Source organism: Littorina saxatilis, linkage group LG6 (genome assembly GCF_037325665.1).
Source record: "Littorina saxatilis isolate snail1 linkage group LG6, US_GU_Lsax_2.0, whole genome shotgun sequence".
NCBI classification, from domain to species: Eukaryota; Metazoa; Mollusca; class Gastropoda; order Littorinimorpha; family Littorinidae; genus Littorina; species Littorina saxatilis.
The window spans coordinates 30,360,955-30,649,312 of record NC_090250.1 but is presented as its reverse complement, the minus strand read 5'-3'; the positions used below and the strand labels follow the sequence as shown (position 1 = coordinate 30,649,312).

General features: G+C 43.3%; 4 protein-coding genes and 4 long non-coding RNA genes across 8 annotated transcripts; 2 read left to right on the top strand and 6 right to left on the bottom strand.

The window, feature by feature from the left end:
* Nucleotides 1-12,919: 12,919 nt before the first annotated feature.
* Nucleotides 12,920-55,635, bottom strand: LOC138968979 (uncharacterized). Its single transcript, XM_070341661.1, has 8 exons — nt 55,443-55,635; nt 52,845-52,990; nt 52,357-52,570; nt 50,728-50,870; nt 47,759-47,934; nt 43,407-43,678; nt 13,644-13,706; nt 12,920-13,453 (listed from the first exon to the last, which is right to left on the bottom strand). Exons 1-8 carry the CDS (start codon nt 55,564-55,566, stop codon nt 13,005-13,007), a joined length of 1,587 nt encoding a protein of 528 aa, XP_070197762.1. The 5' UTR covers nt 55,567-55,635; the 3' UTR covers nt 12,920-13,004.
* Nucleotides 26,549-33,291, top strand: LOC138968976 (uncharacterized). The gene is made up of 4 exons (XR_011456334.1): nt 26,549-27,029; nt 29,131-29,212; nt 30,460-30,690; nt 33,093-33,291. It is a non-coding gene; the product is annotated as an uncharacterized lncRNA (long non-coding RNA).
* LOC138968977 (uncharacterized) lies at nt 34,496-35,787 on the bottom strand. The gene is made up of 2 exons (XR_011456335.1): nt 35,536-35,787; nt 34,496-34,797 (listed from the first exon to the last, which is right to left on the bottom strand). It is a non-coding gene; the product is annotated as an uncharacterized lncRNA (long non-coding RNA).
* Nucleotides 55,636-68,995: 13,360 nt separating the features above from the next.
* Nucleotides 68,996-227,835, bottom strand: LOC138968972 (E3 ubiquitin-protein ligase rnf213-alpha-like). The gene is made up of 82 exons (XM_070341658.1): nt 227,246-227,835; nt 226,009-226,165; nt 225,420-225,631; nt 224,973-225,122; nt 224,253-224,420; nt 220,102-220,308; nt 219,565-219,793; nt 217,923-218,093; nt 215,538-215,664; nt 214,901-215,040; nt 214,334-214,408; nt 213,900-214,006; nt 213,367-213,508; nt 212,191-212,392; nt 210,757-211,078; nt 210,058-210,201; nt 209,522-209,624; nt 208,732-208,909; nt 206,423-206,591; nt 199,958-200,088; nt 189,537-189,731; nt 189,238-189,369; nt 187,589-187,709; nt 183,236-183,501; nt 182,777-182,859; nt 182,126-182,259; nt 178,999-179,094; nt 178,588-178,704; nt 177,611-177,774; nt 160,670-160,892; nt 159,683-159,853; nt 159,149-159,190; nt 142,715-142,951; nt 140,671-140,799; nt 136,770-136,886; nt 135,823-135,932; nt 134,880-135,017; nt 133,893-134,040; nt 125,525-125,610; nt 124,961-125,093; nt 124,580-124,687; nt 124,115-124,200; nt 121,526-121,690; nt 118,846-118,981; nt 118,427-118,603; nt 117,952-118,082; nt 117,442-117,637; nt 116,933-117,064; nt 104,561-104,750; nt 104,185-104,335; nt 103,223-103,554; nt 102,609-102,772; nt 102,114-102,341; nt 100,806-101,059; nt 99,914-100,028; nt 99,570-99,670; nt 98,812-98,994; nt 98,254-98,505; nt 97,028-97,160; nt 95,973-96,268; nt 95,469-95,586; nt 94,691-94,804; nt 93,605-93,703; nt 92,971-93,030; nt 90,906-91,103; nt 85,072-85,192; nt 84,518-84,552; nt 83,964-84,061; nt 83,258-83,414; nt 82,276-82,453; nt 81,774-81,865; nt 80,966-81,023; nt 80,412-80,614; nt 78,115-78,253; nt 77,746-77,823; nt 77,113-77,308; nt 76,445-76,691; nt 76,040-76,114; nt 75,416-75,619; nt 74,846-74,935; nt 74,242-74,435; nt 68,996-73,973 (listed from the first exon to the last, which is right to left on the bottom strand). The coding sequence occupies exons 1-82, from the start codon at nt 227,816-227,818 to the stop codon at nt 73,793-73,795; spliced, it is 13,014 nt and encodes a 4,337-aa protein (XP_070197759.1). The 5' UTR covers nt 227,819-227,835; the 3' UTR covers nt 68,996-73,792.
* Nucleotides 137,377-139,017, bottom strand: LOC138968975 (uncharacterized). The gene is made up of 2 exons (XR_011456333.1): nt 138,098-139,017; nt 137,377-137,817 (listed from the first exon to the last, which is right to left on the bottom strand). It is a non-coding gene; the product is annotated as an uncharacterized lncRNA (long non-coding RNA).
* LOC138968958 (uncharacterized) lies at nt 191,695-198,704 on the top strand. Its single transcript, XR_011456329.1, has 3 exons — nt 191,695-192,020; nt 194,603-194,888; nt 197,198-198,704. It is a non-coding gene; the product is annotated as an uncharacterized lncRNA (long non-coding RNA).
* A 10,748-nt stretch (nt 227,836-238,583) lies between the features above and the next one.
* Nucleotides 238,584-249,905, bottom strand: LOC138969622 (uncharacterized). The gene is made up of 8 exons (XM_070342481.1): nt 249,850-249,905; nt 249,330-249,471; nt 246,095-246,108; nt 241,824-242,103; nt 241,390-241,494; nt 240,950-241,066; nt 240,125-240,308; nt 238,584-238,906 (listed from the first exon to the last, which is right to left on the bottom strand). Exons 1-8 carry the CDS (start codon nt 249,903-249,905, stop codon nt 238,584-238,586), a joined length of 1,221 nt encoding a protein of 406 aa, XP_070198582.1.
* Nucleotides 249,906-251,018: 1,113 nt separating this feature from the next.
* On the bottom strand, nt 251,019-286,465 carry LOC138968974 (uncharacterized). Its single transcript, XM_070341659.1, has 11 exons — nt 286,353-286,465; nt 274,089-276,004; nt 273,396-273,625; nt 272,676-272,713; nt 270,976-271,125; nt 270,305-270,513; nt 267,647-267,939; nt 264,809-265,056; nt 264,000-264,215; nt 260,430-260,631; nt 251,019-252,517 (listed from the first exon to the last, which is right to left on the bottom strand). The coding sequence occupies exons 2-11, from the start codon at nt 276,001-276,003 to the stop codon at nt 252,386-252,388; spliced, it is 3,633 nt and encodes a 1,210-aa protein (XP_070197760.1). The 5' UTR covers nt 276,004; nt 286,353-286,465; the 3' UTR covers nt 251,019-252,385.
* Between the last annotated feature and the right edge of the window lie 1,893 nt (nt 286,466-288,358).

The following is a 288,358-nucleotide window of genomic DNA, read 5'->3' as shown; positions in this document are numbered from 1 at the left end:
GTGTAGGTGAAGCTGTGAGTACATCTGATTCAGGTGATGAGCATGAGGAAGTAGTTAAGAGTGAAGACTCTCTGGAACCAGGTGGTCTCGAAGGAGATGTCGAAGATGTGCAGCTGAGAGTTGAGACTGAAGAGGTTGAGCAACAGAAACCAAAGAGAAATAGGAACAAGTGGCAGACTAATGCTAGTCCGCGCAAGTCGTCTCGTGTTAGGAGACCTCCTAAATTTTTGAATCTTTCTCACAAAGTGGAAAAGTCTAACATTCATGTTGAGGAAGCAGTGTCGGACTTGGTTTCTTTTCAAAAGAAGATGTGTGATTTAGTGGAACAAGGTGCACCCTTGTCTTTTCATGTTCATGCGGCTATTTGTGGCATAAGAGACATTTGTAATGCTCTCCTGCAGAAATTTGAAGTGTAAATGCGTTGTTCAAACTGAAGACTTTTTGCGCGTTGAAGTTGTGTTTGAGTTAGAATGACCCATTTTTTATGTAAACTGAGTTGAGTGTTGTACTCATGGCATTGCTGATTTTTGAATTGACTGAAGTTCTGTTTGTGAAGAGTTTCAGCGTATTTTTGTGTCATGTGTGAATGAACTTTGTAATACGTTTAGGTTGGATGTAGAGTTTTGGATGTGTTATTTTTTTATTTTTGGATTAAATAACATATTCTTACTCCGAATCACATTAGCATTGAGTCACCTGAGATGCTTATCACTGAAAAACGCTTACCCGGCTAAAATCTTTAAAGGGAAGCAACCCCATCACCAAAACGAAAGTGAAAGTAGCTTTGGTAATGGGCCAGCACACTGGGAGTTACCTCCCATACCGGTGTGTGCCACGTCACTTCCTCTAGGAACACGTGCCTATTCTCATACGTCTTTTTCACCTCGGAGAGGACGGTTCACTTTTAGAACGCTCTGTGGCTGACCTTGTGTGTTTGAGTGACACCCGCCGGCCACGTTACCCAGCTTTTCTGCTCGCCTTGCCTACAGTTTGGTGAGCTCGTTCCCGTTTGTTGTTGGTGTTTGCGCTGTTTTCGTTACTGTACTTCATCCGGTTTTTTTGCGGACTTGTGTGTCAGTGACTTGCGTTTTTCGCCATTTTGTTGTTGTGAGTTAGTTTGCTAACTTGTGTGACTTTGGTTGTAGCTCTGCGTGCCTCTTGTTTGTGTTGGGCAAGCGTAGCTATTGTATTTTGTTGGCGCGAAAGTATGTGTGTTTACTGAGTTTTCAGTCTTTTAGACTTACGTTTCAGTAAATTTTTCGCGTTGTTTACGTGTTTTTGACAACATGTCTGATTCAGACAAGCGCCGTGGTAAATCGGACCCCAAGGGGAAAGTTAAATCTAAGTCTTCCTCTTCCAAAGCCGTTTTACTGGTTACAGACCAAGAGCGTAACACTTTGTTGTCTGTTCCTATTTCGGCGCCTAGCGCTGTTACTACTTCTATTGTGGCGTCTAGCGCTGCGGTTTCTTCTGCACTAGCTTCTACAACGACGACCTCGTCGTCGTTGTTAGCACCGGATCAGGGTGCGTTAGTTTCTTCTTTGTTAAAGACTTTGGTTCCGGAGATCCGCAGCCTGGTGCAGGCAGAGTTCCAGCGTTCCGTCGCCAGCAGTTTGGCGTTTCCGGCATCTGGCAGTGACGTCCGGGCGTTGGCTTCCGTGTCTTTGCCTTCCACTTCCGCTTTGGATCAGCGTCCTCCCTCTTCAGCTTCTGCTTCCGCTGGAGGCTTGACTGGTAAGCAGAGCTGGTCCGATAGCCCTCGTGAGGCGACTGGACGTTCTCCCGTGGGAGACAGCTCTTTCGCATCGGGTCACGACCGATACCATGCTGATCTTTCATTTCCGGCGATAACCTTCGAGGCCCTGGATTTGATTGAACAGCGGCGGCAGTCGGTTTCGGCTGCCGCATTTCCGGCACTCGCCGGAAGTGATGATCCATCCGGGCAGGCACGCTACGGCGGCTGTGATGTGACGGAGTATTCACTGACTTCCGGTCCTTCTGGATCGCGAAGTCAACCAGTGCAGCCTCCACTTCCGCATTGCGCGGTTCCGTTGGCTGCACTTCCGGTTTCGGCCGTTCACGCCTCTTCCTCTTCTGGTGGTTCCTTCCGGATACCAGAGGGTGGGGGTCGGCGTGTGCCTTCCGGCCTTTTGGGGCCTAGGCTTGAGCAGTCATCACTCCACTCGGATGGGGGAGTGACGTCAGCTCATTCAGCTCCGGTTTTTGCGGATGGTCGTCCTACCTACCCTTTACCTTCACAAGGTTTTGGGATGCAGGATGAGGTTCGTGCACAGGTGTTTCCGGCTTCCGGTTTGCCAGTGCATGCTTCCGCTTCCGGAACTGGTGATTTCGGTCATGGTTCCACGTGTGACAACTCTGATGCTCCAGCAGTGGTCAGCGAGGAGTCTCGGGGCGTGTTTCCGTCGAAGCTCAAGGCTGTCCTTGACATTGCGGCGGAAGTAGCCTCTCGGTATTTTCCCGAAGGGGTGGCGGCTGCGGACTCTTCCGCTCCGGTCGTTCCTTCGGCCATGGCGGACTTCCGGCCGGCACAGGAAGAGGCTTCTTCCTTCCGGTTCGCCGAGGCTCCGTCAGTGGCTTACCAACTTTCGCAGTCGCTGGTTCGTCCAGCACATGCAGGGAGTGGTATTCGGCCAATGCCTGTTCCTTTACTGCTGCCTTTTGGCCCAGTTCCGGAATTGGCTCAGCAGTGGGTGGCTTCGGCTTCTCAAGCCTCTTCCTTTGTGCCTACGGGCAACAGGAAGCTCAGCATGCCCACTCACAGCCAGAGCTGGCTGGCGTCCTTTGCACTCCCTAGGGCTACTCTTCCGGTACCCAGGGAATTGCTGCCTCTTCTGGCTAAACCGATCAAGCGTGATTCGGTTCTGCCGGTTTCTGAGGCTTCCCTCCTCTCTGCTGAGGAGGTGGGACGTCGGCAACTCGAACTGTCCTCCATCGCGGAGACCCTTGTTCGGACTCTGTCTCGGACTTTGACCGATTCGCTGGTTCCTTTCACCCTCAGTGAGGAACAGAATGCGGATGATGTCTCTGCACTTTTGACTGCGTTGGCCAAGGTCATTGAGGAGCAAATGCGGCTTTCCTCACTACAGTACACCCAAGCGGTACTCTGTAGGAGGGACCTCTTCCTATCGCAGTCCCAGTTCACGGAGCTGGCTACTAGGGAGACCTTGAGAGTCTCCCCGGTCTCAGAGGAGTCTCTCTTCTGTTCGCTGGCAATGGATGCCAGACAGAAGGAGATTCAGTCAAACAAGGACATTCAGTTCCTTGACTTTACTCTGAAGGGGGTGAAACAGTTTAAGCCTTCTAGCCAAGCAGGCTCAGACATCGTCGAACCCCAAGACAGCTCAGAAGCGGCAGGCTCCGCCGGCCGCTCGTGGCGGGAAGAAGAGGACGGCATCGGGGAGGGGGCGTGGCGGCTCTGTGAGTAAGCCACACCCTCAATGATGCGCTCCCGATCTCACCCCCCTCCCGCCTTCCACCTTGGTGATGGCGGGAGGCCCCTCCCGGGCACTTTCTCATTGGATGTTGGTAGTAGACAGCCAATGGATTGTGGGAGTGGTGAGATCGGGCTTCCGCCTGCTCTGGCGGGAGGAAAAGGCGCCTCTTACCCGAGTGCCGCCGCGGTTCAAGCCCCCCTTCTCGCAGGAAGCACGTTCCGTCTTGCAGTCGGAAATTGCCTCCCTGGAGCAGAAGGGCGCGGTGGAGAGAGTTCGGGTTCACAGCTCCCTGGGATTTTACGGGCGTCTCTTCGCCGTTCCCAAAGCGTCAGGAGGATGGCGTCCCGTGTTGGATTTATCTCTCCTCAACACTTTCTTGAGGGAGATAAAATTCAAGATGGAGACGCCAGCCTCTGTCCGAGACTCTCTCCGCCCAGGAGACTGGGTGACCTCGATCGACCTCACGGACGCATACTTTCTCTTTCTTATGCATTCGGCCGACCGGAAATGGCTTCGTTTCCGGTGGGGAGATCAGATCTACCAGTTTCGCGCACTCCCTTTCGGGCTGTCCCTCGCACCATGGATTTTCACCATGGTGGTGAGACAGGTCTGTGCACTGGTGAGGTCCCAGGGTATCCGCCTGCGGGCTTATCTGGACGACTGGCTCATCATGAGCCAGTCCCAGAGCGGCTGTTCGCAGGATACCCTGACGGTTCTTCGAGAATCCAACTGGTTGGGGTTCTCGATCAACCGGGCAAAGTCGGAGCTGACCCTGTCACAGACATTCACTTATCTGGGGATGTCTTTCGACACGGTCGCTTGGACTGTCCGGCCTTCTCAGAGAAGGGTGGACAAGCTCCAAGCTCAGATTCGCTCCACTTTGCCCCCCTGATGGCTTCCATCCGGTCGCTCGTCTCTATCCTGGGTGCCCGCTCCCAAGTGGGACCTGTTTTTAATCCTGGAATTCTTACGTTCCGCGGAGTTTGAGCCTTTGAGAGAGGCCAGTTTGTTCAATGTCACTCGCAAAACGCTGTTTCTCCTTTTGTTGGCAACGGCCCGACGGGGTAGCGAGGTCCACGCCCTGTCGGGTCTGCCTGGGGATATCTCCTTTGAGCCGGACGGTTCCGCATTTTTGCGTTTCCGGCCCGATTTCCTGGCCAAGAATCAGGCTCCGGGGCAGGCCTCTCCGCTGGTTAGAGTCAAGGCTCTCACTAGCGCGTTGGCTCCGGATGACCCTGATTCGGTCAATTGCCCTGTCAGGGCTCTTCGTCTGTACTTAGCCTGAACTCAGCCGATTCGGTCTAGTTCTCAGAAGTTGTTTTTTATCTCTCTCCTTACTAGGCGCGAGAAAGATTTGTCGAAGGTAACGTTGGCCCGGTGGGTGTCCTCGCTCATCAAGCAAGCTTATGAGTGGAGTCGCACAAAGAGGGGGGGGGTCATGCCCTCCTTGCCACTTGACTCGGCCCGAGCCCATGAGACGAGGGCGTGGGCATCCTCTCTGGCAGTTCTGCGCTCCAGACGTCTAGAGGAGGTGCTGACAACTGCGTATTGGCGTTCCGAAGATATATTCATAAACTTTTATCTTCGGGATGTCTCGGCTCTTCGACAGGATGGCTCCAGAGGCCTTCCAGCGCTCATAGCAGCAGGCCAGTTCCTGTCCAGAACTTGATGGTGAGTTTTGATTCATTTCTAGCCCACCGCCTTGTTGATGTTATCTGCTAATGTGATTCGGAGTAAGAATATGTTATTTAATGGAAAATTTCCGAGATAAATTTTCATTTAAGTAATATACTTACCCGAATCACATACTGTATTCCCTCCCACCTGCCCCGCTTATGGTTTTAAGGATATTTAAAGCCGTATGAGAATAGGCACGTGTTCCTAGAGGAAGTGACGTGGCACACACCGGTATGGGAGGTAACTCCCAGTGTGCTGGCCCATTACCAAAGCTACTTTCACTTTCGTTTTGGTGATGGGGTTGCTTCCCTTTAAAGATTTTAGCCGGGTAAGCGTTTTTCAGTGATAAGCATCTCAGGTGACTCAATGCTAATGTGATTCGGGTAAGTATATTAATTAAATGAAAATTTATCTCGGAAATTTTCCATTTAAATGTTCTCAAAATTTTGACATTTAGAGGAACATTTCCAAGGAGGGGTGAATGTAACCCCCACTATTTTATTGATAAATAATAAATCGTGTGGTTACTAGTCAAAGGGAAGTAACAAGACAAATTGATACAGATTTGTTGAGCTGAGTAGTTGTGTCCCTTTGGGTAGTTGTGTCCCTTGAATGAAATTATGACCTTCAACCCAATTGAGTTTTTATAATTGATTTATTTTTTCTTTTTGCTGTATTAGACTTTGGATTAAATGTTGTAATTTTGATGGGATGAAAGAAAGATATTATTTTTGAGGCATGAAAAAAGGTTATCGTTTTCTGCCGCGAGACTGCTGGGATTGCTCCTCTGTCCCGCCATGAAACTTAAAGGGTGTTGCTGAATGTAAGGTGTGGAGAAATCTACAGAGATCGGTGTGTCCTAATCAAGGTTAGAAAGTGTTTTATTGTAATTTTGTCAAGAAATGTTTTGTCTTTCATTTGGTATTCATTTTAGATGAGATTGTACACTGAATTTCATAGAAATGAATTTTATTGGAAACCGGTCATGCGGCAAGATGATGGAATAGTGAAATTTCATTTATTGTAGGTTTATTATTCTTTGAATGCATAAATGAGTGTTATGATTGTTTCTGAGTCTAAATTCATTGTTTTGGTAATGTTTCAAGCTTTTGGTTGTAAATGATCGTAGTATTTTTTGGAATTTGCGCCAAGAATAACATGGGTCTGTTTGCGCATGCGCAAGGAAATTAATTCTCGTGGATTATGCCCCTTGCATCAAGATGGCCGCGCCCATGCGTTGTGTAAACAAAGGGTTTGTTTGGGCTTTGATTTTGTCTGAAAGCCATTCAATTAAGGAAATGGATAGTTTTTGATGTGAAAATAGGTGAAATGAAATACAGTTTTTGGCATTGTACTTTTTGGAGTTGTCAAAACAAATTTGGTTTGGAAAATGTACCTGTAGTGGCTAACATAACTGGAGAGTGATCGGTAGTGGAGTTTGAGGCTGGATGTGTTCTTATTACTTCATCTTCATCAAGGATGGATTAATTTTGAATTGCGAGTAAAGATTGTCATTATGTTGTGTAGTGAGTAGGCCTGGTAATGACAGTCAGTAGAGTAGATTTTGAATAATGAATCTACTGGATTATTGTATAATCTGCTGTAATTATCCACTAGATAATTTTGTACACAGTTGATATGACAATGGTCTGAAAGTGAGAGTATTAGTGGTAATGGTAGTTTTGTGAAACTACAATTTTTTCATTAGAATCCTAAAGATTCTATGTTTGTTTATGGATCACTTATAAAAGTTAACATCGTGTTCTAATGCGTTGTTCTGCTTTGCAGGGCCACAGTTTTTTTTCCTGAATGTCCCATTCATTCAAGAAATTAAATAAAACAAAACTGAAAAGAACCGTTTTCAGTCGTCTTTACTTTCAACAGTGTGAGGCTCTGCAGTCTGAGTGAAGTGTGTGTGGTTGAACTGCAGACCCTGTTTCATTGTAGTGAGGTCTGCACAAGGAGTGGCCATTTTCCTATCTCAGAATATGACATACCCATCAGCTTCAGGGGGCGAAGCCCCCTGACCCCCACTGGCAACCCCCCCCCCCCCTCTCCTATTTGCCTAGTCCGGCCCTGCCTCTCAACCACATTCTGATGAGTCATATTAAGGAACGGCAAAAGGCTCGATCATCAACTCGATACAATGTATCGACAAAAACTGAGAAAATTATCGATAACACGTCACTGGTCGACGTTTGCATTGATACAATTTGTTTTGCCAATCGCTTTGCTTTTTTATCGTTTAAAACATGTGTTAGGTATGACACTCTTTTATCGATAACGCAGAGAAGCGATTGCCTAATATCTGTGTTAAATAAAATGACGACTATAGTGAAATGTAATGTTATTGATACATTTGACATTTTTGTTGTCAAAGAAAGTTTAATAGTATTATCGAATGCCATTTGAGCTTTGAATTTTATCGTATTATGGTTTCTAAAAATCGGAGTCTGATTCTGTCTGTGTGTGGTTTTGTATGTCAAAGACGAGAGATCCGCAGTGGTAAAAAGTCTCAATCGTGAAGGCGGGAAGGTCGCTATAGCTCTAAGCCATACACGTTTGGTTAGGGCTACATGTAAGTACCGATTGGAGTGAGAGGCATTACGTAGAGGTTACATGCCGAGTCATTAAAAATAATGGTCGAAGTTAGCGGATCATGAAAAATGCGAGCTTCAGCGAGCTTTTTCATGACCGCGAACTGAGACCATTATTTCTAATAATCACTGAGACGAGGTGTGTAACCTCTTTATTCCCCCTTTCTTCAGTTATTCAAAGAAAACAGGAGTTTTTGTGCGAAAGTTTGATCGAATCCGAATCACTCAACCAGTCAACCTGCGCAGGCGATCGATTAATGCGCGGTTGTATAGTTCCGTGCAAATCATTCCATTCTGTTAACACTTCTTGTCAGTTTCCCTGTTTTAGACTAAAATCAAGTACACAGATAAGCTGTTATTCTGCTGTGGCGGTAAAGGCAGATATTGTGTGTTCTGTTTATGTTTTAGTATCGCTTAGGATAATGTTCTTTCGTCAAATGGGACTAGCAGACGAACTTTTGCACCCGTGTTCCAACGTTAATTACTGTATGAAGTTCAGTTTTCTGGGGAAAATAGTGTATGAAACCGCTTTATGTTGTTTAAATTGATGAGATGTGTGCATTTGGTTGCGTGTGATCTGTTTGTAAAATGAAATATTGTTGAAAACTGACCGTCGGATTGCAGTCAGTGTTGTCGAAGAAACTGCGTTAAAAGAAGGGGAAGTACTCTTGTCGGCTAGAGTATGAGTTACTTGCCTTGGGAATTTGCTTGTGATGAACGGTTTGTGCACGGCAGATCTAGATTCAGAAAACAACCTAACTCATGGATTTTTTAAGGAGATTCATGTGTTCAGGCCTGTAGTTGTTAATTTAAATGCGGTATGTTTGTATTGTTTGGAACTTTTCAGTCGCAAAAGTAGTACCAAAACAGAACAGCTTCTCAACCCATTGCACTATCGAGGATTCAGGCTGTTGCTGGCTCGTTATTTGTTTGGTTGCTGGGTCATTATGTAGAGGTTACATGCCGAGTCTCAGTGATTATTAAAAATAATGGTCGAAGTTGGCGGATCATGAAAAATGCGAGCTTCAGCGAGCTTTTTCATGACCGCGAACTGAGACCATTATTTTTAATAATCACTGAGACGAGGTGTGTAACCTCTTTATTGCTCCTTTCTTCAGTTATTCAAAGAAAACAGGAGTTTTTGTGCGAAAGTTTGATCGAATCCGAATCACTCAACCAGTCAACCTGCGCAGGCGATCGATTAATGCGCGGTTGTATAGTTCCGTGCAAATCATTCCATTCTGTTAACACTTCTTGTCAGTTTCCCTGTTTTAGACTAAAATCAAGTACACAGATATGCTGTTATTCTGCTGTGGCGGTAAAGGCAGATATTGTGTGTTCTGTTTATGTTTTAGTATCGTTTAGGATAATGCTCTTTCGTCAAATGGGACTAGCAGACGAACCTTTTGCACCCGTGTTCCAACGTTAATTACTGTATGAAGTTCAGTTTTCTGGGGAAAATAGTGTATGAAACCGCTTTATGTTGTTTAAATTGATGAGATGTGTGCATTTGGTTGCGTGTGATCTGTTTATAAAATGAAATATTGTTGAAAACTGACCGTCGGATTGCAGTCAGTGTTGTCGAAGAAACTGCGTTAAAAGAAGGGGAACTACACTCGACTCCACTTAGCTCGACCCCGCTTAGCTCGTCCGCCGTTTAGCTCGTCGCCATATTTTTTCCCCGGGCTGACGTCCTTCTTTGTATCTGTAAAATTAAGCTGGTTAGCTCGTCCGCCGGTTAGCTCGTCCGCCGCTTTGCTCGACCAAACTTTCCAGTCCCAAGGCATGGTGTGACGTCATTTACGCCGGATAGCTCGTCATAACGACATTGTGTCGTCAGCGATGACGTCTTCTGACAGGATGACAGTAACAAAAGAACGTTCCATAAACTGCCAGACTTTTCGAATTGAATGTCAAAGAAGAAAACATGCGCTGTTTATCTGATTTTGCTACTTTGTTTCAATTTTCTCCCACTTATTAGTAGGTACAATGTACACACAAAACTTTCTTTGTATGACTAATTAGAATAATGTTTGGACAATGACACCTGTCAATCATTTCTGGCATCCATCTGTCACTCAGTCCTAGACAAATGCCAATCGTTGGGTAGTCTCACAACGCAGAAAAGATGCAAACGAAACGAAAGGTGCAGGGTCTTTCCCTGAAAAGGAAAATGGAAGTTATTCAAATAATGGAGGACAATCCAAGCAAACTCCTAAAGACCATAGCAGACGATCTTGATATCCCACGAACGACGTTGTCCTCGATCAAGAAAGATAAAGTTAAGCATATAAAGTTTTTCATTTAAAATTCTTCTCATTGGACTGCTTATTTTTGGATTTAATAAAAAAAATCCCAAGAAATGTGCTTTCTGTTTCATGGTTTACATCTCTCTCTCTCTCTCTCTCTCTCTCTCTCTCTCTCTCTCTCTCTCTCTCTCTCTCTCTCTCTCTCTCTCTCTCTCTCTCTTCTGCCTATCTCTCTGTTATTTTCATAGTAACACATGTTACAAACCCAATATGCGAAACGAATATAAACTCTATCAACATCTTACCGAGTCTATGAACAGAAATTCGTCATTTGACCATTGCACATCATAGCTCCTACTCCATGGTGATGAAAGGATTACTTCTGGTTTGTAGACACGGTAAAATGTCATGTTGTGAACAAAGGGCTATTCGAGGATGATCTACTAGATTGATAGTTATCTCAGAACCTGATACACCCGTTTACAAGTGTTTATGTGCTTTTAATATTGGTCTGGACGAATTCGCCGGATAGCTCGTCGCAGCATATCCCCCAGGGAAATTGGACTCCGTTTACCTCGTCCGCTGCTTAGCTCGTCGGCCGGTTAGCTCGTCGCGAATTTTTCGGTCCCGAGAGGGACGAGCTAAGCGGAGACGACTGTACTCTTGTCGGCAAGAGTATGAGTTACTTGCCTTGGGAATTTGCTTGTGATGAACGGTGTGTGCACGGCAGATCTAGATTCAGAAAACAACCTAACTCATGGATTTTATATGGAGATTCATGTGTTCAGGCCTGTTGTTGTTAATTTAAATGCGGTATGTTTGTATTGTTTGCTCCAGAGATGTATATTTCGTACGTATAGAGCGTTCGGAACTTTTCAGTCGCAAAAGTAGTACCAAAACAGAACAGCTTCTCAACGCATTGCACTATCGAGGATTCAGGCTGTTGCTGGCTCGTTATTTGTTTGGTTGCTGGGTCATTATCGAAAAATAACTAGCTCTACAAGTTTACAGAGGTAAAGAAGCAGAGGGGGGAATAACGAAAAATAACTAGCTCTACAAGTTTACAGAGGTAAAGAAGCAGAGGGGGGAATAATATCATTGTTTTGGATTAACGCGGAGATATGCACTCATATTTCCATTCTTGTATCAATTTTCACCCCGTGAACAAACATGTTTTATTGTGTAATCCGAGAAACAGAACACGGCTTCATCATCGTGATGTGATCACAGCAACAATTGTTCATACAACAAGAAGTTGGTGATTAAATTGGCCCTACTTTGTCACTGCATGCGAAGAGCTCACTGTATAGATCCCCGCTTTGCCAAGCATCTGGCTGAGCACTATTGGTACCTTTGTGATATTAGGTCGTATTCGACAAAAACATTTAGTCAAGTTTCAGAAAGACTGGAAATCTGGACAAGCACTGTTAGAAGAAAACCTGAGTTAAAGACACATTGCTGTTTTTTGTTAGTCGAGGTAAACTAATTTTGTTCGAGTGTGCGGTTGTTATAAAGTTTAATAATTTTGGAAAGACTCGTGATAGGCTGAATCCGGGTTCAGCCTGGGAGAACACGCCTGTGGGCCATTTATCCCCCTCTGCAGAATTCAGATGGGATAAAGATGAAGGCGCTCCAAGTATTGTATTGAAATCCAAGAATGACATCCGGAAACTTTGTTGTCAAAAGATCATACTTGAATGGTGCAATCTGGTGCCGTCCGAGCCCAGAACTTGCAAGTTCTGTATTATGACTACCAAATGTGTGTGTGTGTGTGTGTGTGTGTGTGTGTGTGTGTGTGTGTGTGTGTGTGTGTGTGTGTGTAAATGTGTATGTGAGCGGGGGGGTGTATGTGTGTGTGTGTTTGTGTGTGTGTTTGTGTGTGTGTGAGCAGGGCCGGACCCAGGGGGGGGGGGGTTCCAGGGGTTCCGGAACCCCACCCCTGGAAAAAGCATGTACCTTGCATTGCTTTGAGTGATTTTTTTGTTTTTTTAAAATAAATTTTGAGTGTGTCTCTAACAAATTTTATTCAATGTGAAATCCGATGAGAAAAAGGTACCCCCCCCCCCCCCCCCCCACCAACTCACACTGACAGGCCTTAACCCTCAAAACAAGGCCCAGAATGCACCAGATTGCACAGATTTTAACCGTTTTTCAAAAATTTTCCGGGGGAGCATCAGTGCCCCCGGACCCCCCTAGTTCAGGCGCGCGCTTGTGGCGCCACTTCGCTGATTTGCTCCCCCCAGAAAAGGAGGAACCCCCCCCCCCCCCCCCCTTACAACTCATTTGGTCCGGCCCTGGTGAGTGTGTGTAGTGTTGAGGCCGACTCTTCAGTCATGAGATGTTTACGTCAAGTTAATGCACGACTTTTCACCAATAGACAATGTTGGGAAATAACTCTGTAATACCAGTGGAACAGTTGCGTCCCTTCCAAACAGAGAACCAAACCGTCAATGTGGATTTGTGGGCTCAAGCAATAACGATCAATAACGGCACAAAGGTCGAAGCTCCGATGTTATTGTTTTGCAGTGTCAGCTTCATAATCATGATGAGCTTGTATGTATCTGTAATGTTGAGGAGCAAGGTATATACGCGCGCACACACACACACACACACAATGTGTGTGTGTGTGTGTGTGCGCGCGCGTGTGTAAGCGCGCGAGCATGTGTGAAAGAGAGAGAGAGAGAAAAAAAAGAGAAAGAGAGGGAGGGGGGTACGAGAAAGAGGGAGTGTGAGAGAGAGAGAGAGGGAGTGTGTGAGAGAGAGAGGAGTGAGAGGAAGTGGTAGAGAGAGAGATTGAGACGGAGAGAGAGAGAGAGAGAGGGAAAGAGAGAGACAGAGACAGAAAGACAGAGAGAGACAGAGAAAGAGGTATGTTTGCCGAGGGTTGCACACAACTGTTGTAACAACTTGGGAAGGGGACAATTAGGCACTTAGACTGGTACATTTGGTGGCTGTTTAGGCCTTGCTTTTAATGTTTATATTATGCTCAGATTCTGCAGCCAGGTTTTCTGACACACGGAGACGTGCTACTTGGAGCAGACGACACAAGTGACGACCTTGTTATCGATGTAGGGAGGACAAGGAAGACTTCCGCACACAGTGACCGTGTAGTAGAACAGAAGGCCGTTGTTATTCCTATCGCTGCTGGAGTCGTCTTCAGGACTACCATCCAGACACACGTACTCGCCACCATAGTGTTTGTATTGCTCTGAAGCCAGGTGTCCGGTGTAGTGGGGTGTCCAGCCCGGGGGACAGGTGAGGGTGGCGGGCACCATGATGGTGGTGGACTGAGGGGCCAGGCACACGGAGCAGGGCACGCCGTGGTTGTGGTGACCAGAGATGTGTTCATACTCAGCGCCGAACAGGCGGCCGTAGAGATATGGTTTGACCGTGTTGTCAAACTGTGGCGTCCTGGTCAGACACAGACGGTTGGTTCCGCCTCCTGTCATGCTGTAGAATTTTCCTCCGGCAACTCCTTCAGTGAACACACAAAACATTAAAGCTTTCAATGAGACACCAACGAGTTTTTACATTAAGTCAAGTGTTGTAAGTGTGTGTGTGTGTGTCTGTGTGGGGGGGGGGGGGGGCTTGCGTGCGTACGCCGGTTGAGTGCGTGCGTGCGTGCGTTGTCAGTGTGTGTGTGTGTGTGTGTGTGTGACACTTACCAGTATAAGCCAGAGTGGTGGTGCGGGGACAGGTTTTTCTCCCCCAGCGAACGAAACTCGAACCTGGAAAAGTAACAACAGCACTGAACGTTAGCAACTGGGTTATTATTGTTGTTGTTGATATATAACGTCCCTAGCAGGTCGGGGTTTCAACTCTCTACAGTGTCTCCCACTGTGTCACAATGCGTCCCACAGTTGTGTCGAGACAAAGAGAGAAAAAAAAGAGAGAGAGAGAGCGAAAGAGAGAGAGTGAAAGAGAGAGAGAGAGCGAAAGAGAGAGAGAGAGAGCGAAAGAGAGAGAGAGAGAGAGCGAAAGAGAGAGAGAACGAAAGAGAGAGAACGAAAGAGAGAGAGAGCGAAAGAGAGAGAGAGAGAGCGAAAGAGAGAGAGAACGAAAGAGAGAGAGCGAAAGAGAGAGAGAGCGAAAGAGAGAGAGAGCGAAAGAGAGAGAGAGCGAAAGAGAGAGAGAACGAAAGAGAGAGAACGAAAGAGAGAGAGAGAGCGAAAGAGAGAGAGAACGAAAGAGAGAGAACGAAAGAGAGCGCGAAAGAGAGAGAGCGAAAGAGAGAGAGAGAGCGAAAGAGAGAGAGAGAGAGCGAAAGAGAGAGAGAGAGAACGAAAGAGAGAGAACGAAAGAGAGAGAGAGCGAAAGAGAGAGAGAGCGAGAGAGAGAGCGAGAGAGAGAGAGACAGAAGTCAGAAGTCAGAAGTCAGAAAGTTTATTCGCCAAAACTTAGAAGTTCATTGGGGGAATGAGAAACAATTTCGAAACCGAAAAACGTTACACAATGTACACATCAATGGGATGGCTCACTATTTCTATCCCTTAGCCGACATGGTAATTTCCGCGTCAGTTTTTGTATTGTCCGTTTTGTGCGTGTACAACTAATTACACAGTTCTCTCGCATGTCAATCAATCAATCAATCAATATGAGGCTTATATCGCGCGTATTCCGTGGGTACAGTTCTAAGCGCAGGGATTTATGTAATTTTTTAAAAAATTTTATGCAATTTATATCGCGCACATATACAAGGCGCAGGGATTTATTTATGCCGTGTGAGATGGAATTTTTTTTTTACTCAATACATCACGCATTCACATCGGCCAGCAGATCGCAGCCATTTCGGCGCATATCCTACTTTTCACGGCCTATTATTCCAAGTCACACGGGTATTTTGGTGGACATTTTTATCTATGCCTATACAATTTTGCCAGGAAAGACCCTTTTGTCAATCGTGGGATCTTTAACGTGCACACCCCAATGTAGTGTACACGAAGGGACCTCGGTTTTTCGTCTCATCCGAAAGACTAGCACTTGAACCCACCACCTAGGTTAGGAAAGGGGGGAGAAAATTGCTAACGCCCTGACCCAGGGTCGAACTCGCTTCCGAGCGCAAGTGCGTTACCACTCGGCCACCCAGTCCAGTCGCAAAGCATATCCGAAGACAACAAAATGTGCAAACCGTGTGTAGTTTAATACAAAAGAAGTTCGCTACAAAATCATTTTGATTGATACATGTATAACAGGACAAATAACACCAACTTCGTAACACGTAAAAGAGGAAACCACGTGCACTGACAGTTTTCAATGGACAGATTGCAAAAATTGTGGTCGTGATTTGCTTCTATCTTGCGTTCTACACGCGTGTTACGAACTGTGCTAAAGTAGTTACAACTTAAAATTAAATAGTGGTTCGTCTGTGATGATTAGGTCTGTGTTGCGCAAAAGTAAGGGCTGCGGGGAAACCACACGTTACGAAGTTGACCACGGAAAAGTATGGTTAATATTTAGCCTACATGTGATTTGAAAAATATTGTTGAATTGAATTTTGATAATGAAGTTAAATGAAATAAGAAAAATATTTCAAATTTGGTCAAGAAGGAATATAACCATTTGGAAATATTGTTGTGATAAAAACACTTGCAATGTCCAAAATAACCCACTTGTTAACAAACTTGCCGGACCCGGATGAACAGTTTTTAAAAGACTTGAATGCCATGTTGTAGAGTTTTCTTTGGAATGGAAAAAAACGACAAGATAAAACGTTTAAAAGTATGTCAGTTGTATGAGGATGGCGGTTTGAAAATGGTTGATGTGAAGTCATTCCTCGCAAGTTTTAAAATTAGTTGGCTAAAGCGCATATTGTGTAATGATGGAAAAGTAACACAAATTTTGTATGCAATATGTCCTTTGGTAAGAAAAGTTAAGCAGTATGGTGGAGAGTATGCAAATGTTTTGATGTTGAGGGTGAAACATCCCTTTTGGGCTGACGTCTTTAGACATTATAAGATGTTGTATGACAAAAGTGTGCCCCTTACATTAAAACAGTTTGTCTCAGAACCATTACATTATAACAGAAGTATATGTAGAGCTGGTAAATGGATTTGTATGTTAGATTGGATAGAAAATGGAATTGTTTCTGTGGGTTACTTGTTAAGTGACAATGGATATTTAAGTTATGATGATTTTAAGCAACTATATCCAAACGTTTATGTTGATTTTGTGTTATATGAAGGCTTACTTGCCTCAGTAAAGGCATATCAGAGGAAATTGAAATTGACATTAGATGAAAAATATGATGTAAGGGAGGCTTGTGTTTGGTCTTTTTTGAGTACTAGCAGTGTAGGCTAAATCAGATTTTTTTTAAAAATTATTATAGACCTATCACCAGTAACAACTCTGGAGAAGTGGGGACGCGAGTTACAAATTAATATGGAGGATAAGATAAGGCCATGGTTTTTCAAAAAATTAAAACAATTACAACTGACCAGAAGCTCCGCTGAAGAATTTTACCAACAGGACGTTTCCTGTTTTTGAGGAAATTACTTGATACGCCATTATGTCCGCTATGTAATCAAGCAGAAGAAACAATATCTCACATGTTATGGCAGTGTGTGATGATTCAGGATTATTGGTCTGATGTACTTACATGGTTAACTACAAATTTTGCCCACTGTCACGGAGTGCAGTTCTCGTTAGAGCTAATAATTATGTGGTGTACAGACTAATTGGTATTCAGACAGAATTTTGAATTCAATGATTTTGATTGCTAAATACATTATTTTTGGGGGGAAAATTACAAGGGAGAGAACCTACTGTCCCAACCTTTGTAAATTATGTGAAAAATTGGTTTGAGGCAGAAAAATATCAACGCATAATAGATGGACGTTATGTACAGTTCGTGTGGGAGTGGAAGCAATATAGCCACTTTTTTTCACTGAGGACATTTTTCTATTATCCAAGTTAGATGGTTTTCTTTTCGCCTGTAGTCCTTCTTCTTTTTTACATTTAGTCAAGTTTTGACTAAGTGTTAAGTTTTAACATAGAGGGGGAATCGAGACGAGGGTCATGGTGTATGTGTGTGTGTGTGTGTGTGTGTGCGTGTGTGTGTGTAGAGCGATTCAGAGTAAACTACTGGACTGATCTTTATGAAATTTGACATGAGAGTTCCTGGGAATGATATCCCCGGACGTTTTTTTTCATTTTTTCGATAAATGTCTTTGATGACGTCATATCCGGCTTTTTGTAAAAGTTGAGGCGGCACTGTCACACCCTCATTTTTCAAATCAAATTGATTAAAATTTTGGCCAAGCAATATTCGACAAAGGCCGGGGTTTGGTATTGCATTTCAGCTTGGTGGCTTAAAAATTAATTAATGACTTTGGTCATTAAAATTCTGAAAATTGAAAAAAAAAAAAAAATTTATAAAATGATCCAAATTTACGTTCATCTTTTTCTTCATCATTTTTTGATTCCAAAAACATATAAATATGTTATATTTGGATTAAAAACAAGCTCTGAAAATTAAAAAAATTAAAAATTATAATCAAAATTAAATTTTCAAAATCAATTTAAAAACACTTTCATCTTATTCCTTGTCGGTTCCTGATTCCAAAAACATATAGATATGATATGTTTGGATTAAAAGCACGCTCAGAAAGTTCAAACGAAGAGAGGTACAGTAAAGCGTGCTATGAAGCACAGCACAACCGCTACCGCGCCAAACAGGCTCGTCATTTTCACTGCCTTTTGCACTAGCGGCGGACTATACGTTCAATTTCATTCTGTGAGTTCCACAGCTTGACTAAATGTAGTAATTTCGCCTTACGCGACTTGTTTTTCTTCTTAGAGGGGGGAATCGAGACGAGGTCGATGTGTGTGTGTGTGTGTGTGTGTGAGTGTGTGTGTCTGTGTGTGTCTGTGTGTGTGTAGAGCGATTGAGAGTAAACTACTGGACTGATTAATGGCCTCCAAATGCGCAACTGACACCCACACCCTCGATCCAGCAAGTGTCTCGGGAACTGTTTAGATAAGCAGGAGTATGCTTCGATTGCTGGACCGAGCAAACCATGGCCCATGCGAAGACTGAAATTGGAGACGGCCTGTAAATTAGCCTGTGGGCATAGGGAAGCTGGGTGTTGACAACTAATGATAACAGACTTGGAGGAACGAGTCGCTGTAGCACACAGCAGACATTCTTTCAAAACTGCGGCTTTAAAGACGGCTCATGCACCCCGACTTCGTTTCGTGCTTTGCGGATTCTTAACAGAGCAAGCTTTAGAGTAAAGTCGAACCGTTTGAGCTTGGAATTTGAGTTCTCTCATGCAACCCACCCCAGAGCCTTGGACAACGCAGGACTCTAATGGAATCCCCAACGTTGGTGTCGGGTCAACGCAGGACTCTTCTGGAATCCCCAACGTTGGTGCCGGGTCAACGCAGGACTCTTCTTGAATGCCCAACATTGGTGCCGGGGTCGGACTATCCCCCTGAGCACCAACGGCTGTCCTTCCAGCAACAGCCGAGGCAGTCGGCACGCCACATGCACCAACACCTACCACCTGCCAGACATGAGGGTCAAACGAATTTGCCCCCCCCCCCCCACTTCCCTCAACAGCAGAGACCTCCAACAATGTATAAAATGCCCAATCGAGACAACAGCACCACCAATGATCGCCACATCCAAGGACGTCAGACCACATCCCCCTCGCCACCTCCCTACCGCTGGCACTACGAGCAGCGTCAGGGTCAACTGAGGTCTCAGTCCCCCTTGCCACCTCTCGACGGCTGGCACAGCGAGCAGCATCAGGGTCAACTGAGGTCACAGCCCCCCTTGCCATCCCACTACGGATGGCACAGCGAACAGCAACAGGGTCAACAGAGGTCGCCCCCTTCACTCTCGCCCACCGTGGCCAGCCTGTGCTCCCTCCGTGGTTCTACAATGACCCAGCAGTCCCGCGATACACTCAGCCCCTCTTTCATAGTAACAGCCGCATAACTGAAGGAACATTTGTCTAATCATTTAAAAGGACAGAGTATCACTAAGTGTGTCTGTGTGTGTGTGTGTGTGTGTATGTGTGTGTGTGTTAGGCAAACTTAAATTCAATACTACCATCCATTTAAAAAACAAAAAACAATACAAGTGTTGTGCATATGTTTGTTTATACATAATGGCCGTATTACTATACATTAGAAACAAAAACTAAGGGGTTCTTACCGCCTTAAAGTGAGCAAAATAACGTTGTTGCAGAGGAAACGCTTGAAGGTTTCAAAGACAGAGAGTTTGGTAACAAACTGACAATTCATTTCTTCAAAGTATATTAGCAGTGACTGATTATTCTTTTAGGTCTACAGCCAGGCATGAAAACTGAAAATAAAAAAAATACTGAAAACAAAATTCGAAGGCGCGTAGCGCCAAGTTTCGCAGGCGCGTAGCGCCAAGTTTCGCAGGCGCGAAGCGTCAAGACTTCTAGGGGGGGTCCGGGGGCATGCCCCCCCGGAATTTTTTTTTCAAGGGTGAAATTTGGTGCAATCTGGGGCTATCTGAGCCTTAAAATTGGATTCAAACATGGCCCCAAATCTATTTTACTATAACTATGACTAGGAAAAAAAAAAAAAAAAAAAAAGGAAAAATACGGAAAAGAAAAAAAAATACGGTTTATTTTTTTCAAAAATACGGAAAATACGGAGAATTTTCATGCCTGACAGCGTGTGCTTAAAGGCAATTATGCAAGTGAATCTGTGAATATTCTTAATTAAGCTTTCCTTGCACTCTAGCCTTAACCTGTGAAGATCTCTTGAGAATCAGAACTCTATTACAACTGATGATTGTGTCGATACATTTTGTGAAGCCAAAAAAACGCTCAGAGTTAAATCAGTTACTGATGATTCTGATCTGATACTGTGTCCGCTATTATCAAGTTGTGACTGTGTGAAAGCCCTCCATTCTCGTCACTCATCTTCGCGTGTCAGTTAATGTGACTACTGGTGTTTCAGTTATTCACTGTCGGGTCTTCTTCTTCTTCTGCCTTCGATGTTGATGGCCGTGCTAAATCCTCAGACCAGTGGCTGCCAGGAAGTCCGCAGTAGTGTCGGGTCATTTTACTCGTTGAATTTGAGTTAATCTGCTCTGGTTAATTCTTGTTACTCTTAAGTCTACTTATTTCTCTTTGTGTAAAGTAGTGTAGCTTTTTTTCTCTTTGTTTTGTCTTTCGTTTGAGATTGACACCAAGTGTTAAACTCCATTGGTCGCATCTCTGTGTGTATCTGTGTATAGTATAATTTACTATTTTCTCCTTATCGATTATTGATTACGTTTGGTGTTTTAAGGTAATTTTGATTTTTTTCCCTTTTTTTCTTCTTCTTAAAACGTGAAAACACTGTTTTAAGATTTATCATGAGTAATTCTTCTACCTCATGGCCCACAAAAGAGGGTCTTCGTATTGGACACCTTAATATCAACCATGCAATTAATAAATTACACGAGGTTTCCACCATGCTTTGAAACTCAGGAACACATGTTCATGTTATGGGGTTTACAGAATCAAGACTATCTGACACGATTTTGGATTCTGAGGTTTGTGTTCCAGGTTACAGTGTTGTACGCAGAAACCCCCAACAATGTAAAGAAACTGGATTGCTTGTGTATATAGTGAATCATTGACTTACACACGTTTAACACATTTAGAACAGTTTGTGGAATCCGTCTGGATCGAGGTCAAATTAAAAAAGGCACCTCCAATGCTTATTGGTTTCTGCTATAGAAATCCAGCAGAACGTGTTAAACTGGACGGACAAATGTTCACATATGTTAGATGCTGCTTTGTTAGAATCAAAAGAAACCATTCTCTTAGGAGATTTTAATATTGATTTATTAAAACAAAATAAACCATGGTTAGATATGTTCAACCTTTATGATCTCAAACAAGTCGTGAACACCCCTACTAAGGTTACTGCATCTACAAGCACTTTGATAGATCATGTCTATGTTTCTAACACCCGTAACGTTGCAGAAGTTTGTGTTCCAACCAGCGGCTTTAGTGATCATTTTCCTGTTTGTCTCACGTGGTCAAGAAAGGGTGTAAAAATCCCCAAAGTTGGTCACAAGACAGTAAAGTACCGCTCCTTTACTAAATTTAACGAGAACGCCTTTCTTGTAGACTTAATTCTCTCTCTGATGTTTATAATTATACGGATCCTGATGATGCAATAACACACTGGATAAATGTCTTTCAGAAATATACGATAAACATGCCCCGTGGAGAATTAAGAGAGTCAAGCAAATAGTAAAACCTAAATGGTTTGATACTGAATTACAAGATGCTATTGGCCATCGTGATTTCTTAAAATCAGTTGGCAAGGAAGCGGAGTATAGAGAACAGAGAAATAAAGTAAACTCACTTAAACGAACAAAAAAGATCAAGAACTTTCATGACCTAGCGTCATCAAAGCAAAATTCAAAGAATATATGGAAAGCAATAAATGAACTTACAAATAAAACGATTGCTTGTCATTCAAGTTGTGTTAAGGATATATCCCCTGATGATTTAAACACGCATTTTTCTAAAATAGCTGAAAAAGTTATTACAAATGACAAATCCAATTTGAACAATTTGAAAGTGTTAGAAGAATATTGCGAGTCGAAACAAGTTTCAAGTCAAGCGAATATTCCTCTACTTACAGTACCTGAAGTTTTTTACGCACTTACACACCTTAAGCAAACAGGCTCCCGGGGAATCGACGGCCTCGATGGTAGGATTCTTAAATTGTCAGCCCCTGTAATTTCTGAAACACTCACTTACCTTTATAATCTTTGTTTAGACAAAAATTATTTCCCAGTCGCCCTGAAACAGGCTAAAGTCATTCCTCTGTTTAAATCAGGTGACAAAAAAGACCCATCAAACTATAGGCCAATTTCAATATTGTCTGTTTTATCAAAACCACTTGAAAAACACATTAACAAACATATTCTAACGCATTTTAACCAAAACAATTTACTTCACCCTAAACAATCGGGTTTTAGAGCTAACCATTCCTGCCATACTGCCTTAGTTTCTCTTGTTGATCAATGGCTGGAGAAAATAAACGACAATGAATTATGTGTTGCCATATTTGTTGATTTTGCTAAAGCCTTTGACGTTATTGATCACACGCTATTACTGAGAAAATTCGCATTGTATGGCGTCGGAATCGAAACTGTCCAACTTATTAGTTCATTTCTCACCGGCAGACAACAAACTGTACTAACAAACGCCTCGGCGTCGAGTATGCAAGAAGTAAAATACGGTGTGCCACAATGATCGGTTTTAGGACCCCTCCTCTTCTCTATATACATTAATGACCTCCCCCTACATATTCAAAATGTATGTGAACTTTTTGCAGATGACACCACAATTCACTCCAGCAACACAAATTTAACTCGCTTATCAGAATCAATTCAAAGGAGTTTAAACCAGTTGACAGAGTGGACTGAACTAAACCATATGTCTCTTAACCCAAAGAAAACCAAATATATGGTCATAACAACAAGACAAAAACGCCAGAATATTTGTTCAGCTGGTCCTGCTTTAATGATAGATGGTGAAATAGTGGAAAAAGTCGACCATCACAAACTGCTGGGTGTTAATATTGATAACAACTTGTCTTGGTCAACCCACATAGAGCAACTTAGTAAAGTGGTGTCAAAGAAAGTGTATCTCTTATCTAGAATTAAACACTTCCTGAACTGCCACACCAGAAAGTTATTCTTCATTGCTCATATTCAATCTGTTATTGATTACGCATCCACTCTATGGGACTCAGCAAGTGAAAATTCCTTAAAACCACTTAGCAGATTACATAAAAGAGCACTAAAAGTAGTATTACTAAAGCACACTACCCTCACAGAGTTAGACTACATACATTTGGGGATCTTACCTCTAAAGTCAAGACTGCTTTTTAACAAAGGAATCTTTATGCATAAAATTATATCCGAAACTCTACCCCAAACCATTTGTTCAAAGTTCTCTTCGAAGAATTCACACCACCTAATGAAATTTAACACTCCTCTTCCTAGGATAGACTTATTTAAGTCTAGTCTAGTTTATTCAGGTGGCCGTCTCTGGAACGCTCTTCCGAATGCCTTACGGGAAGCTACCAGCACAGATTCTTTCAAAAACAAATATATATCCCATTTAATGAAAATAGTATATTCTTGATTGTTATGTCCTTTGGGACACAGTCACTCACTTTTGATTTATTGTTTTGTTCACGAAATTATGATGTTCTGCATAATATCCATTGTCTTGCAGAGTTGATGTACTATTGCATAGTATTCTGACTCTAATTGACTTGCACATTTTTGCTTTGCACCTTGTCATGAACATTTATAAACTACAATGTTTCATATAATGCGCTTATGTACATAAACTAATACTGTTTCACTAATTATGTAAGTATGTAGTAGTAGTTATTATAGTAGATTTAGTCCCTCTTTAGGGCGAGGGCCAGATGCAAAAAAGTATACCAATGCTTATTCTGTTACCCTCGTAAAATAAAGAATTGTCATTGTCATTCTCTCTCTCTCTCTCTCTCTCTCTCTGAGAGACAGACATAAGCAGACAAGAGGGTAACGCCGACTAGTGGTTTATTGGTTTTAAATATTTGTGGTCTGCAGATTGATTGGTTTTATGAGTGTGTGTTAACTCTTGGATCAGTATTTTCCTTTGTGTGTACATACTATACCTTGCTTTTTATATTTAGTCAAGTTTTGACTAAATATTTTAACATCGAGGGGGAATCGAAACGAGGGTCGTGGTGTATGTGCGTGTGTGTGTCTGTGTGTGTGTGTGTGTGTAGAGCGATTCAGACTAAACTACTGGACCGATCTTTATGAAATTTGACATGAGAGTTCCTGGGTATGAAATCCCCGAACGTTTTTTTCATTTTTTTGATAAATGTCTTTGATGACGTCATATCCGGCTTTTCGTGAAAGTTGAGGCAGCACTGTCACGCCCTCATTTTTCAACCAAATTGGTTGAAATTTTGGTCAAGTAATCTTCGACGAAGCCCGGACTTCGGTATTGCATTTCAGCTTGGTGGCTTAAAAATTAATTAATGACTTTGGTCATTAAAGATCTGAAAATTGTAAAAAAAAAATAAAAATTTATAAAACGATCCAAATTTACGTTTATCTTATTCTCCATTATTTGCTGATTCCAAAAACATATAAATATGTTATATTCGGATTAAAAACAAGCTCTGAAAATTAAATATAATTATAAAAATTATTATCAAAATTTTTTTTTCGAAATCAATTTAAAAACACTTTCATCTTATTCCTTGTCGGTTCCTGATTCCAAAAACATATAGATATGATATGTTTGGATTAAAAACACGCTCAGAAAGTTAAAACAAAGAGAGGTACAGAAACGCGTGCTATCCTTCTTAGCGCAACTACTACCCCGCTCTTCCGGGGATATAGCTCAGTTGGTAGCGCGCTGGATTTGTATTCAGTTGGCCGCTGTCAGCGTGAGTTCGATCCCAGGTTCGGCGGAAATTTATTTCAGAGTCAACTTTGTGTGCAGACTCTCTTCGGTGTCCGAACCCTCCCCCCGTGTACACTACATTGGGTGTGCACGTTAAAGATCCCACGATTGACAAAAGGGTCTTTCCTGGCAAAATTGCTTAGGCACAGTTAATAATTGTCTACCTATACCCGTGTGACTTGGAATAATAGGCCGTGAAAGGTAAATATGCGCCGAAATGGCTGCAATCTACTGGCCGTATAAAATTTCATCTCACACGGCATCACTGCAGAGCGCCTAGAACTGTACCCACGGAATATGCGCGATATAAGCGTCATTGATTGATCTTCTTGTCAATTTCACTGCCTTTGCCACGAGCGGTGGACTGACGATGCTACGAGTATACGGTCTTGCTGAAAAATGGCATTGCGTTCAGTTTCATTCTGTGAGTTCGACAGCTACTTGACTAAATATTGTATTTTCGCCTTACGCGACTTGTTACCCTTAGTCTGAGATATTTTTGTTTACCTATCGCTTTTGTGTTTGTTTGTTCGTACTCATAAACTAGTTTGCTATGTTTTTGTTGTTATTAATGTTTTGTTCATTCGTCTTTTTACCCCTTTTATGAATGATGCAGAAATTGTTGTTTTACCGTGTCTATAAGGCTTTTATTAGCTAATGACAATAAAGTGCCAAAGCGCCTCTCTCTCTCTCTCTCTCTCTCTCTCTCTCTCTCTCTCTCTCTCTCTCTCTCTCTCTCTCTCTCTCTCTCACTCAGTCTCTCTGTCTCCAACACACACATAATCACGAACAGACTCAAACGCACACATATACACACAGGCAAACACACACACAACACACACACACAACACACACACACACTACCGCGCGCCCACCGCAAACTCTTACAAGGAACTAATTAGTCGATAAATATCGACAGGGGGCCGACTAATGGTTTAAATGTGAAATGTGTGTATAATAATGGGTGTGGGTCTGAAATGAAGTTAGGTAGTAGTTAACATTTGTTTTGAATAATTATTGGTATTTTGACAATGTGGGTAGCATGGAAATGTATGCATTTGAATGTAAGTCTTATGTACCATTGTACCCAGGAAGAGAGACCAGAGATAGGAGTAGGTTGCAATAGCTTGTGTGGTCTTTGAGTTTTGTTTTTGGAAAGATATTGTAAAAGAAAAAGAAGACAATTACAGTAATGCAATATCTATTGTGAAAACCAACGATTGTACAAAGAACATGTGAAGCAACATTATGTCTGTGATGGTGTGAAGAAAATTAGTTATGATTTATACTATTATTATTTAGACTTGAGACTGACAGTGTTGTGACGAGCGTTGGCTAATGGTAACGAGTACATATGTGTGTAGTTGTGGTGTGTGTGTGTGTTTGCGCGTTGGTTTGGATTATGGGTGTAATTTGTAAAACAGATGTGACAGTATTAATGGAGTTCACATCAGTGAGGTTAGTTTGAAATGGAACACACGCACGTTTTTGAAAAAACATATGAAATTTTGAACCATGAGATCTTTATTAAATACTGAACATCAGTAATAAACTGAACATCAGCAAAACATCAAAGCAATTATTAATTTGGTTTGAAAAGCTTGACTTACTATGTTAAATAGTGGATTGAAGGCTGAAAACGTCATTTACAAATTACATCTGAGATAGGGAGGGCGGGTGGGGGAAGTGCTGAAAGTGTGGATGAGAATTAAAAAAAAAATGCTGAGTGACAACAGGGAGGTTAAAGGCTGCCCTTTTCGTAGCGTTCATTAATTAATTCCTATTGTTTACATGTGCCAATAATGTTATAAAACTGTACCTAAGGGGACATAATAACGATTGGCTGTAGCTTTCGAACACAGAAAAAATTATTTCAGTATTGCAAAGTGGTTTTGATAGTGTCGAATGTAAACAGAACAGTCTCAAGGTGAAAGTGGATGTTTCCCGGAAATTGCGAAGTTAACAAGAATACCGGCAGAAAAGCGCGCTTTCCTGCTTAGCACAATAGCTACCGCACTAATCTGGCGTGTCAATATCACTACGTTTTGGACGTGGAAGGTGAGCGATTTCCTTCCGCCCTCAGTTAAAGATAATAGTGTCCGCGCCGCCATTTTGGAGAGTTTTTTTGTCGAATTCGGCCGATTTGAAGATTTTGGGGAATCTAGTGTACCTTAATTAAGACGCACCTGGCCCGGTTTGCTCAATAAAGCACCACAAGTATGCTAAATAAGTAAATCAAAATGAGTTTTTTGACGTCTGCTCTCCACCATTTGAAGATTAAAATTGGCCGTCATAGACTGGTTTTCGTCGCGAGCGCGTGCCGTTAGCATGACGACTAAAAACAATGGCGGATGGGATAGCCGCTCAGTGGGACAAGCCCGCAAGTTTCAGTAAGAAATCGACTCCATGTGGTTCTGAAAGCAGCTGACTGACTCCGAACGACACAGAATCACGAGAAAGACATGCTCGGCGCACAAAATGCAAAGTTATCATCAGCAAGCAGACGGAAAGCTGGATTCAACTGAGTGTCAGTTTTACCGTTCAGTGTGCGCCGCGACGTAGCTCTAACCTGCTACTGGATGTGTAAGTATTAAATAAAGCGAGTGTTGTGGTGTATACTTTGGAAAGACCTGGACACATTTTGCTGCCGTGTTGTATGTGTGTCTGCTGGTGTGTAGTGCGAATGAAGGATCAATCAAGCGGCCGAATGTGTCCAGTTTTCTGTTTTTGTTTGAACACGGACACAGTGTCACTGTCAGTGTGTGTGTTTGCAACTACGGTGCGTGTGTGTCTGTGCACTGCACAGGAGCTTGTATCAAAACGCCGGTCGATCATCGTAGTAAGGGTAAGCATGCAGAAGTAAATAATGATCGACCGGCGGTTGAATACAAGCTCCTGTGGTGCACTGTAGGGGAAGGGTGGGCAAGTCGACCCCCTCGGGTATGTCGTCCCCCCTCGATTTTGAGAACATGACACTGCAGGGTTGATTATCATCGATTTCATAACCCAGAGTTACCCAACCTGAATCAGTTGAAGAAAAAAAAATGTCGAAATAAACGGGCCCAGCAAAGCGGTAAGTCTTTGTCAATTTTGATGGTTTCCACTCTAAAATTGTTGCACGAAAAAAACAACAGTCAGTGCATGGGAGCCGCTGATTCGTAAAATGCACCATATCTGCAAAAAAGCTTTGGCTTTCATAACAACTAGTCGAAAGTTATAGATCTCAGGCTATCCCAGGAACAATGGTAAATAGCAATGTTCAGCGAGTACCATGATCGGGTAATTCGTCCCCCCCTTTGTCGTGTAACTCGACCCGGGTCACAATACCCGACTATGGGTCCATATCACTCTCTCGTCTGTGTAGACTCTTTAATCTCCAAGAAATAGTGTCAGATGAAGAACCCGTAAAAGTTCTTTGTATGTATTTGAAATAAAAGTGAACGTAGCCTTAAAAAATAATATTCGAAGTTGTGTTTTGATTAATTAAGTAAGAGAGAGAGAGAGAGAGAGAGAGAGAGAGAGAGAGAGAGACACACACACACACAGACAGAGACAGAGAGAGAGAGGGGGGGGGGGGGTGCGCTTTCCCGTCATTGGAAGTGCGCGTATACTAGTAGGCCTATTAAACTATTTCACGTTCACGCAACCTGAAATGGGCGACACAAATCAATTACAAGTCCAATTTGTAAATATATTTTCCCATTTGCTTCGCTTTGAACCAGAGCAACTAATAAGTATAGATGTTTGAACATCTATCCCTTCAAATACTCACCCTCCCTGCATAGCCAAGACGTCAATCGACTTCTGACGTAGGCCGACTCATTATGACGTCATTCTCACTTCCGATTAACAAAACTGACACAGAAAAGTTACTTCAGTCAATTTCATATGTCGAGGTGATGCTATTGGGTAATATGAACAACCTTTTCCACCTGGACGAATTACCCGCCCCCCATGGACGAGTTGCCCTCCATGGAGGGCAAGTCGTCCATGCTTCAGGATTTTTTTCTTTTATATTTTATTTAAAAACCGTACCAGTTGGATCGTTCATATTCCACACAAGGCTTACACAAAAGAGAACACACCAGGTTTTACAACAAAAACAATCTTTTTTTTAAAAAGACAAGAGGTATAAGCTGCATTTGTTAGAGGGGTCGACTTACCCTCCCTTCCCCTATATGAGACAGAGAATGACAGAGTAGCCAGTATGTGAGTAATCCCCCTAAAAAAAAAATTGTAGATGGAAAAAAGTAGTGTCAGTCAGCACACGTGATACTGATATTTTAACGCTTTATCAGTTTATGGGCAGTTGTTTCTTTGCAGTCTTTGGAGGTTGTGCAACAGAACATGTTATTTATAACTGACATTTTATATTGTCAGTGGTATGAGTTTTTCTGTCCAGTAAGAACTATGATTGAAGTTTATTGGTGAAGCTTTGTGAAAGGGTTACTTTTAATGAAGAACACATTCTTCCTCAGTGTTCATTGAAGCAAACATTAAATGTGGCAGAATTTCATTCATCCTTTCTTTTTTGACTGCCATTTTAAGTGTCGCTGTGCATGTTCAAAGCTTCATGTTCAGAACTGATGTTGCTGTAGAACTATGTAATTGGCCAGCCTTTGGTTTACACTTAGTGGTTTTAGATGTTGCTATAATTACTATAACAATTTTCTGACATTTTCAGGGACCAAGCACCCGGACATCAAACATTCTTGCAATGTGTGGCAATAATGGCATAACATATTTCAGACAAAAAGATCAGTAAGGTGAGTTTAAATGTTCATAATTTTGGTGTAAGTCAAGCTTATCTTTTATCTTGAGCAACTATCTCTGTCGTGTCTCTCTCAGGCTGCGCACCCGACATAAGTTGCCAGGAACCAATTCCTTGAGTGTGGCAATGGTTTACCATTTCTGGTTTACTTGAACTGCAGCCATACAGAGAGGAATTGTTGAGTGATTAAAAGTTATGGAGTCTTTAAAAAGATGTAGTTAGAGGATAAGACACTGTAAACAGTATTTTTCTTCTTCATGGTTATAACAAAACTGCAGCATGTGTCTTCAATTTCTGAAGATGCATTATAACGACAGTGGCACCCCCCTTTTAAGACCTCAAAACAATCTGAGAAAATCAAGTCTTAAAAAGGAATGAGTCTTAAAATGGGGGTAATTTTACAGACGTTATGAACAGAAAATGTGAGAAAACATTAGGTTTTAAAAAGGAGGGAGTTTTAAATTTGGGGTCTTAAAAGGGGGGTTCCACTGCATTATACATGCCATGGAAATCATGATGATTTTACAGATAAATACAATGACAATTGAAAGCAATTTGCAGCCCAGTGTCTTATTATCTGATTATCTTTTGTCTATTTTTATCATTGCACCTTTGCTACAAAACTCGTGGTTACAACTTGACCCAAAGTCAATTATTATCAATAAACTAAGCAACATGCGCACACAAAAACATACTCAATTGTCGAGAACAGTGTCAGTTTTATTCCATGTAGATCTTAAATGCAAATGTACACATTTTCAGAAACAAGTCTTAGAATTATGCATTTCAATCATATAAAAGATGTGAATTAATATAACCCACACCCATGATTTGTATTACTTCAACAGGGTATAATTATGGCTTGGCTTGCTGCAACATGTCAACAAGCACTCTTCAACACATATTTGTTCTGCACAAGGTTTACTAGACCTGTCAATTCAACGCATTAATCAAGATACTTTCAGGACCCTTCCCCAGACTTTATTGTTCATGTCAGCTGTTCTTTGTGCCAGATTGTGTATCCCTTTTGACTGACAATAATGCTGCAGAGGGAAATACTACAGTGGAACTTGTAAAATGCTGAGAAAATCAGCTACGTCTTAAAGTTAAACAGGGGGAGTAAATTTACAGAGATTATAAACATAAAATCCAAAAAAACAGGATCTTAAAGAAGGGGGGGGGGGGGGGGGGGGCTGTAAATGAGGGTTTCACTGCACAGCTAAAAGTGATTTTTCTCTGCAGGTACAATATAGTGTCTACAATACAAAGATGGTTTGCAGTGGAGGTTGACGTTGCAAAGTCCTATGCACACATCACTGAACACAAAGTTCGTCCCCAAAAGGCGGAGCAGCAGGAAAGTTTTCTACAAGCCAGAACCCCCAAGTCTATCTAATCCCACGGTCTACACATCTGGTCCCCACAATGCCCTCCATCTACCAAGGAAATTGTTTTACAGCAACAGTCACAATAATTGTAGGTGCACCTTTATGTCTGCTCATTTGAGTTTATTTTATGCAAAGAATTGCAAGTGAAATCACATGTATATATACCTGTAACTCCAATTATCCAAATACCTACACAAAACTATACTGAGACTAGAAATTAAAACAAGTCGCGTAAGGCGAAAATACAACAACATTTAGTCAAGTAGCTGTCGAACTCACAGAATGAAACTGAACGCAATGCAACGCAGCAAGACCGCATACTCGTAGCATCGTCAGTCACCCGCTCACGGCAAAAACAGTGAAATTGACAAGAAGAGCGGGGTAGCAGTTGCGCTCAGAAGGATAGCACGCTTTTCTGTACCTCTCTTTGTTTTAACTTTCTGAGCGTGTTTTTAATCCAAACATATCATATCTATATGTTTTTGGAATCAGGAACCGACAAGGAATAAGATGAAAGTGTTTTTAAAGGCATAGAAAGCTGATGAATATACACGCTAATTGCTTTACCCAGAGCTGGAGACAGACTAAATTAAGTTCCCTGCAAAATATTGTGGTCTAGGAGCCCTTAAATGTTGAGATATTTGAATTTTTATTTTGATCTAGATGGTCCTATTTATAGATTTGGCAACACATGTAACGTTGATGCAAGGGAGCTAACACCGCGGCTTTGTTGACATCCTCACTTTTTCAGAGGCTAGAACAAGCTGTAATGCATGTATTATGGTCTGCGCATGGTGACATATCGTCATTATATGGTCTTATGGTGCGTTTGACATCGATTGTGGGCAAACTACACTTTGTAAACACGGGAGTGCGTTAGTATGCCTTTAAATTGATTTCGAAAATTTAATTTTCATATTAATTTTTATATATTTAATTTTCAGAGCGTGTTTTTAATCCAAATATAACATATTTATATGTTTTTGGAATCAGCAAATGATGGAGAATAAGATGAATGTAAATTTGGATCGTTTTTAAAATTTTTTTTTTTTTTACAATTTTCAGATTTTTAATGACCAAAGTCATTAATTAATTTTTAAGCCACCAAGCTGAAATGCAATACCGAAGTCCGGGCTTCGTCGAAGATTACTTGACCAAAATTTCAACCAATTTGGTTGAAAAATGAGGGCGTGACAGTGCCGCCTCAACTTTCACGAAAAGCCGGATATGACGTCATCAAAGACATTTATCAAAAAAATGAAAAAAAAAGTATGGGGATATCATACCCAGGAACTCTCATGTCAAATTTCATAAAGATTGGTCCAGTAGTTTAGTCTGAATCGCTCTACACACAGACAGACACACACACACGCACGCACATACACCATGACCCTCGTCTCGATTCCCCCGTCTACGTTAAAACATTTAGTCAAAACTTGACTAAATGTAATGAGGAAAAATATTAGTACTGTAAACTGCCTTTTAATTGTCCATCCGCTTTATGCACAGATTTTGCCCAAAGTAGGGGGTGGGGCGTTTACTAGGTACTGTGCCTGTGCAGGATCAGTTCCTCGTTAGAAATGGTGATATTTGGTATCTTGGTGTGAACATTTTAATAGGAGATGTATCTGTGCACAATTAGTCACCCTGTAAGTATCTTTCGCCTGATATGCAAGTGTCTAAACAGAAGAAAAAAAAACAAAAACCCAAAAAGACTAAAAACCCAACAAAAAATTCACTGAGAGTGAATAAACACACATCCTAAAAACCACAAAGTGAACAGTCAGTCAGTCAGTCATTGATACTGATCCAATCCATAGGAAATGGCGTAACCAAACACTGGTCGTTTCACATGCTCCCTTAAATCACTAAAATCAGACCTCTTCAACTTCCGAAGACGCTCTCTCATCTCCATCTTCTTTTCACAGGGCTATCCAGATACTCCAGTGACCAGAGTATTAAATAAACATTATAGTTGTCTTTCAGCATTCCCTAGAATGACAATGTCACTACAGGGTGCAGAACTGTGCACATCATTTAAAAAACACACACACACATACACACAAAACACACAACATATGTTGACGACACTGATCCAAATGTTGGAGGATGGGCGTTAACTAGGTACTGCGGGTGCTGAAAAAGTAGTTTAAGGTACATAAAAAAATCAAAAAACAATGTGCTTTGAGAGATAAAACACACAAATTCAGAACGGTGCTAAATACAGAGTATGGTTACACCAACCCCCAACCAAATGTACTTCATATAACACCACAATGTACTTCAATACAAGCGACTAGGACAAAAGTCAGTGTTCTGGCCAGTTGGATCTAAATTGTCATTCCTATGACCCATACACAGCAACTGCACATGTATGGCGGCTCTTACACCTTCACCCAAATAGCCAAATATGTATGTCCACAATGTAAGCTGTGTGAATGTTGCGTATCGTTTTGTTTTATTGATATTCCCATCCTCTTCTTCTTCCAGGGCGAGGGCACCTCCAATCTCTTCTCTGTGTGTGGGCCAGTGGGAGCCTGCTGTCACCAAGCACCAGTGCCTTGAAGTCCTGGAGCATACACAGAAAACCATCCATCACTAAAGACGCTTGATTCAGAATCAAACTTCAAATAATAAACATGAACCAAATGCAAGAAAAAGTGTGAAAATAAAAAGTAAAAGAATAGTATTTGTAATCTATTCATCTATGTAATGGGGTGCGGGTGTGAGTAAAAGATGTGTGTGTGTGTGGTGGGGGGGGGGGATTTACTTGTAGGCATAGGCTTTCTAGAGGCATTCTGACACACTGACGCACTGTGTAAAATTGTGTTCCAGTACTACCGATGAGCAAAAGTGCCAGTTACACATCTTTAGGTACTTGGAATGAATGCCCAGTTTACCCATGCATTGAACAGTAAAACCTAAGTTTGCCAACTCCCCCCCCCCCCCCGCCTTTTTTTCTAAACATTTGTCTTTTAAGACATTACTTTCTCAGATTTCTGTTTATAACCTCCATTCTAACACATATTGCTTTTTACATTTAGTCAAGTTTTGATCTTTAATTGAGTTTGTAATATCTTAAAAAGAAGGGCTCCACTGTATCTCTAATTTTTTTTCTGCACAAGTGGTATTGAAGCAGCAGTAGTCAAGTGCTAAACCGCATAAAGGCCTGTTTGGTATACTATTCGATTCTGATGTTTCAAGCAGAACTGCTGTGTGACATGTGGTTGGAAAATGTGTCTCAGGGATTGTCTTGATTTTTAAACAATTGAACAGGAAGGCAGACATGAATTTGAACTGCAAGGCATACACAATTCTAAAACCTAAACATCATAATTATGACTTCCTACATTTTTAGCATGATCATGGAATCTGCTCGCCAATGTGTCATATATTATAAAGATCAGTATGGAGGCAGAAATAATCAATCTGAAAAATATCCTTCATTTACAAAGAGCAAATGGGTGTAGTTTAAACAGTAAACAAGAATTCATATTTTAGAATACAGTGGAACCCCCTTTTACGACCCCCCAAAATCTGAGAAAATAAGGTCTTAAAAAGCAAGAAGTCTTACAATGAAGGTAAATTTGCACAGGTTATGACCTAAACATCTGAAACACAAGGTCTTAAAATAGGGGAGATCTTGAATTGTAAAGGTTTTTAAAAGAGGGGTTTCATGGTACAGCACCCCAATTGTGGGGACTGTTCATATGTATTTCCCTTTATGAGACACTAAAAGGTTGTGTGTAGTGACATTTAAGTGCACACAATTTTAATTATTTGTCATTATCTTCTGAAAATAGGAAATAAATATATGTATACACATTCACTAGAATAGCAACAAACAATAGGCACCAGTAATATAATTTGCGACTGAGACCTGCAAACCTCACTTTTTGTCATTATTTAATATACCCTGCAACAAAGTCATCCACCTAACAAATCTTGCAGAATAAAAAGGTACTTACTGGAATTATTGAGTTTAGAGGAGGGTTGGACTTGGAGGGCGGTGTTGTTTTTTGGATCAGCCTTCTTCCCCAGCAAACCAATTTCAGTTTGAGAGGACTTAGACCAGTCCTTTCCTCTTCATCTGCCCACACATAGAGACTGCTAATTCCTCTCCCTATCCTGCCTCCGCACCTTTTCTCTTGCAGGGGCAGCTCTGTTGTTGTTTTGAACATGAAACTTCCATAGCCTGGAAATAAAGACAAATTCATGAAAAGGATACACTATTCATCAATCCACCTTACAGTTACAGTTAATGAGTTATTGTATCAAACTTCAATCATCATCAACTTCAAGAAAAGCTCACTTGAGTTTGACATACTCCCCTGCATGCGCACGCACACACACACACACACGCGCGCACACACACACACACACGCACACACACACAGTGATCATGCATACACAAGTCTGAAAACACACAGGCACACACACACACACACACACACACACACACAACAAATGCACAAGACAATGATTTCCTCGACACAGTTCAGTGGGATAAGTATGTCTTCTCTTTTGGGTTACTATTCTGAGAATAAACACGATTTTCAGAGCTCTCTCATGTTCGGTGAAATACTGCTTCGAACTCCGTCTTGCACGCAAAGCGCACGTTTACTGTTCCAAGTGATCGATCAGTGACATGACAATGCATATACGTAAGGGAGTAAAAGTGCAACTTCAGAGACATATATTTGAAAGGATCACCAACAGGCAACAAACATGTCCAAGATAATCGGACTAAGTACTACCAGTACTGAATGATCTCTATCAAGGCGGCGAATGATTCGGAGTGCACCAGAGCTATTTGACTCGCATGATCGATTCAGGCTTTGCAGTCCTGCTCAGAGCAACTTGTAAACAGATACTGACTGTCTCATTGAAAGCATTATTTTCTGTCAGATAACGTTTACTATGTAACACTCACCTTGTCAGACTAAAATAATCGCCGAGAGACGCCATTTTGATTGTTGTGACAAATTGGACAAAGGGAAATCACCCAACCATTACAAGAGTGCTCTTTCCTTGGATTCTTTTACGACAGTTACTTAGCTATCAAAACTGTTGAATTTGCAAAGTAAAGTTATTCCTCGTGGATGGTAGCATTATTTGTAACATAGAATCTTATGGTGAAGCTTTGAAAGCGATCTGAAGGCCTTTTCCGGCGGATACTAAATCACCCCCCTCCTAGGTATGTTGCGACCCATCTCGTCATCGGCGCTTTTCCGGAAATGACCTGCGCTTTGTTGGAATTCTAACAATGGCCGCCATTGTAGGAATTCCAACTTTGCGCTACGCGATTCTAGAAATGTATCGCGCGCATAGTGAGAATTCTGCTCTTTCTTAGAATGCGATGTAAAATGATACAAGTCATGATGGCCTATGTGATCAATGCTTTGTCTTGAAAAAGCAGATGCATTGTATAACGCACCAAACCAACCGAATTACAAAAAGCAAAAACACTTTTGATAAAAAACGCTGGCGCTGGACCCGAGTACTCTTCAGACTGGCTCGCTCTGCCAGTATGAAAGGTTTTGTCTTGTGCACGTGGATTAAAAATAAATTTTTAATTTATTTTACACAATTAAAAAAATTATTAGAGTAAAATAAAACATTAAAACGTTCATAATAAACAATAGTAAACAAGAATTAAAAAAAAAATTTAAAAAAATAGACCGCCCATGCCGGGAATCGAATTTTTTTAATTGTGTAAAATAAATTTTTTTTAAATTTCTTAAATCCAAGTGATTTAAAAAAAAATATATTTATTTTACACAATCAAAAATAAAATTATTAGGGTAAAATAAAACATTAAAATGTTGGATCACTTGGATTTAAAAAAAAATTTTATTTTATTTATTTTACATAATTAAAAAATTATTAGAGTAAGATAAAACATTAAAATGTTCATAATAAACAATAGTAAACAAGAATTAAAAAAAAAAAGAAAAAAAATAGACCGCCCATGCCGGGAATCGAATTTTTTTAATTGTGTAAAATAAATTTTTTAAAAATTTCTTAAATCCAAGTGATTTAAAAAAAAATTTTTATTTATTTTACACAATTAAAAAAAAAATTATTAGGGTAAAATAAAACATTAAAATGTTGGATCACTTGGATTTAAAAAAAAAATATAATTAAAAAATTATTAGAGTAAGATAAAACATTAAAATGTTCATAATAAACAATAGTAAACAAGAATTAAAAAAAAAAAAGAAAAAAAAAACGGGAATCGAACCCGGATCACTTTGGCCATAGACGAATCGCTTTCCACCCGGATCACTTGGATTCAAAAAAAAAAAATATTAGAGTAAAATTAAACATTAAAACGTTCATAATAAACAATAGTAAACAAGAATTTAAAAAAAATTTAAAAAAATAAAAAAAATAGACCGCCCATGCCGGGAATCGAACCCGGATCACTTTGGCCACCAAGCCACTAACTCTGACAATTTTCCCAGTGAACTCAAATGCCTAGGGTGCTAAAATTAGGTCGCCCAGCACGCGAAGTGCACACACACACACACAAACAGTAACACTAACACATGTGCACAAAATGAACACACACACACACACACACACACAAACAGTAACACTAACACATGTGCACAAAATGAACACACACACACACACACACACCGCGCGCAAACGACAGATCCTGCAGCAGACGACAGATCTGCAGCAGACGACTCTCTCTCTTTCAGTCTCACCGAGACCAAAATAATCCCCACCCGCTGGCTGGCTTGGAAATCACGCTTTTCTCGTCACTGGGTGACGTGTTTCGCTGTTCTATCAGCTCAATGGCTGGCTGTTGCTCCGATTGAATTCGTCCAACCGTCAAGAACTTTTGTGTTTTTGGGGGCATTTAGGTCCCAGGTAACATTATGAAGTTTTAATACGATCAATCGGACCTATTATCAAGTTAGTGTATCAACTTTTGAACGAACTGCGCCCAGTAGTTTCCCAGCAATAAGCTGTTAGGTCGAGACAGACAGACAGATAGACAGACAGACACACACACACAATTAAAGTCTGTTGGACCCTAGTACTGCGTACTCGGGGATAACTTCGGCGGGTTGTAACAACACAGTTCAATGACCCATCCCGCTCGACCAAAACGCACCAATTTTACGTAATTTTTAACGTTTCAGATCTTACATTTTACAACAACAAAAACACAACAAGAGTGTTCCGATATAACTTCAGTTTCACTGGTAACTATCGATTGTAATATTTTTTTACTCAGTCTTAACTGATTATATATTAAACTCAGTCTCTCTGGGCTGCAGAGACAGCATTACGTCCCTTTATTGAGTAGGCTTTTGTCACTGCATGCATGGTAATCTAGGCTCTTGAAATGTAATGTGCAAGTCTGTGCGCTATATTGACGTGATTGATTGTTGCAAAATGTTGATTCAAATTAAAGATGATTTCAGCCTGTTGTAACAAACTAACACTCTACTCTGAGAAAAAAAAAATCATTGTGTTCAAAATAGATCGAGACAGCAGCAACAAGCTCGCTGCATGCGCTGAGTGTCACTGAGATAATTGTTACACAGTGTACCCCCACACCCCCAATTCAAGACTTCCCCTGCATAAGACCTTGCTTTTTCATATACCTTATTCATGACCTGTGAAAAGGGTATACTTTTTTGTGCCAGTCGAAGGGTTGCCATTTCTAGAACGAGGCAGCTCGTTTCCGGAAATGCGGCGCTTTGTTGGAAATCAAATGAGGTTTCGGGAAATCCCCAAGTTATTCCAACTCTGCCCCGGATTCTTACTTTGCGCCCAACAGGTACACGTGCACTCAAGTTAACCTCTGCTTTGACCTGTGTGCCAAGAGTCAGATGAGAGAGAGAGAGAAAGCGAGAGAGAGCGAGAGAGAGAGAGAGAGAGAGAGAGAGAGAGAGAGAGAGAGACACACACACACTGTCACACACATAGACAGAGACAGACATAGACAGACAGAAGCGGAGAGACTCAGAGGGAGACACAGACAAAGACAACATACAGAGAGAGAGAGAAAGAGAGAGAGAGAGAGAGAGAGTGAGAGAGAGAGAAAAAATGTAACTGATCTCGTGAGAACGGTTGAGGCCTTGCAAGGTTTTGACGGCAACAATAATTATTGTAGTTCTCTAAGACTTTATTTCTGTTTGATTTGTAATATGTTGGGAAGACATATTTATCAATTGATCAACAAAATACAACATAATACAAAACGACACAACATTGTTAAAATCATTATTGGCCAACGTTGAACGTTTACGAAGGCCTCAATCTTCCCGCGCCGTAGACCAGATTAATAGGTGCTTGATTTTGGTATTTTGATTTACATAACATTAAACCTTTCTTGGGGTTCATGGTCATGGCAACAGCCATATTAATATTATATGATGTATAATTTTATATTTCAGCATATGTGAATTACATGTCATATCATACCAAACTGTCATACATTTGTATTCCTACATTATTCTGATTGATCACAACCAAACCTACTATCATTGGACACATCCAAATGCAAGCGCCTGTTTTTGACAACTTATATTTTTAGATCAGTGCAACTTGCTTGGATCTCTTGTTTGGCCTGTAGGTAAAATGTACAATGTATTTTCTGATTTGTGCACAAAAGCTTTTCTTTTTGTTCTTCTTTTTTTAACATAACAATGTTTAATGTCACTGTATGTTTGAAAGAACATGGTCACATTTGTAAAACAAATGTTAAATTAGAAAATAAATAACATTTTGGTTCATGATTTTTCCTACATCTGTGCTGAACATAAGACATAAAAATGTTGGTAAATAAGTCACTCAAATGCAGGGTAGTATGAATGGTTTGAGTTTGTTGCGGTTAACCCTGCACATTTCGGCCAATGATGTTTTTGTTGAACAATTTTGCCGTCACCCCTCCCATAGGGTGACGTATTTCACAACTTCCTGTGTTACACAAACTCAGTGATGACCAATTTTGCCTTCACCCCTCCCATAGGGTGACGGATTTCACAACTTTCTACTGAAGAACAATGTTGCCTTCACCCCTCCCATAGGGTGACGGATGTCACAACTTCCTGTGTACACAAACTGATGACGTATTTCACAACAAAATGGCGCTGCCCATGGTCAACCTCGAAACTATCCGTATAAATGGGGGCCTCCTGGCCCCCATAATAACCATCAAATCAGCACAGCGCTCTGGCTACAAATAACCTCAGCCAATAATAACCTCAGCCAATAATAACCTCAGCCAGTAATAACTTCTGAAATTTCTAAAGCAATTCATTGAGAACTTGAGCAGATATGGCTCTTTGAGTGGAGGACCCCCTCAAAAATGGCCGCAAAACGTGCCTTTTTTTGCCTCTGAAACGGTTGACCCCTACCGCCTTTGTCAAAAGGCTACTCAAAGACTAGAGAAGTAAGGTGCATCAAACAAAATGCTTTGAACTGGAAATTAAATGGCGTTTCTGACGGTAGTCATAAGTGTTTGGTAAGTGCACATTCTGATTTTTTGCAGATTTTAAAACACGGGGCTATGGTTTTTGTCAGGTCGATTTTAGGGGTGACCTTGTTTGACAGGCTGTAACGGGATGCCTATACAAATTACCACCAATCGGACAAATGATATGAACGGTGGACATAATTACCTTTTCCAGCATATAAAGTTGAACTAAAATGGATTGCGTTTTACCGCTTTTGTTAGCGTGCGAAAGTTGTTGCAATAATGTTTTGGTCAAGTTTATTTGTACATTGCTGCTTCTTTTATTACAACACGGCTTCGACCCCTGTTGATTTTAATCAACCAAATTTCTTGTTGTCCTTGTCTATCGGAAACGAAGAAGGGAAGCTACAATCGCCCCAGGCCATATATACTCTTTGTTTTGCGCAACCCCCCGTAACCCCCCCCCCCCCCCCCCCCCCCCCGGTAGTCTGGCCCTGTAGATCTGTTCATTCTTCAGTTTGTCGGTGTCAAAAGTTATATCCCCATTCCACACAACTCTTCTTTGTCCCGTTCCCGTACCAACCAAGGAATGCTACCAGAAAAAAAAACCCACATAATTATGCAGGTTTTCAATTCATATTTTTGCAAAGTATCTGCACAAGCATGTGTGCCTGCTTCGGCCATGTTGATTTTAATCAACCAATTTTCTTGTCATAACTGTGAAGAACATAACGGAGATCACTGTCAAAGTCGGCCAATCTGCAATCACTTTCGTCTCGGTTGGGAGATAGCTCTGTATTCCTGTTTTGATAGATTCCGCGGAGCCTAATGCCGCATCCGGTCAGAGAGAAACTGGCGCGCTAGCGGCGTGAAGCGAAGAAGTTCAGTATGCCTCTGTGGTAGCTAACTACAGAGAATAACCCCAAACCATTTATTTTAATTGTTAGCACATTTTCAAAGTTAACATACTTATCTATATATTTTGGATTGGGAGATTAACACGAATTACAATGCAACCATATGAAAATATGTTAGAACAAATTTGATTTTAATGACAACTTTAAAGGCACAGTAAGCCTCCCGTAAACCATCACAGATACGGTCAGGCTTTTACACACAGTACAAACACCCTTTCATTTAAACACTCACCGATTGAGAACATCCCAGGTGCCCTCCGTAAAGAGCGAACAATTTTCAAAGAATTTATTTTTGAGTGGTTTATCTTACCCCTGAGCCATCGTGAACCCGTGTGATCCAGTTTCCCTTTTTCACAATGTAGTCGTCAGTTAGTCATTTGAATGCGACTCGATGTCAGCTTATCTACAATAGCACGTTTTTATACACGAAACAAACGGCTGTGGTTCACAAGAACTCTAGCGATGGCTTTTGACTGTTGAGAGGAACGGCGATATGCACTAAACCGTCGTCTGCTACGACCCTTGCGTGACCCTGCTTCCGGGCTTTTCTTTTTTTCAAACTTTCACAACTTCGAATTGCACTGATCTTGTCTTGATGAAAAAATAATTCTTTTATGATTAAAGAATGTTTGTGTAACAAGCTGTCAATTTATTATTTAGATTTTAAAAGTTAGGTCTAGCGCAAAAACGCACCACGGTCCAAAAACATTCTGATAATCATCGATCCACGGCTATCGCCAGTTTACATCGATAGAATGAGACCCGAAGGGAAGTAACTCATTTTTGACCTGAGTTCAGGATGGGTCCAACAAGTGTTCGAGACAATCTGCAAAATTAATTCTTTAAAAATTGCTCGCTCTTTACGTAGGGCACCTAGGATGTTCCCGTTTGGTGAGCGTTCAAATGGAAGGGTGTTTGTACTGTGTGTAAAAGCCTGACAGTATCTGTGATGGTTTACGGGAGGCTTACTGTCCGGGAATATTCATAACAGCCGTCCAGCACCAAAACGAGGCGCCATTGTTGTTAAAGACCAAGTCCACGAAAATAAATTCTTTGAAAATTTCTCACGCTCGACAGAAAGCAGCCAGGATGTTCCCGTTCGGTGAGCGTTCAAATGGAAGTATGCTTGTACTGCATGTAGACGCTCGGGGAGCTCTGTGATGGTTTACGGGAGGCTTACTGTGCCTTTAATTAATAACAAATTTGTTCATTAATGTTCATAAGTCCGGACTGAAACGAGGATTCCTTGACCAAAATTTCGATCAATTTGAGTGAAAAAGGAATGTCACCACAGTGCGGCCTCAACTTTTGTAAAAATAAAAAAGCCGGATATGACGTCATCAATATATCTATTAAATTTTTTTTATATATATATATATAAAAAACAAACACATCTGGGGATAATATCTGCAGGAATTCACACGCAAAGTTTCACAAACATTGTCGGTTGTGCGCGCGCGCACACACACACACACATACACAAACAAACACACACACACACACACACACACACACACACACACACACACACACACCATAACCTCATCTACCCAGTAGTAACCCAGTCTACGTTACTTAAAACCTTTAGTCTTAACTTGACTGAATGTAAATTCATACATTTTACTCTGCACTGACATCAGCCTGGGTGTAGGAAGATGTGTGGTATGTGTCTAAGTGCCTGGATGGAAATGGATGGAAAGGTCGATGCTGATTTGCAACGTGGTGTACATGAAAAGGGAGGTATCTTGAAAGGTATCTGGAAAGTCACAGTCCAGCGCGTGTAAACATTTTGGATTCACCATCTCAGATCTGGTTAGGTATTAACAAGGTATAAGATCTTCCTTCCACTTGAATTTGAACACATAATATCCAAAATCAATATTCTCGGTGTTTTCTGCATGTGGAGCATGGAATTTGTTTCTCCTTTATTCTCTTAACAAACACTATTAACAATCAGTTGAATTACTTCATCCGAAAAAGTCTTATTCGGCACAAGAAGCAGTCATGATGTTGATATTTGGAGCGATGTACTTAACCCATTATAACTGTATTCAAAGGAAGGGCTGTGTCTTTTAGAAAACATGGAGGCCAAATATTCGCTTTACATCTCGTGTCTTTCAGAAGACAAGGAGGCGAAGTACTTACGCGTTACATCACGCTGTGTCTTTCACAAGACAGGGAGGCCAGATACTTACGCTTTACATCCCACTGTGTCTTTGAGAAGTCAGGGAGGCCACATACTTACGCTTTACATCATACTGTGTCTTTCACAAGACAGGGAGGCCAGATACTTCCGCTTTACATCACGCTGTGTCTTTCAGAAGACAGGAAGGCCAGATACTTACGCTTTACATCATGCTGTGACTTTCAGAAGACACGGAGGCCAGATACTTACGCGTAACATTATGCTGTGTCTTTCAGAAGACACGGAGGCCAGATACTTACGCTGTACATCACGCTTCACGCCTTGCAGTGTCTTCTTGGTTTGTTCCAGCTCTTGCTTGGTCTGGTTCAACTCTTGCTTGGTCTGGTCCTGTTCTTGCTTGGTCTGCTTCAACCCTTGCTGTGTGTTTTGCAGGGTCTGCTTGGTCTGGTCCTGTTCTTGCTTGGCCTGGTTCAACTCTTGCTTGGTCTGCTTCAAGGTGTTTTGCAGGGTCTGCTTGTCGTGGTCGTGTTCTTGCTGCAGTTGGCTCAGTAGATGCTCAAGCTTGTTTAACCTGTTGGGTTAAAAAAAGAAAAGATGAAGGGCCCATTCCAGAAGCACTATCACCATCACCACACAAAAATACAACAACAACAACATCAGAACAAACAACAGACAGACAGACAGACAGACAGACAGACAATCGGACAAGCAATACGGACTTTAAGGATATCCGACAGACATACAGACTTAACCCATTATAACTGACAGACAAAACGGAACAGAACTGAACGAAATTGAACTGAACGGAACGGAACTTTATCTAACAAAGATTAAAATTTAAGACTGTGGCAAACGGGCAAAAAAACCCGGCACAAGCTGAAGCAAATGCCCTCAACAAAATGTACATCAATTTTCATTAATAATCCGTTAGGTAGTTCAGGGCCGGACTAGGGGGGGGGGTTATAGGGGTTGCGCAACCCCCTCCCCCGGGCTTAAGCATGTACCACCCAAACGCACTATTTTTTGTGGGGGAGGGAGGGGGGGGGGGGGGTTGCATTGCCTAATTTGCCAAACTGTCGAATTTACCTTTTTCGTTCAAGGAGAGGCTTCCTTTCCCTCCAGAAACATCAAAAAACGTTCAGCTTCGCCCCCTTGCAACCCCCATCAAGGGGGCTTCGCCCCCTGGACCCCCACCAAGGGGCTTCGCCCCCTGGACCTCCATCTGTAACCCCCCCCCCCCCCTAATACTTACCTAGTCCGGCCCTGTAGTTTCTGAGCTATGTTTTTCACACTCGTACATACATACACACATACCTAGGGAGACAAACCTCGCCCTCCACCCTCGTAAAACGGAGATCTAACTCGACTTGTCCACAAAGCACGAGTTATCCGAACGCGCGCAGAAAAATGTGCCTTTACAAACTATAACAAGAAAATTGGTTGCTTAAAATCAACATGGCCGAAGCAATGTTTTCATAAAAGATGCGGTATTGTACGGGCACATGTTGAATTTGGGTTACATGTGTTGCAGAGTATTTAAAAATCCGTAGGCATAAAAACATGCAAAGAAGAGTGATAGGTCCCTGTTGTGAATATAGTCAAGTGGATAAATTGATTACTTATGTTTCACACTAGTTTTGCTGTTACAGCAGTCCCTCTCATGAACGGACACCCTTGGGCCAGTGCAAACCTGTCCGTACATTGCAGGTGGCCGGCCACGGGAGAGCCCCTCCCCCCCCCCTCACATATGAAACACACTCAGGCACACTGACGGACTGAGTGAGTCTTTGCTACTGGTGAACGAGCTCTACTTGTCCTAAAACAATAAGGTCAAACTACTACAACTTACAACTGAAAGGAAAAAAACTGTCCTGTAAAAATGACGTTAAATCAACGGTGTCAGAAAAAGAGAGATAAAAGAAATCCTCAAATTCCTGAGGATACAGGCACCCCATGAAAGCAGCCACGAACATACTCACAGAGGCATGCATGCTTGTGCAGATACTTTGCAAAAATGTGAATTGAAAACCTGTATAATGTGGTAATTTCTTTTTGTGTGTGTGGCTTTATTGAATACTTCAGGCAGTAACTATTCCCTGTCCAGTTTCCTCTTTCGTCTCTCTTACCCCTCGCTTACCCCACCCCACCCCCCACCCCCTTACCCTTCACTCCCTTTACCCAGCCCCGACAGCACAAATTTGTAATCTGCACGGCAGAGTACACATTTTTTAAAAGGAAGACTACTCCTCCTCAATTATATCCAGAGATCTTCAAGCTGTCTCCACCATAAGCCAAGTGGTCGAGTCTCATACCCCCTTTCCACACAACCGTTCTAGGTCCCGTTCCCGTACCGACCCAGGAACGGTGCGGACACGGGAGGGATCGGGACAGAACCGCAATGAACGTAACTGATCGTTAACGGAACTGCTTTGAACGGTAGGGTCGGTAGGGACGGCTGAGTTTGGGCTGCATGTTCAAAATTGTTAGCCGTTCCCCTCCCGATCAGAATGGAACCTCAACCCATCGGTAACGGAACGCTTGGATCGTTGAAGGAACTTAAAACAACGGTAACACAACGGTAGCGCTCTCACACTCTGCATGAGTTGTCATACCCGCATTCCACACATCCGTTCTAGGTCCCGTTCCCTTACCGACCAAGGACGGCTGCCACTATGGTCAGACGCTGCTGAAAGATGAAAAAAAACCGGCGGTTTGCGCAGCGTTCCATTGTTGTGGCAGCAGTCCTTGGTTGGTACGGGAACGGGACAAAGAACGGTTGTGTGGAATGGGGGGTATAACTTTTGACACCGACAAACTGAAGAATGAACAGATCTATGAGGTAACCGTCTCAATGGTCCAGGCTCAGGAAACAAAGAGTATATATGGCCTGGGGCGATTGTAGCTTCCCTTCTTCATGTCCGATAGACAAGGACAATAAATAGTAGAGCATAGTGCAATTTCATGTTGGCATCTTCTCCACTAAAAGCTATAACCCAAAGACTGAAGACCAAAGTGCTTTACCCCACTTCTGACCCGAATCACCCCCTCCTGCTAGGTACACGTGCACTCAAATTAACCTCTGCTTTGACCTGTGTGCCAGGAGTCGGATGAGAGAGAGAGAGCGAGAGAGCGAGAGAGAGAGACACACACACACACACACACACGCACGCACACACACACACACACACACACACATAGACAAAGACAGACATAGAAAGACAGAAGCGGAGAGACTCAGAGGGAGACACAGATCGACAGACAAAGACATACATACAGGGAGAGAGAGAGAGAGAGAGAGAGAGAGAGAGAGAGAGAGAGAGAGAGAGAGAGAGAGAGAAACAAAATACTGTAACTGATCTCGTGAGAACGGTAACAAAACGAGACATGTCACCTCTCCGGGTGCATTGCAATAGATGACCGCTCCTGCGGCCATCAAAAATCAATGTGTGCTAAGAGATTTTTAGAGCAAATCTCGAAAATTATTATTAAACCGAGCGTTACGCGCCCAGTTCAATAGTTCAAATTCTCGAATTGCTGTATAAATCTCTTAGCGCACTATTATTTTCTACAATACTTATCTGGGGAAATGATACAGATCTAGATTATCAAGACATTTGTTCGAAGTGGATATTACCTGGGTTGGGTTTTTATTTTCAAGCTTTTAAGTGACTTCAAAGTGCTTGGGATGAGGGTGACCGACAGACTGACAGACAGACAGACAGACAGACGGATTGCACTGACAGACAACGAATATGAACCGAAAGGCGTCGATCGTAGGGTGACGGGGTTTAACTGAAGGGTGACAGACAGACAGGCAAACAGACAGACAGACAAACAGACAGGCAGACAGGCAGACAGACTGACAGGCAAACAGACAGACAGACAGGCAGACAGACTGACAGACAGTAAGACAGACAGACAGGCAAACAGACAGACAGACAGACTGACAGACAGACAGACAGACGGGCAAACAGACTGACAGACAGGCAGACAGACAGACAGACAGACAGGCAAACAGACAGACCGGCAGGCAGGCAGGCAGACTGACATACAGACAGACAGACAGACGGGCAAACAGACAGACAGACAGATAGGCAGACATACAGACAGACAAACAGACAGGCAGACAGATAGGCAGACAGGCAAACAGACAGACAGACAGACAGACAGACAGACAGACAGGCAGACAGACAGACAGACAGACAGACAGACAATAAATGGACCTGATATCGTCGGCCTGCATAGTGACGGTATCGGAATAAAGGGTGCCAGACAGACAGACAGACAGACAGACAGACAATAAATGGACCTGATATCGTCGGCCTGCATAGTGACGGTGTCGGAATAAAGGGCACCAGACAGACAGACAGACAGACAATAAATGGACCTAATATCATCGGCCTGCATAGTGACGGTGTCGGAATAATGGGTGCCAAACAGACAGACAGACAGACAGACAGACAATAAATGGACCTGATATCATCGGCCTGCATAGTGACGGTGTCGGAATGGAGGGTGCCAGACAGAGAGACAGACAGACAAACAGACAACCAGTATTGACCGGATATCGTCGGCCTGCATAGTGACAATTGGAATGGAGGATGACAGACAGACGGACGGACGGACGGACGGTCAGACAACCAATATTGACCTGATATCGTTGGCTTTAACGTCGACGACATTGGACAGGAGATTGGCGTCCTGACACAAGTTTTTCGCTGGCAGCTGGCAGCGATATCGTCCAACCGTGGTACCGCCTGGATCTAGCGGGTAGATGTACTCGTGGTCATTGTGGGCAGCAATCGACACGGACTGTCCGTCAGGCGTCTGGCGAAGCACACACATCGTCACATCGGTTAAAAGCATAGTCATAGGAGATACGGTTTTATCCCACGTATCAGCCTGTCCAGATCTGAGATTGTGAGAGGAATCGCTTACACGGGAAGGGATGTCCCTTTAACCAAGCAAATATTTATATGAACAATAACTTAAAGGCACTCATCTCGGCTCACCATTTCATATTTGGCCAGGCTTTGACATGCGATAAGACCTTCCCTCCACTTGGTCACATAACAAAATGAACTTCCTGGGTGCCAACTGTGTAAACGGGTATTTTGTGTTACGAAATAAAAATCCACTGGTCGTACATGTATTTAAAAAATGGTCTGTCTGTCTGGAGTCTCCCGTCAGTACGACGGTTAAGTGGCAAAAACAGCTCAGTTTCTCAAATGCGTCCGCATGTGCGAATGGAAGCCAACCCTGGCGGCACAGCGTCTCCGGCATAGTATGCAATTATGCCGCAAGGGTGTGTATCATCGGTACCAGCTTTTCTCTGTTTACTTTGTTTTTTCTTTTCTGGGGTGTTCGCTACTATTTTTGCTTCAAAGGTCTTCGGTCCTTTTTTTTTTCAAAGACGTCTCCAAAGGGGCGTGTCCTGGGACTGAGCTTTCCATTTTGCGATGTCAAGCTCACAGGCTTGACGGTTTTCCTTCAAGCTGTCTTTGAATCGTTTGCAGGGTCTTCCTGTTTCCCGGTGGCCTTCTCTGAACTGAATGTAGATTAACATCTTGGGGATTCTGTTATCTTCCGTGCGAGACAGGTGGCCCGCACAGCGTGGCTGGCTTTGGATGAGCAAGCATTATATGCTAGCATATACACTATATATATATTATGCTAGAATATAAGCATTATATACTCGTATGAGACTTTTCTCTTGGTGCAGATTTTGCCTGCGAGGTATTCTTGGCGTCTCTTGTGGGGGAGCTCGAGGAGCTCAAAGAGTTCTGGATCATTCTCGTCAAACCAGTCTCTGTGGCTGCGCTGTATACAAGCAAGGGTGTCTACAGCTGCAGGCGGGGGTGGGGGAGGGTGGAGTGGGGGGAGGAGGATGAAGGCCTGTGACAGGACGTCAAGCTCGCTAAAGGAACTAGATGTGCAACCTATAGCCTCTCTTTTTCCAGGTGCAGTGATCGCCGCTGGTCCTCTACCCAGCAAGCCAGACACCAGGTCCCCTACAATGGCCGCTCCCACGCAATTGTGTTCACAGCAGCACCTTCTCGAGGTGCCCCTTGTTTTTCATTAAAAAAAGATTGATTTATCAATAATCTCCCACTTTGTGTAGAGAACACCAAGGCTGTTCATGTTTGGTATGTGACCAAGCGAAAGGATGGTCTTATGACATGTTAAAACCTAGCCAGACCGGAGACAGTTGACACACCTCTGTCACGAAAGCGGCCATACCTGAGAGTGGTGTAGATGACATACCAAGTTCAAGTTTTATTAGTCCATAACCCATGGGGGCATTTTGAACAATAAATACAATCAATACAATCATGATATATGCTAATATAGTAAATAAAAAAAATAAAAAAATAATAAAAAAACTGTTACAAATTCTATCAATTACCTCAATCGTGGGGTGGACAGTTGGCACACCTCTGTGACGAAAGCGGCCATACCTGATAGTGGTGTAGATGACATACCTCAATCGTGGGGTGGACAGTTGGCACACCTCTGTGACGAAAGCGGCCATACCTGATAGTGGTGTAGATGACATACCTCAATCGTGGGGTGGACAGTTGGCACACCTCTGTGACGAAAGCGGCCATACCTGAGAGTGGTGTAGATGACATACCTCAATCGTGGGGTGGACAGTTGGCACACCTCTGTGACGAAAGCGGCCATACCTGATAGTGGTGTAGATGACATACCTCAATCGTGGGGTGGACAGTTGGCACACCTCTGTGACGAAAGCGGCCATACCTGATAGTGGTGTAGATGACATACCTCAATCGTGGGGTGAACAGTTGGCACACCTCTGTGACGAAAGCGGCCATACCTGATAGTGGTGTAGATGACATACCTCAATCGTAGGGCGAACAGTTGGCACACCTCTGTGACGAAAGCGGCCATACCTGATAGTGGTGGAGATGACATACCTCAATCGTGGGGTGAACAGTTGGCACACCTCTGTGACGAAAGCGGCCATACCTGATAGTGGTGTAGATGTCATACCTCAATCGTGGGGTGGACAGTTGGCACACCTCTGTGACGAAAGCGGCCATACCTGATAGTGGTGTAGATTACATACCTCAATCGTGGGGTGGACAGTTGGCACACCTCTGTGACGAAAGCGGCCATACCTGAGAGTGGTGTAGATTACATACCTCAATCGTGGGGTGAACAGTTGGCACACCTCTGTGACGAAAGCGGCCATACCTGATAGTGGTGTAGATGACATACCTCAATCGTGGGGTGGACAGTTGGCACATCTGTGACGAAAGCGGCCATACCTGAGAGGGGTGTAGATTACATACCTCAATCGTGGGGTGGACAGTTGGCACACCTCTGTGACGAAAGCGGCCATACCTGAAAGTGGTGTAGATGACATACCTCAATCGTGGAGTGGACAGTTGGCACACCTCTGTGACGAAAGCGGCCATACCTGATAGTGGTGTAGATGACATACCTCAATCGTGGGGTGGACAGTAGGCACACCTCTGTGGCGAAAGCGGCCATACCTGATAGTGGTGTACATGACATACCTCAATCGTGGGGTGGACAGTTGGCACACCTCTGTGATGAAAGCGAGCACACCTGAGAGTGGCGTAGATGACATACCTCAATCATGGGGTGGACCGTAGGAACACCTCTGTGATGAAAGCGGCCACACCTGAGAGTGGCGTAGGAAACACCTGTCTCCGTCTGGTAGGGAGTGTAGTCCACCTCCAGGGTCAGCTTCTCGTTTTCTACATCCGGGGCAACTGTTCAGAAAATAAACAGAGACTAATTATTGCGTTGTTGCTGAGGCTGAGACAGTTGCCTCGTCTTTGACCGAATGTGCAAATAAAATAGATTGATACATTTTTTAATCAACTTTGCTATAGGGGAGACAAGTGTTATGAATGACTGGGTGTGCAACGCTACATGGATATATAGTATACAGACTGGAATGACTGGGTGTGCAACACTACATGGACCGCAACACGGTGGCCTAGTGGTAAGGCGTCCGCCCAGTGAGCGGGAGGTCGTGGGTTCGAACCCCGGCCGGGTCATACCTAAGACTTTAAAATTGGCAATCTAGTGGCTGCTCCGCCTGGCGTCTGGCATTATGGGGTTAGTGCTAGGGCTGGTTGGTCCGGTGTCAGAATAATGTGACTGGGTGAGACATGAAGCCTGTGCTGCGACTTCTGTCTTGTGTGTGGCGCACGTTAAATGCCAAAGCAGCACCGCCCTGATATCACCCTTCGTGGTGGACTCGGCGTTAAGCAAACAAACAAACAAACACTACATGGATATATAGTATACAGATCGGAAGGACTGGGTGTGCGACTTTAACGACCTTGGGGATATCCTCCTTCCTGTGAAACAGTTCTTACTATCTCAGATCTACCCATACCTGCACGTGGGATACGAACATCCCTCCCCTTGGACACATAGAAACTGAGCAAAAAAATTATTGCACCCATTTTCGTATCCCAACTAAAACATTCATTGCCGTGTCATTTCACTCAAACGGTATATGCCATTAAAGGCCCTTCATTTGGCTACCGGGAACACGTTTCAGATGAAAGATGGCTGAAAGTTTCGAATCAATCCATTTAGGCATTGCTGAAATAAAGCGCTTTTTGTCATGGTTCCCCTCAAAATGGACGCAAAAACCTCTCGTTTTCTACTGCTCATGCGCTCAACACCTGCATCAGTAGGAATGACATAACACAAGAAATACACCAAATAGCAAAACAAAACAACCTGTTCTGGATAGATCAATGATCTTTCTTTTTTTTCGTATGTAAAAGTTGCCAAGCTGTGCCTATACTGAATTTTTGTCGATTTTTTAATTGGTACATGACGTTATTGTCAGGTCGATTTGGGGGTACCCTTACTTCGGTGGCGGTCATGTGATACTTGAAACAGACATCTTTGATCCGAAAAATGTGTAAGGTAGCCAAGTGAAGGGCCTTTAATGGCCTTTGAATAAAATGACACGGGAATGAATGTTTTAGTTGGGGTACTAAAATGGGTGCAATAATATTTTTGCTCAGTTCATATTAGTGGCTTTTAAAAAAACCTTGTAAACAAAAAATTCCCGCTCTGCTCAGGAAGCAGCCAGGATGTTTTGGGTCTGTGTTGAAGCGGAGGAACAGTCTGATTCCTTGTAAGAGTCTGACCAGATCTCAGATGGTAAGCCGAATCGTTTACACAGGAAGGACTGAACTGTACTTTAAATTGGGAGACCCAATCACTGACCCATGACAAGTAGTCTGGCAACGTGCGTGACGACCAGCTGTGACGACTGGTTTTGCAACGTGACCTTGACCTCGATGTCGCCAGTGTCGGAGGCCGAGACGTTGTTGATGGTGATTCCTGCACTGCCCGCATGACCCACCCTGGAGTCAGTGGCATTGACGGAGTCCCCGGGTAGCAAGGAAGCCAGCTCTCTTTCCTCGGAGGTGGCTCCAGACTGCAAGGAAGAAAACTCTGTGATCATTGCCGTCGTTGTTATTGTCGTCGTCTTCGTCATCATCAGGAGCAGGATCGATGACACCACTACAAATAAGAATAAGAACAACAACAACAACAAAAACAGCAACAGCTGCAGCAACAACAACAACAACAACAAACGCAACAAACAACACCGACAAACACAACAAAACAACAACAACACTAGCTATAGCCTTTTGAACACTAATTCTGTTGAAAACAGTCATGTTGATAAAGATGTGTCCGCTGCTCACCTTCCATGTCCACTTGATGGATACAATGTTTTCGAGGGGGTCGGTGGTTAGGTTCCAGGGCACGCTGAGGTTTTGACCCTCACACAGATCGTACTTCCTCACTTCTTCCACCGGGCCCGGGGGGACCCAGCTGAGCGCATCCACTCCTGTCAAGAAGCAATCACACGTCACTCAACATGCGGATACAAGTAGGACGTAAGAGTGGATTCTCCCAAGATAAACTCCAGATTGAGTGCTTCCCCGCAAAATTCAGGGAATGCAATTATCTACATACAAAAAACTGAATTGGTCACGTTCTTCCAATTGAAGCAAATGCAAGGTGGAAGTCTATAAATGTTGCGTGAAAGATCAGCGGAATACGGGATCCTAAGTTTGGGCAGCAGAGCTTGGGGGGGGGGGGGGGGGGGGGTTTCAGTGGGTTTTGTTTTACTCGGTATGCAGGCATGAGGGTGTTTGGGGTTTTGGGGCGAACACAACCAGAGATCATGTACGGTTATCAGGCATTTTGAACAGATTTAACTAGAGTTCGCATGAGGGTGTTTGGGGTTTTGGGGCGAACACAACCAGAGATCATATAAGGGTAAGAAACTTGACTAAAATTCGCGTGAGGGTGTTTTGGGTCTTTGGACGAACACAGGCATAAGATCATGGGTATCAGACATTTTGAACAGACTTGACTAGAATGTGCGTGAGGGTGTTTAGGGTCTCAACTCTCATTAGAAACCAGATCGCAGGCTCCATTATAGTATAATTCGGCCTGACCGAAGCAGGGAATGCGTTTACCAGTAATTTCTAGGGTTTTACTGGTTGAATTTCGGAACTAATATCGAGATTGGAAAAACGAATTGAGCAACCAGTCAGATGTGGCTCACCGATCAGTCATTTACTGACCACGGTGACATACACTTGGTCTTTAGACAAATTATTGATAGAAACACTTCGAAAGTTTTATTATGAGTTATTTCTAATATATGCTGACTGTTAGCAAATGATAACAGGCATGTCGAGAAAAAAGATATCAAGCATGAGCCTTTTAGGCGAATCAATGCTGATATCGTTTGTGAGACATGTCTGTTATCATTTGCTAACAGTCAGCATATTAGAAATAACGGTTTAATTCGACCAAAATAAACTTCGAAGCGACCCCGCGAATAAGACAGAACAGCCACAATGAGAACTTGACTAGCGCTCCTTCCTGATTATGCCTGTCAGTCAAAGAATTCTCGTGACCTGGGTCAGCCAATCAGAGTAACACACCTGACGTGATAAATATTCACAAGTCAAATGCGTTTGACACACAACAATCTCACAAGATAAACCATGTTGAACATGCGTTTCGGTTGCTTCGCTTTTTCTTGTTGAACAGAGAGCGACAGATTTAGAACCGACTCCAGACGGATGGAAAATGACCTAAAGATACATTTGACGTAAAGCGAGTGACGCAATTTCACTTGATTTTTCCGAACTTAGATAATTTAGATTTCAAGTGAGCGGGTCGGCATTGCACACTCAGGGGATGGGCGGTGCCTTGCTGTTCCGTAAAGCTAACAGAAATTTCACACGGCAGAAATTAGTATGTAAAGCGCGGAGAGCACTATTAATTGTGGTTCGCGCTATATAAGCTCACCATAATAATAATAATAATAATAATAAAGCACCCACCGACAAAACTCGCTTTTCGGTGTTTTTTAAGTAAAGAGATTATTTCTGACAGCATTTGAAGTGTCATTCTTTAAAATAAATCACGCTGATATTGTTGATTTAAATTTTTACTTTGTCTTGTTAATTTTTAGCTTGATAAACAAAAAGGGTCCCTACCTGAACGTTATAACATTTAGAGGGTCACCTAGAATCCGTCCTGATTGGTCAAAAAGCCATATGGGGCACTGAATTGGTAATAAATGCAAGCACTGACGAAACTTTGCTAGGCCTGTAAACACGCTTGATATTTTAGGATGATTCTGCGTGACCGCAGCATGTTTTGAGAGGCACGCAGCAATAATCGCTGTCGGTGCGAAACAGCGTGAACTTTTTCCAAAACATTGCGTCACATCTGAACAAATACGTCTGACGATCATTTTGCTGGAAGTACGTCAAGCATATTAGTAAAATATTCTAAAAGTTTCAAAGCAATCCACCTTGTCATTGCTGAAAAACAGCCCTTTTTGTCATGATACCCCTAAAAAATGACGCAAAAAGTCCCGTTTTTGATTGCTCATGCGATCGACACCTGCATTAGTGGAAATAGCATAGCACACAAAATACGCAAGTTAGCTAAACAAAACCAGTTGTTCGGGGTAGATGATTGATTTGGCTTTCTTCTCGCATGTAAAAGCGGCAAAGTTTTGCCTATTGTGATTTTTTGGTCGATTTTTAATTCGGCCCATCCGTTTTTGTCCAGTAAATTTTGAGAGTACCCTTATTTGAGCGGCGGTCACGTGATCCCTGTAATCCGAAAGGTAATCCAGATAGTCAACGGCTTTAAATAACTCGCATATGAAGTTTGAATGAAATGACAGGGGAATTAATGCTTTTTTTTTGGGGGGGGGGGGGCGAAATTTGTTGCAATAATTTTTGGGCGAAGTTTTTGTTACTCACCTCCTGGTACAAGAAGCAGGAAAGGAAAAAGAAGAGCATGGGCAAAAATCCACATCATTGTGTTTGAAATGCGGACAGCTTCAGACTTCGGAATTTCAGTCGCGATCCAAAGCAGCTTCAGCATCAACCGACTCCTTCAATCTGTAACGTCTTTCTCCCCGGAGTGATTAAGCTTCATATAGTAAGCTTATCAGCAATCTAACGTTTGTTTTGTTGCCTTAAGTTTTTGCGACAGTTTGAACTGAAGAAAGTGTTGCCAATGAACGTGCGATTGTGTGTGTGTGTGTGTGTGTGTGTGTGTGTGTGTGTGTGTGTGTGTGTATGTGTGTGTGTGTGTGTGTGTGTGCGTGTGTGCGTGTGTTGACTATGAAGAAAACAAACTAGGGCTGAAAAAGGAACAAAACAAGGTCACGAACCACTTTGGAGTTGTCAGTGTAGAACAACAGCCAATCATTTTCATGTTTCCATAGCAAGAAGTAAACAAATAAACACACAATGAACAAACAGGCGACACGTTTCGAAATGCTTTGGAGTTGTTCTCAGTGTAGTACACTAGCCAATCATATTCATGTTTCCATAGCAACAAGTAAACAAATAAACAGCCAATGAATAAACAGGCGACACGTTTCAAAATTCAAATTTCATTATGTTCCCCATCATTCCCGCAGGATAACGCAGGTTAAAAAAAAAGTAGGCTACTCATATTCACATCCATGACAACAACAACAAAAACAGATTTCAGAAGCCGCAGAACAAGTTCAAAACTATACTGATCATTTTGCTTCGTTGAAACCAAGTCCTGATAATCGCCAAGTCCCTTAATTATTGTTGGAGGTCCAAGCCATTTCAAAGATATTGCTAGGGAGGGGTGTATAGTGGTTGTGGTGGGAGGGGGTGGTGGTAAGTAACAGTCATCTGGAGATTGTTCATTTTTCATGTGTTTTGGAATAATGTGTATAATAGAAATTATGTTGATCTTAGCAGGCGATGTTCATGTGAACCCCGGGCCGGTCAAGGAAAAGTTTAAGAAATTATCTATTATTCACTTAAACGTACGAAGCCTTAGAAATAAATTAGACATTTTAGAAGTTCAGGTTCAAGATTTTGATATTGTGACATTATCGGAAACATGGCTGTCTAATATAGTAAATAATGATGATTTGTATTTGTCAGGGTTTAATTTACCAATAAGGCAAGATAGACCAAATAACCCCCATGGAGGCGTTGCAGTATATGTAAAAGATAATTTGTATTGTAAAACGAGACATGATCTCTCCATCCCTGATCTAGAGGCCATTTGGATTGAAACTAAGATACAACAGGAAAGCTTATTAGTTGGAACTTTAAAGACCGCCTTCTGCAAATGTTGGTTATTGGGACCTGATGGATCAATCAGTTAATGCAGCCGGTATGACTGGTATGAAGTATATTGTTTGTGGTGATTTTAATTCCGATGTTCTTAATAGTACGTGTTTCAATTTGCAAGATATTATGATAAAAAATGGTTTGTTCCAGTTAGTCAAACAACCTACACGAATTACAGAAACAACGTCAACGTGCATAAATTTGATTTTGACACCAAGCCCTGATATTGTTGAAGAAATTCAGGTTTTACCGCCAATCGGCAGTGACCATTCGGTCCCGCTTGCAATTGTTAAAGGAAATAGTATAGGCAAAGCAAGTTATAAACGGTTGATTTTTAATTATTCCAAATTGGACGTTGTCAGTTTAAAGGAAAAATTATGTAATGTGGATTGGACGAGTATATGGTCTCACTCAGTTCGATTGACGAAGCAGCAGAGGCATTTTCGGATACCCTAATGAATATGGTTACACAGTGTATGCCAGTTAAAGAAATAACTGTCAGAGAAGCGGATACACCCTGGATGACTGACGGTATTAAACGACTGATTGATAAAAAGAAAAAGATACACACATTAGCAAAATTATTGAATTCTGTTTGGATCTGGGATTTTTTCCGAAGAATTCGCAATAAATTAACTGATGTTATTCGATTGAGGAAAGCAGAATATTTAAAAGAATTGGATAATCGTGTTAGTTCACAAGACTGTTTTGGTAATAAAGATTGGTGGAAATTAGTAAAGTCGTTTATGTCACGCAAAGGTATGTCTTCAAATGAATTTCCTCCCATCGAAAACAATGGCCGTGTTTATTATTCCAATGTAGAAAAAGCAACAGTATTCAATGAATGTTTTGTAAAACAATCGGTATTGGATGATGATGATGATGAAGTTCCTGAAGTTAGAGAACAGAATATATATATACCACCATTGATTTTTTGATTATTGATGCTGCACACGAGCTTACTATGTTGAAGAATCTTGATGTACGCAAAGCCTCTGGTCCTGATTCTGTTTCAAATAGAGTTCTGGCTGCATGTGCAGATATTATTGCGATGCCACTCACTGCATTATTCAACAGATCTCTCAAAGAAGCCACAGTTCCTGCAATATGGAAGATAGCTAATGTAATTCCGATATATAAAAAAGGTGAAAAGGAATTATGTTCAAACTACCGACCAATATCACTTCTTAGCTGTGTAGGTAAAGTTGTGGAAAGGTGTGTACAATGTCACGTGTTTGCTTATTTGAAGGAGTATAACCTGTTGACACCAGTTCAGTCCGGTTTTATTCCATGTGATTCAACTGTATATCAACTCATTTGTTTGTATAATGATATATGCAAAGCTTTTGATGATAAGATAACATCACAGGCGATTTTCTTTGACGTGTCAAAAGCTTTCGACAGAGTTTGGCACAAGGGTTTGATGAACAAGTTATACGCTATTGGCATAAGGGGACAGTTGTATTTTTGGTTTGAGAATTATTTGAGGGAAAGAAAACAATGTGTTGTGGTAAAAGGTTGTAAGTCACAGTTTTTGCCGGTTTCTGCGGGTGTTCCCCAAGGGTCAGTACTAGGACCTCTCCTCTTTTTGGTTTATACAAACGACATTGATGATAATATTGAATCAGTGATTAAACTATTTGCAGATGATACCAGCATATATTTAAGCCTCGATGACCCTTTCCGTAGAACTGAAATACTTAATTCTGATTTAGGTAAGATTGCAAATTGGGCCATTAAATGGAAAGTGAAATTTAATCAGTCGAAAACAGAGTTAATATCCTTTTCCGGTCAACGATGTATACAGAAATTTCCCCTTGTTTTTGGCGATGTAGCCCTCGTAGAAAAAGAAAGTCATAAACATTTAGGTGTTATTTTTCAAGATAATTGTAAATGGGCCTTACACATACAGTCTATTGTGGCAACTTGTCGAGTACTTGTGGCTTGTTTAAAATCTTATAAATATAGGCTCAGTCGAAGATCCCTAGAAGCAATGTATAAATCCTTTATTTTACCTCATTTTGATTATTGCGATGTTGTGTGGGATAATTGTTCAAAGAAGCTTTCAGATGAGCTGGAGAAGCTGCAACTCGAATCCATTAGAATTATTGTTGGTGCTGTTAAAGGCACTTCACACGAAAAACTGTATACAGAATCTGGCTTTATACCACTTACAGAGCGAAGACGTCGTCACAAATTATTGTATTATTATAAAATGGTCCACGGCAATGTACCAAATTACCTCAACGTTTTATTGCCACCTCTTGTTTCTGACCTAAATCCCTACCACCACAGACGCCCACTAGAGCGTAAGACTCCCCAGTGTAAATCAGATTTGTACAAGTCATCTTTTATTCCTTCTGCAACTAGTCTCTGGAATAAGTTGCCTGAAAATATACAACAATGTGATTCTGTTGGTCTGTTCAAGCGACATTTCACAGCTTTTGATATTTCAATTCCACCATATTACTATTCCCCAAATCGCAAAACTGAATCGCATTCGTTCAGGACATTCTGCTGGGTTTTGATGAATTTGGAACGTGATGTGTGGGTAAAATAATGACTTTTTTTTTAGAAACATAACAGAGCGCTCATAACTGTAAAAATTTCAGAAACAAAGTGGCTTAGGCGCTCACGTATGTTCATTTCAATGAGAATGTGTCATAAGACAAAACACTCAATTTCTGTTGTTGTCTATACTTAGACTATAGTGCTTACGTCCCTTTGTTACTTGAAATAATTCGAGTTAAAGCTCCAGTATAACACTGACATGTACACTTTAAGCTGCAGTGGCGGTCTTCGTTACATACATGGAGCTACTGTTTACACTAACCACAGGAAACAATATCATTTATTGAGAACATTACTGTATCTATAACTCAGTTATTTATCCTTTATTTTTCATTTCTTCGTCACGTACTTGATGGTTTCCTCTCATGTACTTATTTAGTTTTATTCAGTGTGTCTCAATTATCGTACCTAGTAAATTAAATGCGGACAGTGTCCTTTCTTTAATTCATTGTGCTTTGTGTGGAACATTCTGTTCCGAGTAATATTTGGTACACAACACTTCACATGGCTTGACCTGGCGTAGGATCTCAGATCTCAGATCCAGCACTGCTTAATAAATACTGTTGTACTATTTCAAATGTTATGTCTGCACGGCGATTTAACAGAGTGTTTAAATCCAAGGAATAAATGTTGTGTATGCATATTCAAATTTTAACTAATGCTTCTGCCACAAAAACCCAGGTATCCCGATGTGATTAACAGCCTACGTGGGTGGCCGAGTGGTAACGCACTTGCGCTCGGAAGCGAGAGGTTGCGAGTTCGATCCTGGGTCAGGGCGTTAGCAATTTTCTTCCCCCTTTCCTGTAACCTAGGTTGTGGGTTCAAGTGCTAGTCTTTCGGATGAAACGAAAAACCGAGGTCCCTTGATCCCACGATTGACAAAGGGTCTTTCCTGGCAACATTGTATAGGCATAGATAAAAAATGTCCACCAAAATACCCGTGTGACTTGGAATAATAGGCCGTGAAAAGTAGGATATGCGCCGAAATGGCTGCGATCTGCTGGTCGATGTGAATGCGTGATGTATTGTGTAAAAAATTTCATCTCACACGGCATAAATAGATCCCTGCGCCTTCTCTCTCTCTCTCTCTCTCTCTCTCTCTCTCTCTCTCTCTCTCTCTCTCTCTCTCTCTCTCTCTCTCTCTCTATCTGGTGCATGAGGAAAGTTCCCAGTAATGTCAGAGAGAGAAAAACATACCGTATGATACGATGTCTATCGCTTCAAACATCCTGGCCCACGGACGTTTCTAAGTAGCTCTTCTGAGTTTCTATGTTTGTGTCCCACAGCCATGATCTTTCTGTGCTTAAGATGAAAGTGCCGTTCATAGGTAACAAGCCCCGTGTTTGTTAAAACTGACTCAGTGATAACATCCATTCCACCTGCCCACACTGATCTGTTTGTCTCATGCGAACGTCTAACTTTGTGATCTCACAGGAGCATATTCTATCTACAGCCGCTTACACACCGGTAGCTGGTTTGTAGACATTGATATCTTTGTCTAAGAAGATGTTTGACTTTGAAATCACAGAAACGAAGATCATAGTTTTCTCTAACTGTAGTTAACTGATACAATTGGAAACTAAAGTTGGCCAAAAAATTATTGCAACAAATTTCAAACCCAAATTAAAGCATTAATTCCTGTGTCAATTCATTAAAACTGTATATGCCAGTTAAGGCCGTTCACTTAACCTTCAGGATCACCTTCTGGATTAAATATTTCTTTTACAGGGATCACGTGACTGCCGCTCAAGTAAGGGTACCGTCAAAATCGACCAGACAAAAACGGAAGAGCCGAATGAAAAATCGAAAACAAATCACAATAGGCAAAACATTGCAACTTTGACATACGAGAAGAAATTCAAATCAATGATCTACCCTGAACAGATTGTTTTGTTTTGCTACCTTGCGTATTTCTCGTGCTATGCTATTCCTACTTATGCAGGTGTCGATTGTAAGAGCGGTCAAAAACGGAACGTTTTACGTCAATTTTTATGGGTATCATGTCAAAAAGCGCTACATTTTAGCAATGACTTGGTGGATTGCTTTGAAACTTTCAGAATATTTTACCAACATACTAGAGATACATCGTGCGAAAGTTTGGATCGTTACGGTTATTTATCAAGATGTGACGCAATGTTTCGGAAAATGTTGTTAAACTTGTCATGGGATTGTTCACTTGTGTCCAAAAAATTCATGACTTTGCATATCTACAGATGAATGATTGATACAGATTTTTTCTATGTTTCATGTGCGTGTAGCCGCTGGCGTTAATTTGCTAGTCATGCAAACACATGAGGAAAAAATGGAACGTTCACGCTGTTTCGCGCTTACAGCTGTTATCGTTGCGTGCCTCTTAAAACATGCTACGGTCACGCTTGGCTGGGCATCGCTGTGGCACCAGAATCATCGCTTAAATATGTAGGGGAGGGAGGGGTAGGGTGGGACAAAAAAATCCTTTATTGGAATATCTCATTCAATACTTAAGACAAAAACACAAAACTGGTGTCATCAGAAACTTTATTGAATTTGCCACAAAACAAAGAAAACAAAAAATAGATTTATTTAACCGACTAAGGAGAATTCGCAGTTAAAAACGCAAACAAATGTGGGGCAGGGTGGAACATGACGGGGCAGGATGGGACATTGCTTGGGGCAGGGTGGAACATGACGGGGCAGGGTGGGACATATGAATTTGTGTGTGAAGTTAAGAACCTTGTACCAGCTAAAACAACGCCCTCGTGAGTCTTCATTGACATTGAAGATTTCCGATGATTGGTGATAAGATCCCTGTAGAGTCCACCGCCTGTCCTCACTGAACAAACGCTTCTTTGAAGCTCTGGCTTTCTTGGCCACAGCTCGAGGTTTCTTGGGCACAGCTCGAGGTTTCTTGGCCACAGCTCGAGGTTTCTTGGCCACAGCTCGAGGTTTCTTGGCCACCTTTTTCTTCTTCGCTTCCATGCATCTCTGCTTTTTGTGGTGTGTCTGGCAACACTCGGCTTAATTCTGCCAAGCGCTTGACCGGTACGCTTCCTCTGCTGGGTAGCCTTTGGGTATGGCCTGATAACTCCAGGTGAGCAGATCAGAATAGAGTCAGGGGAACGAGATGCGCTTGGATCAGGTGGACAGTCAGCAGCGCTTGGATCAGGTGGACCGTCAACAGCAGCGTTTTGGGCGGCTTGTGTTGAAGTTTCAATGGGAGTGGTTGATTGTTGACAGGGTTTGTCGCTGATGTAGCTTTGGTAGAAGTCGGTTTCTGAAAAGACTTCGGTATCCAGTGGGCAGATGCCCGTGGACTTGAAACCACTGGTGATGTTCTGAATTGTGAAGGCACGGTTATATGCAGTGCCAAGGATTCCTGCGACGTCGTGGATCGTCTGACGTTTTCCAGGGTTGTTGTACATCCATGAGGTGATCGCTGCGTTATACTGCCTCTTCAGCGGGCTAAAGACGGTCTTGTCCAACGGTTGGAGCCTGTGACTACAGTGGGGAGGGAGACTCAACAGCACAATGCCGTTGTCTCTGCAGTAGTCAACTGCTTCCACTGAGATGTGGGATACATGATTGTCTAGAATGACAAAGACTTTTTTCTCCACCGTGCATCGAAGATGTTTCTGAATATGGTGGAGGCACTGCACGAAGATTTCCTGCGTCATCCACCCGCCTGGGTTACAAAAGCCTTGGGTGCCTGGTGGTGCACCGAAGAGCATATGGTTCTTGAAGTTCTTTCTTGGGAACACGAGGCAGGGTGGCAGGCAGTTCCCGATGCCGTTGATGATGCCCAGCATCGCAACTGTCTCTCCACGCTCATGCGAGACCAGTTGTGCGACCTGCTTGACACCAGCCTGAGCAACCACCTTCTGAGGCCTCTGGGAGGTGGTTAGTGCCGTTTCATCTACATTGTAGATTCTTTCAGGCGTTAGGGTGTGTTCTTGGTACAGCCGCCTCAATTTCTCAAAGAAGGTACCAACATTGTGCTTATTGAATGCAGTTGCTCTTGCAATGCTGGTCGCCTCAGGGGTTCTGATGCTGAGCTGACGATGGCGACTATTGAATGCTGTCATCCAGTCTTTTCCGGCTTGTTTGTTTTTCTCCCAGTTATCTGGAACACGATTCCCATTTCGAATGGCTAGGGTGTAAGCTAATGACTTTACAATCGCAGTGTCCAGAGGAAATCCAATGCGTGATGCGGTCAGTATAAGTACTGAACTAACTCAACTTCCTCTTCAATGGTGAAAATCAGCCTTGACTGGGACATCTCACTATATGAGGCCAGCTTCTTTCCTTCGCCATCTTTCCTCACTGCTCGCCTCAAAGAGGATTATTTAATTCCAAATTCTTCAGCGACTTGTCGGAAAGACTGGCCTTTTCTGACAGCCATCACTGCTTTGTGGAGTTGCTGGACATTCTCAGCAGATCTGTCCCGTCTGACTTTCTTTTGTATGTTCTCACCATCTGAAAGTGGAAAGAAAATAAAAGAAAACATTTACTTATTTGTTTACTGATTTATCTATTGATTTATTTATGTATTTCAATTTCACATCCTTTGCAAATAGTGATTTTAGACAAACAAGAACAATACCGAAAAAGAAAAAAGACAAATAATAACTATAAAAGTTTCAACTGAAAAAAATATTGATAAAATTAGTGATATGCATGTAAAACAAACAATATATTATTCATTGTTTATAGACTGGGAGACATTTACGGAGAGGGGCAGGGTGAAACACCCCAGGGGTAGGGTGGGACACCCAAGGGGCAGGGTGGAACACTGAAGGGGCAGGACTGTTCCACCCTGCCCCGTCCCACCCTGCCCCTCAGTGGATCAGTGCAATTAAATCTAAAATTGTCAAGAAAACACAGAGTATTGAAAGTAGCATCCGGCAGCATAATATGCCTGAATAATTCCGTCCCACCCTGCCCCTCAGTGGATCAGTGCAATTAAAGATCTAAAATTGTCAAGAAAACACAGTGTATTGAAAGTAGCATCCGGCAGCATAATATGCCTGAATAATTTCTCTCTGCAGGTGTCAAGTTTCATTCTTGTAAAGTCAAAACAAATGATACAAAGCTTGCGCCTATTAAAGAGCTAAAAATTTACTTACTGTTGGAATCTGGATAATATTTTCTGCCTCATCAAAACCAAACACGACTGTCTGCAGGACTTTGGCGCCAGACACTGGTCTGGGAAATCACAGCTTGGCGGGAAAACAAAAGTCCCGGATAAAGCATCGCATCATCACTAAAATGAGCCTGTTCCACCCTGCCCCATGTCCCACCCTACCCCTCCCTCCCCTAGCGTGTTTACAGGCCCAGCAAATTTGCGTCAGTGCTTACTAGCTATACACGCACATTAAACTTTAGCAGTGTGTGTATCAATCATTTTTCTAAAGACATGCAAAGTCATGAATTTTTTGGACCCAAGGAAACAATCCTATCTTTCTTTATTTCTTTATTTGGTGTTTAACGTCGTTTTCAACCACGAAGGTTATATCGCGACGGGGAAAGGGGGGAGAGGGGATAGAGCCACTTGTTAATTGTTTCTTGTTCACAAAAGCACTAATCAAAAATTTGCTCCAGGGGCTTGCAACGTAGTACAATATATTACCTTACTGGGAGAATGCAAGTTTCCAGTACAAAGGACTTAACATTTCTTACATACTGCTTGACTAAAATCTTTACAAAAATTGACTATATTCTATACAAGAAACACTTAACAAGGGTAAAAGGAGAAACAGAATCCGTTAGTCGCCTCTTACGACATGCTGGGGAGCATCGGGTAAATTCTTCCCCCTAACCCGCGGGGGGGTCTCGTGTTACTCAAAAGTCACGGTTCAACGAACTATGACCAGATCAACAGGATCTTAGAAATCGATGACTTCATTGCGAACTCGGGCACTGAGAAATTGTTCGACACCAGCAATGAACAGGCCAACATGGCTAGCAAACAAACAAGCCTGCGTGCGTGAAGGGGGTGAAGAATATCGAGATGACAAAGTATACTCACTAATTTATGGATTTTCTTTTAAGCGTCAACGACAAACTTCAATTCTGAATTGTTATTATCTCCGGTGAAAGATGCGCATATCGGTTCTTAGTTGTTGTTTTTGTCCTCGAAATTTTAAATACTGAATCCACGTACATGGTATAGGACCTAAATTTCGAGGGGTTTTCTTCTATTTTTGTCGTTCTTTTCTCTTCCCTCTCTTTTTTTTGTTTTTGTTTTATGTTAAGTTTTTTTGCCACTCGATATCTTTCTTTTCTTCATGTCTTTCTTTCGTTCTCAACCTTTTTGAATTAATAGCCGCTACTGCCGTCAGCCTAACAGCCATTTAGCTAAAGCCCTTCAACAATAAGCACTTTCTTTCTTTCTTTATTTCTTTATTTGGTGTTTAACGTCGTTTTCAACCACAAAGGTTATATCGCGACGGGGAAAGGGGGGAGAGGGGATAGAGCCACTTGTCAATTGTTTCTTGTTCACAAAAGCACTAATCAAAAATTTGCTCCAGGGGCTTGCAACGTAGTACAATATATTACCTTACTGGGAGAATGCAAGTTTCCAGTACAAAGGACTTAACATTTCTTACATACTGCTTGACTAAAATCTTTACAAAAAAATTGACTATAATCTATACAAGAAACACTTAACAAGGGTAAAAGGAGAAACAGAATCCGTTAGTCGCCTCTTACGACATGCTAGGGAGCATCGGGTAAATTCTTCCCCCTAACCCGCGGAGGGGTAAACAATAAGCACTAAGGTCGATCATTTGTACTTTTACTGGTGCCCGACACCCCATTCAAAAACAGCACGACGTAAACACGGATATGTCTGAGTCTGTTGTACCTACGTCACGTGTCACGTTACTCGTGAAGGTTCACAATAAAAAGTAAAATCACCGGGATTGACACAGTGCGTATCGCTTGTTATGGGTGGAGAGTTTTATTTCCTCTCCAAACATATGATTCCTGTCAAAGTGTTGTTGCCGGAAGAGCACGTGCGTCAAAGAACAGACAGACTTTTTTCATTGGAGGATTGCGCGAGAATCCCTCGATCAACCTAAAAAATGGTACGATATTAATTTTAGCAAAACACAATGAACATTGTGAGAGTGAAAACAGAAGAGGGAAAGTTGAAGTGTTTGAAAACCCGAGGGACCAAGCCAGCAAGCACTATATTCATAAACGAAGAATTGGGATAAAACAAATAGAAAATATTGAAACCAACAGAATAACACAATTCAAAGCAGTAGCTACAAAAACTGGACTCAAAACTTGACTCGATACACAAATACAAACAAACTGACATAAAAGTTTCCAACAATGCAAACCAAAGCGTAAAAAGTCTTGTGGGTAACAAGGACATTTATGGGAAATCGGAATTCCTCTGCTGTAACCTCATGAATATTAATGAGTAGCACAGGGACCAATCGCTGGGTAATGCCAGAGATTGTTCCAGCCAGCTTAGCATGGATGCTTTCCTGATTTCACATAAAATATGAATTGGTTTTCGGCCAGTCGCTCTCCTTGCTCGTCCCCTGGCTCCACAGGACAAGACGAAGGGACCTCCAGTAGCTGAGGGTGGGCTCCTTTGAGGCACGGAGCCCGGCGCTGCACCTGCCTGGGGGGTCCTCACAGGGCGAGCACCATTGCGATTGATTTGGTCTCTGCGTGTATTCATGGCGTTGGTGTGCGTGGTACTGTGATCCGTTAAAGTGCGCTGTCTCGCTCAGTACCGCCGACTTCAGCACTAGAGGTTTCTGTCGGGGTTACCCCACCCTTAGCTCCTGGTCAGAGACCTTACCTGGGAGCACAGGTAGCAGAGGTTTTAACGCGCCTCTTACTTGCGTGATGAACCCGTAAGAGCACATAGGGTATTTAATAGTCAACAGTGCCACCTGTTAACCACCCCGCTCTGATAGGAACACCGCCAGTTGGTCCAGGACAGCTTATTCGTCCGGGCAAGCCCGACTTATGTCGCTGCCTTTCCTTATATCTAAGGGACGCCCCCTATCCGCTGCCTGGGGACGCCCCCTATCCGCCACCTAATTGGAGATAGCCTGACCCCGGAAATATGAATTGAATATCTGAGAAAATGAAGAGAACGATTTGAACACTGGTGGAACATTCTATAAACAGAATTGGCTGCTAACAAAGAAATGATTAATAAAAGACAGAAAAACACTGTGAGCAATTGAATTTGTTTTAAGCATCATGCACACAAACAAATAATAGAACATTAACTTACACTTGACATCACTACACTTAGACTACCTTCCGATACAACGACCCGCAAAAGCTGTTGTATATGACACATGTTTGCGAACACACTCTGCATGAACAAAGACTACATTTAAAACAACCACACACGAACAAAAACAAGAAAATCGTTATCTATGGTAAATAGCAGTTCATTTATGCTGTAAACAGTTGTTGTAGTCATGTATGCAGAGGTCTTTATTGTTTTGTTTTTCATCGCACATCTACTGCGTGTGTGTGCGTGTGTGTGTGCGCGTGCGTGCGTGTGTGTGTGTGCGTGTGCGTGCGTGCGCACACGCACGTGTGTGTGTGTGTGTTAAATACATAAACGATACACATTGACTAGCGAACAAGTACGTCTTGCACACAGCTTCAGTCTCAGTCAGCATGTTAATAAGGTACGACAAGAAAGTGGTCCTAGTTTGTACCAGCGACAATTACTCTGTGGCCTTTTTGCAGTTATTGAAGGGAAGTAACATTGCTCTCTGAACAATGACACCCGTCTGCAGATTTATTTCCCTTTCATTGACTTTAAAGATCAGCGATGAAGCGCGCGCTCACACACACACGCACACACACACAAGAGACTGGGCTTAGACAGACCAACAGTCTGGAAGTTGGACACAAAAAAAGACTGAACTGAATAAACAGACAAAATGAAAACGTCAAGATTCATTGCAATTCAATCAAGATGGGTTTAGAATGTAATCTGTGATTTGTCAGATCTTCCCAGCTACGTCGGTCAATTCCAACCACCGCCTTTGAGATGGAAAGAAAATTGTTGAGTTTGTTGTCTAGACCCCGTTAAAAAAAAGGAAAATGTATCATGTGAAAGAAAGACCCAGGAGCAGAGTGATAAGAGAGGGATACGGACACACATATTTTGGTACTTTACCATTGAAAGTAAGTGAACTGAAAGTAGTATGTGATATGAACAGAACAGCACCAATTCAGTCTGTTTGCAACCGCATGGAATCAGGAAAGAGATTATCGTCAGACTGAATTTCAAAAACATTGACAGGCTTCGATTTGAAACTTCGAGGTTGTCCTCGTGGATTGACGCCCTCCCAAAGCCTAACTGAACCCCTCCGTCACTTTGCTCCATCGGGGTTTAATGATACTCTGATCGGGCGTATATCCATGATGACAACTTCGGAGTTTTAAATGGAAGCCCATCATTGTATAATTGACACCAGCATTACTGTTTTTCTTTAGAGGATTTAATCTCAATTTCGCAATTTTTCAGGTTTCTTTCTGACTTTCTGTACTGAAAATGTTCCTACGAGGTGTAAACATGCACACAAGGGGTTTGACGGTTTTTCTTTGTGGTCATCCATGTAAAAGACCAAAAGATAAGGCAGACGTTTGCTTGAGAATTTGATGTTTTTATTACAAAACAAAACAACATGGAACTCAACCAATAGCAATAGTATCAGTGAGCAATCAAATCTCCTTTCATGATTACAAAAAAACACACAACAAAAGCCGCTTATATGTCAGCGGCAAAACCATATTTAAATCGAGTACATGGTCTGGTTCCCAAATATTTCAACAATTCAAAAGATTGTAGAGTAGAACTGTATGGTGTAGCCCACATGAAAAGCAGCAATTCATTCAGCACAACAACACAAACTTATATATTGGAGACTGTTGAAGATAGAGAGTTCCATTGCTCACTGATCTAATAGGTTTTGCATACTGTGTACCGTAGAGCACACTTCTATGCATCAAGATCAACAATCAAAATATATTTACGAAGGAGGCAAAGGTTTAACAAAGGGTACATATTTTAAACACTTAGACGAAAGAAACAAACTAACACAAAAATGAATCGCAATCGGGGATATTGCTTATCCCATCTCATTTGGCCAAACCGTTGCTACTCATTATAGCTGATAATGAACTGAAGGCAAATAGCTCTGCTCATGATGTAATGGATGCTACACTACACAAAATTATGAAAGTTCATGAAGGCTGCGGGCATGAAAGGCTCACAAACAGCTAGTGATTTCAAAGTTCAAAAGCCTGGTTTCCTGAACTGTATAACACATTTTAAATACAAACATCTGTTTTCTGCTTGTTTTAAAGTATAATACACCATTATAGTTAGCAATGAAGTTAAAGAATGTCCTTAAATCAATAGTATAATAAACTTTGCAACAATTCTTTGCATCCAGAATAACAAGGCACTCCTAGAATAAAACACACGTTCAAAAAAGTATGGCACTCAAAAAATAAAACTGTCATTTACAGTATTTGCTGCATGTAAAAAATATAAATTGAAAAAGAAAGGGATGAATTGGCTACAAATGGCATAGTGTACGTACAGATAGCTACAAAAGTACCAATTAATAGCTCACAAATAGATGACATGAAGAAGTTAAGTTACATCAGCAATATTTCAAAAACAATGTCTTCAAAACGACAATACACTGTACCGTAATAAGACAAATATTCAGTACATGGTGTTGGTTCCAAAGTGATTCAACAATTCAAAAGATAGTGGTGTAGGAAATCACATACTAAGGAGTAATTAAGCCACAAACGAAAATAATTGCAGACTGTTAAACATAAAGAAGGTCATCCGTTCTGTGGTCTGACAGATTTGGAGTACTGTATTAAGCGTAACTAGAGCACACTTATATAAATCAAAATTAACAATACCAAAAAATGTACAAGGGACGTAAGCAAGAGCTTATCATAAAGAACATACTTAGGCAAAAGCAAACAACATACAAAAGAATCACAATCAGGGATATTGCTTATCCCTTGATACATTATTTCAACATTATTATGAAAGTACATCATATCTCCTAGCAAATACAGAATTAGGGATCTACTGGAACACGTAATGCACACACTCAGCTTACAATGATTGCAAAATGCAAAGACATGGTTTTCTGAAGTGTAGAGCCTATTTAACGTGCAAACATCAGTTTATACCTATCAACACGTATAAATCTTTAACATTATCTATATGGTAGTGAAGATATCCTATATATACATATTCTAGTGATTTGCAATTATTCTTTGCATCCAGAACAGTAGGGCACTCCTAAAATAAAACATATCTTTGGTAAAGTATGGCGCTCCGAGAATAAAACTCATGATAACAGTGTTTGCAAAATGTTTAAAATAAAAAAAAGAAGTGCTGGCTACACAAGGAATGATGTATTGACAGATATTCATTTTGGAAAGTGCCATGAGAATTTCGCAAGAAAAATCAACAACAAAAAATTTGCCTGCTCATTGTATTACATACGGTTTGCATTTAAGTGTGGTAATAAACCAATGCATATTTACAACACAAGCAACCGTACCATTGTCCCGATGTTTGACCCCAAATCAAGCGGAACAGGCCAGACTACACTCTTAAAGGCAGACATCTTAGCGAAGTTTAGACAAATGCATACCTAAACAGAGTATGCAGCAGAAAAGTCAAAAGTACTATTACAGCAACATGCACAGACTTGTCAACACAAATCTAGATCAATCCATGAGTTTGTCATAGCTAGGGTCCTCCTCTTATATAGAGTGTCCATAGCTTAGCAATAAAACAGCTGAACATTCATCACTGTCTCTTATTCAGCAGTACACTCAACACCGTTTCAACCAAGACAGGAAAGTACAAAAGTCGATCATCATCACATAATACACTTGAAAACTTGAAAGAGTTCATTAAGAAAGATTAAAACTGCCGGATTACATAACACATACATGTATCTCCAAGCACACTCAAAAGGTAATCACATGACATAAATGATTTACATGTGCATCAAACACAATGTGTTATCTCTGCACAAAGGAAAGAGATAACAAAAAAATATAAAGTTTGAGCTCTAAAATAACAGAATTACCATGATTCACTGAAAGTCATTGAAAACCACGAATTGAGGTGTTTTGCAAAGAACAACAACAATTTGAATTATTACAAATGTAGTCGAAGCAACAACAAAAAACTGAGGCTTCAAACCACAAAAGTATCGACTTTGATAAAAGATCTTCAATGTAATTTCCCAATACAAGTTTAAAAAAATCTTCCAAGACAATTGTCATGCAAGAACAAAGTACCTTCAGATTAGCAAAGCTAAGATAAAAAGGTAGTAATCATCTCAATGAACTACTCTGCACTTCATCTAAAATGTACAACATTCATAATAACATCTGACAAAGTATCGCCCTTTGTATGGTTAGCTACACTATTCTCTACTTTGCTTACTAACCTTTGTTTGTGACATAAGACAACTTTATTATCCACATGTTTTTAATATTCCTGTCAGTGGCAGCCAGTAACTGTGCCATCTACTGATGAACTCTAACAACATCACTAAGGAACGTACGACATGAGACAAGAACAAAAAAAAGGATCAATTGTTACAAATAAATTGTACAGTACAGTTGAACTCGCTTAAGACGAATCACTGGGGATCGGAAAAAAAGTTCGTCTTAACCAAAATTCGTATTAAGAAAATTGATTGATTTTTTTTTATTTTTTTTATTTTTTTATTTTTTTAAGTCTTGTACATTTTATGGTGTTTCAATTTGTTTCTTTCGCAACTTTCATGCTGCTTCACGTTTAGACAATAAAGTGACATATTCAGTTACATGTTCATGTGTGTCTCATGTTGAGTGATGATTGTTGAGTTTGAGTGAGAGTGAGCACACAGATGTTTCATCCAGTTGTTACGTTTTTGGTCACACACACGCACACACTGACACTGTCCACATTCGCGGTGTTCCTATCATTTGTCCGGAATCACTTACCTTGGCGACGGGTAGCAAACCTTGGCCAATTTAGTTTTTTTTTGTTTTGTTGCAACATGATGTTCAAATCCAAATCGAAAGCACTGACTGACTGATAAACTATCGCGAACCGGCGAACGCAAACGTTGAGAGTGTGGTTTCCCTTGTCCAAGGGAAACCACTCTGGCATCTATATTTTTTGGCAATGGCTCCCGTTCAAAACATTGATGTTTCGTTTTTGGTATTCGCGAAGGAAATAAACGTCAGTCAGTCATTCATGTTCAGTGTCTGAGCTATCAATCACTTTGATTCTAAATTTGAAATTGTTTTGTGAGTACAGTGTAATCAGTTTAACTTTATTCAGTGATCGGTTGAGCAATGGTTCAAGCAGTCGACGCAAGGAAAGACTTTGACACATGTATTCAAACTTCTCAAATTCCCATGATATGTCGATCTCGGGACGAGTTTAAAGATTTCGTCATAAGCGTGAGTAAATTACAGACATTATGCATGCTTGGGAATCCAAAAAGTGCTCGTTATAAGCATAAATTCGTTATAAAGAATTCGTTTTAAGCATTTTTTTTAAGCATGAAGAAAGAGGTATTCAGTTGGGAACTTAAAACTAATACGTTATAAGTCAAAATTCGTAACTAGCGTGTTCGTTTTAAGTGGGTTCGACTGTACATCCTGAACAGTCTCTGAGTATATATTTGTTTAGTCTTAAGAAGTATTGGCGCGTACAATTATCAGTAAGTACAGTAAACAACATGTAAACAATATACTACAATAAACTCCATACAGAAAATAAATACATTAAAATGACAACAACAATTAAAGTAAAGATCTACATGAGGGAAATGACACAACAAAGTAAAGATCTACACGAGGGTGAAGAATCATGACACAAGCTATACCATGATATTAAAAGGGTGATCTTAACCCCAACAAGAGACTTTATAACCCTAGTCCAATGTGTTCTTCTTCTTCTTCTTCTTCGTTCATGGGCTTAGACTCCCACGTTCCCTCATGTTTTTAGCACAAGTGGATTTTTTACGTGTATGACCGTTTTTACCCCGCCATTCAGGCAGCATACGCCGATTTCGGGGGAAGTCCAATGTGTTCATTTATACATACATGCAGGAATCCTTAAAGTGGTTGTTTACGTTGTGAAATTGACTACCACTAACAAAGAAGAAGAATTAGAATAAGACAATAACAGTAAAACACACGTTCAAACAGTCCTCCAAAATGATCGTCATGCAGGTACAGAGTACCTTCAGATTCAATAAAATAGCAACATTCATCATCAATTCAGTCCATGATGTCTTTAAGCACTCCTATTTCACATCCAACACTGTGAAATTCAAAGCACACACAACTGCTTCAGTCAAACAGCGGCAACAGAAAGTGATTGAGGTCTACTGCTGACGCTCAGTAAGATGGGTCAAGACATGTGTCCAGACAGGAATGGCTTGACTGGCCAGGACTGACTCTGGGAAAGATTCCAGTTCCGCTGGGGCCAACTGATCCTGCTGTCTGTCTTCTCCTGGGATGCTGTACACCGAGTTCTCCACGCTGTCGGTCAGCAGCCACCTCAGGCTACACAAACATAAAAACAAATGCATCCTCAGACACACTGAGACAGACACGCATGCACGCGCGTGCAGGCACACAAACACACGCACACACACACACATACACCACACGCACGCACACTCACGCAAACATACACATACGCGCGCGCACACACACACACGTACACACGCACACCCACACTCACAGAGAGAGACAGAGACAGAGTCAGAGAGACAAAGAGAGAGAGAGGTTAACACATGGCATTGAAGACAATTGCTTGACAACCACTAACCTGTAATTGTCTGGGCTTGCATAGTCTTCGTCTTGGCTATGTCCCGTGAGACGCAGCACGATGCACTGATAGATCTGGGTCAGTACCAACTCCACACGCTCTGGGGTCAGACGTCTCAAGATCGAGTTCACTTCGTCAACCTGTCGCTCGGACAGCTCTTTACGCAGCTCTCTTCCCTGTTCGTCAAAGGCCTCCTGTGACAAAAACAAAGGAGTTCAAACAACGTTTCAAACACAGGTATACAGACTGTGGGCTCTGATAGGCACACGGAGAAAGAGAATGCACTAAATTTACCTCCTGGAAAAGCTAAACAGATGCAAGTGGACCTATGACACCGGCAACTATTTTTTCAAGATGTGAGACATTTTCAATGAATTGTGGTTTATTTGATACGTTAAAAACATAAAAGCCACACTGATGAAGGAAGAACTTTAATACACCCATGCAATGTTACAATAACTTCCAATAGATTACAGGACACAGCTAATGAATAGATATGACAGCTGAAGGAAGTATTGATAGGAAAACTGTAATGTATTTGACTTGCCCCTTGAGCAATTTATCACAACAAAAAACTGTCAATAGTGAAAAGGTAAAAGTAAACCTCATTGTGTGTAGCAAGGATCCGTGCCCGCAAGAAACACAGCAGGAGCCAGAGGGACTGGACATGTTTCAAACAACAGTATTGTTGAGCCTGAGCAGATAAACAAGACAGAATCAACATTTTAGACATCATCTCATGAAGCCTAGCACATACATGTATGCTAGTAAAAAAAACATTGAAAAAAATAGGCTGATAGAGTCATGGTTTATACAACATCACATCGATTTCACACTGTTGGTGTTTCAAGAACAAACAAGAACTTAATTAACTCCTTTTTTTTTTAAAGTTGTAAATGCAGAGCTGTTCTCACTTTCGCTAACACTTTTACATTCCTTCAAATCGATCGAGTTCATTTACTACGAAGGCCTGACATGAACCAATCCTGTATTTTCCCTTTACCTTTCCTCATTTTGGTGATTGTTTCTGTATTTCATTCTATAAACCTGAGAGCACACACAAATATAAAGGCATTCATGCAGTGGTTAGTCTGAAGTCACCTAGTTTTTTCTTTGAATCAGAATGTTGCAATTTCTCTTCCAATAAAGTTCCAAAGACGAATTTTGTACTCACTTTGCGACTGTGTCTCAATCCCTCGTTGTCCTTCATCCTGAGTGTTTCCACCATGAAAGCGTGCAGCGACTGGTCAGCAGTGACCTTGAGGGTCAACAGGAAGGTCAGGGTGGTGTTGACGCTGTCAATGGCCTGGCAGATGTCTGTCAGGTTCTCTTGGAACTCTGAGGTGATCTGACGCTGCACTCGCACCTCCAGCGCTTCCTGCCAGTCACAAAAACCAGGACATAGCATCAGTCAGGTAATCATATGGTCAGTTAATATTGGACTGAATGTTTTGCCGAGGCTGGGGATCGAGAGTGAGCCAAGGGTGTGTGTGTGTGTGTGTGTGTGTATATGCATGCAGTGATTGAAATAAAACTACTTCACATATTGGCTGCACTGGCTCTTTACAGGAGCTATACAAACACACAAAGATGTGTACAAATAAAACAGGTCGGTCCAGACTCAGAAGCGTTGCCTCCTTTACCTTTATACCAAAATATCTCATTTATTCAATACATGAACTTGTCAAATAATCTCCCGTTAGCTCTTAATGTGTAGTTTATTGCGGGAACATGAGCTATATCAAACAGAAAATAATAAAAACAAAAGAAACGGGAATGCCAAACACGACAGTTTTACCTGACTGATTTTCTCTCCCAGTCTGTTGATGAGCTTGGAGCTGGTGATGTCTGCACAGTAGCTCATGGTTTCAATCTGAAAACAAAGGTGCAAACAGAAAATGAAGAAATCAGCCTCAAACACGATTTTAAATTACTTAAACTTGAAGAATAGCTCTAACAAAATAAAACATTGCTAGAAGACAAACGGCTTTTACCTTCACCAAAGAACATCAGCTTTACCACAGAACAACGATTCTGCACAGCAAAATAGGTTGAAGGGACATTAAAAACCAATGACCAAACCCAGAACATGAAAACAATCATGGAAACAGACTTTAAAAAAGGGGGCATTCCTTCAAAATTGCCAATGCAAAATCAATTAAGCGAACGAGAGACATACTTTTGAGAAAGTCAACGTCATTACCTCCATATCCCCACGCTGCCCTCTTAGTACACGTGACTTTCCCAGCAACAGCGTGTTCCTGAGCTGCAGTTCAAACCCCTGGAAGTCATAGTCCAACCTGGTGGCAGAATCACCATCACCATGACCAAGGTGGAGGCTGGAGTTGCAGTGAGCAAGCACCAGGGGCAGTAAGTCTGTCTGCGGAGAGTAGCTCACCAGGTGGCGTCGTGTTAACATGTGCACTGGCACCTCCGGTAGCTGGTCAAACCTGTTGCAGGAGAAATTTGTAAAATATTGTATACTCAAAGAGTGTATGGAACTCCAGGCAAAGTCACGCTCATAATAAGTACTACACGTGTGATTCTAAAAGAGACACGGGCGTTCGTGTTATATTCATTGGTGTGTGGGGGTTATACAACTCTGCCTGAATTTTTCGCTCAGCCACCAACACAATCATAAGGAACATTTCAGAATTCAAAGAAACAAATCATTGTTTACGTACTACCTTAACACAAAGCCGGCCTAATGAATTGAGTCCTCAGGCACGTTCACATATCATCCTATACATCTTACAGACACACATTTATTGTGCTAGACGACACCCAGTATCGTTGCATACAATGTGCAAAACTGTTTTATTTCTTTACTAGAGTTGACGATAGCAGAGCTTCTGCAGAGCAATCACTCACGTGTGTCTTGTGTGTGGACAGTATCTCTGCAAGAAGTCGTTGTGCTGCACAAGCAGGTAGTGTATCAGGAGGTAGGCACAACGACCGGGCCCCTCAGTGTCAGGCAGCAGTACGCCCACAGGGCTTTTCTCGCCGATGCGCACCGTGTGGTATTCTTCAGGAAGATGGACGATCTTGCCCTCTGCTGTCTGACAGCCTGAAGGGAAATTAAAAAAAAGTAAGTTGCTTGTACTTTAATAGCGTGTGTGTTTGTCTCTGTCCGCCTCTAGTAAGAAACGGTCAAAGAGAGCGCATGTGTACATATTACATAATTATACACTGATGAGAACGCGTGTTTGCATGTGTGTGTGCGAGACACAGGGAGGAAAAGAGAGATAGTGTGTGTGTGTGTGTGTGTGTGTGTGTGTGTGTGTGTGTGTGTGTGTGTGTGTGTGTGTGTGTGTGTGTGTGTGTGTCGGGAGTATGTGTGTGTCTGTTGATCTAAGAATGTGTCTGTCTCTGCGGAATGTTCTGCTTTCTGGTCACCTTTTTTTGTACATTCACTTATTCTATATTGTTCCTTTTCCCAAACAATGTTCGAAACAAATGATGTAGGAAATCATGCAATGACTAAAGAGAAAGACATATAATTACGATGGCTGAAGAGGTAGTCCTTGACAATGTCCCAGGCCTGGGAGAACACTTCAAGAAGCTTTAGCAGCTCGGGATTCTCTGAAACAACAAACCAACAAACATATTTCCGAAGACTTCAAGATAAAACGATTAACAGTTAATAACAGGCACTCCATTTCACTTTCCCAACCACACAAAAGACCTAAAAGAGACAAAAAGACACAAAAAAGGAAATCGACGCAATGCGTGTTAACATTCCTGCGACGGTTGCATGAACCAAGGGCATTTTAAGATCAGCTACCAGAACGCATCGAAACTAACGTAGAGAGAAAAGAACCCAGCGATAGAAACTTCAGCAATAGCTGCAGCAAAGTTATGCAATCTTCTCACCTGCTGTCTTGTCCAGCAAATCTCTGACGGTTGTCTTTGACACGTCAACTCGACTCAGACGATGACGAAGCTGCTGCAGCAGATGTCTCTGCAGGGCAAGAATGTCCGGCACATAGTGCAGCGCACGCAAGTGGTGACTCTGAAACACAGCACACTCAAATAATGCACGACAAGAGGAACACTAAAATATACAAACGTATGGTTCCGTGCTAGCAAACAGTGTTCATCAAATTTCATTTGTTAACTTTCAGTTCACTGAATCAAATGAAAACGTATACGTGGCCTTCAATTCCTACGCTTTATTGTCTACAAGTATTGTGTGGTTGGACATCAGTAAGTATTATCCTTTGAAGAGAGAATGTGTCTCACCAAAGTAAACCCCTCTCGCAATGCTAAGAAGGCAGCAGGCCCGGATGGTATTACACCAAAAGTCCTACATTTTTGTGCTGAGCAGCTTTGCTCAATTCTCACTGTGATTTTCAACATGTCTCTGTCACAGTCAAAAATCCCATCCCTTTGGAAAACATCTTGCATCGTCCCAGTTCCAAAGAAAACCCCGGTCAAAGTGATGAACGACCTGCGACCTGTAGCATTGACTTCTGCTGTCATGAAGGTTCTTGAGCGACTAGTATTAGTGAAGCTTCAGGTGCTTACCGCGGAGTTTATGGATCCGTGGCAGTTTGCATACAGAAAGGGTAGAAGTGTTGAGGATGCCGTTTTACATGTGTTGCACAGTATCTATTCTCATCTGGATAAACCTGGAGCATGTGTTAGACTGATGTTTTTTTACTTTTCTAGCGCGTTCAATACGATACAGCCTCACCTTCTTGCTGAAAAGCTACTGAAGATGAAAATTAGCGTTCCAACTGTATTGTGGGTCACAGACTATCTGACCAACCGACCCCAGTTTGTTAGGGCTGGTACAGTACCATCTAATGGCCCGAACACAAACACCGGTGCTCCGCAGACCGCGCTATCTAGTGTACTGAATACCAACACAGGAGCTCCGCAGGGAACAGTATTGTCACCTTTTCTGTTCTCCCTGTATACTGCTGACTGCAGGAGTTCTCACGGGTCGTGCTTCATCGACAAATTTGCTGACGATACTGGACTTACAGGACAGATTACTGACGACAATGACACACACTACAGACAAGAAGTTAGCAGCTTTGTGGACTGGTGCGACGAGAATTACCTGGACTTGAACACAGGAAAAACTAAAGAAATGATTTTTGACACTAGAAGAAAAAAGGTAGCACACAAGCCTATCGTGATAGCTGGTGTTGAAGTCGAGCAGGTTGAAAGCTATCGCTACCTAGGTGTAGTGATCGACAACAAGCTGTCTTGGCATGCCAACACTGACTAAATCTTGAAGAAAGCGCACACGCGCATGTACTGTCTAAGGAAGCTTAGATCGTTCTCTGTTCGCAATGACATCCTGCAAATGTTCTATCTGTCCACTGTTGGTAGCGTGTTGACATATGCATGTGTGTGCTGGGGGGGTAACCTTAGTAAACAGGATAGTGACAGGCTAGAAAAGCTAGTCAAGAAGGCTGGATCTGTTGTAGGCAGGAAACAAGAGACCATTGAATCAGTTTGCCAGAGACGACTGACTGACCGACTGACCTCAATTTTGGCTGACGAGACACACCCACTGAAACCTGAATTTGACTCTCGACGCATTGACAGGAGTGGTAGACTGAGGGCTATGGTTGCTAGAACGTCACGTTTCCGCAATTCTTTTGTTCCCAGAGCTATCCATGCTTTCAACCAATCACATGTTAGAGGCCTCTATCATGTTTCTCTGTCATAATTATTACTGTACTCTGTTGCTGGGTTATCTGTAAAGTATGTATTTTTAGTAACTGTATTACCATAGCCCAAATGTGCGGTGTTCTAGTCGACATGTGGTGCTTTGTAAACCTTGTGTGTGCGTGGATGTGGAGGTGGACTCTTGGACGTCTTTTTGTTATTGGAATTATGGTTTTTGTTAAATTGTATTGCTGTTGCTGTTGTTGTGTGAGTGAGTTGTGAGTTGGCAGACTTGACTTGACGGATGACTGTTTGCGTTAGTGAGACTGTGTTTAGTATGCATTTGATTGGAAATGAGTATTGTTACAACATAATTTCCATATGGATTAATAAATTTGAGTTGAGTTGAGTTGAGTTGAATAGAAAGCCTCTACCTAAACATTCAAAACTTGTTTTGTCAATGGACGACAGGAGAGCTGGCGTGAGTAAAACTTCTCAGTTAGTTAAATGAGCAAAACGTGACAAAGGCAAAGAAAGAGCCATACCTCCTTGTGGAAGAGCGTGAGCACTGGAAGTCTGTCACTGTCAGCCTGGTTGCCGTGCACGTGCAGCTCAAACTTCCTGAAGAAATGATCCACCGTGATACGTGTGCGGTACTTCCATGGTGCAGCTGTGTGCTGGAGGTCCTCATCGGATTGCTCGTCTTGTTCACTTACCTCAAACACCACGTTCAGCAGCTGGTTTTGCCCTGATGTAGAAAAAAAAAACACGATATGCAGTAGATTACACATTCTCTTCCCAATCTCCTGCAGGTCTTTACATTTTCTTCTCCCATCCCCTTACGAAGCGAAACATGATGAGCTTGTACACGACAGCTATGTTAGGAGTCACGTCCATGTTATTTGTGACGAGCTTATTCCATCCAAATCCAAGTGAAACGATCAAGCTAAAAAGCTGCAGGTAGCTTACGCTGGCGTTTTTCTTATGTGAATTTTGAATTTAAAGACCAAAGCTTTAAGTCACTGTGTACCCTTAATCTGAGAAGGAAGGTAAATATAACCAATCAGTAAAAAAAAAAAAAAAAGTCTTTGTGCATTACCTTGTCTTGTGTCTGACACAAGCAGGTCATTCCCGTTTTTGATGACTTCTTCAGTTTGCTGGAAAAAATATTAAAATTAGAGACAAGTGCTTATATAGTTTCACAGAGAGAGAGGGAGGGGGGGGGGGGGGGGGGTGAGGGATCTCTGGTTAAATCTAATCCAGTCCTGGTATTTGTTTTAATTAAATTACACTCTCAGATGGTGTGGCCATTACATGTTATTCAGTGATTCTAGTATTGTGTTGTCGTGACAACTGTTTATTACTACCTTATTGTTCATTCAAAGACTCGCACAATTATTACCACACACAAAACTGATTTAAATATATTAGCCTATAACTGTTTTTCCAGTGGCAGCAGCGTGTCTCCTTGATCAATGAATCAAAAAGCAATGTGAATTATGATAATGATTTAAAACAACTAACATTTTTACTGTATTTGTTTTACACATGAATTACGCAAGAATGAAATAAAATGTTAACAGAGGTCAACCAGCGACTCTATCTTTGAATCAGAAATTAAACTTTTTATGATGCAATTGTTTCGTCACATTAGATTTCAAAATCTTTGAGAAAGCTGTAGCATCAAGCTCTCCTGTCTGCATGCAGATGGCTGAGTAATCAAATGATTTAAATTTCCGATTACACCGCTAACTCACAAGGCGTGGGCGAAATAGAGAGACAAACATGTGCAGCAGGTAGACAGGCAGGCAGACAGACAGACAGACGGATGGACTGATGGACAGACCCAAAAACAGACAAACAGAAGTCACAGAAACACAGACAGACTGACAGAGAGAGAGAAATACCTGAAACAAGGGCTGGATGTAATGTTCTGTGAACTTTCTTTCCCATTCCTCTCTTTCCTTTTTTGACTTGAGCTTGGGAGTCCAGTAATGGACTGCAGAATAGAACAACAGCATATTTTCCTTACTTGTTCCTGCTTATTTGTTCATGTTGGGTTTGTGTGGGGTTTTTCTTTATAACTTTTGCATATCTCACGCGTTCTGGAAAAAGGTCTAAATAACTAGAAATAAGGATGTCTAATATTTTCAGTCTTTTAGCAGTCATTTCTTCTTTCGTTTTAAATGTTCTGAATAACTAGGAATACGGATGTTTAATACTGTCAGTGTTTAAACAGCAATTTTGTGTTTCGTTAAAAATGTTTCTTTTCTTTGAGAAGAGTTAGGTAGAAATTCTCAATCAGGTGACTGGCTAGTGAAGTTGAACATTATTAAATTTTACTCGCTTGAATTAACTATTCACGAGCAAGGATAGCTAACCCAGTAAGTTTGCCCACTCTTGCTTTACCTGTGGACAACTTGGTCAGCTGATGACACAGGTGATGCAGGAGGAGATACACATCGTCACACGACCTGCCCAGCACACGTTGCAACACCTGGAGATCTTTCTGCAGATGTCCCCAGAAGAACGGAATGACCTCAGCATCGCTGATAGCCGGTCGCACAAGCTGGCACACCTCTGATAACTAATATGAAAAAGGCATGATAAATACAAGAAGCAATTGCTCAGTCAACTCTCTCTCATTCGTAAAGAAATGTTCACTGTTCAATCATGTGGGGGTATAGCTGGTGGCGAAAGCGACTAGCCTTGGAGGGTGTTATTTGATTTAAGGAATCATGTTGTTCTGCAGAGCTGTAAGTATATGTTTGCAATGTAATTGTAAGAAGAGAGGCAAGCAGAAGGCAATTGCTTCTCGGAAGATATGGGGAAGGGGTGAGATGGAGTGAGAGAGAGACAGAGAGAACAGAGAGACAGAGACAGAAAAGCAAACTGACGAACGAACAGACATACATAAGAAGAGTGCAAACACATTTGAAATAATCATATCTGCCTGTGGTGGATTTTTGTGTACTATAAAATTGTAGTCATCTTCCTTGGAATTCAAACGAGACAAGTCTTGGTAAAAGTAATATCCAGCCGATCACTTTACCGGAATTCTGCAATATTTTCAACTTGATTTGTTTGGAGGTAATTATAACCTTGTACATGATGACGCACGGTTGAAATGTTGTCGTATTGTTAGCCCCAAGCTGGTACTGAGCTGAGGCGCAAGTACGTAACCACCTCTCTCTCTCTTCTTTTTCTGCTCATAACCCCAGTACACAGTATCTTTGTTGTTTCCTATGATCCGAAGGTTAGAGTAGAACAACCACCTCTCTCCCTATCGCTGACACACACACACACACACACACACACACACACACACTAACACTAGCACACACGAACACTTTTTCACGTGTATACAATCAGCTGCCTTCTGGTATTTTACCTGTCCCAGCTGACCCGCAGAAATGTAGAGTGTAGCATGGGTGAGGAAGCGCAGGACAGCGCAGGCTGCGGCAGACATCCCTCTCTCTGGTAATGCCTCTAAGCTTCTGCTTTCTACAGCTCCCAGTGTGTGACCAGGTTGCGTTTGGTCTGCCACCCTGAGCATACACCCACAATTTTCTAATAACTCGTGATCAGAACGCTCCCATGTTAAAGCACTTTCTAAAGACACCAATGAAAATCAAAGTTATTGCTATTATTACAATAAGTCAATAGTTATAGGAGAAATCTTTTCGAACCCTTCCGCGTTCCTCTGGAATAGAGCACTGACTTTACTACTATTACTGCAAGTCATTAGTTATACGAGTAAACTCTTCCACGCTCCTCTAAACGCAGTGCAGGAAATGTGCGCTTGGCCAAATGAACTTTTTATGCCAAATAAATTCAATCTTCTTACGCAAAGCCGTCACACATGGATGTCACTATTGACGACAATCAACCAAAATTACAAAAAAAGTAATTTGTTTATCGGTTGCAGTCGCTTCTCAGCAACAATACGTTCAAAGAAACATTTACAACATAGCAGGCCAGAACTCGCATAGCTTATAGAACCTCTGCTCCAACCAAAATACACGAATACACCAGTGTAGCCAAAGCAAAAGGAGGCAATTAAAACGCAAAAAACAACTTAAGTACGCAAAACCTACCGGGCAAGCAGATTCCCTTCAGCAGCCACGTGATAGCGTGCTCCTCCAATGTCGATCTGACATTCTGGACAGCGGCCACGAGCATTTGGATTTCCACACTGGAGTTATCAAAATGAAAGTTCGAATGACACTTGATAATGTTAACCGTATGCGTACAGATTTGAGACATGCACCAATTTCGGTGGTTTAACTGGAAGAAATGTTCTGGTAGTACTACAACTGTACTCCGCTGTATCACCACATTTGCATTGCACTACATCATTATGTTACTTTAACCGCAAATATATCGTCACAACAGACACAAGGTTCTGGTGAGTATGAATAAGCTGCTTTGTGTGCTTTTCAAGTATATTTCTACACAAAAAGAGCTTAATCTGTAATGAGGTCATAGAAAGAGTTTAAATTAAAAAGTTTACAATAACTCGGAGATAACTTATATGGATTCAATGGGAAATAAACACGATAAACTAAGCTTTATTAATTAACAATATTCTATAGGAAACTACGCCAAACTGAAAAAAACCCATTCAAATGAGAGAGAAAATTAAACTTACATCTCCAATGACGTATCGGTGTCCATTTGCGCATTCTGTGGATGGGTAACAAAACAATGAACAATTTAACAGGCTCAACCGATGACCGAATATTATTGTTTATGTTATCTCCTGTTTTAGGTGCTTGCATTTGTTTTTGTTTTTTTCAAACGATATGGTCCATGACAAGTCGAAAAACTAACACAGAAAAAAATGCATTTTATTTGGGTCAAACTGAATTTATTGTCAAGACCATCGTCGAACGCTGAAGAAGGAGAAGAAGAATTTTCAAGACAACATTTTGTTCAGCAATCTTTAATTTAAAAGTATTATGCCAACATCGACCTTTTCCTTTTCTGAATCATATAAAGAAGATCACCACATAAACCTTTCTACCGCTTAAACTGCCTGCATTACCATACATACTGATATATATTTGTTCGATAAAACAATGCTGCACTGTACAATATATCTCATAATAAATTCCATCTGCACAAAGAAAGGGCTTTTGTTTTCTGACTGTGCCCTGTCTTGAACATGATAATCATAATAGTTTTCCACAGATGGATGCTTACGCCAAAGTTTTGGTATTTCATGACCAGCGTTGTAATCATCCATTGTTTTTGAGTGATCAATTTCCAATGCCCGGAGAATTTCGTCCACATTGTCCTGTGGCATGGTTGGCAGGAAAGAGTTCTGCAAAACAAGAATATTGAAAATCATTTTTGAAAGTCTTCGTCTGTAATCAAGCGCGAGTACTTTATTTATCAAAAACTTTTTTTTTTAATTTGTGTCGTCAGCCTCTGAGAGACTGCGAATTGTGAAATATCACTTTTCGTTTTGTATTGTTGCTTCCTTGAATATTCTTACACACAATGATAAAATACCAGATATCAATATTATGAGTCAGGTATTAGAAAATGTATTGCTTCCTCTATATCTAATCATCATTAACGTTCTTTATTTGTCTTCTTTCAAAATCTAAATAGTAATCTTTCAATTTGAATTACTAAATTCCACAAGAAAAAAGTTTACACTTTTTCCCACAAGACTACCTTTTTGTGACTCAAAACTCGATCGTTGTGAGTGGAGTTTCCAAGACTTCGAAACTGTTCACAAAAACGATTCATTAAAAAGCCATTTTAAGGCATCAGCTATAACTTTTTGTCACATTAAAAGTTCAACTTTATCGTTTTTGACTACAGGCGGATCGACTTTGGACATAGTGTGAAACATTTTGCTGGTCATAATTATTTAGTACCAATGCAAATCATTGCTGAACAACTCGAAGCAAAAATCAGTTATTTAATCTTCAAAAGACATTTGATTGAGAAACGCACACAGAGCCAACACCGCATTTTTCAAAAACAACAAAGTGAAGGTCAGATTGAAACTGATATGATAATGTAAGGCGTTTGATGGAAGTTGTTGACAGGCTAGCTTTTTTGTCGGTCTGAGGGGAGCGTGTCGCATTCTGTTTTGTCTTTATCATCCTCAACAACAAAAAGTCGGTCAATCAAATATACCTTTTTTTGGTCATCATTTTGTTTGTGCAAAATTAAAAGAAAAGTCATGAACAGGGAGCCATGTTGTAAACCAAATTTCAAAATACGAGTTCCGGGCCTCACAGCACTGCGACGCGACGGTTGTTCTCAGTAGGTCAGCCAGTCAAAGCTAGTCAAAGTTGTTCTTTTCTGTTTTGAGTTTCCAAGCTACACATTACATTTCAGCTCAATCAATCCCAAAACACCAGATCTCTTAGTGCGGACAAACAAACAGACAGACAGACAGACAAACAAACAAACATGGTGAAACCTTATATACACCCCCGAATATAGGGGTTGTAATCACACACAAAATTGAAGCAGTTCTCTTTCAGAGAAGATCTCACAGCAAATAAAACAGTGCTGGACTTGCTTATGAATATATAAGTTTAGTCCAATTTGCGTTGAATGAACAACACTACATACTGTTCCGAGAGTATGCATTACTGTGCCTGCGAGCACATGGCCGAGACTATGTACACGCGCATGAATATGACGTCATGAATGTACGTCATGATCGCGCATGCGTATGGGCCCTGCCCCCCTGATCTATGGCGGAATAAACTAACTGTCATTTGAACCTGCTGTGCCTTTTGTGTGCTTTACGCAAGGACTCACGAACACCAATGCCCACAACACACAGAACACGAAAGCTAGCTATCGTTACATGGTGTCAGAAGTGGTAAAGAATGGCAGAAGAAGCGCAGCAAAGAAATGAAAGGCAAGTGACAGCAAGAATTCCGTTGCCAACGAAGTTCGAAATCAACGTGCCGAACCTGGAAGGGGCATGGAAGAGTTTCGTCGAACATGGGACACCTACGAAACTGCGTCGAGATTGAAAACTCAAGAAGACGAGTACCGTACCGCAGTATTTACTTCATGCTTGGGGGAAGGAGCGCTAGACGTGCTCGACGGGTCCCAGTTTGAAGCGGGCCAAGAGAAGAAAATTGACAGTGTGCTGAATAAGTTCACTGCCTACTGCGTTGGAGAAACGTGCGAGGCCTACGAAACTTACAAGTTCCATCAGAGGAAGCAGGAGAAGGGAGAATCTATCGACGCCTACGTTGGTGCACTACGACAACTGGCAGGTTCGTGCAACTTTGAACAATTTCGAGATCGTATGCTTCGTGATCGAATTGTCGCGGGGATTGCAGACGACGCTGTGCGTACCAAACTTCTTCAGGAGAAGGGGTTGACGCTGAAAACGTGCATTGACTTGTGCCGGGTACATGAAGTATCTGCACAGCAGTCGAAGTCTATGGCGGCAGAGGAGATTCATCACCTGAAGACCAAGGGCAAGATGAGAAGAACGGCAGAGTCAACCTACAAGAAAGGTGGGAACGAGGACTCTCATAAAGGTAAACAGTGTTCCTATTGTGCGCGAAGTCACAAGAAAGGCAAAGAACTTTTTTTTTTGTTGTCCAGCCTATGGTCAGCAGTGCAAGAAGTGTGGAAAGAAAAATCACTTCGCGGTGATGTGCAAACTGAAAGAAAGAAAAACAGTACATGAAGTGTGCGATGAAGATGATGACTTTGATGATGATGATCTTGTTTTGCATGTGAATGGTGTTTCTATTGCAGGAAAGAAAGATGAATACTCTGATGATGTTTTGCTGGTAGATGATGATGATCAGAATAGTGATGTTGTGTTTCATGTTGATGGTGATGACAAGTCAGAAAAGTCAGTGCATGCCAAAATGTTAGTTGGACAAGACAAGACAAATGTGATTTTCCAACTTGACAGTGGCGCGACAATCAACAGTTTTTCAGTTGACACAGACAAGACAGTGACAGGAGACAGTAAGCTGACAGACCTACAGAAGAGTGACAAAAGACTGCTGATGTATGACAAGTCGGTTGTGAAGCCTCTAGGGGAAAGGATTCTGTCAGTCGAAAACCCCAAAAACAATAGTCACTACAAAGTCAGATTTATTGTTGTAGAGGGAAAGGTCAAGTCTATCCTGGATTGTAGGGCAATACAACACATGGGGTTGGTCACGGTCAACAAAGAGAACATCGCAGTCATCACAGACAATCAGAAAACAGTCATGTCAGAGTTCAAGGATGTTTTTGAAGGGGAACTAGGTCGACTTGAAGGAGATTTGCATCTAGTAGTAGACCCGACAGTCCATCCAGTCAAGTTACTGTGCAGAAAATGGCCAAGTCCAGTGAAGGAGAAGGTCAAAGGAGAACTTGAGAGGCTCCAAGAGCTAGGAGTTGTTACACCGGTGAACGTCCTAACAGATTGGGTCAACAGTCTGGTTGTGACTATGAAGCCCAATGGCAAGCCAAGGTTATGCATTGACCCCAAACCGCTGAATAAATCACTGAAGCGTAACCACTACCCGATGAAAACCATCGACGATGCGTTGGAAGACATGGTCGGAGCACGATACTTCTCCCACATGGATGCTAAAAATGGGTTTTGGCATGTCGTCATGGATGAAGAGAGCTCTATGCTGACCACATTTGAAACTCCATTTGGTAAGTTTCGCTGGAAACGTATGCCGTTTGGTGTCTCAGTAAGTCCAGAAGAATTCCAACGGAGGATCGACGATGCAGTCAAAGGCCTGCCGGGTGTCTTTGCGGTCCATGATGATTTCATCATTTGGGGGAAAGGTGAAACAGATGAAACTGCGTCAGCCAACCATGATGAAAACGTGAGAAGATTTCTTCTGCGATGCAGGGAGAAAGGGGTGAAACTCAACCGCGAGAAGGTCGAGTACAAGAAGAAGGAACTGACATATCTGGGACACATCATTTCAAGAGAAGGTCTCAAAGCGGACCCAAAGAAAATTGATGCAGTCAAACAGATTCAGCCTCCAGAAGACAGAGCAGGAGTCCAGCGCCTACTAGGAATGGTGGGTTACCTGCAGAAGTTCTGCCCCAACCTGTCAGAAATCGCTACACCATTGAGAGAACTGGTGAAAAAGAAGAACAACTTCAGATGGGACAACGACGTCCATGGGAGAGCGCTCGAAGAGATCAAGAAAGTGCTGTCAGAACCACCAGTGCTACGATTCTTCGATCAGAAGGCAGAAATCACACTCCAGTGTGACGCATCTGAGTTTGGACTAGGAGCTTGTCTCCTTGCAGATGGACAACCAGTCCAATACGCCTCAAGAGCATTGACAGAAACTGTGCGCAACTACGCTCAAATTGAGAAAGAAATGCTAGCGATTGTCTTTGGACTGGAACGCTTCGAGAGATACGTGTATGGACGACAAATTGAGGTCGAGACAGACCACAAACCGCTCATTCCAATACACAAGAAGAGCCTTCTATCAGCACCAAAGAGATTGCAGAGGATGCTACTGAGAACACAGAAGTATCAGTACAGTCTAGTGTACAAGAAGGGTACAGAGATGTATCTTGCAGACACACTTAGCAGAGCCGTGAAAGCAGGGTCACAAGGAAGCTAGAGGAAGCACAGACAGAGAAGAAATCTTTTAGACGGAGTTTGAAAGAGAGGTCGAAAGCATCGACATGGCAGTTCACATTGCAGTGTCAGAAAGCCGGATGATAGAACTGCAATCAGCGACAAAAGAAGACCCAGATATGGCAACGCTGATAAACCTGATACAGTCGGGATGGCCAGAAGAACGCCAAAATGTACCACTCAACCTTCAGGCATATTTTCCATTCAGGGAAGAGCTGTCCGCACAGAATGGACTCATCTTCAAGGGAGAGAGGATAGTGGTGCCAGAGAAGAAGCGGGAGAAGATCCTCCAGCTACTCCATCAAGCACATACAGGAATCCAAGGCTGTATGAGAAGAGCCAGGGAAGTGGTATACTGGCCAGGACTCAACACCGACATGGAGAACCTGGTGCGTCAGTGTGCAACGTGTCAAACGTTCCAACGAAACCAGACAAAAGAGCCACTGATCACACACCCGATTCCAGAACGACCTTGGGAAACGGTAGGATGCGACCTGATGGACTTCAACGGCAAGCCATATGTGGTCCTGGTTGACTACTATTCAGACTTCTTTGAGATAGACAGGCTAGAAAACAAAACAGCGGAAGAAGTCATCTACAAACTCAAGTCGCATTTGGCAAGACATGGCATTCCGGAGCGCATGATCACAGACAACGGGCCACCGTTCAGTTCACAAAAGTTTCATGACTTCGCAGAAGCATGGGAATTGGAACACATTACAAGCTCACCATACTACCCACAATCAAATGGGAAAGCCGAGAATGCAGTCAAGCAAGCAAAAACACTGATGAAGAAAACACTAGAGAGCAAGTCAGACCCATATTTAGCTTTGCTAGAGCTCAGGAACACTCCATCAGAAACCATGGAAACGTCTCCTAACCAAAGATTGTTCAGTCGCAGAACTAGAACGAGAGTTCCAACAGCAAGAACATTGCTTAAACCACAAACATGTCGTGAGGTTCAGCAAAAACTCATCAACCGCAAAGAAAAACAAGCAAAGTACTACAACAGAGGTACAGCTGAATTAGAAACAATCAAGCCTGGACAAACAGTCAGAGTCAAACTAGGCCAAAAGTGGGTGAAAGCAAAGGTCGAACATCAAGTTGATGTTAGGTCATATAAACTTCGCATAGAAGACGGTCGTGAATACAGGCGCAACAGAATGCAACTCCGACCCACATGCGAATCAGTGAACACACCGGCTGAAAAAACAAACACAAAACTCCAGGAAAATGAAAGATTGAGACGCATGAATGACATGTCACTAGAGAGTCACAAAAACTCAGAAGTAAAAAGCAATGTTTCGCAGAACGGAATAAACTAACTGTCATTTGAACCTGCTGTGCCTTTTGTGTGCTTTACGCAAGGACTCACGAACACCAATGCCCACAACACACAGAACACGAAAGCTATCGTTACACATACCTGCATCTGTTCAGGATGATCAATGAGAGCTGCCAGTGGGGCCAGAAGGTCACGATGGTGTGACTGTGTCTGCAGTGCCACCCAGAGGTGAGTGAGAACACACACCATGCTCTGCTCGGCCATACCCTGACCCTCCTTCACACACAGCGCTGACTGGGGGATACCCAATGTGTTATTCACCACTCGCAGTGCAAACGACTGAAATCGTAAATCACAAAAATAAAACACATCTGCAAACTGTTTTTTCCAAACTCAGCGTTTGACACAAGAATATGACTGCCGAACCTGAGACCAAATACTAAGTTATCTATCTTTCTAAACTTGGCCAAAAAATTATTGCAACAAATTTCAAACCCAAATTAAAGCATTAATCCCCGTGTCATTTTATTAACACTTTATATGACAGAGAAGGCCGTTCACTTAACCTTCAGGATCACCATTTGGATTAAATATTTCTTTTACAGGGATCACGTGACCGCCGCTCAAGTAAGGGTACCCTCAAAATCGACCAGACAAAAACGGAAGAGCCGAATGAAAAATCGACAAAAAAATCACAATAGGCAAAACTTTGCAACTTTGACATACGAGAAGAAAGTCAAACCAATTATCTACCCTGAACAGATTGTTTTGTTTTGCTACCTTGCGTATTTCGCGTGCTGTGTCGATCGCAAGAGCGGTCAAACACGGGACTTTTTGCGTCATTTTTTAGGGGTATCATTACAAAAAAGTTTGCACTTTAGCAATGACTTAGTGGATTGCTTTGAAACTTGTAGACTATTTTACCAACATACTAGAGATACTTCGAGCGAAATGATGGATTGTTACAGGTGTTTGTTACAATGTTATGCAATTTTTCGAAAGAAGTTTTTAATCTCGTCATAGGATTGTTCCCTTGGGTTAACAAAATGTATGACTTTGCATGTCTTTAGAAAAAATGATTGATACACACAATGCTAAAGTCTTATGTGCGTGTAAGCACTGACGCAAACACGCTACATATTTAAGCGATGATTCTGGTGCCACAGCGATGCCCAGCCAAGCGTGACCGTAGCATGTTTTAAGAGGCACGCAGCGATAACAGCTGTAAGCGCGAACGTTCCATTTTTTCCTCATGTGTTTGCATGACTAGCAAATTAACGCTAGCAGCTACACGCAAATGAAACTTAGAGAGAATCTGTATCAATCATTTATCTGTAGATATGCAAAGTCATAATTTTTTTGGACACAAGTGAACAATCCTATGACAAGTTTAACAACATTTTCTGAAACATTGCGTCACATCTGGATAAATAACCGTAACGATCCAAACTTTCGCACGAAGTATCTCTAGTATGTTGGTAAAATATTCTGAAAGTTTCAAAGCAATCCACTAAGTCATTGCTAAAATGTAGCGCTTTTTGACATGATACCCATACAAATTGACGTAAAACGTTCCGTTTTTGACCGCTCTTGCGATCGACACCTGCATCAGTAGGAATAGCATAGCACGCGAAATACACAAGGTAGCAAAACAAAATAATCTGTTCAGGGTAGATAATTGGTTTGACTTTCTTCTCGTATGTCAAAGTTGCAAAGTTGTGCCTATTGTGATTTTTTGTCGATTTTTCATTCGGCTCTTCCGTTTTTGTCTGGTCGATTTTGAGGGTACCCTTACTTGAGCGGCAGTCAAGTGATCCCTGTAAAAGAAATATTTAATCCAAAAGGTGATCCTGAAGGTTAAGTGAACGGCCTTCTTTGGCATATACAGTTTTAATTAAATGACACAGGAATTAATGCTTTACTTTGGGTTTGAAATTTGTTGCAATAATTTTTTGGCCAACTTTACATTGTAAGTTTCATACAATTTTGATTGAGCATATGCAGCAAAATTTCTTTTTCTTACTGGAAAAATAGTCGCACCTACAAACTATTATTTTTTTGTAGTAACCAAAAAATTAATCATTTAGACAAGTCTTTGTCAATAAGCAGAATACATTGTTCATAATATATAGGAAAATAAAAGTTGACATCATCGCATATTGAAAACCTGTTTATTTTGAGAGTGTTTGCATACATTTACACAAACCTCATCCACGTGAATTCGACGTGATTGAACCAGGGCAACAGCTTTCTCTTTGGTAGCAGCCTGAAGAACACAGACACAGACACACACCGACACACACATACACACCGACACACCCACACACACACACACACACACACACACACACACATACACACACCAGATAATTATCAAGATTCTACAACAATTTAAAGTATTCTTGAATTCGACAACTTCAGGTAGAGATACTTTCTCCAAGAATTCAAAACAAAGTATAAATATTACAGCTTCAAAAACCAGGTACCATTCGTCTATTAAGTTTAGAAGACATTGTTTGTGACAGAGGATATATAAAATATACGTATGATCAGAGAGTTTGAAATCAACACATTTGATTAGACTCATCAGACAACTCAGTAGAAAGGTTGCAAATGAAATGCGCACAATTATTCAGTATACTTTCTCATATAGCGCAATATGCATACAAACATAACAAACGTCACTGATCTGAACAAATATAACAATGCTGGATTATAATGTCTAATGATCGGAGTTCTAGAACATAGCAACCATTAAAGCCGTTGCTGAATGGTATGGTTGGCTGCATGAAACTGTAACGGATTTGGTATACAAACAAAGGCCTGAACATTGTTCTCACTTTTGTCCGCTCAGGCGAAGAGAGAAAAGCCATCTGAACTTCACGATGCAAAGCTAACCGCAGAAGGTATTGCTTTGTCTCAGAACTGCACCTCAGCTCCTGAATTGAAACAAGAAGAGTGAATGCTCATGAGAATAAGATTCACTTTTCGTCAAATGTAATATGAATCAAAAGTAAAATATTTGCTGATCCAGCTCAGTAAAATTATGTTCAAGAAAACAATGATTCCCTATGCTCATTGACCTGAACTTGATCCCATTTTTATTTATCGAATCCTAGGAATATTCCACGAATACAAACTTGCCCTCATCACCAACCCCACCCACTCCCCCCACCCCTATAACGAAACCCCCAACCACCACCACCACTTGCCCCATACTCAACCACAAACAAAAAACTAATGACAAAAATATAGAAAAAACAGCAACATATTAATAACCATAGTAAATCCGTATTCTGACTCCATTGATACATGGCTGGTCAAAAACACAAAATAAGCCATATCTAACCTAATAACATCATAACAGTCTTCTTCTTCTTGCTCGCTCCTTTATAAGTCTAATCCAAACTAAAATAACCCAGACACTAGACTGTGACCTTAAATCAAACACTCTGAAATCACAACTTGTTGAGTTGACTGACTGATTTGTAATTTAATCTCAGTGGATAGTTTCGGAAGTGATAAATCTTCTCCAGCAAACAGTTGTGACCTTTACATGTGACTAGGATGAACCAACATTTTGTCTTGTACAAATGACTTAGGCTGGTTGTCTATGCAAAATAAATTTTGGACGATGACAAACATCACAAAACAATATTTCCTCGGTTATGCCCGCAGTATCTTTGAAAACCTTGCGCTGAGCGGCATTTAGAAATCTTGTTCATTCGTCCTCAATGTCCAGTACTTACATGCCCCCCCCCCCCCCCATATCCCAAAGTCGAAGCAGGTGCACCAGTAATTTGCGTTTTTAAATGTATGCTAACTATTCTATAACAGTAATTTCTTGTAAATATATTTGAAGAATACGTTCAATATGATTACAGCATCAATTGTATACTTTAAAATAACAACATCTCTTGGCTTACACTCAGACGCATGATGAGCTCTCCCTGTTGACCCCTCATCTCCTGCATGACTTCATCTCGGACAGAGCGGTACTCAGGTCCACACACCAAGTATCTGTCTGTCACCTCCTCAGACTGAAACACACATGATCTTGGTATTTTTTAAAAGTCGAAAATTGAAGCGCAGTTTCTATTTAATGGTTTTCTTCATTTTAAGCACAATTTCAATCAAACGAAACAAACCTATATACTTTCGAATACAGAACATTATAAGAAATACGATAATTTCACATTTGTGATTCAAATTCATATGTAAACAAGTTAAACAATCGGAAAATTGTGAATGGACATTCATTTTCATAAATGAATGTATAAGGTACCAGGTTGAAATACAATCCAGAGGTGCGGACCTAGTTACAGATTGTGTGACAAAAATGTCAATCAAGTTGAGGAAAAACATGCGTGTGACAAGTGCGGCCTCAACTGTTGCAAACGGGAAAATTTGACGCCATTGAACACTTTTCTAAAACAAATGAAAAAATCGTCTGGGGATATAATCTGTAAAAATGTACATGCAAAGTTTCATAATCACCCGCCCAGTAGTGCTTTTTTGTGTTGGTATTGTTTTTTGGGGGGAATCGCCCTACACACACACACACACACACACACATACAGACAGGCAGACAAAGAGACATACACCCACCCTTGTCTCCCTATCGTCCCTAGTCTCCTGGAATACATTCAGTCAAAACGTGACTGATTGTAAAAAGAGACACATGCAAATACAAAGGAGGCTCACCTGCTGTACATTCTCAAGCTTAATCCACTGCAAGCATCTCTGTGCCTGAGCACGTTGTAGGAGGATGTTGTAGGACTGAACGCCAAAATCACGACACAGCTGTTTCACCAGGAAATTTCTGGGGAAAACAATACAAAAACACATGTACATAATCATGTCCCCGTTAAGGCCGCAGAGAGCTGTCCGACAGAGGAGCACATTTTTCAAGTCTTGAAATACACTATGCTAGTTTGTGTTTTCTTTTCATTTTTGTCTTCAGAATGTAAGGATTTTCTTGAAATATAAAGCTAATGTCTTTTTCCCAAAGAGGGAGAAACAAAACAGGTCGCAAAACCATACATTTATGCTGATATATTAAAACGAAATGAAATTTTGACTTTACAATATTGACGAACACATTCGGTTCACATTCAGATTCCACAAACCAAGAAATTACCTTTCCATTCCCTTTCCAAAGTAAAACCAAACTAGACAGCTGATATAAGGAATGAATGCGAACCATACCTCGGCCAGTCAGTGGGGCCCATGGTACACACGACCAATGCCTCCATCAGCAGGTCTTTAAGCACCATGTCGATACCCTGGAAGTCTGCAGGCTCTACGACGTGTTTGTACAGCAGACTGGCACAGCTGCTCAGAGCGTGACGAAGCTGACCAACGGCGATCAGAGTGGACAGCTCAAGAGGAGAGGATTCCAGTTTGATGCGGATTCTGTTCAGCTGGTCCTTAACACGCAGGCACTGGTTTTCAAAGCTGGACGTTCCTTCATCCGTGCTAGCTTCTGCTTCATACTCAAGGCTCTGTTGATGACAAGGTCAGCAAGTTGTTACTATTTGCTTGTACTTTCAACTTTAAATAAACATTAACCTAATCAGTAATGGAGAACATAATTACATTAAGGTAATTGTAGGTGGGTGTTGTGGTGGAAACCGTTACAGAAACAGCAACAGAAAAGCAGCAGTCGTGCACAGTTTGCCAATTTACTTCTACTAATCTCCAAGAAGTGTCTATATATACTGTGTGGATTGAAGACGGTTGAATTTAATTAATCTGTTTTATTTCACAGATTAATCATGCAGGGCTTGATATGACATGCACATTTGACAGAATGCACAGCAGCAAACAAGACTGAAGCGCTTGGGTCTTTGGAAGCCAATTCATTTTTATGGAACAAAGCATTTACAGTCGACCTTCGATACTCCGGGCTTTGGCAATCTGCAATATTTACTATGAACTACTGTCATCAGAATGGATTTGTGGAGCGCACAACATGATACCCATAGAACAGAAATTCGCGTTTTGAATCCAATCCAGGGACAAAAGTTATTGTAAGTATGTAAAACCGGTTCAGCAACTTTAAGGTGTCAGCGCCCATGATGTGAGATCAGCTCACTGGTGGTCATATAACCACTCTCAAAATGTGCACATTCGAACAAATAGAGAGACAACGGATACCAAAAGAGGTTTACTGTATGCAAACAAATTCCCCGCTTAACAAACTGTCATGACAGGGTCTGCTCAATATGCAAAATAAAGTCAGATTTAAAAGTAAAACTGACCTCAATACAGTGGATTACAAGAAGACTCAGCTCTGTCAACACTGACTGTTGTGTCTTATCTGCCACGTGCTCTTCCACAAGGTTTGTGGCATGCTCAAGAAACTGCCTGATGTGTTCTGATGCCCGAGTTTCACTGGAAAATAAACAAAGAGGCGAGCCATGAATGTAACATTTATGTCTCTCTCCCTCTCTCTGTCTCTCTGTCTGTCTCTCTCTCTCTCAGAAACTTACTGCCTCGTATTATATCCTATCGAAGAAATATATCTGCACTTTAGCCCTCTATTGTCTTCCACATAGAGTAATGCACTCACCTATACAGTCTCCCGCACTCACCTATACAGTCTCCCACGACACGGGAATTAATTTAAAACTTTAACAAGAAGAGCAAACGCTCGATCGAGTCACTTTCGCAGTTCTGAATATTATATGAGGCATCAGATGGACAGGAAGAAATTGCTATTCACAACACAATGAGTCACGTTCACATAAAATTTGAGCCCGGTCACTTTTATAGTTTCCGAGAAAAGCCCAACGTTAAGTTGTGTGTTGCCGAACAGAAAAGGCTAGTTATCTCCCTTGTTTTTCTGATAACGTTCGTAAAAGGCTACAGATGTAAATACTTTGATGTAAAGAATAATCCTACAAAGTTTCAATCACATCCGATGAACTTTGTCAAAGATATAAAATGTCTAATTTTTCCTTTGACGCTGACCTGTGACCTTGAAAAAGGTCAAAGGTCAACGAAACCATCGTTAAAGTGTAGAGGTCATTGGAGGTCACGACTAAACAAAATATGAGCCCGATCGCTTTGATAGTTTCCGAGAAAAGTCCAACGTTAAGGTGGTGTCTACGGACGGCCGGCCGGACAGACTAACACTGACCGATTACATAGAGTCACTTTTTCTCAAGTGACTCAAAAATTGATGCAAAGTAAACAGTGTGTTTTTGGAACATGTAAACTACCAAACCTCACAGGAATTAAGCGAATAGAAATGACACAAATATGCGTCATATTGCATTGAAAGCAATGTGAAAGCAAAAGAAAAAGTATGTAGTGTGGTGAATAGTAGGCGTTTTCAAGTGTTCTGGGATCTTCTGATGGGTTTTCTGCCCGCGACATTGGGCGCTCTGGGACGCATTGAGTGAAGCTATTGTTTTGTTGTTGCTTGCTTATTTAAATATACGGCTTTACTAAAATTAAACACCAAATCAAACTGAGCACTTACCTGTACTTCAGAAGCAGTCGTAGGATGAATGACCTGAGGACAGGAGACGGGTCCATCTGATCATCACGCAGTGTCAACTGTTGTGTTTGCACTGTGGCCACGCCCTCCACGCGTCTGATGACGTATGAGAAGATGTGTTGCACTGCTTCCGGTTCCGGAGCCTGGTGTCCAGCAAAGCAGAGCTGGGACACGACCGCCATCAGGAAGGCGCTTGTCTGTCGCTGGTAGCACAGCAATTTTTCTACTGCAGCTCTGTTCAAGAGAAAGGTGCTTTTAGTTTTGTAAACAGCTAGCCAATGTTTTTCAAAGATTACAAACAGAACATTCTCCATTTTGTCTTGAACACACTGCCACCACACTATTTTGAAACAAGAAAATTGCAATAACATAATCTGGTTCTTCAAAATAAACCAAAGTGCCGCAAAGATTCAAAACGTTTTAATTCAATCACACTTAGAATCTCAATCCACAAGCTTGACCACACACAGCATTCAGGTCTCACTAAATCATGGATTTGATGACTGATGTGTACCATTCTGTGTCCATCGCTCAACCTACCTGTCCCTGAATCCAGATGTCTCGGCGTTAATATCACGAGGGAGATCCAGATGACACTCTGGACACTTGCGACTGAGCATTGCCTCGAAGGTGTAGCACTTGCTGCAGATACGATGACCACAGGGCAGCTCTATTGGTGGTCCTTCTAGCTTTGTGTTGCAGTGTTTACAGCTACCTACATCCCTGCAAAAAGTAAACTAGTTAACAAAAAGTCAAATTTAAGGGGCTTACTGTCCGTCAGGTCTAAGTGCCTATGTTGGACATGAGTTGGTTTATACGATTTGTTTGTTTGTTTGCTTAACGCCCAGCCGACCACGAAGGGCCATATCAGGGCGGTGCTGCTTTGACATATAACGTGCGCCACACACAAGACAGAAGTCGCAGCACAGGCTTCATGTCTCACCCAGTCACATTATTCTGACACCGGATCAACCAGTCCTAGCACTAACCCCATAATGCCAGACGCCAGGCGGAGCAGCCACTAGATTGCCAATTTTAAAGTCTTAGGTATGACCCGGCCGGGGTTCGAACCCACGACCTCCCGATCACGGGGCGGACGCCTTACCACTAGGCCAACCGTGCCGGTACTATTCTTTTTCTTCTCTTCTTGTGAGTGTGTGACCAGTGAGATCACACACAGTTTGCTACCTGAAAAGTATTCGTTTTCACAATAATATGTGAACATAAACAAGTGGATGTGTACAAAAGTGATTGCATGCAGAGTGAGAGAGGAGACCACACAAAGAATGCAAACATACCCAAGCAGACTTTTCACCATCTGGCTATTGGCATGCTTCAGGTACTTGTCAAGTTTGTCCAATGTCTGCTGCGTCTTTAGGTTGGCCGTTGTGCTCAGACACTGCAAAGACAGAGCAACCCATCTCATTGTCACCGTAAATCTCATTTCAACGTGCAGATCCAGCCACTGTATACATAGTAAACAGGCAAACTAACTAAATCTTAAAATATTCTTTCTATCATTGAACCCAATGAGAGAAACCTTGCGTCACACCTTTTTTCACTTAGGTATCATCATAACCCTACGATTGCAGTGAATTAATGTTAAAAAAAATCCATCAACAAACTAAAAAAAAACTCTTACGTTCCACAAGAGATTGTAGTTGATGGGACCAACTTGGACGAGGCCAGTTCCTTCCAGCAAGGGGCTCATGTAGTCAATGAACAGCTTCACGATGGTTATCCGTGTCCACTGGCATCTGCACAAATATATATGGCTTCCTCAGCACAGTTCATAAAACATTAACACTCCAAGTGAGCTTTTCTTTAAATGATTGGATCATCTTTAACTTCTTACCCCCGACTTCTGGGCACGGATAACTTTTTAAATCTGCTAGGTTTTTCATTTTATGCAAGTTCATACGGACAGTTGTTTGACCTTATCCTTGTTTATAACAGGGGATTGATCTGCCTATCCATGAGCCCTTTCTGACCTTTTTTTATGCCATATTTGTCATTACAACGTTTCCTTTAATGTTTCTCAGGGGAACTTGGCCTTGTTAAAATTTAAACAACGAAGTGACTGTGGTAAGATGAACAAAGTTAAAAAACAAAGGATTACTGTACTCAGTAATCCTTTGTTTTTTAACCTTGTTAAAATTGTCATATGCATTCAATCCGAAATGTTGTGACGATCAACCGTAATTTGCCCGTACCCAAATTGCCTCCCAATCCACCAGATCTGTTAAACTCTACTGTTCAAGCAAGTATGGGCCTCAAGGACTACTCATATATTTTTATTTCCTGTTCAGAGATGATCATGTAGGACTGAAATTTAGTCAAGCTCAGAAAAAACCCATTGTACATACATGATATTTACAAACACCTTTAAGTACCTTTAAGTATTTACAGCTTAACAATCTATTCCAACTCTTCCAACATTTGCAACCTTAAGAGTTTTTATCTAAGAATACAGATGACCTTGGTTTGACATGTTATAATGACAAGGATCGTCCGAATTTCTGAGGCAAGCTTACTGAATGACTATCAGATGTTCACGACACCATGGTCCATACGCCAACCACGTTTTTCTCTGCTCAGTTCCATCGCCCTCATATTGCGGATCACCTGCCACCAAGTGATTTTCTGCATCCTCCAGCACCCTTGATAAAACGGGTGATATCTTGTTGTGCAGGTCAAGCCACTGTTGACACTCTTCCTCTTTGTTCAGCTGGCTCTTCTCGGGGGTCATCTCTTGGCTCAAAATCTCCAGCAGCAGAACATCCTCCACCTAACACGATAGAAAGAATACTGTGTTAATCGTCGTACTTTCAAACTCTTCTGTCTCTCAACTGGCTTTGAAGAGACTTTATTTTAGTTTACAAGACAAAACAAAAACATATTATTGCATACAAATTTAGTTAAACAGCAACAACAAGAAAAACAACAACAGATACAACAACAACAACAAACAATTAAAGAGGCGAAGCCTTCAAGGCTCACGTAAGAAATGGACAAACAGTAACACAAACTCAATCACTTCGTCACACATACACACACACACACACACACACACACACACACACACACACAGTAAGCATAGGTGAAACTGTGCAAGAAAGCGAGACCCTGGATCTGCCAAGTAGTCTCGGCCCGCTCACAATAACAATGACCGAGACTTTCAGTAATTCCTTTGCGTGACGTCTAACCCTCTTACGTCATAATGTGACGTCTTCAAATAGTTTCTATCACACACGTCGAACACTTTTGACCGAGACTGACGTAATCCATAGACTCGGAAATGTTAAAGTTTCTATCACACACACACACACGCACGCACAGACAGACAAAGTTTATCATCGCATAGGCTACACTTACGTGAGCCAAAAACAACAACAGATACAACAACAACAACAAACAATTAAAGAGGCGAAGCCTTCAAGGCTCACGTAAGAAATGGACAAACAGTAACACAAACTCAATCACTTCGTCACACATACACACACACACACACAGTAAGCGGCATAGGTGACACTGTGCAAGAAAGCGAGACACTAGATCTAGATCTGAATGGCCGATTTTGAAGAAAAAACTAGTCTCGGCCCGCTCAAAAGAACAATGACCGAGACTTTCCTTCGTGTGACGTCTAACCCTCTTACGTCATAATGTGACGTCTTCAAATGTTGTGACGTCTTCAAATGTTAAAGTTTCTACCACAGACATACATACATACGCACGCACGCACGCAAGCACGCACGCACAGACAGACAAAAGTTAGCATCGCATAGGCTACACTTACGTGAGCCAAAAACAATCAAATGCAAAACGATTATTGCACAACTTACCAGTTCGGGTTCAAGACAAGAACCAGATTCTCTCAGACCGCAGCGTTTTTCCTGGAGAACCTGAATAGCCTGTGGATGACAGGCTGCCATGTCCAGCACAGCCTGCAGTCTGGGTTGCACTACGGCCAGCACTGTGTGAACCTTCACCAGAACGCGACACAGTCTGTACCTTTCGCGTATGTTGATGTTATCCTGCTCAAGGGCTGCATTCATGCACTGCATCAGTAACTACACAAAAAAGATTTTTTTTAAAAGGTTGAAGGCTGTATACACACAGAATAGGCCATACACAGAATTCAGGTATGCCCAGACATAAAAATCCCCCAAAGTAATGAAGATACAGTTCTGATCTGAACATCTGTGCAACCCAAGTGGTCTTACAAATTTGACTTGTACAAAGTATGGCTCAAAAGGAATTGCATTGACTTCTTCATCATTTCTCATTCCACATGGGCAGCATTACTATCTAGAGATAATAATTATGTTCGCACTGACCTCATGTTGCTGTGGGCTGAGCCTGAAGTGGGCATGGAGGAGATCAGCCATGTAACGCTGTACCAACTCAGCAGCAATCTCATCGCTGGTAACAATGTGTCGCAGGTGACAACTCATGGGAGACTTCTCGCATGCCTCTACTGCAGCTTCCTCTGCTGAGTAATCTGACACATCGAAGCAAAGAGGACAATTAATCTGTTGGTCTCTGCGATACATCAAAACTGATGGAACTTGGCTAACAGAATATAGATGTACACGATAAAGTAAGCTACTGGGTAGGAGCCAGCCATGGGACAGGATTGGCTAAAATTGTGAATTCAACCAATCCGACTCCACAGCTAACTCCCACCCGGTTGGTAACTTTGCCCTGCACCTCAGAGTAGATCACCAAAACGAATAACCAAAATTGTCTCACCCACAGAAATGCAGCAAATGCACAAAAATCAAGATATACATTGTGCCCATAACATGCACAACTTCTAACAAATAGATAATGCATTTCATTCGTTTTTGGTGTTGCAATTCGTTGAGTCCATTTGTGTCAGCTAAGGCATCATATACTTATTACTTGAGCTAAAAAGTTACACAAACTTCATATGAACAATAACACATACCACTTCCTGAAGCTGGTGTCTTAGTGAGGAAAGTGTCTATCTCCTCAGCAATGACCCAGGAGAAGGGCAAGGCCGCTGATGCACTGTCTTGAACCAGGAAAGTACTTCGACACACAAATTCCTTCAGCTGAGTTTGTTGGCCTGACATGGACAGGAGGTCAGAAAATTGCAGCTGGCAGAGTTCAGGGTCGTTCAAGATGTTTAGCCACAACTCCAAGACCCAAGCTGAGTCTTCCTGAAGAAGGTCGAGGTTGTGGTTGGTGTCCAGGTATGCAACGACACCCGCAAGGATTGGCACAATCAGACGCTCAAGGTACTGCGTCCATGCTCGTCTGTTTCACAGAAGCATTATTTATCAGGTTCACGCCATATCACACAGAAAATACCATCCTCTTCTAATTCAATGTCTAATTTCACTTCAGATTGGAAGAGTTTTATCTCCTTAATTAATGGCTGAAACAAAATGAAGGAAGTCTGCATGCTTCCACAGTTGCCTTACTTCTGGCTCTTCTGGAGTTGCTCTTGATGCTCAGGGATGGAACTAGGGTTGGCTTTTGCTAATGCAAACTACACGAGACACGAACATGAGGAAGCTTTTGCATAAACCTTAATCATGATAACATTTAAGCGTCTTCATAGTTTTATGACTCAAAGTCATACAGAACGTTTTACATGATTCTAATTTTCACATCAAGTCTTGTGTCCTATACAACTAAGAGCCTCACAAAACTGTTAGTATCAGTTCCTTTGAGACCTTCTACAATTCTCAAACACTACGGAAACAAAGCAAATATTTCAGCTGTTTGTAAAGAAAACAGACTAGAACAAAACAGGAACATTTGTCCTAATATTAGCTTTCTACAGAATCTTATTCATGCTAAAAATACAACCAAGACGTATACAACTGTAACTTTCTGGTAAACCAAGGCCATAGGCCCATAACCAATTCCAGAGGACATTACCTCATCGTGCCGCATTTCTTCACCCAGTCAGGGTTAGCAGCATCTTTTGAAAGCCATCGGTATGGATCCCCAGGATCAGGGCTTGCAGCCTCTTTCTGCTGAAGCACCTCCGACACCATCCTCAGTATGCCACTCAGAAACTGTGAGTCATCTATACAGATAACAACTGATTCGACTGAGCAATGGTGAACAGAGCTGTACGAACTGGTTAATTTGCTAATATTAAGACTGGATAATTATACATGTAACTGGTAATGCCCAAAGGCACCAACATTTTAAGATAGGGTCTATGTAGCTGTTTTGTGTGTGTTCATTCCAAACACATGCATGTACATCTAAAAATGTAGGAAAACAAGCATACAAAAAAGAAATCTACCTCTTTTCTCCAGGCACTGAAGCAGAAGTGCTATGCGATCTGTTGAGCGACCATTGGCTCCACTGCCATCTCGTATCCTAGCAACGGCACCTTGAATGCAGCTTGCAAGCAAGTGACGAGCAAGGCCAGGGTCCAAGGAAACTTTTGTTGCATGTTCCGCCAGCTCGTTTTTGTCAGTAGGGCGAGTTTCCTGATGATACCAATGATTGAAATGAGTTGCACTTTTATTCCGTGGAAATAATCATGTTAGGAATCTCTTTTTCAAAGTGACATAGCTATCACAAACAGACTGGTCGATGAGAGCTCTGCTCAACCTTTTTTCCACAGGGTTGGAAGTAACTGTGCTCCTAACACTGCACAATTCTTTCACAAGCCATTTGAAGTTACAGCAGACTTCCACTAACTCGCGGTCTTTGGGGTCCAAAGATTTTTGATCGCGATATATCCGATTCGCGATGCAGTGCTAGTTTGGGGTGCAATTTATTTCCCTTGTTGGTCACAAAAAGCCTTTATTTTTATTTGGTGTTTAACGTCGTTTTCAACCACGAAGGTTATATCGCGACGGGGGAAGGATGGAGATGGGATAGAGCTACTTGTTCATTGTTTCTTGTTCACAAAAGCACTAATCAAAAATTTGCTCCAGGGGCTTGCAACGTAGTGCAATATATTACCTTACTGGGAGAATGCAAGTTTCCAGTACAAAGGACTTAACATTTCTTACATACTGCTTGACTAAAATCTTTACAAAAATTGACTATATTCTATACAAGAAACACTTAATAAGGGTAAAAGGAGAAACAGAATCCGTTAGTCGCCTCTTACGACATGCTGGGGAGCATCGGGTAAATTCTTTCTCTCCCAACCAATATGGGACTCCCCCTAATTAACCCGCAGGGGGTAGCAGATGCTTCGCCTTATGAAAGAGAGGGTTGGGGACACAAACTGTCAGTCAAATACTGAATGGAAAATGCTTTGGTAGATTTACACTGCCCAGCGTTTGCTATCATTTCCCAGACTGAAAACGATACCAAGGCCAGAGAGACACAAACAGAAAAAACCATAAATATGACCATAAAGCATCGTCACTGTCATACTAGCAGGTAAGCGACGGCGAACAGTTCATTCACCTCTATCATAAAACGATAAGCAGTGGAGTTTTTGCAGACATATCGTATTTCATCTCACTGACTCACCACAGAGTCAATGACCGGTACTTGCAATCTGAACACAGCTGCCTGTCCCAGTTTAGAGACACTGACCTTCTTACCCGGGGTCAATGACCCAGTTTTACCTGAGAGGAAACTGTTTCTTTCACAAGGACTGACCAGCCACGAAAAATAAGAGTGAATAGTGCAGAGAGGAGAGACCCAGCGAGGGAGGAGGGGGAAGGGGGGGGGGGGGGGGGGGGGGGAGGTAGCTATTTTGACTGCTGATGCAATCGAATAAGGGGGGGGGGGGGGGGGGAGTGAGTGGGAAGTTTGTTTGTTTGCCTTCATGTCTCACCCAGTCACATTATTCTGACACGGACCAACCAGAACATTTTGTCATGATCTGTACTATTTTTACATTTAGTCAAGTTTTGACTAAATGTTTGAAAGTTAAAAAACAAAGGAATACTGTACTCACCAATACAAGAACGGGACAAGACGATACGAATTTTCGCTTATGGAAGCTTCATCAGGAAAAACAAGAACACAAAAGACAACAAAAAGCAGACGCAACACGGAACGAACAAGGTTTGAAAGAAAATGGAGGGGAAACACGCAAAAAAGGGAAGGAACTCTAGGAACGGAAATGAATGAAAGGGGAGAGAAGTGGTTGGATGATGTCAAGGGCCCAGGCATACTAGACTAAAAGTGATACACATTCATAAAAGGGGGGTGGGGGTGGGGACAGAGGAAATAAAAAAATAAAATAAAATAAATAAATAAATAAATAAAAAAGGGGGTAGGGGGGGGGAAACAAACGTACGCACGCACACGCACACATACACACACACACACACACACACACACACACACACACACAACCAAACACATGAAATCACACATAAACACACACACACATTCACACACAAACACACACACACACACACACGTACTGTAAATCCACAGTATGTTTGGGGAATACAAGTACATCACATTTTCGCATTCAAGCCGTCAGGTGTGGATGTGCCCAGGAATAATATAAAATCGGACTCTACTTGTTTTCTGTCTGTGGAGGTGCTGTACATTTGCCAGACACCTTTCACACGTGCATCCAGGGAGGTGTGGTTGCTGCTGTTGAAATGTTGGGCAACAGACCTACAGCGGCGATGCCGAATATCTGCCAGATGTTCGGTGAAGCGGGTAGAGAGGGTTCTTTCGGTCTCACCAATGTAGAGTACTTTGGTGCATTTGAGACAGGATATGGCATAGATGAGATTGCGGCTAGTGCAAGAGAACGTGCGTTTAATGTTGAAATCTTTTTGGGGGCCGGTCAGAGTGGTAGAATGGCAAATGTGGGGGCAGGTGTGGCAACGAGGGTTCTGGCATGCGTGTGTGCCGGGTTGTAGGGGAACTGGCGAACGAAGAGAGGATCGAACCAGGGAGTCTCGAAGGTTGCAGTCCCGTCGGGAGGCCAACAAGGGTGGCAGGCTGAACGTTTCACCAACAGAGGGGCTAGACTTAAGGATGAACCAATTGGTTTTCAAAATGTGGCGAACAGGTAGGTTGTGGGGATGGTGGGTCAGAACTGCCACAGGTCTGTCTGATCTGTCTGAGGTGGATGATGGCTGCAGAGCTACTTGTCTCGGTATGCAGCGAACTTTATGTAAGGCCACATTCAAGAGGCTGGATGGGTAGTCACGTTGAAGGAAGAAGTCAGACATTTCTGCTGCTTTTTCTTCAAAGTCATCTGTGTCAGAACAGATGCGGCGCAGTCTGAGAAACTGGGAAAATGGAATGCTCCGGATGGTGGAAGAAGGGTGAGAGGAATGGAAAGTAAGGTAGGTGTGGGCATCAGTGTCTTTGTAATGAACACTGGTGGAAAGAATGCTATCAGACAGGGAAATGTTCAAATCCAGAAAGGCGACTGCGGAAGGAGAGATATCAAAGGTGAATTTGATGGAGGGATGGTAGTTACTGACAAAATGTATGTAATCAGTGAGGTCAGACAACGAGAGAGAGGTGGCACCGAGGCAATCATCGATGTAGCGTTTGCACAGTTCAGGCTGAGGTCCAGTGTAAGTGGAACGAATCTGGGATTCCAGGTGGCCCATGAATAGACAAGCATAGGAAGGTCCCATTTTAGTGCCCATGGCGACACCACTTATCTGATGAAAGACTTGTCCATCAAACTCAAAAGTATTGAGCGTGAGGACAAGCTCCGCGAGACGGAGGAGGATGGGAGTGGGTGGGTCGCGAACAGAACGATTGTCCAGGAAGAACTGAAGTGCTTGAAGTCCGTCGGAATGAGGGATGGAGGTATACAGAGAACACACATCCATGGTGAACAGAAGGTTGGGATGAAAAGAAGGGTTGTTGTTGATTTCACCCAGAAGGTGAAGCGCATGAGTGGTGTCTTTGATGTATGAAGGCAGTGTCTGAACGATTGGTTGCAAGAGATGGTCGAGGTACTGAGACAGATGCTCAGTGGGGCAACTGCAAGCGGACACAATAGGTCTGCCTGGAGAGTCAGGTTTGTGTATCTTGGGCAAGAGATACAATTTGGGTTGTTGAACTTGAGACTTGTTCAAGTGTTTTGCAGTAGGAGGAAGCTTGTTTTGTGTGACAGCAGTTTTAATGGTCTGGGCAATGAGTTTTTTGTCTGACAGAAGTGTTGGTTCCGTTAGGGATTGATAAGCAGTAGTGTTGTGGAGCTGCCGATTGGCTTCTTGGATGTACATGCCGCGGTCCCAAACCACAACAGCCCCTCCTTTATCTGCTGGTTTTAAATGTTTTAACGTAGAGGGGGGAATCAAGACGAGGGTCGTGGTGTATTTGTGTGTGTGTGTGTGTGTGTGTGTAGATTGACTGGGTGATGAAGGCATCCACAGCCCAGAAGCGGAACGGAATCCAGTGGACACTCTGGACACAGTTGGATGACCTGGGCTTTGCAGATGACGTGGCCCTTCTTTCCCATACCCAACAACAAATGCAGGAGAAGACCAGCACTGTGGCCAACAACTCCGCTCGATTTGGCCTCAACATCCACAAGGGGAAGAGCAAGGTCCTTAGGACCAACGCAACAGCCAACACGACCCCCATCACGCTGAATGGTGAAGCACTGCAAGAGGTAGACAATTTCACCTATCTCGGAAGCGTTGTCGACAAGCAGGGTGGCACGGACGTTGATGTTAGAGTCCGGATTGGCAAAGCAAGAGCAGCTTTCCTTCAACTGAAGAACGTATGGGCATCAGCAGACCTGAGCATCAACACCAAGCTCAGGATTTTCAACACCACGGTGAAGTCAGTCTTGCTGTATGGAGCCGAAACCTGGAGAACTACAGTTGCCATCACAAGAAAAATCCAGACCTTCATTAACACCTGCCTCAGAAAAATCCTCCGAATTCGCTGGCCTGACACCATCAGCAACAAAGACCTTTGGCAGCGAACAAAACAGTTATCCGTAGAACAGGACATTCTGCAAAGACGCTTCCGGTGGATTGGCCACACACTCCGCAAGACGACAACCAGCATCACGCGACAGGCCCTCACATGGAACCCGCAGGGCAAGAGGAGACGAGGCCGGCCAAGAAACACCTGGCGTCGTGACTTGGAGGCAGAGGTGAAACACATCGGCTACACCTGGAGACAACTGGAGAGATTGGCCCAGGATCGGAGTGCCTGGCGAGCTCTTGTTGGCGGCCTATGCCCCGGACGGGGTCAAAGGCATAAATGAATGAAAAAATGAATGTGTGTGTGTGTGTAGAGCGATTTAGAGAAAACTACTGGACCGATCTTCATAAAACTTGACATGAGAGATCCTGAGTATGGTATCTCCAGACATATGTTTCATTTTTTTGATAAATAGCTTTGATGACGTCATATCCGGCTTTTCGTGAAAGTTGAGGCGGCACTGTCACGCTCTCACTTTTCAACCAAATTGGTTGAAATTTTGGTCAAGTAATCTTCGACGAAGCCCGGACTTTGGTATTGCATTTCAGCTTGGAGGCTTAAAATTTAATTAATGAGTTTGCTCATTAAAGTTGTCATTAAAATCAAATTTTCGCAAACAGACTTAAAATTGATTGCATCGTATTCCTCATTATATTCTGAATCTAAAAATAAAGACATATGTCATGTTTACTCTTAAAAGGTGATCCCAATTAACGAAAATAGAATAATTATAGTCTTACGATTAAAATGTAAGAAATCGATCCAAAAAGGATGTCATCTTATTCGTGATCATTTCGTGATTACCAAAACATATAGATATGATAGGTGTTATTCAAAACAAGCTCCGAAAGTTAACAAGAATACAGAAAAGCGCGCTTTCCTGCTTAGCACATTATACACTACCGTGCTATTCTGGCGTGTTAGTTTCACTGCGTTTTGCATGTGGAAGGTGAGCGATTTCCTTCTCGCGGGGATTGACGAAGCTGTACTGTCTTGGTGAAAAACTGCAGTGACGTTCAGTTTCATTCCGTGAGTTCGACAGCTTGACTAAATGTAGTAATTTCGCCTTACGCGACTTGTTTGGCCTTTACGTGATTTTTGTTTTCTTTAAAGGTCGGCCCTGTTTTTTTCGGGGTCCAAGAGGTCTCCGCGATATAGCCGAATTCGCGATTTAGTGAACAGCGAGTTAGTGGAAGTCTGCTGTATTTTTATAGATTTAGTTCTGACCTGATTAGTTTTATTTTACTTGATATTAAATAAAGCTGCCAAAAAGACTAATCTGGGCAGGTATGCAGGAGGCGAGGTTACAAATTACAAATGGTACATCGCTAACTTCAAACATGTACAATAGAAATCTACCTCTTTTCTCCAGGCACTGAAGAAGATTAGTGCTTTATTCATCATGTTTGGGTCGATATATTTGTGACTGTAACGTATTGTTTTGTCAATAACAAATGTCCCAACAACTTATCTTTCTTGTTTTTTTATGTTAACTTTAAACGTTATCATTTCTATTTAAAACTAATGAAGCCTAAAAGTAAAACAAAATAGGGCTCCTGACCCAGTCACCTCACATCAAAGCTTTCGAACCTTAAACAGTATACCGAGGATTAAAAGGCCTAAACTATCGCCTGCACGCACGTAAAAAAATACTCTGACACTAAAATGATACATTTTCACTGCAGCATATTGGAAGTACATGTATATACAATGATCAAAACCAAAAAAACTACCAGTCAAGTACAAACAAATCACAAGTAATCGCACATACACAAAAATCGAAAATTTTTAATTAAATTTTGATTAAATTTTGATTTAATATAATATACTTACCCAATTCTTATGAATGCATTGACTTTAGTCCCACATGCTAGATGTCAAAAAAACCTCTCAAATTACCTGCCCTTAGTAGGGTGGTAACCAAGCTAAAAGCGACGCCATAGCCGTTGCTATGGCCTGACCTTGCTCGGTTACCCATAACACCATGCGCACCACGTGAGCGCCCGCATCCGTAATAATCATTCGAGACTATTAATCAAACAAACACCCCAAGGACATAATCCAGCGGGGATGGATGGGAGGGTATTAACTATAAGAATTGGGTAAGTATATTATATTAAATCAAAATTTAATTAAAAATTTTCGATTTAATCACATATTCTTACTCCAATTCTTATGAATGCAGATTCCTCCTAAAGGTGGAGGGAACCTACTTATGTCCTTGTAAGAACCTGCCCTGCAGCAACTAAAACCAGCAATGAACTGGAGCCATCTAGCCGCGTGCAGGAGATATCCCGAGGATAGAAACCGATGAACACATCATCTGATCTCCAGTAAGCCGTTTGCAAAGCTTCGTCTAGGCGACTAGAACGCAACACGGCAATAAAAGAAGCACAAAATCTGTACCCAAGCTGTTGGCAAACCTCGCATAGGCGAGAGGAACACCACCAGCCAGAGAAGAACACCAGACTCCGGACTCCCGAACGCCTGAAAAGGAATAGAGAGAGGACTGAACGCCCCCCCCCCCCCCCCCTGTTCAAAACGCACCACTCATAGGACTGTCCTATGAATGTAGCAGAGCCCCTAGAGAGAGACAAATAAAAGATGTCTCTTTCGCTCCATTGTAAAGAAATAAGAACCTGAAATAAAGCTCGTGGTTCCAAAAGACAGTAACGTCAAAAAAGGGATTAAAAAAGTCTAACCAGACAGTTAGAAAATCCGAATCTCCCGGAGCGAGAATCCTCCCAAGAGGAGGAATCAAACACCAGAGGATATTGACCAGGTTTCTGAAACCCCAAAAACCTGGCCAAAAACCGTGAACAAACGGAACCAAAAGCCCTAAGGCTACATCCTCTGGCAAACCCCAAAAACGCATGCGCCTCACTGCCCTATAGGGCTGAGGCCCAGAGTAAGTAGAACAAAGTCCCACGCGCTAACAAGTGGGAGCCTCTAAACCTCGTAAAACAAGGTCCTTTGATCATGCCAACAAGAAAGCCATGAGCAACAGAAGAGAGGCCTATTTGTTTCAAAACAGCTGAGATAGCCGAGACGCCGGAACCTCAAAGAAGAGGCCCAGCTGCCCAAAGCCAAAAACTGAAACAGAGGTGAAAAACCACCTGGCTTGAGAGAGGGGCGCTAAGGAGTTGCACCCCCGCTCCAAATCCCCAATTGGCCAAGGAGGCCAAAAAGGGAGCATACACCGATAAAGTGGAGGAAATATATGCTTCGTGCCCAAAGACCAGAGTCAGAACCCATGATCTAAAACACAAACAGCACGCCTCCAGACCCGTAAGCAGATGGGCCAACCCCTGTGCAAGCCCTGAAAGGACCTGTTGAGCGAGTCGGCCAGATCGCAGAGCTGGCCGGGGAGAAATTCCCCTGAGAAAATGATTTAGTGTGAAAACCCAATCAGAATCCCCTATACTCTGTCTGACAGGGAGCGAGAACTTGCTCACCCCAGCTAGTTCACATAAGAAGCAACAGAAGAATTGCCCGAATGCAACAGGACATGCCTGTAAATAGCCAAATAGGAAAGGCTAGTAGACTAAGAGCTACTGCTCCTAACCTCAGGCAAAAGAGAAGCCCAAGGATTTGCGTCTACATCACAGCCTCAAGACTGCAATTGCCAGTGCAGGCCCCATCTAGACGAAAACGCATCCATAAAGCGGTCTAAGTCCAGGGGGAAACAAAGCTAGGGAAAAAGCCCCCTGAGCGATCCAAAAGGATTCCAGCCACCTTCCCGAGTGGAGGAACCCACTCTGGAGGAGGACCCTCATGTCCCAGACCTGTGAGGCCGAACCCCCCAAAAAACTTGAGGAAAGACTAGAGGGCCAGCATAGCTATCGATACCGTCCGACCGAAGATCGGGTGTAAAAACCCCACAGAGGCCTGCTCTCGTGCCAGTCTGGCAGTGAAAAGAGCTTAAAGCCTCCCTATTCTCTCTTGTGTGAAGAATAAACCTTCCAAGAGACAAAGTCGAACAGCATGCCCAGGTAAAAAACCTGGGATAAGGACAGCTCGGAATTTTGCCTGGTTACTGAGAGCACCAGGCAAAAAGCCTGGTTCAACACCAAAAGAAAGTGCAGCTGACAAGCTGATTGACCTTGAAAAAGCTCAACCAGCCCCCGAGATAGTCCAGAGACCAACACCCCCAGAAACCGAGCCCTTTCCTGTGTGCAGAAACGCAGAAGGAAAGCTCATGTGAGAGCACCGAGGAAAATCTCAGCCAAAGCTGAAAGCTCTAGCCCATGCCGACCCACCTCCCGCAGAGAGGGAGGAGACACTGAACCAAAACACCCCTTTGTAACAGGGAGCGCATAAATACGCTGCCTGAGGTCCAAGAAGGAAGGTAAAGATTCCAGCTATTGAGTAGGTTTTAACAACCCCCGAAAAAGCCTGACCCTTGCTTCCTGCAACCAGCATGAAATCAAACCCCTTGTAAAGGAAGGAGATCACACCAAGCAAAAACAGTGTGGGCCTAAAACGTCACCGCGAAACTTCTCCGCTCAGTGACGACCCTAGCCCAAGCTGCCAGCAGCCTGGCTAAAGCCTTATCCAAGGCATCCTCCCTAACCCAAAAGAGCGTTCAGGGAGGATAAGATTGCCTATAAGAAAGCACAGAAGAGAGTCTCAGCCAAAGCAGAAAACTCCAAACCATGCCATCCTAGCTCCTCCAGAGAGGAGAGGGAGGAGTAACATCATGAAAACTCCATGTTCCCTGTGGTCTGTAAGCGAAGCCAGAAACTAGCCCCTGGCAATAAAAAAGTCCGGATCAGACCCTGAGCCTGAAAATTCCCTGCTATCTTCTTCCGCACTAAAAGTGAGGACGAAGCAGCCTGAAACCCCGAAGCCAGCAGTCCCCTGCATATGAAGCAGCGGGAAAGGTGAAGGCTGAAGACCACTATCCTAAGGAGCGGATCAAGCCAAAAAGTGTGGCATGTGGTAGGCAATCACCGCAGACTCAGCAAATGAAACAAATTGCGAGAAAGCCTGTGAAAACCCAAAGCCATCCCGGAAGAGGAAGGAAGAGAGACACCCCCAACCTATCCGGAACACAGTAAACTGCAACAGCAGCCGCTCTATGTATGGGAAGCCTACAACCAGTAGACAACCCTATACACTCCCCCTCCTCAAACAAGGAGTCCGAAGCTAACCACCAGTTGTGTAAAACACAAAAGGAGGGGAGACCGGGGAGGTCGCGCACTAAATACTCCTGCCGATAACACCGCCAAGAGTGTGGATGAAAAGCGTGATCAGTCTCTGACTGCCAACCCAAAACCGCTCACCTGAACAAGAGGTGGGGGGAAGAGGGGTTGGTAACCGGCACAGATCTCTGCCGAGAAGGAGAGAGAGTGGAGAAACAAGACAAAGCCGGGCCCGGCGCATCTTACCCCACCCGCTGTGCGAGAGAAGCATCCCAGTGCTAAGAACCAGACTACCTGGTTTGAACCACAACTCACCCCAAGTGGGGAGGGGGGTGGTCCAGCACAGCCGTAACCCCTAGAGGGGATAAGGACTGAAACAGAGAAACGGCCGTAAACGGCCGATCCTCGCTCGTCCACCTGCCGAAGTCAAGTAGCCCTATCACTCACCCACCCCTAGGAGGGGGGGGTGACCTATGCTGGCTAAGGACAATGACCACTGGCCAGGCGATACTATAGCCGAGTCCCCACAGACCATTGTGAATACAAAGAATGGGAGACTGGAGAGAAAGAGTATATTCTGTCTCCGCCTGTCACAGGAAGACAGCCGGCACAGCCCGTGCAGAGAACAAAACGGAGCAAAGCTCATTGTTCCCTGACCACTGTGCGAGACACCCTGCCGAGAACAAAAGAGAGTCAAGCTCATTGTTTCGCGACCGCTACCCGCGACAAGCGCAGGCAGCTAACACAGCCACCTGTCCCAAATGGAGCAAATAAGGGGTATGTAACGTAGCCTGGAAAGCCGTACATAGCACCCCCGCTGTGAAGAAAGGCCTGAGCCACGCCATGCCCCAGATGGGGAGGGGGATGGCTCGCCACAGCAGTAAGAGCGACGGAGAGAGACGAACCGAGCAACGGCCGACCCCCCTCCGTCCACCTGCCGTAGTCCTATAGCCCACCGCCCACCCACCCCGATAGGGGAGGAGAACGATTGTCGGGCCAGGACAATAGAGGCACAGACTGTGAAGACAGTCCAACAGCGCCCACCCCGTCCAACCCAGAGGGAGGGAAAGGGTGGAACGCTACTCCAGCCCCCACCCGATCCTGCCCGGTGGGCGGGAAAGAGTGAGCCACTGATACCCCCCCCACCCTGCCCCAAATGGAGCAGAGAAGGGGTATGTAACGTAGCCTGGAAAGCCGCCACCCGAACGCGCCCAGGGGGCGGGAAAGGGTGGGAAGCTAACACGGCCCCCTGCCCGCAAAGGGCAGAGTGGGACAAGCCCTGGCCGTGACTTACCGTGCCCCCCCACTCCCCCTTCCTCACGGTAAGGGGGCTGCATGACCGACCCAGCAGTGCTGTTTTTAAAGCAAGCCGAGCGGCCAAAGCAGGCGGGGAGCTGGCCCCCTCTCCTAAAGGAGAGAGTGCTCGCGAACAACCCAGTCTACCAGTGGCAGAAAGGACTGAACCGAACTGGCCGATTGCACCAGGCGACGGTGCGACGCAGGAGCGCCCCCCCTATCCCCCCCCATTGGCAGGGGGCTGCGTAACACACTGTGAAGTACAGGCGGTAATCAGAGTGGTTAGACGCAGGCAGGGAGCAGGCCCCCCCTCCTAAAAGGAAGGGGTGCTCGAGAACAGCCCAGAGCCACCAGAGGCAAAAAACGGGCTGAACCGAACAGGCCATTTGCACTTGACCACAGTGCGAAGCTGACGATCGGGAGGGCGGGAACCGCCGATCGCGCCTGAAACAGCTGAGAATACAGACCAAAACATCATTAAGTCCCCCCAAAAGGAGGACATTGACCGATTCCTCTTACTCAGAGAAAGGGGAAAGAATAGCCACACGGCCACCCCCCCCCCCCCCCCCATCAGTCGCACCGACGACGATCCAACAAAAGTCTATAAGGAGCCTAAAGGCTGATTAACCCCAACAGGGGAAGCGAGCTGTGAAAGAACTGAACCCGCCCTCGGAGGGATAGGAACATAAAAAGAAGTGCTGTTTGACGGATCTACGACCCGCATAATAGGCAAATCAAAGTTCTTAGGCTACTCTTAGGTATAGTTTACTAAACCAGGCTAAGAGCCTTGTCACCTTCCAGTCTCGCGCCAAGTTTAGCTTTGTTGTCGGCCATTTTAAGACCGGCGAAAAACAGTCACCCAGAACAAAAAACTTCTGCGTGCGTGTTCAACACAAAGCTATATCAACATTTATACCAAACATAAACAGGAAAGATCTCACCAAAAGGTAGACGGACAGGTAGACCCCCAAGAACCGGCTAGTCTCAAGGACGAGCAGGCATGTGAAGGCCAAAATTAGAGAGCGAAATTCGGACACGTCCATCGTGTGTTGTCGAAAGTCGAGAATGATTATTACGGATGCGGGCGCTCACGTGGTGCGCAGGGTGTTATGGGTAACCGAGCAAGGTCAGGCAATAGCAACGGCTATGGCGTCGCTTTTAGCTTGGTTACCACCCTACTAAGGGCAGGTAATTTGAGAGGTTTTTTCGACATCTAGCATGTGGGACTAAAGTCAATGCATTCATAAGAATTGGAGTAAGAATATGTGATTAAATGGAAGAAAAGCAGGGAAGAGACAGGTATTTAGGGCTTAGTTTTTTTCCGAACTGCTAACCTGCTTGAGACCTGTTGGGATAGCCGAGGCCAGAAGCTCGGAAGGACGGCAGGTTTGTAGCTGCACTACAGTGGGGAAGGCAACGGAAGGACTGCGAAGGTCATCCACATGAGCACAGTGCCAACGCCCACCCTTTTAAAGACAAAAGATTAATAAGACGTGTACTTCCATAAGAGGTGAACTTTGGTTGATATCGTTGAGCAACTGACTACAGATGGCAAATTTAATTTAAATTCGAAAGGTCTCCTTTCTTCAGAGAGGCCTCACATTAAAGGTGCCATAAAAGCTCGATTTGATGAAATAACATTCTGGAATAAACAATTCATGTCGAGACAAAATTCATTTCAATTGGTATGATTGTGTAATTGTTGCATTTGCAGCAAAACATTGTTACCCACCATGAATCCAATCACATTCTGTAAATACAAAATCCAAGTCGAGACAAAGTTAATTTTCTTTTAAAAGGATCGTCTAATCTTTGTAAAAGCAGCAAGACAGTGATCACGCACCATGAATCCAGAGAAGGCTTTGGAAGTGACGCGCGGCAGCTGAACGATGAAAACAACATGACGGCCACGAACACGGGAAGACCATGTGCTCTGCACACAGTACTGTGAGCACTGCAGCAGGTTTTGGTTCACGTTGCCTTGGTCACACTGTACCACCAGCACCTTCTGCAGTCTGCCATCCTCTCCGAGGAACAAACTGAAATGTGTTCAAAAAGTTGATTACTGCAATGTCAATCCAATAAAAATCGCAGAATGTAACAGTTTTGCTTGTGGTTATCCTAATTGACAAAGTTTGGGCAGGCCAACCCTATTACGGGCCCTGGAGTAAGCTATCCAGGTTCAAAAGGCATGAACAACTCTATAATGCCCCACTCATGCAGATACATACACATGATACTCCCGTTAACACTAACAAACATTTCGGATGTCAAAGGGTCTTTGGTTTTCAGACAGACAATTCAATTTGGACACTTGCGCAGCAAGTATGTCTCCAGTAGAACAATTGCTTACCTTAGCTGATGTCTGAACTGTTGCTCTGTATGGAAGGCCTGGAGTGATAGAAGCTTGAAGTTGAAGCCTGGAAGTTTCTCTTCTAGTGCCAATCTCTCAGTGTCTGTCAGTAGCTTCGCGTGAGTAGTAACCTGATAAGTTCAACTGACAATTAGCGTTCTGTAGTTCCAATTTAGATCAAATATAAAACAGCTAGTTGACACTACAAAATTCACGCATTCATAATTTCATCAAAATCAAAAATCCTAAAAAAAAAGAGAATTGGGTATTTTCCTATGTGGAATACATCATACAACAGACATAAACCAAATTGACTATATTCATTTAAAGTGAAACTCAACAAATGCTGATTCAACGTTTTGAAAGTGTAGACAATACCCATGACCACCATCTTGACAAAGCCAATGTAAGTGCCATGGTGCAAATAACAACCTTGACCGTGAATGGAGAGAGACACTAAATATTAACTGCTTACCTGTGTCATCAAGCATTCACCATCACCTGTGGCCTGGAGCACTGCCTGCAGGTACTGAGCCAGGCTGTCATGCTGCTGTTGACTGAAGTATGCATCACTGCCCCACTCATCTTGACAGCGCACCACTGCGTCAGGGGTGGCACACCAAAGAAGTGCCTTTTGGCATTCTTCCAGAATCTGGCAAACACGAAAAAGAGGATCATACGTGTCAAATAGTGTGTCACCATAGTAAAATTGAGTCAAGTTTTGTTTAAACCAAGATGTAGAACACAAAATAAATCAGCTTAATTTACCTTTGTGAAGCAACACTCCTCATTACATCTTGTTTAAAAATTAATTGCTTAGTTTCATTTCGCTAAATAGTTTAAGGTGTTATCCGTAGAATATTCTTGCAATATCAAAGTGTGGGTATACAATACCTTGCTTTCCGTGTCACGTGTAAGTGTGTGACCCTGAGAGATGTACATATCCCAAGCCCTGAGGATGATGGAAGCAGCTGTGTCCAAGTGATAGCCGATGAATACATCGCTGGCCGTCAGTCGACTGCCACCAGTTCTGTAGGTAATGGATACAAACTGAGATAACAGTTCGCAAGTGCCACACTCTCTTAAAATCAGACATGGGATTCAGAAAAAGTGATAATTAAGGAAAAAAAAAAAGTGGGGGTCTGGGGGCCGCAGAAGGCCCCCAGTAGGGTCCAGGGGCAATGCCCCTGGTCGGGGTCTGGGGGCGAAGCCCCCAGAAGCTGAAGGTTTTTAGTATTTTAGACACACAAAAATGGCCCTGAAATGCATATTTCAGCTTAATCATAGCCCCCCCCCCCCCCCCTTTCTCTTCCTTCCCATGTTTCTCAAATTAATTTTACGCTAAGACTCAAAATAAGGAGGAGAAAGAGAGAGAGAGAGAGAGAGAGAGAGAGAGAGAGAGAGAGGCGGGGATGGGGGGGGGGGGGTGGTGGCGTGTGACGGTGTGGTTTCAATGTTCTTACCTTGTCGGTGCCAAACGACCCCAGTGACTGATTACACGACTGGGTTTTCAGGATAGTCAGGTGCTTGTTGCTTTTCAAGTGGCTTTTGAGGGCAGTCTTTCCATTGGAACCGTAGTTGATAACATCAACATCGTTGCACAAAGTGCACTAAGCTTTTCCCGGCAAGTTGATTTTAGCAAAAGCATCGCCAACTTTCAGTTTCACGTCTTGTGTCTTCTGGCCTTTCTCGTATTTCCAGCTCAATGATACAACTTCATCGAGCCAGTCGAATCTCCAGAGATTTTTCTTGTACCTCTGCTGGTCAATTTCCCGGGATAGAACGGTTTCGTCTCGCTTTAGCTTCCTCATCATTTTGGCAAGTGGCTCGAAGCGATGTAAAAATGGCGCCGAATCATTCTCATACGGTATGCTTTAGCTTATACTGAATCCCCGATAGCTACGTTGAAACGGTGACTGTAGGAGACAAAGACACAGAGCGCGTTCCCATACGGATCGACCAGCAACAGTCTGACCGTTTTAGGAACCAACCGTTCAAGAATAGTATGGAATGGAGCGTCGCGATCAGCGGACCGGCCGAAAAACTTGGGTCTTTACCTACATATACCCCAACATTTTCTCAGCGGATTTGCACGAATCTCAAGAATGATCCCTGGAGCCTAAAAATTTACGGAATTCCGTAATTTTACGGAAGAATCCCATGTCTGTAAAATATAAGTGATTTTAGTGCAGAAAAAGGACAGGTTTTCATCACTTGAGTTCAGCAACAAATTCCTGACAATATCGTGTCAAGATGAAGTGTTACCAAAAAGGTACGTTTTAGTACAATGATTGTCAGACATGTATAACTCTTGTACCATTATTTCATGTATTATACACTTATATAAACGTTATTTACTGAATCATGCAGTTAAATACACTGTATTCACTATCATTCCTTTCAATTTAAAGTGATTATTCCTAATAAATTTGCCATTTCGTATAAATCAGTGCATACTTGCATAGTCTTAATTGAACAGAAAAACCACAGACTTAATTTCTTTCACCAAAACAATATTCTGCATACGGAGTAGTGTCAAGTAACTTTTAATCTGTTGCTGCAACTTGAAATATAGAACGTCCAAAAATAGGAAATAGGAAAGTCAACCGCCTGATAGACTCGCCTTTTCAATATCTCTATAGATGTACACCATTGAAACATTTGGTGGAGAAAACCTCAAAAGTGACACTATTGCCACTTTGTTTTCCCCTGATCGTTGCCCCTACGTTGATTACGTCACGGCAGTTGGCCCAAATGCTAGCACTGCGTCAGCTGGCCCGTCTACAATGGCCAGATTAGTCGATCATAGATTTCGCGTCGTTTAGCTCACGAACGGCTATTCGTTTTATTGTGAATTGTGAGTACTAGCAGCAAGTTTCGCTCATTTTTTTAAATGTCAATGTTTTAAATAAAGGATGTACCAGTGAAAAAAATCAACTGTCTGTTGTTACCCCCCAAAAATGTACAAGGCTCTTTTTTGTGGTCGGGCAACATGACAGCTGTGCTTTGTTTCATGTTCAAGAATGGACTGCTGCCCCCCACCCCGTTGGCCGGGCAATAATTCCAAACACTATACCCCATGCTATCACTTCCTGAGTACTCATGTGAGTAAACATTCTAGTTACCGTAGACTTCTACTTCTTCTTCTTCTTCAGCGTTCCAGAATTGTCTGGTGACGTGTGAGCTCGTTTGCCCATTTGGGTTCCCCACACTATACTCTGAGAGCATAGTCAGCTTCACTCCGCTTTCGTTGAGTAGGCATGCTGGGTATTTTCGTGTTTCCATAACCCACCAAACTCTGACATGGATTACAGGATCTTTTCCGTGCGCACTTGACCTGGAAGATCGGAAAAATTTCCGTGCGCACTTGACCTGGGAGATCGGAAAAATCTCCACTCTTAACCCACCAAGCGGCAGCGACCGGGATTCGAACTCACGACCACCCGATTAGGAGGCCGACGTCTTACCAACACGCCACTGCGCCCGTTGTTACCGTAGACAAAGGCATAGACTAGCAGTATTTAATTTTACAGCCTGGTTTTGCTGACAATGTGGAAAGAATTACACTACTTACCCTTGGCTGAGGAAGCCGTCAACCCACTTGATGAGCTGTGATTGCAGGCGGTGCTGTGCATCGTTGAGCAGGTTGTTGACAGTCAGGAAGTGCTTTTCCAAACGGTTGATCAGAGGGATTGGAAATTTGTTGTACACTGTTTCCTTCTCTGCCACCACAATCAGTCTGCCATGCCCCAAAACAATACAAATGACACAAAATAATACTTCCAGAATGTTAGGTGCAAAGTGACTGATAGCTGCAAAGAAAACCTGCCAAGTATTGAACAAGTATCTTCTCCAAGGCAACAAGACTCGCACAATGCTTTCTGTCTTTGATCAACTGACACATGACGGATACGAACACTCTGTCTGAAAATATTGTGGGGACCGTCAACAATGTGGATCGATTTATACCTTTTCCTGGGTATGACCTTCTCCCGGCAACTATCTGTGAGAACAGCTACCAACTTGACAGACGTTCAGTTTAAGGTAAAGCCGCACACACACACACACACACACACACACACACACTTATTATAGCCAACAACACTGTTGTGAAGTTTCCTGTTGGATTAAATTCGAGATCAAATGTATTCAAATATGCCATTAGATGTGACAATGTGTACTTTTAGTGCCCTTACAGCAGCCAAGTGGTCTAACAAACTTTCCGCGCCTTAGCAGACGACACGAACGGCTTGTTTACATTCGAGCGGCGGCCATGTTTGTCCCACATAAAATCTATTTTTAGACTTATTGAGTGCACAAGCTATTTTATGCAATCTAAGGCTATATCTTACTTTTAGATGTTAATAATGCATGGATATAGACACTATGTTGCTGTATGCTCGTGCTTAAGTACTTTTTAAGGCCCTGTTGTTCCTTAAATTGCTTTAATGTTCGATCAGCTCCGACCCAAACGTCCCACGCTATCTGAATTTTAGCGCCCAGTAGGTGACGTCTGGAATTTCCCTATTATCTCCATAATTGTAACTTTTCCATAAATCTAACTTAGTGCACTTCATTTCTTATTCCCTTAAGATACTTTTTGAGTTAAAGTGCATTAATAACTGTTTGGATCGAGTAAATCAAAGTTTTCCCCTCAGTTCGACCGGTGTCTCGCCGCGTGACGTCACACGCGTCATTTTAGTATCTGTGTTTCTTTATCAAGTTTAACGTCACATAACTCGTCATAAGTTCCATTTTACCACAAGTATGACACATGTATGGAAAGTTCAGGAGTTCATCTTGTAATGGAGTGAATTGTATTTGGTGCAGGAAGTGATCGAGTTTAGCAATCTTTATTCTGCTGGGTTTTGATCGTTAATCGGTCATTCATTCTGAGGAATTAATCATAATTACCTTTTGGTCTGGACTTCTAAAGTTATATCTTGTAACATGAGTTAAAAAGTATCTTTCACACTGGTTTTGTAGCAACAAACCGATTGCAAATGCATGCATTTTCCGTAAAGTTATCAGCTGTCAAAGTTTCTAAACAAACACAGATTTGGCCGTCAGCCAGGAATTGGGGCCCGTTTTTGTGGGATGAGAGAGGCGCTTTCGAAGCAGCCCGCTAGCAGCGTATATAAGCCTCAGGCTAGCGGGGTATCATCACTTTGTTTACTTGTTTGATTTGTCGGTATTTGTATGTTTAGTTGTTGTACAGTACAGTTTATTTGTTGCTGTTCTTGTTGTTTGGTTGGTCATTGTTTGTTCACCGATTAGGCGCTAGAGTATTTGATGTATTACCCATACCCAACAGTCCCTTGTTGATCCTGGCATGAAGTAACTTGTCAGTGATGTTGTGAGGAATGAGATTGAGAGTTTTCACTGTACACGTTGACTTTCTATAAGCTTGTGTTCTGTTGTGCTAGAAACTCTGATAGCGACTTGAACTTACTTGTGTAATTTGCATTTGACTTTCTAGTCATGGTTTGTTCATGTTGTTTTTAGGACTGCGGTATGTTGTGTTGTGTCACTCTTTGCTCTAGTACTTATGGTGTTGTGAATAATTATGTAAATATTTCCGCTCTTGTTGTCACAACATTACTTGATTTTATTGCCTATTTTCATGACTTGCTTCCTGAAACTTAATACAATTTTTGTATTATGTTTTCAGGTCATTGCGTGTTGTTCTACGTGGGGTTTTAAATAAAACGATGAAATCCCGCCATCCAGTCTGTTGAGTTGAGAGAGAGAGAGAACCGAACCTCCCCACAAGACATTCAAGAAAGTGACTGATAGCTGCAAAGAAAACCTGCCAAGTATTGAAAAAATATCTTCTCCAATTTGAGTTCTGTTTATTGTCAGACTTTTTATGTGTAACTATGTGTCTATTATTTATCTTACGTTTTTTCATCTTTTTAAAAAATTTTTTTCTAGATTATCTTATATAACTATAAGTGGTCGTTGTCTATGAATTAAAAACAAAATTTTTTTTAATGCCTGTATGTTATTTCTTACGAGAAAACATTTTATATGTAAAATGTTAAATTTTAATGTCTAATGTAAAGCGCCAAGAAACTGCCATTTGGCGGTGAACAGGCTGACGCCGCTATAAAAGAATGTTTTGTTATTATTATTATTCTTCAGAACAATGTAAAGTCTTTACCTGAAGTCTGTATCCACCTTGCATTTCACTCTGTGTGTGCCGAGACCCAGGTCAACGTATCGAGCTTTTGCCAGGTATGAGTAGTACTGGAAATATTTTCAAAATTCTGTTCACAAGACATCAAAAGCTTCTTGGATCTCGCTCAGAATATTGAAGACATAAAGTTTTTAACTCTCAGTACGAAAAAGATGGCCCATTAATAGCAAAACATTACCGAGCACATCTTTGCTGCTTTCCGAGTCAAAATGGCATTTAAATCGAAGTGTCACAAAATAACACATTTTCATGCCGGTGCAATGAATCAGTGATGATGTAAAGTTGAAAACAAAAGAATTTTTTGATGCATATATTATGTATTAATTGTCTTATTTCAGTGCCATTTTTAGTGGCATTCGATCCAGAATATGACAGGTGTGTTTCTATTATTAAAATCTCAGGTACAGTTAAGTTTCTTTATCAGGTTACCTGGTTGAGAGCGTCATACAGACTTTCGTACAGGTTGTCCAGGTTAAGAAGAATCACCGTCTTTCCTGTTTCCATACACACTTTGATGCGGTTGATGTTGCGGCAAATCTGTCAATAACAGAAATCATTTTAGTATAATCATGCATTCATTGCAAGAACTTGCATCTCATTCAAATCACCTACAGCTACTTAATAGTAATGAACCATGTCCCAATAATCAAAAGACAAGAAAGGTACATTTATGGAATGTTTAATTCTAGACAAAACGGAAGAAATGTTATCATTAAACGTTTTAGAAACTACGTTTTTAAGTTTTTGACAAATAATTTTTGAACGTTACCAGTCTATCTGTTTATTGGATTCATTTTCTAATAAGTGTACCTGTGTGTACTCCTGATCTCTGGGAAAGCTGCTGCCAAAGATTGGAACAACACTTTTCTTGGCCAGGAGGTTGTCTGTGAGGATGTGGAGACCTCCATAGTTCTCTGTCAGCAGCAACAGGTACCGACTCTCTCTACAGTAAACAAAATGCTAATCATTAGTTAAATCCCTCCCTGATGTTTTTTCCAATCAACTATTGCATATATTTTTTTTAAATTTGGATAACACAATAACTCTTGTTTTGAAGGCAAAACAAAGCAACAAACTGAGATTAAATAAAGTGCCATATCCTGTGAGCTACTGTCATTTCTATTTGACATCGATTCAGTCAACCAAAAAGTTTGCAAGTTTTTCGGTAAACTTGAAAAAGGTCCCCTAGTTATTGAGCTAGCATCTTCTCTGTTAATAGCCAGATAAGCCAAAAACGATATGAAGAACATGAAGATCATGCAATTATTCTTGTCGTTGCATGTAATAAGATCAAGTGCGGAAGTGACTAAACCATCTGTGCAGAAACCCAAATAACGGAAGGAATGGGATGCCGACCTAAGTCAAAGTACTCACCCACTCCAACCATCCCCCTGCAGAGCCATCTGAAGCAACCCAGCATAGGAACTGTCGAGTTTTTCTTTGACGGAGCCCTCGTACGTCTGTAAACAAACCAAGACATCGGATCCCCGGGAAAATGGATGATTTGTTTTTACACATGCAATTTTAATGCCTATTAGAAACGATGGATGTCTACTTGACTTTTCATCTGTCCAACTAGACGTGATAAATCATGTTTGGTGTCTTCAATGGATACCTGATACATTCAACACGCTTATGAATTAAACATCGGAAGAATACCCGTTCACTCCATCAAGTCTTCCATATTATTGGTTCAATATTCCTGATGTCTTTTAAATTATTCCTGGAACAAAAAGAACCATTTATCAACATAAAGTTTACAGCTTTATCTTAGTAAAAAGGACAAGTAGGTCAAACAGGTCCTTTATATATGTGAACAGCTCAGATCATGGGTAATTTTAACACTCAATCAATCAATGACGCTTATATTGCGCATATTCCGTGGGTACAGTTCTAGGCGCTCTGCAGTGATGCCGTGTGAGATGAAATTTTATACGGCCAGTAGATTGCAGCCATTTCGGCGCATATTTACCTTTCACGGCCTATTATTCCAAGTCACATGGGTATAGGTAGACAATTATTAACTGTGCCTAAGCAATTTTGCCAGGAAAGACCCTTTTGTCAATCGTGGGATCTTTAACGTGCACACCCAATGTAGTGTACACAGGGGGGGGGGGGGGGGGGGGGGAGTTCGGACACCGAAGAGAGTCTGCACACAAAGTTGACTCTGAAATAAATTTCCGCCGAACCTGGGATCGAACTCACGCTGACAGCGGCCAACTGAATACAAATCCAGCGCGCTACCAACTGAGCTATATCCCCGCCCACACCTTCACATTTAAATGCTTATTTTATAGCCATCCATTGAATTGAGAAGAAAACAAAGCATACTAAACTGCTAAGCATGAATCAAACAATAAGAACATAAAAAGAACCAACAGCATCGTTTTGTATGTGTGGGTAGTAAACACGTTTTATTTACAAAACACGGCGGAAAATGGCGACAAATTTGTTGCACAGCGACAGGTCACTTTCTTCAACCAAGGCCAGTACTTTCATACATGACAAAGGAAAGCAAATATGGCCTGAATAATAAAGTTATAGTGTTCCTTTGCGTGTCTGAGTGATAAACTGTTTTAACCAACTATCTTCTGAAACGTAATTGCACTCAGCAGATTTGTCTTCCGCTCATAACTTTCGTGTCACACGGTCTTGCGACAAACAGATAGATCGCATTCTCGCAGAAAATCATTGACAACACAGACCAGTCATTTTTAGCATTGCATTTGGGAAGGGCTACTATTATAGTGTGTTTTAAGAAAGAAAAACATTATAGTATCGGCAGAACACGACCAAATAAGTTTTCGTGTCACAGCGTTATGGGCGTGAGATTGTTTATACTTTTTGTTCTCACACTGTAGCAAAATCATTGACAACACAGACAAGTCAGTTTTAGCATAGACATTGGGAAGGGCTACTATTATAGTGTGTTTTAGGAAAGAAAAACATTATAGTATCGGCAGAACACGACCAAATGAGTTTGCGTTATGGGCGTGAGATTGTTTTTTTTCACACTGCAGATCATATCTCAAAAACTACTGAGTGGATCTTTATGAAATTTGATATGGATATTTTTGACTGGATTTTCTCATAGAAGGTTTTTCCGTTTATTGATAGGACAGTTTGATGACGTCATATTTTACCGTTTGCCAAAAGGTCGAGGCAGCACTTTCACAGTTACAGTTTTTCATCAATTTGATCGAATTTCTTATCACACAATCTCAGATCTAGGCCGGATTATGGGATTGCATTTCAGCTTGGTCACTTAAAGTTTTGTTATTGAAATGTTTGTTCGAAATATGTCATTTAAAAAAAAAATTTAAACTAATATTTGAAACAGAAAATTTATATTGGTGTATTCCCTATTGCGTCCTGTATCTAAAACTATATAGTTTTGTTGTTTTGTATTGATAATTATGCTTAAAAATGAATAAAACCGATAAATAACCACTATCTTTATTTATGAAAAAAGACACATAAAAACAACTTCTATCTATTCCTTATCATTTTCTGATTCCAAATATATATCGTTTCATGGTGTTTGACGTTGAAAATATGCTCAAACTTAACAAACTCGGATCGTTGAATGGAAATTATACTTCCAAGCTCCAAAAGCACGTCATTTCAAGTGTGGAACACGCTCATGACGTCATACTGAAAGGTGATGAAATATGGCTTCACCTTGCGATGTTTCATTTCAAACATGGTAACATTTTTAAAGGGGTTTCTTTCTCAGATTTTTGTTTGCCCTCTGTCTGTCTCTCTATGTCTCTGTCTGTCTGACTGATTCAATTAAATGTGTAATTACTTAGTTTTGCAAAAGTCAAACTAAGTATGATATACCTAATTGATTCAGGTCTCTAAATTCTTATTGTAAAATTGTGAGTTTTATTCAAAACAAATGTAATTGGTGTTTTAAACTCAATAATGGGGCATGCTGTGATGAGTAGAAGAATGTGTGTTTACGAGCAGAAAAAGCCCATCAAAGTCAAGAATCGTGTTTTTCTTTTTCTATTTTCATCTTGTAGCTTCATACAGACACTAAGCAACAGTGTAGTACCACTTCCAGTGCAATATCTTGTACTTAAAAATTTTAGTAATAAATTTTCATTTGATTAATATACTTACCCAACTCACATATAGCAATTAACTCTAGTTCAGTGCTGGTAACGCTGTACGCATCCCCTTGGTAACAAGGGAAGCCCCTCTAAAAAAAGAGTGACCAATACCCATAAGGCCATATTAATACATACTTCCGACTTCCGTATGCGCGCGCATACGCCGCCATATGCATCATTCCAAACGAAGCCCAACTCACTCCCCTTTTTTAGAAATCCACCCCCCACAGCGGGGAGGCGGGAGGGAATAAACGATGTGAGTTGGGTAAGTATATTAATCAAATGAAAATTTATTACTAAAATTTTTAATTAAATTACATATCTTACCCAACTCACATATAGCAGATTGCTACTATAGGTGGAGGGCACTTAACCCAATCAGGAATTGAGAATCTGTCCTGCCGCTAACAGAGCAGGTAACCCAGAAACACATCCCATCTCAATGCATAGGCATCTATGAGATAAACACCAAAGAAAAACCTTTCCATAAAGCCAGCAAGCCGACTCAAGAACACAGTTCTGCCAGGAGACCAAATCGAAGAACAGCTAGAGTAGAAGCCCAATCTCTTGCCCCGTGAGGCCTAGCTGTAGTAAAGGGCAAAACTGCCCTGACATCCCCTGCCTGACTCTGCCACCATACATAAACTTGTCTAACTAAGGTGGAGACCCAATTGGCTAACACTACTCTCGAGATGTCTTTAAAGCGCACCATAACGAGTGAGATAAAAAGAAGTTCCTGAGATTCCGATCTAGTGTGCAGAGTCCTTAACAGAAAACTGTGGAGGGCTAAAACCGTACAAAATTGTACATCAGAATCTCCAAGAGCCATAAAAATGCTCAAGAAAGGAATATAGAGTCCGTGCTGTTCGAAGGGGGAGGACTGACTGACTGCCCCCCCCCCCCCCCCCTGTCTACTGCCACCACTTGAAGGCATACCTGAACACTGTGGCAGTCCATCTAGACCTCAACCAGTCATTACCCCTACCAAAGTTGAAAGACATACTATCTTCCTTTATATAAATTAATCAGTGTTTAGCGTCGTATATAACCGTTCAAGGTTAAAGGGCGACGAAGCAGAAAGATAAGAACAAGAGCCCTTAGATTTAATGATCTCAAGCAATCCGTGCAAGTCAGAAAAAATCTTCAAAACTCGAACAGACCAAAAGGCTAAAAATATGGCTCTAGGGGAGCCAAAATAGTGATTAAGATTTGAACGGTGAATCAAAGTTGGTAACTCCAGATTCCGCTAATATGCCAGAAAACCCAAAAGAAACCTAAGTGCCATAGATCAGTCTTTCTCCGAAAATCTGTCTATAGCAAAAATAGCAGAAAAAACACTTACTCCCACTTCTCACAGAAGCTACCCGAGTAAGCATGGCCGATTTCCGTGTTAATCAGCAAGGCTAGTTAAGTAAAAGAGTCAAAGAATCCAATCACAAAAACCCTAAAACTAGGAGCAAAGTCCAAGAAAGGACTGAAGATCAGCTTTCAGCAAGCCTAAAGTAGGCCCTCTTAAAGTTGCTGGTTATAAAGCCACCAAGAGAAAAATTAGCCCGAGCTGTCTCAGTAAAACTGATATCACATAATGTCTTAAACAAAGACGTGGGAGAAAAAGAACGGAAAGCCAAAATAGGTGGCTCGCCACCTTCATTGTACCGAGAGAAGAGGAGTTCTATCCGTTAAAACGTAAGCCATCTGTTCCAAGCCAGACAACAAGACAAGTACCAGTCCAGAGTTGACGGGCAGAAGAGCCCGAGCCACTCAAAAAAAATCCTACAGTAGACACCCGTGAGAAACGAGTGTGAGCAAAACCGGAGCCCTCTTGCCAGCCTAACGAGGTCTGGCAACCCAAAAAGAACGGGCCCAAACTGTGCGACCGGCAGGCCGCTCAAAGTAAAACAAGAGTAAAAATCTCCATGCCCGGCAGTCGGGCGACGAAGATAAGCAAAAGGCGATAGTACCAAAAGGCAAAAACTCATTAATAGAAATTTCTCCCATTCCCCCGAAGGAACAAAAACACGTGGTCAAAGAGAGTCTGCTCCAAGTGGCCATTTGGCCGACAGACTTAGAGAGTCCGCCCAGTCATAGAGACTCTCATGCAGGTACTTCGCTGCTAAAAGATCTCGTGATGGTAAAACCACCAAAACCTCTCATGTTCCGTGAGGAAGCGATAGGGAGTGAGAGACCCCCTTTTCTTGATGAGAAAAGCCCCCTGTGGAGTTGTCTGCTTGAAACAACACATGTTCCAACCCTTTGTTCTATTGCTTAACGCCCAACAGACCACAAAGGGTCCTATAAAAGCTGAGAAGCCTTAGACATCTAATGTGTTCCAGCCCTGCACTCCCAGTTACACCTGGAGTAAAGGACTTCTATCAAGGGCCGCTTGCCAATCTCCAATAGATCCAAAAACGGCTCAGCAAACGTATGACTAGAAAAAAAGATCAGAACCCTGAAGCTCTGAAATACCAAACGAACCATGAGAGAGAACCAAAAGGGAGGCACCCTTGTCTCCCCCCACAAAGAGGGAAACCTAATCCCCCCCAGCCGCTGTGTTAAACACAACGGCGAAAGAAGAGTGATGCCGAGAACTAACTTCCAGTTGACATAACTGCCACAAGTGTGAAAGAAAGCGTGCTCTTGTGTGCCTACCAACACCCACCGCTAACTTGCCTCAGGGGGAAGAAAGGTGGATATTAGACACAGAACCCTGCCACGAACGCGAGGGTAAGGAGACAAAAGATAAAGTCGAGAATGGCGAGCCTGAAGCCTTTATTTGAAAACAATAAAAAGCCAAGGCCTGCCGTGCGCTTTCCTTCTGCAGTGAGCTTCAAAGAAAGAGAAGAATCCCTGTGCATAGAAGCGAACCCACAAAGAGGAACCTTCAAGAAAAGAAGAGATTAAAGTCTCGCCAAAAGAACAAACCTTTTAGAAAGAGACCTACACCCAGGCTAAAAGCAAAGCTACATCCTTCGTATCCGCGTCCTGACGGAACACAAAAATATCCAGAAAGGACGTAACCGCGCACGAGAGAGCGCAGAAACAAGATTTGTTAAAAAGCGGTAAATGAAAAGGAGTGCGGCCATAAAGAAACATAGCCAGGAGATCCTTGCTCTGACAGAGAGACGGTCACTCCTTGCTATTAACATCCAGACGGATGTTCGCCAATTCCGGGGAACCCGGTGGCGGTTCCGTAGAAAAAGCAAACGAAAAAACTACGTTCTTAAGCTTGGAGTAAACCGAAGCCTACGGATAGCGATCAGCGCGTGACGCGCTGCTTGAGCAGATGACGCGAGCTAAAGCCCCGCCACCGCAGGAGCTAAGCCGAGCGTTGCCCACAAAGGAAGTGGTAACAAAGGAGCCTCAAATGTGAAAAAACAACTTTCACAAGCCCAAACGACCCCAACAGAGAATCCAAGAACATAACGTTCTAAGATTCCCTTAAAAGGCTCAGGTCAGCTGAAAATGCGCAAAACGCGGCAAAGCTGAAGTATGAGCTTCCCCCTGAGATGCCGACAAAGGCAGAGATGGGGCAAAAGCATCGATTGAGTTCGCAAATTGATCCTAAGAAGGAGCAAGACACGCCCAAAAAAGATGGAGGAGAAAAGGCAGATGACAATGCTACCGCTAACCCAACAGGGAAAAAGCGCGTAGTAACCTCTGCCATCCATGTAAACAAAGATGGCAGCTTCGCTGAAAGTCAACAAAGAGGCGTCTCCATCTGCCCCAGAAGCTTAGTCTTCCAAATCCTCATCATCCTGTACAGTGGTATTCTAACCATCTACAAAAGGATGAGAGCCGGAACCAATCCCGAAAAAGCAACACTTGCCAAAAGGGAAAGGTTTGGAACAAATTTCCCAAAAGCCGGAACTCCAAAAGGATATTCCATCCACCTGCCTCATACCAGCTGAAAGCCTGGAAAAGGAAGTGGATTTAGCCTGAGTAACAGCAGAGGAACCGCAACAACGGAACCGAAAGCCGAAGACTGATGAACGCCAACTACCAACACCACAGTGTTAACGGCAGAAGGCTAAACCATCCTGAAACCGGAAGCCACAGCCGCAAAAGCGTTAGCAAAATCGGCCACGGATTGGCAAATATCAGAACCAACCGGATGCCTAAACATGCACCAGAAGATCCTATTGTACCTTGAAGCCGCTTAAGCCCCCAGTGCCACTGCACTTGACAGCCTAAACGGCAATTTGAATTCAGTGCAACCACCTCTGCGGAAGCACCGTCTTCTGAACAGCCGACTGGCACTCCCGTGCCCTCCGGAAGCTGACCCCCTGCTTGACTCCCATAGTCAAACAAAGAGCCAGCTATACTGTTCTCTTCCTGCCCCCCGGGCGGAAGCGGAAGACGCACACCCTTACCACATTCTAAAGAAGCGGGTGGTTGCGCAAATCTTCCGTTCGCTCTCCAAGGTTCCTAACCGCCACCGACCTGCTGCCAATGCAGTCAGAGCCAGCCTCAGCTTCGGAACTTTCACCCACAAAGCCAGAGCCCGGAGTTACTTTCTCTTGGAGACGCTCTACCCTTTCCCCGGAGAACCCGGGTACTTGGGTAGAAAACATACCTTTAAACTGGTGTGAACCACCGGGAACCGGAACACAGGCCACAAGCGAAGGCGTGGTCCCATCATCCCATTCCGCATGAACATCAGCCTGAGACACAGTAGCAGACGGCGCAGGCGAACGTTGGCAAGAGACGAAACCCCCGTCACACCGGAAGCGAACGCATCTCCGCCCGCGTGGAAGCGATCTCCCCCGCCAAGGAAGAAACCTGTGAACTTAAAGAGAGCAACAATGTCGCCACGTCCGCAGACGCACGACCGGGAAACACATAAACCAAGGAAGCCTAAACGGGCTTATCCACAGGAGAAACCTTGTCTAAAGGTTTAGCCGTCAAAAACGGAGTAGGAGGCATGACGACCAAAACATCGATATTTTTTGCAAAGACAGTACATGAACCGAAACACAAGCCTGTCCGGAAGCCTATGCTTTCCCAGATGTTTACTTTGTCGGCGGAGAACCAGCAGTTACTCGTATAGACAACTGCCGCTTCTTGGCGTTAACCGCCATGACCAAAAACAACTCACGAAAAATTTTGTAAACAAGAAAATTTCACAAGTTCAATTTAAGGTCAAAAACGCCCACAAACACAAGCAAAAAACAGAAAGATCTCACCTCAACATGAAGAGACGAAAAGACAAGCAAGAAGATACCAAGAGGTAAGTGACCAAGTCCGTAGACGAAGTGACAGATGGCTGAACACAGCCAGAGCGTACAAAAACACGACCAGTCCCACTGCTCGCTGAGTATGGAATGATGCATATGGCGGCGTATGCGCGCGCATACGGAAGTCGGAAGTATGTATTAATATGGCCTTATGGGTATTGGTCACTCTTTTTTTAGAGGGGCTTCCCTTGTTACCAAGGGGATGCGTACAGCGTTACCAGCACTGAACTAGAGTTAATTGCTATATGTGAGTTGGGTAAGATATGTAATTTAATTTAATTTTGACCATCTGTGTAACACTTTATTGACCCATGATCTGAGCTGTTCACATATATAAAACGAACACATCTATTACATGATAAAGATAATGACAACACATGTCATCCTCACATCGTCGAGTGTCAGGTGACTGTCAAAGGTTCTGACAGGGTCTACTTCTTTCAGTCCCCCAAAGTTCCTGAGAACAGCCACTTTGAACTCATCTCTTGTCAGCTTTCGCTTCTCGCGTGTAGCGATAGCATGCACCATTTTCACAAGGCTGAAAGTCAAGAAAATGGTCTCAGTGTGCTTCCAACAATGACATGCACAGTTCACAATATATTCATGTTTCTTCTTCTTCAGCGTTCCAGAAATTCTGGTGACGTGTGAGCTCGTTTGCCCATTTGGGTTCCCCACACTATACTCTGAGAGCATAGTCAGCTTCACTCCGCTTTCGTTGGGTAGGCATGCTGGTTTTTTTGGTGGTTCCATAACCCACCGAACTCCGACATGGATTACAGGATCTTTTCCGTGCGCACTTGGTCTTGTGCTTGCGTGTACACACGAAGGGGGTTAAGTCACTAGCAGGTCTGCACATAAGCTGACCTGGGAGATCGAAAAAATCTCCACTCTTAACCCACCAGGCGGCAGCGACCAGGATTCGAACTCACGACCTCCCGATTAGGAGGCCGACGTCTTACCACTGCGCCACTTCGCCCATCCATTCATGTTTCAACGACAGAAACAAATTAAATATGAGCCTTTTTCAACAATTCTTTTAATATACAGAGCCAAAGAATAAACTATAATCAACAGCAAATACTGAATGACCGTCAGTGATGAACTATTTGAGCGTTTCAGAGAGTACATAATACTGTAAAGATGAGTACGTTTCTGCATGCACAAAAAGACCTATCCTTACATGTGACACAATAAATAAATGCTCCAACATCCCACCCTGAAACAAACGCACGCGCACACACACACACACACACACACACACACACACACACACACACACACACACACACACACACACACACACACACACACACACACACACACGCACACACACACACAGAGGAGTATAATACACATCAGAAACATTAGCGGAAATACCTGTAGAAGTCCCTTAAACCAAAGAACTCTCTGCGTTCTGCGGCATTGTCAAATACACTGAGGTAAGCAACTGCTAGTTTTTTCACGAGGGAATGCACATGTTTCAATATTCCCTCTTCTCCACTATCACAGATACTCCTGTAAGACAAGCAGATATTACCATGACACATTAAAAAAAACTGTTTACCACAATCAAAATTTGAAAAAATTCAATTGTGTTCACTTTTCAATGAATAAGGCTCTTCACTACACGCTTTACAAACAACAACAAAAGAAGAAAAAAACCAATAAATCAATAATACAATGAAATATAAAAGAGTAAACTCATATAGCGACAAATGAATAAACTGACTAAATATGTCATTAATCTTTGATTCATTTGTCTGTGTCTTTTTATACAATATGATTCACATAGCAAAAAACTAAATTTGCAGAGATAAAACGGTTAAAACTAATTCAGACTGAAAGGTAAAGTCTATTTTACACAAAAAAACTAGGCATGCATGAAAAATGAAGAACAATACATGAACATAAATACAACAGCTTAGCGACAAAAGGATTGTGCTGTCATCCAAGCATGACGGCCCACTATTTCGACAAGACTAGTCTTCGACTTGACTGCATTTAGAGTTGCTTGCGTCAAATATTTGAGGCCCTATTGCAAAGCTGAAAACATAATAGCAACAATATTGCTGTCCTTAGCCCACTTTACCCAAGCAAAATGCTATAAACTTTTTATAGGATTGTCCATAAGTGGCTAATGTGTTGTTGTAAGTTTATTGTAAAGTTATTTTGCTAGAATGTATTTGATGTTATTTTAATTAGTATGTTCTTATTCATAGTTAATATGTAAAGCGCGGAGAGCATGGATTACTGTGGTTCACGCTACATAAGCTGTTATTATTATTATCCTTATCATTATATTTAACATTATAAGCCATACTTTGCAGTCTCCACCAGCTCGTTTTCATCAGGGACATCTCTCTGCACAAGGATCCCGCGGTTCATCTTGGCTGGGTCCAGCGCCCAGTTGGAGATACCAATGAACGCCACCTGTACGTGTATGACCGGTTCCAAAAGCATTAGGGGAGGTATTAGGGGATGTAAAGGAGAAGAAATTCGCACCAAAACGTACTGTGACGTTTTTAAAAAGAAAATCGTAATAAAACTAACTTCGTGGTTTTCTTTCAAAATTTAATCTCCTCAAAACCTACCTTGTGACTTTCCTTAAGGATATAATCTCCTCAAAACCTACCTTGTGACTTTCCTTAAGGATATAATCAGCTACAAACCTACTTTGTGACTTTCCTTGAAAATAATTATAATCGCCTCAAAACCTATTTTGTCAAACTGTCCTTAAAAATATAAGTCTGTAATAAAGTTTAATTCAGGATGTACAGACTACCGGACGCTGTGCTTCACGGTAACTACTGATATGTTAAGGTTTGGGTGATATATATCTGGCACATTTATCAGGTGCTTTTATTCATGAATTCTTTGTGCGTGCGTGGGAAAGGGGAAAGATCAAATGACTCTTCCAGTCAAAAAAGAAAATGCCCGAAAGTTAGAATTGAAACACTATCAGGAAACTTGCCAACTAATGGACACCGGAAGGACATCTTTCCTTATTCCGTTCTGGACAAAGCCCTTCCAGAGCTACAGTGGTTCAGTATAAGATCTTTTTCAAATCATACAAAAACGTTTTGTTAACAGCATAAAACACTTTGACACACACACACACGCATTAACACACACACACACACACACACACTCTAACATGCAAGCACGCATGCTTACACACACACACACACACACACACACACACACACACACACAACCATGCGCATATATACACGCACACACACTACATACACACACACACGAACAAACCTTCTCTGTTCTTGAGCTTCTAGAGTGGACCCGTGAGCCCGTTTGCTGCTGTTCATGAGGCTGTTCAAGTTGACTTTCTCCCAAGAAAGAGGGGACGGTTCCCGCAAGATTGAATACCTTGTAGAGTCAATTTGATATGTATTTGCAAAGGAAATGAGTCCCCAAAAGTGTGAACACAATACCTTGTGTGAGACAACAAGAGTAGACAAAGAGGAAGATAGTTGGGTGTTGTTTCAAATTTTACCATTAACCGATATGGCTATGCGGACCGATCCAACTTTGTTTTCTTTATCAGTTCACACGGTAGTCTCTCTGTTTGAAATAATTTAAATTCAGGTCAAAGAGAAAGTTAGAGAGGTGGTGCGCTATATCAAACCGACATTTTTAGCAGCCACCTATTCACTCAGTGTTATGGAGTGGTATAGCCCTTATTGCGCCAGATGTTATGGTCCTTTATTGGCCGGTTTCTAGACAATCATAAATGCCTCTACACCACTCTATAAATTTAGTATTTGTTTACAGACTTGAATGTAATCTGAATAGTTGTCCGCTACCGTAGCTTATAAGGCACAAGCGCACACGCACTCACACACGCAAAAACCTGGTGTTAAATGGATCTTGACACTGCCAAGACTAATTATTATTAGTTTACAAAGCTTTTTACATCACAAAATCATTTCCGGCTTCGACCAGTACTCTAGGTCGACAACACCGCAAGAAACTCTACAGTCCAAGACGCAGACACCTTTTGGCTCAAACAAAGCAGCTTAACAGGTAAGACGAATAGGTATTCTACTGTACGTTACCCTACTGCCATCTTTCGGCTTTCAAGATGTTGGTATGGCTGTAAGTCCTTCAGACGACTGACAAGGGTGCACCAGTCCTCACGACACCGCAACCATTGCTTGACGTAGTCCTTGATCCTTCCAGTTCGTCTCGGCGGCTAACTGTAGAACTCTGCCAGCTCTCCATGCCATGGTCATGTACACCAAGCCGCAGTCACCAGTTCAGTTCAGCCTCCGTCGATGAAACCCTCCAGTTGGAAACACTGTAAAGTTTATAGTCCATAAATCAACTTGTCTTTAGTTTCTTTCACTCGCACAATAAAAATACTCACTCGTCCAACATATTAAGCTGCATGAGCCAATATAATTATTTACACGTTAATTCCTGTTTTCTAAAACCAAGAAAACGTTACGTAAAACCCTCACATGTTTAAGCAGTGTAGCACAATAGCTTAGGCCTACACAATAACGTTAAACACAGAACCAGTCACTCTTCTCACATACGACAACATGACATGAAAATATAACCGGTTTCAAACATACCTCAAAAGAGTGTAAAGCCAACATTTAGTACAGTCGCCGGCCTGGCATGAATATGAAAATGGAAGATATCACGTAGACTGATAGGGAAAGTTCGTCAGTCTTCATCCTTCTTCAGTCAGATACCTAAAACAGGAGCCCGTCTGCTAACGTGTTACGAAAAACATGAGTCGAGCTTGGCTCCTTGACGGCGACTGATTTTACAAAGTCGTTCTTGCTATGACATTGCCAGTGAGCTGTCGCCTGCATTACTTGCACGTGAAAAACCTTGTCAGTTACACAAAGGTTCAACTGCGGTCAACGCGACGGTATGCAGCCTATAGCCCTTTCCAATGTCTGACCATCGCTATAGTCTATTCTATTTACAACAATACACATTACCCCAGATACGAGTAAACCGCTTCGTAACATCACCCCCTTTCCTCAAAAGAAAATGAATTGTTGATAAAACGATGAAATTTTCTGAATCTCGATCAGAGATTATCCAAAAAGTCAAAAGAATTATATACAGGTCATGTTCAGAAGCTGTTTAAAAAAATATGAATGAAACTCGAGTAAGACCCTGGCCTTGCAAGAATATGCCAATCAACACATCAAATCAAAAATCTAATCAAATCTGAAAATGTTACTGGACAAACAGGACAAACAAAACAATCATTCACACCCGTGTAAGCGTACGTGCCTTGAGATAGAAAACAATACTGCTAAAGGGTCAAACAAACAAACACTATTGGGCGCCATTTGTTATGGAGTGGTATAGCCCTTATTGCGCCAGATGTTATGGTCCTTTATTGGCCGGTTTCTAGACAATCATAAATGCCTCTACACCACTCTATAAATTTAGTATTTGTTTACAGACTTGAATGTAATCTGAATAGTTGTCCGCTACCGTAGCTTATAAGGCACAAGCGCACACGCACTCACACACGCAAAAACCTGGTGTTAAATGGATCTTGACACTGCCAAGACTAATTATTATTAGTTTACAAAGCTTTTTACATCACAAAATCCTTTCCGGGCTTCGACCAGTACTCTAGGTCGACAACACCGCAAGAAACTCTACAGTCCAAGACGCAGACACCTTTTGGCTCAAACAAAGCAGCTTAACAGGTAAGACGAATAGGTATTCTACTGTACGTTACCCTACTGCCATCTTTCGGCTTTCAAGATGTTGGTATGGCTGTAAGTCCTTCAGACGACTGACAAGGGTGCACCAGTCCTCACGACACCGCAACCATTGCTTGACGTAGTCCTTGATCCTTCCAGTTCGTCTCGGCGGCTAACTGTAGAACCCTGCCAGCTCTCCATGCCATGGTCATGTACACCAAGCCGCAGTCACCAGTTCAGTTCAGCCTCCGTCGATGAAACCCTCCAGTTGGAAACACTGTAAAGTTTATAGTCCATAAATCAACTTGTCTTTAGTTTCTTTCACTCGCACAATAAAAATACTCACTCGTCCAACATATTAAGCTGCATGAGCCAATATAATTATTTACACGTTAATTCCTGTTTTCTAAAACCAAGAAAACGTTACGTAAAACCCTCACATGTTTAAGCAGTGTAGCACAATAGCTTAGGCCTACACAATAACGTTAAACACAGAACCAGTCACTCTTCTCACATACGACAACATGACATGAAAATATAACCGGTTTCAAACATACCTCAAAAGAGTGTAAAGCCAACATTTAGTACAGTCGCCGGCCTGGCATGAATATGAAAATGGAAGATATCACGTAGACTGATAGGGAAAGTTCGTCAGTCTTCATCCTTCTTCAGTCAGATACCTAAAACAGGAGCCCGTCTGCTAACGTGTTACGAAAAACATGAGTCGAGCTTGGCTCCTTGACGGCGACTGATTTTACAAAGTCGTTCTTGCTATGACATTGCCAGTGAGCTGTCGCCTGCATTACTTGCACGTGAAAAACCTTGTCAGTTACACAAAGGTTCAACTGCGGTCAACGCGACGGTATGCAGCCTATAGCCCTTTCCAATGTCTGACCATCGCTATAGTCTATTCTATTTACAACAATACACATTACCCCAGATACGAGTAAACCGCTTCGTAACACTCAGAAGATGTGTTGTTGTTGTTGTTGTTTTTTAACAAATGAACCTTTTAGTACTACAAACTTTCAAAGGTCTTGTTTGTTTCAATTAAGCTCGCTGTTTTCGAGATCCGTTAACTTTGACCAATATTACCGTGCCAAGTTAAAAGTTGTTTGAATCGCGAGTTGAATTTGTTATGACTGACGTGGTTGTTAAAATGGAATGTAAAACGATATAGTAAAATTTCTAACAAACTTAAAAAGAATAAGAAAAACGCCATGTGTTCTTGGACAAAAGCATATGCTAGTTCGTCGCAATGGGCCTAGAGTCTAGAGATCTTATTGGAAAAAAACTATTCATTTTGCCACATACAATATTTATTTATGCCCATAATTTCCACCTGATTTCTTTCTTGTTGATGTCATTCTCACGACTACAACCATTCTGAACATTCCAGGTTACATTTTTACTCACAAATGTGCAGCTCGTATATATTTCAAATGCGTGCAATTGACAAAAAGACCAACCTCTCCCCTGTTCAACGGCAAAGCTGGGTATTCTACGGGTGGTTGATCAAGCAGGCTTTCCCCAAGGAAGGAGAAGGGCTGTCCGGCCAACCGTACGGGAGCAATCGCATCGGAGTCATCGGAGTCCTCCTACAAGGTGAAAGATAATATGTGACAAAGAATGAAAAAAAGGGACAAATAGAATGTTGTTATTGTTAAAATATGACTCCACTGTGACCCCAAAATGTGACAGGGGTCAAGTAAACTAGAGTCATGTTGGCAGATTATCAAATCCTTGAAGTGTGCAAAGTTTCGAAGTTGTAGCTTCAAAAACGCCTGAGATAACGTCAATGCTAAGTTATCATGAATGGAACATGACCCCCTGCGACCTCTAAACTTGACGAGGGTCAATCAAGCTTTGGTCAAGTCGGGAGATTATCACACCCTAGATGTGTGCAAAGTTTCAAAGCTCTAGCTTCAAAAACATCCGAGATAACCTCAACGTCAAGTTTTTATGAAACAAACATGACCCCGCTGTGACCCCAAAATTTGACGAGGGTCAACCAAACTCGGGTCATTTCGTGGATGATCAAACCCTAAAAGTGTGCAAAGTTTCAGAGGTTTAGCTTGAAAAACATCAGAGATAACCTAAACGATAATGTTTCTGTCCACGGCCGGCCGGCCGTCTGTTCACACGGACGGACACAGATGAATACTAAGACTCACCGATTACTCAGGGGAGTCAAAAACCGAGGATCAGTCCTCGTCGAAACTACTATAAAGGCTTGAATAGCCAATATCTGAACACAGAGACGGGTCGCGCTCAGGTCTCGGCAAAGCATGCAAAAATGGGACTTAATTTGCATTAAAGGCATACACAGCCTCCTGTAAACCGTCCGTTTCTGACCACAGACCCTGTCAGGTTTTTACACACAGTAGAAACACCCTTTTGTTTAAACACTCACCGCTTCAGAACATCCTAGGTGCCCTCCGTAAAGAGCGAGCATTTTTCAAAGAATTAATTTTTGCGTGGCCAGCCGGATTGTCTGTACCACAATACAGCAAGTCGCATGGAAATCACAAACTGACGACGAAATTGTGAGAGACAAAAAAGGAAAGTGTGTGTCACGGGTCCACAATGGCTCAAGGGTAAAATAAACCACGAAATCTGGTGTGTGGTTTACGCAAGCTTAATAGCCATTCAAACGAACTGTGTCATTTTATGCTATTAAATGCTATCGTAAGTGTGTTCCATAAGGTTAGAACAGATTTTTTTCGTGAGAAGATTTAAATCGTTATGTAAACCATTTGAGGCAGACTGGGCCTTTAAACAATTTTTTTCGATTTTGCGTACATGTTTACAGTAAACATATGTTTATAATTTGGATTCAAGAAATGTTAAAAAAACAAAACACTCATTTTCGAATTTGTTATTTCAATTTAAATGAACCCACTGATTAGTTCATTTTTTAAGCTTCGGAGCTGAAATACAATCGCAAAGTCTGCACTGAGTCAAATTTAACTAAAAAATGAGATTACCGCAGTGTGGCCTCAACTTTTGTTAAAAGCCGAATGTGATGTCATCAAACACATTTGTCAAAACAATTCGGGGTGGGGGGTGGGGAAAACGTGTTGGGAGGACTGTATATGTAAAGTATATGTCCGGTAGCTTTTCTGGAATGGCTCCTCACAGACAGACAGACAGACAGACAGACGACACACACACACCATCACCCCCGGTCTCGATTCCCAGTCTTTCTGAAAGCATTTAATCAGCACTGACTTGATGTAAAAATAAAATTTGCATGTGATTGATATGTTCAAATACTTGCGGTAGTTTTTTTTCTGTCAAAAAACATCACCTGTTCTGAAGTATTTTGGATCGTGATGTTTAAGGCAATTTTAGACAGCACCAAGCCCAAAGAGAAAGATGAGTAGGTGTACACAAATCGCCACTAAAGACGCCTGCCTCTTCCCTAATACATTACATGCTAACCGGTTAAAGAAAATCTAAAAGAAGAGCGAGTGCATATTTTAAAATTAGGCAAACACTAGAGCACCTTACCTCAGTGTGCGCCCATGGCCCAATGTCCGGAACGACTGTATCTTCCCATGAAAGTGCGTCCTCTTCTTCGACCTCCGGGTCACTAATGTCATCCACAGGAAAATACAGATTTGGTGGTTTCGCCGAGTCGGCCAGGCCTTCCACTTCTTCCTCTTCTTCTTCCTCGTCTTCGTCTTCCTCGTCTTCGTCTTCCTCGCCTTCCTCGTCTCTGTGTTCTTCGCTGTCCTCTCCCTTTTCCTATTAATCAAGTTTTAAGTGATCCGCATCCTTATCTTCTTCGTGGGCATGGGTCATACACATTCTTAAATATAAAATTTCAAAAATAAATTTTGATTTAATTAATATACTTACCAACTCACATAGATAGCAATAACTTCGTTTGGTTGCTAAGACATTGAAGCACTCTTACATGGTAACATGGGGAGATAACTCTAAAACAAAACCCACATGCCATATAAGGCATGGTCCGTGGTGGTTATCTCCCCTGCCGGTGTACTGCGCATGCGCAGGATGTATACCGGTGACAATCATTCCGTCCTGAAACATATACCCCTTTATACAATTTGCGGGGCAGGCTGGGAGGGAATTCAATATGTGAGTAGGTAAGTATATTAATTAAATAAAAATTTATTTTTGAAATTTTATATTAAATTACATATTCTTACTCAACTCACATAGATAGCAGATTGCTAATCTAGGTGGTGGGTAAAAAACATACAGTTAGCATCGAGAAAGCATCTGTCCTGCTGCTACCATAGCTGGCAGGCCAAACGTTCAGTCCAGACGGGAACTTGCAACATCCCGAAGGTAAAAGTTCATGAACACATCCTCAGATGCCCAGTAGGCTGAGTCCATGACTTCTTGAAGTCAACCGGATCTTAAGACTGCCAAAGACGATGCCCAAGCCCTAAGTTCATGGGTCCGGGCTGACCGGAGAGGAAGGACTGACTGCCCCCCCCCCCCCCCTTTTCTTTGCCACCAAAGGTAAGCCTGTCTTACTAAGGTGGAGATCCATCTAATAATAATAATAAATAATAAAGTGTATTTATATTGCGCCTATCCCTTACAAAAAACAAAAATATTTGGCTCTAAGCGCATTACAACATGTGAAGGACTTGGTACAATCAAGTCTGACAAATACAACAGCACAATATACAGTCGGTCTCTTAGGTAAAAGCAGCTTCGACAGTTAAACACTTCTACTAAAAGATCCTCTAACAATTTACAAACATAGTTAAAGAACATCGAGTTAATAGGAATTAAAAAAAGGTTCTTATAATAAAACTATCTAGCGAACGACGAAGAAGAAGAAGAATAAAACTATCAATGTCAATGTATAACAAGTCATTCAACGTAAATGGCCAAAGAACAACAATAAAACAATGGTGATAAAACAGTTATACTCAATGGCTAATAACGAGGCAGAGTTAAATAGTATCGACACAAGATTAAAACAAAACATATTTCTGGAGACGAATTAACAACAATAAAGCAATGGTGATAAAACAGTTTTACTCAATGGCTAATAGCGAGGCAGAATTAAATAGTATCGACACAAGATTTAAACTAAACATATTCCTGGAGACGCATTTAATAATTATACATGTATCAAATAATCAATGTACAAAATACAGCCCTCGCAAGCAACCCGCCCCCAGCCGGCCCACAGCGCGCTACGATGGCAAGCGACCCCTCTCCTCAATGTGGCAAATACTGAACAGTGCACACAACCAATTACTCGCATATACTCGTGTCGCTCACTCGCACACACACACAAACACACACACGGACAACATCGAATCACTCGCACAGGCTAGGGGTTGAAGTATTCCCGGAAGAGGTGTGTTTTTAGAGAGGACTTGAAGGAAGGGAGAGAGGTAGAAAGGCGGACAGACATGGGCAGAGAGTTCCAAATAGAGGGAGCTGTGTAGGTAAAGGCGCGCTTGCCGAAAGCGTTCAGTTTGACGCGTGGGACAACAAGGTGCCCTGCGTCAGCGGATCTGAGGTTGCGTGTGGGGACGTGTGGCTTTAAGAGCGAAGACAGGTAAGAAGGGGCAGAGTCTTGAAGGCTACGGTAACACAGGGTAGCTATTTTATATGTTATGCGTGCTTTGATTGGTAGCCAGTGAAGGGTCATGAGGAGAGGGGTGACATGGTCGCGCTTGCGCTTGCGCAGCACAAGACGTGCTGCATTGTTCATGATGCGCTGTAGGCGGTCTAGCTTGGCGTCTGGGAGGCCGGCTAGGAGCGAGTTGCAGTAATCCAGTCTCGACAAAATAAAAGCCGAAACCAGTGTCTTGGTTGCGTCGAGGGAAAGAAGGTGTCTGATTTGGCTAATCCTCCGCATTTCAAGAAAGGCGGTTCTGCAGAGTGAGTTGATGTGGGCGTCCATTGACAGGTTACTGTCAAGGTGGACACCCAGGTTTTTTACTTTGGTGCTGAATGTGACTGTGGTATCAGAAAGGGTAAGACTGGATGATTCTGAAAGAAGCTTTAACTTTGATTGTTTGCCAACTGGCATGATCTCTGTCTTATCATCATTCATCTTGAGCTTGTTGACTGTCATCCACTGTTTGATGGAATCGCTGCATGATTCTATTGACTGCACTAACTCTGTAAACTGTTTGGTGTGTGCGGATTTTTGTAGTTGAGTGTCGTCTGCGAACATGTGGTACAGGACATTGTGGTGCTTTATGACTTTGCTTAACGGCTGCATGTACATAGTGAATAACACTGGGCCTAACACAGATCCTTGTGGGACACCATACTTTAATATGGTGTCCTCGGAGTGCTTATTCTGGATCACAACAGCCTGAGTGCGTCCAGTCAGGTAGGAGCAGAACCACCCCAGAGCCGTGCCTGTTATGCCGAATGTGGTGTTCAACCTTGCCAGCAGTATATCGTGGTCAAGGGTGTCGAACGCTGCGGATAGGTCCAACAGGGCCAGAAGCGAAACAGAGCCGCTGTCACAAGCAGTGAGAAGATCATTCGCTACCTTAAGTAGGGCTGTTTCAGTGCTGTGATCTGCGCGGTAGGCGGACTGTAATGGTTCAACCATACCTGTCTTAGCGAGATGCTCTGACAATTGGGCCAAAACAACTTTTTCAAGGACTTTCGAAACAAAAGGCAAATTGGAGACAGGGCGGTAGTTCTTGAAAGTGTTGATGTCAAGGTTAGCTTTTTTCAGGAGGGGAGTGACTACTGCATGCTTAAAAGAAGGGGGTACTTGACCGGATGTGAGGGATTGATTTATGATGTCAGTAATGACAGGGAGTAATTCCTCTAGACACTCATTTAATAGCTCTGAAGGAATTGGGTCGAGAATACAGGATTTGGGTGGAGCTTTTTCAATGATCTTCTTCACTTGTTCTTTAGTGACAGGAGAAAAATCGGTGAGGTAGGCGCCGTGAAATGGCGCATGCTCTGGATGCCCAGGAGCAGCATCAAGCTCGACTCGGATCTTCTCGATTTTTTCGGCAAAAAAGTCCCCAAACTTGTCTGGAAGGTCATCAAGAGGGACGGAGTTTGGTAGCTTTTTATTTTGAACTTTACCGAGGAGCTGCCCTGTGATCAGAAAGAGTTCTTTGCTGGAGGTGCTGTTCTCGATTTTCTGAGAAATAAACTGGTGTCTGTTCTTATCCACCATCTCTTTGACGGCCTCTCGGTGAAAAGTAAAGATTTGCCTGTGGACCGTGAGAGCCGATTTCCTCCACTCTCTCTCAGCACGACGCCGATCTTGCTTGGCTGTGGAGACCTCCGGCGTAAGCCAAGGTGCCGAGGGTCTGTCGGTGACTGTGCGTGTGGTGAGAGGGGCGTGCTTGTCCAGAATCCGGCGCAGGTCGCTGTTGTAGCTGGACACGAGGTCATGTCTGTCTAACTGGAGTGCTCTGACGTCATCCTTCAGTGCTGCCATGTCGATCCGCTTCATGTTGCGCGAGGTGACGACTCGTCTGGCAGGGCCTGGCTTCTGAAGGTCGAAGCTGAAAGAAATGACGAAGTGGTCGGAGATCAGCATGTCCTGCACAATCAGGTCTGAGACGCCGACGTCCCCGCCGACCACCACCCAGTCAAGGGTGTGTCCACGACGATGCGTCGGCCTGTCTACCAGCTGGGACAAGTTGAGAGTGGGGAGCAGTGTTTTCAGCGTGTTAGCGTTCAAGTCCGACTGTGAATCATAATGAAGGTTGATGTCTCCGACAACTACAAGATTACAGTGCAAATTGGCGTATTCGTCTAAAAGCTCTGTGAACTCAGCCAAAAACTGCGGAGTAGATAGTTTGTTCTTTTTATTGGGGGGAGGGCGGTATACACAAAGAAATGTGAGGTCTTGATTGCAATGACGGATTTTAGTCTTGCACAGTTCAAACGAAAGAAAAGGGTAGACTTTATTATGTCTTTTTCTCTTCTCGTATTGACGGAGATGAAAAGAAGCTTTTGTTTTGAGGATCTAATCGGATTAGAACGAGACAGGTATGCTTTCAAAGTTCTCACAGGACAGTTTGCGACATCCGGATCCGAAGGAGCTAGTATGGTGCTCAACGGTTTAATCTGGATTAAAGGCGAAGGTTTGTCTGGTTTTTGGTTTTTTGCTAAAAACTTCGGGCAAAACCTGAGTATAACTGAACCGTCCTTCTCAAAAGAAATGTCGCGAGGTGAGCCCGATAAGGCGTGAATCTCACTACCGCGTCTCGCAGAAGCCAGCATGACGAGAAAAGCTGCTTTTCGCGTAAGATTAGCAAGACTGGCAGAGCATAAAGGCTCAAAGTCTTGTGATCTTAAAAATTCCAGCACTAAAGGCAAATCCCATGCCGGAACAGCTGATCTTGTTTTATCAAAACAAAGAGAAGCTCCCTTTATCACACTAGAAATGAAACCTCCGAGTGAGATAGAATGTCCTAGCTGTTTCAGTGTGACTGAAATCGCCGACCTACGGACTTTTAAAGAAGGCGGCGAAACGCCCTGACTAGCGAGCCAAGACAAATGGTTTGCTACTTGAATAGAACGGGGTGACGTAGGTTTCACTCCGTTAGCCTTGCACCATTTCAACCAAGCCAACCAGTGAGAGGTATATACTGAGGAAGTAGAACCTCTATGTGAAGCCTGAATCAAATCAAGCGTAGCGGTTGAAGCCCCTGATCGTTTCAATGATTCCCGCACAGTAGCCAACCGTGAAGGGCAAGCCACTGTGGGTTCTCGTGAGGGATGCCCGATCGAGGCTGTACCAGATCGCCTCTTCTGAGATCTAGAGGAAGAGGCGGTCCGCTTGTCAGTCGCAGAAGATCCGGGTACCAAGGCTGACTCGGCCAGTTTGGAGCTACAAGGATCAGAGATGGTCTTTCCAGATCTGCTTTTCTCAAGACCCTTCCTAGAAGGGGAATCGGAGGAAAAGCGTAGGCGTGCAGACCGCTCCAGGGAATTTCCAGAGCATTGATCTCCCATGCTTCGGGATCTGGAAATGGGGAAACAAACATCGGCAGACGGCGAAAGTACCGTGTGGCGAAGAGGTCTATGGATGGCTTCTCCGCTTGAGCCCAGAGGCGGAGAAGCGCTTGATGTGTAATTGTCCATTCTGTGTGCACTATCTTGGTGGACCGACTCAGAGAGTCTGCCAAGACATTCAGCCTTCCCGGAAGGTACTTTGCTGACAGAACTACACCGTGGTTGTGACTCCACATCAAAATCTCGCATGCCCGATGCGATAGAGGCAGAGAGCGAGATCCCCCTTGTTTGTTCAGATAAGACACCACTGTGGTGTTGTCGGAGTGAACCAGAACATGTTCTCCCCTGAGAAAGGGAAGAAATTCCGTCAAAGCTAGAAAGACTTCTTTCAGCTCCAGCAGGTTTATATGCCATTTGACTTGCATCTGAGTCCACAGACCGAAGGTCGTGTGGTCGTCCAGGTGAGCCCCCCACCCCTCGAGCGAGGCATCTGTGAACAAGAGCTTCGAAGGAGGGGAAAGAACTATGGGAACTCCCTGAGCGAGCCAAGCTGTGACCAGCCATTGCTTGGTCGTGTCTATGAACCAGTCTTGAAGTGAGACTAGCGTCTCCCAGTTCTGAGACCGTGGATCCCACCTGGAGTTCAGCGCTTTCTGAAAAGGGCGCTTGTGAAGCCTGCCCAAATGAGTCAGAGGAGCCAGCGATTCCATCTGTCCTAGGATGGACGTCAGAGACCTGACCGAGGCCATAGAAAGATCCGCTGTGGCACTTATGTGATCCTGGATCTTAATTATCCTCCTCTGTGAAGGCTGAACAGTCCAATCTACAGTGTTGAACACCATTCCCAGATACGTGAAGTTCTGGGAAGGTGTCAACTCGGACTTCTTGTTGTTGATTCTGAAGCCTAGCTCCGCTGCCTCCTGCAGAACGATCTGCGTGTGGCTGAGACACAGAGATTGTGCCTGGTTCAGAATCAACCAGTCGTCCAGGTACGTCCGTAGACGTATACCCTGACCCCAGATTAGAGCGCAAAACTGGCGAACTACCATCGTGAAGATCCAGGGAGCCAGGGAAAGACCGAAAGGAAGAGCTCTGAATTGAAAAATCCTGTCGCCCCAAACAAAGCGGAGCCATTTCCGGTCTGTTTGGTGCATCAGGATGTGGAAGTAAACGTCGGAAAGGTCTATGGAGGTGACCCAATCGAAAGGCCTGAGGGCCTGCCTCACTGAGGTGGGTGTCTCCATGGCAAACTTGATCTTTCTCAGAAAAACGTTTAACTGAGAAAGATCCAGCACCGGACGCCATCCTCCCGAGGCTTTTGGAACGACAAACAGACGTCCGTAAAAGCCTGGGGAGGCATGATCCCAAACCTCTTCCACCGCTTGCTTCTGTATGAGCAGTTCCACTTCTGCCTGAGCAGCCCCTCTGGCTTCCGGTCTGGCCGGAAACCGAAAAGAAGGAGGGGTTCTGGACAAAGGAGCCTTTAAATTACATATTCTTACTCCGAATCACATAAAAGCATTGACGCAGTCTTACATGCTAAAGGTCTGAAAAGGCTACCCGTCTTAAACAATTTTAAAGGGGAGCAACCCAACACAAAAAGTGTAAATACAGGCATGGCAATGACCACCTACCCGGGGAGATACCTCCCATCCGGGTTACGTGACGTCACTTCCCCTGTAAACACCACATGTCTTCATACGACATTTCAGCCTACAGCAGAGAGGTCGTCGAATTTTTGGCTCCGTGTGTGGCTGAGTGCTGGTGTTTGTAAGGACACCCACCGGCCGCCTAACCCGTCTTAACGGCTTGCCTTTACGTGTTTGGTGAGCTCTTTCCATTTTGGTCATTATTTTGACAAGAATGTTGTTGTAGTTGCTGACTTTTCGTCCGTTTTGCGGACTTGTAAAAAAAATTTTCAGTAACGCATTTTGGGGCTCCATGTTTGCTTGTCAGCTTAGCTGACGGCGAATGTGGCACGGCCTATATTTGGGTTAGGTAAACCTTATTTTACCTCTTTACTTGCCTTCTGCTTTGTTAGTTGGTAAGCGCTTCCTTTTTTAGTCATTAGTTTGACAGGAAGTTTGTTGTAGTTGCTAAATTTTTCGTCCGTTTTGGACTTGTTAATTTTCAGTAACTCTTTGTTTTGCCGCCTGTTGTCTGCGTCAGCGCGTCTGACGGTGAGATAACATGGCTAGGTGTGTGTCATTGGTCTTTCAGACCATTGGCATTTGTTGTTGTTTCGTACTAAGCATGTATAACCGCTTTGTCCGTTACTTATTCTGCCCCAAATGAATTTGGGGGGCAGTTTAGCACGTCTGTGACGTGTCTTGCTTCTTGCTTTCCCTCTCTTGGCATCGGAGCGCGGCGCTCTGGTGTCTATACTGTTTTGCTCTCTTTTTCCAGAGTTTCGCAGTTTGGGAGGGAAGATTGCAGCTTCACACGCCGTCTCCAGCGTTGTACTTCCGCCGGCGGCGGGTGACGGCCGCTCTTTGGCTTCCTGTCGGCCACGGCTTCCGGTCGCGGGCCTTCAGCTGCGTCTGCTGCCTCCTTGGGGGGCATGGACGGTAAGTCGAACTGCTCCACTGGCTCTCGTGAAGCCACCGGACGCTCTCTTTTGAGCAACAGTTCTTGGTCGCAGGCTCACTACCTGCAAACTTCCTGCCCGTCAGGATATGCTGCTCGTCCTAGTCCGATCGTATAGCGAGTAGGGCTTTGACTGAGCAATGGCGGCTTCCGCTTGCGGGAGTCGCGTTTCCGGGTTTACCCGGAGGCGAAGGTCAATCTGGCACACCCACGAAGGTCCCTGCTGGTGTCGACTGCAAAACTTCCTGCTAGTCAGGATATGCTGCTCTTTCTAGGCCTGATCGCACAGCGTGTACGGCCGTGACTGAGCAATGGCGGCCTCCGCTTGCGGGAGTCGCGTTTCCGGGTTTACCCGGAGGCGAAGGTCAATCTGGCACACCCACGAAGGTCCCTGCTGGTGTCGACTGCAAAACTTCCTGCTAGTCAGGATATGCTGCTCTTTCTAGGCCTGATCGCACAGCGTGTACGGCCGTGACTGAGCAAGGGCGGCTTCCGCTTGCGGGAGTCGCGTTTCCGGGTTTTCCCGGAAGCGAAGGTCAATCTGGCACACCCACGAAGGTCCCTGCTGGTGTCGACTGTGGACTGGCCTTCGGGCCACCGGGCTTCCGGCCCCAGTCCTCGCAGCAGACGCTGCCGCTGTATGCGGCTTCGTCCGTTGCTTAATCTTCTGCTCTTTCTAAGCCTGTTTGCATTGCGTGCACGGCTGTGAATAGGCAAGGGCGGCTTCCGTTTTCGGGAGTCGCGCTTCCGGGTTTTCCCGAAAACGAAGGTCCTCCATCCCGTGCACTCACAGAGGTCATGGCTGGGGTTGACCGTTGACTGGCCTTCGGGCGTTCTGGCCTCGGCCTTAGTCATCGCAACAGGCGTTTCCGTTTATGCGGCTTCGTCCGTTGCTTTTCCGGCTCCGCCCGGAGTTGCCGTTCCTCCCCCTGCTGCTCCTATACGGAGGTCAGTGAGTGAGGAACAGGATACGTCCTACGGACATCCGGACAGTCGTCATTCCGGTTTACCGGGAGCATAGGTCCTCCTTTGCGATTACACTGTGTGTCTCTACTGGAGTTGACCGCGGACTAGCCTACGGGCGTTCGGTCTTCTGTCCTCAGTCCACGCAACATTTGCTTCCGCATTGTGCGGTTTTGTCTGTTGCGTTTCCGGCTTTGTCCGGATGCATTGTTCTTCTTCCTAACACTGTTAGCGAAGTGAGGAACATCGGCTGGCCTATGGGCATGCAGGCTTTCAGCCTCGGCCGGGACGGTAGTCACTTCACTGGTCGGGTGTTGCGTCTACTGTCTATTCAGTTCTGGTGGCTTCGGATGTTACCTCCTCTTTGTCTTACCCTCTTATGGGAGGGGTGAGACAGGACGGTTTCCGGTTGAACGGGTTTCCGGTTTTCCGGTTATCCTGTTCAGTAGCTTTCCACTGGCAACTGTGACTTCGGTCAGTGTCAGTTCTCTGGGCTATTCTGTTATACAGTCTTTAGCCAGAGACCAGACACGTTCTGTCGAATCTCTCGGCTTCTCTCAAGGCCTCGATGGAGATTACTTCCAGATTTTTTATGGAGGGACATTGGCTTCCTCTTTGGTTGCATTCAGCGATGTCGGACTTCCGTTCCGCGAAGGAGGAGTTTTTCCTACTTCCGGTTTGATAGTCACCTTCAATGTGGGTACCATCTTCCGCAGGTTTTGGCTGGCCATCTCCTACCGGAAGTGGTATCCACGGGTTCCGGTTCTGCTACTCGGTTTTCACGGGTCAGTTCCGGAACACGCGCAGCCTCGGCTGTCTTCGGCTACACAGGCTTCGTCTTTTGTTTCTTCCTGTCATAGGAAGTTCTCTTGGCTGAAGCTGGGTCGGATTTTGCTGGCGTCTTTGCTCTTCCGCGTACACCTTTATGGGAACGCAGGAACTTAGAGGAATTTGGACGTCAGTTTTTGGAATTTGCCTCTTTTTCGGGGATGATTGTCAGAGCGCTCTCGCGCTCTTTCCTGGGGTCTCTGAACATTCCACGCTTAGTGTGTATCAGGACTCTGATGTCATCTCCACTCGTTCAGAAGAACAAAGAGGCTGTCCTCCCTTCACCTCTCTTTATAGTCGGGTGTAGGGAGGACTTGTTTCTCTCGCATGCTCAGGTCTCTGAGCAGGCTAGGAGGGACAATTGGGCTTTGACCGGAGTAGAGGGATCTGCTTTTTGAACTTCGGTGTTTTTACCAGAAAAGAAAAGTAGATCCCGTGGGATAGAGATCAGCGGATCTCTGACTTCTCTCTACAAGGGTTAAAGCAGAGCTGGCCTCCTCACGGGAAGCAGGCTCAGGCCTCGGGACGTTTTCAGCAGGCGGCCATTGGGCAGTCTCTGTCTGATTCTCGAGAATTAGATCACCTTTGGGCAGGGAGAAGGGCAGCCTTAGCAGCAAGCCTCTCTCCCCAAGGAAGTGCCCCCGATCACACCCCCCCCCCTCCGCCCCCACTTTGGTGATGGCGGGGCGGGTCTCCTCCTTGCAAGTTTTCATTGGATGGTCTCTGTACACAGCCAATAGTTTGTGGGAGTGGTGAGGCCGGGGGACTCCCATTGATCTAATGAGGGCATATTTGCTTATGCGTCAGCCGATCCTTTCACAGTGATCTAGGCCCATCAGCTCGAGCACCCGCTGAGGTCTCTTCTGGTCGGTGCTAGCGCTGTCCTTCGGTTATACTGCTTCAGTCCTCAGTTAGTGTGACAGCAGTTCAGCCACGGGCTGCTGCAGTGGCACTTCCGGTTTTACCGGAGAGGTTGTTTCTTCCACAGACGCTTCATAGGTACGTCTGAGTTTTGGAACAACGGCTGACCTTAGGGCATCCAGGCTTTTTAGCCTCGGCTGGTGCAACGGCCATTCCACCTGTGGGCGGTGATGGTTGTTGTTTTCCCTGTTCTTGTGGCTTCGGACTTCGACTTTCTTTCCTTTATTTCATCTTAGGCAGGAGATGAGATAGGACGATTTCCGTTTGAGTGGGGCTGCTGTTTTCAGGCTTCCCCGTTCTTCTCAGTTTGCCACAAGCTGCTGGACTTGGTCCTGGTCGTCTTTTGCAGAGTCTGACTCCGTCTTTCTCTAGCGATCAGACGCGTTCTGGTGTTTCGTCCAAACTTAAGTTGCGCTTGAGTTGGCCTCGGAAGTAACATTCAGATTTTCCTGAGGGGACATTGTCTTTGGCAATGCATGTTGGAGGAGTCATTCTTTGTGGCTTATCTCCTCTCTCAGGTTTTTCGCTACCCCTCTCCTTTTGGCAGAGCGGTATCTAATGTTCCCGTTTTCCTTTGCTGTGGGCTTATAGCCCAGCATATTAGGTGGCAGCCGAAACTTATGTTTCGTATATTTACCTGGTACTTTGGGTACTTTGGTACATGGCTGTTCCACGGGTTTTACGGCTCTCAGCCTGAGCCTGTGCTATAGTCTTCTACTCTGCGTGGTTCGACTATGGCATTTTCGGGCTGCGGCGTTCGCCGGTTGATCGCCGTGTCTGACTCTCAGTCTTTCAGAGGTAGACAGACACGGCTAGTTGGTCGGCTGGACTCAGGAATTTCTCCTGATTTGGCTACGAAGTTTACTTGGGGTTTTTGAGTTTCCTTCATTTACCTTCAAGCAGACTGTTCTGTAACAATCTGGCTTTTAGTCATTTTGTTTAGGGTCACCGGTCACTTCAGTTTTTGACCACGGTGATTTCTTCTCTTCTGAGGCTTACGCTATTTCGTAAGCCTCAGCTTCCTCGTATTGCTTCTCTCTCTGCTTTCGCATTGACTGTTAGGGCATTACGGGCGACCGTCTCTTTTGAGATCTTCCCGTCGAGGGGGGCTCTGGTACCTTGTACTCAGGTGTATCTCTCTCTCTCTTTGTTGGGTATTGGTCATTCTGCCTTGGTTTGACCTTTATCTCTCAGTCCTTTTGGGCTTCACGCCATTCCTAAGTTTGATTACTTTGGCGTGATCGTCTTATGGTCGCCGCGAGGTTTGTCCCTCACCTCACTGATCGGACTACCTTACGCATAGATCGTTTTTCAGTGCATGTGCATTTCCTTCCATCCGAAAGGGGGGGGGGGGGGGGCAGCTTGTCTTTCCCTCTACTTGGCTCGGCTTAATCCAAGGCTGGGTTCTCTTTCTGGGTCGTTTGGTCCAGGAGATTGGAAGAAGTGCTGGGCACACATTTTTGGCTCTCTGATGTTGTCTTTCGCAACTTTTGCCTGAGAGACATCTCGGCTGTCAATCAAGATGGTTCTCAGGTCCTTTCCTGCCTTTTTGGCAGTGGGCCAGTTCCTGGCTAGGGTTTAGAGTGAGTTAGATTTTCTTTCTCACTGGGCCCTTCCCTGACCTTTTGGCAGCAGGCCAGGTCTTTGGCAAGGTTTTAAGAGTGTGTTTGTTTTTTCATTCCCACCGCCTTGTTGAAGCTATCTGCTTTTATGTGATTCGGAGTAAGAATATGTAATTTAATCGAAAATTTTTAAGTAAATTTTCATTTCATTAATATACTTACCCGAATCACATAGTGTATTCCCTCCCGCCAACCCCGCATATGATTTTTTAGTCTATTAAGTCGTATGAAGACATGTGGTGTTTACAGGGGAAGTGACGTCACGTAACCCGGATGGGAGGTAACTCCCCGGGTAGGTGGTCATTGCCATGCCTGTATTTACACTTTTTGTGTTGGGTTGCTCCCCTTTAAAATTGTTTAAGACGGGTAGCCTTTTCAGACCTTTAGCATGTAAGACTGCGTCAATGCTTTTATGTGATTCGGGTAAGTATATTAATGAAATGAAAATTTACTTAAAACTTTTCGATTTGAGTGCTCCAAAGGAGCCGGAACCCCGATCGGGGCACTCCCGCAATCCAGTGGTTGTTTGATTTCTTCAACCAGGCTGGCAAAGCCCTGAAAAGGCCTCCCGCCACCGAAAGAGTGGGGGGCGCAGGAGTGCTGGGATCGGGGGTGCATCATTGGGGGTTAGGTTTTCGACCTGAACCCCTTTTCCCGAAAGATGGTTTGGACTTGGTATAAGGACGAGAGCGATTCTTTCCGCGCGAAGCTGAACCCGTCTTTGAGTTCTGAGCAACGTTCGAGGAACCAGAAAAGGACTGAGCAGGAGGACCACTTCGTTTGGTCTGATGCTTAGAGAACGCCATCTCAGAAAGCTTAACGAACTGTAAGTCCTTGGTTTGCTGACTGCTTTTGTAGCGCGTCCAGCGCGTCCTGCCCGAGAAGGGAACCTTCGAGAAAAGGTGAGACCCTGAGAGAGTCTTGGGTGTTCTTGTCCTCCAGGCGAGAGCCCGCCAGAAGAGCTTCCCGTCGCCAGAAGACGGTCTGCGCGTAAAGCCTCGCAGACAAAGCCATTTGTTCTGCAGACACCCTCCCTAAGGTCGCAAAGAGCAACAAAACGTCCTTAGGATCTGCGTCCTGCCTGAACTCAAAAGGATTCAGAGAGGACGTAACTGCCCGTGAAAGAGAACGAATTAACGTGTCAGTCAGAGACGATAATTCCAGAGAAGAGCGGCCACATTCTTCAACAGCAATGAGATCTTTCTCTCTACAAACAGAAAGTCTATCCTTGCTGTAGCTATCTTGCCTAATGGAGGCAAGTTCCGGCAAAACCGGAAGTGATGCCAAAGGCAAGGCAAAGGAAGAGATCAAAGATCTGCCAGGGTAAGCGAGACGAAGCTGCCGGTTGGTGGGCAACGAATGATGAGCCACCCGACCAGGAGCAGCAAGCCAGGACTGAGCCTCCGCAGGAGAGTCCCCATGTGCCGATAACAGCGGGAAAGGCAAATCGCTCGCAAAAACTTTCGCAAGTTGAAAAGCCACAGCCGGTGACTCTAAAAACTTGAAGTTCTGGGACCGCTCCTGAGAAGGAGCGAAATCAGCAAAAGCTGATGGAGGAGGAACAGCTGAAGTGGATGCTGCAGACACCCCTTCAGGGAAGTAGTGTGCAGTCACCTCCGCTGCTAGAGCCAGCAAATGAGGTAGCTTCGCCGGAAGTCGGCGAGGAGCATCCTCATCCACATCTGAAGCTTTTTCTTCCATATCCTGCTTATCCCCAACAGAAGCATCCCAACGATCTTCTGATGGATGTCCAGCAGAACCGAAATCCGGTGAGGCAACTAGAGCCACCACCGGAAGTGGCTTAGAAAATTTTCCGGAAACCGGAACTCCATGGAGGGGACCACCATCCGTCTGCCCAATGCCAGCTGTAACACTGGTAGAGGAAGCGGATGTAGCCTGAGAAACGGTAGCGGAAGCCGCAAAAGCGGAACCGGAAGCCGCAGGCCGATGAATGCCTCCTGCCAACAGCGAAGTGCTACTAGCAGAAGGCAAACCCCTCCTACCACCGGAAGCCGCAGCGGCCGAAACGGCGGAAACGGAACCAGCAGAGGACTGCATAGCATCAGCATCAACCGGATCCATTAAATGGCCACCGGAAGACCCTGTTGTCTGGCTACCGGAAGTAGCAGACACATGCTCTTCACACCCCGAAACGTGTACCGGACGGGTACAGGGATGGCGTGTGGAAACAACCTTAGGGCCGGTGTGCACTTCCGCCGAAACGGAAACCGACGCCATAGGCTTGCGTACTTCGCCAAGAACACTCAGAGGTGCTGATGTCCGAGACCCAGACAAGAATTTGTCAAAAGGTGCATCTGACAATTCCAACACCGTTGTTGGATCTGCGACCACGCCAGCGGACGTGACCGTCGCAGATGGTTCTGAACGAACCCGCGCAAGAGAATGAACATTTCCAACACCCGCCGGAAGAGGCAGAGAAGCATGTGAAGCTATTTGCCGCTCCGACGTGATCAATTCATGTACCTCTGTCTTAAAAGAAGATAAGATCGCCATCAAATCAGCTTTAGTCAAAGATAGATCAGCTTTATGAGCCTGAACTTTCTCAGAAGATGCCAAAACGGAAGAGGCAGGTTTGTCAATGGAAAGCGAAAACGATTCGTCATTTGCCGGATTGAAAACAGAAACAGACACGTTATCGCTCGGCGAAGTTTTCTGAGCAGTACGAGACGTAGTGGTAGTAGCCACCTTAGCTTTGGATTTGGTCGCTTTGCCTGACTGAGAACTGGGAGAGCTAGCCTGTCTGGTCGAACTCCGAGTTTTCTCTCTTTCTTTATCTTATTTAGTTTTATCCGCCATTTTGAATGACAAAATAGAACCAAAACACAAGATGCAAAACGCTCAAAAAAGTTAAGTCAAAACGTCTCAATAAGAAAAATGAAATCTCTCACCCAATCTTGAAGAAGAGATGAAACAAACAAAAGTGTTACCAAGATTCGATGGTCAGCACAGCAGTGAAGACCAATAGCTTAAATCAAAGCCAGAGTACAACAGACACGTCCAGCGCCGTGTGTTAAAGGAAAAGGAATGAGTATCACCGGTATACATCCTGCGCATGCGCAGTACACCGGTAGGGGAGATAACCACCACGAACCATGCCTTATATGGCATGTGGGTTTTAGAGTTATCTCCCCATGTTACCATGTAAGAGTGCTTCAATGTCTTAGCAACCAAACGAAGTTATTGCTATCTATGTGAGTTGAGTAAGAATATGTAATTTAACATAAGTTATAATATGACAGAAACAGAACTACGGAAGAATTTTTTGATTATGTTTATTGGGTTGTTTTTGTCTTGAGAACCCAGGCGGTCATACAAGACCAGTTCAGCATTGATCTGTTTCTTTGTTGTTTTTTCTCGCCCTACTTTTGAAGAAGCTGTTTACATTTAATGCGTACCAGAATACAATGTAGAAGATAAGAAATAAAAGATATGACCAGACTAAAACAGTGTTTGATTTCATTGAATATCATGATCATATTTCAAGCAAAGGTAGGTACTGAAAATAGATCACTCTGGTTTAACTTGAGTCTAACTTTTAGCCTTGAAAAAGATAAACAAATTAAAACATCAGCTTGGAAAGTATAATTTGTACTTCTTCCTGTAGATTTCTATTCACAACAGCCTAAATGAAAGGTCCATTAACGTAATTTCATGTTTACACTTCTGACGCTCCAACAAACTAGAGGCAAAGGCAACGTGGCTGTGGCTTTCAAATTTGATAAAGCTCGGGCAACTTTTTTAAACATCTGACATTTTCTTTAATTAAGTTGAATTCTACAACAAAAGTTGCAATTATCAGTGGTCGGGCTAGGTGAGTTGTAAACCCGAAATAACTAAACGACAAGAGGAATCATTGAATCAAAATCTGGTCACATGGTTATGACAACCGGTACCGGTCAAACTAAGTGGCATTTGTATAACATAAGCTTAACTTCAATGCTTCGTCCTATTCTAAGTTGAATGGCAAATTAAACAGTTAGATGACATACATCATTACAAAGAGTCCCAAGAGGCCCTACTTTCTCTACATGCCTATGTGCACGTTGCTTCTTACCTCGTCAATTTCGTATCCATCCTCCAACAAGGGATGTAATGCCTGGGGTTAAATCAGACAAACAGATGCATATTATATCAGTGCATTTGATAAGGCACAAGAAAAAAAGGGAAATGTGTGATCACATGGACATTCACATTTAATCATCACGCTGTAATGGTCAAAGTCCTGTTTTTCTAAAAGCATGATATTAACATAAAAAACGTACCTCTAAAACCTTCTACTGTTTATCTTCTAAATCACATACACACACACACACACACAAACACATACACACACACACTTACACACACGTACGTCACTAGTTATCCATCTCTTTCACTGTCTCTCTAGCTCTCCGTTTCTCTTCTGTAGTAATAAAATATGGCAAGAAAACCAAACAAATTTGAAGAAGACCAAACAAATTTCAAGCCATTTTAGCATAAAAAGAAAAAAGATTATATGAAATTTTTGTTTACTGTTAGCAAGGAAATGTAAAAACAAAATGCATACTCTACATTGTATCACAGAAAAATACGGATCTTCAAAACGGACCTTGAGAGGCATTTTAGGCGAGTCTTCAGCAAGTCCAATTTCATCGAGAACAGCCACTGCAACAAACTTGTCTCTGTCCTTGCCGTGCTGAATTTTGGCACACTGGCGGAAGGTGCCAAGGATGCCGTCAGCGGTGGCAAGAGGGCTGCATTGGAACGACACCATCTGGGCCTAAAACAATCATGTTAAAAAAACAAGAAAGGTTAGCTTATGGAACGTTTAAACATAGACAAAAAGAAACATTCACAAGTACATCAATCTGTTTGTTTTTTGCTTCTTGATTTTGGAACCCTTAGCTTCTTGATTTTGGAACCCTACCAGTCTATGTTTCCGAATTTGTCATGTTCATGATTAGTTGTTCACTTGCTTCATAATCATTTGTCCTAGTATAGATATCGCAGCTTCACAACATATCTCTAAAAATACGGTCATATTTGTGGTGTGTGAAGGGATGAAAGATCACAATACATACATGTAGAACGAAATTAATTTTAGCTCAAGAAAATGAATCCTTTTCTGATCAAAAGAAAACAAAATCAAACAAACAAAAGTTTAATGCGCAGGCAATTACAGGTGAAATATTTCATATAATTATGTGCAGTCATGTTATATCACTAGATTTCATGAAAGAGCAGACATTTTAATTCGCCACATTTCTTGAACCTTACCTTTGTTTGTTTGTTTGTTTAACGCCCAGCCGACCACGAAGGGCCATATCAGGGCGGTGCTGCTTTGACATATAACGTGCGCCACACACAAGACAGAAGTCGCAGCACAGGCTTCATGTCTCACCCAGTCACATTATTCTGACACCGGACCAACCAGTCCTAGCACTAACCCCATAATGCCAGACGCCAGGCGGAGCAGCCACTAGATTGCCAATTTTTAAGTCTTAGGTATGACCCGGCCGGGGTTCGAACCCACGACCTCCCAATCACGGGGCGGACGCCTTACCACTAGGTCAACCGTGCCGGTCTTGAACCTTACCTCTTTTAGCGTCTTGAAGAGGTCCCCCTTGGCCTGAGCCCCCTGCATGGCATCAGCCACGATGGCTTTGGCCAGGGACTTTGATGACCCGGGCTTGCCCACCAGGAAGAGGGGAATGCGAAGCTCCACGCACACCACCATCATGAACACGTTCTCCTTCAGGGCCTGGTTGCGGGCAATCTTCTCTCCAAGTTTCACATTTTCCAGCAGGATTTCCTGACAGCTGGACAAGCCGATTTCAACCACCAGTAAGTAAAGACTTTCTTCTGGGCACACACTACTCAAAATATTACAATACCTTCGTCTCAGTTAAGACTTACAAAAGTGTTTAATTTCTCTGAGATCTTTGCCGTTTCAATCATGCAGCAGAGGAGGCTGAACTGCCAAATTCTAATCTAGCCCTACTCTGTTAGACTATTTCTGACTTCCAAGTTGAATGTTCTCGGATTGTTGTCTGAGAACATGTCAGTTTAACAGTACAATGTCTGTTAAAAAGTGAAGAATCAATCAATCAATATGAGGCTTATTTCGCGCGTATTCCGTGGGTACAGTTCTAAGCGCAGGGATTTATTTTTTTATTTTTATTTTATGCAATTTATATCGCGCACATATTCAAGGCGCAGGGATTTATTTATGCCGTGTGAGATGGAATTTTTTTACACAATACATCACGCATTCACATCGGCCAGCAGATCGCAGCCATTTCGGCGCATATATCCTACTTTTCACGGCCTATTATTCCAAGTCACACGGGTATTTTGGTGGACATTTTTATCTATGCCTATACAATTTTGCCAGGAAAGACCCTTTTGTCAATCGTGGGATCTTTAACGTGCACACCCCAATGTAGTGTACACGAAGGGACCTCGGTTTTTCGTCTCATCCGAAAGACTAGCACTTGAAACCACCACCTAGGTTAGGAAAGGGGGGAGAAAATTGCTAACGCCCTGACCCAGGGTCGAACTCGGAACCTCTCGCTTCCGAGCGCAAGTGCGTTACCACTCGGCCACCCAGAAGTGATGAAAGGTCTGTCTATGTTTCAGTGTTGAGTTTTGATGATTTGAGAAATAGTGATCATAAAAGTGCTTCCAATGTGCAGACGTGTCCTAATCGAAAATTTTTAATTAAATTTTCATTTGATTAATATACTTACCCGAATAATAGCATTGACACACTTCGAGATGCTTAGGTCTGATAAAAGCTACCCGTCTAGGTATAAGGGAAGCAACCCCAACTAAAAAAGTGACAGCACCATGGTACTTGCCACACTAGGTTGCCTCCCCTTAGGGTGAGCTACGTCACCATTGGTGCCTACCACGTGATAATCCTCAATCGACTTATAGAATACTAAGAAACTATAAAGCGGGGCAGGCGGGAGGGAATTACCTATGTGATTCGGGTAAGTATATTTTCGATTAAATTACATATTCTTACTCCGAATCACATGATTAGCAGATAACTCCAACAAGGTGGTGGGTAAGATCAAAAAAGTTCAAACTCACTCTTAAGTTCTGGAGAGACATCCTCCAGCTGCCACTAAGGCAGTAATGGACCGAGATCCATCCTGACAGACGGCAGCAATGTCTCCCTACGAAAACTAATAAAGACAAAAGCCGAGCGCCAGTAAGCTGTGCGCAGGACATCATCCAACCTCCTAGACCGTAACACGGCCAAGGAGGAGGCCCAGGCCCTGGAAAATGAGCTCGGGCCAAGCCGAGGGGAAAGATAGCAGATAGCTACAACAAGGCGGAGGGAAAGAAAATCCCTTGCCAAAAACTGGCCCACTGCAAAAGTCAGGAAAGGACCCAGTGAGAAAGAAACATCTAACTCACTCTAAAACCCTTGCCAGGAACTGGCCCACTGCCAAATGACAGAAAAAGGACCGAGAACCATCCTGATTGACAGCCGCGATGTCTCTCAGGCAAAAAATGCGAAAGACAACATCAGAGAGCCAGTAAGCTGTGCCCAGCACTTCTTCCAATCTCCTGAACCGTAAAACAGTCCAGAAAAAGACCCAAGCCTTGAATAAACCCGAGCCGAGTAGAGGGGAAGACAAGCTGACACCCCCCCCCCCCCCCCCCCTTTCTATTGGAAGGAAATGCTAATGGCCTGGAAACGATCCGTGCGTAAGGTTGCCGGCTAAGCCCTGAAAAGGACCAACCCTCATGGTGACCGTAAGGCAACCATGCCCAAGTATGAACCCTTGGGATGGAGTAAAGCCCGAAAGGCCTTTGAGATAACAGTCAGCTCCAGAAGAGTGACCAATCTCCGAAAAAGAGAAAGAGAGAGACACCTGAGTACCAGGTACCAGAGTCCAACTCCATGAGAAAATCTCAAAAGGAGACGGTCACCAGTCGTCCTCTACCAGTCCCTGCGAAAGCAGAGAGAGGGGTAAAAAGAGGAAGCAGAGATTTATGATAGTGCGTAAGCACCGGAAATGCGGAAACCGCAGTGGTCGAAGCCTGATGTGACCGGTGACCCTAAACAAAATGACGAAAAGTCAGAGTGTTCGCAGAGCAGTCTGCTTGTAGGTAATTGAATGAAAATCAAAAACCCCAAACAGAAAACAAGACTGGAAAGGAAAACGGAAAACCGTGAAACCAACCAGCCATGACTCCCTGAACAAGAGTTCTCAGGGAAAAAGGGCCCGAAGTAAAATTCGCGGCAGACCAAACCCGGAAAATTCCTGAGTTTGGCTGAAAAGCCAAGCACGTCTGATTACCTCAAAACTGAGAGCCAGACACGGAGAAACAACAGGCAAACGTCAGTAATAGTTGCATGTGGTAGAAGGGTGACCGTAACAGGCAACCCAACCCACCAGAAGTCGACCCGACTCGCCTCATGCCAGGATGAGGGAGAAGAGGAAGAGACAAAATCTAAAGACACGGAGACCGTAGTCGCCCATGCCAGGCAGGAGACTATTACACAGGCTAAGGCTGAGAGCCATGACACCCGTAGACCGGCCATAAAAGATGCTGGGCTAAAAGCCCGCACCAAGAAAACCGGAACATTAACTAGACCTCTGCCGAAAGGAGAGGAGTAGCCAAAAAGATGAGAAAAGTGATAGGCCACAAGAATGACTAATCACCATGCATTGCCAAAAACAATGCACCCTCATGAAAATCTGAATGTTACTTCCGAGGCCAACTCAAGTAAACCTTAAGTTTGGACGAAACACCAGAACTCGTCCGATCGCTAGAGAAAGACAGAGTCAGACTCGGCGAAAGACAAACTAGGACCAAGTCCATAAGAGAAAGCAACAACCACCACCGCCGACGGATGGAATGGCTGTTGCACCAGCCGAGGCTAAAAAAACCGGATGCCCTAAGGCCGGCTGTTGTTCCAATAACACAGACTATGACGTCTGTGAAAGAAACAACCTCTCCGGTTAAACCTGAGCTGAGGACTTAGCCTGAAAGGGCTGAGTCTGCTTAGGTAGAGCCTGTTTTGCTGCTTCAAAGCTTGAAGAGCAAAAGAAGAGACCTGAAGGTCTCTATGAGTCTCTATCTCCTACCTCCTGGCCTCTAGAGCCAGGAGGCCGAAGACAGACCCATCCACCAAGGGTGAAGAACTAAGGGAGTCTCTCGTTGATTCCGCATAAAGCTAGGAATGGGCGAGGAACAAGTCCCGTCTGTACATGACCGCATGGACATTGTGCATAGAGGACGACCTCCTCTGTTCTAAATTCACCCTAGCAAAGGTGGAGAAAGCATCCCCTGCATCCTGCTCTTTACTGAGTGTAAAGGGCGCCAAGGACTTCATAAAGGAGTGTCTCCGAAATAGAAGCAAGTTCCAAAAGCTGTCTGCCCACTTCCTCAGAGGGGAATTAAGAGAGTCTGCTCAGAGAGCAGGGGACTCGAATCGTTCCCCAAAGAAGAAGTTCCGGCGTGACCGGCAAAGGTGCACGCGGAAGGGCAAAAGACAGCAAATTCCGGGACATCTTGGGCAAAGGCAACTTCCTCTGAGCCGCTAATGTCCCGAAAGAAGAAGCCTGCGCAGGAGAGGCAAACCAAACCCGCGCCAGTTCCATAGCTGGCCGTGAGGACAGCAAAGAAACCGGAACTAGAGGCAGCCGCTGCCGGAAGACGAGGGTTTGGCAAAGATGGGAGAGAGTTGAAAGGCCACCAAAGGCGACCCTTAAAACGGAAGTAGCCTTCCCTCTCTCTCGCCGACTGGGAACCAGTCCTCATCGAAAAAGCATCAGCAGAAGCAGTTTCGAAGAATAAACCCCTTCCAGACAAAATCTGGAAGAGACTTCAGCCGCCGCTTCAAGAGCCACCTTGAAGAGGGACGACAACCCCTTGAGCGTCTGCTAACCAACAACCGACCGAGAGTCCAACGTGGTAAGCGAAGGGGCTGGCTCAAAGCCATAAGAGCCCGAGAAAGGACGCTAAGCGGGGGAGGCCGGAGCCTGAAGCCCCTTTCCTGCCGGTAAACGACCCAACCTCACCACCTGACTAAGAGGAGGATGGGAGGCATCGAAAACCGAAGGCCAGGAAGTGAGGAGATCAGCCGAACCCACCACCAAAGTGTGTGGCAGCTGCTAATCCGACTGAGGCAGGAAGCCTGCATGCCCAAAGGGTAAAACCATGTCCCACGTTCACAGACGACCAAGAGGAAGCGACGGGAATGGAACCGGGAACACCGGGAGGAGCCGGAAGTGCAGCAGACCCAGAGGCGCTATGCCAAAGCTGGTGCTGCACAAACTGATGGCTGAAGCCCGGTAACCAATAGGTAAACCCTAGGCCCGAACCGGAAGGGACAGCAACATGTCCGCTAACCGATAGACCTATACTTCCGACAAGAGCCGGAAGCGCAGCTGCCGAAAACGACTGCTGACGTAGGGATAGGCTCGAACCGGATGGGACCATGCAGGTCCGCTAGCCGGTGAACCCATTCTTCCGGCCGGAACCGGAAGCGCAGCTGTCGCGGACGACTGCTGACGAAAATCGAGATTCAAACCGGATGGGACCACAACAGGTCTGCTAACCGGTAAACCCACACTTCCGGCTGGAACTGGAAGAGCAGCTGTCGCGTACGACTGCCGACGTAAGGCAAGGCTCAAACCGGACGTGACAGCAGCCTGTGCACTAACCAGTGAACCTACACTTCCAGCCGGAACCGGAAGAACAGCTGTCGCGGACGACTGCTGCCGTAGGGCAAGGCTCGAACCGGACGTGACAGAGGCCTGTGCACTAACCAGTGAACCTACACTTCCGGCCGGAACCGGAAGCGCAGCTGTCGCGGACGACTGCTGACGTAAGGCAAGGCTCGAACCGGACGTGACAGCAGCCTGTGCACTAACCGGTGAACCTACACTTCCGGCCGGAACCGGAAGCTCAGCTGTCGCGGACGACTGCTGACGTAGGGTAAGGCTCGAACCGGACATGACAGCAGCCTGTGCACTAACCGGTGAACCTCCACTTCCGGCTGGAACCGGAAGCGCAGCTGTCGCGGACGACTGCTGACGTAAGGCAAGGCTCGAACCGGACGTGACAGTAGCCTGTGCACTAGCCGATGAACCTTTTACTTCCGGCCAAAGCCGGAAGCAGCTGTCGCGGACGACTGCTGACGTAAGTCGAAGCTCGAACCGGACGTGACAGTAGCCTGTGTACTAGCCGGTGAACCTCTTACTTCCGGCCGGAACCGGAAGCGCAGCTGTCACGGACGACTGCTGACGTAAGGCAAGGCTCGAACCGGACGTGACAGTAGCCTGTGCACTAGCAGATGAACCTTTTACTTCCGGCCGAAGCCGGAAGCAGCTGTCGCGGACGACTGCTGACGTAAGTCGAAGCTCAAACCGGACGTGACAGTAGCCTGTGCACTAGCCGGTGAACCTCTTACTTCCGGCTTCAGCCGGAAGCAGCTGTCGCGGACGACTGCTGACGTAAGTCGAAGCTTGACCGGACGTGACAGTAGCCTGTGCACTAGCCGGTGAACCTCTGCTTCCGGGAACCGGAAGAGCAGCTGCCGTAAACGGCTGCTGCAGACACCAACCTTGCTGTGACCGGATCCCCGGAGGGACATGCACTGTTGCGCTACCGCAAGCGGAAGGCAACAAATGCCGGCCAGGAAGAGAAGAAGAAGGTCCCCACAGGGACAGTCCTGAATCGTCACGGCGGCCAGCAGCCTGGTCAAGACAAGACCCGGAATCTGAAGGCACAGGCATCAAAAAGACGCCAAGGAGAGTACATCCCCTAACCCCCAGGCGAGGGGCAGAGCTGGCGACGATGTCCACCCGCGGCATAGCCTCGCGAACGAGGGTACCTATCTCTGGAAATAAGTAAGAGATAAGAGTAGGCCCCAGAGCACTAGACTCTGGAGCCGAAACAGTAGTCAAAACGGCAGCCTTAGAGGCAGAGCGGACGACCGAGAGCCATACGGCAAACGTCCGGAGCAGAAATCGGCACAGAAAACAAAGTGATATTCTTGGGTCCGAAACTACTATGACAGGGTTCTTACAAGAAGACAAGGATGCAGAGGATTTGGGCTTAACAGGGCCCTTGCCCTTACCCTCGGCTTTAGCACCACTCTATTTCTCATTGTCGGCCATGTTAACGCCGAGAGAAAATAAACAAACAACTGAAACTAACCAAGTCCGAACGGACGCAAAAATTTCAGAAGCAAGCAAGCAAAGAGGCTAACACGAGCGTAGTAGCTACCAAAGGCAGCTAAACAACAAGCTACAAAAGAGTTAAGCGTCCGAGCACGGACGAAAATCGAAAATTTTTATCTAAATTTTCATTTGATTAATATACTTACCCGAATCACATAATTGCATTGACCCACTTTAGATGCTTAGGTTATGATAAAAGCTACCCCGTCTAGGTATAAGGGGAGCAACCCCAACTAAAAAAGTGACTGCACCAGCATGACTGACACCCTGGGTTACGTCCCATGTAGCATACTACGTCATCAATGGTGCTGGTCACGTGATACCCCTTCAATCGACTAATAGAATACTAAAAATATCGAGCGGGGCAGGCGGGAGGGAATTACTTATGTGATTCGGGTAAGTATATTAATCAAATGAAAATTTAGATAAAAATTTTCGATTAAATTACATATTACTTACTCCGAATCACATAATTGCAGATAACTCCAACCAGGCGGTGGGTAAGATCAAAGAAGTTCAAACTCACTCTTAAATTCTGGAGAGGCATTGTCCCGCTGCCACCAAAGCAGGAAGGGACCTAGATCCATCGTTACAGATAGATCCATACTGCCAGAAGGCAGCAATGTCTCCCTATGAAACTGATAAAGACAAAAGCCGAGCACCAGTAAGCTGTGTGCAGGACATCATCCAACCTCCCAGACCGTAAAACGGCCGAGGAGGAGGCCCAGGCCCTGGAAAAAGAGCTCGGGCTGAGCCTAGGGGAAAGATAGCCGATAGCTACGCCAAGGCGGAGGGAAAGAGAATCCCTCGCCAAAAAACTGGCCCACTGCCAAAAATCAGGAAAAGAGCCGGTGAGAAAGAAAACATCTAGCTCACTCTAAAACCCTTGCCAGGAACTGGCCCACTGCCAAATGACAGAACGAGGACCGAGAACCATCCTAATTGACAGTCGCAATGCCGCTCAGGCAAAAAATGCGAAAGACAGCATCAGAGAGCCCGTAAGCTGTGCTCAGCACTTCTTCCCATCTCCTGAACCATAAAAAACAGCCCAGAAAGGGGCTCAAGTCTTGAATAACCCGAGCCGAGTAGAGGGACAGACAAGCTGCCCCCCCCCCCCCCCCCCCCCTTACTATTGGAAGGAAATGCCAAAAACCCTGGAAACGACCAAGCGTAAGGTTGACCGATCATAAATGAAAAGCACCAACCTTCCCCAGGACCGTAAGACAATCATGCCAAAGTTTAAAGCCTTGGGATAGAGAGAGGCCCGAAAGGCCGGAGAGATAACGGTCAGCTCCAGAGAGGAGTGACCTGTTTCCGAGAAAGAGAGAGAGACGTCTGAGTACAAAAAACCAGAGTCAAACTCAAAGAAAAAATCTCAGAAGAGACGGTCACCAGAAGTCCACTACCAGTCCATGCAGAAGCATAGAGGGAGGTAAACAGAGGAAGCAGCGGCCTACGAAAAGTGAAAGCCGCCAGCAGAGCGGAGATCGCGGTGGCCAAAGCCTGATGTGACCGGTGACTCTAACCGAAATGACTAAAGTCAGAGTGTTCACAAAGCAGTCTGCTTGTAGGTAAATGAAAGAAAATCAAAAACCCAAAACAGAAACGAGACTGGAAAGGAAAAACAGAAAACCGTGAAGCTAACCAGCCTTAAGACTCCCTGAACGAGAGTTCTCAAGAAGAAGGGCCCGAAGTAAATTTCGCGGCCGACCGAGCCCAGAAAATTCCTGAGTCTGGCTGAAAAACCAAACACGTCTGATACCTCAGAACCAAGAATCAGACACGGAACACAACAGGCAAGAGTCCGTAATAGTTGCAGGTGGAAGAAGGGTGACCGTAACAGGCAACCCACCCCACCGGAAGTCGACCCGACTCGCCTCATGGCAGGATGAGGGAGAAGAGGAAGACACAAATTCTAGAGACACGGAGACCGTAGTCGCCCATGCCAGGCAGGAGACTATTACACGGGCTAAGGCTGAGAGCCGTAACGCCCGTAGACCTGCCATCAAAGATGCTGGGCTGAAAGCCCGCACCAAGAAACCAGGAAATTAACTAGACCTCTACCGAAAGGGGAGGGTTAGCCAATAAAGCTGAGAAAAGTGATAGGCCACAAGAATGACCCCTCACCATGCATTGCTAAAACCAATGCAAACTCAGTAAAATCTGAATGTAACTTCCGAGGCCAACTCAAGTAAACCTTAAGTTTGGACGAAACACCAGAACAAGTCCGATCGCTAGAGAAAGACAGAGTCAAAATCGGCGAAAGACCCACTAGGACCGAGTCCAAAAGAGCAAACAACAACCACCACCACCAACGGATGAAATGGCTGTTGCACCAGCCGAGGCTAAAAAACCCGGATGCCCTAATGCCGGCTGTTGTTCCCAAAAAACACAGACTAAGACGTCTGTGAAAGGAAGAACCTCTCCGGATAAACCTGAGCTGAGGACTTAGCCTGAAAAAGCTGAGTCTGCTTAGGTAGAGCCCGTTTTGCTGCTTCAAAGCTTGAAGAGCAAAAGAAAAGACCTGAAGGTCCCTACAAATCTTTATCTCCTTGGAGGCCAGGAGGCCAAGGAGGCCTTGGAGGCCAGGACACCTTAGAGGCCAGGAGACCTTAGAGGCCAAGAGGCCTTGGAGGCCCGGAGGCCAGGAGGCCTTGGAGACCTTGGAGGCCAGGAGGCCTTGGAGGCCAGGAGGCCTAAGAGGCCAGGAGGCCTTAGAGGCCAGGAGGACTTGGAGGCCAGGAGGCCTTAGAAGCCAGGAGGCCAGGGAGGCCTTGGAAGCCAGGAGACCTTAGAGGCCCGGAGGCCTTAGAGGCCAGGAGGCTTCAGAGACCAGGAGGCCAGGAGGACTTGAAGGCCAGGAGGCCTTAGAGGCCAGGAGGCCGAAGAGAGACCCATCCACCAAGGGTGAAGAACTAAGGGTGTCTCTCATTGATTCCTCACAAACTAGGAATGGGCGAGGAACAAGTCCTGTCTGTACATGACCCTATGGGCATTGTGCAGAGAGGAAGGCCTTCTCTGTTCTAAATTCGCCCTAGCAAAGGTGGAGAAAGCATCCCCTGCGTCCTGCTCTTTACTGAGTGTAAAGGGCGCCAAGGACTCCGTAAAGGAGTGTCTCCGAAATGGAAGCAAGTTCCAAAAGCTGTCTGCCCACTTCCTCAGAGGGGAAGAGAGTCTGCTCAGAGAGCAGGGGACTCGAAACGTTCCCCAAAGAAGAAGTTCCGGCGTGACCGGCAAAGGTGCACGCAGAGGGGCAAAAGACGACAGCAAATTCCGGGACATCTTGGGCAAAGGCAACTTCCTCTGAGCCGCTAATGTCCCGAAGCTGGGAAGGCCGGAGCCTGAAGCCCCTTTCCTGCAAGTCAACGGCCAAACTTCACCCCTGACTAAGAGGAGGATGAGAGGCGTCGAAGACCAAAGGCACAGGAAGTGAGGAGAACGGCAGAACCCACTACCGAAGTGTGTGGTAGCTGCTAATCCGCCTGAGGCAGGGAGCCTGCAAGCCCAAAGGGCACTGCTGACGAAAAAACCAGACTCAAACCAGATGGGACCATAGCAGGTCCACTATCCAGTGAGCCCCCACTTCCGGCCGGAGCCAGAAGCGCAGCGGTCGCGTACGATCGCCGACGTAAGGCAAGGTTCAAACCGAACGTGACAGTAGTCTGTGCACTAACCAGTGAACCTACGCTTCCAGCCGGAACCAGAAGCAAAGCTGTCGCGGACGACTGCTGAAGTAGGGCAAGACTCGAACCAGAAGTGACAGCAGCCTGTGCACTAACCGGTGAGCTCACACTTCCGTCCGCAGCCAGAAGCGCAGAGGTCGCGTACGACCGCCGCCGTAAGGCAAGGTTCGAACTGAACGTGCCAGTAGCCTGTGCACTAACCAGTGAACCGATACTTCCAGCCGGAACTGGAAGCACAGCCGTCGCGTACGACTGCTGCCGTAGGGCAAGGCTCGAAACCGGACGTGACAGCAGTCTGTACACTAACCAGTGAACCTACGCTTCCGGCCGTAACCGGAAGCGGCGCTGTCGCGGACGACTGCTGAAGTAGGTAAAGGCTCGAACCAGAAGTGACAGCAGCCTGAGCACTAACCAGTGAACCTACACTTCCGGCCGGAACCGGAAGCCCAGCTGACGCTGACGACTGCTGACGTAGGGTAAGGCCCAAACCGGACGTGACAGCAGCCTGTGCACTACCGGTGAACCTACACTTCCGGCCGGAACCGGAAGCGCAGCTGCCGCGGACGACTGCTGACGTAAGGCAAGGCTCAAACCGGACGTGAACGTAGTCCGAACACTAGCCAGTGAGCCTTTTACTTCCGGCCTGAGCCGGAAGCAGCTGTCGCGGACGACTGCTGACGTAAGGCGGGGTTCGGTCCAGGGCCCGTATGCATGAACTAGAAGTAAGAAACACTGGAAGTAGAGGCCTCTTTTCGAAGTGGGAACTCCCGAAGTCAACTTTCTAACTGTTCACAATGCATGAACTGACTTGAACGCCAAAGTAGTGACAGCGAGAGTATTAAGGTCAAGGTCGGGAAAATTGGGGGAATCCCTACTAATACGCATGCGCACGTTTCTATCAACATGGCAGTCAACGAAAATGGCAAGGCACGTGTGCCGCTCAAAAAGAAAGTAGACACGGATGGTGAAATTGCTGTACTCTTACGAAAGAACGGTTATTCTGTCCAAATTTCAGAACAGTCTAACTGTTAAACATAAAGACGCTGTCTGGTCCAAAATTGCCAAAGAAGTGTCGGTCTCTCTCTCTCTCTCTCTCTCTCTCTCTCTCTCTCTCTCTCTCTCTCTCTCTCTCTCTCTCTCTCTCTCTCTCTCTCTTACGACACACGCACACACAGACAAACGTACACTCATGCACATACTGACACTATGACACAAGTGACACTGACGGCACACATAAACACACCGGCACACACACCACACACTGCACACACACACACACGCGCGCGCTCGCGCGCACACATATACACACACACACGCACCCATACACGCACGCACACAGTCACAAACAAATAACCACACACTCACTCTCTCTCACTTTCTCTCATTCTCTCTCAATCTACACTCATACACACACTGAAACTATGATGACACAAGTGACACGTCACACACACACACACACACACACACACACACACACACACACACACACACACACACACACACACACACACACACACACACACACATACTCACCGTAGTGACACACATATACACACGCGCGTACAGTTGAAAGTCAAGACATGATATGATTTTTTCAAAGCATAGGAAGGTTTCTTTTGCAAATGAATAAAATTAACACAGAGGCAAAACCCGGTTTTTGCAGCCGGAATGCAATTGCGGAGGCTTAAAAAGGAAAAGATTAATAAAAAAAATATATAGCTCCCGGCGGAACTTGAACCCGGAGCGAATGAACGAGAGTCCGGAACCGTTACCACTGCACTATGTTACTCGTGTAGTATAGAGGCATGATGAAAAAAGGCATTCTGAGTTATTCAGTCGTGCTGGTTTGAAAGCTCGCCACCTTCGCCGAATGACTCGAGCACGTTTTTTTCGGTCAGTAACTGATCGAACTGTCGCTTTTGAGTCACTCTGTTTCAAGTTAAGCATTTCACCTAAATTAAACAAGAATGTCACAGTCCGTGTCTATGGTGCAAGGTAGGAGACCCGTCTCATTGTAGCCAAGTTACGACAGTTGCTCGATTGACGCATTTCACGTCTTCGATATTGTGTCTGAGATCATTTCCCAATGAGCTGCCTTTAAAAACGGAATGTCCTGCAATTGTAGTATGCGCTGGAGGTTTCTTTTGGGTGGGTAAGGACCCTTGAGATGCGATATCGTCGTATAATTATGTCAAGCGAGAGGCCCTTGACATTGGAAGTGGGAACTTCGAAAGCAAAGTTGCCAGCTACTCGGTATGCACGAGCTAAATTGAACGCCGAAGTAGTGGCTTCGAGAGTTCTGAGGTCAAGGTCGAGAAAATTGGGGGAATCCCAATTAGTGCGCATGCGTTTGTAAACGGTAGGCTTGGTGACCAGAAGAAACGAATCTCATCGCGAGTTCGTAAATGGGCAAACGTTGATCGCGCTGTAGCTTTTACTATAATTGTTGTTTTTAACTGGTTGAACGAAAGCTGTGATAATTGTCCTTAAATAGAATGACTGTCTATAATAATGATTTCGTTGACCAGAATGTTGGGGACAATAAAAAAAGGTTGTTTATGTGGTAGCGAAGTCGGTTAACTTAACACTCTTTTTGTAGTGTTTTTTTAATGATTGTGTATCAGTAAAACTGCTGGACAAAAATAGTTTGGTCAGAGCGAATGTTTGTGTTACTGGTAAATTTAAAAAGGCAGAACTCCTTTTTTTGGGAATCAAGATTATAAGGTGTAGTGAAAAGAAGATAAGTTCAGCGAATTTCATATTATTTGAAAAAATGTGTGTCCGAATTTTTAAAACAGAAAAATTGTTGTACTTAGGTGTTTGTAAATTACGTTTGTCCTCGTTAATTTTGAAGAGGATGTATGTTTATATAAAGTTCAAAGTCAAGATTGGATTTTTGTAGCCTACGTGCGTGTGTGCATGTGCATTAGACATAATACATAGACATAGAACACTTTATTATCTCAATTACGATAAACTCGGGTGTGGTGAATCACAATAAACAGCATAAAACGTAAGAGAATGAATAAAATATCAAGGCACAAATATAGTCAGCTCATCATAGTGTGGGGAGTGGGTACACACACACACACACACACACACACACACACACACACACACATATACACACACACACACACACACACACACACACACTCGAACACACACATAACGTCGAACACACACACACACACACACACACACACACACACACACACACACACACACACACACACACACACACACACCGTCGAAACACACACATAACATCGAAAACACACACACACACACACACACACACACACACACACACAAACACACACACAAACACACAAACACACACACACAAACACACACACACGGCACGCGCGAACACGCAAACAAACGTATGAAGGAACAGACGCACAATTATACCCGCACGCACGCACACACAGGCAGACAGGCACTCGCACAAATACACACACACACACACACACACACACACACACACACACACACACACACACACAGATAAAGCAATGACAAAAAAAATAGCAGAAACTTACACTTCAACACTCGAACACACACACACACACACACACACACACACACACACACACGCACACAAACACACGCACGCACGCACACACACACACACACACACACACACACACACACACACACTCACACAGTGCACACAACGACGCCCATTTTCATAGAAACACAGTAACCACCTCGTATAAGCGGGAATGAAAGAGTGGTGGCCAATGACCCAGACCAAACAAAAGTCAAAGCTGGCAACTCAGGTTTGTATTCAGGGAAATTTGCACGAAATGCATGCAGAAGATACGACTTTTCCCTCTATTTTCTCTCTTTGGGAGCGTCAGCTCGGTTTGACATGAAAAACTGAAGAAAAGCCCTGCCTTTTTGCACTGAGAAACTGTGGAAGTAGCGTGTTTACTACTGGGTCTGGCTGTAGTACATTTACCCTCATTTACTTCCTCGTTAGCTTCCAAAGTAAACTCTTTTTTCGTCCCATGCATGCGAAAGTGAGGATGTACTTCCGATGTCACTCAAAACTTTAGAAGTAGTCGCAAAATACCCTGAGTTACTTCCTCGCTTTGCTTCGAGGTAAACCCTTTTTCCGGCCCATGCATACGAAAGTGAGGCAAGTACTTCCGATGTCACTCAAAACTTCGGGAGTTGTCGCGAACTTCCCCCATAAGCATATGAGCCCAGACGTGAACACCGTCTGCTCACTAGCCGGTGAACCCCTACTTCCTGCAACAGCAGGAAGCCCAGCTGTCGGAACCGACTGCTGGAGTACGGAGAGGTTCAGACCTGACGTGAACACCGTCTGCTCACTAGCAGGAGAACATCCGATTCCGGAAACCGGAAGTGCAGCTGCCGTAAACGGCTGCTGCAGACACCAACCTTGTTGTGGCCGGATCCCCGGAGGGACATGCACTGTTGCGCTACCGCAAGCGGAAGGCAACAAATGCCGGCCAGGAAGAGGAGAAGAAGATCCCCACGGGACCGTCCAGAAACATCACGGTGGACAGCAGCCTGGTCCGGAGAAGACCCAGAGTCTGAAGGAGAGAACGTCGCCTAACCCCCAGGCGGGGGGCAGAGCTGGCGACGAAGTCCGCCGCGGCAAAGCCTCGCGAACGAGGGAATCTATTTCTGGAAATAAGCAAAAGATAAGGGCAGACCCCAGAGCCCTAGACTCTGGAGCCGAAACAGACGTAAAACGACAGCCTTAGAGGCCAAGACGGACGGCTGAGAGCCAGACGGCCAATCGTCCGTAACAGAAAAACGGCACAGAACAACGTAAAAAATTGCCTAAAATTGTGCCAACATGAACAACAACGGAGTTCTTCAAAAGAAGAGGCTGCTGAGGAATAGAGCTTAGCAGGGCCCAAGCCCTAACCCTCGGCCTTAGCTCCCTCTAATTCTCATTAACGGCCATGTAAGCACCGAGAGAAAAATAAACAAACAACTGAAACTAGCAAAGTCCGAACGGACGCCAACCTTTCAGAAGCCAGCAAAGAGGGCAGCTAAAACCAGTTTAGGAGCTACCAAAGGCAGCTAAACAACTAGCTATACGAAGAGTTAAGCGTCCGAGTACGGACGAAAAATCAACATAACAACAACATGCTAGCTAAAAATGGCGACCAAGGAGGAAGCCACAAGTACTGAAAATAATCAAGTCCGTACAGACACAAACATTTCAGAAGCAAGCAAGCAAATAGATAAGCACATGCGTAAAAGCTACCGACGGCAGCTACAAAGCAAGCTACAACAGCGTTAATAGACCGAACACGGACTAAAACAACAGAAGCCAGACAACGTGCTAATGCAAATGGCGACCGTGAGGAAGCCAAACAACTGCTGAAAACTTCAGAGTCCAACGGACATGTGAAATTCACAGCAGAAAGCAATAAAACATACAAGAAAATATGAACGATCTCACCAGCTGCAAGCCAGCAAGAAGTAGACGGGGGCCGAGGCCGGTGGGTGCCGTAGACACAAAACGAGCCAGAGCAAAAGCGAACACAACCGTCACCCTTGAGTGATAGTAGTCGATTGAAGGGGTATCACGTGACCAGCACCATTGATGACGTAGTAGGCTACATGGGACGTAACCCAGGGTGTCAGTCATGCTGGTGCAGTCACTTTTTTAGTTGGGGTTGCTCCCCTTATACCTAGACGGGGTAGCTTTTATCATAACCTAAGCATCTTAAGTGGGTCAATGCAATTATGTGATTCGGCGTAAGTAATATGTAATTTAATATCAACATAGCAAACAACAACGTGCTAGCAAAAATGGCGACCAAGAGGGAAGCCACAACTCCTGAAATTAACCAAGTCCGAACGGACGCAAAAATTTCAGAAGCAAGCAAGCAAACAAGCTAACACACGCATAGTAACTACCAAAGGCAGCTAAACAACAAGCTACAAAAGCGTTAAGCGTCCGAGCATGGACGAAAACAACAACATAGCAAAAAGCAACGTGCTAGCAAAAATGGCGACCAAAAAGGAAGCCAAAACAACCACTGAAAACTTCAAAGTCCAAAGGACGTAAGAAATTCTCAGCAGAAAACAACAAGTCAAAGGACTAAAGGAATGATCTCACCAGCTGGAAACAGCCAGAAAGCAGACGGGAGCCGAGGCCGGTGGGTGTCCGCAGACACAAACAGCCAGAGCAAAGCAAAACACGACCTGTCCTCTCAAGTGATAGAAGTCGATTGAGGATTATCACGTGGTAGGCACCAATGGTGACGTAGCTCACCCGAAAGGGAGGCAACCTAGTGTGGCAAGTACCATGGTGCTGTCACTTTTTTAGTTGGGGTTGCTTCCCTTATACCTAGACGGGTAGCATTTATCAGACCTAAGCATCTCGAAGTGTGTCAATGCTATTATGTGATTCGGAGTAAGAATATGTAATTTAATCTGATTTATTTTAAAGCCTACATATGCACACTTTCATCATCCTTACAGGCATTTCATGCGAGAGAAAAAAACACATCTCGATTACATGTTGATGACGAACTTTTAAAGCGTTTGCCAGCGAAAAATTGAGAGGCTGAAGTTGAACGAAAAGAAGAAGTGATCAATTAGTGTCCAATACTAAAATAGCAAAACCAATCACATGAATCAGACCTGTCAATGATGTGATCGAAGTCAACCGCTCCCCGTGGCAAAGCAAAGTGCGGGTTGAATGACGGATACACGTGCTGCTCGAACTTGTTCTTGCTGGGCAATCCTGCTCTGTAGCACACTGCTAGTGCAAGCACCAAGGCAATGGTCATGTCATTCACTCGCCGCTGAGTAAAAAATAAACCAAAAATCTCTTCCCTTTAGACAATCTCATGATCAAATGTATCAAATGTCAACCATAAAAACAGATAGTTATTCGATCGAAGGGAGAAACAGATTTATGCGTAACTTGTACCACTTACCAAAATTGATTTTGTCTCAATATGAATCTTTACATGAAAACTGTGAATATCTTATATGCATGAAGACTAACCACCTATAAAACATGTCTTTATTGATTGGCAGCTCTTCCGTCTTCTTTTATTTCATAAGTATAGCTTATGCACTCTGTGTCTTAGAATAACTATGAATAATTTGTAAAGGGCCTATATAGACTATCTCGTATGCTATTAACGTCTGAAGCAACTGGTCCTTCTGTACGAAACAGATTTTCCAAAAAGACACTAGGAGATACTAAGTTGGTATAACTGCTTTCGGCTACGAATATAAAAATTTTGTAACGTGGACTGCACATACTTTTTAGTGACAGAAACGCCTCTTGCATGTCACTTTCATCTTAACTCTAATAATATCTAAATGGTGGTAAAAGAAATTGACAAGCATTGTTATACCTACGTTAAATCCTTTTAGATAAAGAAGATATTGATCGTCATTTTTGTAAAACATCTGACTGGTAACTTATTAGCTTTCTTGATGTTCTTTCGGGTATTCCTTTTATTTAATGAGTAGAAAAGCAACAGCACTTAGTATAAATCGTACAAAACTTCATACCATAATGAATATTTCCCCGCCACCTATGTATTTACTATTCCAATACCAACTTCCCGTGACTGTTCATAGAGAAAAATATGATTATTTACCCAAGCCCCTCGCAGACTGCGGCCAATCCTGTCCAGAAGCTGTTTTTGCTGTAAAAACCAGCTTGTCACCATCAAGGCTCTGTCAGCATCACGGAGGCTCACGAAACTGCACTCGTCCTGTAAATGTCCAGTTGTTGAAAAAATCTATGCAAGTTTTGAAAATCTATGCACGTATATGAAAAAGAACAAATACTTCACAATATAATGACCAAACACACAAAAACAAAACAAGCAAAAATACAAAGTGCAAGAGTAAAGATTTCCGGCAAAATCATGTTGCTTCTTCGATACATTGACAGTAAGAAAAGTGAAAGACAAATTCTATTATGGTTTGATACCATCTTCTTGGATCCTGAAAAAACCTATTTCTGTGCACGAAGTCTCTCTCTCTACCGAGATGTGATAACGCACCTCCAGATTTCGCATGAAGGCCTGAGATTGTACTAGAATCTTGCACAAGGTCTCATACTGCTCCTTGGAAGGGTTCTCAAGTCGTCCCTCTCGAACCTTGCAAATAGAAGAGGATGCCGAGCATAAATGAATTAAAACACTTTACAAAAATTACTACTTTGCTTTTGAAAAGTTATCTAAGTCAATTGCACACATTTGTTCTGGCTCTGTGAACCATACTCACAAAAGGTGCGAATACATTTCTGGCTGGGAACAAATAAACTTCAGATGTTTAACGTTCATTCCACATAGCTTTTGAAGACAAATCTAATGTGGGGAATATTTTCGTAACTTTATTTTCTTATTTAATACTTATAGTACTAATGAGATAAATCTTAACACAAAAAAGAAAAACTAACAATCTGATACAATAAAGTAGATGTGTACTGCCGGGCAGTACATACCCCAAGCGAAGTCGTCCATCTGTGTGTACATGATTCTCTCTCTCTCTCTCTCTCTCTCTCTCTCTCTCTCTCTCTCTCTCTCTCCCTCTCTCTCTCTCTCTCTCTCTCTCTCTCTCTCTCTCTCTCTCTCTCTCTCTGTCTTAAAATGTGTCATCGATGACGTGTTTTCATACTTGCTAATGCGGCAGGCTAATCATGACGTCAAATTGAAACTTCTTGAAGTCTCTCAGAAAGGGACATGAAAACCATGTGGGGGTTACTGGTTTGGGCTGAAAAAAAACCCAACTCCACCTAAAATTCAAGCGCCTATGGGGCTGAATTATGCAGCATAAATTGTGAAACATCAGGATATCTCACACTTTCAATTCTGCCATCATGTCAAATCTGACAACAAACCTACCCACAAAATGTCATAAATATCGGTGTAGAATTGAGACTTAACGGTTTTTAAATGCCAAGAATAAGTTTTTTTGACTGGAATACAGTAGTACCTGCCATATCCGGTCACCCATTAGTCATTGCAAAGGTGACCGCAAATATCAGGTGGCCGTTCATTACAGGCCCCCTCCTCCTCCAAAAAACCCCAAAAAACACGATCAAGTTTTCATGAAGAAAAGAAAGCGATCATCCACGAGCCGCCGATTCATTGTCTCAGTTAGTTTTGCTTTCGTTTATACATCTTAATTATTTGCGTGTTTAACTCGATCGTCCTGGCTAAGCTATTGTTTCGTATGTTTCTATGTGTGTTGTTTGGATTATTATATATATATATATATGTATTTGAGTGTCAGATAAACAAGTGTTTCAAACTCACATCAGCTCTGATCGATCCGGAAGTGACTGCCGTAAATGTACATGTATGCGCATGTCTGTATTTACAGTTTGCGCATGCGTAAGTATTCATGTCGTCTGCTCGTGCTGTGCCGTCTGTGCACACAACACACACACACACACACACACCACAGGCGCTCGCCCGCGAAAGTGACAAGTGGCCGTTAAGTGGCCGCTCCTGTCGAGTAAGAGGGGCACCTTAGGGCAAAAATCAGTGACCGTTGACCGCGTCAGACAGGTTAACGGCCATTAAGAGTCAATTATAGAAGGAAAACTCATTAGTCATGGGAAAGCTGGCCGCTCCGGGTAGGTTCACGCCCACGAAAGGGCCGGAAATGGAAGGGACTACTGTAGTTTGTCTTGAAATTCAGTTTGGGACAACGGACCCACCCACTAAATTTCATAAAGATAGGTGAAAATTTAAATGTAACGGTTTTTAACTGCCAAAATTATGTTTTTCTTCTGGAAAAGTATGGAATGAAAATCAGTTGGGGACAACGAACCTACCCACAAAATTTCATAAATATCGATGAAGAATTGAGATTTAACGGTTTTTAACTGCCAAAAATAAGGTTTTTTGTCTGGAAAAGTATGTCTTAAAATTCAGTTTGGGACAACGGACCCACCCACTAAATTTCATAAAGATAGGTGAAGAATTGAAATTTAACGTTTTTTAACTGCCAAAATTATGTCTTTCTTCTGGAAAAGTATAGAGTGAAAATCAGTTGGGGACAACGAACCTACCCACAAAATTTCATAAATATCGGTGAAGAATTGAAATTTAACGGTTTTTAACTGCCAAAATTATGTTTTTCTTCTGGAAAAGTATGGAGTGAAAATAAGTTGGGGACAACAAACCTACCTTTAAAATTTCATAAGAATCAGTGAAGAAATAGGATTTAACGATTTTTTAACAGCCTTGACACTGAACATTTGATAAATCATTGGTGATGTCATCATAACCCAGTCGTTGTAGTTGTCGTCGTAGTTGTTGGTGTTGTTGTTGTCATGTTCGTTGTCGTGATTGTTGTTGTTCTCGTGTTGTTGTTTTTGTTGTTGTTGTTGTTGTTGTTGTTGTTGTTGTTGTTGTTGTTGTCGTCGTCGATGTCATTTGTTGTTGTTGTTGTTATCGTCGTCGTCGTCGTCATCGTCGTTGTTGTCAGAGGTTATTTCTAAAGATTTCATTGATAGTCTTTGTTCTCGTCACCAAGACTTGCTAAGAACAAGCTTGGAACAGCAAGAGTTCCAAGAACAAGATTAGAACAACTCATTACATCATTACCAGTACGTCATTTGTATTTAGAACACACTTTAGAAAAAAACTCTTCACCTACAAACCAGTCACCCTCACATTTCCGAGGTGTTTGTCTAAACCACTTACTGAAATGTTTTGAGGTTTAATGACCATACACATGTTGAACCGGTGAGTGTCTTCCGCTGCTTAATTCGCAAATAACTATTTTATTAAAGTCCGCTTGAAACGCTCAAAGATGAAATTCCATGTTAAAAAGTGACAAAAGTTTCACATTTTCCCGTTGTAACAGCTTCCGATGATATTATATGAAAATTCTGATCCTCTGAGAGGATTCCCCGAAACAAAATCAGTTTGTACACCTAATTTTAATAGAATTGTCCAAACAGTGTCGCTAATATTGTGCTAAAAGATGAATTCTAGAACAATGTTCACAGACAGACACCACTTGGCAAAAAAATTTTCAGTGCTGGGAGATGAAAAAAAAAACTACCTCGCTACGCGCGGGCTCCGCCCGCGCTCCGCTTGGATAAAGGTATACGTACTTCACGTTAAGTCTACTGTCATTTGAATACATGTCTTCGAAGTGAGTAAAGCTTACATAGCGCAGGACCATCTGTTTGATGTAGATGCTCTCTGTTTTAATGTTGAGTTGTCCGAAGTCCCAGACAAGCGGAAGCATGCTCTGTGGCAGAGGCTGAACACGGTACACCAGCTGCCGCATGGGAACACGGCCTGTTGAATGTCAAAAACAACGTCTGAGCCACTGTGATGCCATACCTTTATCTTTACTTCCTTTCATGTTGCTGTTTCCTTCTTCTCTTGCAACAGCAGTATTGAATTCACACGTAGAGAAAAAAAGAACGTCCTGAATCATAATTAATCTGAAAGACAACCAATTACATTTAGTCACATGATCGAGCAATTTAGAAGTTTAATAAAAATCCATCTGTCCAGCTATTAATGAAAATCACCACCCTAGCTCTTACATTACAGGCACAGACAGACACAATGATAAAGACGCACAGATACAGACGCGCACACACACACATTGGGGCTCCATTTCAGTCAATGGTCGACATAATAGCCTCTATATAAATATACCAATCATCAAAACAGAAACAATATTTTTTTCATATTTTACATTTCAACAGCCATTGTGATCAGGCGGGCATGCAGTCATGATTCAAATATTCATCCATTTGCAAGACTTTGAAGCACAAGCAGCTGACATTCGCCATAAATAACTTACCAAGCTTGTCACAGGTCTTCTCCGCGCTGACGTGGTAACCCAGTCCTGCTTTTTCCAACCTCTCGATCACTTGCTTTGAATGCCTGCAAAGAAGCAATTTAGAAGACCTTAAATATCTTATAGTGTGCTTCAAGCACATCCGCACCCTTTCAGGGGTCTTCTCAGACCGACTAAAAATCTCCAAATGCTTTATGTGAATAATCTGAATAATTATCTGTCTCAAGGTATTCAAACTATTATGTACGTCACTCAAAGTTTTATATGCCATGGGTTCCAGACTGCTCTAGATTCTATTCGTTAGCAGTTTTGACGTCACTGACAATTTATGTGCACCGATGATGCTGTACATAGTGTGTACACGTAATCATCTTAATTCCAAGGGGTGCATAAAGCTTGTATGCTCCTCCTAATGCATGCTAATATAAGTCAGAATATTAACACCACTGTGTTTGACATTACTTGCGATAGGGGTTGCAGGCAGCCACCATCTTCAGGTTCTCGTGCAGCTTGATTGGTTTTCCATTCATGGCTCCGTCGCACATCACTTCCTTGATTGCCCCGATAGCCTCCGTCGTGTTGGCCTCGTCAAAGAACAGCACCGTGTAGATGGGCCGTGGGGAGCCATCTGGGTCCTTCTCTTCTCCACACTCTTTCATTTGCTTGGCCATGGCTTCTGCTTCCCTCACTTTCTTGTAGATGTCCTCTGCTGTAGTACCCCCGTGCACCTTGAAATTGCAACGTATGTTGTGCTTAGGCATAGAAAGAATCATAGGCAAATGAGGAAGAGCGTTAATAATAGGATCTAAAAAAAGGAACATAAAAGACACCATGACTGTGCAAAAAGAGTTAGTGAAAGTTATGCACAACCAATGGCCTTGCACCTGAGAGAATAACAAACATTGAAATGAACAAGCAACTTTTCTATGCATAGAAAGGTTGACATTATCAACTTAGTCTAGCTGGGATGTGTTCTATTGGAAAGGGGTGCAAGTTGAGTGTTAAAAAAGCGACGGCTTTGTGTTTCTTCAGTTTGACTATGTTAATGCCCGGTTTGACAGGGAGAAAAGATACAATAATTAATAGGCAGAGCCCGTTAAAAGATACGCGGACAAATGCAAACTTACATATGAAATCTAAGAGCAAAAATTGCGGAAAGATCTACTACCCTTGTGGTTTGTGCGATAGGGACGTTGAGTGTTGTGACTGCATTCAGTGTGATGACTGTGACATCTGGTTCCATAAATCATGTATTGAACTATCTACGCCTGATTTTGAAGCCCTTCAGAAACCTAGTGCAGTGTGGATCTGCCCGAGATGTGACAGCCTAAATTGTAGCTCATTCACATTCAGAAGTTATTCTCTTGACTCGGATAACTACTACTCCCCCCTCCAGTGCCTGGATGGCAGCATTCCTTCCCTAAACCAGAGTCGCGGATTTAGCCCACTTAAAACCAGCAGCCCCCATGGTGCTTACCCCACCCCACCCGCGGCAAGCAAACATCGACCTGCAACAGCATCAGCAGGCAGCCGGAACACCAGTCTCCATGATGAAGACTCACCACGTTCACCAACCCCACCCCCCCATGACCCCCCATCCCGCCACTCCGCAAACGCCAGCTCTGTATTCGACCTACCCAGGAAGCAGAACTTACGGATAATGACAGTCAACTGCCGTAGCATCGAAAAGAAGAAGGCAGAATTTGCAGCTGTCGTGAACTACACTAAGCCGGACGTTATCTGTGGAACGGAATCACGGTTGAAGTCAGACGTGCAGCAGAGTGAAGTCTTCCCTGAGGGATATGTCAGCTACAGGAAAGATCGCAGTACACTAGCTGGTGGTGTTTTTATATTAGTGCACAAGAGCCTGGTATCGTCACTCCAACCTGAACTTGATGCAGACTGTGAACTGATCTGGACCCGTATTCACCTACAACGAAACAAAGACCTATCAGTAGGGTGTTTTTACATGCCTCACCGCAACCAACGCGACCTCGATGAACTGGATGTATCCTTGTGCAAGGTCACAGCTGACAACCGCCAAGAACACGTACTACTTGTGGGCGATTTCAATTGTCCCAACGTGAACTGGAGCAGTGGCGCTGTAGAGGCAGGAAGCTCCAGAGAGGTAAGTGCAGCAATTCCTGGTTGACACCACCACAACCAACTTTCTCACTCAGATTCATGACCAACCAACGCGTGAAGACAACATCCTCGACCTGGTCTTCACCTCAAACCCATCACTCTGCAAAAGTTCCAGGTCAATACCAGACCATAGCATCGTCATCACCGATGTGGATATCCACCCCCATCGCATCAAGGAAAAACCAAGGAAACAACTCATCTACTCAAAAGCCAGATGGAGTAACATCACGACTGAACTAGACCACCTAGCAGAAGAGATCAACACCATGAAAGAACAGGGTGAATCTGTAGAGGCCATGTGGACCCGCTTCAAATCGTCACTCATGGCTGCCGTCGAGCGTTTCATACCATCCACACTCCGGCGAAGTAACTACAGCCTACCGTGGATCAACCGCAAGATGAAGAAAATCCTGCAACGCAAGAAGAGGCTCTACAACCAAGCTAAGAAAACTGGCAACTGGACGAACTACAGATTCGCCCAGAAAGAATGTCGACGCCAGATGCGGCAGGCGGAATGGAACCACATCAACTCCACCATCGAGGAGAGCCTGAAGACAAACGACACCAAACCCTTCTGGCGATACGTCAAGTCACGCAGACAGGACAACGCTGGAGTCTCGCCACTCTACAAAGAAGGCTCCTTACACAGCGACAGCACCTCCAAAGCCAAGATACTGCTACAACAGTTCCAGTCCGTCTTCACGAAGCGTGATGACTCTCCTCCACCAGAGTTGAAAGGCACCCCAGTCCCCCCACTTGAGAAGATTACCATCACTACCGAAGGTGTTGCAAAACTCCTGAGGAACCTCAAGCTCAACAAAGCATCGGGACCAGACGGCATACCAAACCGCATCTTGAAGACGTGCGCTGACTCCATTGCCCCATCCCTGACGGCGATATTCACCACCTCCATCGAGTCAGGCGAGCTCCCGAAAGACTGGCTATCAGCGAACATATCCTCTGTCTACAAGAAGGGCGATAGGAACAAAGCTGAGAACTACCGCCCAGTGTCCCTGACCTCGGTTGCCTGTAAGCTCCTTGAGCACATCATCTGCCACCATCTTCACAAGCACTTCGAACAACATGGAGTGCTATCCAGCCGCAACCATGGGTTCAGGACCGGCCACTCATGTGAAATCCAGCTGCTCACCACCATGCAGGACATTCTGTCGTCCCATGATGCTGGCCACCAAACTGACGTCGCCATCCTTGATTTCAGCAAGGCTTTCGACACTGTCCCGCACAAGAAACTACTCCACAAGCTGGCCCACTACGGTGTGCGGGGAAGTGTCCACAACTGGCTGACCAGTTTCCTGACCAAGCGGAAGATGAGGGTTGTACTGGAGGGCGAGGCATCTGAAGAGGTAGAGGTCGAGTCCGGCGTCCCGCAAGGCACAGTGCTGGGTCCGTTGTTGTTCCTGTGCCATATCAACGACCTCCCAGACTCAGTCCAGTCGTCTGTCAGACTTTTTGCGGATGACTGTCTCCTCTACCGCCAGATCCGCACCTTTCAGGACCACCTTACGCTACAGGCAGACCTAAAGAGCTTGGAAGAGTGGGCAAACCAGTGGGGGATGAGGTTCAATGCTAAGAAGTGCTACGTCCTCTCCACCAGATCCACATCCCACTACTTCTACAGCCTCGGAGACACCATCCTCCAACAGGTCGAACAGAACCCGTACCTCGGCATACAGATCTCAGCCGACCTGAAGTGGGGCCCCCACATCACCAGTCTCTGCAAGAGGGGAGGATCTACCCTGGGCTTCTTACGCCGGAACCTCCGGAACTGCCCACGTGAGTGCCGTCGCCTTGCCTACATCACTCTTGTCAGGTCCACCCTTGAGTACGGGGCGGTGGTCTGGGACCCCTACTACAAACAAGACGTTGAGAGACTCGAACGCATCCAACGCCTAGCCGCTAGGTTCATCATGAAAGACTACGTGTCCAAGGACCCAGGCTGCGTCACCAAGATGCTAGAGTACCTCCAACTTCCTACACTCCAGGAACGCCGTCAACAACTTCGCCTGACGATGCTGTTCAAAATCATCAATGGACTTGTACCTGCCCTACCCCCTGACTCCTTCCTCACCCCGGTGAGCGTATCTCGGCGCCGAGTCAAGCCTAAAGCCTACGAGGGGTATGAGAGCCAAAACATCCTCCAGAGACAGGCAACCAACAACAGCCGCTGTTTCAAAGCTCCTACCTCAAAGACAGATCAATACAGGAACTCGTTCTTTATAAAGACAGTGATCGAGTGGAACAATTTGAGCGAAGCCACCGTCACCTTGACCACGCCCAGCGCCTTCTCATCGGCGTTAGGGGGGCAGAAACCAGTGTGAGAGCCTCAGTAGTTTTTATCCAGTTTTTAACATTGTAACATAGCATTTTTTAACTGTGCTTGAAAAGCCTACATTCTAGGGCAAACGGACTAAAACCGCAAGTACAGCAGCAAGAAGACCAGCTGGAGTTGTACACTATATCCACCTTGTGTACAGTGAACTTTTAAGACTCTTTTAGATGCGCACACCCAGAAAAAACGTCAAGTTGATAGTCGTCGTCGGCTTCTGTGGCGCACCCGCCAACCACCAACCCAGGCGGGTTATCCAGATCCAGATCCAAAAACAACATTGTCAGGAAAGTTTACATAGCATATATTGTTTGTTTCCTTACTTTCATGATGACCATTGTTTTGTTGGATTTTGCCTTGGGGTTCTGAAGTGCACACATGAACTGTACCAGACGTGTCTTGCCACAACCAGTTTCACCCATGACGATCACAGGGATGTTGCATCTGAAATGTGATAGCAGAATTTAAATAGATATATATCCTTACCTTGTCAATGATCTTGTAAACCACTACAGATTTTTCAAAGCTTAATTTTACATGAAATAGCACTGCATTCTTCCATTTGGATATGTACCAAGAATCTTAAGCCATGGCTGAATCCTTTGCAGAGTCAGCTTAAATCGTTTCGAAAACGTGGTTATAATTTTACTCAGCAATATAGTATCGCTCTGCACAGAAAGCAGACTATTGATATTTGTTATGTGGAAGCAGGATGCTGTTTTCCCGTCTAAAAAGTCTGCACTGATCTTAAGTGATTTACAAGATTGTCTGCAATGGAAGGAAGGTGTCTTTAACTCTGAAAATAATTTAACTATTCCAGTTGCTCTTTTAAAGGCAATGTTTCAAAGCTAATAAGTTATGACAAGCAGTTACTTAAAGGCACAGTAAGCCTCCAGTAAACCATCACAGATACTGTCAGGCTTTTACAAACACCCTTCCATTTGAACGCTCACCGAACGGAAACATCCTAGGTGCCCTCCGTAAAGAGCGAGCAATTTTCAACAAAAAATTTTTTGCGTGGTTTATCTTACCCCTGAGCCATCGTGAACCCGTGTGATCAAGTTTCCCTTTTTCACAATGTAGTCGTCAGTTAGTAATTTGAATGCGACTCGCTGTGAGCTTATCTGCAATAGCACGTTATTAAGTACCTCTGACTATGCACGAAACAAACGGCTGTGGTTCACAGGAACTATAGCGATGGCTTTTGACTGTTCAGAGGAACTGACGATAGGTATAAACGTCTGCTACGAGAACAACGACCTTGCGTGACCCTGCTTCCGAGCTTTCAAAACTTCGAATTGTACTGATCTTGTCTTGATGAAAAAAGAATTCTTTTATGATTTAAGAATGTTTGTGTAACAAGCTGTCAATTTATTATTTAGATTTTAAAAGTTAGGTCTAGCGCCAAAACGCACCACGGTCCGATTGTCTCTGACACTCTCTCCGCAAAATTAATTCTTTGAAAATTGCTCGCTCTTTACGTAGGGCACCTAGGATGTTCCCGTTTGGTGAGCGTTCAAATGGAAGGGTGTTTGTACTATGTGTAAAAGCCGCCTGACAGTATCTGAGTGATGGTTTACGGGAGGCTTACTGTGCCTTTAACCAAAGATCATTGTGTACTGAAAGCAGCTTGTGCATAAGTGAAGGAAAATTTGACAACTAATGTGACACTGCCAAAGGTTCAGAAACGTCAATACGTACCATTTGCTCATCTGTGTTAATCATTCTTCAACCCCCCATTTCCTATATCTTTAATGTGATAGGCAGTGCCTTTTTAGTTTTGTGAGAGAAAATGTTTCTTGCATCTACCTTTGAAAATACTTTTTTTTTCAGAATTTTGAGTTTGTCTTTCCGAAAACATGTTATCTTGAGTGTGTATACCCACTGGTTGTATTTTCTTATAATGATTATGTTATTCTTATTCTCTTCTTTAATTTAGTACATATTTTTTTTTCAGCCTGTCAAAACATACCTAAATCTCATGTAGATGGCCAGGATCTTTTTGGCATTGTCCGTGGTGAGTTCATAGGTGTTATCAGGATCCAAATACTCGTCAGAGAATGGAACACCCATAACCTTGTAAAGTCTTTGCAGCTTCTCCTGTCTGTTCAGAAAATAGGGAGAGATATTTACATCACTTGAACTGAAAGTTACATTGACAAACATACTCGCTCTGAATCCAATGCTAATAGAACCAGCAGCTTGGGTAGTAACTCGCTATAAATGCTTCCCGCTCCATTTTCGTAAATAAGTCGTCGGAAATACACGTACCTTGGCAACCTATCAAAGTCCTCAGAAATGGGTGCACCATTAGCCACAAGACTGTGGTACAAGTGACGCGTCATGATGTGTCCCTCCAAAACCCTTCCTGATTGATCCATCATGCTTCCGGAGTGAGGATCCACAGTGAAGCCCAGAAATGTCATGCTGGTTCGGTCAGGGTTGAAGAAAGTGTACGGGTGGGGACTGCAGAAAAAGGGAATTTATGCAACACGTGCACATGATGGCACAATGTGTACAGTTACTTTTACCTTGGTCTGCTACAATAGCAGACGACTTTATTCTGTGTTAACCCGGATGCAAAGGATGTTGGGTAGTGCTAAAAATAGCCCTCAATCATCCTGCCAAAGTAGACAAAGAAAGCTGAATTTTCGCTGACCCGCCATCCACCCCTTGTATACTCCACCTTTTTCACAACTGCCCATGAGCTTGATCTCTTGCTAAGTTTTGTGGCTTCTGAAATTTGCTTGCCCATGAGATTTCTTGTGGATACCATGCTAGTCAATTTTTTCTTTCTAAGTTTTTCTGAATGCTCACAGGTGGGCGGTCAACGCCCACACCTTTGATATTGTGTACATAATGATATTTTATTGAGGCTTTATTGATGCATAATATGATAATCTCTAGTCAGAATGAATGACTGATTTGCTTGATGTAAATATATGAGAAAGTGTGAAAATGAGATGTTATCCCCCTTTTTAGGTCTACTTGGCCAGTTAAATGCTTTGTGGGATTTTTGTGTTTGGTGGTCCCGCTAGCAGGTGAATGTGAGAAGTACGGTTTATATAACCGCGTGATTTTTTTAACCATGTACAGCGGGACCACCTTATATTTTTATAATGTATATGTTAGGCGCGTTTGATCGATCTGCGCAATCGCGCGATCGCGCTGCGCGTTTGGTGGATCGATCAAACGCGCACACATCGATCGATGTGCGCGCGTTTGATCGAGACAAAGAATACAAGAATTGTTAAAACGCGCAGCTCTTATATACTTGCGCATTTGGACGATCCGTCTCACAAATCACCATACTACGCACACACACGTCTGCTGGCAATGACCGGAAGTTATGACCGGAAGTAGGCCTATCTATAAGTGTCTAACTGACAACAAGAGAGAGAGAGAGAGACAGAGAGAGAGAAGAGAGAGCGATAGAGAGAGAGAAGAGAGAGACTGAGAGACTAAGAGAGAGACAGAGAGAGAGAGACTGAGAGACTAAGAGAGAGAGAGAGAGAGAGAGAGAGAGAGAGAGAGAGAGAGAGAGAGAGAGAGAGAGAGAGAGAGAGAGAGAGAGAGAGAGAGAGAGAGAGAGAGAGAGAGAGACTGTTTGAAAGATTGAGAGGCCTGACAACAAATAATCTTCAAAATTTGAAATTGAAACAAGTCAATCGAGAACAAAAATCTTTGCCCAAACATAATGTTTCTACGTACGTATGTTTTGGATTGGGGACAACTAACACATCGTTTAATCCCAATCCGGGCCGGAATGTTCATCAAGGAAAATGTCCTCTTCTTCACCCAATGTCGAAAATGGGGTTCCACCTTAGTATGGGGTTCTCTTAGGTGGTTCACAACCGTATTGAACTTTTCGCTTGATTTGGGACACATAGCTGATGTATCTGCCTCCACTTGCACTGAGTGTGTGCCTAAACCTCTCCATCACTGATGTATCAGTTAAACGAATGAAGAGAGAATGAAGCAATCAAGAGAGAATGAAGCAATAAAACTAACTTGAGCCTATGTGAATAGAGCTCAGCAGTAATCAAAAACAACAAAAAAGGAGCTGAATTGTAATCAAAAGCGTTGTTGGGGTATATTTCGGAACATTCCTGTATTTGAAACTTTTCAATTCCGGCGTGCGATGAGTGTGTGGTAGGGACTTACTTTGTGACAGATCGTCCAAATGCGCAAGTATAAGAGCTGCGCGTTTTAAATAACGATTCTTGTATTCTTTGCATCGATCAAACGCGCACACATCGATCGATGTGCGCGCGTTTGATCGATCCTTCAAACGCGCAGCGCGATCGCGCGATCGCGCAGATCGATCAAACGCGCCTAACATTATACAAGTCTGACCTCCGTCGCTTTAAAAAATAAAGCGTCCTTTATCTATCACAAATTTGGTGTGAGTCTGAGTTTGTTGCATAAAAAGTCTTGTGGGAAACAAGGACATTTATGGGAAATCGGAATTCCTCTGCTGTAACCCCATGAATATTAATGAGTAGCACATGGACCAATCGCTGGGTAATGCCAGAGATTGTGCCAGCCAGCTTCGCGTGGATGCTTCCCCCTTGACCTCGTTCGGGCACTCTCTTCTTTGTCTACCTACAGACAACATCATTTTTTTGCTCTGTCTATACTTTTGACTTATTCTCAGTCTTTTCCCTGACTTCTCTTCTTTATACTTCCTTCTCGCTCTCTTGTGTCTTCTATTCTTCTACTTGACCCCGTGTCTTCGCTTCAACGATCATTAAGGTACTGTTATTCATTCTAATTTTCTTCGTTGTTGATCTTATTTTGCCGTGATGCCAGGAAAGCACGCCGTGATTGTAGGCCATTTTTACGGTCGAACAGACCCTCGGTCCCCCCCCGATTTCAACCTGATGGGAAAGGTCGATTCAGTAAAGTTGTTTTGTGTCGCGATCGGGGGAAAGACTTTGGACATTTTAGAAAAAGAAGACATACTAGCCCTTTCGGTACGGAAACCCGACCTGGTATTGCTGATCATAGGCGATAACGATATTTCCTTCGACACTGACCCAAACGGCGGGTTAGCCGGTCGGATTCTTGCAGTTGCGTCTGTGATAGCAGCTCGGACCGGCGCTCACGTCATCATTTCTAAGTTTTTACCTCGGCAACGCGCCCCTTCGTGTGTAAGAAAACGAATGCATGAAACCACTCTGGAAGAAAAACACGCAAGTTACTGTAAAATGTGTAATCATGCTGTGGGCCTTTGTTAACAACGATCTCGCATCGTCCGTGCGCGGCGTGCCTTTGGTTCTTTCTGGAACCACAACGGAAGGTGTAATGTTTGATGGTGTGTGTGTTATGAAGGATTCGCTCGGATTGTGGACTCAGGAGACAGAGGTAAAATACATGTGTGTTTATTCAGCCATCTTAGTTAGGGAAGAGGGGGACCACTCTTCTGGTTATAGTACATGTAAAGTAGGTGGTTATCTCCCATGTACAGATATTTGGTATTGGACATAAAACATAGATTATGTTTTAGCAGAATGTTACAGAAGGTTTGACCGATCAACGTCAAATTGGCAACTTGGCTCGAAATCCCACGGTTTGCACCAGTTTTATAAATCAGTTCGCGGTGCCTTGTTGGCTGGCGCTAAAAAGCCCCCGCGGGTGTGAGTTCTGCCATATGCCGCACCCTGCATTTTCGAAATTCCAACATGTTCGGCTGTTTTCGGAATGACGTCATGATCGGCTCCCTCCGTGGAATGTGCTATTTTTGTATGGTTCTATGCCACGGTGCATTTTCTGTTATTGCCAAGCACTGGCCCATGCCACCTTGCACTTTATGTTATTGCCAAGAACTGGCACCATGCCACCGTGCACTTTATATTGATTGCTAAGCACTGGTTCTATGCCACGGTGCACTTGATGTTATTGCCAACCACTGGCCCATGCCACCTTGCATTTTATGTTTTTGCCAGGCACTGGTTCTATGCCACGGTACACTTTCTGTTATTGCCAAGCACTGGCACATGCCACCTTGCATTTTGTTATTGCCAAGCACTGGCACTATGCCACCTTGCACTTTATATTGATTGCCAAGCACTGGCTCATGCCACCGTGCACTCTATGTTGATTTCAAGCTCTGGCCAATGCCACCTTGCACTTTATGTTGATTGCCAAGCACTGGCTCTTGCCACCGTGCACTCTATGTTGATTCAGTTCAAGCTCTGTCCCATGCCACCTTGCACTTGCCAAGCACTGGCTCATGCCACCGTGCACTCTGTTGATTTCAAGCTCTGGCCCATGCCACCTTGCACTTTATGTTGATTGCCAAGCACTGGCTCTTGCCACCGTGCACTCTCTGTTGATTCAGTTCAAGCTCTGTCCCATGCCACCTTGCACTTGCCAAGCACTGGCTCATGCCACCGTGCACTCTGTTGATTTCAAGCTCTGGCCCATGCCACCTTGCACTTTATGTTGATTGCCAAGCACTGGCTCTTGCCACCGTGCACTCTATGTGGATTTCAAGCTCTGGCCCATGCCACCTTGAACTTGCCAAGCACTGGCTCATGCCACCGTGCACTCTATGTTGATTTCAAGCTCTGTCCCATGCCACCTTGAACTTGCCAAGCACTGGCTCATGCCACCGTGCACTCTATGTTGATTTCAAGCTCTGTCCCATGCCACCTTGAACTTGCCAAGCACTGGCTCATGCCACCGTGCACTCTATGTTGATTCAGTTCAAGCTCTGTCCCATGCCACCTTGAACTTGCCAAGCACTGGCTCATGCCACCGTGCACTCTATGTTGATTCAGTTCAAGCTCTGTCCCATGCCACCTTGAACTTGCCAAGCACTGGCTCATGCCACCGTGCACTCTATGTTGATTCAGTTCAAGCTCTGTCCCATGCCACCTTGAACTTGCCAAGCACTGGCTCATGCCACCGTGCACTCTATGTTGATTCAGTTCAAGCTCTGTCCCATGCCACCTTGAACTTGCCAAGCACTGGCTCATGCCACCGTGCAATATATGTTGATTTCAAGCTCTGGCACTATGCCACCTTGCACATTGTTGATCGCCAAGCACTGGCACTATGCCACCATGCACTTTAGGTTGATGCCAAGCACTGGCTCTATGCCACTGTGCACTTTCTGTTTATTGCCAAGCATGCCCCAGTGCACTTATGTTCTGAACTTCACTTGTCCTTCAGCCTAATTGGGCTGACTGGGCCACTACAGTGTGATTGAGGATTTGCCTTCGTAAACGATAGATTCATATTCCTTCTCCTGCTATGTCTCTGTGCCAATGAATGCACACCCTCCATACAGAACACTAGTTCGGCTGCCCGTTTGTATTCCTGGTTTGCAGCATGCCTCCTAAGCGCAGAGCTGCCGCTGGTGTTGCCTCGGCTACGGCCAAACTGAGGAGACCAACCCGGGGACCCATCAGGGCTCAAGCACACCCAGTTGATGTCGCCCCCCCCTGGGAGCCAGGCAGCAACCAGCTGCTCCCCCAGCTGCAGCTCCTGACCCGGCGCTTGTCCAAGCGGTCACACAGGCCGTCCTCCAGGCGTTGGTGGCCCAGGAAGCTGCCGCTGAGCTCCCCGAGGACCCTGTGATGAACGTGATCGACAACGCCGTCACCGACATAACAGGTACCTACCCTCCCGTAACCCTCGGTCAGTCCCACTTTATATCGTCTTCCAGCCCAGTTACTGCCACTATTTCGGGAAAACTAAAAGACCAAATTTGGCAGGGTCAATTTATTGACCTACATGACCTACTGGAAGATCCCGCTAATGAACCCCCTCTCTTTGCGTTTGACCCGACTTCCCCAACTGGCCTTTATCTACAGAAGCGCCCCAAATGGACCCAACCACATGGACCCTGGCTTGGAACCGTTTTTCTGCCATCGTCACTGCGAGACGGCCTGAGCTAGCTCCTGGGCTAGCTCACCACATGGAGGTCATGGTCAAGATGGCAGGGAAGCGGGGCGACTGGCGTTTTTATGACGCCCAGTTTCGTCGCCTGATCGAGCGAGGGGAAGCCATTTGGGGTACCACTCACTTGGAACTTTATATGAATGCCACGATGGCATCCCACCCAACCTCCCTTGGGCTTACAAACTCCCTCCCTCGTACTTCCCATGGCCCAACAAGTCCCCATCCCCAGCGGGGCATGTTTTTCCTTCCACAAATCAGGTGAATGCTCAGCAGGCACGCAATGTTCTTATCAACATCAGTGTTTTAATGCTGGGTGCAGAGCATTTCACCCAACCACCCACTGCCCCAAACCAGTGACCCACCCCTTTTCAATCCTGCCTCGGTTTTTAAACAACCGCGGTAGAGGCAATCGCTCCCATGAGTTTCAATTTGGATCACAGCCCCAGCAATCCTTTCAGCCCCGTTTCTCTCACCCAGCCCACGATACATAAAAACTAGTCACATTTTGAATGTAACCGGCACCATCCGTCTGTGTCATACTAGTCACATTTTGAATGTTTTCAAGGCACCATCTATCTGGTGTCAACCATCAGATTCTGATCACAGACTGTCGGTGTGTCCAAGCCCCATCACTTTATCAGAATTGCAAAAGAAGTCCGCGATGACATGTTCATGTGGACATTGTTTCTGAAAGTTTTCAATGGCAAATCTCTTGTTCTTCCTGGCAGATTCCTGATCTCGGATTCACTTAACCTGTTCACAGATGCATTTGGTTCACTAGGTTATGGAGCAGTCTTTGGCTCAGTGGTTGCTGGGACATGGAACGACCTGTGGCGCGCGCTCCCAGTCAATCACCCTGCTTGAGCTGTACCCCATCCTGCTGGCAGTGGAACTGTGGGGAGAGTCCCTCGCTAACAAATGTTTGTCTTTTTACACAGATAATCTGGCCTTGGCGGATATTCTCACCAAACAGACCTCCAAGGATAGACTTATCATGACACAACCCAGTGCAGGTACCTCTGCTGCCCTGCTTGAACCCCAAACCTCCATGTTAAGCCCACTCCTCAAATCTACTCCTCACATTGTCTCTTGCTCCACCCACTCAGAGGTCATACCGTCGAGCCTGGACCTTATTTGTAGAGTTTGCTGACAAGCATTGCCTAGCATTAGCACCTCCCATTCCAGTAGGCACCATTGCACTGTTCATTTCCTTCCTCACGAATAAGTCGTACAAGCCGGCTACAATCTCCTCGTATGTGTCTGCCCTGGGATACATACATAAGATGTGTGCCGTCCCTGATCCAACGTCCTCCCTCAGCCTACTTGCAATTGCGCCGTCCAGGTAACAGCCCTCTTTTTGCATGGGCTTCTGGCAGACCAGTCCTACCTAAGGAATTCGAAACAGTGCTCAAACGAGCTTTGGTCTTTTGTCAGGTTGACCCCTCTAATTACCATTTTGTTATAGCTTTCGTATAGGTGCAGCAACTGCAGCAGCCGAGCAAGGCTTGTCAGACCCGTCAGCTCGGAAGATGGAAATCGGATGCCTTCAAAACATACATACGGGACGAACGTTCGTCCGCACTCTAGTTCCAACCCCGCCTTGTCGAGAGTTCAGTTATGCTAGGAAGGGCAGAGTGTCCTCTGTAACCTCTCCTTAGTGTTATTATGTTAATTGCATTGTTCGGTGTGTCTCCCAGTGGTGCAACAGCTAGGAAGGGCAGAGTGTGCTCTGTAACCTCTCCTTAGTGTTATTATGTTAATTGCATTGTTCGGTGTGTCTCCCAGTGGTGCAACAGCTAGGAAGGGCAGAGTGTGCTCTGTAACCTGTCCCATGTTATTATGGTTACTGCCCTGTCATGCATGTCTGTTTGGATTAACCTCCGGCAGAGACTTTTTCAGCTCTCCTCCAATAATTTCTTGTCTTTTTTCAGCTCCTTGGCAAAGGCAGACAGTATTATGACTCCTGTACAATTTATGTGTCCATTTTACTGCCGGGAATCTCTCTGTTTGAATTTGTGCAGGATGTTCTCCTGTCTCAGTATCCACAAGGCACAACAACAACATAGTCTTTACCAACCACGAGGATGAGGGCTGCTGCCAGAACACTGCTCAAATCTACTCATATCGTTTCAAGTCTGTGTCTCCATCCGTTGGATTTCCCCCTAAACAGTGTTGTTGCATAGGCCACTATTTCTCTTTCTTCCTACTTTTGGCGCTGCGCAGCCAATTGCCTGGCAATTGTCAGCGTTATGGCGGAACAGCCCCAAAAGCTTTATGGACTCTCTAGATTTTATAATGAAATTCAATTGTTGGATTCCATGAGAATCCCAAACTAAATTAATTAACAGGTTGGGCAATTAACTATCTATTCTTGAAAAACATAGGTAAGGTAAAATAATTACAGAATTTAATAAGGTAAAATAATTACAGAATTTAATAAATAATTGTCACTTCGGTGGCCTACTGCAGCAACACTATGCATTGACTCTGTTGTTTTTTGCTTGTATGTTAATTGTGTGAACTGTGTCTCATCTGCCTTGTCTCCACTGATTTCACATAAAAAGTCTTGTGGGAAACAAGGACATTTATGGGAAATCGGAATTCCTCTGCTGTAACCCCATGAATATTAATGAGTAGCACATGGACCAATCGCTGGGTAATGCCAGAGATTGTGCCAGCCAGCTTCGCGTGGATGCTTCCCCCTTGACCTCGTTCGGGCATTCTCTTCTTTGTCTACCTACAGACAACATCACTTTTTTGCTCTGTCTATACTTTTGACTTATTCTCAGTCTTTTCCCTCCCACCCATCCCTATGTTTACCAGTTATCCCCTTTGGTTACATATTGCAATGCAAATTTAGATTCTTATCCTTGTCATGGTGTCATTATATTGCAAGCTCTTATTGTTGTCACCTTGCTGAATATGTTAGTAAATTTGCTTGTACTTTTAGTTCCTGTCACTGGAATGAGTTAGCCTCTAACGATGGGTTGTCCATGCCATAATTCTGTCCATGGTTTATTACATTACATGCCCTTATTGGCTCCTATTCACTTTCGATTCTGACAATTTTTATTCTGCATGCTGCCAGGGTGTGCTGGCACCACCGTTTGAGCTTCGGTGCAGTACCATTATTGATTGGTCTGGAACCGAAACTTAGGCTATAGTCCACAGTTGCACTAGGTCCAGACTACTTCCCTTTCGCCCTGAGCGGTTTTTGGGCTGAGCAGCCGGCGACTGTGGCAACTGGCATAAACATATATCTAAATATAATATCAAACGAACGTTTCAATTGTCAGCGTTATGGCGGAACAGCCCCAAAAGCTTTATGGACTCTCTAGATTTTATAATGAAATTCAATTGTTGGATTCCATGAGAATCCCAAACTAAATTAATTAACAGGTTGGGCAATTATCTATCTATTCTTGAAAAACATAGGTAAGGTAAAATAATTACAGAATTTAATAAGGTAAAATAATTACAGAATTTAATAAATAATTGTCACTTCGGTGGCCTACTGCAGCAACACTATGCATTGACTCTGTTGTTTTTTGCTTGTATGTTAATTGTGTGAACTGTGTCTCATCTGCCTTGTCTCCACTGATTTCATATAAATATAATTTATGTGAAGGAATGGTTGGCAAGAGTGGTGAACCGTTGAGGAATTCTCGTTTCGTACCCAATCCGAAAATTTCATACCACCGTTTGAATACCCATAAGGCAATGCTTCCTTCCACCTACAACTTGTCAACAAGAAAGAACGCGTCCACTCAGTCCACAAAGTTTTTTGGTTTTTCCTGCGTTTTCATCGTGGGATCACAGTATTGAGCATCAATTTGCGTTCTTCTGTTGTTTGATGTATTATCAGTGAGAATTGTGCATGTCGTTACATCCAATTTTCCTTTGAATTGGGCGAAGCAAAAACGATCCTTTGTTCGGCGGGGGCCACGCGATAATGGTTGATGCTATGCCTATGGCTTCCCCACGCGATCGGGGACAGAAGCCAAACTGGGACAAAATTCTGATTTTGGGTCACTCCTTCGCTCGAAGATTCGGCGAATTTCTTCACAAGGACACGGAGGTGTCGGAAAAAATTTGGTTTCGGGACCTGCGAAGTCAATGTATTTGGAAAAGGGGGTTGGAAGATCGGAGACCTGGTAAAAAACGTAGGTCTGACGTTGGCCGCTGTTGGAGCACCGCAGCTTTTGATACTGATGATAGGCGACAACGATGTTTCTGGTGATAGTTCGCCAGAGGAGATTTCCGCGCATTTACTTGCAGGTATTTCCTTGATACAGAATGCTGCAGTAGGGGTCAAGAACATTATCGTGTGTCAGTTAATGCCTTGTTTTCAGTCGTGGGGGTATCACACATACCGGTTTGACCCAGACTACAACGCCGCTGCACTGGAGGTCAACAACCTACTGCGACAGGGCGCTGCTGACTGCAGCAATGGGTATTCTGGAATCATGAATTTGTCTCTTTCCCACAGGAAAGCGGTTCAAAATACCAGTGCCTGCGGAGACATTTTTTTTTTTTTACGACGGAGTGCATTTATAGCAACAACAGGGAATGCCCGTTTGTACAACTACAAGTCTCTTAGACGAGCTATCACCCACAGTCGGGCTTGTTTTCATTAAACCTTGAAAAAACTATGTGCTTTAAATGTATTGGTAAACTTAATCAATGCTGCGACGGACGCGTATGAAGCATGTTTGAAACAATTCAAACATGAATTTGACACACAAGCATGAATTAGAAACCTGCTGTCTTTGTAAATGTACCTGGACTCCCATGTTCTACGCATCTGGTACTGTTCGATCCCATCCCTGTTGTCTATGTCATCGTCAGCATCATGTCTTGACAACACAGGCAAGGACTCCTCTGCCATTTTAATGGATCGTGTGGCAAAGTCCTGAAATCAGTACAAATGTACTTGAAACTACCGTCATCTCAAGAGCCACAAAGGTATGGTTGTTAAAGTGTACGTATGACCCTTACACGTTACGCACATGCACACCAGACCTATTTTCGATGTGCTCTCCCCTTCAACCAACTGTGAAGTTGCCATGCTTTACAGTTAACGAAAAAAGGGTGAAGAGATATTATAGGAACTGCCATAATTGAGCTGATACTGAGAAACCTGATATATATCCAACATCTTGATCCCCAGTGACCTAAAGGTTATGAGATAACATTTTCCCAATGGCTGTCATTTCTTAAGTTCCTTTTCCTTGCGGCTAGACATACCCAGCAAGCAGCTGCAAGTGTCTTCCATTCTTGTAAATGGTTCGATCACTCTCGTAAGGAATGTAGCTGAGATAGACTTGTCCACTCTTCCACTTTGACTCCGCCCTTTCTGATCAATTGCGTGTATATAAGCAATGTCTTCATTGTTTAAAAAGTGGTCTTTCTCTAAAAGGTGTCTCAGAGGGCGGTGGCTTAGAACACATGGTGGGTTGGTTGATTAAAAGCAGTGAGTGTTTGCAATGTTACTGCTGCCACCACAGGTTCTTGTGACTCTAATACTGCACCGTTCCGGTATGCCTGTCCCGTGCCTTGAATAGTAAATCAAAAATTTTAGTAATAAATTTTCATTTGATTAATATACTTACCCAACTCACATATAGCAATTAACCCTAGTTCAGTGCTGGTTACGCTGTACGCGTCCCCTTGGTAACCAAGGGAGACCACTCTAAAAAAGAGAGTGCCCTATCCCATAATGCCAGACTAACCACCAGTCTGACTTCCGTATGCGCGCGCATACACCACCATCTTATCATTCCAAAACGAAGCCCAACTCACTTCTTTTTTAGACCCCATACCCCCACAGCGGGGAGGCGGGAGGGAATAAACGATGTGAGTTGGGTAAGTATATTAATCAAATGAAAATTTATTACTAAAATTTTTGATTAAATTACATATCTTACCCAACTCACATATATAGCAGATTGCTACTATAGGTGGTGGGAATATAGTGGAATTATGATATTAGGACCTGTCCCGCGGCTACCATAACAGGTAGCGCTGAACTGCCGTCCTGTCTCAAGACACCTCCGAGGAAGAAGTTTCTAAAAAAACCTCCTCAGACCGCCAGTCAGCCTACTCCAGTCTTCAGCCTAAAGAGCCCGACCGGAGGACTGTCAAAGAGGTGAGGCCCATGCCCTTGCCTCATAGGTTCCAGCTACAGAGAGAGGCAAAACTGCCCTAACATCCCCAGACTGTGTTTGTCAGCAGGTAAACACCTGTCTGATCAACCTGGAGAATCTCTTGGTTCAAATTAAATTCACAATATCCTTACACCTTGCTGTGTTAAGTGATATCATAAAGGCTTCTGACTTCCTGAACCAAGCCAACATCTTGCAAGTATCTAGCCTGCAGCTACAATGGCTGGCAGACCAAAAGATCTGAACTGCCGGGCACCAGATACGTCCCGTAGATAAACATCTTAAAAGGCATTTTCTGATGTCTAGTGGATGTGTACTATAATAGAGGGTACTTAAAATATCCCGCAGTTAGAAACTCATGACCACGTTCTTGCACGTTCAATGAGCTGCATTAATGACTTATGTAAGTCTCTCAGACTTGAGAACAGGTAAAGAAGAGGCCCACACTCTGACTTCTTGAGTCCGTGCTGCCTGAAGAGGGAGGACTGACTGCCCCCCCCCCCCCTTTTCTTGCCACCACTGTAGGCATGCCTAATCAACGTGGCAGACCATCTAGCTAAGGTTGACTTCACTAAGTCAATGCCTCTACCAGAGTTGATGGAAATAAACAAAAGCCTTTGTTCTGATGATCTAAACGGATCAGTGCGAGTTAGAAATATATTCAACTCGAAACGTTCAATAGGCTAATATGGCTCTAACAGAGCCGAAATAAAGCAAAGAGGATTGAATTGTATTATCAGAGCTGGTTCCTCAGGTTTCTGATTATTTGTCCGAAATTCAAAATAAACCTAAGCACTATAGATCAGTCTTTCTCCAAAGAAATGTCCATAGCAAAACCAGATAGAAAATGAACCTACTCCCACTTCTCTCAGAAGCTACCAGAGTAAGTATGACCGCTTCCCGTGTTTAGATTAGTAAGGCTAATTTGCCAGGGATTAAACAATCCGATCCCAAAAGCTCCAAAACTAGGAGCCAATCCCGAGTCGGGACTGGAGATCTGCTTTCAGCCACCCAAAAGGGAGGCTCCCTTAGTCACGCTGGCTACAAAGAGCCCAAGTGAAAAAATTTTCGACCTAGCTGGTTCAGTGCAACTGATATCGCGTAACGTCTTAAAACAGAGACATGGGAGAAAATTCGGAAAGCCCAAAATAGGAGGTTCGCCACCTGCAATGAACGGAGAGAAGTGGAGTTCTTTCCGTTAATATTACGCCATTTGTTCCAAGCCAGTCAATGTGACATGAAAACTAAGACGCTGACCCCTATGGGATCTCTAGACCAAATCCGGAGTTGAGGCAGAAGCCCCTGAGCGTCTCAATGACTCCCGAACAGTAGACACCCGTGTGGCTCAAGTGTAAACAACGGCGCCCTCTTGCCAGCCCTAAAGGCCTTAAGGGCTGGCAACCAAGAAGAATGGGCCCATAATGTGCGACCCACAGGCCGCTCAAAGTAAAATCGAGAGTATTATCCGGGAACGGGGAGACAAACATTTAGCAGAAGGTGATAGTACCGAGAGGCAAAAAACTTCTATCAGCGGCTTCTCCAAAACCACCAGAAGGAGTAGAAGCGCATAGTGAGATAGAGTCCAATCCGTGTGGACACACTTGGCCGACTGACTTAGAGAGTCTGCCAAGTCATAGAGCCTCTCAGAAAGGTACTTCACTGCTAATAAGAACTCGTGGTGGTAACACCACATCAAAATCTCGCATGCTCGATGTGGCCACAATAAGGAGCGAGATGCCCCCCCTTGCTTATTGAGAAACAAGGCCACTGTGGTGTTGTCTGACTGAAACAACACATGTTCTCCCCTGACAAGGGGAAAGAATTCCACAAGAGACAGAAGAACTGCTTCGCTGGTGGAGAGAGAACCAATGGGAACACCTTGCATGAGCAATGGTGTGAGAATCCAATGATTGGTTGTGTCTGTGAACCAGTCGAGAAAAGACACTAACATGAACCAGCTCTTTGTTTGATTGCTTAGAATCGAAATAAAATGTAGCCACTTCCGATCTATTTTGTGTAACCAAAGGTGGAAGTAAACATCAGCACGATCTTTGTAAAAGACCCAAGGAAGGACCCCAATAAAGTGGTAGTCCTAATCCCCCTCCGGCCGCTGTGGTAAAACACAAAGGCAGAAAGAAGGGTGACGCCAAGCACTCAGACTCCAGTTGACATAACTGTCAATAGTATGAATGAAAACGTGCTATTGTTTGCCCACTGAACCCGACCGCTAAAAAGCCCCGAGGGGATAAAGTGGTGGGTATTTGGCAACGCGACAAGCCGGGAAGAAGCTAAAAGCCGAAGCTGAGAACGGCCAGCTTAGCGCTTTTCTTTGATAAGACAGACCGAGGGCTTTTCTTTGCTGTGAGCTTCCCTTTGATAGGGAAGAGTCCACTTGCAAAGAAGAGGAATCGAAAGAGAACCCTCGAGCAAGAAAGAGATTTAAGTCTCACCGACAAAACAATACTGTCGGCCGAGGCCTTCTCCCAGGCGAACAGCAAAGCTAAATCCTTTATAAATGTGTCCCGACAGAACACAAAGGCATCCCGTGCATACGTAACCGCACAAGGGAAAGAACGAATCAAAGTCTTGTTCAAAGACGATAATCGAAAGAAGTGCGGCCACAATCTTCTAGCCAGGGGAAAATTGTTCTTACAAACAGACAGTTTCCCCCTGCTATAAACATCCCAAAAGGACGCCCGTCAACCCCGGGATACCCGGGGGTAGTTCCGTAGGCAGAACAAAAGAAAACCTTAAGTTCTTAGGCTTGGCGCTAAACGAGCCTACAGATCGCGCCCAGCGAGTGATGCGCTACTTGAGCGGGTGAAGCAAGCTAAAGCCACACCGCAACAGGTGCTCAGCCAAGCGCTGCTCCGATGGAAGAAGTGAGAAAGGCGACTCGTATGAGAAACCTTCCGCAATTCCACCCGCCGCCGATGAAGGACCTAAGAACTAGACGTTCAAAGATTTCCCTTAGAAGGCTCAAATCAGCTAAAGAAGACGCAAACCGCGGCAAACTGAATCAGAGCCTCCCCATAAGATGCCAGCAAAGGCAGAGGTGGGGCAAAAACATCGTTAGAGTTCGCAGATTGTTCCTGAGGAGGAGCAAACACGCCAAAAAAGATGGAGAAGAAAAGGCATATGACGATGCTATTGCTACCCCTTCGGGAAAGTAGCGTGTAGCAACCCCTGCTGCCAGAGCTAAAAAGACGGCAGCTTAGCTGGAAGGCAAAAAGAGGTATCACCCTCTGCCACAGAAGCTTCATCTTCTATACCCTCATCATCCCGTTCAGTAGTATCCCAACGAACTTCGAAAGGATGAGAACCGGAAACCAATCCCGACAGGGCAACACATGCCAAGAAGAGGGAAAGGCTGGGAAAAATCCCCTGAAGCCGGAACTCCGTGAACGGATTCTCCATCCACTTGCCTCATCCCAGCTGAAAGACTGGAAGAGGAAGTGAACGCAGCCTGTGTAACAGCAGAGGAACCGCAGTAACGGAACCGAAAGCCGAAGGCTGACGAGCGCCGACTACCAAACACCACAGTGTTAACGGCAGAAGCCACAGCCGCAAAAGCGGAACCGGCCGTGGATTGATGCCGTTTCAGTTGCAAGCACCACTGCACTTGAACTAAGACGGCAACCGGAACCCGACGCCATCCGCCAAAGCGGAAGCACCATCGTCCAGACAGCCTTCATGCACCTCAGCGCAATCCGGAAGTTGACCCCCTGCTTGACTGCCATAGTCAAACAGAGAGCCATCTTTACTGTCTTCTTCCTGCCCCCAGGGCGGAAGCGGAAGCCGCACAGACTGACCAATGCCCAACGACACGGCAGAAAGCACCGACCTTCCGTACGCTCTACAGTGTCCCTACCCCCCCCTGACCGGCCGCGGAGCGGCGATGGCCAGACGGGATATCAGAACTTTCACCCGTGAGCGCGATGCCCGTGGCTACTTTTGACTGTAGACGCGCTACACTTTCCCCGGAGAACCCGGATACTCGTGTAGCAGACATACCTTGTGACAGCGAACCAACGGGAGACGGAACACCCAACGAAAGTGGGATAATCTCATCCCCATCCTGAACAGCGTGAACATCCGCTCTAGTCACCGTAGCGGAAGGGCCCGCCACAATCTTGGCCAAAGACGACGGTCCTGTCACCCCGGAAGGGAGTGCACGGAGCTCAGCTCGCGTAGACGAAATTTCTTCCGCCAGTGAAGATACCTGTGATCTAAGTGCAAGCAAAAGAGAAGCCACGTCCGCGGCTGCCAGACCAGAAACAGCAGGAGCGGAAGCCGCTTTAGCCGGCTTAGCATCATGAGCGGCCTTATCCAAAGGCTTCGCCGGCAAAATGGAGGCAGAAGGCATATCTACCAAAACATCAATACATTTGCCCGAGTTCGGTTCTAACACCGACGCGACAGTTTGTTTAGATTTTCTAGGCGTCTTTTTCGGAGGGGAGGACTCAGCAGCCACCTGCTTAGAACTCTGCCTCTTCTTAACGTTATCAGCCTTAGCAAGCAAGACTTTGTCAAAAAAATTTCAGAAATATTTTTCGGAAAATTTCACAAGTCAACAATGGCCAAACAACGCCTTTACATCAAGTACAAGGAACGATCTCACCTCAATACAGTAGCAAGGTAAGACGACGAAAGAATACCAAGGAGAAGAAACCCAGTCCTACAGACCAAGTAACATCGGCTGAACAACAGCCAGAGCGTACGTAAATGCGACCAGCCAGGCTGAGCGCTGAGTTTGGAATGATAAGATGGCGGCGTATGCGCACACATACGGAAGTCAGACTAGTGGTTAAGTCTGGCATTATGGGATAGGGCACTCTCTTTTTTAGAGTGGTCTCCCTTGTTACCAAGGGGACGCGTACAGCGTAACCAGCACTGAACTAGGGTTAATTGCTATATGTGAGTTGGGTAAGATATGTAATTTAATGATTAGTAACATTCTTTGGCAACAGATTGTCTGAAAACAGAAATGCGACAGTACAAACATTGTGAACACACAAACTAGCTGTTTAAAAATATAAGCAGCTGTGGCATATTTTCAAGAGAAGATGGAATATTACAAACCCTGGACATGTGGATGAGGAATCTGAGGACAAAGGCAGGGAATCCTGGGAGATCCTGAGAGAGGTCTGGGCTGCAGAAGATGGAGTGTTCAAAGTCCTCCAGCTGCTTGTTCAGGAACGACACGAAGTGGTTCAGCTCAGACCAGGATGGATTCTTTACTCCACAATGTCTAAAACAGGCAAAGAAGCTGTTAGCATTGCATTTTTGCCTATAAAGATACGCTTTCCATGCCAACGAGCATGTAAACCACCACAGGCCAGTCGAGACTTTTACAAAGAAGAACAGCAACTGTCAACTTGAACACATACCAAACATCAACAGCCAAGCTGCTGTCTGTGTACATGGCCGTTTTTTGGTCTTGTTTTGTTGTTGTTGTTTGGTTTGGTTTGTTTGTGATTTTTGGTTGCCGAATTGATTACACAGATTGACATGTATGTCAATTACAAAAGAAACGGATCACCAATTTCCACTCTTCACAGAAAGATGACAGCTGTAGATTTTCAAGTGGTGTCCAAGTGGAGGGATGATCTATCCCTGACTTAAGGCCGAGGCAAACCTATGGTGATTTGCAAATGGTTTACATAGGAAGGAAGCTTTCTTCAAATTTGAAATTTTTTAAGCATAAAACCCCAAGTAACCTTGCATTAGCCAAGGATTTTAAAATTATGCTGCTTATCAACATCCGTTCATCTGCTCCAAAATGTCACGCCCAGGATGACAAGACAAAACAAACATGTAAATAGGTGAACCAAGCAAGGCATTGAGAATAATTAACAAGAAGAGCAAACGCTCGATCGAGTCACTTTCGCAGTTCTGAATATTATATGAGGCATCAGATGGACAGGAAGAAATTGCTATTCACAACACAATGAGTCACGTTCACATAAAATTTGAGCCCGGTCACTTTTATAGTTTCCGAGAAAAGCCCAACGTTAAGTTGTGTGTTGCCGAACAGAAAAGGCTAGTTATCTCCCTTGTTTTTCTGATAACGTTCGTAAAAGGCTACAGATGTAAATACTTTGATGTAAAGAATAATCCTACAAAGTTTCAATCACATCCGATGAACTTTGTCAAAGATATAAAATGTCTAATTTTTCCTTTGACGCTGACCTGTGACCTTGAAAAAGGTCAAAGGTCAACGAAACCATCGTTAAAGTGTAGAGGTCATTGGAGGTCACGACTAAACAAAATATGAGCCCGATCGCTTTGATAGTTTCCGAGAAAAGTCCAACGTTAAGGTGGTGTCTACGGCCGGCCGGCCAGACGGCCGGCCGGACAGACTAACACTGACCGATTACATAGAGTCACATTTTCTCAAGTGACTCAATAAAGGCAAGAAATGTTACTCTCTTTTTTGTGTCAAAAAGCCTGTAAGCTATAAGACATTAACAAGAAGGGCAAAGCCCATATGACTCACATGCTTGACCTTGACCTTTACATGACCTTGACCTTCAGGGTCAAGGTCAAATAACTAAACCTAGCAATGACATCATACACTAAGAACTGCTTTACACATTTTTCCTACCAAAATACATGTGACCTTGACCCAAGGTCAAGGTCATCCAAGGTCATGCAACACAAAGCTGTTAATTCAAGACATAGGAAGTACAATGGTGCTTATTGGCCCTTTCTACCATGAGATATGGTCACTTTTAGAGGTTCACTACCTTATTTTGGTCACATTTCTTTAAGGGGTCAAAGTGACCTTGACCTTGATCATATGTGACCAAATGTGTCTCATGATGAAAGCATAACATGTGCCCCACATAATGTTTAAGTTTGAAACAGTTATCTTCCATAGTTCAGGGTCAAGGTCACTTCAAAATATGTATACAATCCAACTTTGAAGAGCTCCTGTGACCTTGACCTTGATGCAAGGTAAACCAAACTGGTATCAAAAGATGGGGCTTACTTTGCCCTATATATCATATATAGGTGAGGTATTCAATCTCAAAAACTTCAGAGAAAATGGGAAAAATGTGAAAAATACCTGTTTTTTAGACAACATTTATGGCCCCTGCGACCTTGACCTTGAAGCAAGGTCAAGATGCTATGTATGTTTTTTGGGGCCTTGTCATCATACACCATCTTGCCAAATTTGGTACTGATAGACTGAATAGTGTCCAAGAAATATCCAACGTTAAAGTTTTCCGGACGGCCGGACGGACGGACGGACGGACGGACGACTCGGGTGAGTACATAGACTCACTTTTGCTTCGCATGTGAGTCAAAAAGGGGGGGGAGAGGCAAGACATATTATTGTAAGTCAATGCAATTCATTCAAAACGTAGTGTGTTTTTCCTTCTTACTTGATGAGGGTTCGCAAACAGCTGCTCTCATTTCCCAAGACAGGCATGCCAAGCCCTTGCTCTTGAAATGGTTGGGGGCCACCACGCGTGTTGTGTGCGCTCAGGTAGTGGAAAGGGCGCTGGAACGTTGTGCTCCTGTACTCTTCTGAGTCAAACAACAGGACATGCTCTCCCTTCACTGAAAAAGGGAGGGAAAAAAGTGAATGGATGCATGTGATACAGCAGCTGCATCAGTTATTGTGATGAAGGATACATTTTATAATATTACAACAAACTAAATGCTTTTAAATTGAATTTAAAAAGCAAGAATTGTCAGTTTATGGAACGTAACATTGACAAAACCAAGCTTTACAACCTCAGTACAGACTCTTAATGTCAAATATTGCACACATGTCACGATACCAAAACAGGATAAACAATTTGTTTAAACCTCATAGAACCTCAACCTTATGATCTTTAAAATGGTTGAACAAGATGCACAACAGACAAAAAAATACCATTTTTGAATTGTATATTCTTTTATTTGGAAGGTTGGCAGTCTATCTCTTTCTTGTGTTTACTTTTAAAATGTATCATTTCAATACGCGTTCTTCTTTGTTGTGAATACTTTGGTCAGCTTCAGGCTGCGCGTTTAACTTGGAAAATGTGTGTATTTTGGGGGTTGCTTAAATTCTCCTCACTTACTATCAACTTATTTTGAAAAGAAAATGTTTATTAGATATCAGAAAATTGATAACAAAAAACTCCATTATTGAAACTTCTTCATTTGTGGGTCCTGCGGTATACAAACCTGCTTTATCTTGCTTCTTTTCCAGTGTAGCCAATGATTCTTCAGGAGAACAACATTTGACACTTGGCAAAATTGAGAACATCTGATGCATCAGTCGATCCTCCTGCAAGATACCAACAGACACCCTGTGAGTATGAATTAGCACATGTAAGATCAGAAGGATGGATATTTGACAGAAGAAGCAATTTACATTCTTGCTTTCTATTAAGAACATTTCACAAACGGATGACAATATTGAGCTCTTAAACATTTTGTAGTGTAGTCTCTGTCTCACAAATCAGCTGTTTAAACAAAAGTCTGGAAAATCCGATGCGAGTGAAAACATTTTTTATTTGTATTGGTAACCTGTTGACGTATGTAGGTAAACCACGAGCCTTTAGTTTGATTATTCCCCACTATGCCCTTTACCCCATGTATATTGTAAGTTATTAACTGTCTTCCAAAGTTTGCTTATGAACATTAACATCGAAGCGCGAGACCAACGAAGAGATGCAACACGAATACAGATTGCAAAAAGCTTGAACATAGGTCGTAACCTGTGACTCTGTGTGTTCCAGAAGTGGCATGGCTTCCACGAGATAGAGGTCAGAGGAAGATCGACGCCACACATAGCCGTGAACATCCGTGATACAACCAAGCACCAACAGGTTGTACAGCAGTTGGTCCACACCTTCCTGCACCTTTAATTACCAAAACACATTTTACAGCTGGGCTCTAAAAATGTATTAAACCCCCCTTCTTTTGGATATTACTATGTCTGCATATGTCTCTCCACATAAGAGCGTTTTTGTGTCTGCGTAGTTTTGTATCGCACGTGATAAAAGCTGTATTAAGTTTCTGTGTATTACAGTTCTAGCGGGAAATAATAACAACTTTTAAACGTTCTTCGGTTTCTTTTTCCGTCAATTATAAAATAGGCCAAAGGTTCTTAACAGACAGACGTAAGTACGTGTTGATACATTATTGAAAAAAACATCTACAAAATCCACAAAAATGTATTGACAAGACATATTCTTTATCAAAACAGTAATAGTGTTCTTTTTCTAAATATCTTATATAATAATTATACAAGTATAACAAAAATAATTGCACATTCATGAAGTACTTCTTTGTAGCAAGAAGCGCTTTATAGTGGGAAAATAGAATTCAAAACTCTTCAAAATTTAAAAGCATTTCTGAACACATTTAAGGGCTTCTGCCTGTCGTTTTAGGACACCCAATGGTGCGCTACGTACCTCATAGGCAACATCCAGGTGTATCAGCCTGGCAAGCGAAGAACGCGAAGGAGGTAAACGCTGCAAGAGTGTCGCGGCCACTTCGTGGGACTCCACTTGTTTCTGGTACAACGGAACAGTCACGTGAACCTTCCCTGCTGAATTTTCTTCAGAAATGTCTGACTCATCAAAATCATCGTCTTCCACATCCTCATCACTTTCTACATTTTTATCTTCATCATCGTCATCTGTGGCCAGGTTCTTGAGCTGAGACACCAACCGGTTCTTGTACAAAGTCTTCCCCATCCCAGAACGGGCGGACCTCACCACTCGGACACAAAGCCTAGAGAGAAAAAGGTTATAGTTGGATTATCAAACATAAAAACACTACAAGCCTAATATTCATCTTAGTCGAACTTGTAGTGCCAACAATCTGACAAAAATACTATCCACAACCATTTGCAAAATGGTCAGTGTAAAACTGACGACACACATGTGGACAAATTTCAAAGGCAAACACATAGCAGTAAACATACATCAATCAATCAATCAATATGAGGCTTATATCGCGCGTATTCCGTGGGTACAGTTCTAAGCGCAGGGATTTTTTTTTTCTTTTCAATTTTTATTCAAGGCGCAGGGATTTATTTATGCCGTGTGAGATGGAACTTTTTTTACACAATACATCACGCATTCACATCGGCCAGCAGATCGCAGCCATTTTGGCGCATATCCTACTTTTCACGGCCTATTATTCCAAGTCACACGGGTATTTTGGTTGACATTTTTATCTATGCCTATACAATTTTGCCAGGAAAGACCCTTTTGTCAATCGTGGGATCTTTAACGTGCACACCCCAATGTAGTGTACACGAAGGGACCTTGGTTTTTCGTCTCATCCGAAAGACTAGCACTTGAACCCACCATGCACCTAGGTTAGGAAAGGGGGGAGAAAATAGCGGCCTGACCCAGGGTCGAACACGCAACCTCTCGATTCCGAGCGCAAGTGCATGATTAAGACAGACTTACCGCACTTGTATCCATAGTGTATCACAAGGTTATAAAAAGGCAGACCTCCTCTTGTTACCAATTAAAGGCCAGAAAGCTAAACTGAGATTGATATAAGACTTCGTTGTCTTTACCAAATTTTCTTCTGTAAAACAACATAACATGTAATATGCACAAGTCAAATGCAACCTTCACTTATCACTTGGAATCAAGAACGAACTAAATCTACCCTCAATAGGTACGTATACTACTGACCTGTTTGGATCAAAGCATGCGGAAGACTGACATTAGCCTCCTCTTGTTAACAAAGGCCAGAAAGCCAAATTGAGCTTGAGACAATAATTATTTTCCTTGCCAAGATAACAAACAATGCACAAGTCAAATGCAACCTTTACTTTCACCTGGAATTAAGACAAACTAAATCTACTTCCAACGAGTACTACTGACCTGTCTGGATCAAAGCATGCGGCAGACTCATTGGGTCCAACATCTTCTGGGACTGTGAACTTGCAGTGAAGATATTCCAGCATCTTGGCTTCGTTTGCAGCAGCAATTGGTGGTGATTGCCCATACTTTTCCAGTGATGCTGTCATCTGAGCATTGAACTCGTTCTCAGACGTGCACACCACAACCAGCTGATAGGGATGACCTGAGAAAATTCAATCGACAAAAACTGAGCCAAATAACTTAGGCTGTGCTAATTAAGTAGACAAAATTCATAAACAATATTTGCTTTGCCTTCCAGAATAAACATCATAAGTTTAATTATAGAAAAGACAACAGGCAGACGTACCCTCTCATCAGCAGATCCTCTCATCAATAACTCAGCTAGAAGCTAAGTTTTGTTGATGGCTATACATAGGGGCAACCTCAACTAAATTGTCAAAACAACACAAATTAATTACTGAGCTATACTCAGCCAAACTCTTCTCGAACTGATATATATTAATCTTCATGCTAAAAGTAAGCGTCTATGCGGCCAGCCGCAGGTCAACACTCAAGATGGAATGACTTTAGTATGTGCCACTGGATTTTAAGTTAGTCCAGACAACAATACTTGTTTGATCCTGCTCAATATGTCACCAAAATGTGTGAATATACATTTAGAACCAAAGGCAGTCAAAACAGAGCTAATTTCACTCGCAGTATTAAATAGCATGTACACATACTGGCCTTCCCATTCAACAGAAAAGTATAACAGTAACAAAACAAAAACTTTTACCCAGAGCTTTCTAAACTCCATAGAGTCAACTCTTGTTAAAAAGAAAACAAAAAGAAGACAAACACAACTTAGCTGTCATGACAAGGGGAAGTACTCTGATACTCCATCACACTCAAACAAACTTACAACAATCTTGGCAACAAAAGGAAACTAAAAAATAGCTATTATTCCATGTACATGTACTCATGTTTTGCATCTTTGGAATATCACATCTGTCCCCGAACAGAATCACAGAAAAGAGTTGATAGAAATGTTCTCACGACAAAAACACAGATCGTTTAAAATTCAACAGAAGATAAAGAGCACAACTGAACAGAATGGACATTTTTATACATTGCTGCTACAGACATACAAATTTTATGAAAGTTTGACAACCAGCAAGAATAGTATGTTTGCCTTACGTGTTGTGTAGATGAATTCCTTCAGGTCCTTCTCAGCACGTTCCCCCACTTCATAATCCAGAGAGTCAGCAAACGCAAGGCAATGAATTTTGCCCTGTTGTGTTGAGGGCTCGCTGAACGCTCGGCGCAGAAACATACTCACCTGTACATATGTTCTGTGTCAGTTAGGTTTGCCTCACAGCTAATTACTACTTTAACGACATTGTAATTTTCAGTGCACAAAAGACTGCTCCTCTTATTTATTCAATTGAGTGGGAAACCACTACCCATGGGAAACTAACTTGCCTTTTAGTACAAATGTTTAGGGGAAAACACACACACACACACACACTCACTCAACTCTCTCTCCCCTCTCTCTCTCTCTCTCTCTCTCTTGGTAATACAGTTTTCGAGTTCGAGTTTGAGTTCGAAAGTTTTCTAGTTCGAAAGTTTTCTAGTTCGAGTTCTCTATCTCTCTCTCTCTCTCCCTCTCTCTCTCTTTCTCTCTCTCTGGCTCTCTTCAGAAATAAACAAGGTAAGCTGAGTGGATTTACCTCCTCTGAAGTGGTATTTGGTGTACATAGCAGAACCTCGTCAGGCTGGGGCAAAGGAGCATCCTTGGTAAACATGTACAGGCTCGTCACTGTCTTCAGGACATCCCCTGCTCATAATAACTTCTGAATTAGCAGACCAAAAGCACATCGTCTGTCTGGCTAGCTCATAAGCATTCATGTTTTTGACCAGTTATGGGCATGATAACAATCTTGGTATATTAAAGTTCAGCATCCGTTTACTTTACACTTAGACACAGCAACATTTTATGACTAGTAAGTATGAAAAGAACTTAACTTTTTTTTAAACTGCTTCAGCACTGTTTTGTCTTCTCACTTGTGCGCCAAATACAGAAAAACAAAAAACCCTAAACGCTCAAAAGAATAATACACTAATAAACAGAGAAGAAGACAAAAAACTGGGTGTATTTTCATACTTCGTGGGCAGACAATCAGGTTTGGTACGTCTGTTTCCAATGGTGGTGGAAGTTTTCTGTCATACTCGCAGACTCCTGTCAAAAACACAGACAACAGTATTACTGAATCATTTAAAACGCAGAACCAAAGGCATGCCAAAGACACGTTTAACAATATGTCAACATCAACTTCCAACTTTGATATATTGAAATAAAGCTCTTGATAAACAGAGAAAAACAAACGACACATGTTATTTTTCTTTTTTTGATTGAAAAATAGTTCAGATGAGTCATGAAAAACAAAAACATTTTCAATTGTGGTCCTCATCACAGTTTTGCAAAAATCTTGACTGTCAAAAAAAGTAAAAATCTTAAACAAATAAGGCAGAGTGCTATCAGATTTAGAGCGCTTACCTTCCTTTCTTTCTCAGATGAAAAGGTAAAGAAATAGTTCTGAATAAAATTTCATTTTAAAATTCAATACATATCTTCAACTCACCGCCAGAATTCAACCTGGAAGACATTGTAAAGTGCAAACATGTTCTACAAAATGCAATTTCTGATGATTTACTACTATATCAACCATACCTTTGTCTGCTAGAATCTTGAGGATGTTGCCAAGATGAGGAAGACTGAGAAAGTCTTCTCCACTAAACTTTACCCTCTGCAAGAACACTTCCCATGTTTCGTTCAAATGTGTTGCAAGGACTTCCAGGGAAAGAAGATCTCTGGAAAAAAAACAAAGATAAAAAACCAGGACAAACACCCATTGAGAACATAATTTGTGTGAACAAACCGGACAATGAAAGGTAATAATAATAATAATAATAATAATAATAATAATGAACATTTATGAATCACCCCTTCTCGTCAGAGCTCACGGCGATGTACAATAGCAAAAAACATCAGTACACACACACACACACACACACACACACACACATAAGTGTGCCAAGTGTAAGGGGTCCAGCTGAAATCAGTGAGAAAAGTCCTGTTCACTGTGAGAATAGTCGATTTGATCAATGTGCAACTAATAAATGGCTTTAGCGTGATCTTGGGAGACGACAGCTGTAAAGCCAAAATTACATCATATGTGAGGCTTTCCAGAGGCTATAAAACATTCCTTTGCTTCAGGTACAAAAACATTGGAGAAAACCTTTTTTTTATTTTTATTTTTTTGATGTAAACACAACTTGTGACTCTGTGACTGTTTCATCAAACTGACCCAGACAGGGTGTCCAGTATTTGAAGAGCACTTGCGATGGTTCCTTCCATTTGTGAAGAGCTGAGAGACTCCTTTTCATCTGCACCGTCATCGTCCTCATCAGCATGGCTCATGCACCAGGTCAGACCTAAGACCATAACAAACCCACATGACACTGCAACAGTTTTCATTCTTTCTTTTGATTTTAAAATGTAAAGAACATCGAAACATCAATAATCAAAACGTTTAAATACCCACATTTCATTCCAAAAGTCATATTTCTCAAACTTTATTTCATTTTCTGGAGAAAAAAAAGTTGACTACAGCATGCCAGTGTGGCTGGTCATCTATACTGTTCAAAAAAAGAAACGCATAGTTGCTACTTGCCAAATTTGTTTTATTTTTCGAAAAAATTAACAGAAAATCCAATATTTAGATTATTTGTTTGAAATTTGGTATGGACACAGTTGAATGCACACACAGTTCATTTGCATCTTCAAATCAATCAGTCAATCAATACGATTGGGTGCCGAGGCTGTCAAGTCAGTAGGGGGTGTGACTGCCTTGAGCAGCAACAACTGCCCGGCACCTTCTGGGCATGGACTGGATCAGATGCCGTATATCTTGCTGTGGGATGGTGTCCCACTCCTCCTGAAGTGCCTGCAATAGATCGCGGTGATTTGCCGGCGCTTCTTCTCGCCTGCGCACACGTCTGTCCAATTCATCCCAGAGGTGTTCTATCGGGTTCATGTCTGGCGACATGGATGGCCAGGGAAGCACCTGGACATGGTGGTCGGTGAGGAACTGGGTGGTGAGTCGTGCTGTGTGCGGGCGAGCGTTGTCCTGCTGGAATATGGCATCCTGGTCAGCCAGATGAGGAAGGGCGTGTGGGCGCAGAATTTCCTCCACGTATCGCTGGGCAGTTATGCGCCCTTGGACGTGCACCAGGGTGCTCCTTCCAGCGGTATTGATCGCCCCCCACACCATGACGCCTCCACCACCATGAACGGGTGCCTCATCCACACAGTTGGGCGCGTAACGTTCGTTTACTCTCCGGTAGACCCTCCTCCGACCATCATGTCGCTGGAGCAAGAAGTAGGACTCGTCGCTGAACCACACGTGTCTCCAGTGATTCCGGACGGTCCAGCGAAGGTGCTGGTTGCCCCACTGCACTCGGTTCTGGCGATGGCGGCGGGTGAGGACAGCTCCTCTGTGAGGTCTGCGAGCTCTCAAACCAGCTTCATGCAGGCGGTTCCGCACGGTCTGGTCCGATAATCGGTGTGGCCCGGGGAGAGCCTGGACAGAAGATGAGGCCGACAGGAATCGATTCCGGAGGTGGCGGAGCCGTATGAAGCGGTCGTGAGCAGCAGTTGTCGCCCTTGGTCTTCCCGCTCGTGGCAAGTCAGCAACGGAGCCAGTGGCTTGAAACCTGACACACAGTCTACTGATGGTGCTCTGGGACACGTGGAAGTGCCTGGCGATTGCACTTTGACTTTGGCCTGCTTGTAAACGACCCAATGCAATTTGGCAGTCTTCTCTGCTCAATCGGGCCATCTTTCGTCGCTGAATTGTCGTCTGATTTCTTTGTGGCGAACAATCCGCTTTTATGGGTTTTGGAAGACATGGTGAGAGCTCAATATTCCCCGAGTTTGACGAGATTACACTGAAGCATGACGAGTGGTCATGCCAAATGAGCAATTTTGACATTGTAGCCACTGATAACGCATGCGTCACGTGCAGAGCTCCCTTGTGGCAATGGACGAAAGGTCGACGACCAGATAAACATTTTCTGCAGTTTGGTGGATATCCTTGTAGCCATATAACTAAATTAACCAAATATTACAAGCTATGCGTTTCTTTTTTTGAACAGTATACATATTTGCTTTTTTTTAAATAATCTTATGGTTAGATTTCGATACAAAGTTATGTCAAATGATGAATGAACCATAGGGAAAAAAGTTATAGAAAAAAAAATGTAAAAAAAGATTTTATTTTTGGGTAGCGTGACTCACGCTTCCAATATTTTGTTTTCTGTTTTATGAGAACATGTGCTTTGCCTAAAAATACTGACCAATCAAATTCATGTCACTATGCTTATAGCCACGCCCAAACAAGTGCAGCAACAGTTTGACACTGGAGCGCTGTCCACGCTTTTTTTAAACGCACGGGATTTGAGAGGAGTTTTGCGCTTGGCATTTTCCAAATAAGGATATCCTTCTAAGAGTACTACGCTGGAATACTACAATGAATTTTCAAACGGCTACACTGGCTTCGTCTTTCCTGATTGAAAGGGGGTGTATTGTTGATATTTGTAGATAATAAACTCTGCATTTTAATGGTCAAATGGCGATTTCGGTATAAAAATGTAGACAAGGACCTTTAAGTCAGAGTAAAAAAAAAGTTAACCTTCATCAAAATCGGTTGGATCGACACTGTCTTTCAAGGCTTTTACAGCCAGTTTCTGGGAAAATCCGTTTGCTTTCATGTGCTGGATAAACTGGGCAGCTTCCTTGGCGTCCTTGTCTTCTTCCTCGTCTCCTTCATCGGTGGTGTTTGGCCTGCTGTCCATTGCAGACGCTGAAAGGGAATACACAATGGGCAAACAAAAGGTTACAAGGACACAGTCAACAAAAGATGTCAACAACAAGTGATCATGGAGATAAATAGTACTTCACTGTCGCAGATTGTCTTAAGATTTCTCTGTGCATTATTTCGACGCTATCCTGAATTCCTTAGAGAGAATACCCAAAGGACAATAAAACATACCTAATACCAAATGGCCAATTATTTCTGGCCAAGTTTTCTTCATTTTGTTTTCGGGGATTCTGAAAGACTATAGTTAAAGTTTTCTAGTTTGCCTACATTATGCAAATGACTGATAATGTATATCCATTACTTATAATTATTACAATAAGCTAATTATGGCAAGATCTGCAATAGTGGTAACTGGCCCTTTTGAAACTGAATACATAACCATAGTTGTCAAAGTTAATAGCCATAGTTGTTACAAGTGGCACAATGATGTCAATATTTTGCAAAATAACCACTACAAATGGTGTCTGCAATGTGTAGTTTCAATATATCCTTAAAACCAGGATTCCTTACTTTGTGTAAGCAAATAAATACACGCACCAACTTCTTCTTCTTCTGCGTTTGTGGGTTGAAACTCCCACGTACAAAGCACGAGTGGAATTTTATGTGTATGACCGTTTTTACCCTGCCATTAAGGCAGCCATACGCCGCTTTCGGAGGAAGCAAATGCTGGGTATTTTCGTGTTTCTATAACCCACCGAACTCTGACATGGATTACAGGATCTTTTCTGTGCGCACTTGGTCTTGTGCTTGCGTGTACACACGAAGGGGGATAAGCCACTAGCAGGTCTGCACATAAGTTGACCTGGGAGATCGGAAAAATCTCCACACTTAACCCTCCAGGCGGCCGTGGCCGGGATTCGAACCCTCGACCTTCCGATTAAGAGGCCGACGTCTTACCACCCCGCCCGTCTACACGCACCAACGACATCTCATTTTTAAACACTTCCATCAAACAGCAGTAAATAGCTCAAGTAATGCCTCAATCTAAATAATCTGGCTCATATGCTGTTATAAGTCAGAATATAGATTAGGCTAATTGTCAGGCTTAGGTAGGACGAGAAATTATCAGCATAGCAACAAAAGCTTACATTCTAAACAATTTCAAGATTAGGGCATGTCACAAGGTGTATAAACATTTCAAATATGCGTTTATCACTCACTTGAAGCAAATGAGAATGTCAATCCCAATTTCATATTCAAATAACTTGATCCGACTCATAGCATGGCAATATCTGTGTTGATGTCTTGGTGTGATTGGATATTCGTAATGTATTCAAATCTTGTGACTGTGTGCTAAACCTAGAGAAGGTAATTGGCATATCTAAGTTGAGGCACCTGCATGGAAAACATATATGTAAACTAGGGTTGGCGCCAATTCCCACATGCATAACCATTTTTAATACCAGAAAGAAACATCGGCAAAACTGATCATGTTCAAATCAAGCTCACTTACCTTGCTCAACGGCATCTTGCAAGATGTCCTCTGGGCACCGAGGGAGGAGCAGAGAAATGAGCGGATAAACATGACGAGACACAACACCTGCATACTGAATCATGGCAAGCTCTTCTTGAAGGAAGACCAGCTGGTCCATGGTGAACAAGTTCAGTTCCTCGTAGTGCCCACGCTGCTCAGACACGTAAAGCAGCCAGCTGTCCAGGCTGCGATCGAGGAAGTCAGCCACCTAAACGTGTTTGCAGTAATATGAAATATTACACATATACCTTGTGCTTAGTTATAATGATCAAACAAACAGAAAAGACAGGAGTTTTTAGGATCTCGCCTTTATCAAATGTAATCAGGTACTCCTTTACCCTAGTAAATTCCAAACTTACCTAAAGACAATTTTCAAGTGCAAATGTTACTTCATAAAGGCTGAGATTTCTGTCGGTTTCAAGTTTATGTTATCGGAATGAATTGCTGCATAATCATGGGCCTTAGTTTTGAAATAATTCTTTGTATCTAAGATCCATGAATTTTCTACATTGTTACCTTCGCCATATATTGTTCCAGGGAATGTGACTCCTGTCTGCCTTTCAGTTTTGTCACTGTCTCTTCCCCTTGAAAGAATTCCACAATGCAGCAGACACCACGAGCAGTGTCGAAGAAGAACTTGGCTGCCCATTTGAGAAACAGCAGACATCCACTTCGACATAGCTCGATGTACGTCTTCACTAGACGCACAACACTGTCCATGACCTGAAATGGAATCAGCAGCTGTGTGTCTACAAAAATTGAGATGTGAAAGAGAACTTTGGCAAACAAAATATCAAAACAGTAATTTTTACACATTTTAATGAAGAAGAAACAAGAAGGGCAAAGCCCACACGACTCACATGCTGAACAGACCTTGATCTTTCTTTCAGAATAATTTTACAATAAAACTGCAGAGTTGCCAACTGATACAGATTTCCCGTATCGGATACGGATTTTTTCGTGATTTTCGAGTGATACGGCGTATCACGGGGATTGATACGGAAAAACTTCATTGATACAGGAAATTTCAAAAATGACATTTGTAAAAAAAAAAGGGGGAGGGGGGAGAAATATTCCGATTGGACAAAAGCGTGAGATCGGTTTCCGATCACGGTTCCGTTCATGTTTTGCTGTTCTTGAATGAGCTTCAATATCCCCCCGGCCTCCGAGTCCATGTCCGATGCTGATATCTTCGCGGCACTTGGTGCAAAACGCGAAATGTATGCCGCGTCTTGTCGATTCGGAGATGAAGTCATACTCTTGTTTGTAACTCTTTTCAAATTTTACAAGAACTTTCGGGCGCTGGACCGTTGTTTTCTTCATTTTGTGGTCGTCTGCTGCTGCTTCTTCTTCTGCTTCTCATCCACATTCGACTGAAGCGCATGCGCTAGCCACAAATCTCGCCTATTCTCGTTTAGTTTCGATTTTGATCACAGCGTTTGTGTGACGAAGCCTCGCACGGCGGTTCCCCCTTTCACAGACAGCATGATTTAGTTTGCTGCTGGCACCTGCCCAGGCAGCCCCTGCCCTGCTTATCTGTTAGCACATTCCTGGCCCCGCTGGGGCTTCAGCCTTCTTTGTTCCACTGGCTGGCAGCAGAAAATGAGTCAATTTCCCACGGTTTAATCGCCTTCCTGCCACTGCCTCACAGCAGAACCAGATTTTGTATCTAGTTTATATCTTGAAGAGCCCTGTCTGGAGCACTTTCCATGTGGTTTCGTCTTGAAGATTTTTTGTCTTGTATTAGTTTCTGATCATCAGAGTACATGTACGCTGTGTGTTTCATTTGTGTGGCATTGTGTTGTGACAGGCAAATTTTTCACCCACTGTTCAGCAGAAAAGAAAGGATTGAATCATAGTATTATTACAAGTGACATCACACTCAGTTATTTTGTGCAGCAGTGTGACCTTCTTTAAATCTACCCCAAGATACATGGAAGTAAAACTAGCTATAACAACAACAACAACTGCCGTGTGCTGACATTTTGGAATACTGTTTTCCTATTTGGATACCTGTAAGCGGGCTCAAGAAAAGATACCTCACACACACAAGGTAAAAGTCTTCAAAGTGTCAGCATGAACATCTGTTAACATTAACCTTGCAGATTTGTTTTTAATTTGTTCTGTCTTCAAACGTTGACCGTGGCGCGATCTGTAGCCACTCAAATACATGTCATTAATTACATTGTGCCGTGTGTACTGTTCTCTGTCTGTCTTCTTTCAGCAGGCTACAGCAGTGGCACACCTACAGCATAGTGGTCATATTTAGTATCGTTTGAAAGTTTATGGTCTTGACTACAAGGCTATGTGTAAATAACACACATGCTGACATCGTAATTCAAGAGAACTAACAAGATAGAAGTGTTTTCAAAACACACAGCTTACTCGTAAGGCAGAGATAGCAGTGCGTAGCTGCCGAGAGGTTGAGCTGGGCCGCACTCTGGCCTGCTAGTAGAAGGGAGCTTTTCTCTTGGCCTTCTACTGCTGAGATGGCTTGTGTGGGTGGTGCTATCGCGCGGTTGTACAGTCACTACTGTGTAGCCAGCGCTGAACCGGGGGATGGGTGATTAATTACCGCTGGCGGCCTAGCACTGAGGAAGGGGTGATAAAGGGGGCAGATTCCGGCTGTGCCTGTGAACTAAACCTAATAGCAGAAACTGCCGTGCTCGCGCTAAACGAGATTTCAGAAGTGAAACTACGCCGAGTACAGGCGCTTGAAAATACACTCCAGTCATTATTAACTATACTCGAAAAATGTTTAATCGGGAAACTTTTGCACTATTCGGGAAAATCCGGGACTGGACATAAAATCAGGAATATGAAGAATGGATTTTGCCTGTGTTCATTATAGTTTATAGATAAATCATGAAATGATAATAAGAAAGCACACATCACTTTTTCATACAATTCAAATCAATACTGATTTTAGTTCATTATCAGAACAGAAGCACTGAAATCAGTATTGATTGGCATTTTATGATGAAATTGATTGATCTTTATACCATGCACCTCACTACCATAAACACAACTTTCAAATTCTGCCTTACGCGGTAATACCGCGGTGCCGCGCGCTATGTACAGTTTTTTGGCCTGATGATACAGTTTTTTGGTAATGTGATACAGGAAAACATTGATAGGGGTTGACATGTATGAAACTGAGAAAAACAATATTTATTCAGTAAAGAAAATAATTACAGAAAACTAATGCCATTGTGAGTTGCACATTCAGTAATTGCATCCAAGTTATGGTGCATACTGTGTCAAAAGGTTCTCCATCCTAAAATGCTAATCGCTGGTCATTAGGGGATCGAGTCGAACAAGGAACGTCAGTTCTCCGACTTCTCTCTAGTCTGGCGCCTGTTTTCTCTTTTTTGACAAATATCAGTTTAACTCAAACTGACCTGGAACTTGAAGATATGTAACCTAATGTGAGTTATTATGAAAATATAATGTATTTCCCTCACACATATGTAGTTTTGGAAGAGTTATTTTCAATAGTTCAAGGTCAAGGTCACTTCAAAATATATACATTTCAACTTTGAAGGACCCTGTGACCTTGACCTTGAAGTGAGGTCAAGTTGCCAAACATGTTTCTGAAGATCTAATGTATTTCCCTCACACATATGTAGTTTTGGAAGAGTTATTTTCAATAGTTCAAGGTCAAGGTCACTTCAAAATATATACATTTCAACTTTGAAGGACCCTGTGACCTTGACCTTGAAGTGAGGTCAAGTTGCCAAACATGTTTCTGAAGATCTTGTAACCATACACCATCAGGCCACAATTGGTGTTGATAGACTTAATAGTGTCCAAGAAATATACAATGTTAAAGGTTTCACAGACGGACGGGGGGGACGGACGCCCGGAAGGACAGGCGGACGATGTCGGTGAGTATATAGACTCACTTTTGTAAGTATAATGTATTTCCCTCACACATATGTAGATTTGGAAGAGTTACCTTCCATAGTTCAAGGTCAAGGTCACTTCAAACTATGTATACAATCCAACTTTAAAGGACCCTTGCGACCTTGACCTTGAAGCAAGGTCAACCAAACTGGTGTCCAAAGATAGGGCTTACATTGCCCTGTATAGCATACATAGCTAAGGTTGTCATTCTCGATAACTTCAGAAAAAAATGCGAAAATGTGAAAAATGGTCGTTTTTAAGACAACAATTACGGCCCCTGTGACCTTGAACTTGAAGTGAGGTCAAGTTGCCAAACATGTTTCTGAAGATCTTGTAACCATACACCATCAGGCCACATCAGGTGTTGATAGACTTAATAGTGTCCAAGAAATATCCAACGTTAAAGTTTTCCGGACGGACGGACGGACGGACGGCGGGACGGACGGACGGACGACTCGGGTGAGTACATAGACTCACTTTTGCTTCGCATGTGAGTCAAAAACTGAAGAACGGGCCGCTGGAGAAAAAATAACTGAGAAAGATTGACTGAGAAAGATGAGCAGAAAGCTTCAAATGACTAACAAAACACATCATTACAAAATTAGTAACTAAAAGTAGTTTAAATGTATTGTGATTTAACCTAGAAAACAGTAACAACAGAATAGGAAGCATTTTCTGTGTTTCAACAGTCAACACTATGAAAGAGACAGCTTAAATCAGAACAGAGCAGATGCTCTCAAATCAAGGAAGAAGACAATTACCGAGATGAATCTTTCAACGTTGCTCTTGCCTTCTTCCTCCTGCCCCACCACAAGCATGAGCCTGCTCTGAAGATCAACTAAATCTTGGTAGCTGTATGTCTTTCCTTTGGATTTACCCTCTTCCTTTTCTGGAACCTCCAGGCAAATCACGTCACTGAAGCTGAGATCCTGTGACAGAAAAAGAACAGAGAAGATGACCCTGCCACAAGAGTTCCCTGCCATCTTTGAAGAAGCAACCCATCCGGAGCTATAAGAGTTAATCTATTCACTATCATTGGTCTGGTGTCTACCGTGTTCGTTAATGTTAAATACCGATAGGTCGAGGTGCTTGAGAGTGTCAAGAAATGCATTTTATTCAACTGTCCATTAATCACCATTGTTTGTGTTATATCATTCAGGACAGAGAAAGTGGAACCATAATTGATACACATTTTACGGACTGTGATCAGGTGCAACAGAACTAAGCAAACAGAAGCATGCATTTCCTATCTTTAAGTCTTCACACTTTTCTCGGGATTACTTGGGGTACCACTCAGTAACTTTCATTGGTGTAAGTATTTGGATAATTGTCAAGGTAAATGAGTCCTCTTCACAGTTTCATATGAAACATCCATTCATTTCGCTTTGTAAATACCAACGTATGTGTTTTTTTTGCAAAGCATCATGTTTCCTTCCAGGGGAGCCTTTAGATACTTTCCGGCGTTTCAGATCTCGAAATACCTTTCCCTTCTGGAGTTGCTCTTGCAGTCTGCCGATCTTGAGGATTCCCGTGGCCGTGATGCTGTCAACTTGGGCCATGGCTGTCTTCTCAACTGATCCGTGGAACTTGTGGATGTTGTCAAACCAGTCAACCAAATCCACTGTGCTATCCTGCAAAATGCATTGCATAATGTTTAATAAACAGGAGTAAATAGTCTACTTGTTTTCTTCATAACTCTTATACCAAAATGTTTTAAAATCATAGTATTCAGTTAAACACCTGTTCAAAAATATGTTAAGGTTGGCCTTAAAAGATTAATTGTTTAAAGAGAGGATAGTGAGCTAGCAGATTGCCACTGAAAAGGTAGGAATAGCACACACACACACACACACACACACACACACACACAGATATACATAAACGCGTGCAGACATCACAAAAGTATACGCAATGAGTAGTTTACTTACAAGCTTGTCTGGAAGTGCCTTATCCCCTCGGATGTTTCTTGCCACCTCTGAACAGCGATCAAGGAATGTAGCGTCACTGCCGGATTGAAAAATGAGAGGTGCATACCCCGTGACAACGTCGCGGAGGTTGCGAACCTTGTCCATCTCTCTGGGTTCGTCACCCACGTAGTTGAGAGCCATGTCCACAAACACCTTCACTTCCTTCATCCCATCTAAAAACAGAGAACGACTTGTATCATGACTGCTTCCAAGTTTGAAAGGTGGGATTGGTTGCATTATAGTGTGTCGCTGTGTGCATGCATACATATTATGACTAGTACCAACTGACATCTAATCACGTTGAAAGCATAAGAACAATGGTGACTCACTCGCGTGAGAGCGATAAATTGGAAAGACCAAAACATACTGTTAAATTCACATGTTCACGAAGATGACGAAACAAATAACGGCGACATTTTGACCCTGAAGAAGACCCTAGGTTCAAAACGTCGCCGTTATTTGTTTTGTCGTCTTCGTTTGCACAATCACGTTGAGTCAAGGACTGTCGAGTACACAGTCTCTGGTTAAATCCCAATAAACAGTATCTCACCTCCTGCCATTGTCTCCCGGACCCAGGTGACAAACTTGCTGCATCTGTCACTGCCAAACTGTTTGAAGCTGACCACGCTGTCGCTGTCTATGTCCTCAAGGGCCTTGGATGTTCCCACAACTGACTGGTTGAGTTTCGCGATGGGCTGTTCCATGTCCTGCAGGCAGAAAGAATTCAAACTTACTCAAATTCAAATGGAGCTGCTCACAAATCTCACAGAAGGCTCGCATAAACATTAACTCATTTGCTGCGCGTCTAAATTTCCCCTGTGTTCCCTGCCAACGCGCGATTTAGAGCCATTTTGAAAAAATTATTAAAAATCAACAACACAAGATAACCTTACATACCTTATGTTTTTGCAAAGTTTGGAACTTACTCTTTTAGAAAATATATGAAACATTTGAAAGTACATACCTTTTGTTGTCTTCATATCCAGGCAAAATATCCAATTTGAAGCAAAACAAAAAAACTTTCTACGTCATGGGTTCATCATACACAATGTCATGATCGACACTTGCATTGCCCGAATCATCACCCAAATGATCGTCCATTGGCACAAAATCGTCACCAGAATCTAAAATATCATCTCCACTATCATCATCACTGAGGTCAAGATCAGAACCGTACTGAATAACACGTTCTAGCACTCTTTTCAAGTTACTACGTCTCAGCAGAACGATCCGCCATCTTGGAAAAGTCAAAACACGTGGGTCGCACACAGTCAACAAAATTTTTATTAATCCCAACAATTTAAGGGAAGGAACTGTTTACAGTGAATGGTACCACTGTAGACAGATAGAAGTTCATTGCAGGGGTTGTTTCCCTTGGTCAGCAGGACCGTTTACACCGTTAAAAATTCGTGATATCCGTCGGAACTCAAGTACCGGCACGCAGCCAACGCTAAACACAGGTGTCGGAATTCCAGTTCCGACACGCAGCGAATGAGTTAACTGTTATGAAGAGGTTTTGCCCACTAGAATACAAATTGAGTCATAGAACTATGAATACCAAACACTAATTTTACATCCTCACATCCTTACATCCTTGCAGAACCATCCAAAATCAAAGTGCATTTTGGAACTAGAAGAAGATCGATCCCAAATCATGATCATAAACCACCAGGATTACGAAGCACGTTTGTCAACTAGATTACACTAAGGTAAAACTTTTTTTTTAAACTGAAAAATTAAAAAATATATAAAAACTAGTTAAAAAATATATTCATAAAAAAACTTACAACTTCTTGAAAGCTGCGAATGTTTTCGACGTCTCCGGTGAAGCCGAACTCATCCTTGATCTGACACAAGACCTTTGCGGCATCTCTCTGCCTACTGATCTGAGACAGACACTGGAACTGTTCCATCCGCTCCTCCACCCATCTGGGGCTACCTTCACACTCCCTGGCCATGCTCTCCAACTCACTGTTGCATTTTTCCAACCACGTGTCGTTCTTCTGTATCACGCAGAAGAGCTTTTCTGCCTCATCGAGTGTGATATGCCCGCTTTTCATGGCCTCGCAGGCGATCTTCCATTCGTTCTCTGCAGCGCTCCAAACAGACACCAGTACATCCCACCACTTGTTTTCTGTCGATATGTTCATTGAGCGAGCACACTTCTCAAGCATGTCCAGGAAGACAGCTGAGTTCTGCCTCTGTGCAAGGTCGGGCAGGAAGCGCTGAAATCGCTCAGGAACTGACTTGATGCAGACTTGCGGTTCGTAGTTCTCAATGCTTACTGAGTCTGGTGGTGCACAATTCCCACAGATACTCAACAAGCGACGTGCTGTGTCTCCGCACTCACGACAGAACATCTCGTAAGCCTCCTGCGTGTTCTCTATAAAAAGAGAATATCACTTAATCAAATGGTGATAAACAATAAAGTTATTTGCCAACATACTAACATGTATCTTTTATCTGCATCATTTACATAAATGATTTAACTTTTCAAAGAAAACCATTGGTTCATTGTTTTCGAAACAAAACTGATCAGACAAGAATATTTAAAGTTACTGCTACATGTTGTTTCAAAACTCAAAGCCAACCTGTGAACTTAAAAGTCGAACATGGACAAAATGATTAATAGGAAGAGGTTAAACTGCATGGTGGTAGACAAACACTGCAACAAATCTTAACAAACTGACATTGAAAAATATTCGATAAAATAACAACGCAATGTGTTATCGCTGTTAAGAGAAAAATGGCAGGTATCTCCATTAGCATTGAGTGCGAAAGGCATCCATAGAACCATTGTCAAGGCAATCAATTTTTTTACGCGATTCAAAAGTCTTAATAATTTTATAAACTCTGTTATGTGTTGGTGTATTTAAACGAAACAAGTCTAGATTAACTACAAAGACCGAATGCTTCTCTGTATTCTTTGAAAGTCTCAACATGATTAGGGCGTTGTTTTCCGAGAAAAAGTACTGCTGGTACATTTGGATTCTATATAAAAGTAACATTGAAAAATGATGAAAATGTACGAAACTTTGTGGGGAAAAAAAGACATAAAAGAACATAAGTTTCTTGAGTTGGGATGGCCCATCTGGAAAATATACATGAGAACTAAAGAATAACTCAAAAATTTAAGAGTAAATTTTCATTTGATTAATATACTTACCCAAATCTCATAAATAGCAATTTACTTCCGTTAAGTGCTTAAACGTTGAACACGCTTCCCTGGTTACACAAGGGAAGCCACTCCCCCAAAGAAAACATCACGTAACCATGGTCACCAGACCACGTGATCTATGAGGGTAAGCTCCCCTTGAAGCCACGTGACACGCGGCCGCCATATTGTTCTCACTTCTTGACAAGCCTGAGCCATCTTAAAGCGGGGTAGGTGGGAGGGTATTTGGTATGAGATTTGGGTAAGTATATTAATCAAATGAAAATTTACTCTTAAATTTTTGATTAAATTACATATTACTTCCCCAAATCTCATAAATAGCAGAATGCTAATAAAGGAGGAGGGATTACTCAATCTAGGATCTAGAAAGAGCTTGCCCGGCAACTACCACTGCTGGTAGAATGCTGTAAACATCAGGACGTGAACCCGGCACGTCTAGCAAGAAGAAGTTCAGAAAGCTGTCGTCTGACTTCCAAAATACAGCCCCAAGGACCTCCGAGAACCGTCTGGAGTTCAGGACAGCAAGTAAAGAGGCCCATGCATAAGTTTCGTGCGTCCTCGCCAAAGAGAGAGGCCGGACAAACTAAATCGCCCCCCCCCCCCCCACCTTATTTTGCTGCCACCCCACATAAGCCTGTTCGATGCGGGTGGAAGCCCATTTAGCCAAAGTAGACTGTGGAATATCTTTGTCTCTGGTAGAGTTTCGAAATAAACAATAGCTTCCGAGTGCTGAAACTGATGTGGTTCGTGCTAGACAAATGAAAGCACGGACAGAGCAGTTAACGAGGTCAGGATCCCCAGGGGCTAACACGTTAGACAGCAGAGAGATCATAAAAACAGGAAACTGCTGATGAGGTCTTTGATTTTAGCCAGGGGTTCTGGTCTAAAAAGAAGAGATATGGAACCATCTGATAGAAAAGAAATGTCTTCCGTAAGCCGGACAGAGCAAGCACATCAGTACCTCTTCTGGCCGTAGCTAGCAAACATAACATGAGTGTTTGGCGAGTAGAATCGGGAGCTTCGCAGAACACAGAGGTTCAAACTCCGATGATCCAAGAAGCTCAAGGATTAGATCCCATGCAGGGACTGGTCTACAATAGAAGAGTCTTTTAGCACCGAGGCTATAGCTCCGCCAAGATTGATGATATTTCTTTCTTATTTGGTGATTAAAGTCGTTTTCAACCGCTCAAGGTCATATCACGACGGGATTGATGATATGGTCTAAATGCGTAGACGAGATAGCCGACCTTCTGACCTTAAGCGAAGAAGACCAACTTTGCGATGACAACCATGACAGAAGGTTTGCAACTTGCAATGATCTAGGAGCCACTGGATTGACTCCGTACGAAGCACGCCAACGAGTCCAAGCGATTTAAAGAGGGGAGAATACAGAACTCGTAGAGATTAAGTGTGTGCCTCTTAAATCAAGGAAGCCGTCATGTCCGAAGAGACAGAGTATTTGAGTGCGTTCCAGAACTGCCTTTCTGAGCATGTACAAGAAGGGACGGAGGAGGGAATGCGTAGGCTGACAGGCCTGACCAGCCCAACTCCAAGGCGTTGACCGCCCATGTCTCCGAGTCCGGAAACGGTTAAAAGAAGAGAGGGAGTCTTCTCGAAAACCGCGTCGTAAAAAAGATCGATTGTCAGTCTGTTGATGTGAGCCCGAAGGCGCTGGAGGGCATGATAAGTAATAGCCAGTCAGTGTGTAAAACACGTGAGGACCGGCTCAGTGCATCTGCCAGGATTTTGAGACGGCCTGGGAGATGTTTCGCGGACAATGTGAATCGATGCTGATGAAACCAGACCAGAATCTGGTAAGTTCTGATCAACAGAAAGGGAGAGTGCACTCCGCCCTGATTGTTGAGATATGAGGCTACTGTGGAATTGTCCGTGAGAATGCGAACATGGCTGTTCAGCAAATAAGGCAAACCAGAGGCCTGAGGCCAAAAGCTGTACCATGTGTGCCCCGCATCCCGATAGGGACGCGTCTGTGCAAAGATCTGCACTGGAGGGAGGAGGGACAGTGGTTACACTGTTAGTCCAGACTCTGAAAAAAAAAAGTTTTTATTTTTTTATTTTTTTAGAGTTTGGTCCTCTCCTGAGAGAAAACCGAACCGTCCAAGCCACTGGAGTGATCTGACATGGCTTGATTGATCACAAAGCCCGTGTCTAGAGATAGACGCAGGGCGATGTGAGTATGGGAAAAGCAAAATTCCCGATACTGACTCAGGATGAGTCAGCCTTTAAAGTACGCCCAAAGACGTACGCTCTTGCCTGGTCCGAGCACAAAGCTGTCTCACAATCACAGAAAAGATCCATGCCATAAGTGACAGACCGAAGGGCAGGACCCTGAACTGATAAGCTTTGTCTCCCCAACAGAAACGCAGCCACTAACTGTTCATGCGGTGAAAGAGAAAATGAAAGTCGCGTCTATAAGACTATCGACGTGACCCAAACACCTGGGCGACGGGCGTACCTGACCGTCGCCGGTATTTCCAATAAGAATCTGATCTCTCTCTAAAAAGCGTTCAGGGGGGATAGGCCCAGCACCGGAAGCCGCCCCCCTGATGTCTCGTGGACCACGAAGGTCCGATCATAAAAGCCCAGGGAGAAATGATTGAACACTTCTTCCATGGCTTGTTTCGGCAATAACGCCAGAATCTCGGTGTTTGTTTGTTTGTTTGTTTGTTTATTTGTTGCTTAACGTCCAGCCGACTACGCAGAGCCATATCAGGACGAGGAAGGGGGGGATGAAGGGGGCCACTTGTCAAGCAATTCCTGTTTACAAATGCACTAACCCATTACTTGTGTCCCAGCAGGCTTTAGTAAAACTAAATTAATACCTACTGGAAGATTACCAGTTTCCAGTATGTTAAAATAGGCTTAACCTATCTACTGCTGGACTTACATCAGAACACTAACAGATTAAACTATACATGAATCGCGAGACAAGCGGCAAGAGAAGAGATTTTTGGAAAAAATACAGGTGAATGAGCAAGAAGGCAGAAAAAGGAAAAGAATTCATGAAGAAAAAGAGAGCATGACAGGAAAGAGGAACCAAAAATCTACCTAACAGCAAACTAGAAAGCTCCTGCGGTTCCAAAAACAGGAGGGGCTTTTAATTTCATAACCGCAGTGCCCCACTGCGGGAGAATCTCGGTGTTGAAAACCGTGATTGATTCTAAGTTGGCAGGAAAAGAAAACTGGGGTAGAACTCTGGTAAGAGGTGCTATGTCCTCTCGCCAGAGCAGCAGGAACCCCGATCTGAATATTCCTACGATCCATTGCTGTGTACACACTGTATCCAGCAACAGAGAACCCGAGACGGGTAGCCCGCCCCCCCAGTGATGGGGGCTGTAGGGATAAACTGATCCGAGATGAATCAATTGTTGTTTATTAAACAGTATTTATTCGTAAACAGACACATTATAATATAACCACATCATTAAGAATTTGTTGTTTAGAGCCGCCTGCAGCCAAAAAGGCCATGAGGGCAGCGAACCAGATTGTTTGGTAAAAGGTTGACCAGCAGAGTGTTGCTTAACTTTGCAAACTCCAAGTCTGTCGCTTCTTGTGTGTCTATGTGCAGTGCATCAAGGCCCAAAAGAACCAGTAGAGAGTCTTCTGTGAACCGGAGGTGTGCAAAGAGTCAATCGTTCTACGATCGTGCAGTCTAGACTCAGAGAAAAATCTCACCGGCCGAGGAAGCATTTGTTGTGCTGACATTAACGCCAGCGCAGACAAAAGAGAGAGAGGCCACACCCTGCCTGCTTGCGTCGATTTTGAACTCAAAGGGTTCAAGAGAAGAGGCAAGTGAACAAAACAAAGATCGCACAAAGTCTCAGGCAAAAGACGCAAGTTATAGCGTCATGACCTTCCTGCTTCCTCCAATCCAAGAACGGATTTAAAGTAAGCAAAGGACTTATCCTTTAAAAAGGATCAAACCTAAGAGACCCCCTCACCGGAGTCATCTGTGTCCTTTTTTACATCATATCTGTCAGATAGGAAACAAGCAGTCTACCTAAACGGTTCATATTCATCACAAGGCACTGTAAAATGTGGAGTCCCACAAGGTTCTATCCTTGGTCCCTTACTGTTTGGACTATACATTAATGATTTACCATTACACCTCAAACAAGAAAATGCTGTACTTGATCTTTTTGCGGATGACTCAACACTTCACAGCAGTAATACAGATATAAATCTCATAAGAAAAGTACTCCAAGAAAGTATAGCAAATATGAATGATTGGTATAATTGTAACAGAATGGCACTGCATCCTATGAAAACACAAGAAGGGCAAAGCCCATACGACTCACATGCTTGACCTTCTGCTTTGTACATTTTTCCTACCAAAATACATGTGACCTTGACCCAAGGTCATCCAAGGTCATGCAACACAAAGCTGTTAATTCAAGACATAGGAAGTACAATGGTGCTTATTGGCTCTTTCTACCATGAGATATGGTCACTTTTAGTGGTTCACTACCTTATTTTGGTCACATTTCATAAGGGTCAAAGTGACCTTGACCTTGATCATATGTGACCAAATGTGTCTCATGATGAAAGCATAACATGTGCCCCACATAATTTTTAAGTTTGAAACAGTTATCTTCCATAGTTCAGGGTCAAGGTCACTTCAAAATATGTATACAATCCAACTTTGAAGAGCTCCTGTGACCTTGACCTTGAAGCAAGGTAAACCAAACTGGTATCAAAAGATGGGGCTTACTTTGCCCTATATATCATATATAGGTGAGGTATTGAATCTCAAAAACTTCAGAGAAAATGGGAAAAATGTGAAAAATAGCTGTTTTTTAGACAACATTTATGGCCCCTGCGACCTTGACCTTGAAGCAAGGTCAAGATGCTATGTATGTTTTTTGGGGCCTTGTCATCATACACCATCTTGCCAAATTTGGTACTGATAGACTGAATAGTGTCCAAGAAATATTCAACGTTAAAGTTTTCCGGCCGGCCGGCCGGCCGGCCGGACGGACGACTCGGGTGAGTACATAGACTCACTTTTGCTTCGCATGTGAGTCAAAAAAGCATGTTAATAACCACAAGACAAAAACACCAGCGCCAGCCTCTGAGCCTTGATCTTATGCATGGTACAGTTAGCATTGCTCAAGTCCATCAACACCGTGTGCTTGGAGTTGTAATTGATGATGAACTTAACTGGCGCTCTCACATTGATACAGTTTATAAACGAGTTTCTAGGAATCTTTTCTTACTTAACAAGCTCTGGTGCGTTGTTTCTGTGGATGCCCTCAAAATGTTTTTCCACGCACACTGTCTCTCTCACATTTGCTATGCATCTACTGTCTGGTGCAATGCCAGTGATGTTCATATAAAGAAAATAAACACACTTCACAAGAGAGGTGTAAAGTTATTAAACCGAGATCCCAATATGACTACTCAAGAAAAATACACTCAACTGAACATTCTTCCGCTACATCAGCAGTTCTTTTTAAATGCTAGTGTTTTCATGTTCAAAATGTACCACCATGAAACACCTTCATACATCCAAGACCTGTTTGAGCGTCCTCCTGGTAGAGCGAGGCTTTTGAATTATACGCTACCGCTCCCACGCATTGATTTGTATAAATCTAGTTTATCCTACTGGGGATCGCTTGTGTGGAATATACTTCCAATGTACTGTAAAACATGTCAAACCCTTTCATATTTTAAAACAAATGTTCGAAAATATCTTTGTCAAAAATAATTCTCTCCCTACATTTTAAAATCATAACTGTTACTGCATAACATATTAATCATCATTTTATTAATCAATGAACCACGTTATTATAACTAGTGTTTTGTTAGTTTTAACCTGATTACAAATTCTTAGTTAATTAGTTATTCGTTTGGCTGTTCAATACATGTTATATAAATATATAATTGTAATGTATAATGTCATGTATGTCTAAAAGGGACAGGTTGGAAGATTAGGCATTGCCTAAAACCTTTATCCCTTTGTATTAAAGTTTTGAATCTGAATCTGAACCGTAAGAAGTGCTCTCGGCAAAACAAAAGCCTGAAAAACCTCAAGATTTGTGTCTTAAAACCAGTTTCTTGTGAGAAGAGTGGCGAAACACAGAGGCCTGGTGTTCCGTGGCAAGCCATGGCTCCACTAAAGAAGGAATGGACCATGCACCACAAGCAAAGGAACTGGCCGGAGAAGCATGCTACTACCCGTAGGTGAGTTAGCAGCTAACGCCGACGCCATCTCATAAGCTACCAAAGGGAATTCGAAAAAAATTGAAAACCCAAAGAAGCAGGCTGCGATGGTATAAATCATCAATCACTGTCTTAGGAGGAGAGGTAGCATCAACTGCTGCAACCATTCCTTCCAGAAAAACCCCGAAATCACCACCAATGCTGAAGCAAAGGAAAGGTGAAACTTCGCCGGTAACCGGAAACTTTACTTTCCATCCAGAACGGAAGTAGCACTTCCTTAACCCTTACGCTGCCAATCAAAACTTGCGTATGTGCATTCCTGACTGCCAGGGAATATTAGAGTTTGGGGTGTAATAATTCACAAAAAATTCCAGTTCCAAACTGGCAGTAGGTAGGTAAGTAAAACCTATGTTATTTTTAAGGGAAATTGAACCAAGAATCTGTTTTTAGTGTCTAATCATGGAAATAATAATTAGTTTGGCTTATAATGATGTTTAAATATGAACTTTTGAAAAATCAGTCCGGCGCATCTTCCGGTGCCTGTGGATCAACCACAGGTGGCTATTTTGCTCGCTCCAAGAAAGGATTATAATCACTGTCATCTACCTGTTTGCAACGAAAGAAGATCTCCCCCTTCCCCTGTCGGTATCCATAGTCATTTGCACCCTCTGTAGCGTCAGTCCGGCTTTGTTTTTCCCTACCGTCGCCCGGTCGACTTCCACCGTTTGCCATTTTGACGAGTCGAGATTTCTCTCCCCTATCCTGTCGCCAAGGCCGAAAATAGCCTTCAGACGCAAAACAGCGTCACCATTTATGTTTATTCATGAGAACGAGGTATCCTACCAAGCCATTGGCTGCTATTTTTGTGTCAGCAGTGACATCGCACTTCTGGAAAATCCCGGAACCGTCAAGACGGGTAAACCCGTCTTAAGGCGCTGCGGCTGCACAAGCGCAGGACGGGTATACCCGTCCTAAGGCAGGCAAGTGGTTAACCGAAGAAGCAGTGTACCGTAAGTGTCACTGTCAACGGTAACCAGAAAAGAGTGAAGGCGTCCACCGGAAGTGTAAGCCTCAGCTTCACAGACATCTGGACAATCCGTCTTCATGTTCCGCGAGCGGAAGTGAAGATGCCTGTGCAATCGAAGAAACGTGATACCGTTCACGATCTCGACGCACGCCGGAAAGCGGAAACTTTCCTCTTCGTCCGGAACGGAAGTAGCACTTCCGTAAACCGAAGAAGCAACATGCGCGGCAGCGCAGTTTTCCGGTAGGAAACCGTGTCCAGTACGGCAAGCGTCACTGTCAACGGTAACCGGAAACAAGTGAGGGCGTCCACCGGAAGTGTAAGCCCTCATGACATCTGGTCAATGTCTTCTTCGTATTCCGCAAGCGGAAGTGAAGATGCCTGTGCAGACGACGAAGGTGAGGAATTTCACAATCTCGACACACTCCCTGTGGGATGGCACAAGTAACGACCTCGAGACGGGAGGAAGTTCCCGCTGTTGGAACGCCCTTGAGAGTCACGTTCGTCACCCACTGTCGCGGAACGACAGCTGACTACTTGTGCTCGACCAGTCATACCTTGTCAGTTATGGAAACCGGAAGACAGGTCCTTGCCGGAAACAGCAACTCGTCAAGACCGAAAAACGATGCATCGTCTATCAACGTCGGCCGACGTAACAGTGGCAGAAAAAAGTCGCATACACGACAACGACTAACAACCGACGACCCTAGAGTGGAGTTCAGCAGAATAGAGGTGGCAGCTCGCCATTCCTCCACAAACATTGTCCTTAACCTGACATGCAAACGTCTGAAAATTATCTAACACCTGCTCTTTGTCTAAATTAGCGTTGTTAGCAGAAAACTGTTAAGTTCAGGAGGTGGAGAAACCACCGGTAAAACAGTAGCGAATCAATGACTACGTAAATGTAGCCTAAGTGGCTGGTCAACAACTTGCACAGAAGGCTAGGTAAAGATTTCTTCGCCGACCGCTTAAGCAAGTGAAACAAACTCCACGTGCGTAGAGCTGCGCTTCTTTGCGTCTAAACAGACATGTTGACCACTGGAAAAGTTCTAGAAATACACATTCTAAAAGCGAAATTTCCCTAGCCTAGAAACGAAAGCAGGAAAGATCTCACCTGTGAGGAAAGATGAAGAGAACCAGGGAAAATTCAACCAACCAAGGTTGAAAAGGGCAACAAAAGCCCGGAGTGTGAGTCCATTACGTCTTAGCAGGCTCAGCGTTGGAAGAGAAGTGAGAACAATATGGCGGCCGCGTGTCACGTGGCTTCAAGGGGAGCTTACCCTCATAGATCACGTGGTCTGGTGACCATGGTTATGTGATGTTTTCTTTGGGGGAGTGGCTTCCCTTGTATAACCAGGGAAGCGTGTTCAACGTTTAAGGGGGGCTCACACACAGGCGGAGCAAGCGGAGCAAGGGTGGAGTATGCTGCACCAGGCGGAGAGATGACGCTACTTCCGTTGCAGGAGTGGAGAAAGTGGTGTGTGCGGTGCGGAGCAAGAAATAGGACACGTTTCTATTTTTTGGCTCCGGTGCAGCAGTGCAGCCAATCAGCGCACTCATCACTTTCTCCGGAAATAATATGTGAGTTGCTTCCCTTGTTCCCCCAAGGTAACTGATCGAAAACATGGCGCCTCCGATGACCGATGAAGAGACGTTCGATTTCATCGAGCAACTGGAGTACCATGAATGTCTGTGGAATCAGGCTGTACAATTTTTTTTACAATCGTTCGGCATCGAAAGAAGCCAATCTAGATCTTGCGCGGCGATTAGACTGTGTTTTAAAACCGTGCTCTTTTGCGCGCAAGTTTGCCGAATAACCACAAAATGGGTCACCACTTGCCAACACATTGGAGTCACTACAGTTTGCACGTGAATTTAGTGCAGCGATCACCGTGTTGATGTCTGTGTCAAATAACGGGCAGTGCGAGTAGAGAAACTATGTCATATCATAGGGGAATCCCCTACCGGAGCAGGATCGGAGCGTGTGTGTGAGAGGGCAGGTGGAGAGCTCCGATCTTGCTCCGCTTGCTCCGCCCGTGTGTGAGCCCCGCTTTAAGCACTTAACGGAAGTAAATTGCTATTTATGAGATTTGGGGAAGTAATATGTAATTTAATGGAAAATTTTAATAGTAAATTTTCATTTGATTAATATACTTACCCAATTCTCATAAATGCATTGACTTCAATCTCACATGCTAGATGTCGAAAAACTACTCAAATTACCTGCCCTTGCAAGGGTGGTAACCAAGCTAAAAACAGACGCCATAGCCGTTGCTATGCCCTGTCCCACCTGGTTATATACCCATCACCCGCCGCGCACCACGTGAGCGCCCGGAATAATCATTCGAGACTTCTCAAAAACCCTTAGGAAATCAAGTAGCGGGGATGGATGGGAGGGTATTAACTATGAAATTTTCCATTAAATTACATATTCTTACTCCAATTCTCATAAATGCAGATTGCTCCTAAAGGCGGAGGGAACTATTACTTATGTCCCTGAGAGAACCTGTCCTGCAGAAACTAACGAGGGCAAGGAAATGGCCACATCAAGTTAAGAACAGGAGATGTCCAGGAGGCAGGTCTCACCAAAAGAAAGGCGAACAGGTAAAGGCCCCCCCCCCCCCCCCCCCCCAAGCCCATAAAGTCACAAAGACAAGGCTTTGAAAGACAGAGGGCTGTGCAGACAGAAATCACAAATGTGATAGATTTTTGCAAACGTTATCAGGAAAAAGGATATACATAGTTAAAGCAGAGGAAAACATACGCGACCTGTTTGAATGAAGGTTTGGCAAAACGTCATGGTGCAGTTGACTTCCTGGCTGAGACACTGAAATGCTGTCAGTTCCTTTTCCCTCAGCTTCAGCGCGCTGCACGATCTTTTGCAGTCACCAAACATGAGATGAACAACCTCACAAAAGTTTTCACGATGTTGCAAAAGCCAATTCAGTTCGCTAATCTTCACACGACCGTTACAGACCTTCTCTTTCGTGTGTTCTAATACAGTGTGCGATTTTTCGACATAGTCAGCTACTTTGTCAGCCAGGTACGTCCTGAAGTTGTGATTCCCTGCAAACCAAAGTTGTTCTGTCTTTGCATTACCAGCGACAATGCAAAAGTATACAGTGTTATCATATTTCTTGGTTAGTTATCATCCAGGATCTGTTCAAATGACAATAAATATTTAAACTAATAAACTCAAATTATTTTCGTTTTTTACATCAGTAAAATTATGATTTCGGAAGCAACCTTTTCACAGATGAGTGCGTGGTCCTTGAACACAAATACACATGACTCATGCTGTGACCTTTCTATCGTTTCTGCTTAAGGTATACTTAGTAGTTTTGTGCACAATGAATCAGAATCCATTGGATGTGGATCGATGGCTTGTAGTCAAATATAGAGTACAGTTTGAGAAATAATAAATAAGTCATAAAATGAAATGAATTGGCAAAGATCTTTTTCTAAAATACCCCATCTCCAATTAAATTCAGTATCTCAGCAGAATAATTGCTTTCATCAGTTTGATTCTCTCGTCTTTGTTTTCTTCATGCTGTTTTAAACAGCTCGTCGGCAGAGTACACTGAGACTGTACATTTATTTGCCCCCAGTGTGATACTAATACATTTCAGAAAACACATTTTCTTCCCATGATATATATGTGAAAAAATCTTTCTCTATCCCACCTAATGTATCAGTATACAGAAACTTGATCAACTGCCGAACTACACATTTCTAGAATCTCAAAAATAATGAATGACCCGATCGCCCACCCTCTCTTCGAATAAGCAACTGATGACCTTCAGTGTTTATTTTTGCTTTTGTTTGTTTGTTTGTCTGCTTGTTTTTCCGTGCGCACTTGATCTTGTGTTTGTGTGTACACACGAAGGGGATAAGGCACAAGCAAGTCTGCTCACTGACCTGGGGGATCGGAAAAATCTCTAACCTTAACCCACCAGGCGCTGCCGCCATTCGAACATTCAACCTTCAGCTCGGGAGGCTGGCGTCTTTTCCACTAGGCCATTGCGCCCAGTATGCAGAAGTATGCAAGTTGAAAAAAAAATAGCGTATACAGTTTGGCTCGTTAGGTCTACTGTTGATGTTAAAGATTTTCTGCGTTTCCTTTCCTTCAGACTTTGCACCTTTTTGAGAAGAATTTAGTACACTTTAAAAAAAAAAAATACAACAAGAAAATAAATGGAAATCCAAATCAACAAATAGAAAAACATCACAACAAGCAAAGAAGAGACAGAAAACGAGTATGTGACATAAATAAAAATAACGTACAGTGCAGCGTGCTCATGAAAATCAACATTGGTCTCCAGTTGAACACCACCTCGAGAGCCCCGTTTGGTTTAGTGTACAATTCGTTCCATTTTGTTTTGAAAAACTCCGACATTTTGTCACGGAGAACTGCCATGTACGCCGTAGTCTCACTCGTAAAAAACCAATCACGTGCAATTCCAGCTTCCTGCACGAATACAAAACATGATTGGATAAAAATGTAGCTGGTATGGGGCGAATTTGCATCTAGTGTTTTTTTTGTTTTCATTCTGTTTTTGTTTTGTTTTTGTTTTTTAGAAATCCTCTGTCCATTGGAAATTGACCAAATTCAATGTCCACTCGATACATTCACATATAAGCCAGGCCGGTAATTTTAGGGAGCAGACAGATTTTAGGAGTGCAAGCACTAGGGCAAAAACACAACGCAAGGGAAACTAGGGAAGACTGCATGCACACACAATCACATCTGCCATACCAAACAAAGAATAACTGTTAATTTTCTTAACTTAGTTAATATATCTTGTTCCTATCTACAATCTTTACGATTTTCCGCCGGCTAATGATGTAACAAATTAAAAGCATCTAGAACAGGAAAACTGCCACATTTTTTATAATGTGCAATCATATAAAATATAACACAAGATCAAATTATTACACATCGGAGCTCATTTTTCACGGTGACGCTTTCGGTATGAATGCATCCCGCCTTAGAACCTTAGGAATACAACTCTCCCACAACGCTTAAACCTCGACAGAGTAATTTCCGAACATCGTCTATTGGAATCAAACGTACCCAGCATTGTCTCAACACTGACAAAAAACACGTACTGTGCATAACAGGGCATCTTCCAGGTATGCATGAACGTCTGAAGCCACAATCTCACCCAGGAGGCTCTGGCCACCAATCAGCTCCAGACATGCCGACAATTTCTGCAGAGGTGGCAGCTGCACGCACAAGATCTTACCCATGTTAGGAATAGCGCAATGACGAGAGTACTGCTGTGTAACTATTAAACAAACAAAAACAAAAAACCCGCCTCCTATAAACCGGGCAAACAGGTTCAAGATAAAATCCGTACCATTTTGTGGCTGGAGACCCTGCAAGGCGATACAGTTACCACCAATCTATGACCTGTGTCCTTATTGATTACGATTCCCTTTTTTCACATGGCATGCATTGGCATAAAAGTGATCGTGTTACTAGTTGACAATACCTACAATAAACTTTACAATAAAAACACAATAAAAGATGTTACTGTAACGCTGACCTTTTCAATGCTTTCCTTGACGTGACTTGAGAACTTGTGTTTCAGATGGTTCTGCTGTTCTTCATCGCAAACCTCGCATGATGCTTGAAGACATTCTTCCATCATCTATTTACAGTAAAAGCGTTCGTAATATAAGTTGTATAAACACAGTCTTTCGAATCAACTTGTATAACGTACATCAATTCATACTATACATTATAGTATTCAGCTTATGGAGTTATAGATTCTGTTTCTACACAGTTACATTCCATAGATCGTGTAAGGCACAAAACGAGTACCAAACATAAGTGATTTGATCAGAGAAAAACACACAAAAACGTTCATACGAGCTGAATTTTTGATCAGATCAAAAAAGTTCTTTTCTTTTCTATTCTAAAAAGAAATAGTAGAGAAAGGTAACCTCCCAATAGAAAATCAAAAAAATACAAACAAACCCGTTTGTATTCCGACTGCACGTTTTCATACTTGAAGCCCGTGAGCCACTTCTCCAGAAACAGCTTTATGTTCTTGAATATGACAGGTGTCGGTGTCACACCAGTCTTCGCCACACGGCCTGTGTAACGGGTCAGTATGGCGAGTATGGTCAGCTGCAGAATTACCGCTGAGTGAATCAAGTAATCGTGACATCTGTGTGTCACCGTCACTTCTTGCAGCAAGTCCACACAAATCACTGCACTCACTCTCCAGCTGTCCGCGTCTTGCGCCAAAAGTTGCCTGCAACATGTGGGGATATTCCGTAGTGAGGTTTTACCGAACACAGACTGTGATACAATGGGTTTTCCAGGGGGGGGGGGGGGGGGGAGGGGGGTCCCCCTAACCCGCGGGGGGGCTGTTTTTAAATGACTACAATTATAAACAATACAGTTATGAAGTATTCCTCATGCAGATTCTATCCATACCAAATTTATGCCTGTCAGTCGTCTGGATGCAGAAAAAAGTGACTTTGTTCAAGAAAAAAAGCACCTTTTTTGGCACACAAGGCGTTACGCTAAACACATGGTACATTGTGCATTGAATAACCAAGTTACTGATAAGGGTATTATCTCAATCTAATTTTTAATAGGTCCAGAAATGGATGGAGAAACATATGTTAGATTATTAAAAGTTTGATCTGAAAATAGGTTTTGGATTTTGAACGTTCTTTTTTAGCTGGTCTGTATGTTACAATAATCATGAAAAAAGGGAAACTATCTTAAAAAAATGTTTCTGGTCAAACTTACTTAAAAATCATTGCAGAGGAAGGTCATTAGGTAGGATGATTGTAATTTTAAAGATATTGAGCGAAAAAGTTGTGTTTGATGTAATTTAATTGTCCTTCTAAGTTAAAAATATGCGTTTGGTGTAAATGAAATTTTACCTACTTGCCCAAACAAGTTTTGTCACAGTCTTTAAATAATGCCATAATACACAAAAGTGTGTGTTTTCTTATACCTCAGACACCTGGTAGTTAAACTATGGTCACAGGATTCCTAGTGCTTGCACCTGTTGGCTTGTAGAGTGACTTAAGTGAGGCCTTCTGACAAGGGTGTAAATGTAACATACATACTGAGAATACTTGAAAATGACAATGAATTTGTTTTAGAGACAGAAGATAACTTATCAGTGCTTAAGATCAACCAGAAAGACCAAACCTTTGTTTCAACATGAAAACAAGCACACTGAAGTAACATACATCACCTTGGTTTTTTTACTGAGACCATATGCAGCACATAATAATGCTAAAAACAACACATAAGTCTGTTTGGGGTTTATGAGCTAAATAAAAGGGAAATTACCCTTCAAATGGACCTGCAGATCTTCGGAGCCTTCTGTATGTTACTTTACACCATCCTTTTGTGTAAAGATGTACACACAACCAAAAAGGCCCAATCATTAATTTAACCCTTTATTTTGACTTGAGACAAGTAGCTTAGAACAAACAAGTTAGAAATACTGAGGTGAGCATAGCCCATTAAATGTAAATTCAGTACCTTGTACCCACTTGGTGTTTGGTGTAAAGTACCGTACAGTTCATGGGTAAAATGAACATTTGGTACAGTAGTCAGACCTGTTTACCCTAAACCCGAGGCAAGAGTACTTTCCCAAAAAGTTGAGTGTATTTTTCAAAAAGTTGGTGTACTTTGCAAGCAAAACCATATGGGCTAGGGAAAATGTACGCGTGGGTGCAAACGTGTTTGTGTAAGAATAGCATGTCTTTTGAACACCTTCAGAATTTAACTCCTTCCAATACAACAGGGATAAAACAATTTTATTTACCTGTCAGTTTATAGCATTATAACCAGTGTCTTCCAAACAGATTGATAATGAAAAGATGAAGTTCGTGAAATAACATCTGCGGTTGACAGTGGCAAGTTCAGTTTTACAATCATCTCAGAAAACATTGCTTCAGCACGGACTACAGCCTTTTCTTTTGGCAGGATTTGCTTTGCGGGAATGAACTTCATAATTCCTTGGCAGCTTTCATCGGATTTCTTTGCAGCAACCTTGTCCAGGTGAGTTTTGGAACCGCAGTGTCGTCCGATGTCATATTTCCCAGCATGGGCAACGGAGAAATCTGATTTACAATACTTGCAGTGTGCATGACTTTTTCCCATAGTAGACTCCACAATTCCTGGCTCTTTCTTATATTTCTCCAAGAAAGTCTGCTGCTTCTGCTGTTTAGACTTGGTACAGTCATCCGAAATTGGCACATTTTCCCCGCTTCATTTTGCCACAATTGTCCAGACGATCGCACGTGCCAACAACTGAACAAGGTTTCCACAGCTGTCGTGGTTATCTCCCTTCGACCGAAACCGGTATCAGTTGTACCATTCCGTAATCAGCACACCAACACCGGAAAACGTATTCTAGACTTCTTATGCGTATTTTGTGCGAGTGTCGCGTATTTGCGTACCGATAATAATTTGGCGTACAAAATACGCCCAAATCGTACTGGTAAACAGGTCTGAGTAGTGGAGTACCAACCTGACTATTCTATCGTGAAAAGGATTTGTTATGATTTCTTGGTTGTAACTCACAAAACTGCAAACAAAAATAGTGTAAAAATATTAAAAGAGGGTGATTTGATAATAATTTCTACACCGGTGACCGTGCTTTTTTCAAATTACATAATAACCTGATGATTGAGGTTAAGGTTTCCAAAACAAATGACATGAACATTTACTGGAACCTTTTCTGCACTCCATAGAGAATTTCATTGTTTTAAAAACAGTGTAAATAGGTAAATGTTGAATTCGAAAATTTCTTAATAAATTTTCATTTAATTAATATACTTACCAACTCACATAAATAGCATTAACTTCAGTTTGATGCGTAAGACATTGAAGTACTAACCCTGGAAACAGGGGGAGGTAACTCCCAAAACAAAACAAAACCTTGACAACAAGGTCCTGGTAGTTACCTCCCCTCACCGGCCGCCCGCGCATGCATGGCACATATCGCCGGTATACTCATTCCCAATGAAACACCACCTTCAACCATTAAAAACGATTGCGGGGTAGGATGGGAGGGCATTTACTATGTGAGTTGGTAAGTATATTAATTAAATGAAAATTTATTAAGAAATTTTCGATTAAATCACATATTCTTACTCCAACTCACATAAATAGCAGATTGCTACATAAGGTGGCGGGAAACTCACTTAAACATGATAAGAAACCGGCCTGCTTCAACCATTACTGGTAAGCAACTACTACCATTGCAGTGGGTACTAAAAAACGCACAAAAAGTAGTTAAAGAAAGACGTCTTAAACATGACGTCCAAACACCACTGAGGTGCCATACGAGAATTGTCTGGCAGCAGAACCACCGAATAAAGGGTCCAAGCTCAGGCCCCATGAATTCTAGACAACGCAGAGGAAGGAAAGAATGCTCCCCCCCCCCCATTTGACTGCCGCACTCATAAGCTTGTTAATGAGTGTGAAAGCCCATCTAGCCAGGGCTGCTTAGCAATAATTTGATTCTATCCGTCTAAACGCAAGAACCAAAAGGAGCCATGCAAGACAAGTATGTCAAAATACTCAATACCTTGCGTGAGACCCAGAAGTATGTAAAACGCTGCCCCTTCAAGGGGAAGTGAACACCGACAAAAAAGAGTCTGAGAGCCTTCCTATAAAGAAAGGCTAGCATGTCTCAAAATCTATGGCTCTTAAAAAAGAGCTTAAAAACAAAAAGAAATCCCAAGCTGGAATTAATTTTCAAAAGACAAAAGTTTTGACGACAGGGCCCTTTCCACGCAGGGCGTAGAAAGAGAAAAGTCTTGTCAAGACCTGACGACGTTTCTCCAGACTAACGAAACATAGTCTTCCGACGATAACAAAAGTTCGTGGAACCTCTTAACATCCTCCTGAACTGGAGAATGCTAAAGCCGATGCCCAGAACCTAGAACTTGCACTAATGCAGGTGCTGGAGGAAGGGCTGACTGCCCCCCCTTTTGTTTGCACTCATGGAAAGTTAATGATGGCAAAAAAAACCCACCAGATAAGATCAACTTAGATAAATAACCCCTTTCACGTAAAGCCTGTTGATACCTAGGCTAAGTGAAAAATCCTAAGATACGCTGTCTTGATCGTGACTGACGAAAAGAGAGAACAATCTCTTACAAACAGCTAGACCAGGAAGACAGCTCTAACTCAAAAGAGAGCCGTGCAAGTTCGGAAGACAACCAGATATGTCCTCCGAGGCGAGCGAGTAATAAAAAACGAACCTTTGCGTCTCCCACTTGAAGAGAACAAGGAGTTCAAAAAGACCACAAGTGAAACACCCTCCGCGGCGTGAAGCACTAAAAGATTATGGCTTGAGTAAACCACAGCACCATAGTCCATGAGGAAAACGCTAAATGTTCGCAATGAACCAGAGGCAAGAACTTGTCCCTTGTTCAAAGGATAGAGCAAGACAAATGTCGGAAAACATCTGGCCTTACTAGACTCTTACACAAAAGAGTCGAAAGACTTAAAGCCGAAAACAAAGGAAACAATTTGCAGATCGGCGAGAATGCAACCTCTCATCAAAAGATGAACCGAGATTGCTCATCAAAACCAATGCGGCTTTAAACGAAAGCGGCAAAAGTCTTAACTCAATTCTCACTAGCAAGAAGCTATGAAATTATCGACAAGTAAGGAAGCAAGCATCAAGTGGGAGCTTGCTGTAGTGCCGAACGTGGAACGATCAGAGCCTAAGTTTGTCCACACCAAACTGATTAGGACAAACCCTGTAGCGACCGTTAAAACATAATGTCGCTATGTTACACCTTGGGAGGGCGTGAAGCCCGCCAGGCCTTGGAGATGACGTCAGTTCGTGACCGATCTCCTTCCGAAAACAAGTAATACCTGAGAAAAAGATATCAAGCCCTCATCGGTGAGAAAAAGCTCAAGAAAGAGCATACGTGTTCCTGAAGTACCCAAACTACCAGAAACACTCACCCTCTAATGAACCAAGCTGTGAACCCAGCATGATCCAAACGGTTAGCCAAAAGTAGGCTACTGCTGGTGCATGACCTGCTTGAGTAACTACCCAATCAAGACCGAGCGTATGACGCAGTAAAACTTCCTGCGTTAAGAGTCCAAGTCTAGCAAAGACAAGTACTCATAACTTCGTGGGTCGTGGCAGAAAGCACCAATGAATGACTATGACTATGAACTGGACTGTCGCTACCCGTAGGTAAGACAAGGTCGCCGTAACCGGCAGTCATGTTGCCCCCAAACTGACTTCAGACACTTCTTGTCAAAACAGAGGAAGTTAAAAGAAAGTCCGAACAACCTCCTCGAGAGGACAAAAAGATGAACGCTCAAAAACCGACAGCTGTCGTGAATGACCTTCTCGCCACTCGAAAGAAAGTCTGTAAACCGACTCTAACGTAAGCAGAATGCTGATCAGATTCGTAGTCATCCTGAGTAGCAGCAGGAAAAGACCAGAAAGATCCTGACAAAAAGAGATGTACGGTGTGCCCAGTGAACGGAAAACAATAAGTACACCTGACCAAGTAATCTTCTCCAGCCCCTGCAAGAGCAGATGGAGAAAGCACGAGAAAGCCGCGATTCTGGTCGTACGTTAGCAACCGAAAGTGCGGAAAAACAGCCTGGAGTGGCATGAACAAAGGAGCATCCTCAAGAAAAATCCGGAATAAATTTCGCCGCCAATCAAGAAACACCCTGAGTATGGCCGAAAACCCAGAACGCGTCTGTTCCGCTGAGAGACCAAAAGTCAGACGCGGGGACCGACGCAAGCAGTAATCATAGATGCCATCACGTACAAAACCTTACCATCCTAAACAGCCGCAGCAGAACAGGAAGTAAGATACATGGCATCACTGCCCCCAACAACCTGGACCCCAAAGGGTTGACATCGGAAGTTGCGGACAGGCAAGAACAAAGTGCTACGATTACCTGGAACGTCGAAAAACGAACCAGAATTAGCCAAAATCCCTAGTGCAAAACACCCGCAACACCGTGGCAGTGTGAGCTGATGCTAATGCGTACAGTCCTTCACTCCGAAATCAGAAGTGAGAGACAGGATACCAATACCACCGACAACCTGAAACCCAAAGGGTTGACATTGGAAGTCTACTTGGCAAAGAGTCATTGTTCCCAGAACCATCATTGGCCGAAGCCCAATGGCCGAGGAAGTCTCTTCTAGACTCGAAAGGTAGACTCGACCTCAGAAGAGTCGACCCGATCTTCGTCAAAGTCTGTACCGTCTGAAACAACACAGTCATCCGACGTAGACTGACCAATCTCGAAACCACCATTGATCCGCACCGGAAATGATGATCCCCAGTACCGAAACCTCGTGCAGCTGCACTATGAGGAACCAGTAAGGAAAGGTAGCTGGCAATCCCGAGTGTAAGCAACCGGAAACACAGCAGTGTTCTGCCCGGAAGCCGACACGTTCAGTCCCCCACCATCCGCCGAACGAGCGGAAGCGGCAGTGAGAGACAGATTGCCGTTGCCACCAACAACCGGAAACCCCGTAGGAACGAAGCCGGAAGCTGATGGCAACAAACGGAAAGTGCCACGATCACAAGCAAGTGATATTGTGGCCGGAAACCCCTTGCCGAAGCAGTAGAACCTGTCACGAGAAGCCGAGCTCATCGACCCCAAAGAGACAGGTAGGGTTTCCATCGAGAGGACCTACAACCTTAGTGTGCAGACGCATCGAACTTTCCAAAACTCTACCCCGGAACCGGCGAACCGGAACCGAGGTAGCGGGCAATCCGGACGGGAAAGCGACCGGAAACACACCTGTGTTCTGACCGGAAGCTGACACGTCCAGTCCCCCACCGTCCGCAACCGCCTGAGCGGAAGCGTAGGCAGGAAACGGATTGCCGTTACCACCTACGACCGGAACCCCCGCAGGATGCGAACCGGAAGTCGATGGTAACGAAGTGAAAGTGCCACGACCCCTCGAAAGAGATCCTGTGGCCGGAAACCCCTTTGCCGAAGCAGTAGAACCCATGGACGAGGGGCCGGGCGAATCGGCCCCACCGACGCGGGTGGGGTTACCGTCGAGACGAACTGCACGCTCGTGTGCTGAACGCATCGAACTTTCCAAATTTCTACCCCGGAACCGGCGAACCGGAACCGAGGTAGCGGCAATCCGGATGGGAAAGCGACCGGAAACACACCCGTGTTCTGACCGGAAGCTGACACGTCCAGTCCCCCACCGTCCGCAACCGCCTGAGCGGAAGCGTAGGCAGGAAACGGATTGCCGTTACCACCTACGACCGGAACCCCCGCAGGATGCGAACCGGAAGTCGATGGTAACGAAGTGAAAGTGCCACGATCCCTCGAAAGAAATCCTGTGGCCGGAAACCCCTTTGCCGAAGCAGTAGAACCCATGGACGAGGGGCCGGGCGAATCGGCCCCACCGACGCGGGTGAGGTAACCGTCGAGATAAACTGCACGCTCGTGTGCTGAATGCATCGAACTTTCACAAGTACGTACCTCGTCGGCAGAACCCGACGGCTGAGGGAAAGCCACATCTGCAGAGAACACGGCAGCTGACTGCGTAAACCCCGATAGCGTCAGCAGAGTAGCCGACACCGGGTGGAACGCCGCGAAGACGGCACACCAAGCCTTTCCTGACCTACTGACCAGAGCAAAGTAGGCAATAACACAACAAAAGGGTCGAACGACCCATAACGATTCTATGCTAACCTGGTCGCAAAAATCTCGACCAGATAAAAGGCATAAAAAGAGTGTTATAAATTAGCATAGCTAAAGATGATCTATACAGAAAATCAAACCGGCTTAAGCAAAGTAAAGACGAACTGCTCGGCAGGTAACAAAGTCCCTGCCCTGCACGTCACAACTCAAGTCCGCCATGTTGAAGACTAGAACTCCGTGAAGACGGAGACAAGTAGTAAACAACAGAATACCAAAGCGCAAAAGGCGGTACAGGTAAAGACAAAAATAATCTGTAAAAGATAAGTCATAAGACCTAAGCTTACACAACAGAACGAACTGCTCAGCAGGTAACAATGTCACCTGCCCAACAGCGCTATCGCTAAAGTCCGCCATGTTGAAACTACAACTCCGTGAACGGAGAACAAGCTTTAACATAAATCACGAAAACAAAGGCGGCGCAAGCTCAACCAAGCCTGTAAGAAGTAAGTCACTAGACTTAAGCTAAACAACAGAACAAACTGCTCAGCAGGAAAACGAAAGTCGCCTGCCTGGCAGCACTACAGTAATGTCGCCGTGTTAAAAGTACAACTCCGTAAGACGGAGCACAAAGTACAACACCATTTACCAACAAATGCAAATGGCGGCACAAGCTATAACAAGAAAACGTTACAGATAAGTCACTAGACTAAGCTTGAACAACAAAATAACTGCTCGGCGGGAGAGACAAAACATGTCTGAGTGAGCAACTGCTCTCTCCCGCCATAGTGAAAACCAAAACGAACTCCGTGAAAACGGAGAGAGACATTTTCACCAGTGAACAGTTACAAGAAACAAACGTTGTAAACAAGAAAGATCTCACCAACAGCTTAGCAAGATGAACCAGGGTCAAAAGGTCGTCCTCACAGGAGACCAAAGGCTGAAAAGCCTAGCAAGTACCAACACGTCTGTACACCACGGTGTTGAAGAAGGGAATGAGTATACCGGCGATATGTGCCGCGCATGCGCGGGCGGCCGGTGAGGGGAGGTAACTACCAGGACCTTGTTGTCAAGGTTTTGTTTTGTTTTGGGAGTTACCTCCCCCTGTTTCCAGGGTTAGTACTTCAATGTCTTACGCATCAAACTGAAGTTAATGCTATTTATGTGAGTTGGAGTAAGAATATGTGATTTAATGTATCCTTGATTCTGAGCTTTGGTGTATTGTGGTGTTTCGGCACTCGGTTACACTAAGGATAAATGATTTTGCTTATATTGAGGCAGGAGCAACTTTTTTCAAGTGTTGCTTTACTACAGATCAACTCTACATTCAGCAATTATCAAGCCATTGGATAGTGAAACAGTTGCCTAAAGCTGAACCTAAGAAAATGACAGCACCGTAAAATTATTTATGGTGTAAATGTAACATACAATCATTTGTGCTTTATCTGCAAATATTTGATACTAGATGAATACCTGCTTCGCCGGGTAGCCGACTTCGCCGGGAAGAAGTACTTAGAGCCGTTCGCCGGGTCGGAACAATGGACCCGCCAAGCTTAGGTCCCTCCCAGATTCGTGGAATGGGAACAGCACGAAAATGATTCAGTGGCCATAATGCCATTCCTGACCATATCGAGTCCCATCCTTGTCGACGAATGTAACCGTGTTAATCACCTTTGGAGGCGAACTCCACTCAAACAGGATTGAGCAATTTAGAGCTTATCTGTAAGCCCTTTTGAACTGTTATGGCTTTTTAAAGGAAGGCCAGTACATACAAATACACAAAAGCCGCCAGACCACATCACAAACAGAACTGAACAATCCCCAGGTGTTGCTCACATAGAGAGAGACACACACACACACACACACACACACACACACACACACACAAACACAGAGAAGCCGTATCTATAGAGAGATAGATGACAGTGTATTTTTCGCGTGGCTATAAATTGATTCGACCTTTGCACTTTTACAGTGAGGATAATTTACGGGTCCAATTTACGTTCTGGACACTGCGGTGACCTTCTAAAAATAGTAACAGAACGCCGGGAATATCCGAAGATGCCCCCTCAGTATGAGTCATACTATAGTGCACCATACGAAGGAAGGGAGGTAAACGCTGAAAACATGGAGAAGATAAGGAAGAGTTACTGGGAATGGTGAAATGAACACAAAAACCAAAATGGGTTCAGCGCTGCGCGCTGAGAGCACGTGTTGAAATATCTCATCGATGATATTGTGTCCGGGGTGTAGCTGAATACGGTGTCCAAATTTGAAAAAGATCCACCGAGAACTTTGGCTTTGGTGTGTCGGTATGGGGGCCCGGGTAGCTGAGGTGGAACCAAAATCGCTGAGGTGGAACCAAAATCGGTTCAGCGCTGCGCGCTGAGAGCACGTGTTGAAATATCTCATCGATCAGGTTGTGTCCGGGGTCTCTGTGAATAAGCCCACCAAATTTGAAGCAGATCCATCGAGAACTTTGGCCGTGCATCGCGAAGACACAGACAGACACACAGACACAAGTCGTATATATATATAGAAACCGAACACTTGACTGGAAAATCAAATGCTGCAATTGAAGGACAGGAGTACCGAGATGTTTATTCATGTAAAATTAAGGAGGTTTAAAAAAGTCTAAAAATTGTAACACTTTTTAGACTCCATGACAGATTCTTGGCCACTGTATACGAGTCTGTGTATGTATGTGTGTGTGTCTATGTGTGCATTTGTGTCTGATTAAATAGTTGTGTTCTAGTCAAGTGATGAAAGCGAGGATGGAAAACGTTCACTATATATACTCGCAAAGTCACAAATGTATCACACAACACTGCTTTCTCGATCTCTCGATCTCTGCTTGGATCTTTAAATGTAAGATTATTTACTCTTTATAATGTAGCCTACACTGTCGTAGCTGTAAATAATGTGCATACACAGACTTTGAAAATAATTAAAGCTGACAATTGGTACCTGGTTGGAGTATCTTTTGCTTTGATCATCGTCGACGTTTTCTTCAAAATGTCCACAAATTCCTGTGAAAACAAGAAAGCTTTAGTAAGTATTTCTACAGGTTTAACAATTCCTACTGAGGAAGCTTCGTCCAACACAGCTAGTTCTCTCTCTCTCTCTCTCTCTCTCTCTCTCTCTCTCTCTCTCTCTCTCTCTATCTCTCTCTCTCTCTCTCTCTCTCTCTCTCTGTGCAGGGCTCCCCAAAGTGCGCAGCCGAAATCACGTACTAGAAATCAAAGGAGGGGGTCACGGGACGCACTAAACCTATAAAGAGCGGGTCCCGGTTCGCACTAAATTTCCGTTATCTTGCATCCCGCAGGTTCTCTTTTCAGACTGAAGTCGTCAGCTAAGTCTAGTGCAAGCACAGATGCCAATTGCACGCAGAAACGATATCGGAAAGGAGTCCGTGAAGCCGGTGCAGATGAAACAGAGCTCGGCAAAGGTCCTGACCTAAAAGGCACTGCTTGCTAGTTGCTGGCACAAGTACGCCGAACGACTTCAGCGGTTAAGGAAGACAGTGCCACAGATCAAGTTAAAGGCACAGTAAGCCTCCCGTAAACCATCACAGATACTGTCAGGCTTTTACACACAGTACAAACACCCTTCCATTTGAACGCTCACCGAACGGGAACATCCTAGGTGCCCTACGTAAAGAGCTAGCAATTTTCAAAGAATTAATTTTGCGGATTGTCTGTCAGACAATCGGACGGTGCTTTTTTGCGCTTCTGACCTAACTTTTGAAATCTAAATAATAAATTGACAGCTTGTTACACAAACATTCTTAAATCATAAAAGAAATCTTTTTTCATCAAGACAAGATCAGAACAATACGAAGTTTTGAAAGTTTAAAAAAAGATAGCCCGGAAGCAGGGTCACGCAAGGTCGTGGTTCACGTAGCAGACGACGCTGCCTGGCGCCAGTTCCTCTGAACCGTTAACCACCACTGCTCTAGTTCGCAGCCGTTTCAATGTTGCATTTCAGATTCAAAGGTACACAATAACGTGCTATTGCAGATAGCTTACAGAGATTTGCATTGAAATGACAAACTGGCGGCTAAATTGTGAAGAAAGGGAAACTGGATTACACAGGTTCACAATGGCTCAGAGGTAAGATAAACCACGCAAAAATATATTCTTTGAAAATTGCTCACTCTTTACGGAGGGCACCTAGAATGTTCTCAAGCAGTGAGTGTTTAAATGAAAGGGTGTGAAAGCCTGACAGTATCTGTGATGGTTTACGGGAGGCTTACTGTGCCTTTAAGCAATGGAAAGAAAGACACCACCACCGACCAAACGAGTGTGGCGTTTTCAGACAAAATGGAAGAAGGCTTTTAGTTGACGTACTGACGTATCTGTACCGACGCTTATCTCAGGAGTGGATCGAACCGATACCATGCAAAATGCTTTCGTCATACTTGCATTTAAAAGTGTGCATCATGTATTATGAATCTGACAAATCGGCTACATCACAAGTGAATAAAATACTACAAGTTCCCATCCCTGTTCATTGGCTCTATCGACGCCCGTTTTAACCGCTTGCTTCCCTTTGAAACTGTCCACAGATCGTCGTTCTCCCGAACTGACTCCTTAGTATGTCATCCAGGAAAAAGGATTTTGGGTATTTTTCATGCAATGACGTCAGCGCTTTTCGGCGATTGGTCAATACATTTTGTATCAATAATGTCGGTCACGCTTACAATTATCGCTACTTCATATTGTTTTCCAAACTTATACGAAGTGACCGGGAGCGTAGGGTCAGTTATGAACTGAATTAGCCCCGAACAGTGAGATATAAAGAACAGTACACAAATACGGAGAGACTCGGAAACTCGAGTCAGTCGTCGCCACGCTCGAGAACTCAAGTGTAATATATATAGGTTACACACTCCGAGTTCTGAATATCGTGCATATTTTCCCTTGGGTCGATTTTCAGGTGAGGTATTACCGAGCCTCTGGCGATCTAAAAAATCTAAATTCTTAAAATCTACCCGAGGGAAAATATGCACGATATTCAGGATGAGGTGTGTAAGCTTTTTATCCCTTTACTCCGACATTTTCATTAAAAAAAACATAACTTTTTGACACAAACTGCGAGTGCCTGTTTTCTGTTCATCAAACCTTCCGCGACCGCAAATCGTGTCATCAAATTTATGTGCGAAACAAGTCCCCTTTTGTCTTTTTGGTAAAAGCGCCATAAAACGTCTGCTTTTGTATTCCGAAGTGGATTCACAACGCGCGGCGCGTTGTGAATCGCAGCGATTTACAACGCGCGGCGCTTCGAGGAGCGCTGGGATTTACAACGCGCGGTGTATTCCGATCGCAAAGCTTACAACAGCAACAGCAATAAACAGTCAAAACCCTAAAAACATAGCACCAGTCTATTTCTTTGTCTCAGTGTCACTCTTTCACTTCCTTCACCGTACGATATCGATGCGCTGATGTCAACACAATTCCAAGTTCCGGTGGTAATCACAGTCTTCTGTGACCACCCCAACAATCCTGTGATCACCCCACATATCTGTGATCACCATCTACTCTGACCACCCCTCTCCTTTTATTACATTACCATCATGCATGAGTGGGTATTTTTCCAAGTGAGTTTGGGTGAGTTTTACTTTTAGCAGATTTGCATTGTGGGTGTTATCTAAACAACAAAACTTGGCTTCTAATATCTGGAAAGGTGCAGAGATTTTAAACTGGGATGACTTTTTTACACAAGTTTCTAACTACAGTGCATTGAAACTGTGATCATTGGTTTTTAATCAAGAAGATATTAATTATTATGCTTTAGATCCAGAGAATCATTTATTTGCTGATTTTAATGTATTAGGCCTATAGAACATTTGCTTTTAAAAAATGCTTTAGATTAAGAGAATAATTTAATTGAAATTGTTGATTTAAATGTTTTAGTACAATTTTAATGTAATATTTCATGTTTAAAAAAATATAAATATTAAAATTACAAATGTTGGCAAATTTTATCATGACTTCGTTGAATCTGTCTTTGCACCTTCCATTTCAATATCAGTTCCTATGTACCCTGCCATGCAAACATAGCAAATGAAAAAAAAAAGAAAACAGAGACAAAAGCACGCACACACAGAATATGCTTACTTACAAGCTCAAGTTGCTATCATAACTAGTTTTCACATGGGGTTTCCAAAACGTTTTCCACTCCCATCACAACAGAACAAGAAGGGCAAAGCCCATACGACTCACATGCTTGACCTTGACTTTTACATGACCTTGACCTTCAGGGTCAAGGTCAAATAACTAAACCTAGCAATGACATCATACACTAAGAACTGCTTTACACATTTTTCCTACCAATACATGTGACCTTGACCCAAGGTCAAGGTCATCCAAGGTCATGCAACACAAAGCTGTTAATTCAAGACATAGGAAGTACAATGGTGCTTATTGGCTCTTTCTACCATGAGATATGGTCACTTTTAGTGGTTCACTACCTTATTTTGGTCACATTTCATAAGGGTCAAAGTGACCTTGACCTTGATCATATGTGACCAAATGTGTCTCATGATGAAAGCATAACATGTGCCCCACATAATTTTTGAGTCACTTGAGAAAAAGTGACTCTATGTAATCGGTCAGTGTTAGTCTGTCCGGCCGGCCGGCCGGCCGGCCGTCCGTAGACACCACCTTAACGTTGGACTTTTCTCGGAAACTATCAAAGCGATCGGGCTCATATTTTGTTTAGTCGTGACCTCCAATGACCTCTACACTTTAACGATGGTTTCGTTGACCTTTGACCTTTGTGAATCGCTTGCCTTTGTACTTGTATTCAGTCATCTATACTACTTAAGAATACGAATAACAGTTATTTCTAGAGCGTTGAAATTAAATTGGAAATATTATTTTGCATTGTTGGCTTCTGGCTTTCGTCCTACCTGACCGGTACAAACGTCATGTTTCTGAGATTGTGCAGTTCAATGCATTTGATACTGTGCAGTTACCGGCCGGTTTCAGTTGGTGACCCAAGTTGGTTATCAGAGGCATTCGCCAAAAAGACTGCGTGTGTGATTTTACAAGCGATGAGGATGATTGCTGAATTTGTGCTTATTCGAGCTGTTGTGCTTCAGTGTTAAAATTTGGATCACTTACTTCTTCAATCGTCATTTAGGTGAGCCTTACTTTGATGTCTGTCTTAGCTAGGCCAATAAAGTTATCTGTACTGTACTGCAGTAGTTTTTGTTCAGCTGGTCTATTCAATGTGGTTCAAAACTTGTTAATCTATCTGCCTGCATGACCTGAACACCGTTGTTTACTTTAACATTGAAAAATAACACACGCAAGATCCGACCTTCTTTGCCACCTTTTATGTTAACCGTATCTCCAACTTTGTAAGTGGCAATTTCCATGTTGTTGGTCAACTTGATCAGCAGCCGATGATTCTGTAGCAAACAACAGATCTGCAGCGCACGACAGATCTACAGCAGACGACAGATGGGACAGCGTTGTTCTGTTGAACCAGATTTAGCAATCAATGCTCCAAAAGCGATAGCAAATGAACAAAACTGTAAGCATACTGTTTTAGTTTAATTTTTATTTAGTCGCTCAGGATTTTGAATCAGGATTTTGTTGTCGGGATTAATCGAAGCGGTTGCCTATGAAGCGTACTAGAGTTGTGCGCCTTGAATCATTCGTCTCTCTATCGCTCTTTCTCTCACCGCTTCGGCCAACTCATAATCTTCACTCAGCTCTTTTCACCCCAGCAGATTATGTGTATTCTTTGTTGTTTTCTTTATTTCTTCAGTGTTAAAATGTTTGTAGATCGTTAGCCAAACGTGAGTTTGACTTTTATACCGCAGAATATTTGAAGTTAAAATCTCCCTCGCCTACAGTTCGACAGAATAGCTCAGTTGGTAATGGGCTCGATCGTGCGCTACTCCTTACTTTTGTGATCCCGGGTTCAATTCGCTTTGACGGCAAATTTTATTTATATTTTTTCTGAACACGTAATTCTTGTTATTTATTCATTTGCTTCATTCCAAACGTTTTGGGTTATGAAATGAATCGAAATAATAAACAAATTTGCATCATTATTGAGAACTTCCAGAATTACCCATTCTTTTTTCTTTTTTTAGTAACCGTGACATCGGCTTTGGGGAAAATTGATTGCCCAATAGGCAACACCGCGACTACTTATCAAGAAAACGTACAAAACACAAATACAAACGGGGAAAACGACGAGTTAACAAATGCTCGATTGGAAAACTCAGGCACGTGGCAGTTATGTTGGCAGTTCAAGTCTTAGTTTTCACGCCTCGATTGTGTAAGTCTTGTGGCGTGGTGGTAAGACGTTTGCCTCCAAAGCCGGTGGTCTCGAATTCGAGTCTCTAAAGACTTGTAAATCATGATTTTTAAACTTTTGTTCTTCTTTTCTGAACTTTTTCTTCTTGTATTTATTCATTTTGATTTATTCCAAATGTTTTGAGTCGTGTACTGAAAATCAAATATAGTGCCGAAGTGCCCTTGAACAGCTTACTCAGAATCCGGTATTCTATTTTTCAGGCATGGGAATTGAAAATTGTAAAAAAGGCGGAAAATTTATAACTGAAGACGCGAAGGGTCAAGTCGACGGTGCGAAGCTCCTAGCCTTACTAGGGGGGTCCGGGGGCATTCCCCCCCGGAAAAAAATTTCTCCAAAGAACCCAGATGGTGCAATCTGGTGTCATCTGAGCTCCAAGTTTGCCATTAAATTCTATTTTTAGAATCAGAGTTTTTAGTACAAAAATGTACCAATTTTTTCTTTTTTGAAGAAAAAAATATATACATGTATTATATGGTTTAAATTTGTAAAAAAAAATTTGATCTGTTGAGACAAACAGGACAATGTAACTTGTAACACAATCTGTGCAATCTGGTTTACTTTCAAACATAAAAGTTCAATAACTGAGGCGGGCGGTAGCAATGCGGGAACAAAGTACGGAAAGTTTTTGCGGGCTTTTGCGCAAAGGCCAAAGTAACCGGTGCTTTTTGTGTGTGCCTCCCCCCTTTATTTTTTCGGCGGACACTTTTGCATTTTCGACGGAACAAAAAAAAAATTCGGCGGAAATCCGCCGTTCGGCGGACAATTCCCATGCCTGATTTTTACTATGGGATATTCCCAAGGAAAGGTCAAAGGGCATAGTTATGTATTACTGCGTGTCGACTGCTGGTAATAGTTGATACATACTTCTAGTATAATAGGCTTCTGGCTACATTAAAATAGAAATAAAACGAAGTCAAGTTGAAAGTGCGTGTGCACGTTTGTGTGTTTGTGTGTGTTACATTTAACTTGGTATAGTTGAAGGGTCCTCCTTGAAAATGTTGATGAAAAAACCCACTTTATCCTACATACGTGAGAGAGACCACTTATAAGTAACAGCTTTTGAGTTTTCAGCCTAGCAATATCGGACCCTATTGCTACGCTGAAAACACAATAGCGTTTATATTGCTATTCTGACATAATATTCTGATTTGAAAACATGTTTTTGTCAGCATCAACTACCAGAATGGTCCACGTTGCCTATTGCAGATGACGGTTTAGTGCGCATATCCCTTGCGCATGTATCCACGGAAATCACAGAACATTGAAAAACCCAATGACATGTATCACGGAGAAGACACGAAATAACCGAATGTTTGGCATTACCTCAATATGCCAGGTTTCATATGACGTCACGTAGCATGCTTGCTTACGTATTAGTGTATGTATTGTTCGAAAGTCTAACTTCAGCTGCGGAAAGTGATTTCGCATATGATGACTGTGGTAAATCTGAGGATGATAAGAGAACAAGGATTGTTTCATTAGAAAGTCAACGACTAAATGTTTCAGACTGGTAATTATTTCATTTCAACATAACAAACAATGGATGCTGTAAAGGGAAAGAAGAGTTTGCTGATTAAGTGCAAAACATTTGAAAGACCGTCTGCTGGTATGCACCTACTTGAATTTTGCAAGGTTTGTTGCCTTAAAAGAACTGGATCTTACACGGAATGTATTTCTTGTACGGTAAAAAAAATATGTGCAAATTGCATCGTCTGTCGACCAGTGACAGAAGCAAACCTGATCAGGTATGCGTGTACTTCATACACGTCGAAGAAACCGGAAACATGCCTCCTTGTTATTGCGATTATGAAAGCATATTCGCCAACTTCCGTGAAAATATGGACCGATGATCGAAAGAGAGCTCTGTGCGGCTATCCAATCACTACCCCCCAATTTCCCCACGTGTCTATCAGAACGGCAATATAAACAATATCGTTCAAACCACACGTGTGTATATCTTGTAAATGAGGTCGTGTCAAACTAGTCTTCCAGGGACCTGCTTGAAATATTGAAAAGCTTGCTTTCGCTCGCAGTTCAATAGCTAAAAAAGCAGCTCGTGTAAACCTGGTATCACACAGCAAGCCATGTAGCATTCTCTATTTTTGCGATCACAATGCATCATGGGGTTTGGGGGCCTTGGACTCTTGGGACCCTCTAAAACCCCACTTAGGGGGTCCATGGACCTTCTAAACATGAAAAGTGGGGGTCCCCGGACCCTCTTAGACAGGCATCCGTTGGGAGCCCTGCTTTCTCTTTCTCAAAGAGAGAGAGGGAGAGTAATCATAGTTGGTGAGATTTATAAGTTTCTCATTGTTCACTGAATTATTTGCCTGGTAAACATCTGTCTGTTGTTGTTTGCTATTACTCCCCATGAAATGGCTGCGGACAGCCTTTGTTCAATACATCGTCATTTCATATCTCTCTCTCTCCCTCTCCCTCTCTCTCTCTCTCTCTCTCTCTCAATCTCTCGTAAACAAAACAAAACTGTTAACGACAAATGTACTGAATACTGACCAGAAATGATATCAGCAATTAATTAGAATGTCACAATACTCAATAACAATGAATCCCGACGTGCGCAGGAATATGTAACGAAATCAATACCATCTGAATAGTGTACTCGCGGGCATCAACGTTTGAGTTCAACTGATAGAAGACAGATGCTATGACGATCTCAGCTGGGAGTTCTTCGGTGGCCAGGAAGTCCAAAACCTGTCTGGGGTTCAGTGTAGCGACAAGGGTTCTCAGCATTAACTGGTCAGCTTGAATTGCCTTCCAAAGCGGTCGAAGAACCTCATGCATTGACCTACGCAAACCAAAAATACAATTGTTTCACACAGATATTATACAAACACCGTACAGCCGTTTTCATAACAACATGAAGTCTCACACAATAAATCGTATCTAACGTCCCAACACATACGTCATCCTCATTAAAATGTAACCCATGCCTCATTGCATGTAAGTAAGCTTATTCAAATATCAGAAACTAGAGGAATACGAATACGAATACGAATACGAATACGAATACTTTATTATCTCATACAGAGAAATTTCAGTGTGGTGCACATTAAAAGACAAAACAAATAATAAGACAACAGATTCTTCCTCCGAAAACGGCGTATGGCTGCCTAAATGGCGGGGTAAAAAACGGTCATACACGTAAAATTCCACTCGTGCAAAAAACACGAGTGTACGTGGGAGTTTCAGCCCACGAACGCAGAAGAAGATAAGACAACAGATAAAAATACCATACGAAGCATACTACACTCGCGCACGCATATGTACACTAACAGGAATAGTAACATGATTCCAAATAGGTTAATTGCCGTCAGCTTTAGCTAAAAGTTTACCGCTAAAAACTATCATTATCACAGGACTAGATATGTCATTGAACAATATTTATCACAGGACTAGTCATTCGAGGGTTATCACACTCAGCATAAGGGTGCACATCAAAGAATATAAAAAATATTCATCACAGAAATCAGTGCATATGTTCACCGGCACACATACTAGTTTTAATTAACTTAGGTATTTAACAAGAAGAGCAAACGCTCGATCGAGTCACTTTCGCAGTTCTGAATATTATATGAGGCATCAGATGGACAGGAAGAAATTGCTATTCACAACACAATGAGTCACGTTCACATAAAATTTGAGCCCGGTCACTTTTATAGTTTCCGAGAAAAGCCCAACGTTAAGTTGTGTGTTGCCGAACAGAAAAGGCTAGTTATCTCCCTTGTTTTTCTGATAACGTTCGTAAAAGGCTACAGATGTAAATACTTTGATGTAAAGAATAATCCTACAAAGTTTCAATCACATCCGATGAACTTTGTCAAAGATATAAAATGTCTAATTTTTCCTTTGACGCTGACCTGTGACCTTGAAAAAGGTCAAAGGTCAACGAAACCATCGTTAAAGTGTAGAGGTCATTGGAGGTCACGACTAAACAAAATATGAGCCCGATCGCTTTGATAGTTTCCGAGAAAAGTCCATATAAAATGTCTAATTTTTCCTTTGACGCTGACCTGTGACCTTGAAAAAGGTCAAAGGTCAACGAAACCATCGTTAAAGTGTAGAGGTCATTGGAGGTCACGACTAAACAAAATATGAGCCCGATCGCTTTGATAGTTTCCGAGAAAAGTCCAACGTTAAGGTGGTGTCTACGGACGGCCGGCCGGCCGGCCGGACAGACTGACTAACACTGACCGATTACATAGTCACTTTTTCTCAAGTGACTCAATAAAACTGTTCTTAGTTCTGAGCGTGCGGAATCTGGGAGTGCGGAGGCGACGTCCTGAGGGCAGGACCTCAAAGTGGTGAGCGAGCACATGACTACTATCCTGGATGATGCAGCGGGCCTTTCGCACCACACGTCGTTCATACAGCACAGTCAGTCCTTCCTGTCTCACCCCCACAATCTTACCACATGTGTTCACCACCCGCCCAAGCACATTCTTACTCTTCACACACAGACCTCCATACCAGCAGATGAAAGAGAAAGTGAGAATGGATTCAATGAATGAAGTATAGAATGTTTGGAGGATGCGGCTGTTGATGTTCAGACTTCTGAGCTTTTGTAAGCAGTAGATTCTTGACTGACACTTCTTGTGGATAGCTTTAGTGTTTGAGGAGAAATTTAGTTTGTTGTCAATGACTGTACCGAGATATTTGTATTCAGTCACTCGCTCAACTTTGATGGATTGATGCCACACGAAGGAAGGGAGATAAACGCGCAAAACACTGGAGAAGAAAAGGAAGAGTTACTGGGAATGGATCTGAATGAATGAACAGAAAAACCAAAATCGGTTCACCGCGCCGCGCTTAGAGCACGTGTTCAAAATTTTCATCGACCAGATTGTGTCCGGGGTCTACCTGAATATGCCCACCAAATTTGAAGCAGATCCATCGAGAACTTTGGCCGTGCATCGCGAACAGACAGACAGACAGACACACACGAGCTGTACATAGATATAGATAGAGAGGCAGGCACTGACAGAGGGAAAGGAACAGACAGGCAGGCGAGGGGGGCAAGGAAGACAAAATGATTGAGCATACAAACAGGAGAGGCGGGTGTGCAGGCAAGCTTTAGTGAGAGGAAAAATTGGGAGAATCGGAGGAACGGATAGAAACTACTCAAATCTTCATCGATGCAGATTTTCCTGTCTTGTGAAAACTTCATACAAATTCATACACTAGAAGGAAAAACAAGAAAAACTTCATTCTTATAACATTTGTATTCACATCTGCACTTATTGTGTTGGTTGGTGTGTGTGTGTGTGTGTGTGTGTCTGTGTGTGTGTGTGTGTGTGTGTGTGTGTGTGTGTGTGTGTGTGTGCGTGTGTGTTTGTGTGTGCATGCGTGTGTGTGTGTGCATGCGTACGCGCATGCGTGTGTGTGTGTGTGTATATGTGCGCGTCTGGAGCGAATTCATCAACATTCTTTTTAACAAAACGATACAAAAATTATACCGCTTTACACGACTTCTTTTTCTCTATATCTGCTTCATTTGACTATATACGTTATTTGTATTTTTGACCAAAATATGACATTTTACACATATAGAGACAGTCAGTGTTCCTCCGAGACCACGCTTGCGGTCGAGGTAAACACTGACTGTCGAGATCTGTGAAAAATGTCATATTTTGGTCAAAAGTACAAATGACATTTATTTATAGATCGAATCTGGTTAAAATTCCTTTTACTTTTTACGATTGAACGGACACAAACATGCACTATTTTGTAGTCTCGGCTGGCCGCCTAAATATGAAGTTATGTCGGCCTCTGACGTCACATGGCTCAATGAAGGGAAATTCAATGTTCAATCAATACATTATCCTCCATGCTCAATTTTGGTTTCATTGTTCTTCTAGTATTACCAATTTGGATGATATTTTTGTGTTAAACTGACTGATTGTTTCGCATACTCTGTAATAACCGTATACTGTTCGCCATTTGCACATTTATCTCTTATCATAATTTTGCTTTGTTGTTGATTTTTACACGAATGCCGGGCCGGCTGGTCCCCATACAAACCAGCACTGCTTGTCAATGAAAAAGACAGAATTGCTGATTAGTCAAGTGATTAAAAAACATATGCAGTGTAAAATCAAACTAGTTTGTACTCAACAGTTTGTACCTGGTTTGGAAAAATAGCAGTAACACACTTACCTTGATGTGTCTTTGATTAGTTTGAAGTTCATGGTTTTTTCCGCCACCTTCTCTACGCCCCACCATCTTACAGTTCGGTGTTCTTCTGATGCTGATGGGGGCTGGAACTCGCGGCAGTCGTCTCCCAGGAGGTGCAGCAATGGCATGCAGTAGATCCAAGATGGGTCGCAGTCTCTCTTGTCATTCAAAAGAATCTGAAGCTTCCTCACAAGCGTTCTACAACAAGCAACCAGATATCACAAGCCAGGCACATTTTAAGATAATAAACTTTAAAAGAATCGTACGTGTTGACCAAAATATCCACAACGATTGAATAGCAGGCACTCTTTCAAAACCAAAATGAAAAAGGTTAAAAGAAAAAGTTGGTATATTTATTATCAGTACACAAATGATTTCATTACACACAAAATCTAGCTTCCGCATATAAAGTGAAACAGTACAATACGAGAAATTCTTTAAAAAAATTAGTAAAAGACATGAATCCTTTCTATTCTTCGCCAACTGTGCACCTCAAATCTAAGAATGTGGGAGAGTATCTTTTCCAGCCATAAATCTCATGTGGGGACCTTAAATATAATTTCAATAAAGGATAGAATGAATAAGTATAGATCATTGAATTCGTATGCTTACAAAACACACGAACAGAAATACATTAGGTTAGTACTAAAGCAAATGCAAAAATGAAAGAAAACACAAGAAAGACAAAAGTTAAGGACAAAGATAAGTTAAATGTTACAAAAAGACCATAAGAAAATGATGGCACGCACGACACAGAGAAAAATGAGAGTGAATAAGAAAAAATAACAAACTTTTTGTCTCTCGTGAGAAGAGGAAAATGCTTGGACAGCTGTGGTATTTCGGGGCAGATCTTCTTCTCCAAATCTGGCTTGATGAGCAACGCCCTGAAGACGATCTGCCTGTTGCTCTGAGTAAGCATGCTCTTCGTGTTTTCGGCCAGCAGCACCAGAAACACGCACACCACCACTGTGTGGTGCTCTCTGTCGAGGATTGATTCCACTCGCTCAAGTAGCGGAGCTAGCAGCGCTGTTTCCACACACTAACATGAAGAAAAAAGATCAAACAGTGAGTTTTTTACATTTAGTCAAGTTTTGACTACCTGTTTTAACGTAGAGGGGGGAATCGAGACAAGGGTTGTGGTATATGTCTGTGTGTGTGTCTGTGTGTTTGTGTGTAGAGCGATTCAGAGAAAACTACTGGACCGATTTCTCATGAAACTTCACATGAGAGTTCCTGAGTATGGTACCTCCAGATGTTTGTTTCATTTTTTTGATAAATGTCTTTGATGACGTCATATCGGGCTTTTCGTAAAAGTTGAGGGGGCACTGTCACGCCCCCATTTTTCAAGCAAATTGGTTGAAAGTTTGGTCAAGGAATCTTCGACGATGCCCGGACTTTGGTATTGCATTTCAGCTTAGTGGCTTAAAATTTAATTAATGAGTTTGCTCAGTAAAGTTGTCATTAAAATCGATTTTTCGCAAACAGATTTAAAATTGATTGCATCGTATTCTTCATCACATTCTGAATCTAAAAATATATACATATGTCATGTTTACTCTTAAATTGTGATCACAATTAATGAAAATAGATTAATTAGTCTTTCGATTAAAATTTAAGAAATCGATCCAAAAATGATTTTATCTCATTCTTTATCATTTCCTGATTCCAAAAACATATAGATATGATATGTATTCAAAACAAGCTCACAAAGTTAACAAGAATACAGAAAAGCGCGCTTTCCTGCTTAGCACAATCTATATCCTTGTGGATTCAGGAAAAAGAGAATCCAATTATTTGAACACACTTTTTGTAACCAGTTGTGAACACTACGTGAGATACTATAGAATTCTTTCTGCAAAAGTACCACACACGGTAAACACTAAATATTGTTCACAATGTGTGCTACTTTTGCAAGCAGAACTATAAAGTACTCCACACAGAGTTCACAACTGGTTACAAAAAGTATGTTCAAATTGGAGTGCTCACTTTTAGTTTAGAGTGTGTTTAGACGGTTTAAATATATGATAAAAATACCGTGTTGTAAAGACGCTGATCATCATCTTCTTCTGCGTTCGTGGGCTGAAACTCCCACGTACACTCGTGTCCTTGCACGAGTTGATTTTTACGTGCATGACCGTTTTTACCCCGCCATTTAGGCAGGCATACGCCGCTTTTGGAGGAAGCATGCTGGGTATTTTCGTGTTTCTATAACCCACCCAGGCATGGGAATTGAAAATTGTAAAAAAGGCTGAAAATGTATAACTGAAGACGCGAAGCGTCAAGTCGACGGCGCGAAGCGCCTAGCCTTACTAGGGGGGTCCGGGGGCATGCCCCCCCGGAAAAAATTTCTCCAAAGAACCCAGATGGTGCAATCTGGTGTCATCTGAGCTCCAAGTTTGCCATTAAATTCTGTTTTTAGAATCAGAGTTTTTAGTACCAATTTTTGCTTTTTTTCAGAAAAAAAATATATACACGTATTATATGGTTTAAATTTGTTAAAAAAATTGATCTGTTGAGACAAACAGGAAAATGTAACTTGAAGTGCGTGAACAAAGTATGGAAAGTTTTCGCGGGCTTTTGCGCAAAGGCAAAAGTAACCGGTGCTTTTTTTGTGCCTTCCCCCCTTTATTTTTTCGGCGGACACTTTTGCCTTTTCGGCGGAACAAAAAAAGAATTCAGCGTCGGCGGACAATTCCCATGCCTGCCACCGAACTCTGCCATGGATCACAGGATCTTTTCCGTGCGCACTTGGTCTTGTGCTTGCGTGTACACACGAAGCGGATAATAATTATCTTACGGCCAGAGAGCCTTCTCCCACTCTGCTGCCGTTGCGTGGAACTCTCTCCCTTACTCTATCCGACACTGCCAAACATTCTGTTCCTTCAAATCAAACCTTAAAACACACTTCTTCACACAGTATTTTGATTAATTTTATTTCAACATGGTGCATTTTTGAATCAGGTGTTTGAATGTTTGAATGTTTTGCCTGTGTTAGTATGCTTGCAGCTTGTATTGATGTAGTGTCTCGTTGTTCACCTGTGTGCTGAATGCTGCTGCACATGCTTTTTTTTGTGTGCTTTGCTTTGTATTTATATGTATGTTTGTCATTGTAAAGCGCTTAGAGAATGTAAAGCGCTCTATAAATCTCCCATATTATTATCATTAATATTATAAAACACTAGCAGGTCTGCACATAAGTTGACCTGGGAGATTGAAAAAATCGCCACCAGGCGCGGCCGGGATTCAAACCCACGACCTTCCGCTTTAGAGGCCGGCGCCTTAACACCAAGCCATTGCGCCCGTCTGAGACGCTGATAACTAGGCAGTAAGCTTAATAGTTTTATTTTCAGCGGTAGAAGCTTTCAGGTTCACATTATCATTTCCTTTACCGTACGTCAGTACCGAAAGCTTATTTCACCTTCTAAATAAAGGTCGTCCTTAATTGAGCCCGAATTTGACTTCGCGAAGACTTTTTACCGAAAATTCAGGGCCAAAGTTCGTGCAGCGCGCTTCATGATGTAGACTTCGCGAAGTTGACTTTGCCCAATTAATATCAGGTTTAACGCAGAACATGGCTTTTAATATGTTTAAAATATAATGTCTTACATCTAAGAATGCAAGCAACTCACCTCAGCGATGAACTTGTCTACATCTTCTTGACTAACGTTGAAAGGTGGGGTCCTCCTCAGGATCTTGACAGTGTTCAGAAAGTCCTCTGCGCACTGACCCTTGCTGTCAACATGGAAACACAACGCGTCCATGATTGTGTCAGGAGATGGCAGGAACATGGCGCAAGCTGGTGCCAAGTCGCGATAAAATATGTCGCGTGCAGAGGTCGCTATTCCAGTCCAGCGGAAGAACGTGTCCAAATTTCCTGTCATACCGCTCGGGTATGCCACCCAGTCGTACACATCCCATGTTCCTAAACATAATAGACGACATGAGATGGAAGCTAGACTAGTGTAAAAGAAATTGCTATGCAGCGTTTGCTAGGGGGATAGGTTTAGTCACATATTAACTGTATTACAGTGTGTGTGTGTGTGTGTGTGTATGTGTTTATGTGTGTTGTGTGTGTGTGTGTGTGTGCGTACGTGCGTGTGTGATGTGTGTGTGCGTGTATGTGCGTGTGTGTGAAGTTTGCTAATGTACATCGTCGTGAGCTCCGGTAAAAAGGGGCGATTAAAGGCACAGTAAGCCTCCCGTAAACCATCACAGATACTGTCAGGCTTTTACACACTATACAAACACCCGTTTATTTAAACACTCACCGCTTGAGAATGTGCCCTCCGTAAAGAGCGAGCAATTTTCAAAGAATTTATTTTTGCGTGGTTTATCTTACCCCTGAGCCATTGTGAACCCGTGTGATCAAGTTTCCTTTTTTTTTTACAATGTAGTCGTCAGTTTGTGATTTCCAATGCGACTCGCTGTAAGCTTATCTGCAATACAGTAGAACCTGCGAGCAAAGGACGCTCTTGGGGAGCCTTGCCACTGTCCTTTGTAACAAGGTGTCCTTTCTTATGAATATGAATGCGCCAACATTTTATTTGAGGAAAAAACCCAACAGTCACTGATTCTTTTTTGCCACAGTGATTATTAAAACTCAAAGTTTTGAAGCCCTCAAGTTTTTTGCTTTTTGTTCAAAGAAAAGGAGAGAGAGAGAGAGAGAGAGAGAGAGAGAGAGAGAGAGAGAGAGAGAGAGAGAGAGAAAACGAGCGAGCGAGCGAGCGAGCGAGCGAGAGAGAGAACGAGCGAGCGAGAGAGAGAGAACGAGCGAGCGAGAGAGCGAGAGAGAGAGAGAGAGAGGTGCAATCGGTTTCTTATCTGAAGCAATGGGCCATTCACTGGAAGATTCTTTGATCGAGCTGTTGAAAACCACTCGAAGAGTTCTTCGTTCAACTCATCATAGGTTGTTTTTCTCTCAGCTTAACACATTTTGCCGTCGATCTGGCACCGGAGTCCCACTGACTGAGAATTTGTGTTCGATCAGCTTTTATGTTGGAAATTTTAGTTTTTCCGCAATTCAGCTCATCAGCAACTTTTCGAACGGTCTTTATGACATCGACTCTTCTAAAGTCAAATTTTTTCGTTTTGGCATGATGATGAGACGAAGACGAAGGATGAGACGAAGATGCATCACAGTACAGAAAGTAGAAACCCGAAATGTTTGTGAGTTCACGGCATCGACCAATGAGCGTGCACCATACAAAGCAACTTCTTTCAATTGCTGTCATTGGCTTACAAAATAAGCTTCTCGCGCGTTCACATCGCCAGCGAGATTGTAATTGCAGAACCAAGATGGCGGACCAGTGTCTGCTAAAAGCTGTCTGCTTCAAGGGTTTGTCCGTTGTTGACAAGTAACGAACCCAATCAGGACCAAAAAAGGGTGTCCGCGTCCGCGCCTTTGAGGTGTTCACTCTTTTAAGGTATTTTCAAGAGTAAAATACATCCGTCCTCACTTGAATTGTCCATTATGCTAAGGTGTCCGCCGAAATAAGGGTCCGCTGGATGCAGGTTTTACTGTAGCACGTTATTATGTACCTCTGAATCTAAACGCACCAAACAGCTGCGCTTCACAAGAACTCTAGCGATGGCTTTTGACTGTTCAGAGGAACTGGCAATTATAGGCATAAACCGTCGTCTGCTACAAGAACCACGACCTTGCGTGACCCTGCTTCCGGGCTTTTCTTTTTTCAAATTTTCAAAACTTTGAATTGTAGTACTGATCTTGTCTTGATGAAAAAAGAATTCTTTTATGATTTAAGAATGTTTGTGTAACAAGCTGTCAATTTATTATTTAGATTTTAAAAGTTAGGTCTAGCGCCAAAATGCACCGTTCGATTTCGTTATCAGACAATCCGCAAAATCAATTCTTTGAAAATTGCTCGCTCTTTACGGAGGGCACCTAGGATGTTCAAAAGCGGTGAGTGTATAAATGAAAGGGTGTTTGTACTGTGTGTAAAAGCCTGACAGAGTATCTGTGATGGTTTACGGGAGGCGTACTGTGCCTTTAATACGTGTTCATTCTTATCATTATTATTAGAAGATCTAAACGGGATGGACACACAAAGCAGGACAAAAGGTAATTCTTTATATCGAACAACGGCTTAAACCAGAAGTTATAGCCTCACTGCTTGATTTAAACATGTTTGAATATTTGAAAAACTGATGAGCTTAGCGCCAAAAATATTTGTTTTTGTTTTTCTCAGTAATCCATCCCTTTTCTAAGGATTTACAGGTAAAATACAAACACACAAACAAGAGCCATGATTATCCTGCATGTTCTTTACCTTTCTGTAAAGCCGTCTGAGTTGGAATTCGTGGTTCTCTTGCAGTCACGCTGTCTTTTTTCTTGTCTTTTTTTGGGCGGTAGAGTTTTTCCCATTCGAATTTACCATCAACCTCAACGCAGTATTTGTAGCAGGTCTTATTTGGATTCTTTGGAAGATGACTCCATTCCACTGTTGTTTCGTACAATTCCCCACAACCGTCGCTCCTCCTTAAAAACGAAAGGGGGGAGAATAAAGCAAGAGAAACTGTCAGCTACTGTCTGAAAATACTATAACCGTAATGCGTTAATGTATTGTTGTTAAATATGTGCCCAATTTAACATAAACGAGAGCCCTGTGGCAGTGAAATGGTTGTCTTTATTTCTGATCCTATTCATAATTCAAAAAGACAACCTTGGCACACATATATGATACCCACCAGTACATATCTTATTCAAGCAATGATTGTTGAGGTGAGGTAAAGGGAAACAACCTGACATTGTGTCCCTTGATAGACTTTTTTTTATATCTATCAACCAGCTAACAAACGCCAGTACCTTGTGACTTTCTCCAAAAGATTAAAGGAGAAAATGACGTAAGATCAAAACTCGTAGAAGAATAGCGGAAGAGCAGTAAGACAATAAAAATAGCCGGTGTTAAAGAGGCAAGGAAGGAAACAACATGATGCCTACCCTTTAGGATGCATTTCAATCAAATCATCAGGACTTTGCTGTTTTTCGTCAGGCTTCCAAGACAGGTACACACGATGGTTGTTGGCTTCCATGTGCTTAAACTTCTTTGAGATGACAACGTGGAAGCTCACTGTAAACGATGGTTGTACTCTGAAATACAGAACATTAAATCAAGTACAGCTTTTTGGACGTGAGTGAGTCCGTCATGCGAGGGGATGTCAGTTGCTGTTCATAAACGTTTGGGCCACTGGTCTCAGTCCATATTCGCGGGCATAGCAGTGAATGGGTTGTTCATGCAGTTCAGCTTCACGAATTGATAATAGTAACGGCGCCTTTCTAGAGTGTAGATCATGCACTGTATGAGATTGAAGTACAAATTAATAATCTAAAATCATGTTGTTCTCTGTGTTTGAAAACAGTAAGTTTGGGTTGTGTGTGGACTGCGCTTACAAGATTCCAAAGGTGAAATATGGCTGATGAAGCAAGAGCAAACACTTAACTCTTAAAGTTACTACACCTAAGGCGCCATTTTGGAACGTTTTCGTACGATTTGGACCTTAAACGTTCAAGGGACATTCACTGTACTGTAACTTGATTTAGAAACACCTGCATTGATTTGCCCAAAACTATGCCAAATAATTAAATGAATTTTAATCAGCGAGCGGTTTGCTTCGCCGAGCTCTCCTATGTCAGGAGTCAGCACTTCCGTTCGTCATCATGCTTTATTTAGTTTTCATAGATACCCATTCATCAAAGCAGATTAAAACTGTTGAATTAAGGTAGGCAAACCAATATTCTATCAAACACATGCACATTCCGTGCCATAAAACGCTTCGCATTACATAAACAAACACACTGACCGTTGGAGAATATCGCCGTCTGAAAACAAACTACCAAACACAGCATTTAGATTTAAAAAATAGAACGCTCAAACACTTATTATAAGATCTTCCTCGTGTGTGTTGTCATCTATTCAACTCTCGGCTCAATTTTGAATCTGTATCACTAGGTACACTCAGGGTCGAAAGGTAGGACGAAAATTATGACTGGCGCAAAAAGGAGTCACAATGAGAATTACAGTCTGGAATGCCCACTCAAAACACAGCCGTTTTCAATTTGAGTAACTGAGCGCTGAAACGTTTCTTTTTAAGGTATTCCTGGTGTGTGGTCACATACAATTTTACAACCCTCAACCTTAACTGTATAGCTCTTGGGGCGATGAGAGACAGTTGAGTCCCTGGACATTATCACTTTAAGTGATTGTATGCACAAATGAGGAAATCTGTATGTATCTTCGTGAAAGTTCTACGAGCATTTATCGTGCTATTCATTCTTCGGCAAAATCAGAGCGAATAAGCTTATTAGTTTGCTGAACAGGTTTCGACGCTGCATAAAAAGAGTAAGCATACTCTTGAAATCAACGAAAAATCCTAAATAAAACTGACATACTCTCACTGTTTGAAAAGATGATACATGTATATTGTATTGCTCGATGCCGCAGATTTTCAAAACAGAAGGTCGCTTATTTCTTTTATCATACCTAGATTTTTAAAACATGGTATTTTTCTTGCATCGTCCGATTTCTCACATTAAATATATATAAAAAGCAAAAGGTGTACTTCAACGAGATTTAAAATCCGCCTTGCAAACAAGGTCAGAAACATGTACCATTGCACCATAGGCGGATATTTATAACTTACGCTTGGGCAGGTTGCTGCTGTTGCTTTTTTTCCCGTTTCTGTAACAAATTTCAATTAGGATTAGTAATCTGAAAATCTTAAAACTCTGCTTTATTCTCAAGGGTAAAATTTCTAATGGCTGATACATACAATCCTATTACTTAAATTTGTATACAGAGCCCTCAAAAAATAATGTTAGGACTTATTATGTGTTCATTTGTGATACATACTTCCTTTTCCGTAAAAACGACCAGGTACGCCACGTACCATCTGTCCATTCTTCCTTCGGGACATACACAAAAATCGCAAATGCTTCCATTGTCATGGGTGACATCAAATACAAATATCTGCGCAAGAAGCAGAAAGGGTGATAATGTTTTGGTATGTTTCTATATGGAAAGATCCAGAAATTCCTGATACAAGCCTATCAATCGTGATATGCAGGATTCTCCGCACGAGAAGTAAGGTATCTTGAGGCACAGTACATCCCTTGTAAACAATTAGGCTCACCATCTAACAGCTGGCCAGGCTTTTGCATAGGATTGGACCATCCCTCCACTAGGAAACACCAAAAATCAGCATCTTGACTGTGTGCAGATTTGAAATTATTTGATGTATTTAATTTCTTAAAAGCCACTAATGGTGTTTGTTTTAGAGGTTTCTGATTACAGGTAACAGAATTATCATTTGTTTGATTGTTTCTACATCAAGATATTCCTTGCTCTAAGGAAGGAGACGTACCCTTTGTCTTTTTCTCTCTTTGGCCGATGGTTTCTTGGGACGCGCTTTCCCTTTCTCCCCTCGACCTCTGTGCTGGCTGCCTTCTCTTGACTTTGAAGATCCTGCGCCATCGTCATCAAAAGCATCATTATCGCCAACATCATCGTCAGTGGTATCTTCCCCTTTAGTGTTATCGGTTTTGCTGTTCGGATTTGACGACGATCCCGTTGCTCCTATTTCTTGATCGCCATCTAAAACCGTTCAAAGTATACTATTAGAAACTGAAAGGATAACAAAGGGTTATAAAATATGATAAAACTTGAAAGACAGGGAAAGCATGCATTTCTAAAACTACATTGTTTTCTATAACCACGCGATTTATTTTCACTTAACAAACTACTCGGGCACAGCTCTCCCTGATAGGGAAAGAACATGAAAAAGAACACCAAGGAAGGATATGAAGTTGAAGAAGAATGAAAAAAAGGGAAAAAGAACGGATAACGGAAAGGAGAGGAAAAGTAAAATATCTCTAAAATGAGGAATGCGAGAGAATAGATCAAGTCAGGGCGCACTTACAATACAAGAGACTCGATATAGAAACCAATGGCATATGTGATTACATATTTTTTAAAGCCTTCAGTAAACTCCGAAGAGTGTTTCTGTATGATAAAGTGCAATATTTGTGTAAACTCTTGTAAATACATCTTCAAGTACCTGTTTCTGATGCAGTCCCGCCAGCCTGGACAGATGCCCCGCCGCCTGTTTCTTGGATTGGGGTCTTTTCAGGCGGCTTTGCCACGGGTTCCGCCGCTTGCTGCGTTTGTACAGCCACACCAGCACCATCTGTTACTGGTTGTTGTGTTTTCTCTACGTTGTTGACAGCTGCTGCCTCTTCTTTCTTCTTCTGTTGGTCCAAGTTAGTATCACCTGGAACTTCACTGTCTGGCCCTGAGGGTACACCCTGGTTGTTTTCAGGCGGAGTTTCTTCGCTTGGTAGGGCAATGGGTGGTTGCTCGTCCTGGACTGGAACGGGTTGTTTGTCAGATGGTTCTGTCGTGCCACCAGGTGGTGAGTCATCTTGTCCATCCCGGTCATTTTCAGTTGCGAGTTGTCTCGCTCCGTTGACTTCCGTGTCCCCGTGTGATTCTTCATCTTCAGGTGGTTTTTGAAGGTTGTCTTCTCTCTGGTCTTCTGCCTGTGTGTTGTTCTCTGACGCCCGCAGCTGCTCAGTATCTCCTGGGCGTAATGCAGAAGCTGGTGTCTGCTCGTCGCTAGTGGTGCTTGAGTCAGCCTCTTTGTCCTCGTTTGTTTCATGTCCTGTCTCGGAAGTTGCTTTGTCAACAGTTTCTTCATTCGTCGATACTGGCTCGACCTCTGCTGTTGGTGTTTCGGGTTTTGTTTCCCCTGTATCACTTTGAACAAAAGCCTCTTTCTTGCCATCTGCATCCTGCATTATTTTATCTTTTTCTTCAGGAACACCTGTGACGTCAGCACCTCCATCTACTTTCCCATTAACGCCAGTACCACCAGTGTCCTCTTCCTTGGCCTCAGAGCCTCCGGTCTTATCCAATAACTCTTCACCGCCCTCCTCCCGAGTTGTCGATTCTTTCCCATCAGCACGGTTTGCAGCTGATTCTTTGACTTCACCATCTTCGGTTTTTGCCGCCAGTTGCTTCGAGTCAAGGTCCTCGGGCACCTGTTCCTCGACGTCATCACCACCTTCAGTCGGTTTTTTGACTTCACCGTCTTTGGTTTTTACCACCAGCTGCTTCGAGTCAAGGTCCTCGGGCACCTGTCCCTCGACGTCATCACCACCTTCAGTCGGTTCTTTGACTTCACCATCTTTGGTTTTTGCTGCCAGTTGCTTTGAGTCAAGGTCCTCGGCCACCTGTTCCTCGACGTCATCACCACCTTCAGTCGGTTCTTTGACTTCACAATCTTTGGTTTTTGCCGCCAGTTGCTTCGAGTCATGGTCCTCCGGCACCTGTTCCTCGACGTCATCACCGCCTTCTGCCGGCTGTTTGACTTCAACGTCTTCAGTCTCCGACTCCTCCTCCTCCTCCTCATCATCATCATCATCATCATCGTCATCCTCACTTGTCAGTTCCTCCGCATCGCCATCGCTTGCTGTCGCTTTTCTGATCTCAGCACATACATGTGTGGTGCTAGCTCCTTCAGAAACTGGTTCTGTGATCTTGGTTTCCGTCACTGACGGCTCTTCGACATTATCGTCTGACCGAATCTTCTCGACCTCACCAGCTTCTCCCTCTGGTGGCTCACTGGTACCAGTAGTGGAAGTAACGGAAGTGTTAGCTATTGCTGCTCCACAATCAGGGCAAAACGGTCCCTGATCCTCGATAGCCGCTCCACACTCTGGGCACACAGGTTTCTTGGACGACTGTTCAACTTTCTTGCCGCAGCCTTTGCAGAACTTCTGCTCGGGTTTCAGAGTGGCTCCACACTGACACGTCAGCTCGGGGGACTTCCCACAGACTGAGCAGAACTTCTGCTTCACCTTGACCGGCGACCCGCAGTGTATACACGTGCGGTTCGCTGGCCGTTGAGTCCCACATTCTGGACAGAAGGCGGCGCTGTCTTCAAGAGGCTCCTGACAGTTCTGACACTTCATTCTGATAATAGAACGAAAACAGGCATTAATTTCGCAAGAAAAAAATGTTCTGGTGCGTGTGGTTTTCCTTGAAATATATAATATATAAATACGCACAGTTGCTTATGCAATAAGTAATTTATTTTATCGACCATGGGCACATGAAGGAATCACATGAATCGTACTTTCTAAATTAAGCAATCGTACGTTATTATTCGAAGTAGTAAACTAAACGCATTCTCTCGGATATATCAAGGACATTTAAAATGTTACTAAACCTCCTCTGGTGATTTAAGGGACGACAACTATAAAATAACAGACGAAACAGGGGTAACTTGATTCTGATAATTCACAAGACAGAGGCAGTGACGATGTAATTTTCTTCACGTTTGTCGAAAAGGCCCCAAACAGTCATTTCAATAATGAAATAATGTGGAGCTCCACAGTTAAACATGGCTCATGCTTGTTTTGTTTGTTTGTTTGCTTAACGCCCAGCCGACCACGAAGGGCCATATCAGGGCGGTGCTGCTTTGACATATAACGTGCGCCACACACAAGACAGAAGTCGCAGCACCCAGGCTTCATGTCTCACCCATGCAGTCACATTATTCTGACACCGGACCAACCAGTCCTAGCACTAACCCCATAATACCATACGCCAGGCGGAGCAGCCACTAGATTGCCAATTTTAAAGTCTTAGGGGTAATGACCCGGCCGGGGTTCGAACCCACGACCTCCCAATCACGGGGCGGACGCCTTCCCACTAGGCCAACCGTGCCGGTCATAGCTCATGCCTCGAGCTTGATTTGTGCATGCGGTTGACTGAAATGCAACTGGTTTGTTTTCTAAAACCTGCGAATTCATGCTGTGATTGATACGCGATTGTTAGGTTTTACGGCGTTCTGTTCCTTCGAAACATTTCAGGTTCACAGTGTTGTACCTTCCGTCTCTTTGTGTTTATTATTCACTAGCAGTCAGGCCCTGCTTCGCCCGGGTGTTGCTGATCTCCCCTCTTATTTGGTTTATACATTAATTGCCCGGATGTTTCTGACCTCCCCATCAAAAATGCCTGCATAATCAGAGTTACCTCCCTTCAATGTATAACCAAGTAAGAGTTACCTCCCTTCGCTTCTAGAAATTTCCGTAACTGTCCGGTCATTTTTCTTTCTTAATTTCTTCCCGTCATAGGAGCAATAGAGAGTAACTAATATCACTGATATTATGTGCTTGCTACATATGAATGCTAGGCACTGAACTGGTCTTGCACTATATAAGCTGTTATTGAAGGGGAGGTTTATAATCTGTGAAAGGAAACAATGAATCCAGAAACTAAAACCCAGATGCACATCTGCGACTCCTGGGGAGTGTGCATGCACACCATCTTGTTCCTGCCTCTTGCCATCTCTGAGGTATGGCGACCACACACACACACACACACACATACTTACATCCATTCTTATATATATACTAGCAGTCAGGCCCGGCTTCGCCCGGGTGTTTCTGCTCTCCCCTCTCTCAGAAACCTCTCGAATCTTATTCCAATGTGGATAAGAAAAATGTGGATAGGGACTGGGTGGCCGAGTGGTAACGCACTTGCGCTCGGAAGCGAGAGGTTGCGTGTTCAGGCCTGGGTCAGGCCGCAATTTTCTCCCCTCTTTCCTAACCTAGGTGGTGGGTTCAAGTGCTAGTCTTTCGGATGAGACGAAAAACCGAGGTCCCTTCGTGTACACTACATTGGGGTGTGCACGTTAAAGATCCCACGATTGACAAAAGGGTCTTTCCTGGCAAAATTGTATAGGCATAGATAAAAATGTCCATCAAATACCCGTGGGACTTGGAATAAAGTAAAAAAATTCCATCTGACACGGCATTAAGTCTCAGGAAACATGAATACACGCATGCAGGAAAAGAAAAAAAAATATGGGTAGCGCCGTATGTATGGCAGCTCGCTTTCCCCGGGGAGAAAGCAGCCCGAATTTCCATGAGGGTAACCTCACTGGACTGTAAAATCTTATCCAATCCAATCCAATCCAATCCAATCCAAAATGACAGTGTGAGCTCATACATTTGGATGTATAGGCAAGGCAAGTTTCTATTTGGTTCAACGTGTTCTTCGTGATTTGTTTACCCCTTCTCACACCCACTGTAGTTACCGTCTGATCAAAGCACGCATACCTCATGAGTGAGCGCGTCATACCTTTTTGAACAGGGGAGAGAAATCTGTAAATTCTCGTGATCTTTCACTGAGGCGATCGTTTCGTAAACATTATTCGCGATGATCTGGAAGGCAGGGAGGGGGAGCAGGGGGCAGGGTTAGCCTGTGTGTGTGTGTGGGGGGGGGGGGGGCGGCGGGATGATAGTGGGCGGGGGGTAACCCTTGAGAATGACACGGTATACTGTTTTGATGAGAGTTACCTCCCTTCCGTGGGTGACAAAGCATGACTTACCTCCCTTGCACTATATAGACTGTATTGATAGATGGGGAGGGTATTTATCCGAGGAAGGAAACAATGTCTGGAGAAACTAAAACCCAGGTGCACATTTGTGGGTCCAGGGCAGTGTGCATGCAAAATATCTTGTGCTTATCTTTTGCCATCTCTGAGGTATGGCGACCACAGACAGACAGACACACACACACACACACAGACAGACACTCTCTTTTTTTATATGTATAGATAAGATAGAAGATTCCCCTTGGTGTGAACAAATGCTTATTCTTTAAACAACCCCTTCACACATGTTAAAACACAAAAGAGAAATATCTAACGGCGTTTCAGTTGACAAGCACGTTGCCTGCCACTTTCGCAATGTCAGATTGACGTCAACAACAAGAAGGACAAACATCCGATAAACTCTTTACAAGAAAGGTTAACACAGTTCAACCATTTTAGACATAAGTTAAAATTAATATTAAAAGTCCTACGGTTTTGAGCCATTAAGGACTTGAGTGTTTGTCCGCTTTCAAAAAGAGGAAAGAAAGAAACAAAAAATAAGGAGAGGAGGGCAGGGGGTGGGGTTGAGTTGATAATGCTCTGTGGAATTTGTTAAAATGAAAAGTAGTTAAGATGTTTCTTGGTAAGAATTATAAGTCTGTATTCTATATCTTGAATAACGGGTTTGTAAAATGATTTTTTTTTTTTTAACATGTTAGACATAGACATAGAACACTTTATTATCTCAACGAGGAGAAACTCAGGTGTGGTGTATACAGCATTACAATAAACAACATAAAACGTAAGAACATAAATAAAATATCGAGGGGCAAATAGTCCACTCATCATAGTCAAGATTAAGACGACAATTAATATCAAAACAAATCTCCCTCTCTCTCTCTCACTCTCCCTTTCTCTGGCTCCATTCATATCACATGACGTCACAAGCAGAGGCGCGGGCTCATAGGCGCATGGAATCAATATAATATATATATCTATATATATATACGACTTGTGTCTGTGTGTCTGTGTGTCTGTGTGTGTGTGTGTGTATCTGTCTGTGCGCGATGCACGGCCAAAGTTCTCGATGGATCTGCTTCAAATTTGGTGGGCATATTCAAGTAGACCCGGGACACGACACAACCTGGTCGATATTTCAACACGTGCTCTCAGCGCGCAGCGCGGAACCGATTTTGGTTCCACCTCAGCTATTTTGGTTCCACCTCAGCTTACCCGGGCCCCCATACCGACACACCATAGCCGCTACACCACATCACAACGCCAAAGTTCTCGGTGGATCTTTTTCAAATTTGGACACCGTATTCAGCTACACCCCGGACACAATATCATCGATGAGATATTTCAACACGTGCTCTCAGCGCGCAGCGCTGAACTCATTTTCGTTTTTGGGTTCATTTCACCATTATAAGTAACTCTTCCTTATCTTCTCCAGTGTTTGGCGTTTATCTCCCTTCCTTCGTGTGGCTTTCCCGTTCAGTTGTAAGTTACTATTATTTTTAGAATGTCACTGCGCTGTCCACTGCGCTGTCCACAACGCTTCCCTTGCACCCGTAAGTTGTTCTTACTGTCAAAGTGAAAAGGTCGAATCAATTTATAGCCACGCGAAAAATACACTCTCACCTATCTCTATATATTTATAGATACAGATATGCATATATATATACGGCTTCTCTGTGTGTGTGTGTGTTTGTGTGTGTGTGTGGGCAAAAACCTATGTATTATAGAGTTCTGTTTGTGATGGGGTCTAGCGGCTTTTGTCTGTCTGTATGTTCTGGCATGTGAGAAGCCACAGCAGATGATATAGGGCTAAGAAATAAGCTCAAAAATTCTCAATCCCGTTTGACAGGACTTCGCCTTTCAAAGGTGATTGTGGTGAACCGCCACGCTGTCTGTCTCTGTCGCGCCGTTCACCCCAAATTCCCGTTTCTGAGGTACTATTTTTAGAATGTCACTGCGCTGTCCAGAACGCTTCCCTTGCACCCGTAAGTTGTTCTTACTGTCAAAGTGAAAAGGTCGAATCAATTTATAGCCACGCAAAAAATACACTCTCACCTATCTCTATATATTTATAGATATAGATATACATATATATATATCGGTTTCTCTGTGTGTGTGTTTGTGTGTGTGTGTGTGTGGGAAAAAACCTGTTGATTGTAGAGTTCTGTTTGTGATGGGGTCTAGCGGCTTTCGTCTGTCTGTATGTTCTGGCATTTGAGAAGCCACAACAGATAATATAGGGCTAAGAAATAAGCTCTAAAATGCTCAATCCCGTTTGACAGGACTTCGCTTGCAGAGGTGATTGTGATGAACCGCCACGCTGTCTGTCTCTGTCTCGCGATTCACCCCGGCGAAGCCGGGTATTCCTCTAGTATTATATATATATGTTAAAAGTTGCTCAAAAATGAATCCAGATCCAAACAACATCACATCATTCAGGTATATATTTAGGTTATAACATAAGGAAGGATGTACAGCTGTATCAGTGTCATATCACATATATAGTACTTTCCATTCCAACATCAAAAATACTCAAAGCTATGAACATCACAGAAATCTTATAATACTGACTTATGATAATAATAACGCACACACACCCTCACACTCTCTCTCTCTTCCTTCCTCTCCCACTCTAAATGACATTTCCTGAACAACATTTGACTGGACCGCAAGACCTGAATAACTACTTATTGCAGAACTCGATTGACTTTGCAACAAAACAGTTCTTAGCTCTAACTGTCCTGAACTTTGGGACCCGAAATCGTTGTCCCGAGGGCAAAAGCTCGTAGTGCTTGGCAATAACATGCGTGCAGTCATTTGCAATTTTAATGCCTTTGCAAGCAGCACGATGTTGGTACAACGAACTCGGGCTTTGCTGTTTCTGACGCACTATCTTGCCGCGGACATTGACCTCTTTCTCTAACACATTCTTGTTTTTGACACTTAGGTTTCCAAACCAGCAGATAAACGAACAAGTAGCGTAAGGCGAAATTACTACATTTAGTCAAGCTGGTGAAATCACAGAATAAAACTGAACGCACTGCTTTTTTTTTTAACCGAGACAATATAGCTTCGTCAATCCCCGCGGCAGTTTTCCCGTTCAACACGAAGTGAAATTGACGAGGCAGAATAGCGCAATAGTGTACTGCGGTAAGCAGGAACGCGCGCTTTTCTATATTCTTTTTAACTTTCTGAGCTTGTTTTGAATAAAACATATCATATCTATAATTATGTTTTTGAAATCAGGAAATGATAAAGAATAAGATTAAATCATTTTTGGATCGATTTCTTACATTTTAATCAAAGCACTAATTAACCTATTTTAGTTAATTGGGATAACATTTTAAGAGTAAACTTTACATAATAATATGTATATATTTTTAGATTCAGAATTTGATGAAGAATACGATGCAATCAATTTTGCATCTGTTTGCGACAATTTTATTTTAATGACAACTTTAATGAGCCAACTCATTCATTAATTTTTAAGCCTCCATGCTGAAATGCAATACCAAAGTCCGGGCTTCGTCGAACCAATTTGGTTAAAAAATTAGGGCGTGACAGTGCCGCCTCAAGTTTCATTAAATGCTGGATATGATGTCATCGAAGACATTTATCGGGAAAAAATGATCTGGGGATATCATACCCAGGAACTCTCATGTAAAGTTTCATGAAGATCGGTCCAGAAGTTTTCTCGGAACTGATCTATAATATTAACACACACACACACACACACACACACACACATACACCACGACCCTCGTCTTGATTCCCCCTCTATGCTAAAACATTTAGTCAAAACTCGACTAAATGTAAAAAGTTAAAACGGATTCTTATGAAACTGCGGTAGAAAGCTTGGAGGACATCGGGGTTTCACGTCAAGGTTTCTCAGTTTTCGCAGACAAAATATTCTTTACTGGCATTTTTTATGAATAAAATCAGTGTTTGAAGTAAAATTTAACTTATCTAAAACGGTACCCAGGTACTTGCATTCTACTGCTCGCTCAACTTTGGCGCCATCAATGAGCAGGTCTGGCACAATCTCTGGATTCTTCCTAAAATCAATCACCAGTTCTTTGGTCTTACTAAGTGATTTTCTTTGCACCACATGTGAAAATGTTCCATCTCACAAGAGTATGTGGAGTCACGATTTGATAAATCCTCTATTGCGGAATCATCAGAATACTTAAATGATTGGTGTTTCGTCTGTTACTCTGCAGTCATTCGTGTATAGAGTCAAAAGTACTCGCGATGTCGACAGCACAGTGCCTTGATGGGAACCCGTGGACGTGAGTCTGGGAAGGGACTTTGCTTCTTGAAAGCGTGCTGATTGACATCTACCTACCAGAAACTGCACAATTCACAGGATAAGTAGGGGGCTGACATCGTAGTCTAGAAGCTTAAGGGCTAGCAGGTGAGGCTGTATGGTGTTAAAGGCAGAGAAGAAATCAATGAAAAGGATCCTAACTGTAACCATTTGAACACAGTGTGAATTGTAAATAAGTGTCGTTTAATGTGTTTACATTTTTTTCTTTCACGGCTGTGCCTATAGACTTGTAGTTATCGGTATTGTTATCTTCTATCTTATATATATATGAGAACGGATGTAAGTAAGTGTGTGTGTGTGTGTGTGTGTGTGTTCGCCATACCTCAGAGATGGCAAGAGGCAGGAACAAGATAGTGTGCATGCACACTCCCCAGGAGTCGCAGATGTGCATCTGGGTTTTAGTTTCTGGATTCATTGTTTCCATTCTCAGATTATGAACCTCCCCTTCAATAACAGCTTATATAGTGCAAGACCAGTTCAGTGCCTAGCGTTCATATGTAGCAAGCACATAATGTCAGTGATATTAGTTACTCTCTATTGCTCATATGACGGGAAGAAGTTAAGAAATAACAAGTCGCGTAAGGCAAAATTACTACATTTAGTCAAGCTGTGGAACTCACAGAATGAAACTGAACGCACTGCATTTTTTCACAATGACCGTAGTCCGCCGCTTGTGCATAACGGAGTGAAACTGACGAGCCTGTTCAGCGCGGTAGTGGTTTTGCTGTACTGTATAGCACACTTTTCTATACCTCACTTCGTTATAACTTTCTGAGCGTGTTTTTAATCCAAATATATCATATCTATATGTTTTTGGAATCAGGAACCGACAAGGAATAAGATGAAATTGTTTTTAAATCGATTTCGGAAATTTAATTTTGATCATAATTTTTATATTGCACAGAAACTGCACAATTCACAGGATAAGTAGGGGGCTGACATCGTAGTCTAGAAGCTTAAGGGCTAGCAGGTGAGGCTGTATGGTGTTAAAGGCAGAGAAGAAATCAATGAAAAGGATCCTAACTGTAACCATTTGAACACAGTCACGCCGTGGATGGTGGCACGCCTAGTTTTTTCCACCGCAGGAACAACACCCAATTCGTTCCCCCGCAAGACGAACAACATGGTAGGTGTCTCCAAATTAATGCCTTAAAATAGTAGATAACCAGACTTTCTAGCATTGAAGTTTATATCATACTGTTCAGTACTTTATTTTGCATTGGATCAGCTAGTTGTCTTACCATTTACACTCTCGTGTACTACATAAGAGAAGAAATGTCATCAAGACAAGTCAGAAATACTGTCTCCTACGTTAAAAATGATGAAATAACACAAAGCACGGTCAACAGAAGGGCTTAAATCTTTTTGCTGGTCAAAGTCAAACTACTTGTGGATACTGCTCTTCATTTTTAAGTTTAAGCTTACCTTAGTTTAGACTCACGATCGGTTCAAAGATCAACAGTAAAATTTGACGGGGTAAGATCCCCCGCAGCTTGGTCAAAAATGCGGGGGACCTTATCTGGTGTCTGCGGGGGACCTTACCCACTGAGAATCGAGTACCACAAAATAACGCTAGATTAGAGCAGCTTATCCACGATGCTGGTGCCCAAAAACGCGCATACAAGGCTGCAAGGTATCGAAGATTAAACTGTGAGTATTAAAATAGTGCTTTAAATGGTAGTTCTAGGTTAATTTGTACGAAATTGAGACCTCTCTGTATAATTTTCACGGACTTCAGCAGAAAATCGAACGCCACTGTTCACGAGTACACAACAAGACATAAATTACATATTATACATATAGCCTAGGCAATTCTGCTGTAGAATATCTATACTTGATAATGTGATTTGCCACAACGTACCTTCACAGGGCAATTCCTTTGCGAGATAACAATTTTGCTTCCGCGTGCGGGGGAAAGAATTGGGTGTTGTTCCAGCGGTGGACAAAACTAGGCGTGCCACCATCCACGGCGTGACAGTGTGAATTGTAAATAAGTGTCGTTTAATGTGTTTACATTTTTTTCTTTCACGGCTGTGCCTATAGACTTGTAGTTATCGGTATTGTTATCCAACTACATTTCATACTTGCACAGTGTTGTTTACTTTCACTTTGTCACGTATCGACTAAAGGGCGAAGGGTGCATTGATTACACTTCGCGTGAAAGCTGACTTTCAGCTTTGCTTTCACGGCAGGTTATTGATTACATTTCGCCTCACTGCTGACTTTCAGTTTTGCTTGCACAGCTATGTCTGTACATTACTACTGATCGAGCAAAACCAATTCTATGTTCAGAAAGTCGGGCAGATCTTTCTGTTTTGATTTCCTTTCTTCTGTCTTGTCATATTGACAGACATACAGACAGACAGATAGATAGAGAGATAGACCGAGAGACAGACAGAAAGGTAGACAGTGTGTATGTGTGTGTGTGTGTGTGTGTGTGTGTGTGTGTGTGTGTGTGTATGTGTGTGTGTCCGGTGTGTGTGTGTAAATGTGTTCAGTGTGTGTGTGTGTCTGTCGGTCACCCTAATTCTTTTACTGAAAATACCGAGCACAAAAGGTTTCGTCTTCAAGCAAAGCAAAACTGCTGAACGGCATGAACTGAAATGCTCAGATCTATGTCTTGGTGGTGGCTTTCCGCGGAGAAGAGGGGAGATTAAGGCACTGTTCATAAAGAAAAATGAAACCTGCTTACGGTGTATACAGTGGGACCACTCTTCACTGAAGAGTTTCATTGTGACAAATAAAACGTAGGAGAGGAAAAAATTATAGAGTAGTCATTTAAGTTCAAGTATTCACTGGGCGAGAATAGCCGGTTCCGTCTCACAAACAAGTCTACATCATGTTAACGTGGACTCTATTTTAAGGAACTGAAAGTACTCTTCGCGGAACGGGCCGGGGTTTTCAGGGCATTCCATGTCACAAGAAGTACAGTGAAACTACTTGAATAAACAGAGCAAAAAACAACAACTACAAAGTACTTTACAATAAATGAAAGACAGACACAGACACTCACGTCTAAAATTCAGTGAAATCGCATTTAAGCTTACTGCTTTATCGTGTTAATATCCGTCTAAGTCAGTGTCACCAAAGCCCCAAACTAATGGCTCCACTCTTAAATTAGCACAGTTGTGTTCGTTCTAACCTAAATAAAAAGAAATTCTTGAAACGTCGAGGCTGAACTTGATTCCGCCGATCTGTAGGCCTAAACTGTTGGAACCTTAGCATAACGGATGTGTCAAAAAATGTCCACAACAAGAATGATAAATAGCAGTTACAATGAATGGAGCAGTCAGATCTGTCTGACAGCTAAGTGCAATCACGACGACAAAATTACTGCCACCACCAACAACAACAGCAACAACAACAACACTTAAAGAGTATAAGAGTAAATCTGACCTGTCAGAACTAGCCACAAGCCTCTGTTTTTTCCCCGAGATCCTGCCTGTCTGCCATGAAAAGTTTAAAGTTAGTTACTTCGTACACTGAAATTGAAAAGGCAGCATTGATCGCTCTGACACCTCAACGACACAGTCGCTTTCCCTGCAACGGCACTCGAACACAATTAAAAGAAAACATTAACTGAATGTAGTTACCCTGTATGTAATATTTCCTCTGACACGACGCTTCATGGCCAAGGTGTCTGTGTGTGTGCTGCATTCGTGTGCAGCGACACTGCAATGAAGACCAAACCAAAATCGAAACCTAAGTTACGGGGAAGTGAACTTTCGGTTCGCGATGATTTAAATAGTAACATTTCAGCATGACGGCATACTAGTGACATAAGTAATTATCACAATGATAGGGAAGGGTCGCGAACATGGACCAGGTTTCGTTGTTCCATGTTGATAACAAGCTTGCTTTCTCGCGAAGAAGTTTCTTCTTGTGCTTGGTGGTTGTCCTCTGTTCAGTTAAAGGGATATACTGGACCCCCAACAAAAATTAATGTCCCAAGGGCTTTCCAGTCGGGCTTGAAGTTGTAGTCTGCTGCGCACACCCACCCGTCGCGCCAAAGCCAGCAATCTGGATGCTAGCGACGTATTCTACAGACAGAGAGAGAGAGACACACACCAGAGACGTGTTGTTTGGGGCGGCTCGTCTTGGAGCGCCCGCAGTGCGCATGACAAAAAGCAGTTTCTTCGGAACACCTCAAAAACAAACATTTTTAAGGCTGGAGCACACTTTGGAAAGTACGTAGGAGTAGCCTCCCTTCTTCGTTGGAGTAGCCTCCCTTCCCGGATTTAGAACGCGTTTCGTGTCGTAACAGATTATCTACTTATCCGTATGCAAAATAATGAAATAAACATTAGGAAATGGCAGACGTTTACAAATATCGACATTCTCTATCAGTGCAATAAAAAACAATCGTTAGAACTTGCATTTACGACATGTCGTACGTGAGAACGTGTCAGTAAACAAGCACTTTTTGCCTGGCTGAAGAACCCCACGAGTCAAGCTAAAACAGACGACAAGTAATGGAAAGCAGTCTGCGGATAAACATAACAAACTACTGATGAAAAAGTGTGTTCATCCCTGCTCTGGATAAAAGACATCGGACTGATGACAACGTGGCAGCGTTCACGCGAAAAGATTTTTTTTCAGATTATCGCTTCTACATTTTATTGCACGTACTTGGGGCAGATCTGAATTTCTGAAAGATGACAAATCGGTCTTGTGAGTTGAGAACCACATGTTCTTTGCCGACAGAAATCACGATGGGACAAGATGCAGATTGTGTTGAAGAGATGTTTGCAGATTATCGCATCTACATTTTATTGCTCAGATCAATGCACGTAGTTGGGGTAGATCTGAATTTCGCAATGGAAGACGACAAATCCGTCTTGTGAGTTAAGAACCACATGTTCTTTGGCGGCAGAAATCACTATGGGACAAGATGAGGATTGTGTTGAGGGGCTAATACTGACTGACTTTAGATGAAGAGTTCCTAGACCTGGTTTTTGTACTAGAGAGGCATCATGATGATATCCTGGGGTTTTTTTTTACGTTCTTGGTGACAACGCGCCAGAATCGCACGAAGATCGAACTCTCGAAGAAAACAAGTTTATCGCTGAACATCGGAAATGTGAAAGTATTGCTCTTCCTGTCTGACCAGTCTCCCCGTTAAATCCACAGGCTACATTATTTATCAGGTAACTTACCAAACCGGAGTGTGTGTGTGTGTGTGTGTGTGTGTGTGTGTGTGTGTGTACACCGGATTACCACCATCAACGCACCCTTTTGGACTTTTCTACTATGCCTGCTGTGACATTCACGAGGATTATTGTGATTCTTGGACAATCGTGTGCCTATGCTGGACTTGCAGGAAGACAAACGGTGCCGGAACGGTATACGTGCTGCCAAGTGTGCACGTCCAGAGCGCAGTGTGAACCGAGAGTGATTGTGTGGAAGTTTTGCTTGATTGATTTATTCATGATTTAATTTGCTTTTTGGTTCAATAGTAAAATCTGTGTACGTTATACTTTGTATTTTGTGGTGTGATTCGCCCGAGTGCGAGACCCCCATCCCCGAACGCCTCTGTGGGTGGAATTGTATATATATATACTTGTGTAACGTGAGTGTGTAGATGAGAATGTGAAAGTTG

What these genes read in the sequence shown, in the direction of transcription:
- LOC138968979 (XM_070341661.1), bottom strand. Translation starts at nt 55,566, where the DNA reads ATGCTGAAGCTGCTTTGGATCGCGACTGAAATTCCGAAGTCTGAAGCT. An exon ending in TGCCAGACTACTTGTCATGG is followed by an intron (nt 50,871 to 52,356) that starts GTCAGTGATTGG and finishes TTTTCTGAACAG; the next exon opens with TTGCCCCGGATGTAGAAAAC. An exon ending in CGGTCCACCCCATGATTGAG is followed by an intron (nt 47,935 to 50,727) that starts GTATGTCATCTA and finishes GTGCTTCGCCAG; the next exon opens with ACGCCTGACGGACAGTCCGT.
- LOC138968972 (XM_070341658.1), bottom strand. Translation starts at nt 227,818, where the DNA reads ATGTTCTGTCGTGAGTGCGGAGACACAGCACGTCGCTTGTTGAGTATC. An exon ending in GACACCAGCTTCAGGAAGTG is followed by an intron (nt 102,773 to 103,222) that starts GTATGTGTTATT and finishes TCGATGTGTCAG; the next exon opens with ATTACTCAGCAGAGGAAGCT. An exon ending in CTTCGCCTGAGCGGACAAAA is followed by an intron (nt 93,031 to 93,604) that starts GTGAGAACAATG and finishes TGTGTTCTTCAG; the next exon opens with GCTGCTACCAAAGAGAAAGC.
- LOC138969622 (XM_070342481.1), bottom strand. Translation starts at nt 249,905, where the DNA reads ATGGCGGACTTTAGCGATAGCGCTGTTGGGCAGGTGACATTGTTACCT. An exon ending in ACATTGTTACCTGCTGAGCA is followed by an intron (nt 249,472 to 249,849) that starts GTTCGTTCTGTT and finishes TCTGGTCAGTAG; the next exon opens with GTCAGGAAAGGCTTGGTGTG. An exon ending in AAGATGCCCTGTTATGCACA is followed by an intron (nt 240,309 to 240,949) that starts GTACGTGTTTTT and finishes GTATTCGTGCAG; the next exon opens with GAAGCTGGAATTGCACGTGA.
- LOC138968974 (XM_070341659.1), bottom strand. Translation starts at nt 276,003, where the DNA reads ATGAAGTGTCAGAACTGTCAGGAGCCTCTTGAAGACAGCGCCGCCTTC. An exon ending in AAGAGAGAAAAAGACAAAGG is followed by an intron (nt 272,714 to 273,395) that starts GTACGTCTCCTT and finishes AATTTGTTACAG; the next exon opens with AAACGGGAAAAAAAGCAACA. An exon ending in ATTGAAATGCATCCTAAAGG is followed by an intron (nt 270,514 to 270,975) that starts GTAGGCATCATG and finishes TTCGTTTTTAAG; the next exon opens with GAGGAGCGACGGTTGTGGGG.